The 263,607-nt window shown below is 39.3% G+C and overlaps 14 protein-coding genes and 1 long non-coding RNA gene across 20 annotated transcripts in view; 5 read left to right on the top strand and 10 right to left on the bottom strand.

Moving 5' to 3' along the window:
* Positions 1-27,330: 27,330 nt before the first annotated feature.
* On the bottom strand, positions 27,331-70,010 carry ephb3a (eph receptor B3a). Its single transcript, XM_059344297.1, has 15 exons — positions 69,439-70,010; positions 62,603-62,667; positions 58,329-59,001; positions 56,099-56,254; positions 48,554-48,889; positions 47,702-47,826; positions 45,204-45,360; positions 44,885-44,993; positions 44,528-44,580; positions 43,055-43,177; positions 42,106-42,353; positions 37,017-37,232; positions 36,600-36,749; positions 31,657-31,850; positions 27,331-28,744 (listed from the first exon to the last, which is right to left on the bottom strand). Exons 1-15 carry the CDS (start codon positions 69,500-69,502, stop codon positions 28,633-28,635), a joined length of 2,781 nt encoding a protein of 926 aa, XP_059200280.1. The 5' UTR covers positions 69,503-70,010; the 3' UTR covers positions 27,331-28,632.
* Positions 70,011-96,770: 26,760 nt separating this feature from the next.
* On the top strand, positions 96,771-102,187 carry LOC131980735 (neuromedin-U receptor 1-like). Its single transcript, XM_059345029.1, has 4 exons — positions 96,771-96,834; positions 99,338-100,051; positions 101,307-101,540; positions 101,760-102,187. The coding sequence occupies exons 2-4, from the start codon at positions 99,364-99,366 to the stop codon at positions 102,074-102,076; spliced, it is 1,239 nt and encodes a 412-aa protein (XP_059201012.1). The 5' UTR covers positions 96,771-96,834; positions 99,338-99,363; the 3' UTR covers positions 102,077-102,187.
* Positions 102,188-114,304: 12,117 nt separating this feature from the next.
* Positions 114,305-121,351, bottom strand: cpdp (CPD photolyase). Its single transcript, XM_059344618.1, has 10 exons — positions 121,100-121,351; positions 120,528-120,901; positions 120,279-120,427; positions 119,028-119,210; positions 118,606-118,764; positions 117,857-118,055; positions 116,599-116,751; positions 116,309-116,430; positions 115,542-115,701; positions 114,305-114,971 (listed from the first exon to the last, which is right to left on the bottom strand). The coding sequence occupies exons 1-10, from the start codon at positions 121,120-121,122 to the stop codon at positions 114,823-114,825; spliced, it is 1,671 nt and encodes a 556-aa protein (XP_059200601.1). The 5' UTR covers positions 121,123-121,351; the 3' UTR covers positions 114,305-114,822.
* An 820-nt stretch (positions 121,352-122,171) lies between these two features.
* Positions 122,172-130,464, top strand: si:dkey-17o15.2 (UAP56-interacting factor). The gene is made up of 9 exons (XM_059344040.1): positions 122,172-122,458; positions 122,599-122,739; positions 122,814-122,992; positions 126,365-126,513; positions 126,718-126,790; positions 127,533-127,588; positions 127,799-127,873; positions 128,862-128,988; positions 129,913-130,464. Exons 1-9 carry the CDS (start codon positions 122,386-122,388, stop codon positions 130,012-130,014), a joined length of 975 nt encoding a protein of 324 aa, XP_059200023.1. The 5' UTR covers positions 122,172-122,385; the 3' UTR covers positions 130,015-130,464.
* A 1,750-nt stretch (positions 130,465-132,214) lies between these two features.
* LOC131979951 (TSC22 domain family protein 2-like) lies at positions 132,215-158,572 on the bottom strand. 2 transcript variants are annotated; one of them, XM_059344038.1, is made up of 4 exons: positions 156,112-158,572; positions 145,342-145,416; positions 135,192-135,243; positions 132,215-134,170 (listed from the first exon to the last, which is right to left on the bottom strand). In XM_059344038.1, exons 1-4 carry the CDS (start codon positions 157,878-157,880, stop codon positions 133,802-133,804), a joined length of 2,265 nt encoding a protein of 754 aa, XP_059200021.1. In that variant the 5' UTR covers positions 157,881-158,572; the 3' UTR covers positions 132,215-133,801. The 2 variants fall into 2 exon arrangements, with proteins under 2 accessions (XP_059200021.1, XP_059200022.1); XM_059344039.1 differs by lacking the exon at positions 145,342-145,416.
* Positions 158,573-164,183: 5,611 nt separating this feature from the next.
* LOC131980393 (profilin-2-like) lies at positions 164,184-171,210 on the top strand. 2 transcript variants are annotated; one of them, XM_059344634.1, is made up of 3 exons: positions 164,184-164,530; positions 166,445-166,637; positions 169,226-169,532. In XM_059344634.1, exons 1-3 carry the CDS (start codon positions 164,402-164,404, stop codon positions 169,321-169,323), a joined length of 420 nt encoding a protein of 139 aa, XP_059200617.1. In that variant the 5' UTR covers positions 164,184-164,401; the 3' UTR covers positions 169,324-169,532. The 2 variants fall into 2 exon arrangements, with proteins under 2 accessions (XP_059200617.1, XP_059200616.1); XM_059344633.1 differs by lacking the exon at positions 169,226-169,532 and adding an exon at positions 169,545-171,210 and having other exon boundaries at positions 164,186-164,530.
* A 13,417-nt stretch (positions 171,211-184,627) lies between these two features.
* LOC131980567 (alpha-2-HS-glycoprotein-like) lies at positions 184,628-187,647 on the bottom strand. Its single transcript, XM_059344822.1, has 7 exons — positions 187,375-187,647; positions 186,555-186,665; positions 186,344-186,425; positions 186,090-186,244; positions 185,896-185,991; positions 185,386-185,457; positions 184,628-185,311 (listed from the first exon to the last, which is right to left on the bottom strand). Exons 1-7 carry the CDS (start codon positions 187,570-187,572, stop codon positions 184,844-184,846), a joined length of 1,182 nt encoding a protein of 393 aa, XP_059200805.1. The 5' UTR covers positions 187,573-187,647; the 3' UTR covers positions 184,628-184,843.
* Positions 187,648-190,084: 2,437 nt separating this feature from the next.
* On the top strand, positions 190,085-198,463 carry LOC131981029 (sentrin-specific protease 5-like). Its single transcript, XM_059345319.1, has 10 exons — positions 190,085-190,243; positions 191,474-192,566; positions 192,662-192,767; positions 193,731-193,878; positions 194,687-194,734; positions 195,917-195,994; positions 196,101-196,238; positions 196,346-196,429; positions 196,536-196,586; positions 198,008-198,463. Exons 2-10 carry the CDS (start codon positions 191,798-191,800, stop codon positions 198,122-198,124), a joined length of 1,539 nt encoding a protein of 512 aa, XP_059201302.1. The 5' UTR covers positions 190,085-190,243; positions 191,474-191,797; the 3' UTR covers positions 198,125-198,463.
* Positions 198,464-199,847: 1,384 nt separating this feature from the next.
* Positions 199,848-207,454, bottom strand: LOC131980231 (protein crumbs homolog 1-like). The gene is made up of 7 exons (XM_059344443.1): positions 206,791-207,454; positions 204,949-205,499; positions 203,711-203,876; positions 201,795-202,713; positions 201,665-201,706; positions 201,411-201,533; positions 199,848-200,103 (listed from the first exon to the last, which is right to left on the bottom strand). The coding sequence occupies exons 1-7, from the start codon at positions 207,452-207,454 to the stop codon at positions 199,848-199,850; spliced, it is 2,721 nt and encodes a 906-aa protein (XP_059200426.1).
* A 3,214-nt stretch (positions 207,455-210,668) lies between these two features.
* On the top strand, positions 210,669-222,088 carry zbtb41 (zinc finger and BTB domain containing 41). The gene is made up of 11 exons (XM_059345385.1): positions 210,669-211,017; positions 212,926-214,197; positions 215,196-215,403; positions 215,718-215,787; positions 215,944-216,091; positions 216,503-216,632; positions 216,748-216,843; positions 216,937-217,043; positions 218,055-218,160; positions 218,270-218,358; positions 220,205-222,088. The coding sequence occupies exons 2-11, from the start codon at positions 212,958-212,960 to the stop codon at positions 220,837-220,839; spliced, it is 2,829 nt and encodes a 942-aa protein (XP_059201368.1). The 5' UTR covers positions 210,669-211,017; positions 212,926-212,957; the 3' UTR covers positions 220,840-222,088.
* A 3,301-nt stretch (positions 222,089-225,389) lies between these two features.
* Positions 225,390-234,007, bottom strand: LOC131980195 (complement factor H-like). The gene is made up of 10 exons (XM_059344406.1): positions 233,851-234,007; positions 233,568-233,759; positions 229,697-229,870; positions 229,324-229,506; positions 228,256-228,282; positions 227,899-227,955; positions 226,701-226,859; positions 226,441-226,614; positions 225,774-225,799; positions 225,390-225,644 (listed from the first exon to the last, which is right to left on the bottom strand). Exons 1-10 carry the CDS (start codon positions 233,900-233,902, stop codon positions 225,633-225,635), a joined length of 1,056 nt encoding a protein of 351 aa, XP_059200389.1. The 5' UTR covers positions 233,903-234,007; the 3' UTR covers positions 225,390-225,632.
* LOC131980203 (uncharacterized) lies at positions 230,341-233,561 on the bottom strand. The gene is made up of 2 exons (XR_009395208.1): positions 232,947-233,561; positions 230,341-232,706 (listed from the first exon to the last, which is right to left on the bottom strand). It is a non-coding gene; the product is annotated as an uncharacterized LOC131980203 (long non-coding RNA).
* Positions 234,008-244,944: 10,937 nt separating the features above from the next.
* LOC131980201 (complement factor H-related protein 4-like) lies at positions 244,945-251,396 on the bottom strand. Of its 4 annotated transcripts, none has more exons than XM_059344414.1 (6): positions 251,289-251,396; positions 250,882-250,932; positions 250,464-250,622; positions 246,282-246,455; positions 245,418-245,443; positions 244,945-245,288 (listed from the first exon to the last, which is right to left on the bottom strand). In XM_059344414.1, the coding sequence occupies exons 1-6, from the start codon at positions 251,344-251,346 to the stop codon at positions 245,277-245,279; spliced, it is 480 nt and encodes a 159-aa protein (XP_059200397.1). In that variant the 5' UTR covers positions 251,347-251,396; the 3' UTR covers positions 244,945-245,276. The 4 variants fall into 4 exon arrangements, with proteins under 4 accessions (XP_059200397.1, XP_059200396.1, XP_059200395.1 ...); XM_059344413.1 differs by lacking the exon at positions 246,282-246,455 and adding an exon at positions 250,204-250,377 and having other exon boundaries at positions 251,289-251,393; XM_059344412.1 differs by lacking the exons at positions 244,945-245,288; positions 245,418-245,443; positions 246,282-246,455 and adding exons at positions 248,763-249,131; positions 249,261-249,286; positions 250,204-250,377 and having other exon boundaries at positions 251,289-251,392.
* Positions 251,397-252,865: 1,469 nt separating this feature from the next.
* Positions 252,866-263,607, bottom strand: part of LOC131980230 (complement factor H-like) — a 22,111-nt gene continuing 11,369 nt past the window's right edge. The window contains exons 12-23 of the mRNA XM_059344442.1: positions 262,884-262,896; positions 260,957-261,051; positions 260,599-260,652; positions 259,419-259,607; positions 258,928-259,086; positions 258,629-258,793; positions 257,909-258,022; positions 257,805-257,873; positions 254,986-255,030; positions 254,337-254,510; positions 253,385-253,410; positions 252,866-253,255 (exon numbers count right to left, since the gene is read on the bottom strand). Of these exons, the coding sequence (XP_059200425.1) occupies positions 253,244-253,255; positions 253,385-253,410; positions 254,337-254,510; positions 254,986-255,030; positions 257,805-257,873; positions 257,909-258,022; positions 258,629-258,793; positions 258,928-259,086; positions 259,419-259,607; positions 260,599-260,652; positions 260,957-261,051; positions 262,884-262,896 (1,115 nt within the window). The 3' untranslated portion in view covers positions 252,866-253,243. The remainder of the gene's footprint in view (positions 253,256-253,384; positions 253,411-254,336; positions 254,511-254,985; positions 255,031-257,804; positions 257,874-257,908; positions 258,023-258,628; positions 258,794-258,927; positions 259,087-259,418; positions 259,608-260,598; positions 260,653-260,956; positions 261,052-262,883; positions 262,897-263,607) is intronic.
* The window catches only part of LOC131980193 (complement factor H-like), a 24,280-nt gene continuing 23,156 nt past the window's right edge, over positions 262,484-263,607 (bottom strand). The window contains exon 10 of the mRNA XM_059344403.1: positions 262,484-262,723. The gene's annotated coding sequence lies outside the window, so the exon portion shown is untranslated. The remainder of the gene's footprint in view (positions 262,724-263,607) is intronic.

The following is a 263,607-nucleotide window of genomic DNA, read 5'->3' as shown; positions in this document are numbered from 1 at the left end:
AACAATGAACTGAACTGTGAACACTGAACTACATTTTAGTCTGTTATATCCCAATCTTATCCTCGCCTGTTGTGAGGTGCAGATTACACTAAGCCTGAGTGGTTTATCTCTCTGCATATTGTTGCCCTGAGGCAACACAAAGTATTTTTGTCCCTAAAACCCTCTCACACTTTGATTTTTACACATGGATGACATGTTTGTTATGATTGGAAATGAGGAGCTGAAGTTGTTACGATGTCGCACTTCTGGGTGAGAACACGTTTTCAAGAAGCAGAGCCCGGGTGGTACGGCTCCAGGGAAAGGTTTCATTCATTTCACTTTTTTTATGTTTTTATGTCAAGATAGCTTATTAGAAAAATGCAGACAAGTGCACAAATCTGTCAAGAATCACCATGAATGATGGTCAGTGTAATTTGTGTTGTATTGTATTGTAATGGACAGAGGTACATTTTATGGTATAAAGGGCTGAAGGAAAATGACCAAGTAGTGTCAGTTTTGTAGGTTTCATCAGGATTTTAACTTTTTTTTTACAAGCTGCTTATTATGATTTATGTTAATCGTTAGGCAACCTCTTCTAATTGCTGAAGTAATTAAGATGAAAGCAAAACAGGAAATGAGATGATGTACTATAAAGAGCCACAAAGTACGCAGTAAAGGGAAGAAGTTGGGTTAAAGGAATGGCTCAAAAAACAACAACTTTGGCCTAGGAGCATAGACTGCTATCCAAAAGGACATCCCAGGATTCAAAATAACCACTCGACTCACTACAGTGTCTTTTAGTTCAACCGAAGACCAGACAAGACTTTTGTAGGCAACCAAAATGCTACAGTTTCATGAACTGAATACACACAGAAAGGATCAAAATTCTACTACGTAAACACACAGTGCACCATGGTAACGACCTGTCAATCACAAGTTAGTCACATGCTAAATAATAACCTGCTTTATTGTTTACTTTTTCTCTAAATTGGACCATAATTTACTCAATTTTAAATCATGTTGTATTGAAGCTAGCAATTAAGACCATAAACTTATTTACGGAGGTAATAAATAGAGTGAGAAGAAGGGTAATTTTTCAATTGATACAAACAGACTTCTTTTTGCAGCCAGTGGAGTCGCCCCCTGCTGGCCATTAGAAAGAATGCAGGTAAAACCACTTCTCTATTGGCTTCAGTTCTCAGGCTGCTGCTTACCCAGGAGAACCTTGTTCATGTCCTGCGTGAAACCAAAAGTCAACACAGACTTAGTTTAACTAATTTTGGTAAGTTAATAATGTCAGTTTGTCACAGTGTATGTCAGGCGCATAACTGCAACACATACTTGGGTATGAAAGTCAAGTAACACTTTTTTTTAACCTTAAACCATGATCATTTCCTAAACCTAACCGGCCTCCGACTATTTTACAACTTTGAGGTTGTGCTAAAAACTGCAGCCGTTATGTTTAGGTGTAAGGAGGTGTTGATCTCCTGCCACAGGTAGTAGGAGCACTAATTAAGGAATCTCTCCTGTGGATCGTATTAGAGGGTCGGAACAAACATAGACAGTCATATTTGTTGCAGGTCTTGTTGGAGCTGGAGACAATTACATATTCCTGCACCCAAGAATGATTTCCCATTCAGACTTAGACAGACTTTATTGTCATTCAGTTATACAAAAAATATGCACATTGAATGAAATTTTGTTGCATTGGCTCACAGTGATTGTACTCTGGAATGTCAGATAGATGAAAATATGAATATAAAATATAAAACTGTAAAACATATACAAATATACAGAATTCCGAAAATGTGATCTCAATCTATGTTTCATGACTTAAAGCAACACAAAAAACATAAAAATGTAAAATTGTTCTACTGAAATCATAGTGTCCTTGTTACCCATATAACAACAACAACAACAACAACAACAACAACAACAACAACAACAACAACAATAATAATAATAACTTTATTTATATAGCACCTATTAAAAACAGCAGCTTACAAAGTGCTTCAACAGAGAGCAGTTAATAACAACGAGAATGATGTCATAAGGCTAAAAACAATTCTTACATTAAAAGAAAAAAACAATAAAAGACAGAGCAGGAACAATCACAAGCCATTCTCAGATACAGAAAACAAAAGGTTAAAAGAGTAAAAAAGAGTAAAGAATGAAGAAGTATAAAGGAGTAGTAAAATAGAAAGCATTACATAAAAGCAAGTCTATAAAAGTGGGTTTTAAGAAGTGACTTATGACTCATTGTTGACTAGACATACATTATCACATGATCTGAATCTTAGGAAGAGATGTCTGGTAAAATATATCCACTTTTCATCAAAGGGAACCCTCGGGCCTGTTTTCACTTTTCTTCACTGACCAGCTATGAGAGCAAATTGATGCTGTTGTCTAACAAAGATAAAGGTAATTGGTCACAATGAGGAAACAGCATTTGACTGGAGCCAGTGTGTAACAATTGCGTTAGCGTGAGGAGAGTTTCAGAGTGGCTCTCCTCTTCCTGATGGCATTACTGTAGCCGGACTGAGGACGCTTGTTAATGGCTCGTAGATGATAGATGAGTTATCGTCTGGTGAAAATAGGAAGGTGGGTGAAATCAGGCCAGCAGTATTCATTCCATGATTGACTTTTTTTTCTTCTTTTTGCCATCCAATCTTTGCACAGAAAGATTTATCCCTACAAATCACGTATTAAGATATTTAATTTTACAGGAATATATTTATTCAGGATGTAATTTTGTTTCTGCGATGGAGGCAATTCATTAAAAAATCCTTTAAAGAGATGTCAGCGGTTGGTCTGCTGCCAGCTCGGTCAAAGATTTACTGTTTCACCGTTATTGTTGCTGACTTAAGAGCCTGACTTCTGGATGTCATTGCCAGGGTGTGGCTCAAGTCCAATGCTGTGTGAGTGCAGAAGCACAAAAGGAAGGGGAAATTTGCTCCCAATTATGTGAAAGTCTTTCTTCATTAAATGTGTGTGAGCTGCGGCATAATGCTGTGATTTTTGAATCTACACCTTGTAGCAATATCGAGATGGGCGACTAATGAGCTGACAGGGGAGTGGGAGAAGAGAAAGAGAGGGGACAGTGTGCTCGTGGCTCGCTATTGATGAATCACAATTTTTTTTATGTCCCTTTTTCTCATGAGCAGCTTTCCATTTTAAAAAAAAAGGGACACAAGCTGGCTGGAAGGCAAATGATTTGATTTATTGCATGTGACGGCGGTGCTCGGGGGTATGTATATATGTACAGGTAGCCCCCTCTGCATTTCTTACAGCTCCCATCACTGCATGTTTGTATTCTGCGCGCCTGGCATTGCCTCAGATACATTGAATCAATTGCCTCCACCCACATCAACCATCCACCCCCATACTCATATATGAGCCTTAGTGAAATGAATGCCTTTGGGACACACACGAGCACCGAGTTTAAAGCAGCCTCGCTCATTGATTGCAGCCCATTGTAATAGCAATGGAAATATATTCAGATAATTATCAAGCTCATTTAGGTATGTGGCTTGCTTATGAACCTGGTGTTGCGTCGAAAAAAGGGAGAGTTTTTTTCTCGCTCTGCTGCAGCACCGGAGAGCCTCAGAGCAGACAGTAAATTTGCTCATCAACTGGTTTCGTTCCAGTGTGAGGTAAAATTATCCAATATTTCACGGTCTGGCCCTTTGAAGGTGGCGTTACTCAGCAAAGCTCAATGGAGCCAGAATGTAATAGTGTTCAAACTGACGCCTTATTTTCATGGGTGGGTGCGAGCCCGTCCAACCCACTGCATGAAAAAATGATGAGAAATAAGAAACTCTTCTCGTTTTCTGCAGAATATGATCGACCGCAGTGGTGAAAGAAAAAAATGAAGTAAACAACTTATCCTCACATTTCATTTCACCCTCCTTTATCCTCCCGTGGTGGTTTAAAATCGTTGTTGTCCGACAGAAATAAGGTCAAGGTTTATCATATTTATGTTTATTGTTAGGCGACCTCTTCTAGTGGCTGAAGTAATTATGATGAAAGCAAAACAGGAAATGAGATGATGTACTATAAAGAGCCAAAAAGTATGCAAAGGGAAGAAGTTGGGTTAAATGAATGGCTTAAAAAAAACTTTGGCCCAGGAGCATAGACTGCTATCTAAAAGGACATCCCATGATTCAAAATAACCAGTCGACTCATTACAGTGTCTTTTAGTTCAACTGAAGACCAAACAAGACTTTTGTAGGCAACCAAAATGCTGCAGTTAACTGAATGAACTGAAAACAAACAGAAAGGGTCAAAGTTCTATGACAGAAACAGAGTGCACCATGGTAACGACCTGTCAATCACAAGTTAGCCACATGATAAAGATTAACCTGCTTCATTGTCTACTTTTTCTCTAAATTGGACCATAATTTACTAAATGAACATCATTTTGTATTGAAGCTAGTAATTAAGACCATAAACTCATTATAGGAATGTTTACTGAGGTAATAAATGAGTGAGAAGAAGGGAATTTTTCAATTGATACAAACAGACTTCTTTTTGCAGCCAATAGAGTCGCCCCCTGCTGGCCATTAGAAATAATAAAGTTGAAGCCACTTCTGCATAGGCCTCAGTTCTCAGGCCTGGTGGTTTTTAACTAATTTAATTATCTCAGTTTGTCACATTGTATGTCAGGGGAGTAACTACAACACATACTTGAAGGTGGCGTTACTCAATGGAGTCAGAATGTAATAGTGTTCAAACTGACGGCTTATTTTCATGGGTGGGTGCGAGCCCGTCCAACCCACTGCATGAAAAAATCATGAGAAATAACAAACTCTTCTCGTTCTCTGCAGTATATGATCGACCGCAGTGGTGAAAAAAAAAGAAAGAAGTAAACAACCAATCCTCACGTTTCATTTCACCCTCCTTTATCATCCCGTGGCGGTTAAAAAAAAAACAGCGTGGTCATGGTTGTTGTCTGACAGCAATAAGGTCAAGGTTTATCTGTGCACGGACATGTGGGAGCCCATTGATCCCATTAACAGTATGTGTGAAGAATATTATAAAATGATGAGAACTTCATAGGAGGTCAGGCGAGGATCAATATTAAATCCTATCTCATTTATAATCCTGCTGAGCAGAGAGGCTCGGCGGGGCTTAGCTGCTTAAAAAGAAGACAGCATTTGACAATTTACTTTAATGCTCATATGAATAAATGTAATGACACACAAGTGCTTTGAGATGAAATGTTTTTATTGTCTGTTTGCGGGCACTTTAGCGCTGTGTCGTTGTCAACAGATGCTCTATAAATACACTGATGGATGATGGAGAGGCTTGACCAAAAAAAAAACTCCGGTAGGCACAAACATGATCAAGGAAAGTATTGACAGATGAAATTACAATCAATTCATCAAATGTTTGTTACATCTCCTGGCAGGTTGATGCTGTGTCCTCGGCTATTTTTAAGGAGATTTGGCTGCTCTCATCTGCAATCTCCGCCCTGTTAGACGCAGCGTCTTCAGATCAAGGATTAAGTTTCTCATTATACATTTCACTTAGAGGATTAACCCGTTCGCACACTCTCATCTCCCCAAGTTATGAATCTGACCACTGATCGATGTAAAATTCAATGAGGGGGGCTTGTGAGATTGATTTCGGAACAAATTCCAGCTGCAAAGAAACTCAAAAAACTTTTTCTCCCATTCTCACTCCCAAAATCTAGGAATTTAACCTTTTTTTTATATGTTCCTGAGCCAATTAAGCTGTGAGATTTGTTTGAAGTTGTAGATTGAAAAGAGAGCTTGCTGGTTTCAGGCCCAAACAGTGAAGGGAGACCACAGGGGTCCAGGTTCCCAGAGCCTGCATGTGTAATCCAGTCTAACATGCATGCAAATCTCATCTGTGCCCGCACACAATGGCCTGTCTGTGTGAAGGAGGGAGGAAGGGAAGGGGAAGCAGAGAGAGAGAGAGGAGAAGCTGTAAGAGTGTGTCCACTGTGCCAAAGCATATGCCATGATAGGTCTTAGGAGACACAGCACAGACACACTGAGGTTCACAGACTAGTAAGAGTCTTTTATCGGGGTTGAAATTCAAACATCTGCATAATTAATCCAATATCTGTGGAGCTCTCCGAGGAGAGAAAAAACACAGCATCGCCCGTGGAAAAGAGAATATTGTAAATTCCTGGCACTGCTCTGAGTGCAGCTCTTCTTCTCTGCGGTGTAAAAACAAAAGTTGGCAACCCAGATCTCAGGGGAAATTAAAAATCTTTGTCTTATCCAGCCAATTAAATGATATACACCTTTTTGTACACGGCTGGAGCTGGCCCCCGGAATCCTTTTATGAGCGTGTTGTGGTTACTACTTCTACTACTCACCGCAGAGAGTCTCACTTCACTTCACCCCGAGGCTGGAAAATCCACCGACCCCCAAAGGGGACATGGCAGCCTGGTCGCACCAAATGGTATATGACAAACATGCCAATTTCTTAAGGCATTTTAAATGTTACCACAACAAATTTTTGCTTTTCATGTGTCATTTCATACCACATTGATTGGAAGCGTGAGACCATGAGACTCAGAGGGGGGCGGGTCCAACAAGCACACAACTATGACCCAAGAGAAAAGAAAACATTCGGTTTAAGTTCAGTGGTGGAAAAAGTATTCAGATCTCTTACTTAAGTAAAAGTACTAATACCACACTGTGAAATTACTCCACTACAAGTAAAAGTCCTGCATTCAAAACTTACTGAATTAAAAGTACAATACAAAAAGTATCAGCATCAAAATGTACTTAAAGTATCAAAAGTAAAAGTACTCAGAGACAGAATGCACCCACTCAGATTGTTTTATATATTCCAAATATATTATCAGATTATTTTTATTGATGCATTTATATAAGCAGTCCAGATATAGATATTTGAACTACTTAATATACTTTTATGTGGTTTAGTTTATAAATGTGTAATCATTTTAAATTTGTGGTATTTATTCATGTTCAATCTGAAAAGTAACTAAAGTGGTCAGCTTAATGTAGTGGAGTAAAAAGTACAATATTTGGCCCTAAATTGTAGTAAAGTTGAAGTAAAAAGTTACATATGTAGGAATTCTCAATTAAAGTACAAGTACCTCAAAATTGTACCTAAGTACAGTACTTGAGTAAATGTTCTTAGTTACTTTCCACCACTGTTTAAGTTGATTGTGACAATGTGATTTATTCTTGGTAGATAAAGTGTCTGAAAAAAAATAATTCCAACCATGTATATGTCATTTCCTTTGCCTAACCATGTTGCTTTCCCCCTAAACTTAAAAAGTACTTTTGTTTTGTTGCTTAAACCTAAACAGGTAGTTGTGTTTCACAGCCTAAAATGTCCATAAGGTGGTGTGCTTTCTGCACGTCTTCCCATGAGATCACACTGGACATGGGTGAGATTCAAAGATGAATAAAACAACAAAACTCTTGCGTTCTTTCTTCTTCTGAGAAACTTTGCACTTTTTTCGCAAAACTTTTGAGTTCTCCTGAATTCAAAATCATGGCCAGCTGCCGTCTGAGTTATGTTCTAAAGTAATGCAGTTATGGTGAGCATGGTGTCTGAGCGAGGCTAATGTCGTTTTATGTAATAAAATTATAACTCAGCATATTGTGATGATGTAAAACTTTTTAATGAGCTAATGTTGTGTCAGTGAACAGAATAAGAATGAAATTCAGATGGCAGCTCACAATGGTTTTGTACTCGGTGGCTCATGATAATGCAATATATTTCTCAGGAGAATACAAACGATTTTTTGGGGAGAACACAAAAGTTTTGTGAGACAACAAACATTTTCTTGGAGAAAGCAAAAAAAGTTTCTTGGGAGAATACAAAAAATTATATATATTTTATTCCCCCCATCTATTTTTTCTCCCCTGTGTGCCTTTCGGGTCTCTGTAGAAATTTAGGGGTCTGGGGTGATTTTTTTCCCAGAGGCAAACACAGAGAACTAACTTTCCATCTGTCTCTATCATATAGATTTATAGGATTAAGCCAAATGCTGTTTTAGTCCTCAGCAGAGGCTCAACTCTTTCATGTGAGACATTGGATTAGATAGTCAGAGAGCCTTTGTGTGTGTCGTCTCCAGTCTCCCAATGCTTCCATTCTCTGGCATCTTACTATTGTGTGTGAGTGTGTTTCTGTATGCACGCCACGCCTCAAACTTTATTACATTTCGATAACTTTATACACGTGTGTGTGTGTGTGTCTTTATTCTCCCGAGCTAGCACCTCTGCTCTATTGGGACCCCGGTGGGCAGACCATAGCTCAGCAGGGGGCCTTCACTCCAATTTGCCATCGTTTGTCACCATTTGTTCGTCCTGACAAACAAAATGTTGGCCCTCGGTCCCCTCCCGTTTGGCCACAGTCACACATGGCATCAGCTGCTCTGCTCTTCTCATAGCTTTATTTCTTCCTTTTCTTTCTTTTTACTGAATAACTCGGCTAGCTGGGGCGGACACAAGCTTAAAATAGTTCCTTCATCTAATTACCTCATTTCATCTGACATTAATATTGAAGCATGATACTGTTGCATTATTGATGGCGTGTTTGTCTTGGTGTATGAGATGTTAATTAAAAGATAAACTGGAGCTGTGGCTGCATGACAGTTTCTTTATGCAGGAGTCAGCGGGCTTCTAGAGATTTCTTTTCTTTGACCCTCGTCTTCTTGTCTTTTGCTGATGCAGTCGCATGTCTCTACCAGCAGCCTCCAGCTTCATTGTGTACTTTAACATCTCTATTACAGGCCCTTAGATTTCAAGGTAATTGCATAATGCACTTTAAAACCAGTTTATGATAAACTCTAGCTGGACAGCAGACTTCTACGAGGCCAGCTGGGGTTGAGCGCTGACGAATGAGGTCGAGATGTTTCAGACAGATACAGCAGGCATGGCAACCTTCTCCGTGGTCAGATAGCTGATGCTGATTTCCTGCCTCATATCACTTTCTTGCATCTTAGCAGAGAAACTAAAACATGTTAAATTGCTCCCCGGCTCCATAAAAACACAGGAAGGTCAGGCAGTTAAAGAGCTTTCTGAGGCGTCATGGGAGAGTAAAGCCTCTCTTTGGATTGCTCGCAAATGGAGAGGCAATAAACTTTAGGTGACTTTACGGTGTTAACAGCAAGGAGTGAATGTAGTCGGGGATTTGGTTTCACTCTCCTCTTTTCTTCCTCCTCCACTTCGCTCTGATGTCCTGTGTCATAAGGTTTTAGCCGCGAGCTGTGAGATGAACAGGCAGATGACCGTACCATTAGGCTGAGTAGCTGGCTGTTTCTTTGGTCAATGAGGCCACGGGACAAATAAGTTGGCAAAGATTTAAACAAGAGGCTCCCTGGCAGCGGGGCCCAGGCTGCTTCCTTTCAGCCCCCAATGAGGGACGAAGAACAGATGTCTGGTTTGAAGCAGCTGAGTTTCTCTCGAGCTGTAATTTTTGTCTTGTTTGAAGTGAGCCCCGAGGCATATCTCATTTTCAGCCCTTGTACCAAATCATATGCATACCTTTATTCACATCTTGAAGACTCTCATTACGTGAAATGAAGAGTGTCAGATATGGGGGAAGCTATTAAGGAAGAGCAGCGAGCCCAGTGGTCTGTCGTAATTGGAGACACTAGTGCTGAGATGAGCTTTATATTACCAACGCCAGAGTAAATACTGACCTTGCTGTTTTCATGTTTGTGGCCCTGAGGGTGTTTTCAGTCTCCGGTTGTGATTCATAGAAAAGTAATGGTGAGACATAAATTCAGAAAAGAGTGCAAATGTGTTGGCTTTCGCAGACAGAGCGAGAACATAAAGATGTATTGATCATTAAAAGGATTTATGCATACGAAAGTCAACAAGCTTAAAGGATAAGTCTGTTGAAACGATACTGGTAACACCCAAAACCAACAGGGAGTTCATCTCACCAACAAGAGTTATGTGTCTAACTAAAGCCTGATCTCATTCAAATTATCTGTTTATTTTGAATCATTCCAACACAGTCCTCCTGCTGTAAGTGCACCAAATGTGTGTTAATCCACAGCTGAAAATAATCCTAAACAAATGTACTATTTACTCCTGCTTAAGAAACATTTGCTAAAAACACTGCCATGCAAACCTTTTATAACAAGACTAAAGGCGCCAAACTACATTTACACCACATCATCACTGTATAATAATATGGATCTAGTCAGTGTGACGTCACCCATTGTGGACTCCTATTTTCAAGTGTTTGGCTTTTTGACTGTCGCCATCTTGGATTTGTGGAGCCAGAAGTGATTAGAAGTGAACATAAGTGGATGAGAATGTAGAGCTAATCTTAAAGCTAGCTGCTAGCGTGGTTAGCACAGTGCCTATGGTTAACTGTTAAAATGCTAATGCTAATTTTCGTTAGCAAAAATTAGGCTAAAAACCATTAAAACTATATGCACTTACTGGAAAAACCAAGCAAGAACTTAAAACACATTGAAATAGCTACAGCTACGTTCATATTTTGGAATATGTGGTTTGTGCGATGGCTACGTTACCTGACCAGCATTATGATAACATCATAGTGTAATAATGGACGTAGTGTTAATGTTAGTTTTGGCTAGCAAAAAACAAAAACAAAATGTTCGTTACTTACCTCAGCAAAATGAACAGTGACTCCTTGGAGTGTCTGTTAGTCCAACCAAACGCTGAAAAGACTTTTTTAATGTACAAAACATTCAAATAAACTGTCAATAAGTGACAATACAGTGAAAGGGTCAAAGAGAAAAAGGACGTTTACCCGGTTATGTCTACTGTCAAGTTGGGCATTTTAACATGGGGGTCTATGGGGATTGACTCACTCTTGGAGTCAGCCTCAAGTGGCCATTTGAGGAAGTGCCGTTTTGGGAATTTCTGCATTAGCTTAATTTTTTTGCGCCGGATGTTGCTTTCATGGTGTTGCACTGTCAGAATGATGTAAAAGACAGCTGGTGCAGAGTGGCCATTAATGTCGGATTGTTATTTCTGAAGCTAAAAAAGGTATGGGGTGAGGGTTGTTTCCAAAGCTGTGCAACCATTAGACAGGCTCTTCAGATGACGCATACTGTTAGCTCAAAAGTCTACAGCCATGATAGCAATTTTGGGAGGCTGTAGTTAAGCGCAGGTACTGTGAGCTGAATGCTACCACGCTCACAATGACAAAACTTATGCTAATGGTAAATAGGTGTCAATTACAGCTAAATCCAAATCCTGGACTTATTAATAATTAACCAAAGTTATTACAATGAATCCTAGGTGGCAGATAAATGTGTGGACCAAATTCTTCAGGGGACCACCTCGCAGTAATATTCATCCCCTGGTGACCATGAGTGTGCAAAATTCAAAAACATCCATCAAATAGATGTTGGAGTATTTCAGTCAAACCAGTGTTGCCATACATACAGTAGAGCTACTGTGACTAGTAGATGAAATTATGTATTTGTGATCCTTTTTTCTTTCTTTCTTTTGTTGAACCTTCAGAAAGAGTCTGATTGCATTGTTGCTTTTGGTCTTGACATTAACAGAAACCAGAGGACACAACCAGCCTTATAACAATATCGTAAAAGACTCATCTTTTAATGTATGCATGCAATTATAAACCCTCCACATGAAACTGAAGAAATTCTTGGTGCATCTTTAATGCGTTCAAACCAGGATCCTCCACGTTTATCTCTGTGTGAGCAATCATTTCAAATATGAGCCCTCCACTTTGATGCTAAATTATTGATTTAAATGGCTGCAATAAAACCTCATCAGCAAATTCATTTTAATTGACAGGGGAAAGCTGATGGTGTCGTCACTCCTCGGTTGATTTATGTGTAAGGTTGATTCTATTGGCATTGAAACTCACCCTGGGGTATTAATGTGAAATGATCTCCATTTGTAAATTCACTTTCACTCCCGCCCGCCCGCTCCGCAGGGAGGTCAGAGTGTGTGTGTGTGTGTGTGTGTGTGTGTGTGTGTGTGTGTGTGTGTGTTTTCCAACAGGGAATTGAATGTGGCTCTTGTGGTTGTAGGTCTGTCTCCCAATGCTGCCACAATATCCATATGTCATCAATCTAATGAAAGTCAATATAATGGTGAAAAATTAAGTTCAGACTCAAAGAACATTGCCAAAATATTTTTTGGGTGTGTAAAATTGCTAGTTATGTGAATAATACTATTAGATGTGCTGTTGTCAGTATTAAAGGGTGTTTTTTGGAGAAGTGCAATCAGTGACTATCATATAAAAACTCTTCTAAGTTGAATTAACTGAGGTATTCCAGCCTTCATTTCATAACCATCCACCACTTTCTAATCAAATCGCTTTCATCAAGAGCTCATCTAGTTGTTGCAAACTATGTTAATGTGTTAAAATGAGCCGAGCATCCACCAGTGTGGTTGCAATCAGCACAGACTTTCATTACAGTATGTTAGAAAATAATGGGAAGACACAGCAGAGGAAAAACAAGGCGATTATGAGTCAGCACCAGGAAAAAAAATCTCCTTCCTAATTAAATCAAGTGTGCCCTTCACTTCGCCAAACTTCCATATCTTGTTTTGATCGCGCGGCTGCTGCTGGTAACCTGCTTGAGATATTTTGAAAAATACAGTCCAGAATTTAAGCTTGTGGAATAAGATTAAACTCTGTTACTTGCTGGAATTATCAGCATCCTTAAATGGAAATCACTCGGGGTAAAAAAGAGCGTGTTTCATGCAGGCAGGAGGTCGACTCATCTTGGACCTCTTACTGTCTGCTGCAGATATAAGACCCACTTCAAATAGAAGATTAACCAACACGTTTCAGAAAAGGCTTAAAAAAACAAGTTCATTAATCTTGTTTTCACACTTTTGTATTCGGGGATGGAAATACTAGATTGGTGGTCCGTTTCTAGGTATAAAATGCATCATATTATAAAATAATACTAAAGGACAGTGTTAAAATATTATCAAAGGACATTTAATGAAAGTTTTATCCTCCCCCAGGCTGCATGTCTGGCTATGAGGAGTGATAATGAAGCACATAAGAAAAAAGATCTCTAATGCATTATAGATCAGTTATAAGCCATTAATAAGAACAACAGTTGGTTTGTGAAAAGGTCATGAAAAATTACTGTGGCAGGTGTTTGACTTTCTGTATGGTAACTATACGGTTATAACTCTTTGTGATTGATTAATTATACTATGTGTGTCTCACTTCAAGTCATAAACAATATGTCCTCCAACCCATATGCCATCGATTACACAATGTTTTTTTGTTGTAGATCACATGACATATCTTTTTCAAATAGAGTAACTGCTTTTTATAAGAATGACTTTTCACATAAATGCATCAGTCCAAATAATCTAATAATATATTTAGAATAATTATAATAATAAGTTGACAGTGAGTTAATACATAATGAGTACTTTTACTTTTGATACTTTAAGTACATTTTGATACTGATACTTTTATACTTTTACTTCAGAAATGTTTCGGGCAGGTTCAGTGTTCTAGAAAATACCACAGGTTTGGGTCAAAAAGTTACCAACTGGCATTTGCAATAAATTATTAATTATTACAGAAACATTGTGTACAATCATCTTTCGTCCACCTTCACTTTGTCTCTTTTTTTCTCTGAAATACACACACACACACACACACACACACACACACACACACACACACACAGACACAAACTGAGGCGTACTCCCCATGACATCTGATTTACAAGCATCATAACATATAATGTGACATAACACCACTTTATCATTAGATATATGATATGATATGATACCATATGAATAGACTGATGATCTTTATGATCATTTACTCAATTAAATTACCCTCAATATTCTTCCCCTTTACTTTCACACACATATAGTCACTTTTCTCTTGTTTACACCAGAAACAGCAGGAATATTTCTTCGTCTTCGTCTTCAGTCCTCCTAAAATCAGATTACAAGGAGTCTGAACTCCTGCCAGCCCTTTGATGACCAGGACATGATGAAAACACGAAAGAACATATAATTTTTTTCTTAGAAGCTTATAGAAACAGAAGAGCCTTTTAACTACATTCGGTCTAACTTGGTAGAAAAATCTCTGTGTTCTTGCCAAGAGAAGCTCGCAGGGTATCGACGATCAACATCAAGAGAACTGACCATCACTCATATATTTAGCACAGTAAGTAGAAAGAATGAAGCTCAGCAAAGAAGAAAAGCATCTGTCAGTGTAAAATCAATAAAAAAAGCCTTTTGTGATTATAAATAATTCATCATAAACAGTTTGATTATGTTCATCAAGACATAATGAACAGGCTTTCTGGCATATTGCTAATTTGAATGACCTCTTAAAGCAGAAACATAGAATATTTATTATGAACATGCATTATAATACATTTTTTTAATGTTATTCAGACTTCAGAGAGTTGATTAAATTAGCCGTTTGACCTCACTTAAGATGTTAGCAGCTGTGTGACGGGTGCGTGTGCAAAATGAGGATGAAATGTTTGCTTCTAATTTTACACTATATTCTTACGTTTTCTTGGCTGACAGTGCATGCCATAATACATTTACTGTTAAATCGATAAATTGTGTTAATTTGGTCCAAAGGGACACGTTTCTGCAAAACAGACGACTGAAAAATGACAAACAATGGTTGTAATTATCATAATCATGCTGTGTGACATGTGAGTGCATCTGTGTGTGACAACAACATGAACATATCTGTCACTTCACCATCTAAAACAGGTATAAAAGCATGTTGGGAAAGTGAACATGTATTGAGTGAATTAACATAGCAGACTGACTGATGTAGAACATTTCTATGGTTTGGTGTAAAAGCATGACATCTCTCTGTGCACATAACAAGACAAATTCATTGTATTTAACAGTTTCTACTTTGCCTTCTGGCTGTATGGTTTATATTTTTTGTGGAAATTTACATTTGCATTAGCATAGGAAAAAGCCCATTTGCATGTTTTAGTAAAGTCAGCTTTAAAGTTTGTTGTGTTGCTGCAATCATGTTTCCTGCTTGACAGGCAAAAATGTGCAAATGACACTGCAAAACATTCTGTGTATGGTGAAATGCACAGTTCAACACCATATTCAGATTTTAAATCATATATCACTGATCGTGACGGTTTGAGTTTTTTCAGTGCCTCAACACTTGTACAGCAACGAACAAGTCCTGAAGTCCCTCTTCTTCATGCTGAATCTCCCATCTTCTCCCGACTTTTCATTATCCTTACAAATCTCCCAGTGTGCTAACAAGCCGCTACGCTCAGTGAGTGAACAGACGGAGCTCTGGGGGGAGAAGAGGATCAGAGAGACTTGGAGCTCTTGGGTTGGTGTGTGCTTAGAGATTCATTTTTTTTCTCTCTCTCTCTCCACATACAGCTGGGGCTCAATTAGTGTCCATTTTTACTAATTAAGTACACTCTGCCTGAATCAGTGGTGCAAAAACGAACGTTGTTTGTGAAATCATACGCTGTATCCAGCGTGCTGCCCCTGAGGCAGGCTGGAGGCCCTTCTACTGTACATTGCTCTTCCTCTTCCTCTTTCTCTCTCACTTCATGTGCTTGGAGACGACGAGAGGAAATGAAGCATTCCCAGTGGTTTTCTATAGCGAGTAAGTCTTTTTTTCCTGGTCTTGTTTGCACAAAATCCTACATTGAAGAAGAGCCGTTTTTAACAAATTAGGGAAGCTTCGATATTTAACTCGGCACCTAAAGTGATCCCTTCCTTTTTTAAACGGCAACCCTATGATGTTAAACGTCGTATTTCTGCATGACATCCATTACTGTAGCGCCGCGCTAAAGCCCAGCTACAGGCATGGTAGTGGAGTTTTGTGCATATTTCCCTAACAATGTGAGGCAGAGTAAGCTTTGGCACAGCAGATAAATCCTAAAGGACTTGAAGAAGAGACCCAGTCACAGACATTTACAGTGTGAAAATACCCTCACTAGTGTCTGAAGTTAACACTTTGTAGTATGATACGTGTTAAATTGCTACCACCGAGAGAACTGGGTCCGAGACTGTCAATCTCTACACACCATCTGCGTATGGTATTAATTTCCCAGACAAGACGACGGTCCTTCTGCAGAAGGGTCAGACTTCTCCAAAATGATCTGTCAACCCCTTCATCCCCTGTCGCACTCTTATCAATGCCGCACACTTCCCTCTCCACTGTTGCCATGGCTACGGTTTGGCAGGGATGAGCGGTATCAAAAGCGCTCTGGAGTTTAGCAAAGACTCCTCTCCACACTTACCTCTGTTATGTTGCTCTAATCCTTTCCTTTTGATCTTCTCTTGATGGAGACATTAAACCTGGAGGAATTCAAGATGTACCTTACAAAACCTTATGCTACTGTTTGACTGGATGAGATGCCAATTCTCTGCGGACTGATGCTCCGGTCCAGCTGGGCTGCTCTCTTCCAGCGAACAGATACCACCTCATTATCTGCAGTCCACAGATAGCGAACCCAGAGCAGTCGGGAGCACAGCTTTCTTCTGCTCCTCGCTTTGAAGCTAAAGCAAAACAATGAACTGCAATATTTCAGCTTGACGAACACTTTTAAAAAGGAGCACTCTTTGTGCTGAATTATGACTTTAAAATACTTTGTTGGCAGTGGACACAAAAAAAGCCTGACATCTAGATTTATATATAAAAAAAAGGAGTCCACAGGCATGCTGGCAGCTCTGTGGGACTGAACATAGGCACAGCAGGGCTTTGAGCTCAATACTAACGATTATTATGCAAACATGCTAATGTTCAGCAGGTTTAATATTTATCTTCATTCTCTATTTAACACTTTATAGGGCTCAACAAAGCTGCAATCTCTGGGACTTCAAAGTGAAGCCAATGCAGAAGTGCCTTTTTACCTGCATTCTTTCTAATGGCCAGCAGGGGGCGACTCCATTGGTTCCAAAAAGAAATCCGATTTATAGAAATCTATGAGACTGTACTTTTCACTTGATTTGTTATGTTATTAGGAAGAGTTAAACATTTTGTTAAATATGCATTGTTCCCAGTGGTAAGATAAAGACATATTACTTTATTATTTAATCCTCTCTTTATTAAATTACTTTGTTATTTCAACCTCTGCATTTAACCCATCCTTTTTTTCACACAAGTGAGCACACCATGCAAGGAGCAGATGGCAGCACATTTCTGCACCCGGGAAGCCCTGGGATTCAAACAGGCGACTCTCCAGTTACACGTCCGATTCCTAACCTCTAGGCCATGGACTGCCCATGATGAGAATATTGATATCACAGTGCTAGATGTGAAGCTGCCAGGTAGTTTAGCTTAGCATGAAGACTAGAATTAGGGGGAAACAGTTTGCCCCCCTCACTTCAGATATTTGAAAATCTGCTTTCCGGCACCTCTAAAGCTCAGTAATTAACATATATTGAATATAGTGAATATAGAGACATTCACTAAGGACTGTGGCCCCTTTAAGAACCGAACAGGAGAACTATCCTGAGCTTGATGGGTTAAAGAGTGTGGGTGAGAGAGTTGTGAACTGTGCGGGGTGAAATGCCAGAGCTGTAACCTTAGTGTTGTTGTTCTAAGTGAGAGTAAACAGACTCAACTCAAGTCCCTCAGTCTCATCTTTTACGTGGGTCCACAATGTTATATCTCATTTGTTTAATCTGTACAAAAACCAAAGTGTAAAAATGACAAGTTGTACTTTTACAAAGGGTTACGTGCTGGAATTAGTGTCTTCCTAGTTGACACCTCACACTGACAACAAGACTCAAGGAAGACACTATGCTGGCCAAGAAATTGTTCCAGCATGCAACTCTCCTGGAACAACACATTGTTGTTTTTAAATTTCTCTTGTTCAGTGTAAAGACCACAGACTGTTTAAAATGGGTCTGATTGTATAGAAGTCTTTGAGAAAATGACTCTACGTCTCACTTGATTTATTACCACAGGAAACATTTTCCTCCTGAGTTTATAGTATCAATTGTTAGTTTCAAGTCTTCTTCAATACAGCATGATGTTCACTTTGTAAATGGTCTCATTTGGAGAAGAATAGACAGATTATGCTATAGGGCGGGACTACTTGTGACAGGTCGCTACAGCAGGGTTGTCCAGTTTGGGTGTTTTCTTCTTTGGACTCTTTCCCAGTGTGTTTTCAGTTCATGAAAAGTGATTGGAACATTTTGGTTGCCTAAAAAATGTCTTTTTCAGTGTTTGGTTGTACTAACAGACTCTGAGGAATCCACTGTGGATTGCACCTTCTTAACAAAGCTAGCACTAATTGATAACCTGGCTCCACAGTCGGGCTCCACCGTTAGCATCGCTAACAACTCCTGGAATGTAACTTAGTACTTTTACTCAAGCACTGTACTTTAACCCTCCTGTTATGTTCGTTTCTCAGCAACAGCAATAATGTTCATGGGTCAAATTGACTCGGGGCATGTTTAATTATCCAAAAGTGTCAGAAATTTAAAAAATCCTGATAAACATTGTTTATATTTCATTAATATCTCCATTACTAACCATTTCAAACAATATTCAGTGCAATGGTGTTCTTTACCTCTCACAGATCAGGTTCAATGAGGATAATTCACTTGTTTTTCATAAAAAAATCTTTTTTTATGTACATTAAAAAGACCTACATATAAAATACAATAGTTTTACATTGATTTTTTTTTTACATTTTAATCTTTTTTTCTCTTTATGAAACAATACTTTAACTATTTTTTTTAGATTTTTAAACTTTGAAATGGGTCAATTTGACTCGCAACATAACAGGAAGGTTAATACAGCTTTTAAGTAGTTGTACTTTACTTGATTGCTTCCATATTGCACTTTGTATTTCTCTTCATTTCAGAGGGAAATATTATTTTAGGTTAAATATTGTTGTTTAATACTTGAAAATGTATTTAACATGAAATGACCATATAGACTGTATAGAATCTCAATAGTGGCCTCTATATATGACCTACATAATCAAATAAGACCATTAGCAAGAATATTGACTATTCTAGTGCCATCGGATGGGATTATGATGAATTCATGGAGGTTCTCCAGAATCTCTTTCGGCTCAGACTTCACAGGGACCTTCAGCAGTGATCGGACTAATGCTGGAGGCTCATGTGTTTTTGCTGAGCACTCTGGATCGGAAAGAAAGCACTGAAGAACCAGACTGTCAGACCCTGCTGTAGTACAACGAGAGGTTTTCTGGCGTCTGGTGCTCATGAAAACACTTGATTTAGTTTCCACAGGGGCCGCCAAACTCCACACGATATAAAAGTTCCTTATAGCCGCTTTAAGTAAAAAATCGGATCACTTGTTTCACCGCTGACTGATTCCAGTCCAGCGTGAAGATGAAACCCCGGGTGTCTCTTTGTGCCCCCAGACTCAGTGTAAAGGAGTGATGAAAAGATGTGTATGACTACGTCCCACAAATATTTCCTCACTCTCGCTCCTCTCCTTCATCCGGCGCCCTGTAGCCCTCTGTGAGAAACATCAATATCACTGACAGATGGTTGAAACGCAGCGAGAGTGAGAAGAAAAAAAAACAGCAGCTACATACAGTAGGTCTATTTGTGCTACGTGTGCATCCTCATCTTGTTTCATTTAAAGCCAATGGATTTCCATTTCTCCTTGTGTTAATGTTAAATGAGGCTCTGATTCCTGAATATTCATCCACTGACACTGCATGCTCCACTGGCTGATATAAACTATGGCAACACATTAGGCCATCTTAACAAATTCACTTGCACCTGTCATATTAACTCTAACGACTGACAATTAATGCTGAGGGGAAGTGCGTGATGCAAACACGTGCACATACTAACACACACACACAGCAGACATGCAGCTAAGCCTTAATAAGGGGATTTGATTTGGAAGGTATCATCATGCACAGACATGTTTTGTGTGGCTATTTGTCAGCAGCGGGTATGAAAAGTTGACTGTGTGACGTGTTGTTGTGAATATGCTGGAGTTTATATGGGCTGCATGATGAATAGCTGGTGTCAGGTGTTACCATGGGGATGATTACTTGAAAGCAGCCAAGGCACTATAAGCATTTGGGATTTCTAGCCAACCCATCAAATGCTTGGCAGGCCATTTATTTCAAATATACAGGTAGTTTCAGGCGATAAGGATCAGTGTGTGTGTGTGTGTGTGTGTGTGTGTGTCTTTGTGATATAGACAAAAAGAGATCACGCTGCATTTCAGGCAAACAGCCTCCTCCCATTTAATTACAAACCTGGGGTGACACATATCACTGTCAGCATTGGCGGCGTTGACCCCGGTAACAGGACGCGACAGTGCGACATACTGGCTCGTCGCCGCTCTCAGCTCGGACGGCGAGGAAGTGTTTTTGTTCCTTGTCTCTCCTCATCTTTCCAGTGAACTGTAAAGCCCTCCACATGTAGAGCAGAGTCCCTGAAGCCAGCCAGCCAGCCAGCCTTCTCACTCACGGCCTTGTTGCTAACACGCTCCACAGGCCACAACAATAGGGGCTCTGAAAACAAGCACTCAAAACTTTGACTGGCAGCCCGGCGGTGCGATCCGCCCCGATGCTCCACACAGATACTTTGCAGATTTAGAAAGATAGGAGTTAAGCTCAGGATCCACCGAGCCCTTTGGTCTTCTTTTCTTTTCTTAGCCCAATTTGGGACATCTGCTCTGAGACCACAGCATCACACACCCCCACTACGTTTACTCAAAAGCCTAAAGTCTGTGTCTTCCTGCTCTTCTCTATGCCGTGGCCTTTCCCCTCCCCTGGTGGGGATTTGTCATTCAAACTGGGGTTGAGGGACCTAAACCCCTCTATCTCATCAGCAAACATACAAATGCATAATCTGCTCATTCTTTCCAAACCCATTCACATGCATGCTAATGATCTCTGTTGGCCGCCCTTTTCACTGAGAGCTCCCTGCTTTGGTGCTTTGAAACACACCCTGGCAGTCACATGTGGTCCTGTAGATGTTGAGTCAGGCTGTATTTTGTTAAATCTTTTGCAGGGTACAATAGAAAATGTCACAGTGTTTCTTGTTTTTTTCACCTCATGGCAACATGACAGCGCAGTCATGGCCTTGTCGAACAAACACACACACACACACACACACACGCAAGTCAGCTGTGAAATGTCACAAATTCACCCTGTCAGAGAATCTCAAGAACAGTTTGAGATGTTAAGAAATAAGCTTATTCGCACTTCTTGCTGAGAGTGAGCTGAGAAGGAATGGTACCACACTCATGCCAGGTACAGTAAATGTGTAGCTAGAGCCAGCAGCCAGTTAGCTTAGTTTAGCACAGAGACCGACCACAGGGGGGGAAAGGTAGCCAGCACCTCTAAAGCTCACTGATTAACATGTTATTTATCTTTAGTTTAATCTTAACTAGCCACCTTTTACTTTGATGACAGCTTTACACACTTCTGGCGTTCTCTCAGATTCATGAGTTAGCCACCTGGATGGTTTTCAGTTAACAGGTGCACCTTGTCAAAAGTTACATTTGTGATTTTTTTTGCCTTCTTAATGTGTTTGAGACCATCAAAACAGAAGGTGGCTACCATGAAGAATCTAAAATATAAAACATATTCTGGTTTGTTTAACACTTTTTTGATTACTACATAATTCCATGTTTTCCATCATAGTTCAGATTTTTTAAAAATGTTAATCTACAATGTAGAAAGTAAATATATAGAAAATATAATAAAAATAAAGAAAACCATTGAATGAGAAGATGTGTCCAAACAGCCTGTTCTCCCTTCAAAAACATCAACATAGGTCGTGTGTACAGGCAGTGAAAAATGAGCGATAATGACATAATTTTATGCTCATATTAGACTAGGATCAAAAATGTATGTTTGAATGGGAGTCAATGGTGCAAAAAATGTCCTAAAGGTACTACGTGGAACAATTTTTTTTACACAGTGAAATATCGCCTTAACAATTGATCCAAGGTTGAAGTTTTAAAAGTTGATAGAAAACTGATATCCTTGCAAAATTTTGTCCCACTAGCATTAACACCCCATTTTTGACTTAAGTTACGTGAATCACGTTTTTAACGTAACTTACGTTTTTTAAGTAACTTTTTAAGTACATTTACTTACTGTTTAAAGTGTCTTTTATAACGCCTTACCTGGAAGTTTTTTGGCCTAAACCTAGCTCAGTGTTTTTACAACATAAATCCACAGAAACGGCAGCCTTTTTTATAACCGCGGACAGTACGTGCGTGCTATATTTGGAATGTGCTGTTGTACCGCGAGTCGCGATACGTACCTATCTGCCGTAATTTGTTGTACTGACACACAACCTCTTCTGCCGTTTATGTTGGAGAACTTATTGGTCCAAACTTTTGACTGATACTGTATGTTAATAGGATTTTGAATGTGATTTTCTTACTTCAGGATCTGTATGTTCCGGTTTCACTCTGTGTCTGTATTTCTCAGCCGACTCCAAGAAGTTCCAGGTCCCGGCCAAGAAACAGTCTGGCACATAACCTCCTTGTATAATGACAAATTGTGATTTTTCCACTATTTTTCCACTGCTTTTGTACTTAGGTATAAAAACCATTAGAGTCAAGCTGTTTCCTGCTGTTTCCCCTTCTTGTGCTGCTAAGCCATAAGATAACAGCCACTTTTCTGATGCGCAGTATCTCGTCCTTCAAATCCAACAGAGTACTGACACCCGTTAATCAATGTCCGGGGCTTCAGAGGCCATTTAATGGATCTCACACTGCAGAGCTCGAGTCACAGACGGGCAGAGGTGGGGAAGCCTCTCTGAGCACAAAGTGCACTGTCATGCTAATAATCAGCCCCTGCAACACTGAAGGCGTTCACGGCGAGAGCGCAGGGAGGTAAAGACGAAACTGAGAGTTATTTACCATCACAGACCTGTGTGTACGTGTATGTTTCTGTGCTGCATCCTTTTTAATTAAATGTGAACAAATCATTTGAGGGGAAAATTGAGTATTTCTGTAATGAGCTGTTGTGCAGCCCCCCATTTATATTTTTCATAAGACATGATGCTGCAGCAAAGATTACAGTTGGTGCCAGCTGCTTTGCTGAAATGTTCAGATATACTTGAAGACCAGGGTTATAGGGAGTAACGGATTATCTTTAACAAGATTACAATAATCTGGTTATAAAAAATACTAAATGTAATCCATTAATTTGGATTAAAAAAAGAAGAATGTCTCATCACTTGTGGCTTTATTCTGAATTATAGCTTTAATGTAAAATGGTGGAAAAAGTGGAAAATTATACATCATTTTCTAAAGGTTCTTCATGGTAATTAGTGTCTGCAGTTAGGAAAAATGTAATTAATGTCTTCAGTGGGGATAAGTGAGTAATACATTATTATTTAAGTTTTTTTTTTTGTTATTGTCAGAGTAAAGTGCCACTGCAGTAGTTTATTATGCCAAATTGAGTGGTGAAAATGAGATTCTGTATGTTTGTAATTCTGCTGCATATTATTAATGATATAAATATGGATGAATAAATGCAGCTACTTTCACATCTTTAGAGCAATATAGTTAACCTTAAAGATGGTTAAACTCAAGAACGCATGCCCATCAGAGTCAAATCACAGCTGATTTGAGTATAAATAGAACATATTGGAGATAAAGACCTTCTCCCCTGACTGTCATATATATTTAATGCACCACATCACGTTATGTTTCAGCATTACTGCAGCTATCTTGTCTGTATGCGCTGTTTCCCTCATTTGCTGCCTTCCCACCATCACTCTGCGGTGCAGTATCTTAGAATATTCAATTAAAATACAGCCCATTTTACATAAAAATGATTGCTGAAAAGACTTTGATTTCCATTTGTGCTTGCGGTGCAGAGATGCAGAAATTCCTCCACACTGAGTCTGTGCAGGCGAGCCGGCACAGGGTCGTTAAAAAGCCTGATATTTTTGTGTCTCTCCTCACAGTTTCGGCTTAGTGCTGCATGCGCTTCACCATAAAGAGGGTAGTTTTCCATTGATGAGCCGGCACAGGCAGCTTCAGCACCAGCAGCAGCAAATCACTACTCTGTTAAAAGGCCCTGATGCGTAGCAAACTCTCCTGCCAAGCCTCCTCGCTCCAAATCTGCCTGCTTGCAGACCCCCTGTAATTGGAGGCATTAAACTTGCTTTGGACAGGATGGCAAATGAGTGCTTTGAGCTTGGAAGAGAACTGACTGGTGCATTCAGAAGGCCGACACAAGTAGATGCAGCTAAATCTGACAAATCACTGCCAATCCGGCAGATCTGTGTGTGAGTGGAGGGGGGGGGGGGGGGGGGGGGGGGGGGGGGGGGGCATGTGTGTATAGTTATGCATTTGAATGTGTGTTTGTTATGTGTTTTGTCTTGGCTGTGGTTCGCGTGTGATTATGTACGTCAAGTATACCAGCCGAGCCGCTGTTAATCTCCCAGTAATCGCGGGGATCACTCTGGTGATGTGGGGATTTGACGTTGAACCGCAGATCGTCTGGTCGTTGACGAGCGAACCAGCAGCCATGAAATAAAAACTGTCTGTCATGCTGCCATCACTTCCCCAGTTTTCCCTCCACCAAGCACACTCATTAAAACCTCTGTGAGGGACTGTCGCAGCTGATTTCTCATCACTTAATGGTCTGTAATACGATAATGAGATATTTTCCTTTAGGTTCGCTGCCATTTTGCATCATCCTTAAGATGCGGCGGTGAAAAGCATTTCTGCTGAGATGGAGAGTGTTTTCTCTGGTGGAGCGGCGAGCCGGAGCGGCCTGCGAGGCTGGAGACGCTTCAGATGTTTAATGTTAAACGGGATGAAAAAAATCTCACTTTTGACACTGTGTCAGATCGCAGATGCAAATACACAACAAGCACAGGCTGTTTTGTAGAGACTCATTCATGCTTATGTTCTGTTCCGGTCAAATTTGACCCATTTTTTACATTTGAAAGCACATGGCTGATTGTTGCTCCCCTCAATTATGACTCACAGGAGTGTTTCCAAAATGAGCGCTCTACTCAGAGGTAGGAGATCAAACTTGTTCTCATACCTACACATAACGGTTTAAACATTGTGAAACAGTCTTAGATCATTTGGTTTAAGCATAGACTGTATAAATAATGGACATAGTGACCGTGACGTCACCTATTGGTTTGTGGCCCGTTGGAAGCATCGAGTTCAGCGTTACACTCGTCACCATCTTGTGTCGCCATCTTGTTTCCGATACGGGGAGCAGACCATATTTGGACTGTGGAGGAGCGAGAGGGATCTGATCACTGACTACAGCCTCTCTACACCTCAACCTGACTGAGAGAAGAAGATGCTAATTCATGTTAGCATTAACTGGAGCATTAACTGGGATGTTAATTTTGGCTAACAAAAAACACAAACAGAAAAATGAACAGCGACTCCTTGGAGTGTCTGTTAGTCCAACCAAACGCTGAACAAGACATTTTTACTGAACAAAACGTTCAAATAAACTTTCATTAAGTGAAAATACAGTGAAAGGGTCAAAGTTATGAGACCAAACCGGTAAACGTCCTGTTTTATATCTATATAACGTTATAAGTAACTTTATTGACACGTTGCCGTGGATATGCATTGCTCTGCTTCTCTCCTGATGACGGCTCGCCTTGTTAGTGACCTGTCAATCAAAGGTAGCCACGCCCCAAATCATATGATTCTCTATCTTCTTTTTTCTTCTAAATGGGGCCATTATTTACATTATTAACATCAAATTATCTTGAAGAAGATTTTTTACTAACGATTGAGACATTAGTGTTATCCTAAAAAAATGTCTGAGGTAATAAATAAATTGAAATTAATGGACAGAAATGTTTTTGCAGCCAGGATTTTTCGGTAGAATGCAGCTTAAGGCACTTCCTGGTTTGCCTCCCTGCTCAGACCCAGAGGTTGCCGCCTGGATTTAAGCAAGAAAACTACTTCCCTAAGGTTAGGGGAAAAGTACATGGTTAAGATAGTTCAATAAATGCACATAACCACCAGAAGTAAAGTAGTTTTACTGGTGCCAACATTTCCATATTAAATATACTTTTTGAAATTGGTCTTTTAGAATATTACATTTTTGAGACACTGGCATTTAGGTCTTCATTAAATGTAAGCCATAATCATTATAATGCGAAGAAATTAAATAAATTAAGACATGAAATGTTTCATTCTGTGTGTAATGGATCTATATAATGTGTTATTTTCACTTTTTGGATTTAATTACTGACATAAATAAACTTTTCTATGATATTCTAATTTTTTGATAACCATACATATATATATATATATATATATATATATATATATATATATGGTTAAAAGCTTGGCCAACTGCAAAACAGAAAAATAGAGGTTTTCAGAAGACTTTCTCCTTAATAATCTCTACACAATATTCTCCATTAGGGTCGGGCCTTTATGCACATCTTCTGTCTTGCATCAACAGAAAGAGCAGCTGTACCACCGCAAAGCATTTATCTGCTATCTTCCTACAAAGCCTTGACACACATGATAAATGCCACGCTTTATGAGTCGCCCGGTGGAATTACACTCAGTGGCTGAGTGGCTGCATATATTGCAAATTTCGATCTGTGTGCTTCACAAGACCTTTGTGTTGACCGGGCGTGTGTACATCCTGTGAGAGCAGAGGGGATGATTAGAGAACATGTACGACATCACCAGTCGTTCCTCTCTGCAGCTGCTGTCTGAGCAGCGAGTCACAAACGGGTAAGTACTAACCCCCCCGACGGAAGAGCTCCCTTTCAGTCACTAAAAACAGAAGGTGACAGCTTCACTCATCCGCACTGGTACGGAAAGAGACCCGGTTTGTGTCCTGGCTGACAGATTAAAGCCGAACAACACTGACATTTGGTGTGAAGCCAGATTAACTTTGCCTCCTTGAAGCCTCTCCAGCAGCAGCGGCGGAGACTGAAATCCCCCAGAATAGTCCTGTGGTCTCGCTAATTGGCGAGCTGCGCGGACCGGCCTTTGATTAATCTTAAATCTTAATGAGTCCATCCAAAGCTGCTGTGATATTCCGACTGAGGAGGTAAAACACACTTGCTATTCCCTCTTTTCATCCCTCGGCCGGATAAGAGGAGACCCGGAACCTCAGCCCATGTGAACCCGGCGAGAAATCAAAGAGAATACCAGAGATCCGTTTAATAATTTATTTGCATATGATTATCGTAAAAATACTGAAAGAGAAATGCTTATTTTTGTTCTAGTTTTCTGGCATTTTTTTTTCTTTTTTTACAATCTAATACACCTTTAATTGCACAGGAAAAAGTCTGCCCTAACAGACACACATTTTCTTCTTTCATTGTGACATATAGTTTCAGATATGTAATGACCATTTAATGTGGAATTTCTCCATTTGTTTGCTCCTCAACAATAAACAAACAAGCATATAAACGAGGGTCATAGAGCGGCCGGAGTCGGCTCAGATGGCTGTAAATGCTGAGCCGACTGGTCTAATAGAAATATAGTATTATATACAGGCAGTTGTTTTTTAGATAGGAACTGCGCTGACAGCTGGCGTGCTGAAGAAAACACATGTCAGGAGAAATAAACCAATGAGTGATTTGTTCTACATTACTGTTTGTAGGTCAGGTCAATATTAAGGTCACGAAGCTATCATCTGGATTCTGACCTTTTTAATTCCCACTGATCTGCAACACATTCGCCAAAGTAAAATATACAACACAGCACTACCACGGGCGCTTTTCATTTAGAACCGTTCTGTCTGAGCAGAACTGTCTGTCACTCATTCATGTCTGTCTGGTTCGTTAATGTGTGAAAAAAAACAAGCATCGTAATAAAAAAGTTAAGCCCCGGTGCTTGTAAAAAAAACACCCCAAAAACACCTCTTTTTAGCAATAATAGATAATAACTTAGCATTCAAAACAATGCGTATATATATGAATCAAATAAGATTAAGAAAACATGGACGTTAAAGTCCATACAGCAAAAATGCCACCAAAGCAACAGTTAATGTGGAACTTATTTGTACTTTTTCTCATGAACAAGTTTCCACTTTGGCATGCACATGACGTGTCCCGCACAGTGTCAGTTACGCCTCTCCTCAGACAGACGGAGAGACGGTGTGAAGACTCGGATGCTTTGTACAGATTTGTAACACGTATATCTCCCAGTACATGTGGAAGACGGTATTTAAGAGGAAGCAGATGAAAAGTGTTTGTTTTTTTCTTGTTTCCCAAAAAAAATAAAAAGCGAAATAAAAGAACAGGTTGGGTTTGAAAAATAAAAAAAGGTAGATTGGATTGAAGGTCTACAGATGTGGAGCTGTCTAAAGAGTTAGTTGTAAGCAAATGTTTGCTTTATCTTGGCACTGTTGTATCATCTGATCGTGTGTGTGTGTGTGTGTGTGAGCTCTCCGGTCCTCGATGTGAGGGGAGGGGGGGAGAGAAGGAAAAGACTTGATTCCCAACCAGCAGAAAACACATGCAGACATGCAAACACAACCTGAGAGGGGCGCAATAGGAAGTTTGGCTTTATGTCAATAGTTACAAATCCACAAGTGTCAAGTAATGAACACACACACTGCAATGGACAGTTCTCTTTAACATTAAATCTCCAGTTGGGATGAAATCTCCAAATCGGTCCTTTCTTTCTCTCTCTGCAGCTTCCTTCTTTTTTATTTTCTTCTTTGTATTTTACATCAGGCTCTTCACGTCAGAGTCTCTAGGTAGTTTTTCACTCGTTCTGTTTCCTCCGTTTGGCAGCAGCTCACACTCTGATGGGGAGAGTTTGGCTCATCTGTTGCCGAACGATTTCCTGACTGCTGTCCGGACTCTTCCTGTTGTGTCCCGGCAGCGTCCCTCCGAGCCGCAGCAGGTCCCTGCCAACACAAAGCGGCACAAGGTCAGCAGCAGGTTCACAGACACTTTAAACAAAGGATACAGCTCATTATTACTCAGCTAAGTGCTCTCATTGAAGGTGGATAAAGGTCTAATCCATCTTAGTGTCAGTAAATTCTGCATAGTATATATACACCTACAGCCTCCTGGCTATAAACAATAAAAGTACCGCATCATGAGGATAAAATCTGCTGATCTAGAGCTTCATCTGCCATAAACAAAGTCCAAATGCAAAGCCAAATCTGCTCATCACATTCCCAGTTTTAATAAAAGTTCAACATATTTCTTAGCTATCTTGGAAGAAGCGCCGCAGCCTCCGAGTGTCCTTTGTTGCTCGGTCAGTGTCCTTGTTTTTAAGGCCCTTCGTGGCTGAAGATACTCTACAGATAGCGCTGCATCTCATATCCTCTCTCTCCCTCCGTTATCTGCCCCAACATCATTGAGCAGCCAATGGCAGGTGAGCAGGAGCGAGCTGCTCAGACGCACACGCAAACACGGGCGACGCTCCCTAAATCATGCTCTGACAACATGATCCGTTCTCTCTCCTCCTCCTCCTCCCGCTCCCCCGTCTATCTCTCATGCTGTTGCATACAGATGAGGCCATAAATTAATCATTGGCATGTCATCTGCACAGAGCGACACGTAGCATAACATACACACACACGCACACACACACAAACGCATATCCCCTTCCTATTTGCCCATCACAGCATTGGGCGCGCCCTCCCCTGATGCATTAAAAAGCTCATTAGCAACCTAATTAAACACATTCCTCTCTTTTAGCTTCTCCTCAATCTCTCTTATTACTCACACTTCATCACCTCCTGCTTTTCCACATCAGCAGCTCTGGCTGCTGTCTGTCCTATCACCTACATTCCAGCATCCAGCCAAGTATAGGGGGAATTAAACCGAGGTCAGCCATTACATTTCCACACACAATTAGCTTCACTGAGCCCAAATCCTGGCATAGGAATCGCCCTTGGGGCCCTGTGTTAGAGTGAAAGTGTGAGCCAAGGAGCTGGCACAAGACCTGGATACTGTATGTATGAATTCTTCCTTTTGTGCCTGTCGGAAACAGGAAGCTACCACGTCGTCAGAGCCACAGAGTCTGGGATGTGCACTTGATTCATTATACATCACAACAGAGTCGAGGGTCTAGCATCTAAACCGGCGCTAATCATACTGTTGACTGGATGCCAGGATAACAAAATCCAGAACAAACACGTCAGTAAGAAATGGCTGGAACGTTTGGAGTGCTGAAAACAAAGTTGAAAAACATCTCTGCGAGGACGGTTAGCTATGAATAAGTCAACTTCTACACTTCTAAGGGAAGCGTCAGAGAAACAGAGGCAGATGTCTGTCTAGCAGTAAAAGCCTTTAGCACAAAGAAATACTCTCCCAAATCACCCGAAAGCATAAAACAAACCAAACCCAACAAGCATGAACTTTGGTGTGCTTCTCTTTAGCAGCCATTTTTTTTCTTTTACTGTGACATCTTATTCCAACAACCCAGAGGCTCCAGGAGGAGTCTTCATCCTGCACTTCACAGCCGTCGTATACAATACAGGGGACAATTTCACACAAGGTGAGAGAGAGAGAGAATTGCATCACCCCATTTTTTTGTGTGTGCACTATTCAGCTGTTTTTGGAAAAAAAACCTCAAGAGCATAAAGTGCCAATATGGAAAACAGCAGAATAAAATATATTTCCAACAAAGTCAGCCAGCAAACAGCACAACAAACCACACCGATTTTATGATGAAAGTTCCTGCAAATGTGTTATCAAATATTATAACATTTCTACCGTGAGCTTCTGCATTTATTGTAAACTCTGCTGCTTTAGTGATTCTTCTGAATGGTTGTGAGATAATGTTGCAGATGAATATCAGTTTGGTACAAATCCCCTCTATACATAGCCTTTAAACCCAGTGAGAGTTTTTGCTGCAGCTTTTTAGAAAGTAAATTCAGCAAGTTTGTCTGAAAAGTTGCTAAATCTCACAGGAAACTTGCAAAGGTGGCAACAGTGAGGTGGCTTTTTCTTCCTGAAAAGAGCTGAGATATAACACATTTCCACAAGCAAACAGTTTCCACTCAGCTTGAAACTTCTCCCCATTCACTTCATTGAAAGAAAGGCAGGTTGAGAACAATTCAAAGGAATTAAATAAAAATATATTAGACCACTGTTTTCTTCAGTTTCTTGTGCATTTTAATGCCTGGTACAATTAAAGGTACATTTGTTTGGACAAATATAATGATAACAACAAAAATAGCTCATAAGAGTTTAATTTAAGAGCTGATATCTAGACGTTTTCCATGGTTTTCTTGTTAATGATTTGGTTATTATCAAGAAAAACATGGAAAATGTCTAGATATCAGCTCTTAAATTAAACTCTTATGAGCTATTTTTTGTTGTTATCATTATAACTCTCAAAACAAATGCACCTTTAGTTGTACCAGGCATTAAAATGAACAAAAAAATGAAGAAAACAAGGGTGGTCTAATAATTTTTTCCATGACTATATATATGTAGGTATAAACATTTTATCCATGAAAACTCTCTATCATGCAGCAGTTTCTCTAATGTTTTGGAGTAAGGCTGCAATTTACATTCATTTTCAGTATTGATTATTCTCTCGATTTGAGCTACACAATATGAAGAAAATGTGTAGCATTGTTGATTATCTCGATAACGGTAGTGTACTCGTATAACTCACTTGTAATCATTATATTTGTCGAAACAAATGTACCTTTAGTTGTACCAAGCATTAAAATTAACAAAAAATTGAAGAAAATAAGGGTAGTCTAATCATTTTTTCCATGACTGTACATCATGACGTGAATCTTTGGTTAAGGAAACTGTGCGAGGAGGCTACTTCTCGTCTTGCTGGACTCACCCTGAGTAGGTGCTGGTCACCACCTTGAGGCTGCCGGCGTTGCGGAGCAGCTTGTCCAGGGTGCTGACGATGCGGGAGAACTTGGGCCTCAGGTTTCTCTCCTTCATCCAGCACTCGAGCATCAGCTGGTGCAGCACCATGGGACAGTCCATGGGCGGGGGCAGCCGGTAGTCCTGCTCCACTGCTGTCATCACCTGAGGGAGACAGGAAGTCATTCTCAGTGTTTGGCAAGCTACCAGTGACTCTATATTAAATAAAGCTCCACTACACTGAAGATACCACTCAGAGAAATGGGGCAAGCTAAGCTACAGCCACGTGGTTTTTAACCTGAAACAAATTAATTCCAAGTCAGTGCTATTTCTACCGCTGAAGGGCTAAAAACTAGATTCCCCGCTGGTGGAACAAACTTCCAAACTCCATCCAATCTGCTGAGTCCTTATCAATCTTTAAGAAGAGACTGAAGAACCAGCTCTTTACTGAACACCTTCACACTCAATCTACACAGATGAGAACCATAAAAAATAACATAAAATAAACTGCTTGCACTACCTACAAGCACTTGCGTGAGGCTTCATAATCAACATGCTAACACACTCACAATTATACTGAAACGATGTTTATATTAACGTGTTCATCATCTTAATTTAGCCCTTTACATGTTCAAATTTGCTGATAAGCACTTAACACAAAGTACGGGTGATGGGACTGTCATAAGTTTTGCAGGTATTTGGTAAAAACCTTTTTTTATTTGAGACTGTATGAACAACTGTGCTTTGAGCTAAATGCTAACATCAGCAAGCTAACATGCTCACAATGCTCACTGATGATTACTGTGTTTATCATCTTAATTTGATTAGCATGTTAGCATGCAAATATTGGCTTATTAGCAGTGAACACAAAGTACAGCTGAGACTAATTTTCGCAGGTATGTGGTTGTCAGTGGTCGAAAAAGTATTAAGGTCCCTGACTTTAGTAAAAGTACTAATACCACACTGTAAAATTACTCCACTACAAGAAAAAGTCCTGCATTCAAACCTTATTTAAGTAAAAGTATAACAAAAGTATCAGCATCAAAATGTACTTAAAGTATCAAAAGTAAAAGTACTCGTTATGCAGAATGACTCCACTCAGATTGCTTTATATATTATAAATATATGATTTGATTATTTGTATTGGTGCATTTATGTGAGCAGTGTTTTATTTTTGTAATGATATGGCTCATTTTAGCTACTCAATATAATGTTATAAGGTTTAATTAAAAAGAAAAAAGTCTAATCGCTTAAAATGTATCATGTTTTTTATGTTAAATCTTGACCTGAAAAGTAACTAAAGCTGTCAGCTAAAGTAGTGGAGTAAAAAATACAATATTTGCCTCTAAAATGTAGTGAAGTAGAAACATAAAGTTACTCAAGTAAAGTAGACATACCTAAGAATTGCACTTAATTACAGTACTTGAGTAAATGTACTTAGTTACATTCCACCACTGCTGGTTGTACATCAAAGTATTGGACAAATTTTAATTTTGACCTAATGATAGTGTTAGAGAAAAAAGTTCAAGTTATTGCTATACATCCCCTGAGGACAGTGAATATCTATAGCTGTTTCCATGGCAATCCATCCAATAGTTGTCGAGATATTTTACTCAAAAGCACAAATCATCCAAACACTCATTATGGCACTAGAAGACAAGTCAGAGGATCACCAAAGTCTGAATGTCAGTATTATACAGTCTTGGAAAATTATTAGACCATTATTTTCTTCAATTTCTTGTTAATTTTAATGCCTGGTAGAAGTAAAGGTACATTTGTTTGGACAAATAAAATGATAACAACAAAAATAGCTCATAAGAGTTTAATTGAAGAGCTGATATCTAGATATTTTCCATGGTTTTCTTCATAATAACCAAAATCATTATAAAGAAAACCATGGAAAATGGCTAGATATCAGCTCTAAAAATTTAACTCATATGAGTATTTTTGTTGTTGTTATCATTATATTTGTCCAAACAAATGTACCTTTAGTTGTACCAGGCATTAAAACAACAACAAGAAAACAAGGGTGGTCTAATAATGTTTTCCATGACTGTATTTAGGCACAATCAAGCCAATAATTGTGAAAATATTTCACTTTCAACCAAAGTGGTCGACTGACATCGTCGTCTGTAGAGCTGTAGAATCATTAAAAATGTCAACAGTTACGAATTTACACAAAATATCACATTTACTGTGAAAAACACCAACCCAGATTATCTTGCATACAAGGATTTAAGCAAGTTTCATGTGGTGCTTTTCCAAAGTGTTAACATTTGGCTCTGACTCATTTGTATTATGCTCACTCTGCTTGGCCTTTGTTAGTGTGGCGGAAGAATAATCCCCAGTTACTGTATTATGTCCTACATTAGACAGTTTCTCGCTCATGCTGTCACACGTTCCAATCTTCTTTTCAGCATCTTTATAAAACTCTAAAAACAATATTCTCAAGTACTCTGAAAGTTGTCACTTCCAAACTGGCATGATTGATAGGAGAGACAATAAGTGGAGGATGAAAACGGTCGCTCATTGATTTGATTTCGCCTAGCAACGGCATTTTCCTCCATAAGCTCTGTATGTGTTTCAAGTCCCCACAACAATAAAAAAACGCCATTTGGGAACAATAAAACATTTCTGCTGCACCCCTCTTCTCCTGCTGCTTGTCCTTTGATTTTTATGTCGTGCTTCTAGCCAGCGAATACCTCTGTTTATATCTCGCATTTGTTGACTCTGTTGCTTATTGAGCGATGACTGTGGCACAAAGGCTATTGGGAACAATAGAGGGCTTCTACTTTGATGCTTTCATTACTGCATGTGGGTTTTGTTATGAAAGTTATACATACATTACTGGCATTTTTCATTCTGGCTCCTTTTTTTTTTTTTCTTTATTGCTATCAGCGTTACAACTCTCTTTTTGAAGCACAAAACAGAGCAGATATTCCTCAGAGAATAAAGTGGAGGTGTACACATTGCTACAGTACTTTGTTCAGGGAGAAGGAACCAAGAGATTTCTTTTGCTTTCCTGCGAGCTCACTGCTGTTGTTACGATGTCTGTGCAGTGTAGATAGCCTACAGGTAACAACGCCCGTAAAAAAAGAAAAACCCTTTTCCTGAGTTCTCCTTTGTGTGTGTGTGTGTGAGGGAGGCTTTGCAGTATGGATTTGTAGAGGGTGGGCAGGCTAGGGCTGTAAATAAGGTGGTAAAAAACTAGAACACAGACACACAGCTGCACCAGCATCTGCAATGAGGAGATAAAGACAGCAGAACAGGCCCAGGTCCAACATGTCACGCTGGAAATCAAAAGCCAAAACAGCTCAGAGAAACTCTCAGCCGGCCCTAAACTTAGACATAAACTCCCTGAATGTGCATTTTTAGTCTACAGATACATGTTTGTAACATGAGACTGTATGCAAAGAGGGATTACATGTTACAACTACCTCCTGTTGTACAAAAATGATGCCAAAATGTGCTGGACATGGGCGCTGCTACCTTGTTATAGTGATGTGATTTGGAGTTTGAGCTGAATAGATCGGCGAATGGAGCCGCTGTATTGTGGCCCCGCCCCTAACACCCACCCGGCCAATCATGAATCAATCACAGCTGTCAATCACAATGTTACACCTCATTCTTTTTGCATTTGCATCGTCAGTATAAAATGTCAACGCCAGTCTCTGTGGCCTCGCCCATAGGATTCTGAGCTGTGGATTTTAACATGGGGTTCCATGGGGATTAACTTGTTTTGGAACGAGCCTCAAGTGGCCGCTTGAGGAACTGCAGCTTTTGGCACTTCCACATTGGCTTCATTTTTTTGCCCCCGCCTAACTCAAACCCTGCAGTCAACTACAGATGTCAATCATGACAATACACCCCCTATTATAGCATCTAATAACATTTCAAACCAAAATTATCAGAAAAATAAACACTTGAACAAACATCAGCATGATGAAGACTAGGGATGGGCGTTGACCTGCCAACTCGAGCAGCTAACGTTAACAATCAATTAATTGCTTTGTTTTTATCCATACTCCAGTATGGATAAAAACATGCATACATGGGCAAAATGAAAGATATATATCCAGTTCTATGCAAAAGCCTGTTTTGATAACGGACGCTTTTATTTTGAAAGGACGAAAAGAGACTTGATCCTGTCGATCGTAAAACTAACCCACGTAAGATTAAACTGTAAGGATAACGTCAAGGAGTTCAATATTTTATGTTTTAGCCCCCAAAGAGGCATGAGGTTAGTTTTCACAGTAATCTTGCAAATTAAAGTGTGTTTTGTGTTTAAATAAGTTTTGGTTAAAATTAAAGCTAGTAATTCATGGTTCAAGGTTTGATACAGTAAGCTAGTTGTGCTCAAATTAATATTCTTGTATTTCTGTGTGTATTATAATTGTTATTGCAACTTTCAGTTTGCAAACTGTAGCTTTATCCAACTTAATTTTCAGCTCATTGTCTTATTGACGTACGGCCGCAGAAATGAACGCTCGGCCGTGTTTCAGTTCAGTGATACTGATACAGAGTCAGAGATAAAATTAAAAAAAAAACACAGATCAATTGAAAATTCCACGTGATCGACCAAATTCTTAACGACCATTAATAGATCATTGATTAATTATTCCCATCCCTACACTACATCCCCTTTTATAACATGAAATAACTATTCAAACCAAAATTATCAGAAAATTAAACACTTGAACAGACATCTAGCGTGATGAGGACCACCTAAAATGATAGAGAATAAATTTAGCATGCACTTACACTGTTTTAGTTTGGCCCTAAAATGTGGAGGAGGGCTGCACCAAGGGCCGATCAAAATATTTTGGCATCACTTTTGGAGAGCTGTCATGGCGTCCATCCTCATATACAGTCTATGGTTTGTAACATTGGTTTGTGTCTTTCATATTAACTCACATCCTGGTTGCTCATGTCCCAGTAAGGCCGCTCTCCATAGGACACCACCTCCCACATGACAATGCCGTAACTCCAAACATCACTGGCGGAGGTGAACTTCCTGAAGGCGATGGCCTCTGGCGCCGTCCACCGGATGGGAATCTTCCCTCCCTGAACACACACACACACAGACACACACACAGAGGGGGGATGGTATCAACTCCCGGGGAACACTTGAGTCTTATAACACACATGCAGAAGCTAATGCGCATTCATTCACAGACGGTCTCTCACGCTAACGCAAATATTGGCACACATGAACAGTCACACATGCATCCATATGCACACATGTGAAACGAGTGAAGGGGATCAAATTAACGAGCTCAATTAAACATGCACAGAGTGTACAAACACAGAGTTAGCACACATTACACTCACCAGAGAGCTCGTGTAAGTGGGGTCAGCAGAAGTGTCGTCCAGGAAGCGCGAAAGGCCAAAGTCGGAGACCTTGCAGACCAAGTTGCTGTTGACCAGGATATTCCGGGCGGCGAGGTCTCGGTGAACGTAGTTCATGTCTGACAGGTACTTCATCCCTGCAGCGATGCCACGCAGCATCCCGACCAGCTGTGTCATCGTGAAGCGCCCGTCGTTCAGCTACAAAACCACAGCCGGAGACAGAGTGAAGGGGGAAGGAACAAGGAGGGAAAGCCAAGGAGGGAAAAATGAGAAACAAGGATGTGTTGAAATGTGGAGAAGCAAACGATGAAGAGAACGGGAGATAAGGAGCAGGAGAAAGCAGCAGAGAGAGCCAATCAGTCACTGAGGCCACATAAACATGACATCTGTCATAATGCTTCACGGCTGCTCCTGACAGTCACTGACAGCTGACCTTTTCACGCATGCTGTCCAATTAGCTGATTAATTAGACTCTTTACTGCTGTACTAAACCTATTACGGCTCTATATTGACTCCACACAGATACACAAAGGGAGCTGCAACAGTGAAACCTAAACCAGACAACTGCAGGTATTTTTTTTACATTCTGCAACTGACAAACTAGTTGCAGGTACAGGCAGTGCACGGCTGTTAACACAAAGCTTTGTTTGCATTTTTTCGCTTGTGAACATGAAAGCAAAATCGTCCCGTCAACTGAATCAGAATGGCATGTTGCTCAAAGCTTGTTTTCCTCATTTGAAAGTCCCTGATGTGCAGAATTTCGCCCTTTTATGTTAACATTTGAGAAGCATGAAACAAATCTGAGATTAGGGCTTTCAGGGTTTAATTTACAATTCTCCATGGGTATGAAGCGTGACACAGTGGGATAAACTCCAGATCGTAATAAATCATCGCGTAAACCTGTGAAGGCTCATGAAACCTGATGTGAGTGAAGTGAAACTAATCGATCGAATGTCAATACACAATTATCTGATGCAAAAAAAAATGGATAAATGGAGCTGAAACTACACTGGGAGGTTTTCTGTCATGACCTGAATACTTAAAGGAGACCTGTTATGCTCATTTTCAGGTTCATACTTACATTCTGGGTTTCTACTAGAACATGTTTACATGCTTTAATGCTGAAAAAATACACAGTTTTATGTGGTGCAGCTCTATTCACCCTCTGTCTGAGGTGCTCCATTGTATCATCTTCTAACGGAGAACAGCGGCATTTTTTACCATGACAAAATCACCAAAACACCGGTCGCCTCGAGTGTGACAGATATTTTTGAGTGACCAAATAAAAGGGTCAAAGTTTTAAGACGAAAACACACAAAGCACTTTTGTAGCGACCTGTCAATCACAAAGTGGCCACGCCCTTAAGAATACCTTGTTTGATTGTCCATTTTAGTCTAAATCATACACTGCACTCGTTTTTATATTTTTTATGTCTATTGTCTATGTACAAAATCACTTTCTGCTGCTACACTTCTATGCAAAATAAATATTCTATTTTTACAGTTTTATATTTTATATTTATATGTATACTTTATTTATCTGACATTCCAGAGAACAATCACTGTGAGCCAATGCAACAGAATTTCGCTGAATGTGCATATTTTCATGTATAACTGAATGACAATAAAGTCTAAGTCTATGCTGAATTGAAGAGAACTCGAAAATTACGATTGAGACCATAAATCGTTAGGAAAATGTTTACTGAGGTAAAAAAATGAAGTGAGAAGTAGGGTCATTTTCTCATAGACTTCTATATGATCTGTGATCTGCTGGCCATTACACAGAATAAAGGTTTAAGGCACTTCAGCGACCCAGAGGTTGCCACTTGGTTGAGAATAGAAAAAACTTTTGGAAATGGAGGGTTAAGAACGGTCCGAAACTTTTTTTTGTGTTGTTTTTTGCTCACAAAATTGACAGTTTAACATTATACAGTCATGGGAAATTTAAGAGCTGATATCTAGCCATTTTCTATGGTTTTCTTGATAATGATTTTAGTTATTATCAAGAAAACCATGGAAAATGTCTAGATATCAGCTCTTAAATTAAACTCTTATGAACTATTGTTGTTATCATTATATTTGTCCAAACAAATGCACCTTTAGTTGTACCAGGCATTAAAATGAACAAGAAATTTAAGAAAAAGGGTGGTCTAATATTTTTTTCCATGACTGTATATGACAGAAAATAAGGAAAAGCATAATAGGTTCCCTTTAAAATGAGAAAAAACATTTTTTTCCCTCTCAATATAATCAATCCCTTCTTTGACTCGGCAATGAGAAAGCACAGAACACAAGATGTGACATGACAAAACCATAAACATTCTGCTTTGTACTCGGCACACTCCAACTAAGTCTGACAGCAAAACAAGGCGGAATGGATGAATGTGTAAACAGCCATGATTCATAGCAGGCTCCAGAGCCACGGTGGTGTGCATATATGTGTGTGTTTGTGTGTGTGTGTGTGTGTGTGTTATTTCTGTATATCTGTGAGGCTTCTACATGTGCATATGTCGTGTGTGTTTAAGTGTGGCCATGTCTCCGAGGAGCTGCAGTACCAAGTCTCATGTGCGTGACACACATGGACAGTTTGTGCATGTTTGTGTGTGTGTGTGTGTGTGTGTGTGTGTGTGTGTGAGTTAACTCTATAGTCTCCTTGTTGGAGCAGAACTCAGAGTTCCTCTGAGTCACAGGCAGTGTGACACTGGCGGGAGCGGGGGTGAGGACAGCACAGGCCGTGGAGTTTTTCCTGTTATTTGTGGGACAGCTGACTGAGAGGAGTGGGTGAGAAGGAGGGAAGAAGATCAGGCTGGACGCTCAGATGTAACTAATGATTGTTTTATCAATTAATCATCTTGAAATAATAGAATAATTGTCTGGTCTATTAAATAGAACAGCGTCCCTTAGATCGTCGAAGAGCCCGGGGGGATGTTTCAAACAAACAAATAATTGGCAATTATCCGATAATTGATTTATCCTTTAAGTCGCTATTCAAGAATAAAAAGCCCAACGTTTGCTTCAAGTTATCAAATGAGAGGATTTACTGCTTTTCTTTCTTAGGTTTATTAGAAAACCGATGGTTGGACAAAACATAAAATTAGCTTTACTTTTTCCCCAACCCATAATCACAATCACTGATAAGTCATTATTTAAAAAAACAACAACAGAAGAATCAATAATGAAAATAATGGTTGCAGCTATTTCACTTTGTATGAGTGACAATACAAAACGGCAAATTAATGTTTTCCTAAGTTTGGTAGCAGCAAAAGCAATCATGCTCGATAAAATACTTAAAGCAACCACAAGGACTTTTAACTGCTTTTGAAACAGCCTCAATTGAATACTGATGCCTCTATATGACCTACACAAGCAAGCAAGGCCATCAGAGAGATTATTGGCTATTTTTAAGTAGTTGTTCTTACTGCCTGTCACTGGGTCTGATTCTCAGCACCTGTTAGCAGGATCAAGATCTTTACGACACAAAACGGAAACGCTCATGGAATCACTACAGATTTTGTCCACAGGGGCCGCTAAATTCAACAAAAAATGTTTGTAGTAGTTGCAAACAGTAGCAAACACTGCGATATTTAAGGCTGCAACAATTATCTTCATTATTTAAAAAAAATAAAAATATATATTAATTTTCCAGATAATCATTTATCTAAAACATTAGAAAGTAGTGAAATATGTACTGTACATCAAGATTTTCCAAAGCCCAACTTGTTTTGCCCAACCATCAGTCCAACGCCCAAAGATATTCAATGGGAAGTTGTATAAAATTGTGTGTGTGTGTGTGTGTGTGTAATCTATTTATCTATCTAATCTATCTAGACAAAAAGTGGTGAAGATTCCCAGTACAATTTCCCTGAGCCCAAAGGGATTTTTTTCCTAAAACGCTGAAAGAAGATAGAGAGGTAAAAGCACCAAATTCACATATTTTCTTGTATTGCAAATTATTGCTGTTTTACTTGATAAATTAATTTAACAACTTATTAAAAAATATTTGAGCTGAAATGTGTCTGTAGAATTAGGGTAATTAGGGAAGTTAATTAGGTAACTGTAATAAACTTTCATCAAATATTCAAAGATATATCATTACTTTGTCAATTTAGTTTTTTGTAAGCAAAGTTATAAATGATAGTTATTTAATATATTTACAGTTATTTATAAGTTGGGCAACTTATAAGCATTAAACTCTTCTATAGGCACTAGTATTGCAACATTTTAAACAATTCTATGCTAATTTCTTAATTTGTTTAGTTTTCTTGGCATTTTGTCTTTTTGGGTCCACACAGACAGGAAACAGGTCTGATATAAAAGCCAGTATTGAACACCAGACATGTGGTTATATGGCATCAAAACCAATAAAGTTAAGCAATATCAAAACAAGCTGGTCAGTGTCAAGGCTCATCAATATCATTGATTCATCATCAGTGCAAACAAGCAGCTGTATATCACTTAAAGGTAAAACTGCTTTTAAGATCAGCAGCGTGGCATCGATTGACCAGAAGCATTAAGTAGCCTCTCGCAGCCTCACTGCTACAGTAAGTAGACTTCTTCACAGCGCAGCCATGCAGAAAAACACATTTCCTTGAATGTAAATGACATGTAATAGCCCCCACGCATCTGGAAATGTGCTGTGTGACACCTCATTTCTCATCCTGCCTTTGTTCAGCATTTTGTGTAGGTGGCGGTGGCCTGAACCAAAAACTCTGATCGGTAATGTATTCTGTAGTCGTACAAAGACTCTCTAATACGCTGAAGCAAACCTATCCAAAGGTCTGCTGTGTGACAGTTTTCCACCAGGAGTTTGTGCATTGGAAAGCCTGTCAGCATCAGTCAGTCACGTCAAGCAGAGACACTATGCCTGTCTCCAGGCGTTATATTGCACATTTAATCTCTATCACTCAGCAAGTGAGCGCCTCGGGGTGTTTCACAGAGAGTAAAACATTCCGATAACCCAGAGGTGTCGTGAATGACTGTCTGCGTGTGTGTGTTCCTCTCAGCTTTGATACAAACAGAAAGTAATCTTCTCTGTCAGAGGTGTTGCGGCACGCACCTCCCGCCAAGCTTACCCTGAGGAAGGAATCGAGCGCTCCGTTCTCCATGAATTCTGTGATGATGAGGACGGGGCAGCTCCGCGTCAGGACGCCCTCCAGCCGGATCACGTTGGGGTGGTCGAACTGACCCATGATGGAGGCCTCGGCCAGGAAGTCCCGCCTCTGACGCTCGGTGTAGCCGGCTTTCAGGGTCTTAATTGCCACGACCATCTCCCTGCGACCAGGCTGCTTGAGACGCCCGCGGCACACCTCGCCGAATTCACCTGGATTGAGAGAAGAAGGTGGGGGTGGGTGGGGAGGAAGGGGGTGAGGGTGATGGGGGAGAGTGAGTAAAGGAAAGGAAGGAAAAGAGGAATTTGGGGAGAGTGCAGGGAGAGGGAATATTACTGGTCGGACTCGGGAGTGAAGGAGCTGATTTGTAAGAGTTGAGGGTCGGCTTCAACTGCGGGAGAGGATTAGAAAAGAGAAGAGGAGAGGACAGGAGGTCAAGGGTCAAAGATGTTGGGGAGAGAGGGGGTGACCCGTATCGATTGAGTGTGAAACCTGGGAGCGGTGGAGGGAGACAGAGGACGGGCGAGGAACTTGGGGGTTTTGCATCTGGTGCCTGAGTTCGAGTGTTTACAAGGGAGAGAGAGAAAGAAAGAAAGAAAGAAGGGAGGAAGGTTGAACGAGCAGGAGCAGACTGTCATTTGAGGTGAAGTTAGGACACAACATGCCGCTGGAGAGAGAGAGAACAAAAACAGACTGGAGGGGGAAGAGCTACAAAGAAGATTTTTACTTCAATCCTTCCCACCAGCAGCTCTCATGCACACTCTGTGAATCTTTTTCTCCCAGAGAGGACTCTCTTACAGAACAGACCTCGGGGCTTGATGGCACACTCCTGCTCAAATAAATGATTAATAAACCTGAATCCTTCTCCGTCCCTCTTGGAAAAAAACAAAAAAAAAACAGCGGCGTTTCTTACCTGCACCGATGACTTCTTCTATTTTCACACAGGAGATGTCTATCTCTTTGGCAAACTCATGGATGGCGTCGTTGGGGTCCTCGTAGGTGAACGGGTCGATGTACACTTTAACCCCAGGAGAAACTGAGAGGGGAGAGTCACGGAGAAGTTAGCATCTAGTCACACCTGCTTGAGTAAAATGGCTGAAATTAATGATTAATAATAGAACATATCATTATACTGATATACACAACATGGCAAATGCATTGCTCAGTTTGATTATTGTCATTAAATTAATAGTTTTGGGAAAATTTGCTTTCACGCTTACGATAAATATGAAGCTACAGCTAGGTGACGGTTAGCTAAGGTTAGCATAAAGACTGGTATCAAGAACAGCTAGTCCTGCTTATTCACATTTTATCTAATTTGTTTATATTCTGCACAAAATCCTGGAGTCCTCCTTGTCGGCTAGAAACCCCACAGTGTTAACAATCATTAGGTAGTTAGCCACGTGTTAGCATCCTCCTTTTTAAGACATGTAAAAGCTTCAGAAAAGGTGAAAATCCTTAAGACTTGTGTTAACCACAGACCATATTTCAGGCATTAGAATAAAAACTCATTGACTTTGAGATAAAGGGAACCAAAATGCTAACTCATTTCTCCAGCTACTTCAATTATTTTAAGATGGCTAATGTTGCTAATGTTAGCTAACTTAAGACAGACACTGCTAACAGACTTTACAGAGTAAGTTTGCAAATTCTATGGCCCCAACAATCAGAGTGGGTCCATTCTGCATAACCAGTACTTTTAGTTTTGATACTTTAAGTACATGTTGATGCTGATACTATTGTACTTTTACTTCAGTTTTGAAGTAAAAGTTTTGAATGCAGGACTTTTACTTGTAGTGGAGTAATTTCACAGTGTGGTATTAGTACTTCTAATGAAGTAAGGGATCTGAATACTTTTTCCAGCTCTGCACTCGTGTCACATTAAACAAATGTAGAGCTGGGGGAAGATCTTTTTAAGGTTCCCATTATGTGCCATGTAGAACTGGGGAACATATAGGACCCTGGGAACATAGGGTTTGATGGTCTGAGTGGTTTGAGGTTTGTTTTATTCATTATTCAATTGTATTAGTTTATTTATCAGGGACATTGTTTATTGATAAATATTAAAAAATGACCATAAGCGAGCCTAAGTTTGACGTAAGGCTAATCTTATATGGGGTCCTGGTCCAAATATTTAAAAATACAATAGAAATAGACCACAAAAATACAGTAAAACAACATATCTCATAAAGTTCACATATAAAAATGAGTATCGTGACAAACATCAGGCAGACAACATGGTCAGCACTTCCTTCGAGCAAATAGGGAAATGGTTCCCTGACTCAATCAGGTGATTGGATAATTGATTGAATCAGTTGGTTAACTGTACTGGCATGACCAAAGGGGCACGGAGACCACAGTTCCCAGGCCGAACACATAAACTCACTGTATTGCTGCAGTTTCTCAGTGTACTCCAGCTCCGAGCCGCTGCGCTGCTTCCTGTAAACAAGCAGCGCATAAACAAAGTCACATTCACATAATCAGTCTTGACCATTTCAAGGTACAGCGAATGAAACTAATGTCTAACTTGACTATCAGATGATACCACAGACTGCCGAGGAGAAAAACTCACAGGGCGGCTCTGTTTTTTTTTCTCTTTCCAGAGCTTTCTTTTTGAAGCTAAAGAATAAGTACACACCCTTTGAAAGCATGTTAAATTTTAATGAGCCTCTTTGTTCAAAGGCCTAACGAACAAAATGAAACATGTAGTTCAGGCTGTCAGTAATAAAAATCAAACACTTACTTAAGGCAGACAACAGCAATAACCACCAAGGCAACAATGACCACCAGACCCGCGGAGGCCGAGCCGACGATGAGAGGCAGCTGGTCCTGGACCGACTTCTGAGGGTCACCTGGACCAAATAACACACACACAGACACACAAATGAGTAAATAAAAGCAGAAACACCACTTAAGGGATTAAAGGGTGGCCTGTACTGCAAGTGTAACAGCTACCAATTAAGGGCAGCCATAAAAACTACTAAGCTTGAGCCCTTATTAAGAAAACTGTAGCAGCAGATCATCAAGAACAGACTGTATGGCAGGAGAGAGGTTGTCCGTACTGTGCAGGCTGGTGCTGAAGTCCATGGGGTTGCTGTAGCGACCGTATCCGGCAACAGTGCGAGCTCTGACCTGCACCACGTAGGGCGTGGCGGCCCTCAGCCCCTCCACCTTGGCTGAGCTGTACTGGGACGTTACGGTGTGGGACATCGCCTGGCCCTGAAGTAACGTAAAAGGAACCGTTAAAGCAGCAGAATCAAGTGTTTCCTGATGGTTTTCAGATGGTTTGTAGGCGAGGAGTCAGTTTTTTCAGTTAGCACAAAGAAGCTAGTTTTTAAAGATGATAAAACACAACATTTGACTTATTTTTACTCTTACTTAAAGTTAAATTCATTACCAAACACACCATTGCTGATTTCAGTAGACTTAGAGACTTTCTTGCTACAGCTTTCCTTTGTCTGGTATATATAGTAACTGCATCCCACATCGGACACTGTTCAGCGCTTATATTCCTGATACTTTCCGGTGTTTCACGCTAATTTTGAATAAGATCCCCACCACCAGTGTAGGTATAATTGATTTATACATATTTAACAATCTACGTATGAAATTTAGTTTATGTACATGAAGATTTACATTTCTTATTACGATACGAAAGTAACTCTGATGGGAGAAAGCAGTAAGAATGCTCGGGCGACGCTCTCTCTACTGTTAAAGTACATCTGTATTTTTACTGTACTGTATTTTATTGTGAAGGACAGAAGTACGGTCCGGGTGTGTTGATAACGATGGTTGATAACAGTGATATTTATTTGGCTTGCCCAGAAACATCCAATTTCCCCGGAAAAATCAGCAGCCCCCATTGTTTTACAGCGAAGAGATACAAGTGTCCAATATGGGATACAGTTAGCACACGGCTAATTCACTGGCGTTAGCGTCCTTTTGCCGACTCTGGTAAACCCGAGGCTAACGTACACGATTAAAACGATATAGAGCCTGAAAGATAAGAAGTTAGACTCTAATTTTACACCACTTAATTAATTACGGACAGACAGACAGAGAGACAGATAGATTACTAACAGCATTCACTGGATAAAAAAAAAAATAGACACCTTATCTCATAATTACGAGATCTTTTCTCGTAATTACGAGATCAAACCGAGAGTCCCCCTTACGGGGGACAGCGTGAGATGCATGCACAATACAGACGAACAGTGTCTGCTAGGAAGCACCAATCCTAACAGGTAGCATATCAAAATGACGGGGAGAAACTCAGCTAAAAGTCGTTACCAAGCATTGCCACCCAAACGAAACATAGTTCAATCCCGACGAAATTATATGGGCATGTAACAAAAACACGAAAACGGGGCATGTTAACTTTAGTGCTTCTGCTACTTTCACCACTTCAACCAAACCACACAAAGAAAGAGAGCGACATCCAGCACGTCAGACTGGGCTTTCCGCCTTAACAGTCCTAATGACTTGAGATGCCTGCGCAGTGTTGACATACCATCCTCATTTTTAAGAAACATCAGTATTTCCCAGTGTCTCAAACCGAGAAGGTAGTAGCAGATTAACTGCGATAGCGCCATCATTGCCACTGAGAGAGGATTTACAGACGTTTCCTTTTTCTTTATCTTACGAGGATCTCGTAATTACGAGAAAAGATCTCGTAATTACGAGATCAGGATCTCGTAATTACGAGAAAAGGTATCTATTTTTTTTTTTATCCAGTGCACTTTCCTTATTGTGCTACTGTTACGCTTCTTTTTAGCATCTACCCTAATCCTGTAACTTCCACTTTCAGCAAGTAAAAAACATCTATTCAGTGACTTTAGCACTAAAAGGAAGCATGACTTTACAATAGCTGCGACCAGGTTCAAACATTCACGCATTTACACACAATACCCTCACAAACACTGGATCTCCATGGCAAATTTCAGCCTTCTAGGGTAAAAAATGTGGCTGCCAAAGTGTGGGGAACAACCAACCAGCCCACCAACTGACCGACAGAGCGAGCTACAGAGCTGTTGGTTGCAGTTAAAAATGCAGACCCAGCAAATCCCCTGTGAAGTCATTCAACAAAGCACCAAACAGGCTAATCGAATACATGTTAATGCATCATACTGGCCTTCAAAGCCTTCAAACAAATGGACAAATTACTAAAACTTACCTCACTGGAACCAACACAGACCCTTTAATTCTTTTAATGCAGTGCTGTTTACGTCCAGACACAGTGTAAGCGTTGAAGGTTTCTACCATCATCGGTTATAAAATGGCCATATTATATCTGCAGGGCTTTACTGGAGAATTTAATCAACCCAATGTTGCAGCATTTTATCACCATTTGCTGAGTCTGACCAGCCCATACTCTCCACAACAATAGACATTTTTAGACTCTGCCAATCCCCCCACACACATCACATTTCAATATTACATTTTCAGCATCCGTAGAAATGCTTCTCTCTGCTCAGGGCTGGAAAAGCAGATTTTTTTTTAGAGCCAATAAGTCGAGAACTGTGACCTACATTGAGGCACCGGCTAAAAAGTCAGAGCTTACCCTCTCATGGTATTTAATCTCGTAGTCGAGGATGACCCCGTTGGGTTTATCAGGGGGCAGCCACGACAGGCTGAGGGTGTCCGAGGTGGAGCGCATCAGGTGGACGGTGGGCACTGCCGAAGGTGCTGCGTAGACATCAGAGAGGAGACATTAAACTTCCAGGTACTCGACAGTGACTTCACTTGTGAGTTGGGGGATCGTCCAAGATTTTTTCAAACCATCACTGTAAGATAATTATTATTCGAAATACTTCAACCCGAACGGTTTAAGAAAAACGGTACATGTGTCACCTTCACTGTTCTGCAGTTTATTGATTTGTGAGGCCTGAAAGTGACTCAATTGACAGTCATTGTCCTGGGTCCATAAACTGCAGTAAGGTGGATTAAGTGCAGGTTAACTGGGAGAGTAATTACAGTCTGTGAAAGGTGCTGAGCAGTTTGGTTGATGATGACGCTGCAAATATTAAGTGGAGGTGTTGAAAGGTGACATTGTCAGTGATGTAGCGTTAGACACCTGGTTGACAGAGTGCTGAATGCTGACAGTGGAGAAATAAAGTATACTTAACATTTTATCTACCTTTTCCTGATGCTTCCTCAGCAAAACAGAGCTCCAGCTGAGAGTTCTCCATCTGTTTCTCTCACTGAGCATGTTCAACAATGTTTGTTGTTGGCGTTAATGCTGCTCTGGATACTAAGAGCTCATTAAGACACTCATTGACATTGACAGAACTTAGGATCCACTAACCAGCCTCTTTTATCGTGATGTTAAGTGGTATTGATCGGGGGGAAGCTCTATGAATTAACTCAGTCCGTGGACACATCCAATGTCATTGACAGATGATCTTATACTAACCGGCCTGGTTGGTGGTGATGTTGACGGTGGAGTAGCTGGGCGAGATGGGGTTTTTCCCGGAAACCCCGTTGACGGCCTGCACCTCGAAGCTGTATCGGGTGTGAGCCTGCAGGTTCCTCACCACCACCTTCCTCTGCCTCAGCCCCAGCCTGCGAGGAGCGATGTCCACGTTGTCGTCGCAGCGCGTGCAGGGGCTCCGGTCCCGCAGGCATTTCTTACACACCACGTTATAGACGAGGTCGCTCCTCCCGCCCGTGTCCTCGGGCTCCTCCCACTCCAAGGACAGCGAGGTCTCGTTCACGCTGGATATAACGTTCCGAGGCGCCGATGGGATCGCTGTGTAAACACACACACACACACACAGACACACACACACACACACACACACGTAGGTGTTTAAGAAGGTGGGCAGGCAGAACGGAAAAACACACAGCTGAGGCTTTAGTCATGTTCCTTATGCAGTGCTTACATTATCCTGGTGAAATAAATGTTTTAATAAGGCAACAAAAGAAAGTATTTCTCATAAAAAAAACAGGAAAAGACTGTCATCCTTTTCTTTTGATAAAATCCTTCTGCACAAATGAATGGGTGAGATTGCTCTACATGCCCCCAACAAACCCCTCAGGACGGAGCAAAGGCCATGGAAACAACATAACAACAAGAAAAATCCTTCCTGGTGCAAATGAATAAATCAACATATTCAGAAACATGAGGATAAATACAACTTGTCATGCACAACCAGAAGCTCACTGTTCATCACTAAGTAATGTTGTGTTATAAAAAGCACAGTCCTGTACAGCTCTACACTCGATATCATCGGCCTATTACAGATTAGAGCCAGACAGATATATATATATAGATATATATATATATATATCTATATATATATATCGTGGACAGATATTATCGGCCGATATTGGCCCATTAAAGGACTATCAGTATCGGTGTATATGCTGTCCGTTATGTGCTGTAACTGCCAGCAGAAGCCGTTTTAAGAAACAATAAATAATTTAAGTTCATTTAATAACTTCATAATAATAAATAAGTTATACATTTAAAGAAATGTATTACAACATTTTTGTTGCTTGTTTAATGATGGTGTGGAGTTTCCATGAAGGTTTTTTTTGATCCCCTTGATGCGGCCAATAAAGTGTGTTATTGTCTTTGTTGTATAATGTCGTTAATATTGTTTTATTTAAATATGTTCACGTGATAGGCTCATGCTTGCCATTGTTGTGCATATTTTACTCACTTAAACTGCAATGATTTAATTTATGTATCGTGTACGTATAATTATTATTGTTATAAGAATGTATTTATTTGTGCTTTATGTGTTTTTATGTAGTTTTCATGGCTCAATAAACACCCGTAAACAGAATCCACGTTGAGCTCGTCTTTACATCTCGAGAGGAGTCATAAGTGCTGTTATGAAAAAAAAAGTTTTTCACACAATATATAATGTGGCAAAATGTTGCTTGGCGGGATTTAGAAATCGTATTAGCTTTTCAATTCTACTTTTTTTTAAGTAGTCAGCAATTGACTGACAATGAGCAGTATTTTATTTAGATATTTATTTCATTCCTATTTTTTATTTATTTTCTCAGTTATCATTTATACACTTGGCTGGGAATGTAATACATTGTTTCTATAATGTATAATAATGTATAAAATGCTACATATTATTTAATAAAGCTTTATGTTTGAGAAAGAAGCTCTCTGGGTACATTTGCAGAGTGATGAAAAATCGGTGCACAATCCACATAAAAATGGTCTATTTTCATTCCAGCTCAAAAGCTCTAAAATCTGTATCGGCATCGGTCTCAAAAATCAGTCTGGCTCTATTACAGATACATCTATATCTATTGGTATCAGTATATATAGGACCCTATGATTTCCACAATGCAGAAGACATGTAGGAAATTTCAGAATTTGATCATGAAAATGGAATCGACTGTAAAAAGCGTAATATTGTAGAATTTGCCAAAATGTGGATCTCAAGTTCAGGGTTTCCGCTACATTCATTTAGTATCGGCGCCCCGCTGCTGCTATAATATTTCCCTGCTGCTACTTCAGAATAGAGGATTGTTTTATTTATTTTTTCAGTTTTCCCAGTGCATGTATTTACTAAAAATTACGGTAAGTATGTGTTAAACCCGCCTTCAAAATGAAAGCAAACACATGTAGCTTTCAAAATAAGAGCACATGGATGTGTTAGCAGAGTCCACCACAGAATCTACAGGAATACTGTCAAAATATAACGCCTTGAATAAAACATAGAAGAACCCTTATTCTCCTTTACAACAATTTATTAAAATATGCAATGATTGAGATGGAATAGTGGCATTAGAATGTGCGAGAGGCTCCAAATTTAGGCTTTTAGTGCAAAAATTTTGCATTAAGCATGTCCCCAGACCGCCCTACTTTGTTCAGGTCCCCCCATCATAGTCTAAGAAAATCCTGTGGGAAACACTGGTTCTGAAGCTTGTTTTGCAGTTTAGTGTCATTTTTATACTTTCTACATTGCTGATTGATATTTTCATGCACACATTACTAAAATCCAGGTTTTCCACATTATTTTTTCCCAGCACCTAAGCCAAATAAACAGAATAAAACATGTTTTGATGTCATTACATCCATTTTGCCTCTATCCACTATGTTAGTATAAATAGTCCAAGAATCACTGCTGTTTTGATTATGCTCTATGAATTCGGCCCTTTATCCACTCAAACAGGGAGCAAAGCGAGATGAGGAGACACACACACAGGCAGACAGAAGGAGTAAGTCAGAGAGAGAGCAGTGGGGGTGGAGTGGCTGCAGGCGAGTCTGGGGTGATCAAATGTCAAGAGCATCATCATTTAAAGTCAAGTCATTTAAGGAATTCAACACTAATATCTTAATTTAGAGCAGATGGATATCCAAATCACTGTGAGTCAGGAGAATGTTAAGTCAAATGCATGAATATGCATTCATTTTTTAATATGTTCAGAATGAATTGTTGAAGTTTTATGAATCCATCACATGATTAGACACAATTTCTGATGAAAAAAATTGCTTAAATCTGAACATTTTTAAATGGAAAACATGAAATTTGGTAATTAATTAACGGAATCTGGAAAAAAATAAATGGATTTCTTAGGGCCCTACATATTTTTTTTTTTTACAGAACATATATTGCAGAAAATGATGTGTTGGGTGATGTAGAAATGGTGTTAGCTATATAATGAATTTTATTTATTTAAATGGAAACAATTGACTAATTCTGAACACAAAACTCATCAAAAATGCTCATTTATCTATTTATTTATATTATTTTTATTTATTCTTTATTCAAATTGTCACAATTAATAGATACTGTACAGTACTAATGTTCATTTATCTACTTATTTATATTATTTTTATTTATTCTTTATTCAAATTGTCACAATTAACAGATACTGTACAGTACTTATGTTCATTTACCTATTTATTTTATATATTTATTAATTCTTTATTTAATTTATTGTCACAGTTGACACATACTGTACAGTACTAATGTTCATTTAGCTATTTTTTTTTAATTCATTCTTTATTTAATTTATTGTCACAATTAACACATACTGTACAGTACTAATGTTCATTTAGTTATTTATTTTATTTTTTATTCATTCTTTATTTAATTTATTGTCACAGTTGACACATACTGTACAGTACTAATGTTCATTTAGCTATTTTTTTAAAATTCATTCTTTATTTAATTTATTGTCACAATTAACACATACTGTACAGTACAAATGTCCATTTAGTTAATTATTTTATTTTTTATTCATTCTTTATTTAAATTGGCACAATTGACACATACTGTACAGTACAAATGTTCATTTAGCTATTTATTTTATTTTCCTAAATTGTATTATTCCTCCCTTTTCATTTCTACGATTGGTAAACCGTGTAATACACTGTACATAAGATGAATAATAATGCATAATCCTGTCAAATATTCTCTAACAGAGTTATTTGTTTGAGAAAGCAGCCTTCTGAGTACCTTTAGCATTATCATATCAGTGCGAGAATCTCATATTGGCCCAGCTTTATTCTACACTGTAACTCATGTATTACCTCTCTGGGTGCTTGTGGAACTTGGCTAATCCACTCTTGATAGAAATTCATGTTCTTGTATCAGTATAACCCGAAGGCCACCACGGTTCAATAAGAGGCACTGCGTTTTGAGCGTGGAGTGTTTGAAACCTGGATAAAGTATGATAACCGCCAAGGGAGGCAACAAAGATTGGTTCAGCGCACATTCTTTTCATCCTCTTGCAGTGAAAGAAAAGAAGGGCTCTCCCTCTAAGCTTCCAGCGGGCAGAAAGTCTAACCTGTCTCAAAGCGGAGAGAGAGAGAGAGAGAGAGAGAGAGAGAGAGAGAGAGAGAGAGAGAGAGAGAGAGAGAGAGAGACGGGGAGGCTCTTGGCCCGTCAGCTCTCTTCGGCTGAGACTGCCTGTCCAGCTCCTCGGCCGGCTTGCCCCGAGCCGCGTTTCGCTCGCCCTGTCCTTTCTAATTAGGCGCACACAGTTCAGAGTGGAGGCTCTTCTAATTGGACACCCGTCTAAAACACACGCTGAGCCCAAGCTGCCGGACACTGACTGGCTGAGCCGCTCTTGTGCAACACACCGCTTCCAACACAAAGCGCAGGCTGCTTGGCACAACTTCTGACAGCCCGCAGAGACAGAACTGTCAGGCCTGTGTGTGTTTGTGTGCGTTTGCGTGTTTAGTCGGAGGTGGTGCTTGAGTCCCTGCCCGCCTGTCTGTGCGCGCTGGTCAATGTCGGAGTCCACAGTGTTCCTGTGACGAGAATCTGGGGAAGACAGTTGCGGGCCCTGTGTGTCATTTAACGCGGCGAAAGGCCCCTGGGGGGTGATTTTACACGGTCAAGGCAGCACATGTCGCTCTCCATCAGCACCACTGCTGGGACTTCTCTCAGAGGCCCAGGCATGCAGAACAAACAGAACAAGCATGGACGCTGCGGTCAGCACCAGACCGGACTGGTTACTACCAAACAGACAATTTCCAGTTGAAACATGGACCAAGTCTTGAGGGAGATATCTGTCTCTTTAGCTACTAAATACTCATCTATGGTAGTGTGGAGGTTTATCCCTACCATTTCACATTGTTATCATTTGATTTAGTTATTAGTTAATTATACAGCCATGGAAAAATATTAGACCCTCATTTGCTTCAATTTCTTGTTCATTTTAATGCCTGGTACAACTTAGGTACATTTGTTTGGACAAATATAATGATAACAACAAAAATAGCTCATAACAGTTACACTTAAGAGCTGATATCTAGACATTTTCCATGGTTTTACAGATAATGATTTTTGGTTATTATCAAGAAGCCATTTTCCATGGTTTTATAGATAATGATTTTGGTTATTATCAAGAAAACCATGGGAAATGTTTAGATATCAGCTCTTAAATGTAACTCTTATGAGCTATTTCTGTTGTTATCATTATATTTGTCCAAACAAATGTACCTTTAGTTGTACCAGGCATTAAAATTAACAAGAAATTGAAGAAAAAGGGTGGTCTAATATTTTTTTTCCATGACTGTAGACTCTGTATGTTAAAGGGACATTAGACAACATATCACTATTAAGTAAATGTTGATTGCACAATGTAATGTCTATAGAAAATAACACCATCTGTGGTTCTCTTTAAGCGTCACTTTCACTATACAGTTGTGCCTCGGGGTAAATGAAAGCTCGATTTACACCCCAAAACAAGGGAGGATATCGCTCTACTTCAGAGACGTGTGAGAAGAGCGTTTCCCTTCAAACATGTTTGTTTTTTGGCCAAAATAAAATATGAAGATTATTTTTCTGTGAGTGCCGGAGCATTGTTTCTTTTGAAGTCTTGTGCAGTGCTGCTTTTCATGTAATACCACCTGGGAGCTTAAAATTGTGCCCGATGTTTTCCAAGCCAATTTTTAATGCTGTATTTATCTCTGATAGAATTTTCCAATTTCCCATGGACTCCCCCTAACTGGTTCTCGGCCCCCCCGTGGGCCACCTCATTTGAGAAAATCCAGAAATCACCCCTGCTGGGTTGCACCTGTACTTATAAAGGTATGAAAATAATAACACGGAAGCACCGTGATCTGAAACAAGAGTAAATTCTTAATTGAATCCCATCAGCTGAATCCATAATATAACTTCATTCCTTATGTTTGTACCTTTCACAATAAAAGCCCTATTTGTATATACATCTCGCTAAGAGGCAACTCAACAAAGTATCTTATAGTAGCTATTCCCAGGTAGAAGAGATGGTGGATAGTGGAACAACTGGAGTAACTGTGGAAGAACCTTTTCAGGTGGAATTATTATCGCTGTTTCTTGCATTGGACAGTAACATTAGCGGAAGTGCTAACGGTAGATATGTTGCTAACGATATAAGCTGTAGAGGTGTGAATCAGTAGAGACCCCATGATTTTATCCCGATACTTGATTCACGATACAATATTACTGCGATAATATATATATATATATATATATATATAGATATAGATAATGTTTAAATGCATTTTGTGTCCACAAAATTAAATTCAATCAAGAATTATTTTGTCAAATAAGAGAAAATTCTCAGTCTATTCATCTCACTTCAGTCTTTTTATTCCTCCACAATGAGAGTCAAACCCACAGACTGACCAACAAAGTATTCAGTCAAACTGAACTGAAATCAAACATATTGATGATGACAACAACTGCAGCATTTTCTCAAACTTTCCTCAACTGTAAGCTTCATTGCTCTGAATTTTTTTGAATGAAACATAAAAAAGCCGAACTTTGCAGCGTTCTCGACAACTTCCCGACACGATATCCTGACATGGCGCCTATAGATTTAGTTTCATGTGATACCAGCATCTCCAGTATATTCCTAAAAGTGAGGCCACTACGGCCTCCGGAAAAATATTGATACTTGGCGGCCATGAATAGATATAATATTGTCACATAAAATATTGCGATACTATGCTGTATCAATTTTTCCCCCCACCTCTAATTGGCTGTGTTGTCGCATATGTTATTACCGTCTCTGTTCCTCAGTTTGTTAGAAAACAAAACACAGAGTGCCATGTGTTGTTGGTAATGTTAGTTAGCTCCAAGAAAAAAACAAAGATTGTCTTTGCGATGGGTGTGGAGGTAACAATAACGCCACTTGAAAATGGCAATTGGGGCGATTTTGGCCAGACCGTTGAATTACAACTCCAAGAAAAAGTTTCCACTTGCATCACAATTTCAGCCAAATGAGACACACTAAAGTATTGTATTCTGGAGCTAGGCACAAAAGAATTTCACCACACACTGTTCTGTGCATGATTGTGTGACAAATCAAACAAACACCAAAGATATATATATGCTAATTTCTTGTCAAAACATATTTAAATTTTGATTTCAGTTGGACTTTAAACACAGTGATAGATGCAACCGAGAATGTTACTTCTACTCCTTTGACTTTCCTCAGCAGAAGTAAAATTTGAGAGTTTTAGCCTGTGCAGTGGAGGGTGACCTACTGGTGCAGGGAGAGTCAGGAGGGTCGCTGTCAGCGCGGTAGAAACCATTCTGGCAGGGACAAATATTGGCTCCTTGTGCACTGGTGCGACTGTTGGACGGGCAGGGAGCACAGGATCCTTCCCCGAATTTGGATTTGAAGGTCCCAGGGATGCAGGCTGGAGGGGCGGGAGAGAGAGAAAACAAAAAGGACAATGAGAACAGAACAAAACAAAACAAAACCGCTGTGTGCTTGTCACTTATCTAAAAGACAAGCGGCTGTCACGTCTGTCACGGAACAAAAACTGTTCCTGTGAAGTACCTGCGGAGCTGAATATTTATGCAGAAAACGTTGATAGGTACGTGAGAGATGGCGAACATAAAGCATAAGGTCTTATCTATATATTTGCATGGGCTCTTTCATTTTCCCTCGCTCTACCAGGTGACATTAATCTCCTAAAAAAGAGAGTGGGGATGACAGCTAAGTTTCATGTTGAAGAGGAGGAAAAGGAGGATGAAGATGAAGATAGACTGCTGACAGGAGATTGCTGTTGTCAGACAAACAGGGATGGAGAATGCTTCTGAGAAAAGGGATACACCCTAAACCCATCAATCAGTGTCTGTTGTGTCCTCAGCTCTCCAAACCACACCGATGAATACAAACAAGGCCTCCACATGCATGCAAAACAGCTCCATAATAAGCCAATAAATCAATTCAAATGAAGGGACGTCGCAGCGGACGTAAATTAGCTGAGGAGGGTTATCAGAAAAATATACAAAGTGCGGTAATCTTAGACGATGTGTCCAAGCGATTAATTTGAATTCCAAAGTGTCACGCTGAAGGTTGGCTGATATCGAGTCTTAAGGATAAACCAGCATAAGCCCGCACTAAAGAAGGATTCAGATAAAGGGGATTAGCAGCAAAAGGTCTGGATATATCCGCCTCCAGAGCCCCACATTTTACTGTTTGCCACATTCCTAACTGGTGGTGTAAAAGCGGGGTCTCTCTGGCAAACATCTGTCCTGTCAGCGTGAGGGCTCATAAAACCCAGCCAGTGAGAGAGAGAGAGTGATTAACTAGTTAGGCTAAGTGGTCTTTCAGTTTGAACTCAAGTTCCACCCTAATTCCCAACAATGGCACTTTTAGGAAAATCAGCGCAGCTAATGGCCCCGCATTGTAGCTCTAAAACCGTGCAATAAAAAGCCAAAGAAGATAAGATGAAAATGTATTTTTTTCCCCCTCACAATTCAGCGAGACCTTTAGGCTCTACACTCTCTGATCTGATTTATTTTTCTTCTATTACACACTGCATCATCATTTTCTTTTTATTTGTTTGTTTTTCCTCGCCTCTTTTTCGAGAGGCCGCTGAATCACCCCACCGTCTTTGCTTCAATCCATTAACCTCTTTGGAGGGCACGATGATTCTCCTGTTTTCGATACACTAATGTTTCCCCCCCTTCTATTGTCTCTCCTCTCCTCTTCTCTCCATCTCATGCGGCGTTTGGCTGCGAGCGCCGCGGCCAGACTGAGGTAAGAAATGAAATGTCTGAGTGATTAATGTTAGCGTGGCAGTGTTGGCTCACGTTGGTCTGAATGGTGTTAATGAGTGTGGCCGCCTGTAGATTAACTAACGGGAGGCCGTGGAGGAAATTACACTTCCTCATCGCCAACCGCTGGCTGAAGCCCTGGAGAGCTTTTTATCACGCATTGGCGGCAAGCTTTTAACCTTGAGCCGCCAAATGGCAATGAATGAGCTCTCCGGCGCATGTTCGACACTATTTCTCACGCCCAGGTGAGAGGAGGCTTCGCTTGTCTGTCTTTGACTTCCTGCAGCCCCCCTCCTCCCTTTTCATTCTTCTCCCTTTTGGCTGCTGTTACCATCCCATCTTTGGCAATTCACACCTCTTAACTCCTGCTATCTCTCTTTCTCTGTTAATATCTCTTTTCTCTGGACTCCAGATGCCTTTTCCCTTCCATTATCTGCATTTTACTCGCACAAATCTATTGGCTCTCTATTTTGTGCCTTTTCCTCGCTATCTTCCTCTCCCTCCCCGTCCTGCTCGCGCAATATTTGTATGCTGCTCCTCTCTGCAACACCTCATTAATTCATACTCTCCTCCACCCTCCTTCACCCCCTTTCAGGAGCCACACAATAAATGCGGAGAAGAGGGCACAGACTGAGGTGACTTGCACTGAGCATATAAAGGAGGCTTGGTTAAATAAAAGTCCAAATGTCTGTTAAACACACATACCTTGGCACTGAGTGCTGTCTGCAGACGGTTCAAAGCCGGCGACGCAGGTGCACGAGCCCACGGGAACCATCCACTCGCCGTCCCCGTTGCAGTAGAGCTTCAGAGGGACGGACACCTCCATGGCGTTGGTCACACAAGCCCCGGGAGCGATCACTAAAGAGGTGGCCTCTGCCCCCGTGGCGGTCTCGGGGAAGACGGCGAAATTGGCAATAGTGGTGGAGCACTTCTTGAAGAAAACCCTGACTGAGATGAGAGACATACAGGCGCCCAGGTCCTGGAAGGCCAGGTAGAAGCCGGCCTTGGAGAGGGGGCCAAAGCTGCGCACTTTGGTGTTGATCCTGCCCGCCTCCAGCAGAGAGAAACTCTCGTCTGGGGCAATAGTATCCACCTTCACGTAGGGGTTCTCCCTCCACAGAGGGCTGGTGTCTGTGGCTGTGTCCCCCTCCGCCTCGTAGTAAAACAGATTAAAGGTCTCTTTGCAGGAGCCGGGGATGTTGGGGATGCTGGCGCAGTCACGGACGGAGAACTTGAGCTCCACGTAGACACGCAGCACGCCCTTACGGGGGATAAAGTCCGTCCTGAGCCAGTTGTTCTGGTTGGGCTCTCGGACATTACACACCTGGTAGGTTCTGATGGGGCTCATGGAGTCGTCGTAGCCGCTTACCTCCTCCCACTGTGGAGAAACAACACACAGACACTGAGATGATAATCTGGGAAATAATTAAAGCAAAGGTTTTAAATAAAATGAGACTAAATTGATTGTCTAATGCTTTTTATTAATGCAACAACAGTACTATTTGTCAGTCAGAGCTCCGGCAGAAAGTCGCTTATCCAATATGTTGTTAATTAAAATTGAGTAATGTTGAATGCGGTGCATCCTAATGCAAACCATTGAAGCATAGAGGGCATCCAAAACAGCAAAGTGACGTCGGCTGTAAACAGGACATAAAAATGCACAACACCAACACACATTCCCACAGTGTTGTGTTGTGTACATGTGGCCTGCGAGGAATAATTTGCAGCTAAAATGCTTCTAATTACATGAATCATTCAGAAAATTCCGATCATTACGGACTATTAATAGAAAACATTTTCCCATTAAAACACATTTCACGCATTCTGCCTGTTTGATTAACAGTCCTGATGCTCGTCACGTGTTGTGAAAAGAGGGATGTTTTTTGTAACGAAGATACAAAAACGTTATCACATACACACCTATAGGGAGCACACTGTAACTATAGCTGCTGCAGTGTAATCAAAACAGCCTCAAGAGGAGCTTTGGTTCCTATATCATATAAATCTTTGCTGAGAGATATGAGAGCATAAAAGTGTACACTTTAAATGGAAACTTTCCCCATATATCTATAATGCAAACAGTGAGTTATTTATTAAAATGCTCATCTAAATGCAATATTGTCAGTGTGATTGCACTGTGGCAGCACTTCAAGTTATGTTGAATACATTATATACGCTGCCTATGCCTACACATAAAGTAAGTGCAGATATTTGCATTTGTTGTGATTAATCATTTAAAAAGGGACAGTTCACTCCCTATTTATCAATCTAGATTGTTTTGTTGTGAGGTGCTGACTGTTGGACATATCAGCCGTAGAGCTTTCTCTTGATTATGATGGAACTGTATGGCATTTGATTAAAAAATACATATGAAAAACTCAACACCAATATCTCTATTTTCTAGAAATCATGACCTGGTTACTCAAGAAAATCCACAGACTATACTACAGATTATTCCTACTAACAAGGTCTGTTGATTATCTTGAGTAAATGGGTCATGATTCTGTAAAAACATGTTGCTGTTCAGTTTTTCCAAAGATTTCTTTAACCACTTTGAGCATCAAAAGCGTAAGTATTCCAGGCAAAAGGAAAAATAAAGGACACTGTATGATAACCCTCATTATTAAACGGTAAATGTATACTTAGTTAACTTTAGTTTATAGTTATTTAAGACAAGATAAGATAAGATAAGATAAGATAAGATAAGATAAGATAGAACTTTATTAATCCCAAAGGAAAATCTTGTTCCAGAAGTTACAAAAACAATCACAACATAGGATAATATAAGAAAAACAATTTTACTGTTACCAAACAACAAAATAATGATTAATAATGTTAAATCTCAGTAATGTTATAAAATATATTATTTAACAGTTTGATTGCTTTTATAGGCCCCCAGGAAGAGCGCTGGACTTTGAAACCAAATTTGACAAAATGGCCGAATAGTGGATTTTACAATTTCTGGGTCCGTCACCTGACACCACTGGGCCCAAAAAGACTTCTTCCCCATAGACTTACATTGGAAAACACACATTTGTAAATCAGCCGACTCTTTTTTTCAGACATCGTAAACCCTGGGATATGACTAGTTTCACTGTCAGAACTTGATTAATTTGGTCCAATAACAATCGGAAAGTCTAGCAGAGCCGTATGAATTAATAAATAATTGTATTCCCATAGAAGTTAGCAGAGTGATTAACAGGAAGTAGCCAGCTCAGCCAGCAGAAGTCTCTAGTGCTCCATGGGCCCCATAGATGCAAAAAAGGCATCAAAGATCTGGGTGGTTTTAAGCAGGTAAGTCAACCTTTTTGGCTTTATGTGCCACTGAGTTACTTTCATAGGAATGAATGGGGCCTGCCTCCAAAGCTGTGTCCTTGTATACCTTGTAAGGCATCTATAAACATTATGTAGACATTGTCAGTGCAAAAATAAATCGCTCTTTTGTAGATTACAAAAAAATAAAAATATGTGATAGGGCCAAATGAATGTAACTCGATGCTTTATAAACCACTTATTAATCATTAGCTAATTATAATGAGCATTAGTAGCAACTTTATAATAGCCATCCAAATAGTGTTTATGGATATTTTACAAATAATTTGGTTATTGTTAAAAAACACTTAATCTATTATTAGTCTGTGCAACAATTAACTGTTAAAAATGACAAATTACAGCATTACTTGTCATTAGTAAATGTTATGAGATTTTAGTTGTATGTTTACATTAAAAAACGTCATCTCAAATCAGTTCACCATTTATTACGATTTATTAGTCACCACTCAATGCATTTTTAAATTTTGGGTTGAACTGTCCCTTTAAGGACTTTTGTCTGTGTGTGTTAATACAGAAAAGGTCTGAATGATGTCAATGTATAGCGTTGTATTTTGTTAGAAATGGTCTTTGTATATGGTAACTAGCATTACAGGCTATGATAAATGGCTTTATCGGTCAATAAATTTAGTCCATTAGGAAATAACCTTGTGAGGAGTCAATCTTTTTAGATTTTTTTCCTAATTCCCTCTTGGACAGAATGCTTCGTTTCCATAACAAATGAGCTTCCCAGAAATTGATTATTTCAACTGGAAGAAAATAATGCATAACTCATCTCACGTCTCTGAGCTCCTGTGCAATTTATTCCCAAACGATGAGCCCAAGAGTCAGCATTAGGTGTCGTAAATCACCAGCAACACGTTGATGCACTACCTGACAAATATGATAATTGCCGGCCCCCGAACGTATGGGCTTGTCAGGCGTGAGGAGAGGGGCTGCCTCGCCAGTCGTGACATATGACTTCATGGATGCTAGGACATTCAGAGCCGGCCCTTGTAGGGAAAAGGGAAGGAGGAGGCCTGCCGAAGATCGTTTCCATGGAAACCCACCATTTCCATTGACTGACTTTGCGCTCACGTAGCGAAGACAAATTACACCGGCCGGGAGTGGGGGAGGTCTGTCAGGCTGTTAGCCCTGGGGTCAAATTCATGTTGTTTTATTTTCTCACCATTCCTATAGGGGGTATCTACTGAAAACCTTAATTCTGGCAGTAATGCGCACTTGGGTCCATATTATAAAAAGGCACAGACACATGCTTTCAATTATCAGACTCTCTATCCTGGGGAGACATGCAAGGTAGAGCCTACCTAATAGTCCTTGCACGCTGTGGGGATTTTCTCTGCGTGTCTGCTCTTTTTTTCAGTTTTTTCCTTTCTAGAAAGTACAATATTCCTTCGTCAAGGTTTTTTAAATTTCCTAAATACAAAATATCTTTGATTTCTTCAACACAATGCCACACAGTGTGTTTCTCATTAGCTTTTCAGAATCCAGGAAAGCAAACATACACTCCAAAAACAAAGATATAAAACAGTAGGAGGTGTGTTCTTCAAGGCAGACTGGGCTCTATTAACGAGCAAATGGAACAAATGTTAAATGAAAAAAAAAAAAAAAACGGGAACACAATACAAACATACACACACTTAACTCACCCCACTCTCTGGGAACGTGGTCCATGCCAGCTCTGTGGTTGCCCACCGACTGTCCATAAGGGTTTCTGCAAATTAAGAGTAGGAGGAGGGTTGACAAACCTGAATTAAATGGTGTGAAGAGGGGGGGGGGGGGGGGGGGGGGGGGGGTACCAAGTTGTTGCACAGCATTAAGGAGCACACACACACACACACATGCACAGATGTTTCCTCTGCTTGACAGAGGATGCAGGTAAAACTTCCTCTCGCTCTCTTTCAAAAACCTCCACCCACAAGCACTCAGTTTTTGAAAGCACTGACAATCATGGCATATCTGTGATGCTGCCTAATTAAGGCTTTCTCTCTGTGTGTGTTTGGCACCCGCAAATGCTTTCAATATTCATTTGTGGGACTAAGAACAAAGCATCCTCTGAGATGCCTTGGGATGGGAAACATTCCATTAGCCAGCACCGGTTCAGAGAGGTCATATGAGCACAGAGAAATTTAATAGATCACATTCAGGAGAGGGTTTCACCTGAAAACACCAGACGGTGCCATAAGCCTCTCCAGTTAGATTTGACAAGTTACGGTTAACAATTGATGTGAGTGGTTGTTTTCATCACCTGGCTGTTTACGACTTTGTGGGGATGTGAGAACTGGGCAGACAATCAGAGAATAAACAGCAGGATCAATGGGCATTGTTGTCAGGCTGTCAATCAGTCGTCACCTGATTGGTCATCCGGCGAGTTGAATACACCTCAGAAGGTGTGACCCCTCCCTGGGTTCTCAATATACAGCTGTGGCCGCATCAACTCCCATTGTTCTGTTGTTGTTCGCACATAATTACTGAAACAATTACACTTTCTTCACGGAGACTCAATGACACGACGCCTGCTGTGCACCATTTGCTCACAAGTCGTTGATGGCGGAGCTGAAGGAGGGTGTGAGAGGGTAAACAAATATTATGACCTGTGCAGAACAACAGCAGCACTCTTTCCTAGAAGCGTGCCTTTGTTCTGGCAGCACAATGTTGTGCTTTAAAGACAGTTACAGTCGGTGTTGCCTCTGGCTTCTGTGTGTCAATAATAGAAGTTTTGATTGAGTGGATAGATCACGGGTCCATCTGTAGCTGCTGCTGAGCTAGAGATATGTGCTCTGTTTACAGTCTCTGCTGCGTGTTCATTAGAGAAACCACAATTGCTTTTCTTGTTTTTAGAGGTGGAGAGATAATAAATAGTGGTCTGTACATCCAACAGGATAGATTACATCTGTGGTGCTAAACCCGTGCTTCATGTTGTCATGTTGACACTGCTGTTACAGGCAAGATGAAAAGCAAGTGGTAAGACACCTCAGTCCTTAGTTTCAATGCAAATTAGCTTGGCTGTGTGAGTAAATGACAAGAAAATGACTAAAGTTGACCACTGGTATGTGATGTGCAGTGATACACGGCCTATGGGATGCTAATGATCCATCTTAGAAGCTGAAAATAAATCTGTAATACTTTATAATGCAGGAATAAAGCACATGTTTAAAGAAATGGTTTAACATTTTGGGAAATCACTGTCTTGCAGAGACTTGATACAAATCTAATGTCTGCTAAGTATGAAGCTACTGCAAGGAGCTATCTTATCTTAGTATAAAGACTGGAAACCGCTATCTTGGCCAGCTGTTCCCCCCATGTTTCCAGTCTTTAGCAGACATTGGAGTTGTATCAACTCTCTGCAAGACAGTGATTCCCCAAAACGATTTCTCTATTTCTTTTTTTGTTTTTTGGCCAGCTAGCTAAGAAAAAAAAAGAAAAGCCTTAGTGTAAAAACAACATATTATTATTTAGAGGGTTTATGTCAGCCTACAGGTAGATTTTGATACCTCTAGACAAAGCTAGTCATTTCTCTTCCCTGCTTCCAATACTTGTCCTAAGGTGAGCTACGTTAGCCTAAGTTAGCTAGCTGCTGGCTCTAGCCTCATATTTAGCCGATAGACTTGAGAGTGGTATCTTCTCATCTAGCTCAACAAGAAACCAAATATGCACGTTCCTCAACAACAACTTTTAAACCTTTTAAAGCTCCCCTCCAGACACACTATGATTTATATTTTGTTTAGCATGTTTTTCACCAAAAAAGCAAATATACTCTTCTCATTCGGCACATCTGCCACCGCTTTGTGTGCTAGGTTAACCGGTAAAAAGGCAGTTCACATCAAGATGGCTAGCATTACGCCAGGTTCAGACAGCAAATGGAAGCGACATAAATCGCCCCGAAGCACCGGCTGCGTCCTTTCACTGTCCATGTTTTAGGTTATCAGGATGGTAAATGTAGTTAGCATCTTTATGCTATGTGCTAGCTTATTAGCTTGTAACTGGCAGTGGCTGACACAGCATTAGTGGTTGTGGAACATGTTACAGGGTGTTTTTGCTCCCTGTACTGACAAGTCCACTTTGCACTGAAGGTTTCTGGCTTTGGTTGTCATTTTACAACAATCTTATATTGTAGGGAAGTGCACCTTTCAATAGAGGAATGTGAAAATACTATAAATACTAAAATAATAATAGTGGCAAACCTTGTACAGATTAAAGTCAGTACAGTCAAGGTCAAACATTTCAAGAAAAAACATCTTTGAGTGGCCAAGGACTTTAACTAAATTATACCTTAAGCATTATTCTTGACTATTTAACCCTGAAATATGGCAGGGTGTATTATTACTTCCTATTATTACTATTAAGAAATTAAGAATGTCTTTATGAGTTTATGTGTTTTGTTAATTCTTAATGGATGTGTATTAGCATCATGCAACAACATGTAGATGTTTGCATATAACCATCAGTTTGATTCAAACATCTTCATGTTTCTATGAGAATCTGTACAGTTCTGTTTTAAAGCTGGCTCTGAAAAGTGCTTTTCTATGGAACTGGATTTCAGCTAATTTGGTGGCACATAAATTAGAGAATGAAGTACATTTAAATTAACGATCATTAAGTGATGATCCATTAAGAATGAACTAATCACATGAACTCAAAGTCACTAGATAATTTCTTAATGGTGTGCATTAGTTAAGCACGTGATTTGTAACCAAACTAATTTTATATGCAGATTACAGTGTTTTAAAGTGGACATATTGTGCTAATTTTCTGGTTCATACTTGTACTTTAGGTTTCTACTGCAATGCTTTAACGACTTTATGTCTGTTTATATAAACCTGTATTCAGGCTCTGTCTGAAACACTCCGTTTAGGCTCCTGTCTCTTTAAGGCCTCCTCCCGAAGAAGCCTAGTGTGAGCTGATTAGTCAGTTTTCTGAGTTTTTAAGCATCTGCATTCGCAAAGTCACTGCACTGTCATTGCAGCTGGGGAATGACTGTCATGGCACTGTAGCAGCACTTTCTACCTATGTATAGTATAGCTGTGACATCACAACCATACAGAAGTCCTGATGGCTCATTAAAAGGCACCGTTTTTCATGCATTTTTCCATAGATTGAGTGTTTTGATTGTTTCACAGTATTTATATAGCACCTAGACTGTTAAAAAAGATATGGAAGTGTCACTTTTAACAATATGGGTCCTTTCAGAAATGAAAAGTTTCAATAAATAGATGAGTAGTGCTGCATAATGTAAAAAATTATTTCATTTCAAAAGAAATACGTGGGCTGCCTCAATCCCTGTTGACAACGCAAACCACATTTACCACTGCACAATTTTAATAAGCAATATTTATCCACAAAGAGAATTTATATTAACTGACAGACCTTTAAGTCTTGTTACTTATTTATAAAAGCATTGCACTTGTGTGAGGACATGAGCTAACAACTTTGGCTGTAGAGTCCAAATATACAATTGTGAACAAGGTTGTTTTCACTGATTAGCACGATTTGAGCCAGAGAGGAGGAACTAATCAGTGAAATCAGTGGCTGTTGTCTCTGCTTGGCTACACTCGGCCCTCTGTGGCACACAGTTGAGTGAACGCTCCCGGTAGGACTACATGCTGCTGATCCAGCCCGTCCCCCGGGTGTCTGATCCGGTGCGTCGGCCCTTCCCTCTCCTGTCCCGGACGCCCGGAGGAAACAGAGACAGAATCACTCAGCCTCAACTAACCACAGGCCTGAGCTGATGCTCCTTTAAACCAGGCTTCACCTCACACTCTGCACATGCCGGAGCAGGAGGTTGACCATCCTACATCTGTAAAAAGCCGGGTTCAAGCCCCTGTGAAAGCAGGATTTCGCTCCGCTGAGGCACTCTTGAGCAAGATAGTGTCAGCTCGAGAGGTGCTCTTCTATTGTAACATGACCTTTGACCTCTCTGTGGAGCCAGAAAGGACAGAATTTCTCGGCAAAGAGTTTAAAGAATCATTTCACAAAAACTATTATTAGCCAGCTAGAGAGGGGTGACACTGTATATCCCCGAGCTTAACATCTGAGTCCTGAGCTCACATGTTGCTCTAAAAAACGGAAAATTTCAGTGCGAATAAGGTTATCGTTCGCCAACAACTCTTTTCACCTATAGTGTATTATAGTCAACTCACTAAATCCTAGAAAACGGTTAAGATTGAAAAAGATCCCATTTGTTCCACAGTTCTCCCCCTCCCTGCTAAATTTACAGTGCCTCTGAGATCGCTTCGCTGCTATAACTCAAATCCAGAAATCTCCCCCATCTCCCATAAAACTACAGCAGCGGTGGAGTCATTCCGCCCCTGGGGTAAGACAACAATGCTGCAGTGGGAACTTTAGAGCATCACCACCCGTGGCATTTACCGATTTTTTTTCCCTTCTTGATCGCCCGCCGGAGCCAAAATGCCACACAACTCTGCATTCCCAGTGCGCTTTGGGAGCTCACACATGCTAATGTTTTATTCACTTTGTGAGAGCGGGTGCATCATGAAAGGGAGGCCTCGCCTTGTACTACACTGACACTCGCTGCCAACAAGCAAACATATGAAATATTAACATCATCATCAGTGATCAGAGGAGGATCAAAAAAATGTGCCGTAATAAATAGGTGTGGAAAAAGTTGCACGTTTTAGCTCCAAAAAATTGACGTCAGGGCTCAATCTAAGTCGAGGCTCATTTGTATTTGTGCTCATGTTTCTTTCTGTAGAATCACAGGGATAATAGTCGAGTGAGATGCTCAGTTTGACGCTTGATGAGCACTTTCTGAACAAGTCAAGCTGACCTAATTCAATCTCCCTTCAGGGCTGCTTGCATCTGCTTCCACAGGTCAACAAATAATTATTCTTGTTTATATTCCGATGTATAGAAAGCAGGGAAACGCGAATGGAGCTCTCTATTTATATGAAAATGGCCTGATGCTTAATGCTTCTCCTGCAATCACACACGTACATAGTGTAGATTACTTTATAAAACGCTTTCTGAGTGCTCATCCATCTAGTTTATGAGCTTTTAAAATAAGAGTACAGTAAACGCCGACTGTAAATGAGAGCAACACAACATAAAAATGTCACAGTTGCTGAGGCTTTTACTGCAGTCTGTTGGTGAGAACTGGAGATAAGTCATCACTGTAGCTTTTGTAAATAAGCACACACTTCAAGTTGCAGTCCAGCCTTGCATCATCCATGCGCAAACACTTGCCAATCTGAAAAAACAAATTCCAGATTCAAGCCATGTGTTGAAATCCACTGAGTAAGCAGCTAAATAAACGACATGCAACCCCTCTTTAAAAAAAAAAAAGGCCTCCCTTTTTCTCCCCTTCATTTAAACCCATCGGCTGATCTGCAACTCATGTTTATCCTCAGAGGACAAACATTAGTTAACCCCTGAGCTTTGAGTAACAGTTAGTGGTCCGGTTGGGGAAACGGGGGCTGATCATCGCGGCGTGAGAGCCCACTGGGACTTGGAGGGCTGCTGCCGCTGCATTGATTTACTTGCTGACACCAGAATTGATGAGGGATCAGGCTGGCCACGGTCCAGGAGAGGCAGATTGGACAGGGAGGGAAAAAGAAGGAGGCAAGGCAGAGAAATGTAGCTACAGCTCAGAGAGGAGTTGCTGGCTGGCTGGCTGGCTGGGTGGGTGTGTAGCAGTGGTGGCGAGAGTGGGCTTCTCCCTGGAGCAACACTCCCTCGGTGATGGAGGGAGCTTCAGGGGCTGCAGCACACTTGTTAAGCCATTGACCTTTAATTCACACTTGTCATCTAATGCGTTTCACATGTGTGTCCCTGTGGCGCTTCAGGGGCCCGGGATTGATCCGCTCTGCTCTGAATGTTTAAGTGTCCACGACACTGGCAGGTTTTTGACATGCATCATATGAAAAGTCTATTTTTACAGTGACAGTAGAGGGACTGCCCCTTTGTGTGCCGTCTCCGTGGCGTGAATGTAACCTCTCCGCTGCTGCTGGGAGGAAAGGTGGGGCAGGTGGGCATCCTCACTCAGCTCGTGGGTGTGACAACAACAGGGACAATAGCAACAGGGCAGTCCTTCAGCCGCAATGGGAACACTGGGATGTCACCACACATACACCAAACACACCACACACAGAGGGAACGGGGCGTGCTGATGCATGTGTACATGGATTATAATCAGAGAGCTAATTGATACTGACAGAATTGCCTATTTAACAGAGCGGGGATATTAACAGCTTTAATTATCCAAAACATGAACAGAGTCTTGCTTACTGATTCACCTATATAAGAAGCAGCATACATGACTGATCTGGTATTTAAACTGGTGGATAGACTGGCCAGAATATGATTTAAATGGTCAGGTTAAAAAAAAAACTGACATGCATGTTTTTTTTCCACTGTTAAAGGATTTTTTAAATAAGGTGTTTTACTGCCAAATTTTTAATGCATCCAAACAGTCCATTGTTCATTCACAGGAGACACAAGTAGGCATAAAAAATATTAAACCACATACCTTCTACAGCCAGCACCACAGGGACAATGAGGCTGCACACCCACAGCAAGTAATCCATTGTCATAAAACAGGCTTTTGCAACATGAATAAAGGTGTGTAGACTGGACCCTTCGGATGGATGGAGACTCAAACACAGAGCACCGCAGCCGAGCTTTTTGTTCCTCTCCCAAATCTCATGCCTTCAGTTGTGATGGGGGGCTCTCAGCGCCCCATTCTACCAAAAAAAAAGAAAAAAGAAAAAGAAAAATAATAGCCGAGCGCTTGTTTATTTTGCATTCAACCAGGTGCCGTTATTCCTCCAGAGTTGTGAATGCGATGCTACAGGAGCGCTACACTGCGCCCTTTCTCAGTCCCATTCTCTTTATCTGACTTTACCGACACCGAACCTCTGTCCAGGGGCGCATCTCTCGGCTGCTGCTCTCCCCGAGCAGAGGATGGAAACCCGGGTACGAAGTCGCCTCTGTCCGCAGAGGAATCCGTGTAGTCCACTTTGGCCAACTCCGTGTAGCTGTTGCTCCTCTGCGAGGGATGTGCGTCGGAATGGCAACAGTGGGACGGAGACACAGAGGGGGCTGGGGGCTCAGGCAGCGGTAAGGCGGCAACAATGAGCGGCGAGCTTCCGGGCAAGATTTTCAGAATAATAGTGCATATGATCTACTTGCACTAATGTACAGTTAGATCTGAATTTTTTTTATTTTTTTATTATATAATCTACACCTATATATACTGCATTTTTATACAATTCATTCCTGTATATATGGCAATATGATTCACAATTACTGCTTAATGCACTTCTGGTTAGATGCTATCTGCATTTCGTTGCTTTGTACTTGTGACATGTGCAATGACAATAAAGTTGAATCTAATCTAATCTAATCTAATATGAAAGCACCTTCACATGACTTCTTCATGACGTGAAGACATAAAAATGAAGCAACGTGGAGCCTTTCCACCAGCTTCCCTCTAAAGTTCTGGCTTGAAACTCCATACCAGATATTTCTCTGATGATATTCGGCCAAGTAAAACCCTAGATAATGTCAAATATATTTAGTATAAAAATATAGAACTAGATATTATCCTAATTTTACCCGTTATATGTTATATTTGCAACCTGTATTCATATTTGCAACACTTAAAATTCTGTGTTTTGAAACACTTTGGGTTTTTTGGGGTTCAAAAGTAAGTCAAAGTTAAAAATTAATTATCAGGACATATAGGTGAGGTAATGCTGAAAAAACTGATACCGACATGGCATGGTAAGAGTTTTTAACTGATTTTTCAACAGACATAATGGCCCAAGATTTAAGAGGGTTAATTAATGTAATAATTCGAGACAACACGATTTATTTAGCAATAATGTGTCCGTATCCATATACAGTCATGGAAAAAAATATTCAACCACTGTTTTCTTCAATTTCTTGTTAATTTACAATTAAAGATACATTCGTATGGACAAATATAATGATATAAACAAAAATAGCTCATAAGAGTTTAATTTAAGAGCTGATATCTAGCCATTTTCCATGTTTTTCTTGATAATAACCAAAATCATTATCAAGACACATGTTTTACACAGACACACACACTCTAGTTTAGTTTAGTTATACTATTTGACAATCTATTAAGATTTTTTTCTTAATGAATTCCAGTCTGTGGTCACAATACCATACAACTTTTATAGTTTCCCTTTTTTCTTTTTACAGCTCCAATCAATATTAATTACAGTAATAATAGAGGTGAGTCACACCTGCTAGGAAACAACAGCTGCCGTGCTGTTTGTGGACAGAAGATGACCTCATCCTAACCAGTGATGTCATAGCAGCAGCTGTTTCTAAATCACCTGTCAAACTACCCTGCTGACATCACTGACTGAGGTGATGCGATCTAGACGTAACCCATTGCGAATTGTTCGTTTTTCACCCTTTATTGTGAAGTCAAAGGTGCTATACTTCCGGTTTTCCTTTTAGTGTGTCCTTGTTGCTTGACGCGGCTGGCGGGGGGCGCGGAGGATGAGGTGGGAGGAGGAGGAGGAGGAGGAGGAGGCTGGTTGGTTGGTTGGCCAGCAGACTGAAGAAGCAAGCGGCCACCAGCCCGCAGTGTGTCCGTCCTGGAAGCAGGTAACTCCGGCCTGGACGCTCTGCTCACCGCCGCTTAATACCGATCAATTGTGGCATTAAAGGGACCGTGGTCGCATTGGCGGGGGGACGTCAATAAGAGCTCTGGTAACAATGGACAGACAGCGCCTCCCGCGGGTTATTGAGTGGCCTTTGAGGCTGATACTGCATAATAACCATCTGTGATTCGAGTTACACTGGGCGATTTAACAAAAGCACACCCACAGATTTTACTATGTCTAATCAACTGGATCCTAGCATGATTTGATTACTTTCACAATAAAAGTATACACTATTGTAAAAAAAAAAAAAAAATCACTCTGGTTGTAGATTGGAGGTCCAAGTGAAACACACACTGGCGATAAAATAAGGTCTCAATACCGGCCTTTGTTTTGGCCACAGGTAAAATGATGCAGATCTGGTCTCAGAATTACATAATTCTACAATTCAACAATTCTACAATGTCATTAAGCAGACACTTTTATCCAAAGCGACGTACAAATGAGAGTAATAGCCTACAACACAAGCAAGGATGAAGTCAAGAAACATAGCAAGAGTAAGAGCCGTGGGGTGTTTGGGTCCATTAGGACACAAGTGCTTTATAGGTCACAAGAGCGGTCGGTGCGATACTTGTTGTAGTCGTCAGTGTAGATCAAGAGTGAAGGTGTTCAGTAAAGAGTTGGTCTTCAGTCTCTTCTTAAAGATTGAGAAGGACTCAGCAGAACGGATGGATTTGGAAGTTCGTTCCACCACAGAGGAGGCTCTACAGAGGAGAAGAGTCTGGTTTGAGACGCAGAGACCTTCAGCATCGGAGGAGCCAGACGTCTTTCACTGGAGGAGTGTAGTGGACGTGAATCTGAACAAAGGAGTTCAGATAAGAAGGGGCTGTGCCCGTTGCTATTTTGTTTTATTCTTGCAGGAAGTCAGTTAGAGTGAGCCATGAACACTATAAAAGTTTACATTTTTTTATTCGTCTTGGGCCAAGCCTGCCCCCGTACAGAAAATGGACAGATCGACACAGATTCTATTGGCCAGTTACTAATAACAACAGCTGTTCACGAGGTTTACTCTACACAGTGTGTGAGAGTGTGATCGTTGTCCTCATAGACGTGTAGCTAAGAGTTACCAAGTTTAAACATGGCAGCTGAAAACCCAAACTGTGCCCTCGAAAATCTATGAGAAAAAGATTACAAAATCACCGGCAAAGTCGAAAGTCACATTTACTCTACACAGCATGTGTAGAGTAAATGTGACTATAATATAATGTTATATTATATTTTATATTATATTTGAAAATTATAAGAAGACAGATTGCAAATGTGTTTTTCTTCACTGAAGCTCTGTCCTTTCACAGACAGGCATGAGAAAGGGCAGTGTGTTCTCACAATATGTGATCTAGTTTTAGGCTAGATAAGCTACAGACACACACACACACACACACACACACACACACACTTCGTGTATCACCACCTTTGAAGAGACTTGAACAGCTGTTGGCCTGTCCATGTCATAGGTAAGTGGCCAATAGGATTCGGTTTGAGTGTAAGTCCAACTTCTGTAGATGATGAAAATGTGAATTATGACTAAGATCGGGGCTCATTCTGACCGCTGTTAGAATAAATAAAGATAAAGATAACTGTCTTCTCTGCTTGGTGACATGACGTGTCCACGTATTGAATAAACTGACAAATCAGCAGATCGAGAGGAGGCACCTTCTGGAGAGATCTACCTACATTCTTAGAAAACTTGTGTCAGGCTATAAAATGGGTTCAGGGAAATGAGACTGTGTCCAGCCTTCATGAACTGAGCAGCCTTTGTGTAATCAGGGAAGTGAAGATTGAACCCAGAGACTCTGTAACAGCACAATTCTTGACGTATTGTAATAAAGTGAAGTTAAACTGAGAACTCGGACGTCTCCTGCTCATCCTTCCCCATCAAATGATCGGCGCAGAGAAATAGGTGAGGATATTGCGTTGGAGCCAGATAATTTAATTTTAAAGGTTTCCTCAATGTATTTCTCAACACTGGGATCCTGTGAGAGCTGTGTCAGTCCAGCGCTGCATCACTTTACCTGTGACCTGATAAAAGGCCTGCATTGAGACCAGACTTTTTTCTCCGGTGTGTGTTTTCTCTGGGATTCCCATTTACGAACCAGAGAGAGACCTTTACAATAATTATCCAAATATGACTCAATCTACACCAAAAGACACTCTGAGGCCCCACACTGCTGGGACATATAGTAGCTTCCCCTTGGGGCAGTTGATGAAAGAAGATAAAGTACACTCAAAGTGATATCTTCAGTGTCTCCACAGACTGCCTGCCCTCATTAATTCACGTCAACTTTGACCTTTTTGCAGTCTATGAGTCTTACAGTCTCTCCCTTTAGGTCCCTTTCCACCACACCCACCAGGTCTTTTGTCCCTTGGCGGTTTCCAGCAGAGAGAGTGTGTGTGTGTATATGTGTGTGTGTGCTGGCTGGTAGTAGCTCCCAGCTTAGGGACAAGGCTCCCCTTCACACTGCTAATTCATCCCTCTGCGAGCCCCCACTCCCACAGCTTGGACCTCCCCCCTCCTGCTGCACCCCGACACAGGAACACACACATGCAAAGTTCCCCCCCTAAAAGTCCCTCTGTGCTACAAGCTCTACATCCCCCCGCCTTATCCCCCCCTCTCCCAAATCTTCCAAGCAGCTCCCCCGTCACCTCCACCCCGAAACTTTCTTTGTCCCCCCAGCTTTGTGCACTAATTAACTACAGTTCAGTTCCCAGCAGGCTTGGGTCAGCCTCTACTACTGAAACCAGTGATGGACAGCTCTCTTTAACCAGCTATATTCAAACGAAGACAAAAAAAAAGGCACAAAACAGTGTCCTCGCATGGGTACAGTCATTACGAACAGTCATTATGAACAGGTCATGTAAATAATATGTGACAGTGTAAAAAAAAACAGTGCTTGCTGTTGCCGCTGCTGTGTGGCTCTTATTTTTATAAAAATCCATCACAGCTTTCTTGTTTGTGTGTGTGTTTTTTAAGAGGCTCCTGAGAGACCAAGAAAGTGTTTTGGAATGAATTTACAAATCTGCTTGTTAATTCAGCTTTGCAAGAGTCCTTGAATCCCCCCAGTGTTTTAAAACACACAAACAGAGGAGAATTATTAATGGATTTATATGTATATGCTTTCCTTATGTTGACTAAAAAGGGCCCCATTCAGGCATGCCTTAAAGTTCACCCCTACTGTATCTTCAGGTGTTGTTCCTGTGCGAACTTTCACCTCCTCCAACATGATGAACTGCCAGTTAAATCTTCAACTCCACAGTTACCGGCTTGACCGGGATTTTGTGTGCATTTCAGTTGTTTCTGCGACAGGTGGAATAAAGAATCACTGCTCTGGAGGCTCAGGAGGAAAATACATATTTTACAGAGCATGGAGAGGAGACATGAAGAGCCAAGGATGAGGTGGAGGGAATGAAAAGTAGCTCTGTGGGACAGCAGCGTTAAGCTGACAAGAGGGGATGACAGAACATCTCCACAAAGCCAGACTGTCTCCTGCAAACTACTTGTGAATTATGGAGTCTGTCCAGTTCACTGCTCTCTCTGTGTGTGTGTGTGTGTGTGTGTGTGTAATAAACATGTACTGTACAGTATGTGCACATGTGTGTGGATTTATGTTAGACACATGGAGCCGTTTTCCTAATAACGTTCATGCTTAGCCGGTTCCTTACTGATGTTTTTGGCTTAAGCTCTAATCATAAAAACTTAAAAACCATTATTCATATTTGTGGTTTATATTCTTCTCTGATGCATAATTTACGATAACAAATGGCAGGGAACAAGTGGCGTATTAAAGATTGTGACAGGAATGCATTTCTTATTTAATCCATCAAACATTGTGGTTATTTGTCATGTTAAAAATATCCATTTCACCTTAAATCTGCAGTATAAAATGGAAACCGTGTATGCATTTGTGCTGTATACGTCTTTATATGTTTATCAGTAAAATAAAGCAACAAATAAAGTTTAAAAAAAAATAATCTGGGTACTTTAAGGACTTTTTGTCTTCTTCAAAATGGAAATTTGAATATCAGGGATCAGGGATCTCTTTATTATCCTGAGGGGCAATACAATTTGTTTTACAGCCAGCTGTAACCACCAAACCATCCGACAAGCAATAAATACAATATAAAGATCACACCGAATTATTAAAAAGGCAGATGGAAGCAGGGACAAATTTGTTCTTAAAGGCACAATGAGTAGGATTTATCTGTTGCAGTTTGTAAACACAATTCAAAGTTTTCTCTTTGTCACAGCCCTGAGACATTGCAGTTTGCGTTCTCACAGTATGTTATCTTGTTTAGGCTATGTAGCTCATAGATACACGCCTGTAAGGACAACATACACACACACACACACACACACACACACAGAAGAAGTTGAATAATGGCGGGACCAAAGGAGCAAGTCAGGTAACGTAGTATAAAGAGCGACAAAGTCCACACAGGAGGAGGTCGGGTGGATGTATGGGTCAAACAAACACAGGACTTTGACCCAGGAGACCGTTGTTTATTTTTGACTTACGTATGCAACTACATTAGCACATAACCATGTCATATACTTACCTATGTAACAAACTGACCTAATTTAAACCAAACTATATATTTTCCTAAATCTAACCATGTAGTTTTGTTGCCTGAACATAACATTAATCGTTGAAAGCTGCGACCGTGCAACCGTTTCACAAATGTACATTGTTACTAAAGTGTCATCTTTTAAATCTCTTCTTAAAACTCACTTTTATTGTATTGTCTTTTCTTGACCTTGTACTTCTTTTAAATTGTTTTTATTATGTTTTAAATTACAAATAACAACAAATAAAATAAAAGTAATTATTATTATCATCATCATCATCATTATCATTAACCGCTTATCCGCACTCGGGTCCCAGCTGATGATGATGATTATTATTATTATTATTATAGCAAGAGGGTTGCTAGTTCGACTCTGGCTTGCAGCTCTTTTTTTGTGTTCTCCCCCTGTCAGCATGGGTTCTCACCAGCTACTCCAGCTTCCTCCCACAGTCCAAAAACATGCACTCAGGGTTAATTGGTGACTCTAAATTGCCCGTAGGAGTGAATGAGAGCGTGATTGTCTGTCTCTATGCCCGCCTCTCGCCCAATGTCAGCTGGGATCAACTCCAGCCCCCCAAAACCCGAGTGCGGATAACCGGTTAAGGAATAATTAATTAATTGATTATTATTATTATTATTGGTAAATGACCATTTCTGTCATTCAGGGTATTGGGACATGTTGGGTGAAGATCCTGTCCTATGATCACAAGCTCCATGACGGCTACTTAATGGACCATGTGGTGAAAAAGGTTTCAACCACTGGCTAAAAATAACTCAGCTGAATATTACATTTTAGTTGTTTGCAGAAAGCCAATTAAACGTGATCTACAACTTCAAGGAACTGTTTGACATTTGGGGAAATACAGTATGCTTATTCACTTTGCTGCTGAGAGTTAGATGAGAAGATTGATAACACTGTTATATCTGTACGGTAAATATAAAGCTACAGCCAGCAGACTGTTGGCTGTAGAAGTCACTGTGCCCGGCCAAGAAAAAGTCCATCATAATCCCCCGTAAAACCACAGAAAAAGCCTCTATATGTTGCAGTGGAAATATTAGCAGAGCGATGGCAGAGCCGGCCATAAAACGGACACAATTCACTCTATTCAACAAACATAGATAATTTGTTTTGTTTTTTTAGGGCTGCTGATGTGATGAAACCAGGAAAGGATCTGTCAACAAACACTGGGAGACAAAGTTAATGGGGGACAACACTTTCAGATAATGAGGGAGAAATAATCAGAAGAAGACATTGCCCAAATAATTTCCACATAATTCTGCATATATTTGAATATCTGTCATTGTCTGTCTGAGCTCCTTGTTAGCTAACAAGGCCAAAATAAAGAGCTCAGAGTCCTCATGAGCACCGCTAAAACACGACATGAAATAGTGCAAGAGTGGCGCTTTGCTTCATTGATTGGAGAAGTAATGATACATGATTATGTTCAGACTGGGAGCTGGCTGTTAGCTGGTGCTTAAGGGCACGAGCACCGCTGGGCTTTTCACACAGGCTGCTGTCAACGTGTGGCTCCGTGCACCGCTGATTGATTGGATATGAATCGGTGTTGGTTTGGGGAGGCCGTCGTGTTTGTCTCGCTGAAAACTGCTTCTGAGTCTGCTCTTCTCACAAGGCTGTCAGTGTCAGCCGCAGCTCCGGGTTGAGGTGTAGAGCTCCGGCAAACACCGGCTGCGCTTCCTCTGACTCCCCGAAACTTCACAGCTAATCAGCGGAAAGCTGTCACTTATCTTATTGGGGCTTGCATAATGCGAGCTGGAGATTTCAGGTAATCTGAGGTGAGATGAGTGGAAGCTTGCTTGTGAAATAATGAGTGTTCATCCGCAGAGTGAGGCAACACACAGCAAAAACTAATTAAGAACAATTCCATTTTAGTGGGCACAGACAGTTTCAGCAGAAGTCTTTTTCTTTCAGAATTATTCACAGGAGGCGTTATTGATGATTCGCCACATTCGGCAATTTTCCCACCATTCTCCTCCTCCATTATTCATCCACCTCTACTTTTTAATCTCCTGTGAGCTGACTCAGAACTCCACTTCCATTTGCAGACTGTTCCTCCTCTATGCTCATGTCTGTAGCATTGATTAAATGGACCCCAGTGGGCTGGGGATTACATCGGGGTCTATTTGAAATGGCATTTCTACAGTGTTTTTCCATTACTGAGCATACTATTGGAATTTAGATAAACTGGGCCTGGGTAAGCTTTGTTGATTTCTGAGTTTATTCGCCTGGGTCACATGGGGTCCATTTGCTGCAATTTAACAATTACTGGCTTTGGCGTGTTTGCTAATTTTCTGTGCTCACATCTCTTACCAGCCTAGAGCGCAGCCAACCGGGCTCCCACAGGAAGGCAGAGGAGAGGAAGAGGGAATAGTGGAGGCAGAAAATGAATACAGACAGTTGTTTTTCATCAGCTGAGATGGAGCAGGGACACGATCAAACAGGACTGAGACAAATTAGATAACAGAGGACGGAGAGTGAGAGACAGCGCGCCCGCTGTTTGCATCCCTGCCTCTGTCTTGTAAACATATTTGAGGTTTTAACTATGAGCTCAATGCTTGTTGTTAACAAATGGCTGGCCCCCGCGTAGCTTTAAGTGGAGGAACGGTTTACAGCCTCAGCAGGTCACACTGAAGCGCCCTGTGGTCATTAAAGGTGTGTTGGATCGCGGTTCACCCGCTGAAAGCAAATGAGTTTTCCATCATGTAATGAATTTTCTGGTCATGCTGCAGCTCCGAGTCTCACGCACAGAGATTTAGAGAAACATGACATTAAGAGGGTTTTCTACATGCATTATTAACACACACTAAAGTTCTGTATCTAGAAATCCTGAAGGCTTTTGACCTCTCCTTCGTATGTGATATTCCTCGACAAGTGGCCAGGGATGCGCTGTCTGTTGCACTTTCCAACAGCTTCTCCACTTCGCCCTCACAGGTGGAGTAATTGGTGTCAGACTGTTTTGCTTCTTACACTTCTCATTTGGAGTAAAAAACTGTCTGGCACTCAGGTGTGTCCCAGCCGGGTTTGGCAGTCATTCCAGCACAAGGTCCACACTTTAACCAAGTATTTCCTCACCTTGCACAACCTGCAGAAATCATCTGAGTCGACCAGCAGAAGCATCCTCCTCCAATTTTAGGTTCTGTTGGAGCAGAGAAATGATCACGCAGGAGGAGCAGATTGCAGCTCGTGTGCTTCCCTGAGGCAAAATACAGTATACCAGTACAAACAGCAATTACCACAAGTTTTCATAATCATGCCAACATTTCTGCACTAGTCAACATAGGACACAGTAGTTGTCCTCAGTGATAACTGGGGTCTGAAAGTAATAATCCCAATTTTCATTTAAATAAATGTCTTTTGAGTCAGTGTGATTATATTAGGTGACACAGTGGTGATTGAATCTATGACCTCGGTGTCTGCGGTGACCACAGACGATCTATAAATACAGAAAACCCATCTCCATTTTCTTCCACTGCACAAAATGAAAAATATCTATCGTGATATAGGAGCTGCCCTGTTGCGCTGGTGATATAATTTGGGTTCAGCTGATGGAGCTGCAGGATCGAGCTTCCGCCCATACACCTACCCAAATCAATCGCAAATTAATCACAGGTGTCAATCATGACTTCTTACCAGAAATAGACCTATATATCGGCCGGCCGATATATCGTGCCGATATTTGCGTTTTTTATTTGTATCGGCATCGGCCGATACGTGTGTGCGTTTGTCAATCAATTAGCCCATTTCACTGAGCCAACACCAAGCAAGGCTCGGTGCAACATCTGACATTCTCTGGTGAGCTGCTGCTGATACCGGAAAAAAGAAAAACACATCAAATATGTGGATCATCTGAGGCGCCACCACCTCGAGGCCGATAACAACATACACATTGTTTGCTATCTAACTGTTAATATGTCTTTTTTTGTTTAAATTGAGTATATGGAGGGAGAAAAGGCAATATCGGCTTCAAGAATCGGGCCAAAAAAATCGGCAGCACATATCGGGGATCGGTTAAGACTGATGTCAAAATAATCGGTATCGGCCTTAAAAAAACCCGTATCGGTCGACTTCTACTTCTTATTCACTTTTCATAGCATCAAATAACTAATTCAAACCAAAATTATAAGAAAAAAATGACTCTGACTAACATTCATCAGCGTGATACGTAAAATAATAAAATCTAAAATTTACGATATGGGCAAAAATAAATAAATTGGATAATGATAATCTGATGATATCCTTTAAAATGTGATTTATTTTTTTTAACCAAGTCAAAATTCTATGGATGGACAGAATGTTTCAGAACAACAGCTCTTGTTTATGTTCTTTAAACTTTAGCATTCAAGAGACTCCCAGTTTAACTTCAATGTAGAAACATTAAATAGGTAAACATTCAGGTTCTGTCTCCTGAGGTAAACTGTGCAGCATACAAGCACAAGCAAAGTAGCATGTTATCATTTTTTAATATTGTTAGCAAAGTAACTTTCATGCACCTCTCCTTTACTGTCTATATAAATTTTCGTTATAATAATGATATAATACTCGATAATGTAAAATTGCACATTGTCAAAACAATGTTAACAATATTATCGTAGACGATATATATCGCCCATTTGTACTTGGGGGAAGCAGGAAAAAACACAAGACTAACATTACTTAAACATTGATTAGATTAGATTAGATTAATTACTTTATTAATCCCACAATAGGGAAATTCAACCTCTGCATTTAACCCATCCTTTTTTACACAAGTGAACACACCATGCAAGGAGCAGTGGGCAGCACATTACTGCTCCCGGCAGTATGCATAGAGCAACATCGTATATTTGGAGTTGTTGATGGATGTAAGTCCAATATTCACTCTCCCTTCTCCTATTTCTATGGTCAATGATTTTTACTCAAGTGGTCAATAAAAAACAATTGCTGCAATACTGCAATTTATAGACTTGGTTAGTTTACTCCTTCCCAATCTTCACGTCCTTGTTTAAATTAATCACATTTTTTTGTCACACAATCATATTTTCTGCATTCCATACTTAAGCTTGTGTTATTATTTTTTGCCCCTGTATAGTAAGACTTTTTAACTCCTCCACCAACAGTATGAGCTGAGCATCAAACACACACTCATTTCACCTGGAGACCCAGCGAGCGTGACCTCACGGCCTTCAGCTTGTAGAGAAGAGCCAAGTAGTCAATATGTGGGTCGAAGGTTCTGTGAAACCTTTTCATAATGACGTCTGGGTGATGCCGTGTGCTGTGTGTGTGTGTGTGCTCTGTCAGTGTGTGTGTGTGTGTGTGTGTGTGTGTGTGTGTGTGTGTGTGTGAGTCAAACGCCTTGAGAAAGGTTTATGTCATGTTGGAGCGGATTAGCCGGACCAAACCCCGCTGCATGTAGCAGAAATGACTCCACAGCCAAATTTAAAAGGTAGCTGTGATGATGATGAGCACTTGTGACTGCGTGCCCCCTCCGAGCCCTCCTCTCCTCTGCGTTCCTGCGACGGCTGGTGACACAGAGCGAGGAGAGGGAGAAGCCTGGTTGTTATACGAACTGAAATTTGGGTTGGGGATTTTATCTGGCATGAGGACACAGGGAATATTACATCATGATGCAACCTGCTGTATGCTTCAGTAGGTCTACTCCTTATGCCTCCAGTGGTCTCCTCGTGGACCCACAGCGCCCCCCAGTGGCACAAAGGTGAAGTGCAATCATCGATCTCCAAACTACATCCTTATTCTAAGCAGATTTCATTCAGAGTGACAAAGTTTTGCACTTAATTTGTGAGTGTGTCGTTAACTGTAGTCCCACAATGCAATGCACATAATAAAATGGAACAAATCCAGGATCAAGTCCAGTGGTGGAAGTAACGAGGTACTGTACTTAAGTACAATATTGAGCTACTTGTACTTTACTTGAGTATTTCCATTTTATGTAACTTTGTACTTCTACTTCACTACATTTTAAGGTAAATATTTTTATTCCACTTAATTTGGCTGAAAGCTTTAGTTACTTTTGCTTTAGTTACTTTTGAAAATCATGATACATTTTAAGTGATTAGATGTTTGTTTTTTAATTAAACCTCACTACCGGTATAAAAAGAAGTTAAAACAAGCCCTATCTTGAGGAAACTGAAACACTGCTTACATAAATGCATCACTATAATCTAATAATACATTTAGAATAAAACAATCTGAGTGCGGCTGAGTACTTTTACTTTTGCTACTTTAAGTACATTTTGATGCTGATACTTTTGTACTTTTACTTCAATAAGTTTTGAAAGCAGTAATTTCACAGTGTGGTATTAGTACTTTTACTTAAGTAAGGGATCTGAATACTTTTTCCACCACTGCTCATCATACAGCACCACTTCACTTAAATCCTCAAAGCTGCTAGCAGACCTGCACAGACCCATTCAACAACCACGAAATGATTCTCCAGACTCTGTCCCCACTCACTGCAAATTCAGCACCAACACAACAGCTTTAGTGTTCAGGCGAACCGAGCATAACATCAACCACTGCACAGCGAGGTACAGCCACAGGTGAGCTCATACAGGTGAGCCCGAAGAACCAGCAGTCGGGACCGATATTATGTTACGGAGTGACGCTACGTAACGCAGAGACTGTAAATAAAACGTGATAATCAATTTCACAAAACTCACCAACTAAATGTTCCCGCTCGCTGTGTGTCTGTCGCGTCCTGCGTCACAGCTGCACGTGAGCAAAACAGAGGGCACGTCACAGGATGACCTTTCACCTGCCGCAGGTCGTCATGTGAGTCACGACGGCCAGGTAATTTATATATATATATACATACATACATACATATATATATATATATATATATATATATATATATATATATATATATATAAATATATAAATTTATTTTTCTGTGTAACTCATTTCTTCCTCTTTGTAACTGTGCAATGTATTGCTGTTTGATATAGATACATTTTTAAATAATTGATAGCATATATACTATATATGTACTGTATATGTAGGTCTATACTGTCTGCCTTGTTCCATGTTTTCTGTTGTTTGCATAATATGAACTTCACGAAAATCCGTCAAAAAATAAAAGCCATATACCTTTATTACTTACGAATCAAATAATTTGTGACTGTCAAGAAAAATTATATATATATATACAGCTAAATTATTAACAATTGTTAAATGTTATTCTTGATAAGGACCAATACTAGACCTTTAAATAAAACTAAATAAAATAAAATTGATAAAAGAGCACTTTGGACATCAACGGGCAGGTGCCCAAGTACCCACACCTAAAAGAACATTTGCAAGCTTTCTTTGCTAGCTAGGTTATTAAGTGTTTACTTGAGTATTTCTGTACCTTCATACTTCTATTCCACGTCATTTTAGAGGCAAATATTGCAGTTTTTACTCCACTACATTTAGCTGCCAGCTTCAGTTACTTTTCAGGTCGAAATAAATACATAAAATCATATAACAGTATATTAATTAGTCAAAAATAACTTTACCTGGGCAACAGTTAATGCTGCTTACATAAATGCATCAATATTAATAATAATAATAATAAGAAGAAGAAGAAGAAGAAGAAGAAGAAGAAAAAAAAGAAGAAGAAGAATCCAATAATATATTTGTAATATATAAAAAAAATCTGAGTGGGGCCATTCTGCATAATGAATACTTTTACTGTTGATACTTTAAGTACATTCCGATACTGATACTTTTGTACTTTACCCCTAGGAAGCTTTTGGATGCAGGACTTTTACTTGTAGTGGAGTATTATCACTATTTATATATATATATTACTTAATTAATGGATCCCCCAAATCTAGAGCAGTGGTTCTCAACCAGTGGTCCTCCTAAAGTGTACCAATTTAGGGATCCTTTACATGAAAAGGTTAAACTAGAGAACATGAATATTGGATTATTAGAAGAAAACAAAGTAAAAAGATTAAAATGAATTTAGAAATTAAAGGGTTAATTCAACATACTGGAAAAAAAATATTTATTTGCTTTCTTGCTGAGAGCTAAACAAGAAGTTTGAAGCCACTTTCTGTATGTGTTAATGAAACTACAGCTAGAAAACCAAAAGCTCAGCTGAGCATAATAATGAAAAGACCAGATGGGTTAAAATGTGTGATTTTCTTTTTTAGTTCAAAGTGAGCCACAAGCTCAAAAGAGAGCCTCCAGTGCCTCGTCCCATGAGAAGTGGGCTTGTAAACAAAGCTGTCATGTAATGGTGATGGCTGCGGTGCACGCAGGGTGAAGTTAGTGCACTGAACCACGGCTGTAATGTTGGAAGAAGATGACAAAATATGAACTTTTGTTATATGATACAGCATGTATGGTGAATAAAATAGTGGCCAAAATTATAAAGGTTTATGTAAGAAATTCTCAGAATTAAATGGATTTCTCCTGAAAAGTCTCAGCTAAACTAATAAATGTGTTGTGACACGGCTCTGTGAGTCATCAGCAGGCGTATAGCACCTGTCACATCTTCTTAAAGGTCTTCATAATCACATTTTGAACATTTGCTCTTCCACCCGGATTCTCCGCTTGTTTTGGTTCCTCTCACAATGGAGAGGCTTCATTTCTTGATTATTTCCCATATGGGGGATCATTTATTATTATTTATTTCTGAAGAATGTCCCTATTGACCTCCAAACTACATCCTTATTCAAAGCAGATTTCATTCAGACTGGAAAATTCAACAAATCCAGGATCAAGTCGGTGGAATGTTACTAAGTACATTTACTTAAGTACAATTTTGAGGTACTTTACTTGAGTATTTCCATTTGATGTAACTTCTACTTCACTACATTTTAGAGGCAAATATTGGTCTTTTTACTCCACTACATTGAGCTGACAGCTTTAGTTATTTTTGACATGAAAATCATGATCAATTTAAAGTGACTAGTGCAGTACCCGCAGGAAGTATGTATTCGTACATTACATGTATGTCTGCAACTCCATGAAACACTTACTTTTCATAAGGTACGCACACCATCCAGCACATACACACATTGAACATTGATATTCGCTGGAAACTATATGAATATTATTGGAAAATCAAACCTTGTAGTGCACTTTAAAGCTCTGAAAGATAGGTAGGCTAAATAGACTTACAGATGAGATGAGTCAGGTGTGGAAATCCAGAGTGAATTGTGTTACTGACCAGGTGTAGGCCTATCACACAATGGGGCGGAGCTCCCCTAAACGGCGTCCGATTGGAAACAGTGCAATGCTGCAACACATCCTACGTCAATAATGATATTTTGAAAAATGAATTTAAAAATCTTCAAAATCGAGGATGCACACCTTCGTGTCATGCGCAATCCACATACGAAATCTGAGGTCAGTCTGACTAACGGTCAGCGAGATATACCCTAGACACACACACACACACACACACACACACACACACACACACACACACACACACACTATCTACTTCATATTTCATCCTCTGTTCTATTACTTTTTCCCTTTGAGAAACCACATATTGAGAAACCACAATGTGAAAAGGAAGGAGGAGATTGCTTTGACCCTGGAACCCCCGTGGCCTGACTGTGTGTGTGTGTGTGTGTGTTTGTGTGTGTGTGTGTGTGTGTGTGTGTGTGTGTGCATGTGTGTGTGTGTGTGTGTGTGTGTGTGTGTGTGTGGAGTGTGGGTGTGTAGAATAAAATAAATATGATCAGTCAGGTCAAAGAACATAATGAACATGGGATGTCGAGGCAGTCAAATCAATCATGACATTTTAAATAAGACACAGAGAAGATTGTTGAATATATGAAAAAACACTCATGTTCAGAAATTGTAGAAAATGAAATCCTACTTTTCATTCAGAGAAAATGCAGCAAATGGTGAGAATAACTGTGTATGTTACATTGCAACAAACAGAACCTCAAGTATGAGACGTGAGTCACACACAGACTAAATAAAAGAAGTACATGGTGATGTTAGCCATGGGTTTGTGGACAAACGTTTTAAAACCTTGACCTTGTTTTGACAAGAGTTTGGAGCAGGAGAAAAGACTGCTAGCTTAGTGAACAACGTGCATCTGCGATTTAATTTATACAGCTGACTCATTAACCCTTTATAGGGCACTCCTGGAAATTGAAAATGTCAACCCTGAAGTGTTATTGCAAGACTTTTTGCAAAATGTTTCATTTTTATATTGCAAATCGAGGTCACTTGAGTCATTATTATTATTATATTTATGATAGTCTCTTTCCCACAGCAACCCTAAATAGACAATAACACATAATTTGCATCCATCACCACTTTATCTTTTACCTTTAAACTATGTATTATCTTTTTAGACAACTTATTACATATGCGTAATGTCTGAATGTCTTTTTAAAAGCACCTTATATATGAGAAGCACACGTACATTTAGTTGTATACTTTTTTAATACAATGAAAATAAAGGAAAGCTTGAATCTTGTATGATGACCTCACGGATAGCAAGGAGACCTGTTATAGATGCTCAAGTTACCAAATATGGTTCTTTGCCTGATAAAGGGTTAAAGTTTATTTTACTGTCTTTTTCTTTTAACTGAATGCTGAACAAGATGTAACGAGCAGCAATAACAATCTGAGTGTGTCCATTCTGAGTACTTTTACCTTTGATACTTTAAGTACATTTTGATGCTGATACTTTTTTACTTTTACTTAAGTAAGTTTTGAATGCAGGACTTTTACTTGTACTGTAGTAATCTCACACATTTTGAACATGTTAACTTTGCTCTTCCACCTGGATTCTCCTCTAGTTTTGGTTCCTCTCTCAATGTAGAGTCTTCATTTCTTGATTATTTCCCATACAGGGGATAATTTATTATTATTTATTTCTGAAGAATGTCCCTAAGTGCATATGCTCACAGTGTTTGTAGCTGATCAGTATCACTGGCACCCATGCTACGCGCTCTTCTGTAAACTGTGAGCTGAATCTAAAAAAAGCCTACACCCAAGTTTGGAGAGGCTGCAGTATGTGACGGAGTGTCACCGCTGCCCTTTCCTTAAAGTCAGCAGCAGTGACAGAAAAGTCTAACAACCTCTGCAAAAGAGGGGATAAACATAATTATGGATTACACCGTTTTGAGCTGCTGGGGAGGACAGAGAGTGAGCTGAAGTGCACCACCAGCACACAGCGCTGCAGCTGCTCAGCTACAGTATACAGACCCTGTGTCACTGCTCGGAGGTTACATTAGGTCAGCCTTTCTGTTTCTCTTCATTGAAATCTTTCTGCTTAATGAGCCAACCAGCCTGTCATTAGTTTATTCAACTCCAGCAGCGTGGCACAGTGTCAGATCCGCAATTGATCAGCATGACACAAAATATATAACTTAGAGGCTAATTAACCGTATATCCTCTTTTATGAAGTAAAATCTTGTTGTTTTTCAGAAACAAAGCGAGGCTAAGTGACAATAAGTGCTGCTTATGACATGCGTCAGTGAATCAAGGGTCCAAGGAAATTTGTCACGTAAACAGAAGAGATCTTTTAAGAGAAGTTTAAGTATAAAGATAACATCCGCAGTAAAAAATACACCATTGTTTTGTCGCAGTGACCGAACACTTCCTGTTTCAATTGTTGGGTGAACGGAAAAACACGTAGCACTGCCTTAAGTCAGGCGCAGATCAAGACACTGTGGGAAACCATTTTTTACTTTTCTATTAAAAGCAGCAATATGCACCCTTGTTCACACCATTTGAGTTAATACAATGACTAAAAATCTGTTTATCATTTTGAAAAGGGAGTAATCTTAAAGCCTTGTATCTCATACATATGGAAGAGGATTAGGGCCAGGTAGGAGGGGGAAAAATGTAACATATAATATAATACAATATACAGTCATGGAAAAAAATGATTAGACCATTGTTTTCTTCAATGTATTGAACATTTTAATGCCTGGTACAACTAAAGGTACATTTGTTTGGTAAAATATAACGATAACAACAAAAATAGCTCATAAGAGTTTAATTGAAGAGCTGATATCTAGACATTTTCCATGATTTTCTTGATAATGATTTTGGGTGTTTTCAAGAAAACCATTAGCACAATGCAAAGGTAGCTTTACTCATACAGCACTATGAGTAAAGCTACCTTTGCATTGTTGTGCCTATAAAACATTAGACGATTGTAAAAAAACGATTGTCACAATTTCCTAAAGCCCAGGGTGACACCTCCAGGTTGCCCCTTTTGTCCAACCAAGATATTCAATTGGCAAAGTATTGAAACTGCACGGCTACACAGTGGTGAAGTGGTTAACAAGAGGGTCGCTGGTTCAACTCTGGCCTGCGGCTCTTCTGTGTGGAGTTTGTATGTTCTCCCCGTGTCAGTGTGGGTTCTCACCAGGTACTCCGACTTCCTCCCACAGTCCAAAAACATGCACTAAGGTTTAACTGGTGACTCTAAGTTGCCCGTAGGAGTGAATGAGAGAGTGATTGTCTGTCTCTATGTGTCAGCCCTGTGATAGTCTGGTGACCTGTCCAGGGTGTACCCCCCCTCTTGCCCAGTGTCAACTGGGATCGGCTCCAGCCCCCCGCGACCCGAGTTGGATAAGTGGTTAACAATAATGAATGAATGAAACCGCAAATCCTCACATTGGAGAAGCTGGAAGTGGAGAATGTTTCATAGTTTTGCTTGATAATTGACTGAAACAATGATGTGGTAATCAGAATTTTTGCAGAGTAATTTTCTGTCTATCAACTTCAACCTTTATTAACTAACACTAACTAACCAGCTGAAATGAAGGACTGTGACCACACCAAAGTAGTTCATTGACCTACGCTGTATAACAAATGTTGTTTTTTACATTCAGCCCTGATAAACCAGTGAAAGTCTGAAAGCCATTTTACGATCTATATATAGAAAACGGTCCTCCACCATCCTTTCAGCAGCTGCACCACCAGTTGCACACACTCCAACAGCCTCTCCAGCTGTGTCTCCGTCCATAATGGACACTGTGATGGAGGCGTGCAGCTCGAACTGGGCAGACTCACAGGGGGAGGCGAAAAAATAGAGAACATCTCCACTGGACTTTTTAATAGATCGACTCGTTTAACAGTCAACACACACACGCACACGCACACACACACACACACACACACACACACACATCCTTGTACTTCTATCTTTGTGAGGATCCTTCATTGACATAATGCATTCCCTAGTCCCCATCCTTACCCTAACCATCACAACTAAATGTCTAACCCTAACACTAACCTAAACATCATTGCAACCTGAACATGCAACCAAAATGTCCTCACTTCCTTAACGTATATTTATAAGTGTGTGTGTGTGTGTGTGTGTGTGTGTACTTGTATTTCCTACATAGTGAGGATCGTGATAACTTTTTAACCAACAGAGTGAGGACATTTTGGGAAGTGAGGACATTTTGGTTGCATATTCAGGTTGCAATAAGGTTTAGGTTAATGTTAGGTTAGACCAGGTGTAGGCAGCCACATGTGGCTCTTCAGGCCATCTGCAGTGGCTGTCTGTGGCTGTAGCCATAAAATGGGTATTTCTTTACATTTACATTTTCTTTTATCATTGGTGCAAGCCCAAAGCAGTTTGTATTCTTCTGTAGTTAAAATGTGTAGCTTATATATGGCATTAAACAAAATGTTTTAACATTTTAGTCAACTGAAATGTGCATCATAGCTTACGAAAGTCTGCAGCCTGGTGCCTTAATCTTAAAAAAATTGCCAAGTTCAAGTCTACTTTCAATTCCCAATTGTTTGTACGATGTCCTTGAGTGCCAAGAAAGGCGCCTTGAAATAAAATGTATTATTATTATTATTATTATTATTATTATTATGAGATATTTATTTGGTGTCCAGCCACATTTGCACCCGGGTTCCTGCTGCATTCTGACAAAAATCATGAATAAATGTCGATTTTGAAATATAAGTAACGTTGGTAGGCTGATTGCCATTAGTAGGCTCTTTTATCTTCATTGTAAGGCTCAATATAAGGCTCCATTCTGACATTTTTTCTCTTTTTTTTTGGCCAACAATGGCTCTTTTGTTTGTAAAGGTTGCTGACCTGTGGGTTAGATATTTAGCTGTGATGGTTTGGGTAGGGGTCCTCACTTTGTTGGTTAAAAACTTATCACGCTCCTCACTGTGGAGAAAATACAAGCATACACACACACACACACACACACACACACACACACACGCACACACGCACACACACACACACGCACACACACGCACACACACATACTTGTAAATGTATGTTAAAGATGCAATTAGAAACACTGAGAGAGTGCTCATAAAGCTCATAAATGTCAGATTTGTTTAAGTGTAGCTGCATTCGCTGCTGTAAAAATGCTGTATTCTGCTGCCATGTACAAATATACCCTCATTAACATGTCAGTAACTAAATGAAAAAAAAACGCTTCTTCTTTTTTTTTCTTCTTTTGAAAAGAATGAACCCTGTGAGCTCATGGTAGCGGTTTCAATAAATGCATTGCTATTTTCTTTTTAAAAAGGGCTTTAATATGACAATGTAGCGATTATCACACAGGGAAATGGCACAAAATGACTTAGTCTGTTAATGACATTTAGTGGCACCATTAAACCATGAAATGGTTAGATTAATGGATTAGCTGGGCTTGGGTTTAAAGCTCAAATATGTGATGTTCAGAAGAGAGGTGGAGAGCTTTTCATGAACTGTAATTGCAGCTCATGAATGTGCACCAGATGAACAGTGGACAAAGTCTGCAGGAGCTACAGGACCCACACAGCTATCTTTGCTCACGTTGGACAGAGATCACAGTTTTTACACACCACATTAAGTTAATTAAATCTGTGTGAGTTACGAGGGAGTGAGTTACCAGTAGAATTTAACAGAGAACAGATACAAATATATAATGAGTGCAGACTGGGACACGGTTCCTTCCTGCAGCCTCCGCAGGCGCCCGAGAAAAGCTGTAAACAATTAAAATAAATCCTCTTGACATAAATCCTCCTGATATCTCTTCTCATATGACGCTGCAAACAAAACAGTGCTGGCATGGAGGAAACGTCACACAGTGAGCCGCCGTGGGCTCCTCAGTGACCCTGCCACCTCACGTATGATGGTTTCGCCTTAATGCGCTTCAGGATAATATGTTTCAACAGGAGCTGAAGAGCAGCCACGCCATGTTGTTGTATGGGACGCTGTTTTAGCATCACCCTACTGTAATGTAAGCACCACAGGTCGACAAATAATCCTATAATGACAAATCTGGTGCTTTCACTGCTATTCTTCAGCCACACAGATGGGGATTCTGGGCAGTGAGTGGAAGGTATATGATAGAATTTAATATGAGCAGGAAAACCTTCTCCAGGCTGCACATGTGTTTTCTGGACAGGTCCAAAGCTGCATGTGCTGGAGAAAAAAAACCTGTGGCCTGACCTGACCAGAGGCAAGAGGCTGAGGCAGAGTGGATCATGAATAAGTAACGATCCGGTGAATTGATGATGCGTTCAGTTATGTATTTGTGTGTGTATCTGTCTGGGCCAATCAGTCTGATATTTTTGTGCACATTGATGACTTTATTTGTTGAAAATGAAATTTTGAAAAACCTATTTCTGACTTCTTTGTTTTAGACCATCGACTGTTGACTCATATTCCTATTGTTAACGAATAACAAAAACGTAGAGAATTTTTTTTCATTAAAACCTAGGAGGACCTATCACGCATACCAGATTTGTCATTAAATCTTTAAAGTTCACATTTTAAAAAGCCTAAAATCTACAATATTTATAGTGACATGTCGATGTGTACATTGAAATACATTTCGCTTGCTGTTGTTATTCCTTCTTATCTTCCCCAAAGTCATAAAGTTTTATCACTTGCCTCAAACACACTTCTGATTTCATTTTGTTTTATTTTATTTTGTCACCAAGCGGCATCAAGCCTAAAATATAAAGCCAATGCGGAAGTGCCTGAAACCTGCATTCTTTCTAATGACCAGCAGGGAGCGACTACACTGGTTGCAAAAAGGCGTCCTATATAAAAGCCTATGAGAAAACGATCCTACTTCTCACTTGATATTATCTTAAGTGAGAAGTAAACATAAGCAACCATCTTCATAATGAGTTTATGATCCTATTTGCTAATTTCAAGTCCACTTCTCACTTGATTTATTACCTCAGAACACCATAGTCTCAATCGCTAGTAAAAAATCCTCTTCAAGACAATTTGATGTTAATTGTCAATAATAATCGTATGATTTGGGGCGTGACTACCTTTGATTGACAGGTCACTAACAAGGCGTGCTGTCATCAGGATGATTGAAAGCAATGTGTATCCACGGCAACATGTCAAAGTTTAAAATTGGATGTTAACCGGTTTTGTCTCACAACTTTGACCCTTTCACACTGTATTTTCACTTAATTACAGTTTATTTGAACATTTTGTTCATTAAAAATGTCGTTTGGTTGGTCTAACAGACACTCCAAGGAGTCGCTGTTCTTTTTTCAGTTAAGTAACGTACATTTTGTTTTTGTTTTCTGCTAGCCAAAATGAACATCCCAGGTAATGCTCCAGTTAATGCTAACATGGATTAGCAGCAACTTCTCTCAGTCAGGTTGAGGTGTAGAGAGGCTGTAGTCAGTGATCAGATCCCTCTCGCTCCTCCACAGTCCAAATATGGTCTGAACCCCGTATTGGAAACAAAATGGCGACACACATAAAGAAAGATAGCGATGAGTGTAACGCCTCAAACGGGCAGTCCACAAACCAACGGGTGATGTCACTGTGACTACGTCCTTCATTCATATACAGTCTATGCTTCAGTGTCCCCAACTTCTCTGGAAGCTCACAATCACAGTACGAAGTGTACAAATCACAGTGGGACTTTTGGTATTGTGCTCACAGTTTTAGAAATCGACCGCCATTTAATAAACTCTGTCATAGCTTTTGGGAAAAACTGCAATAATCACACACTCAACTGGACAAATAAGCTCTCAGCATGACGTTAACAGAGTCTTGTCACAATCAAAGCTTTTTGTCTCTGTCAGTCTGACACAGAGGTCCAATTAATGCTGGACTAAATGGAGACACCAATAAGAACATGTCAATGTCCTTCCCGGGGAAGTATTGGATCCCCTATATTGGGATTAAAAGCTATGATTGAGTTGGACACCACTGCAGAGGGAGGCAGATAAATGGGGAGGTGGGGGTACTGGACAGTCATAGAGGCATGTGCAGCAGACCAAAACTTTGAATTTCCTGCCCTCTGACAGAGGCTCTGTCGATGATTTATTGCACACACAATCCCGTCCTTGCTTGTCTGTAACAGCACTGCGTAGGATGCTCCTAGTCTATTAGCTGAGCAATCCTCAGCATGTCAAATATTTCCTCAGCTTTCCTCTGTGCACATGCATAATTGGAAAGGGCTTTTCATTATGAATTTGGTTTGCAATAGGTAAAATACACATCTGATATTTGACTTCCTGATGTTGAAACCTGATATCACACCTGCTGACTCAAATGCTGTAGTGCAGGAAGACAAGGTAGTCAAAAAAAAACATGACTGAACAACATGACAAAACAAAACTGTTCACACTTCGGGATTTTTATTCTCTAGCAACAAGTGTCTGCAGATGTGATGAAATAAGATGTAATAAGACTGTGTTGATCACAGCGCAGCTTATATTAGGCTGGATCTAAGTATGCTCTGAATATAATGACCAAGGACACCATAAACGATCTTCTGTGGATATTATCGTGATTATTACTGTCGTTGGACTCATTTTATCACCAGTATAGCAGAAGAAGAAAGGGCGGTTACCAAGGGGATACAGGGCTGCTGGTTTGTGCACTTCCATCTAGTGGTTGTGTACATATTTCTCAGGATAAGTGAAACATTTTACCTTCCAGTGGTGCTGGCAGAACAATGAATTTATAATATTGTCACATTGGATCCTTTACAAAGATGTATAAACAAGAATTTTCTTTAAAAAGTGGAAACTGTGTAATCAAACTGCAATCTCTGGTTCTGAAAGGTGAAGCCAGTAGGGAAGTGTTGTGAATCTGCATTCTTTCTAATGGCCAGCAGAGGGCGCCTTCTCCTGCTGCTAAAAGACTTCCTCTCTCTATATATATAACTCTTTATTTAAACTTATAAGGCAATGAGGTTTCCCTCATCTACAGTGACGAGTATGAGTACAATTAAAACAGTACAGAAATACAAATTCAAAATACAGTTAACAGACAAGAAAAATGAATCAGTAAAAATGCTATTTAAAATTACCAAAGCTAAAAAACAGGTGCAGAAAAGTCCACAATTAAGCTACGGAATTGAAAAAACCTGATTTGATTTATTACCCCAGTTGTAATGATGTAGCTAGTAAATAGGGAACCCAAAAGCACAGACTCGAGCTTAAGGAATAGGAAACCGGTTTTATTGGTAATCTCAGTCCATGTAGTCAAAGCTGAGTTTGTAGTGCGCGAGGTGGCGGCGTTCAGAGGCGCAGAGCAACAGCAGAAACTGGAAAAAGAACAGGAAAACACAGAAGATTAAGTTGAGCCGATATACCGCTGGTGAAGCGAAGACAATCTGGCAGCTTGCAGAGGGATGAGGAAAGAGATATGAGCTGCTCCTGATTGTGGGTGAATGATCCTCGGCTGTGAAGATTCCTCAACCAACCAGAGCCTCTGGAGAGAAGTGCCCCAGAACCACAAATATACCACAATCCCACACTAACAAAATAAAAGCTAAAAACTAACTGCACAAAGAAATAAGAAAATAAACCACACTAAGAAAATAGCCACCAGAAATAATACAAAAGAGTTCGAACCATGACACCAGTAAAATTGTTGTAATGTGTTTATGATCTCAGGAACTGTTTAGATGGAGACGATCTGGATAGAAAACTCTCACTTTCTATTCCGCGTTTTGACAGGCGTCTTTAGGGGGAAATCTTGGTGCATATGGTGATGCAAGAGTCTGTGAAATTCAATGTAGAATGCATGCCAGGTGGCTAGGTGTTACTGTGAAGCATTAGAATAGTAATCAATCAGAATAGAAATAGAAAAAGAAATAATTGCCCTAGGTAATTAATGCGCCTTCTCTGTTCTGCTATATTATCTCATAATTCTGCCTAAATGCTGCAATGACTCCTGGATAGTAATAAGAGCTGCTAGGGCAACTTGTCTGACATGTTTGTTACGTTTGCTGGACTGCACATGGATGTTACGTAAATGCGTCTGAGACGAGAGCCAGCATGAGCTGATCAGAGACACTTTTGCGTTTTCAACCCTTTAGAAGAAAACGGCAACGGTGAGGCGTTATTTTTAAGCACTTTTTAAGCATTTTTAGGCATTTTTAAGCCCAAAATACGACATTATCATCTTAACGAAGGGCACATCTGATTTAATATTTTTTTGTTGTCATGTAAACAGGCCCTCAGTTGCTAGTTTCAAATCTTTTACAAAACAGCACAATGTTTGTTTTGTAGATTATGGTTTCATTTAGAGTAAAATAGATTATAAAGCTGGTGTGCCTATCCATACGGCACTGTGTTTTCCTGCTAGAACTTTGACCCGTTAAACTAAGTAGTTACATTTTGGTCATCTAAGTACATCTTGTTCAGCATTCGATTAAAAGAAAAACATACTAAAAGAAACTTTAATACATCAGCTGTATAAATTAAATCGCAGATGCACGTTGTTCACTAAGCTAGCAGTCTTTTCTCCTGCTCCAAACTCTTGTCAAAACAAGGTCAAGGTTTTAAAACGTTTGTCCACAAACCCATGGCTAACATCACCATGTACTTCTTTTATTTAGTCTGTGTGTGACTCACGTCTCATACTTGAGGTTCTGTTTGTTGCAATGTTACATACACAGTTATTCTCACCATTTGCTGCATTTTCTCTGAATGAAAAGTAGGATTTCATTTTCTACAATTTCTGAACATGGGTGTTTTTTCAAATATTCAACAATCTTCTCTGTGTCTTATTTAAAATGTCATGATTGATTTGACTGCCTCGACATCCCATGTTCATTATGTTCTTGACCTGACTGATCATATTTATTTTATTCTCTACACACACACACACACACACACACAGTCAGGCCACGGGGGTTCCAGGGTCAAAGCAATCTCCTCCTTCCTTTTCACATTGTGGTTTCTCAATATGTGGTTTCTCAAAGGGAAAAAGTAATAGAACAGAGGATGAAATATGAAGTAGATAGTCTGTGTGTGTGTGTGTGTGTGTGTGTGTGTGTGTGTGTGTGTGTGTGTGTGTGTGTGTGTGTGAAAGAGTAAAACAAAATAAAGGAGAGAGAACAATAAAAAGCCGGATAATGGTGGAAGCTATAAACAAGATGATCTTTTGATAAAGAGCAAAAGACAGAGAGAGAGAGAGAGAGATAGAGAGAGAGAGAGAGAGAGGGAGAGAGAGAGGGGGAGAGAGAGGGGGAGAGAGAGAGAGAGAGAGAGAGAGAGAGAGGGAGAGAGGTGGAGTGAACGCCAGGGCTCAAATACGGGAAGTCGAGGCTGCTGTGACGCACTGAAGCACCAAAGCAGTGAAGATAAAGTGCCAGAAAAACTAAGTCCAGGATGCAAAGAAATATGATAACCACACATTTCTTCAAATCTTATTCATCTCATGAATGAGACGAGGACAAAGTGCTCAGGAGCCCACAAACTGCAGGTGAGTTTTCTTTTTCCTTTTGCTCATGACGTGAAGTTATCTTAATAACTCTGTTGCACACTGAATGGTCAAACAATCCAGTGTGTATCCAAACAAAAGCCGCTCTTGAGTGTGTATTCTGTTGAACATCAATTCCAAGTTAGACAACAGTGAGACAGTATTGTTATTCTTGGACTTTTTTGTGGGAGGAGGATTCTTAGGAAACAGCTGTTGTGTCAAACATGTTAATTATTGCCTCTGTGGTGACAATTCATTCTGTTTGTTTATTAAACTGATCAGACTGCTTTTTGTCTCTATGTCACTTCCACTTATGAGTAGCCTATAGTTTTTCTTTTGGCTGATTTAGTTGTGAGCTAAGTCACAGCTGCACTACGTGAACTAACTAGGTGAATTAAAAAATAGTTAAAAATATGTTGTGCCTTAGGAGGATTTTTCTGGTAGCAGCAAATATGCAGGTAACAGTTTTACATTTTCTGACACTAATACTGATTAAATAAATAGACCCAGTAGTGGATAGTGATGGGAATAATTAATCGCTTATCGATTAATGGTGGTTAAGAGTTTGGTCAATCAGGTGGAATTTTTAATCGATCTATGTATTTTTTCATTTAAATTTGATCTATGAGTGTGTATCAGTACTCATTTAAGTTGGATAAAGCTACAGTTTGCAAAGAGAAGGTTCCAATAACAATAATTAAACACACAGAAATACAAGAGTATTATTTGAGCAAAACTAGCTTACTGTGTCAAACCTTGTTAGCATGAATTACTAGCTTTAATTTTACCCAAAACCTATTTAAACACAAAACACATATAAATATGAAAGATTACTGTGAAAACCAACCTCATGCCTCTTCGGGGGCTAAAACATAAAACATTGAACTCCTTGACCTTACCTTTACAGTTAAATCTCACTAGAGGTAGTTTTACGATTGACAGGAAGTCTCTTGTCGTCCTTTCAAAATAAAAGCATCTGTTATCAAAATATTATTGCATAGTACTGTATGTATATCTTTTATTTTTCCCATGTATGCATGTTTTTATCGGTTTTTATACATACTGGAGTATGTATAAAAACATAGCAATTAATTGATTGTTAACGTTATAGACCCCCACTTTTATATTCCAACAAACCAGATGATTTAGTGTTTGAAGTAAAAAGGTAGCAGCAGTGAATTAAAAAAAAAAAATCATATTGCCCATATTACTGGGTCATACAACCCTGATTCCAAAAGGTTGGCACACCGTCTAAAATATACATTAAAACAGAATGCAGTACATTCAGAATTCATCGTGTATATTTATAAAATAAAAAAAAAGTGAATATATGTCACAAATTCCAAGTGAACATATGTCACAAAGGATTTGCATCTGTTTTTACTCACGTTTTAGACAAATACCCATTTTTTTGGAATCAGGTTTGTAGAGTTTAAAGGGGTAATCTAATCATTTGGTGTTGTACTTCCATAAGGTTGGTTCTGGGACCCACAAGTCAGATTTTTTTTTTTAAATCTTCAAAGTTAAAGCAGCAGGAGGAGAGAGTCTGACTTTCAGTCACTATTATATGGGTTAAGCTCCAAAACAGCTGGATCCTACAATTCCCATGATGCAGTTGGCTCGCATCTTTCATTTGACCCTTATTGCCTGTATAATGTTCACATATTTAAAACCCTACACCACCATCTTGTAACTCAGGCTTTCTTTTATACATTTTAAGTCTCAAGCAAAGATAACTCAGATGACATCACTATGACATCATCATCATTATTATTTTTTTATTTTTTTATTTATAACCTATAAAAACTCCATCCAGAGCAACTTAAGGCATTATTTGACTGTTTGGACAGGTGGAGTAGTACTATCATAGTATCTAATGGTGGAAAGTAACTAAGTATATTTACTCAAGTACTGTATATAAGTACAATTTTGAGGTACTTTTACTTTACTATTTCCATATTTGTAACTTTATACTTCTACTTCGCTACATTTTATTTCACAATATTGCACTTTTTACTTTGATAGATTTTGTTACTTTACTTTAGCAGCTTTAGTTACTTTTCAGTTAAAGATTTAACATAAAATAGATTATCAATTTAAAGTGATTACGCATGTTTATAAAATAAACCACATAAAAGTATATTAAATAGTTAAAATGAGCCCTACATTGACAGCAGTAAAACACTGCTTACATAAATGCATCAATAATAATAATCCAATAATGCATTTTTAGATTATATAAAAAAATCTGAGTGTGTTTATTCTGCATAACGAGTACTTTTATTTTTGATACTTTAGGTACATTTTGATGCTGATACATTTGTACTTTTACTTCAGTAAGTTTTGAATGCAGGACTTTTACTTGTAGTGGAGTAATTTCACAGTGTGGTATTAGTACTTTTACTTAAGTAAGAGATCTGAATACTTCTCCCACCGCTGGAAGTTTAATGTATAAAATGTGTGAACTGACCCTTTAAAATCCCCTCTTTTCTTCTCTTTTCATTAGGCTGAGTATCCAAGTAATCTTTCAACATGCCGGAGATGAACTGCACCTTCGCTGCTCTTTTCACAACCAGTGCGTCACTTTTCAGTGACGTGGGCTGCCCCGAGGCTGCTGTGGCGTGTGGGATGAACATCTCCTGGGTTTTGGCTAACGCTACTGCACAAGATCTGGATGAGATGTGTTTGAGCGAGGACGAGTTCCTGGCTCGGCACCTGGGACCTCCGAGGTCCCCCGTGTTCCTTCCGGTCTGCATCACCTACCTCGCCATCTTCATTGTGGGTGTGCTGGGCAATGCTCTCACCTGCACGGTCATTCTGCGCTACAAGGTGATGCAGACGCCCACCAACTACTACCTGCTGAGCCTGGCGGTGTCAGACCTGCTGGTGCTGGTGCTGGGCATGCCGTTGGAGCTCTACGACATGTGGCAGAACTACCCCTTCCTGCTCGGGGAGGAGGGTTGCTACTTCAAAATCTTCCTGTTTGAGACCGTCTGCTTCGCCTCCATCCTCAACGTCACGGCGCTCAGCGTGGAGCGCTACGTGGCAGTGGTGCACCCCCTCAAAGTTAAACACATGACCACACGTGCTCACGTTAAAAGGGTCATCCTAATGCTGTGGGGGCTGTCCATGCTGTGTGCAGTGCCAAACACCAGTCTGCATGGGATTGTGTCGCTGCCTCCAAGATTTGGACGACATTTTCCCCGATCTGCCATCTGCCGTACGTATACATTTATACATTTAGATTTAAATTTTTGCTATTTTTGAGATTTTCCGGCTTCTTGAGGCTACGTCAGCTTGTTAAAATAGTCAATGGTAGTTCTAACTAGAGATGGGAATAATTAATCGATGACCGATTAATGGTTGTTAACAATTTGGTTGATCCCGTGGAATTTTTAATCGATCTTTGTATTTTTTTATTTCATTTTATCTATGACTGCGTATCAGTATCACTGAACTCAAACACGGCCGAGCGTTCAGTTCTGCGGCCGTACGTCAATAATAATTATAAAACACACAGAAACACAAAAGAGTTAATAAACTAGCTTACTGAAAGCTTACTCAAACCTTGCTAGCATAAATTACTGAGCTAATTTTATCCAAAACTTTTTAAACACAAAACACACCTAAATATGCAAGATTACTGTGAAAACTAACCTCATGCCTCTTCGGGGGCTAAAACATAAAACATTGAACTTATTGACGTTATCTTTACAGTATCACCTCACTTGACTTAGTTTTACGATTGACAGGATCAAGTCTCTTTTCGTCCTTTCAAAATAAAAGCGAAAACAGGCTTTTGCAAAGTACTGTATATATATTTTTTATTTCGCCACCATTAATCGAATAATTGATAGTTAATGTGATAGATGCTCTAGTTGGCAGGTTTCTTCCATCACCCATCCCTAGTTCAACATGCTGATTTTAAGCCAGTGAATAATCCATTTACCATCTTAGTTCAGGATGTTAGCATGCTAACATTTGCACTAAGGACAGAGGACAGCTGTCAAACGTTTTGCAAGTATTTGTTCAAAAGAATTGGACAACTATAAACCACACTCAGACATCAGCATACCTCTGCCAAGTGTGTCTCCCTCTCCCTTCCCAAACAAAGGAGAGTGCTATAATGGAACTGACTCAGTTGTCCCTCCTAGATCCTTAACAGTCAAGGTGACAACTAACGTAAGAAAAAGTGGGATTAATTCATCTTGAATCATACCGAGTCACCTCTGTAATTAATCTGCTGATGGTCCGACTCAAAGTGAGACCATTAAAATGCCAATGTCATCCAAAAAGACTAGGTAGGGCTTGTTTTTAGCCTAGTTGATTGCTGGAAACGGCCTCTAGAGCCATGCTGCTAGCATCTCTTTAAAGGGCTAAGAAGTTCTGCCGTGGTGTATGGAGCTATAATGCCAACGATACACCTGGGAGGATGTTGTGACCGACTAATCCAGTTGTTACGTCTCCATCCTCAGATCTGATCAGGCCCACCTGGATGTACAACCTGATCATCCTGATTTCCACGTTGGCCTTCTTCCTGCTGCCCATGCTGATCATCAGCGTCCTCTACCTGCTCATTGGCTTGCAGCTGCACAGGGAGAGGATGATAACTGTGGTGGACACCAGGTGTAGCTTCGGACCCGGAGGTCTCTCCAGGTCGCATGAGCAGAAGTTGAACAAACGCAACCTGCAAGTCACCAAAATGCTGTGTGGGTGTCATTTCAGAAAAGTTTTCTCCAAGTTGCTAAGGAACAGATTTTAAACTGAGTGTGTGTGTGTGTGTGTGTGTCTTTACACCCACATGCATTTGCAACAGGTTCTGCATTTGTTATCCTATTTTTAACTTAAAAGCCTTTATATGTTGTTGATGTGCTGACCTCAATCTTTCTGTCTATCATTCTATTAAACTGTCCATCTGGCCCGTCCAGGTGTGCTGGTGGTTGTGTTCGGCCTTTGCTGGGCTCCCTTCCACGTGGACCGCTTGATGTGGAGCTACATCGACCCCTCGTCCGAGCAACACCTGCAGGTCTTCGAGCACGTCCACGTGGTTTCCGGAGTCTGCTTCTACCTGAGCTCTGCTATCAACCCCATCCTCTACAACCTCATGTCCACCAGGTTCAGGGAAATGTTCAGTCGCTTCACTTGTTATTCAAAGAGCTGGTCGGCACGCTCCAGCTTACAGATGACCCAACGCAGCACCGTAAGCGAGAAAACACCCAATGTTATGAAGCGTAGGTCTACTTAGTCTGGGCCAAAGGGGTCCAAGGACATATACATGGATGGGTGACTAATTGAAGGGAACATTGGTGTGAACGAATGCACACAAAATGAGCATGGATGGATTACTGAGCAGGCACAGACCAAGGGGCCAAAATGTTCAGGGGCCAACTTCCCATCTCCTGCAAATAGAAACAAATATTTAAAGAGTCAAAAAGACCACAAAGTGACAAAAAACGTCCAAAAAAGACACAAAACCAACTAAAAAAACAACCAAAAAAGACGAAAAATGACTACAAAGAGACAAAATGACTACAAAGAGACAAAATAATGTCAAAAAACACACAAAACAACAAAAAATAGACACAAAACAGCCACAAAATGAGTACAAATAGACAAATCAAAGACACAAAACAAACAAAAAAAAGACACAAAACAGCCACAAAAGACACAAAATGAGTAAAAAAAATGAGTTAAAAAAGTTGGACAAAAGAATATAAAATAAAAAAACTGAAAAAAGGAAAAATGAACACAGTATAGGGATATCAGTTTTGGGGGAAAAAGGGAAACAAATGTCATCATCATCAACAACACACCCGATAAAGGAATATGTTCTTTTTGGGCTCCTCCAGTCGAGCTCAGAGACTTGAAGAATCTATGCCACGGAGCACTGAGGCTGTTCTGGAGACACTCTGTGTTGTTCTTTTATTTGCCACAATATCTGTTGTGTACTAGGAAAGGTCCTCAAATGAAATGATATTGTCCATTAAGTAGTAGGGGGCATTACATGAGGATGGTCATTGTGACCAAAACCCTTTATGACGAGCTTTAAGAGACACACTTAAGAAAAAATTAGCATATTTTTTGCTACATGCTTTCCTGTAGTGTCCTCCAGACTGCAGACATATCAACAGTAACTCAATTTAGAGAGAGGACCAATAAGACTAAAGGAAGTGGAAAAATGAGACGAGATGGAGCAACATCGACCTCTCAGACGCCAATGTTCCAATGAATAATAAAATTATCATATAAATGATACGACAGCATTTTATGCATGGGAAATATAACCCGTCGATTGTCTCGAGAGGAAATAATTTGTGTATGGTGATGCAGCGGTAAGCACTGTGGCCTCACAGCAGGAAAGGTCTGGGTTTGAATGCTTTCTGTTGAGGCATCTGCATGTTCTCCCTGTGCCTGAGTGTCACTAATGGGTGGATAGTGAATGTATTTACTGTGTATACTGTATAATGTGAAGCAAAACATTTCCAGGCTGGCCTATTAACATGTTTTCACAGCATAGAATAAATGCATAATGGCTCCTGTTTAAGCACGTTTGTATAGAAATGAGTCAGGAGTGAAAATTAAAGGTCATTAGGTAAAGCAGAGGAATAAACACAAGATAATAGTTTGTTTCTGGTATTTATCACCAGTGATGAATAGTCATGTGCCTTACAAGCATTTCCACACATTATTCGGTAACGCTTTATAATAAGGTCCTTAATAACCATTAATTAACAAGTAATAAGGCATTGTTCTTGCTTTAGATCCGGTAGTTGCAAAAAGCATAGTTAACTTATAGTTAACTTATAATAGATGAGCAATAAAGTATATTTTAATATCAATAAGCAAACAAAATAAGATTAATAAAGGCATGGCAAAGACATAATGGGTGGGTCATGGGTGTTTGTAATGCCATTATTAACACTTATATAAGCTTATAAACACACAATAATGTTAGTAAGCATATTGTAAGGACTTACAAGGGCCTTATTACTTGTTAATTAATGGTTATTACAAGGACCTTAATATAAAGCGTTACCCATCATTCTTTGAAAACTCTGCTGTGTTCTTATTTATACAATATTAGTCATTCTACATGCAGCATGTTAAAGCTTAATTAAAGATTAACTAATGATTTTTTAAAGTCTAAATTAAATACTGATTCCTCTATATGATATGAGCAAACATGATCACAAGAGAAAAGGTTTTATTTCAGTTATTCTAAATGCCTGCCCCTCCAATTCCACGTAAAAACAGACGAAACGATTTATGGCATGAAACAAAGTCTACCTTGTTTCACCCTTGTCACATTACAGCAGTGGTGGAAGAAGTAATCAGATCCTTTACTTAAGTAAAAGTACTAATACCACACTGTGAAATTATTTCACTACAAGTAAAAGTCCTGGGTTAAAAACTTACTTAAGTTAAAGTACAAGAGTATCAGCATCAAAATGCACTTAAAGGATCAAACGTAAAAGTATCATTATGCAGAATGGACCCACTCAGATAGTTTTATATATAATTAAAATATTGAATTATTATTATTGATGCATTTATGTAAGCAGCATTTTAATTTTCTCAAGGTAGGGCTCATTTTAACTACTTAATACACTGTTATGAGGTTTAATTTAAAAAAGTCTAATCACTGTAAATTGATCATGTTTTTCATGTTTAATCTCAACCTGAAAAGTATCTAAAGCTGGCAGCTAAATGTAGTGGAGTAAAAAATACAATACTTGCCTCTAAAATGAAGTGAAGTAGAAGTTATGTTTATGTAAAGTAACATAAATTGAAATACTCAAGTAAAGTACAAGTACGTCAAAATTGTACTTAGTTACATTACACCACTGATACATACATACATAAAGGATCACCTGCATCTATTGCTTTCCTGATCGGAAAACATGTAAGTGTAATTGTTGTTTCATGCGTCGATTTACTGCTTTAACATGTTGCAAATGTACAAAGATGTATGTAGGACATGTGAATATTTATCAGCTCTTTTATTAATGCAGAATTCTCTACTGTTAAATGAAAGCATGTATGTTTTTCTCACTGTGTACCCTTGATGTATATGATTAAATGACCTGCTTTTGCACATCGGTGCTCCTGGTGTTTCTTATTACTGTTTTAATTTGGAAACAAATGTACAGGGCTATATAATTAGTTTTTACATTTTAGTGTTTTCATTTTCCATCCCTTATAGAGAAACCAGCCCCAGGACTTTTTTTGCGTGAACATCATAGTTAAAGTGAAACACAAGTTATTTATGAATAACTACGACTGCCAAGAGCCAAACACAGCTTTCCAGTTAGCTGGCTTATCTCAACTTTGGGTGACGCACAGTGCAGGGGAAGAACGCATTTCTACAAATAGAGATGATTGTGAGTTGTAAAGGGGAAAGATGTTGTCACTGGGTCACTAATCTGGGAAAACTGATGGTTGATGGATACTGACAATGGCGTTGTAATGACAGTGTTATCAGCAGACACCGGACTCAAGTCATTTGGTCCAATCCAAAAAAAGTTAATTGGACGATGAATTTTTGGCCACATCACATCATAATGGCCCAGTCAGACGCTCTCTTACAATCCAGGAAATGCTGATAACATTATTACTAGAAGAGGTGAATGCATGTTTCTTTCCCCTTTTTTATACAATGACATTCGATTGATAATTTATTTGGTTGGCAACTGTGATCAGATGGTAACACTGTGACGTGCACACCATATCCAACGACTAGTATTACTCCACGACATTTATGTATCGCTACATATAAAATATATTCTTGTCTTATCATGTTTGTAAGAGCCCAAAGTCTTTATCCAAGCTGTATTTCAATGTATGTGGGAAAAAGTGTCTCTGCTTTCTGCAAAAATACCTGGTGAATTGAAACTACCAGTGGTGGAAGAAGTATTCAGATCCCTTACTTAAGTAAAAATACTAATACTACAATGTGAGATTACTCCACTACAAGTACAAATCCTGCATTCAAAACTTACTGAAGTAAAAGTATCAGCATCAAAATGTACTTAAAGCATCAAAAGTGAAAATACTTGCTATGCGGAACGGCCACACTCAGGTTGTCAAATATATTATTAGATTATTATTATTGATGCAATTATGTAAGCAGTGGTTTATTTTCTCAAGCCAGGGCTTATTTTAACCACTAAATATACTGTTATGTTGTTTAATTTAGTAAATTGTGTACTCACTTTAAATGTATCATGTTTTTTTATGTCAAATCTCAACCTGAAAAATAACTAAAGCTGTCAAAGTACAATATTTGCCTCAAAATGTAGTAAAGTAGAAGTACAAAGTCACATAAAATCGAAATACTCAAATAAAGTACCTCAAATTTGTACTTAAGTACAGTACTTGAGTAAATGTACTTATATTACACCACTGGAAAGTACTTACTGTACATTTCATATTTTATGCACAATATTTAACCTAAAAACATGAAATGAACATGGACAAGTCATATACGAGTCATCATATCTCAAGTCAAGTCCAGTCACAAGTCTTTAACCTCTAGGTCAAGTCTTACATTTCTTACAAGTCAAGCTGCAAGTCATCAAAACATCGACCCGACTCAAATGTCACAATGACTCAGCGCCACATCTTGTGTTATCATTGTGCCGCACCATTGTAATGAACAGCACGACTTCCATCACCATAACAGAACACATTGCATAGACACAAATAGACTCATTTAACATGCCGCACCACAGTATTGCCCAAGTAATGGTATTCATTCCATCAAGTTATTATTAACACCCGTGGCGCTTTGATATGACAATATGAAGCAGACATTTAACTTTAAGGAATTATGTGAGCAGAATGTGGGCGCTGTGAAATTAAAGCACACATCAACCCAAATGAGAAATTTGATGTGTTTCATTTCGACTTTCACTCACATGGAATGACATGTCGAAAACCGTGAAATCCTACAATTGGAAACAATAAAAAGTCAATGTGATGCTCAGTAGGAGTTGTAGGGGAGGTGAATTGGAAAGTTTTTGACTTCACATCACTAATTTTTTGTTCAAACTCAACCTACATGGAAAGTTGTAATTTTATGCATCACCCCGACATGTTTTGACTCCAAATATAATGTAGGAAGGAGTTACAAATTTAATTTAAAATCTTAATTGACACGGTTAACGCAGCAGTAAACTTATAGACCTATTAAAGCAGCAGATGATATGGGATGAAAGAGCTACATCACTCTTAAAAATATTCCTATGAAATGGTAATTTGAGACGAGCTCAAGGACGGGAGATAGTGTAGAAGCACAAAAGCATATCGAAGACAAGAAGGATCTGAAGGAGGAGATATGATTCACCGCAGAGAGAGAATAATGTGAAGTGTTTCATAATGAGATGAGTTTAAGTGAGGATGGGAATTAACACTCATGGTCTGACTGGAGCTACAAAAGGTCATTCTAACAAGAATAGCAGTTCGGAAAAAAGACGGAGGGGAAGTGAGAATGATACGTCCTTCACCTGTGTTAAGCAGGGACCAGAGCGCCACAGGCTGCAGGCAGCATAGGCATTGGTAAAGCATTCCAATCTGTGGAGGTATATGTTTGGTTGCATGAATACCATCAAATCATTTCAACACCTAAACTTAGAGCTGCATTTATAAATATTTTTAGCCATACTAGCATTGTGGAGTTTTCATGTTCTCCCCGTGTCAGAGTGGAAAACATGCACTTAGGTGTAACTGGTGACTCTAAATTGCCCGTAGGTGTGAATGAGAGTGTGACTGTCTCTATAGCCCCTTTCATAGTGCCATTTCATGCCGGGACATTTACGGCTCTGTAACGTCTCGCCTCCAATATGAATGCGCGCAAAGTGAGATGCCGGGATCAATCGATCTGACTGTTAGAAGAGGGACCACAATGAATGGGACATACCGGCAAGGTGGAATATTTGATATCGCACGTGACGTCTAACACACACCTCCCACTTGATCCGACAGTCATCGAATTACTGTTCACTTCAGCCGGCATCGCTAACTGCACAGTGTCTGCCGCTTATTGTAAACAAACCAGCATGCTAACTGTACACATGGTGTCCTCCGCTGATCGTAAACAAACCACCGTCACTAACTGTGCACCGAGTGTCCGGTGCTTGTTGTATACAAACAGAGGTCGCTAAGTGAACACATGCTGCTGCAGAACATACATACAGTACTGCTACAGAGCTAACTGTGTAGCCTATTAGCACTGTGCTACTGCACAGCACTGCTGCTGCTCTGTCGCACGTCACTATCATCTCCTCCCACTAGCCACCCACCTCGTTCCACGACGCCGGACTGCACTATGAAAGGGCAGAATATCACGTCTTATATCTTTCCGGCAATATAGCGGGACATTTGTGGGATTGCTTTATGAAAGGGGCTTATGTGTCTGCCCTGTGATAGTCTGGAGACCTGTCCAGGGCGTACCCCACCTCTCGCCCAATGTCAGCTGGGATCAGCTCCAGCCCCCCACGACCTGAGTGCGGATAAGCGGTTAAGGACAATTAATTAATTAATGAATACTAGCATTGTGGCTCTAGAGACAACTTTTTGTCCAGACTAAAAACATTGGGACTGTCCCCATAGGTCATCTATACAAGTAGTTTATTTTGTCACAGTTCAGCACAGTACACCCTCCTCTCCTGCTCATTTCCTGCAGTTCTTACTCTCCCAGTAATTTCCCACTCACCTGCCCACTTAGCTGCCTCTGATCACCAATCAAGCCACTATATAGACTCCTGCCTCTCAAACACTCACTGCAAGATTGTTCTTTGCTACTTCATGCCAGATTTACTGTACCAGCGTTTTATCTCCGACTGATTTCCTGTTGTCGACCCCCCTCACATGCCTACAATCTGCTCGTCTCGCCTGATTCCCAGTAAACTCACCAGCCTACAGTATCAGCTGCTCTGCCAGAGACTTTATTGAGAGACTTTGCTGTTTTTTTTCAACCTGCATGCATATCTCTTGCATTGGCCTGTACCTGCTGAGCTATTCTATTATAAGTCATTACAAACTTGTTCCTGGTATCCTGTGTGCTGCAATTGGGTCCTTACACAGCCTTATACATTATGACCCATGTGGAGCCATGGTATTAACACCTACACCTGTATTGCATTAAATATAACTAATTAAAAGCAAACTTATCAGAAAAAAATAACACTTGACATCATCACTTTACATCAGCTTGATAAAATGGTCTAAAATGGTAGAAACCATCTTTGGGAAAAAATTATTTTAAAAAGGTTACAAATATTTGAGAAAACCTGGTATTTAAGTCCTTCTTCCAGCACTTGAATTAAATATATTTGTTAGTTAAGCTTTATTTATTCAGCAAATATCATGTTGAGATCGAGAGTTGTTTTGCAAGAGAGACCTGAGAACAAGAAATATGAAATATAATCTGATAATGCTTTAAAGTCTGTGGAGGCGGAATGGGTGTCTCTTATATTACCCCAAGCTGTGTTGCTCACTTCATTTCAGTAATAATGTGCATTGTACTGGAAATCCGTGTTGCACAGTTCAGAGCTGTAATGAGGTGTTCATACTCACACAGGTATGCCGATGCCTTCTTTAACCTTTTAATGTAACTCACAATTGTGAATATTTATTTTCTGTGTGTGTGTGTGTGTGTGTGTGTGTGTGTTTGTTAGTTGTATTAGAAAACTCAACATAGTGTGTACCATGCATTGGTCCAGTACGTGCTGTCACCTCCACGTCCTGTGACACTGAACAGAATGGATAATGAATGGATGGACAATTATTATGGAGAAAAACAGCCTGGATATTAATGCATGACCACACATTTGAGGGCAAATGTGGCCATGTGAGGAATGAATTTTCTCATAAACAACTCTGGCGAGTGAAAGATGAGATAAAGAAGACTATCCTCCACCCCCCTTTTGTAAATTGCTTATATAGAAAGGTATTGGAGTGTCAAGGTTGAGCCACAGCATTGTTCAGAATGGTACCTGGAGCAATAAGCTCACATACTCGCAGAAAAAATGTACTTACAAGACTACAGTGAATGTCAGTGTAAGCAAAAAGTAATTTGGAGACTGTAAATATTGGAAGATAAAAGGGATAAAGGATATCAACAGCACATTGATTAAACTCTGGCACCGCATCACTGTTTTCATTTTCTCCTTGTTACACCAGTTTTAGTGGGTGAGATTAGCTCTCCACTCAATTTATACGCAAGCTATTTCGAAAAAGACAGGTAAACCCCAGGACACAGAGATTCTGCTGTGATTGCATTCTCCTTGTGTGTACAAGTCTGGCTTGTACAACGGCTCGCACACCCGCAAAGTCAAGGGGGAGAAACTCCACAGGAGAGCAGGAGAGAATCAGGGCTCACTTAATCCAATCCCTCTCCGTTTAATATTCTTATAAACGCTAGCAAGATGGCTCTGGGGATGACTATGTCCTGCTTTGGTTGAGACTGATATATCTTAACAGCTATAAGATGAACTGCTATTTTGTACGGATGATCATGGTCCCCAGAGGATTAATCCTTTGTTGATCCTCTGACTTCTCCTCGATAGCACTGACATGGGGCTGATTCTGATGCTGATTCTGAACGGATTGTAATGTCCTTTGAGGCAAATTTGTGATTCTGGGCTATGTAAAAAAATGGCATTCAATTCAACAGAATGGTGAAATGTCTCAACAACTATTGGGTGATCGCCTTACTCTATTTTTATAGTACCATCCTCAGTTAATTATTTATATGATTAGTAAATAATTAATTCATTAATTAATTAAGTCATTTTTATTAGATACTTTTGACCAGAACACTTTGACATACAGTGCATACATACTGCATCTCAAATTAATCTTCAGGTTCACAGCTTTCAGATGATGTTCCCCACTTCTATGTAGCATTTATTGTTGACCTGCTATCTCCCCCTAAACATCCACTGTCCACAACCACCAATTCTAAAAAAAGGACTTGGAATGGTAAGAGGTTCAAAAATGTAAATTGTCCAATACTTTCATAAAAACCTGCAAAACTGAGGTCATCCATCAGCTTTATTTTCATACAATCTAGCAAACTTAAGCATGCTAACATGCTAAATTAATTTGGTGAACATGGTAAACATTAGACCAATCTCGGTCTGTCAACGATTTAGCCTTTGGGGGCAATATTTGCCAATATTTCTGGTGTAGATTCCCGGTGCTGACTTTTTTGGTCCATACAACATTTTGGCTAATCTCTATAAACATATTATTGTTAGCATATATTATTATTATTATTATTATTATTATTATTATTTTATTGTTAGCAATAAAAAGACCAATGTTCTTGCTAAAAAATGTATTTTTTTCTTGTTTTCTGAAAACGTTCAAATATGACTTAGGCCACTATGGTAGTATTTTATGTATTAAACATATTTTATGGTAAGTATTTTTTCTGAATGTGAGATGTAAAACTGTGGATGTGAGAAGTATGTGAATGTTAAACGTATTTTTTGTGAATGTGAGAAGTATTTTATGTGAATGTGAGAAGCATTATGTGAATGTGAGAGATATTTTATGTGAATTTGACAGGTTAATTTGTGAATGTGAGAGGGAAGAATGGATTATGGCCCATACGGCCCCTCATAGACGTTGGTCTGCTGTGGTGAAACTACTGAAAATGGACTATTAAAGGTGCATCTTAGACACTTTGTCATGTGCGTTCTTACTGTGTTGTTTTGTACAGGCTCTATAAAACCTGGATAACTAGTGAAAAAAATCTTAATTACCAAGGTTGGAGGGTCATAATGAGAATGGTAGTTCATGCTCCCTGTGCCGGCAAACAGTTGGAGGACAATTAGATGCAAAATAGGGTGACGGCTCTACAGAAGGATGTTTTTCTCTAATCGTGTACAGATTTTTAGGTATTTCATTATTACAGAAAGAAAAAAAATATCTACCATAAATGTGGAAATAAATCTCCCAACCTTCACTCACTTAGGGACTTTATTCAGCAAAAAAGACTATTTGAATGAGCACAGCTTTAGACTTGTTAAAAAAGGCGCAAAGGAAAGACGTTTCATATAATAATTGGGTACAGCACAGTATTTTTTTTTAGCAAAGCAATTAATCCTCAGCTGAATATCACCTTAATATCCACCTGCGGTATAGCACCAGTACTACTGAAGTGATAATGTGAGCATGATACAAAGTTCAGAGACAGAATATGCCGCCAGCTTTTAGGTGAGAGGCTGAGCAAGCCATGCGATTGGTAAAATAACACATCTGAGCTAATATTAGCTGTGTAATCAACATTTTCATTCTAACTTTAACCTTAAAAAGACATTTTTCTATCACACACCAAATATCAGCTGCAATAATCACACCAGCAGCTTAAATCTTAGTGTAAAAGGAGTTATGCCTTACAAAGCTGTGGCTTTATTTTCGTGTCTATTTTATAACCCAGCAGAGAACTTTCGTCCCCCCAGCCACATCCGCTTTCAGTCAGTGTTGATGTTATGTTCTGTGTTGAATTCCAGGAGGCTTATTATTTCAGCTCTAGATAAATGAATTATCAATGAAATATAAAATCCATGTGTTTACATCAAAAGAACATCAATGGATGGATTACTGAACGTACCAACTGGGCACAGGCCCAGGAGCCCAAAGTGTTAGAGCCCCTCCTGGCCTTCACCTGCAAAATATCACTCAAAAAGACACATACCAACCATGACGAGATGCAAAATAACCACAGATAAACATAGAAAGGACACAAAATGACCACAAAGAGGCACCAAAAACCACTACAAAGTCAAACAAAATGACCACAAAGAGGCACAAAATGACTACAATGTGACACAATATGACTACAAAGAGGCACAATACAACTACAAAGAGGCACAAAACCACCACAAATTGTCATAAAACGACCACAAAGAGGCACAAAATGACTACAAAGAGGTGCAAAATGACTACAAAGTGACTACAAAGAGGCACAGTACGACTACAAAGAGGCACAAAACGACAAAAAAGAGGCACAAAACGTCCACAAAGTAACACAAAACGACTACAATGTGACACAATACGACTACAAAGAGGCACAAAACGACTACAATGTGACACAATACGACTACAAAGAGGCACAAAACGACCACAAATTGTCATAAAACGACCACAAAGAGGCACAATACGACCACAAAGAGGCACAAAATGACTACAAAGTGACCACAAAGAGCCACAGTACGACCACAAAAAGGCACAAAACAACTACAAAAGAGGCACAATATGACTACAAAGAGGCACAAAACGACTAAAAAGAGGCACCAAACTTCCACAAAGTGACACAAAACAACCACCAAGAGCTACAAAACGACAGAGATATGAAATGACCACAAACAGACAAAAAAAAACGTAACAATTATAAAGAGAAACAAAACAACAAAAAACGAGACAAGAGCATTACAGTGTGTGTCCCGCTCCTGTGTAGGAAAGCTGGCGTGGCCTTTTTATGTCTGTGCCCAGGGGCCCATCGTCTCATCATCCGCCCATGAGAACATCTAAATTTGGACAGTCTTGTCAGCTCGTATATCCTGTTCTCTAATATAAGCACAAATTATTGTTGGACTGGTGAGGAGAGCACATAGGACAAGATGTCAAATCAACTTAAGTTAAGAAAGGTTGCACTTTCTCTTGTATGAGACACGCTCAATAATAATAAAATTGATACGCCGCTAAAACATGATTGTTGTTTTTTATTACACAAACTATTTTATAGGTTTATGCAACACAATGTTATTATAACGGGAATGTGAACGTAGATAGTGTGCTATAAACGTAGAACAATTTTAAGTGCTGCGGATATTCAACCAGTAAATTACAATATCATATCACACTGTAATACTCTTGTTCCCTGTAGCCATACCAACTGGTTTCAGTTAATTAGCACAAGAAAGCACAACCTTGGGAGACATATATCTCCTTCCCTTGAAATGAACTAACAAAAGGGCCCATAGCATAGAGGACGTTTCACATTGTAATTTGTGAAACGGTGTTAAGTGCATTATTACCTAAAGGGGGGTTGTTTTTATCCACTACTGAGGGTGCAGTTAATTAGAATGGCGAGAAGAGGTTTTTGTTTCTGTGCTTAATTACATCAGTGCACAGTAAAAGTGATGCAACCCAGTCCCTGCACTACAAGCATGCAATCGTGTACATATATATATATATATGTACATCTTTTTTTTTTCTTGTTTCCCATTGAAGAAGGAGGAGTTCCTTCCAATTACTTTTGGCCATCAGCTTCTTGACGGCTCATGTACATGCTGATTTGCTTACATGAATTTGAATGTCACTGATCACACTATCACAGTAGCTCATAGATAATACTTCAAAGTGCACTATTTAAATATGAATAAAATGTAAATGCAGGCAGTTCAAAGCGATTGTGGGTGGGTGGGTGCTTTTGAGGAGAACAGAATAATCAACAAGTCTGTTAAAAGGCAACATATGCTGTATTTCAGGTTTTACAGATTAATTACAGCTGGATAACTGAATAATAAAGAGAAAAATAAAAATTAGGGCTAAAGTTAAATCATCCAACTTCCTCCAAAAGGACATCAAGTAGAATCAGCTGTTAAAAAAACAAGACCAAACAGCTATCTTTTATGTAAAATACGATTTAATTAACATTAAAGAACCAAAAGTAGTAACAGCTATAAAAAAGCAACATAAAACAGAGTAAACAGCTCTTTGTGCTAAATAGGCACCAGAGATTATAATCTGATGTTAATTAAGCAACACAGTATACGACTAGTCCTGATAAACATAAACAATATGTCTGAATATTCAATAAAAAACAGCCCAAGTAAAAAATAATGTTTTGGACAACACAACATCACAGGCAGTGAACAACAAAACATCCTCTGCAGGAAAGGCTGCTCCCCGAGGTAGAGGTGCCGGAGATATTCACTGTCAGGCATTTTATTGCTGTTCTTCAAACACTTTAATGCTTCAAAGGTTTTTGGGACAGTACTTTCTCTCAAACTGGGCTACGTCAAATTTCCGCAGGCAGCCTTTGTAGTTCATGTAGCGGATCTTTCCGAAAACGGGTCTCTCTGCCCAGCCCTGGTCATGGATGCCACAAATAGACCACATACAACCTGCAGGAGGGGAACACAGATGGGGTGGAGAAAATGTGAGAAAAGTAGGTTCATTTGCATTCGGGCTGGGCTCAAAAATGAATCGAAACAGACATTCAGAACCTCAAATTGATATAATCTTGCCCATGACGACTATTTTTGTCCAAATTTGATGTTTGATATATAAAGGGGCACTAATAATGATCCCTGTGGGACACCTATGATCCAGCTTGATTTGCATATCACATAATTGCTGAGGCTGAATTACTTTATTTTCTTCCAGAAACAAACAGAGATATGAGTAAACTACTGATAAGCAGCGGGCCAAGGAGGATGTTACACGCCGAAATGTCATACCATCAAGTTTCTACATTGTAGAGAATGAAGTCACACTATATTGGTATAATGATTTTCAATCTCTAGAATTGACGCCACCAACTGTTCATCTTGATCAATCCATTACAAGTAACTGCACAATGGCAGAAGATGGGAACAAGAACTTGTTCGCATCATCTTTTTTTGATTTTCTCAAAATGTACAATTCATTTGGAAACCTGGCTAATGTCACAAATGTAGAACCCCTTTCCTCACCAACAAAGCCATTGGGGTCCATCCCATCGAGTGAATAGCGATCGTTTAGGTACAGAGCGATCGAGAGCGCCTCCTCTGGTGAAGTAGTCCACTCCAGGATCTTTTTGGCCCAGTACATCCTCAGGAAACCATGCATCTTCCCCTCAGAGACCATTTGGTACTAATGGAAAATAATGTGAAATAAACAGCAGAAAGAAACACACTTAATATAGACCAGGGTTATTATAGTTAACAAAAACTAACAAAAACGAAATAACAAAACTAGAATTGAAAAAACATTTTCGTTAACTGAAATAAAAATAAAAAGTTTTTAAAAAACAAATTATAGTGAAAATGTCCTTAGTTTTCCTCTTTGTCAACTTTTTTTCATACGTAAACCTTTTTGGTTGATATTAAATCTATTTCATCTATCTGGTTTTATGACTTAATAAACTTATTGGGGCTGAGATGGATCAGACAAAGGAAATAAAGGAACATTTATTGTGACTTTATTGAATCTCCCACCCAACAAATACCCTATTACAAAAAAAACTAAAACTAACACTAAAACTAATAAAAACTAAACTAAAACTAAGCATTTTGCAAAAAATAAAAACGAATTAAAACTAGCAAACTCACTCTAAAAACTAATTAAAACTAACTGAATTTGAAAACAACAATTGACAACAAAATTAAAACTAGAACTAATGAAAAAAACAAAACTATTATAACCTTGATATAGACAGGGGAGCAAATGTTACACCACAAACCCTTGGATAAAAACTTACCTGAGCACCATTCCAGAGTTTGTCGTGTGTCTTTGCTTTTTCCAGCTGCTCCCGTGTGTAGAGATACGGCCTCTCGTCTTTGGCGTGATCTTTCAAGGTTTTCTGAGCCCACTCATACGCACCTGAGTGACACACCCAATGAAAAAGACAGATTCAGGAGATAAATTATGAACAACTGACGATACAAACTCAATTTAGACAAATTATTTCAGCTTGCGAGCTGATCTGAATGATGTCACAAATGGGACACTTGTCACAACAGGACTCGATTTAATGAGATGTAAACTGACCCTCCACGCGGTCGTATTTCTCGTTGTAGAAGCAGAAGTTGTCAGTCAGCTCTCGGCGCACCACCAGCTCCTCGATGAAGGAGGCGACAGTATGACCTGCAGACTTCCCACTGTGCTGTACCTGCAGCGCTACACGCTGGGCTGACAGGTGGCCTGATGGGAGGAAGAAGAGAGACGATTGAAGAGGAGAATAAAGGCAGATGAAGACGGAAGAAAGAGGAGGCAATGGTAAAAAAGGGTCAGAGTTGGTGTGAGTGACATTTAAAGCTAACTTGTGATCTGGTGTCATGTCTGGTTACATTGAACTCAACCACAGATGTGAAATAACCCAGCACCTTAAATAGCAGGCTGTTGTAAATTAAAATATATAACAATTAAAATATTTCCCACCAAAAAGACAGATGTGAGCATAGCCATGCATTCCTGCAACTTGTCAATAATCATAATATAATAATAATAATAATAATAATCATAATAATCACAAGGTAGTCCCACTCTGACGATTGTCTATTTTAATCTAAATGGGACCATAATCTACAAATGAACATTATGCTGTATTGAAGAAGAACTGGAACTAGTGGCTGAGACCATAAACTTATTAGAAAAATGTTAACTGAGGTAATAAATCCAAGTGAGCCGTAGGGCCATTTTCTCAAAAATTTCTATACAATCTGACTTCTTTTTGCAACCAGTGAAGTGGCCCCCTGCTGGCCTTTAGAAATAATGAAAAGTGAAACTGCTTTAAGTGCCTTAAAGCTGCAGACCCGGTGGGGACACCCACTTCTTTAATCAGTTTGTGTTCAACAAACGTTTAAGAATATCTAATATCTAACAGTTTCAGTTGGACTGAAGTAGGAACATCAAAGCTGTTATGAAATGTGCAGATGTTTCCTTTGTTGAAGTTAAAAGAAAGCTTTTAATTGTTGATTAATTGAGGGGCACTAATAATGATCCCTGTGGGACACCTATGATCCAGCTTGATTTGCTTATCACATCAATTGCTGAGGCTAAAGGACTTTATTTTCTTTCAGAAAGACAGAGATGTGAGTTAACCACCATCTTGGATTTCAGACATCAGTAGAGCTTAGATATAGGCAAATATTTGTTTAGATCAGTAAGTGTGTAAGGAAATGAGAGAAACAGGTGATAAAAGAGTAAATTAGGGCTAATACAGAGTTGCTGTATATTTTTTCCCAAACCACATTCCCCTCACAGACATGCATCAAATTCAACAAATTTCTTTCATGGGGCTACTGACCGAAGCGGATCCATGGGGACAGCTGGCTGAGCGCAGCAGCATTTGGGTCATTGCGTTTGGTGTCAAACTGTTTAAGGCGTACATCAATGAAGGACTCTAACATGGCCATCCCTCCCTTGGTGCCTGGCTTTGCCCACTCCGGCTCTCCTACTGTTCGGTCGACCTGCAGGGAGGCCAGGGTTTCCTCCCAGTCTACTGGCTGTAAGGTGAAAGTGGGAGAGAAGAGGAAAATATTAGCAGAGGTCACAGCTGACAGTGATGAGTTAAAATATACTCCGGTTCAGTAGAAAGCTGCAGACTTCAAAAAGAGGTGAAGTTGCGAGCCTTTCACCTTGCTTCAAATTTGGGAGGCTGAAAGAGGTGAATGGCACATCAATCACAGCGCTGCAGTGGAAGGATACACCCCTGCAGCTTTAATATCGAGTGCTGGGAAGGAAATTTTAACTTTTGGACGGTCTACTGTTTATATTCACTCGTCAATAAATAATGCACAGAGGAGAGAAGCAGCTCAAGGTTGAAAGGAAGTGTTTTATTGAAGCAATATGACTTCCAACCTCCCCATCATCAACTTACTTTACGTTTTTTTGATCTTTAAAAAAACACTTCCAAAGCAATAAGAAAAGCAGAAATCATGATTGTGTTGTCTTAGCCGATCCAAAAGTCCTTGAATGTGACATAAAAACATAAATGAATGCCTTTTTTATTCACATCGACGTGAATGTGCCCTTCACAGTTACTGCAGCACTTACTTTGGCGGTTCTTGTGGCCGTGTAGGGGTGTTTCTCTACCGGAGGAAAGTCTGTGAGGAACTCTGGCAAAAGCTTTGTGATTTTCCCTCTAATCGTCCTGGCGGCGTACTCAAGTTTAGGTGATGCTACCCAGCAGGGAACAATATTGTGCGTATCAACCTATAAAAAGGAAAATGAGGTCCTTTACTCATATAACAGATAATGAAGAAATACTGACAGCACACATGGGCACAAAAAAGGCAATATACATAAAATGAGTGGGAGGTCAATTAAGTCGTAAATCTATTTCTTTGTGAATAAATGTGATGAAGACAACAAATAAAGCAAAAAAAACAATCAGGGAAAGACGGGGGAAATTAAACAAAAATATGTAACAGCAAATAATAGACCATCCTATCAACACTCTGAGTGTAACTCTGTACCTGTACGAGGGGAATGTCCTTTGGAAGAGCCTTTTTAATGTCTTCCAGACACTTTAGTTGTTCTCTGAGGGGGGAGAAGTCCGTCACCACGGCCCCCAGGCTGCGGTCGGACACAAATCCAGGGAGAACGTCCCCCGCCGTCCCATGCAGCAAGTGGAACTGGATGTCTAAGGTTTTACATTCCTGTTTGATGTAGGCAGAACAACAGCGTTAAATAGACATGATTGTGGGTTAAAGTGCCTGGATGACTGAGCAAAGTACAGAAAAACTGGATGTCTTGTGTGCTACTTCAAAATCAAGCCCAACCTTCACCTATTACACATGTTATTTGCAACTAAAGCTAAACTCAATACATGGACCACACATCCAGACTGTTTAACAGCAGCACCACATAATACAGCACTGTTGGTTCCACCTGGTCACTTTACTGGTTTATTTATTTGCATCTCTGTTTACATCCTACCACATGAGGCATATATTACGCCTTCTGTATTTTTTTCTATATTAAATATGTCAAATACCACGTATATCTCTGTATATATTTAAATATATTTATTAATTGATGTTCATACTACCACATGCAACAACCTATTTAACCTATTATTATACATGCTAAAATATATTTTCTCTAATGTGCAATATATTTAAAATGCAAAGTACTTTGAGGAAACCACACAAACACAAAAAAATATATATTAATAATAAATGCCAAATAGCAGAAATGTATTTATATAATGTGTGTAGAAAGTATACAGGTCTTATTTTTTATATACTTATTCTGTCTATGTGTCTGTATCTTGAGCTGCTGTGACAACTACATTTCCGAACTGCGGGATAAAGTCATATACTATCTTATCTTACAGCTAAGGCAAGTTAGATTTAATACTTTTTTAACGTCAGTTGGAATTAAATTTTACACTTTACAAAATTAGAAAAACAAAACTGAAAAACACGTACTAACATCCAGAGTAAGGGACATACTATATCTATACTAAGACACACTAAACTACTATTACTTCACTATGAAACAATTAATATGTGACCAATTTTCTGTGTAATCTACTAATCATTTCAGTTTTTCATTTAGTGGATAAAATGACAAATATTAAAATTGTACTAATTTAAAAAAAGGAACTAGCAATGCATCTTGGTGGTGGCTTCATCTGGGTGATGTGTTAATAAAATAAATGCATTATAATATAATATAATTGATAAATGCACTCCTGCAATTTATGGCTGTTAAGTCATTACCTTTGCAATTTCTTCCAGACCTTTCAGCAGGAAACTGTAATGTCTCAGGGTGGACAGTTCTGATTTTGGAACAAACAGGCAGACACAGACGTGCAGAGGAAGATTCTCCTTCAAAGCAAGCTGCTGGGCATGGATCAGTGCCCAATTATCTGCAACACAGAAGGAAACATGTTGACAATGGAGACGTGGAGAAAAAACAAGTCAAAAAGGTCTCTGGGTGCATTACTGGTAGTTGTTTTCCGTGTTTACCCTGTACTCTGTAGTCTCTTGTCATCCAGTACAGGACACCCTCAGAGCCCTGCTTAATCTTCTTAGTGTCAGATATAAAGCGAAGGCGCTTTTTGTTGAATTTCATCTCCTTCTTTTCTATCCTCTGCTGCTGTATTACTTCCTGCAGCCATCCCCCGGCTCTCCCCTTCTTCTCCTCCTCCTTCATGGGAACCAACTTCATCTGTTTAGCACTGGACTTTGCAGCTGCAGATGATGCCTTGCGTTTTTTGTCTGACATGATGGTTTCACTTATTAAGGGCTTGGGTCTCAGGGGGGAGAACAGTGAAGTGGATAATTGATTGCTGTGGGTAACAAGCCTCTTGAATCGCCTTGGAGCAGAGGAGAAAGTGGAGCTGCAGGTAAAACAGTGAAAATGGTGAAAAACACAAGATAACACTGCGTCCGTTAGCAAAAACATTACAGAAACAAACAAAAACAAACAATATGATAACAACCTAACATTGGAGACACTAGCCTACTATCATATGATGTGGAGAAAAGACAACACGGTGACGCTAGAGAAGCATCTGATTCAAGTGAGCACAACTTACCTCCTCCAAATGCAGCGCAACATACAATGAATGAATACAACTTGAAGTGATGTTTTTTATAAGCTAAGCTAACCGAAAAAAAAAAGAGCAGACGACGGGGCTAGCCTTTAAACAGTCCAATTATGAAAGTGTTGTCGTCTTTCCTTTTTATACAACCAGTTACAAGAGCACGCTGGTGTTTAGGTTTTGTAACACACTGTTTTTAGGGATTTTACTGCATTTCCCACAATGCAACTGGAATGTCTCTACAGGGCATGCGCGGCACCGTTTACGCACATAGGAGTAGATGGGAATGAGAATATAGGTATCTTGGCGAAACAATCACTCAAACAACAGGTAATTGACATGAAAATACCGCTAAGTAGAGGAGAGGCAAAGGCAATCATAAAGAACCATGTTGGAAATATCTGGTAAGAACAGAACAGAGACATCTTTACAATATACAAAAACATGCTGGGGCTGGAGGAGTCAGGAGTAGTGACCGAAAAGAGGAGATGCAATCTCACGCCTTAGGATCGGACACACAGGGTTAAAGCAAACACTCCATAGAATAGGCAAGCACCCTACAGGGCTTTGCAGCCACTGCAGTGAACCAGAAACAGTCAAACATGTGCTGGTAGAATGTAAGATGTACGAAGCTGAAAGAAAGAGACTTGTAGAGGATGGGAAACACAGTAACACCCTGGAAAGTTTTCTTGGGAAAAAATCATGCCAAGAAAACAAGCCCCTATTTCACTAGCTGAGGGAAACAGGACTTGTAGAGAGAATTTAGTTATGTATTTAATTATTTATATTTGTATTGTAAAATGCTATTAGTTACACTATTGTTTCCCCCTTTTCCCGTTAAATAATTTATTTATCTCAATTTTATTATTATTATTATGACTTTCTTTTTATTTTGTTTGTATCAGTATTATTATTATTATTAATTATTAATTAATAATTATTAATTATTAATTATTATTATTATATTATTATATAATATAATTATTATTATTATATTATTATTATTATTATATTATTATTATTATTTCCTGTCAATCTACTGCTTCACACTCCAGTCCAGTAGGTGGCGGTAAAGCACCTGTACGTTGGTCTGCCAACCGCCGATAAAACTCAAAAGAAGAAGAAGAATGTCTCCACAGGGCATGCGCGGCACCGTTTACGTTCGGAGTAGGTTCGTGTCTGTTGTAGCGTAGTATAAAGAGGGACGGACAGCCAACACGTCTATCAGCTGCTGTTGTGTTCGTTTTTGCACTCGGGATTGTTTATCGTGATTATAAAGTATGAACTCAGGTGATTTTGCTGACGCTCGGGGGAGAAAACCAGCGGTTCCCGACAAAGTGGACATGTCATTAGGTAAGGTCCTGGTTAGCAAACACAAACGTTACTATAGAAAACTAAGCTAACGTTAGCTAGTAACTGGTGGTAGCTAAATATATCTGATTTGAGCATCCAGACGCCCTTGTTTACATTCGCTCATGTGATAAATTTAACAGATGACATCATTCGGTTGAACAAGAAAGAGCAACAGTTTAAAAGGAGACAGGACACAGTGAACCGCCGACCAGTCAAGAAGAAAGGCCGTTTAACCCAAGGAAAGGGGCTCCCATCGAGACCTGGAGGACCTGTCCACAGAGGTGTGTGTGCTATGTTTATTTTCTATCCAACCAACTCTGTACATTCCTGTTGTCGTTAATATTATCTTTACCAGGAGGTGGCTTGCCCCGAGGAGGAGGAGGAGCAGCAGCAGCAGCTAAATTTAGAAACAGAAGAGTGCCTCCCCCACCTGGTCGGAGACGCGGTCAGGGGGTCATCACAGGACTGGCAGCCAGGAGGCCAGCTGCCCTGCTGAAGCGAGTCGGCACACTTAACAGAGCAGCAATTAACCAGGTAATGGAGGACAAATTGGCAACACAACATATGTGTGTGGACACTTATGGTAGCCTCTGATAGTGGCCTGAAACCCCATTGTAGACTGTCTTTTTTTTTTTTTTTTTACTTTTCTATTTGCACATAAAATAAGCATGAGCCATAAGGAAAACAACAAGTACAGGGCACTGACCCCCTGGGATCCAGTTAGAAAAATAAAAAAAACATTTATACACACATGTTACGGATCTACATGCTTATAACAGTCCCATTTTTTCCAATAATTATCTCCCCTCTCTTTTTGCAAACAAATAGTGAAAGTAATTTCCTCCATGACACGTATTGAGTTGATTATGTTGATAAAAAGGGAGATGGTAGGATGGTTCCTTTGGAGCCAGCATTTTGTAATTGTCTTTTTGCTGACGGCCAGGAAGATCTTCAGAAGGTATGAGTCGCTCCTATTGAGATCTCTAGGAATATGTCCAAGATACATTGAGGTGAAAGAAAAGTAAAGTCTGAGATCCAGGATCTCTAAGACTAATCAGCTCACTTCTCTCCAGAAAGGTAGTACAACTGGGCATGACCAGAAAATGTGAGCATGGTCTGCTGAAACAGATCCACGCTCCCTCCAGCAGACGCATTGAGCTGAGCTAATGAATTTGGATTTTTGGTTAGGGGTAATAAAAAACAAATACGATTTTTCCAACAGAATTCCCTCCAGAGTAAAGAATTTGTAGATGTAGACTGGGTTTCCCATATTTGAAGCCACATATCCCCTGAGATTGTTGTACTAGTTTTTCTCTTCCCAGCGCTTCCTGATATAGTTGGTTGAGCCTTTATTCATTAAGGAAAACCCTCTGTATAATTTGCTTATAACACCTTTCCTGTTCTTTGAATTATAAATATCAACAAATATCTGAATAATTCATGAGGGCTCTGTCAGATCAGAGGATTTTATCTCCTTATTTGTGGACTGTCTTATTGATCAGAACAATAATCGTGTGAATGAGTAAATACTTGCTTGGACTGTAGGAATTATAACTCTTTAAACTTCTACTTTCCAAGCATCCAGACAACTAAACTGTCTTTCATTGTACATTTTCAGTAGAAAAGCTAAAGCCTAGTTTATACACCACGTAATACACTGGGATAACCTTTCAGACACTGTTACTGATTTTCACTTCACACATGCACTACATTAAGGAACATTTCTGCCTTGTGCCTTTGTTAACGCATACCACAGCAATGCGGGAGACTTTTCAGATGAAGACTCGGGTCTTCTGCCACATTATGCCACGCTCACATTGAATTCCTGTTGTTTTGCCGTGCACTATAGCTTCTCTAACTGTTCCAGATAACTGATCAATTTCACCCCCACCCTGTGCAGACTGAGAAGGTCCCCGATTGCTGAATCCATCCAGTTTCTTGTGATTGGTTCACAAGTTCTCCTTTGAAAGTGTCCTCTATCAGACGGACATAACCCTTTTATGTGTTGGTCCCTGCTTTCATTCACAACAGCCCTACTGGCATATTACCTGATATATTACTAGGTCTTAAGGTGAGAAATTGCGGTACCAGTTTCCCTGAACTTATCGATCCCTGCTCCCATTCACATAAGACGCCCATGCAGGAAATGTTCCTGAACTTTTCAGGGATTGACTGCACATGTGGAAGGGGCTTTAAACTCAAACAGTGCTTAAAATGTGCTTGTCACTGACTCTTAGATAAGTGGAAGTCATTATTAAAGTAGTTATGTCAAAGTTAAGGCCACCTTAAGCTGACTTTCGTTTGCTGAATACACCACATCTTTCAACGTTAAAGTTAAACAAGCAGAAGCAAATAAAACCATTTAAATAATGGATATTGAGAGTACAATGAAACCTTCAGCAGAGACCTTGTGCCTGCACTAGGAGACTCGACAAAGACTGCTCAAACACTTTTCTAAAACATCTGCATCATTGTTTGTTACCTTGGAAACCAAAGCCTGTTTTGCTAGTCTAGTATACAAGCAAGTGCACCAACAGACTTTACTCCTCCTGCTTTAATGACCTTCATCACACCCAGAGGCAGTTTTCTCACAGTTCTATTGCCTGGCAACAGACATCACCTTCTTCTATACAAGAACGGCAAACTCACTGCCCCTGCTGTTGTCTGACACAGATGACACAAGATACTTTTCCTTTTTGTTTTCCATGCTACCAGAGTTGTTATCTAATCAAGCCTAGTAGGCCTCGATAAGAATCTCAGCAGCAGTGATTGGAATATTTGAACTACTATAGTCCACCACAGTATCTTTAATCTTTCTCTTTTTCTATGAAACTTCAATAAGTTATTGTTGAAGCAGTTTTTTTCATGCTTATCTTCATTTAAGTCATCCCAAATGGGGATTCATTCCTTTTTAAAATTAACTTTGTAATTATGTGTCCAATGTGCAACAAGTACGCAAAAGCTGATTGGGTTTAATGGTCGCTGTAACTCACTGTGCTTACTTTACCTTTTTAAGAGTTGAGTGATAAAGTGGCTGCTCTTTTTACTGTCTTGTGTTTCTTCAAGCTGTATCACACACACTTGATTTTTGACATTAATGAATAGGATCAACAAAGACAGGGTGATTATTAGAATTTTACTTTCAGTTACAGTTTTGGCTAACATTTCAGGTAAATGAAACAATTATTGTATCACATTTTGTTTAACAAAGTATGCTCTTGTTTTGTTAGTTTTCACTGACTTCATGACTGGAATATGTTGAATATAGTTTACCAAAATGTTAAATATATTTTTAAGGAGCTTCCAGTAGGTTGTGGCAATGCACTGCAGTATATTTATTTTAATCTCATTTATTTTATTAATTGATTTTATATTAAATGTATATACAGTTACATGATGCATATTAATTAATAAAACAATTTTTGCAAGTATTTTATATTTGCCTTTCAATTGAATTAGATTTAAAGGGTTAAGATTTTTTTTTAAAACTTCAATAAATGATGATAAATAAAATAAATGATCAGAAGTCAGTGAGTCAGTCTTTGTGTTTTAATAATTGTGATTTTGGGCCAAAATGAAAGCAATTATGATTTTATTCCCATAATTTAGAAGCCCAATAGTTTATTTATTTATTCATTTATTCAATTAAGTCCTAATGTTTGATCTTAGAGCTGGTAAAAGAGCTGAAGTGAAATTGGAGCTTTCTGGTTTTTTTTTTTTTTTTCCTAATCCTCTACCTTAAACTTGTGCTTGGCTTCTATTGCTTGTCTCACGCAGCCCCATGAACTAAAAATGTCGCATCTTGCTGTCTTGTTATTTTTAGAAGCAGTGCAGCATTTCAGAAGTTTTGACTTTTGCTTGAACCGTATCTCTCCTCTGCTGCATCTTCCTTCTTTGTTTTTTTAGAAAACAAGACAGAAAACAAAGCCCTTTATTCAGCGCAGTGAAGCACCGTACAGGAAACCAGAGGTGCAGAGACGGCCGTACAGGCAGCCCGATCAGCAGAGAGGTCAGAATGCAGCAGCGGTCAGGAGACCGTTTCAGCTGCGACGACGGTGAGAACACCAAGAAAACAATAAGAAGAATAGTGGGGTTGGTGTAAGACTCAAAGGTCTGGGTGTCATCACACACAATGCTCCCGTTTTAAAAGGGTGTTATCTAGAAAGTAGTTTGACTTCTGATGGTTTAAAAGAGTGAAGAGTGATTTATACAGTGTTGCACACAGTATACTGAACACAGATGTTTTTCCTCACATGCAGACCACTGCCGCCTGTCCAGCAGACTCAGAGGGAAGCACGCCAGGCCACATTTCTTTTTCACAGAGGACTCAAGGTACATGAAGATTTTCTGTTAACATGTTCAGTAGAGGTGTGAATCAGCAGACACCCCATGATACAATTTTATCCCGATACTTGAGTCACAATACGATATTATTGCGATTGTAAGCGATGTGGTGAATATTGCGATACAATATATTGTGATTTAACTGTTTAACTGCATTTTGTGTCCACAAAACTAAATTCAGTCAAGAATTGTTTTGTCAAATAAGAGAAAATTCTCAGTGTATTCATCTCACCTCAGTCTTTTTATTTCTCCACAATGAGAGTCAAACCCACAGACTGACCAACAAAGTATTCAGTCAAACTGAACTGAACTGATATCAAACATGTATGGACAACAAAAACTGCAGCATTTTCTCAAACTTTCCTCAATTTTGAGCTTCACGATTCAGAATTTTTTTTTGAATGAAACATAAAAAAAAATAGCCGAAATTTGCAGCATTATTTCGACAACTTTCCGACGCAATATCCTGATGCACATAGTCCCAAAAAGTGAGCCCACTTCGGCCCACCGGCCGTCGGAACACTAAATATTGATACTTGGCGGCCATGAATCTATATAATATTGCCACCCAACATATCGCAGTACTATGCTGTATCGATTTTTCCCCAGACCTCTAATGTTCAGTATAATGTGTTTTTCTTGTGTTATTTAAAGACCTACATTCTTCTCCAGATTAAATTAAAATGTCAAAACACACATTTTTTTTAATGTCCATTGCTCCATATTACAGGTACAGGCCCAGGTACAAAAGCCAAATCCTCACAGTCCTCCAGTCAGAACTCGGCAGTGAGTATTCTTCTCTACACTTTGTCCTTATGTCTATTTCTGACTGTAGTTATTAACATGCCCAATAGCCGGTATTATTTGTGTGAAGAAGATGGAATCAGATTGAGGATGTGAATCATTCGGAGAGGAAAGAAAAGTATTGTTTGTCAGTTCAAAGTTGCTGTCTGGCGTTTCTGTGATGCAATACCAATGTCACTGTTTGTCCACCAGGTGGCGCACATCAACAACCAGCAATGGAATCTTGACTGTTTCAATTAACAACCCCACAGCCAGGACCCAGCCTGAGTAAATATCACAAACACTGCACAATCTGAACACACTGGTCTCAGACATCTTTTAGGACATTTCCATGAGCACAAACAAAGTCTTGAAATCTTGTGTTTAATTTTACATGCGTACATTGATTGCTGTGGGTAGAAATTTATCCTGTAAACTTTGAGTGCTTTAATTTTACTCTTTAAAAAGCTGTATGAACCCTTGATATTTATCTGGTATAGTTATGTATTAAAAGCCTGTCAATGAATATTCTAAAATCAAATATATATTCAAATTGTAAAAACAAACAAAGAAAAAACAGATGTTTGACTATGAAAATTAATATTTGATTAATCTGCACTACTCTCTCACTACCTCTCTTTCTACCTCTCTCTACCTCTCTCTTTCTACCCCTCTCTCTCTTTCTACCTCTCTCTCTTTCTATCTCTCTTTCTACCTCTCTCTCTCTCTCTTTCTACCTCTCTCTCTCTCTTTCTACCTCTCTCTCTCTCTTTCTACCTCTCTCTTTCTACCTCTCTTTCTACCTCTCTCTCTATCTCTCTCTCTCTCTCTCTTTCTACCTCTCTCTCTCTCTCTTTCTACCTCTCTCTCTCTCTTTCTACCTCTATCTCTCTCTTTCTACCTCTATCTCTCTCTCTCTTTCTACCTCTCTCTCTCTCTTTCTACCTCTCTCTCTCTCTTTCTATCTCTCTCTCTCTCTCTCTTTCTAGCTCTCTCTTGTTCTACCTCTCTCTCTCTTTCTACCTCTCTACTTCTCTCCTATTATGTTATGTAGGACTTTTTAATTAAGTTTTTTTGTGAAGTAAATATACCTTTTACAAACAGTCATGTCTTTTGTATTGGTTTGCCCTAATATGGAATGAATGCACAGAAATAAATACTGAAACCGTTAGAAACTGTAAGTTATACATATTCATGTATATGTGTCGGTTATGACTTCAACACCAAACATGACACACCACCGGTAAAAGTCACTGACGCTGTGACTTCTCTGCAGGCCTCCCACTGCTTGGACCCTGCACCCCCCCGCTGCCGTCTCTGCTCCTCCCAAGGTGGAAACAGTGGAGAAGAAAATACCAAAAGGAGTGCCTCTGCAATTCGACATCAACAGTGTTGGGAAACCGGTGAGGACATGCTACTTGGATCTCTGCAGCCTGTCACATCAACTGTCTCTTCGTGCAAACTTGGCCTAATTATAACTTGAATTATTACTCATTTGTGATATAACAAAAATGAAAGCAGATGCACCACTGTGATGCATTACAACATAACTCTTAAATAACTAGTTACACATGCATACTTATTAACTCTTTTTTTCATTAATTACAAACCATTATGCAACATCCAACAGTAACCCAATAATATTTTGATATATTTCAATATTGCGCAGCTTTCTACAATATCCTAGTATGACAGAAACTCTTATCCATCTATTTCATGACTATACATCCAAGATAGTTAGATTACGCGGCAAGTAATCGTGGTGCAACCAAGTTTAGTAGCTGACTTGGTTCCAAATAACTTTTACCAAGCTTCTAGTGTTGACTTTATATCCAAATTTTGGAAAGACTGAACACATGGCTCGTGCAAACCAGTTATACAGTCATGGAAAAAAATTATTAGACCATTGTTTTCTTCAATTTCTTGTTCATTTTAATGCCTGGTACAACCAAAGGTACATTTGTTTGGACAAATATAATGATAACAACAAAAATAGCTCAGAGTTTAATTTAAGAGCCATTTTCCATGATTTTCTTGATAATAACCAAAATCATCAAGAAAACAATGGAAAATGTCTAGATATCAGCTCTTAAATGAAACTCTTAGGAGCGATTTTTGTTGCCATCATTTTATTTATCCAAACAAATGTACCTTTAGTTGTACCAGGCATTAAAATGAACAAGAAATTGAAGAAAACAATGGTCTAATACTTTTTTCCATGACTGTATATGCTTAAACACACAGGCAAAAGCATTTTAGTACAGTGTTTGTATCCTCATATTGCCCAATAAAGTCAACATGTCTCTGGTGTGCTTTTGTTTCCACAGCAAACTGCGATCACCCTGAACGAGCGATTCCGCATTCTGAAAGATCAGCGCACCAGCACAGCACAGAGCAGCAAAGGTAGCCGGTTCGTTACCGTGGGCTAAAAGACATGAAGACTTCGATGAGTAATACTCAGAAACCCTTTTGCCCTGCTCAGACCCGCACAGTGATCCCCACCTTTCTGACTGATGGGACGTTGTGACCCACTGACTGATTTTACTAATAGGAGGGAGGATAACCGTGGGACATGAGGCACAACTGTGAGAGCTCAAGTGTCAGTGGAAGAGTCTGTTTAAAATGACCTCCCTGTCATTGTTCATATCATTGTACCCCACTGTTTGTATTGTGGATGTGCTTTACTGGGAAGGAAGGAGCTTTTTTCCCTTTTTTGACTTGGAGCTGTTGGCACTACAATGAATGCTTCTTGGAAGTATTTCTTTTCAGAGAGGACCACTTTGTATTTGCTAGGGTGGCACGTATGTTCATAATACCCTTTTTTTCTTTTTGACAATTGTTTTGTAATGTTTCTTCAAATAAATGGGTTTCTCTTTAAAGGTTTTGTATACGTGTACAGCTCAGATTAGCTTCATCTTCTCTTGAAATCAAACAGTGCCACCTGGCTGTCAAACATAAACCAGACACCAACTCAATGTTTCTATGACAGACATATGTAAAAGTTGATTCTGGTGTGGGTTTATGAATGGTAAGATGATCCGGTGCAATAAAAACTGCAGAGCAATAATATCTTCCAGAAATTGGCACATACAGGTGCATCTCAATACATAAGAATATGATGGAAAAGTCATTTTCTAGTAGTTCAAGTCAAATAGCCCCAACCAAGTATTGAGAGCATATAGATGGACATACTTTTCAGAGGGCAATATTTACATATTAAACATTCTTTTAAAATTGATCTTTTGTCATTTAATTTTTTTTTTGAGACACTGCATTTTAGGTCTTCATTAAACGTAAGCCATAATCATAATTAGAAGAAATTAAATTAAGACATGAAATGTTTCTTACTGTGTATAGATCTATATAATGTGTTATTTCCACAAACCTCCCTATGATATTCTAATTTATTGAAATGCACCTGTATTTCAGGTAGTTTGCCACTGAACAGTAAACGGTTTATTTAAACAACTGTGTAGGGTTAAGTGGCATCTAGCAGTGAGGTTGCAGATAACAAAAAATAAAAACTATTTTTAGTTTCAGCTGATAATACACGAATAAATACATAATATGCTGTGTTCTTAATTGCATACTTTTAGTACATACTGCACCTGTCCCTATAACGTGTGTACTGGTGCGTGCAGGATGCATACAATTGGGACATAGTTCATCATAACATTGCACCTTGTTCTTGCTCATATGATTGCATATTGGAGAACATCTTGTTTGTTTTTTGACATACTGCATTTATGGGTGCGTTCCAATACCCATATACAGTATAGTATGCCAAAAAAAATCCTACTGTCTCCAGTCAAAGCTTGCAGGTTGCAAGCCATTGTGCTTTTCTGGCTATTCTGACCCACAATCCTCTGCACAAGTTCATGAAGCAATGTTATGACAAATCAGAATGCCCAACCTGTATGCATGCTCCATGCAACAGTTCATACTTATCCACTAAAAGTTAAAGAATAAGGATGAGATTTGGAATACAGCTTATGTATCGAGACTTACTATATCTCTCTGGGATACTACATACAGTACTTTAGGTTTTGAATGCACTTGTAACTAAATACTCAAGCACTGTACTTAAGTACAATTTGGTGAAGTTGTACTTTACTTGAGTATTTCCTTTTTTTATGTAACTTTATACTTCTACTTCACTACATTTTGAGGTGAATATTGAACTTTTCACTCCACTATATCTTGCTGACAGCTTTAGTTACTTTTCAGGTCGAGATTTAACAAACAATATAAATTTAAAGTGATTAGACATTTGTGAATTTATGAAACAATCTGAGTGGATCCATTCTGCATAATAAGTACTGTTACATTTGATATTTTAAGTACATTTGCTGGTACTTTTACTTCAGTAAGTTTTGAATTCAGGACTTTTACTTGTATAGTAGTAATTTCAGTGTGGTATTATATATATATATATATATAATATTCAGATCTGTTACTTTGGTAACAGATTGGAATATTTTCCACCACTGCTTGTTATGAATACTATATTCAATTTCTGCCAGAAGTTCCCACTTCTTCCAAGTTTTGTCCTTTAATGCTGGAATACTTAATGTATTGTGTCGAACTGTTTTCTGCAACAAAAGAAAACAAAAGACATTTTGGAATCTGAATATTGCTTTTATTTAAATACATTAAAATTTGCAATGTAACAAAACTATTGGCATATGAAATTCAAACACCATTTAAATGAACAAAACATGGCTCACTTCATTTTTCTGTGACTAGTGTCAGTAACACTAGGTTATTTTTCTCTCTGCTCCGCATCATTTTTTTCACCCCTGCCCCCCCATTTACACTGTTCACAGACTATCTTACAATAAGAGTGCTGAATAAAAATGAGGTAAGAAAGTGGTTTGAAGATTACAGATCATGCAGAACATGCTGAACAGCAACAAAATATTTTGTGAAAGAGGAAGTAACAAAAAAAAAAAAAAAGAAATAACATGAGTGTGCATTTAAAAATAATCAATTTACACAGCTTTGCATCTTTGGTTACAAAGTAGGTTGAATGATTTCACAGCTTTCCCCCCCCGACCCCCTCCTCAGGAAAAACATTGTGAGAAGAAAACATGAAGGAGGGGGGTGATGGCAATACTAATTCACTTTTAGATAAAACTACCAGCAGAAGTGAATCTTCATCCAATACCTTCTGCAGGCTCACGTTAAGATTTGTTGTCAACGGGTGAAGTTACCCATCAAGGCTCTTAATACTTTATACTATACAAAAATGTACATTCATACTGGATCTTGACTTGAGCTACCAATTGGCAATTGCAGCGTCAAATTTTTGTTAGTGTTAAACATTTGTCAGATTTGCTTTCTTTTTCATTTTGCCTACATTTTTTAACGATTAAACATAAAGCATTGTACGGCCAATCTGTTGAAACACTGTAGAAGTAAAGAGGAAACAAGTCACTGGGCTATTGTTAGACAGATTTTGTGAAATTGTTCATTTGTGAGAATAGCAGCCCTGTAATAAATAAAACACTTAACAGTAGAACTCAAAAAAGACTGATGCAAGGGTTTGGACTTGATGTGAAAGTAACGGCAGCGGTGTGGCGCTCCAGGGAAGAAAAAGAAACAAAAACAGACTTTCTCCCACTTCTTACTTTACAACATGAAACAGCAAGGCTAAAAATACCCCCCTTTTACCCACTCAATTTATCTCATTTAAAAAAATAATCGCTCTCTTTTTGACAATCACTCCCGTTTGTCCCTTATGTGAGGTGAAGCCCTCCCCTTTCCAAACACCCGCCGTTTGAGCAGGTTTCAGGTCAGGTCGCGGACCGTTCTGGTCCAAGAAAAGACATCCTGTCCACGAGCTCGGACCCAGCAGTCAAGCACTCCGGGCACACAGCCAAGATGAAAACAAACACCCCGACCTTCCCTGACACTCTGTCTCCACACACACTTTCTCTGTCCAAGTCTCTCTGTCTCGCTCTCGATGATTGCATTAACACTGGAAAGGCCCACAGTACAGATGCATACACACATTCCGACACCGATTCACAGTCGCACTTGCTTGCGGACTCACCCTGACACGCACACACACGCACACAAGCACTGTACTTTGTGGTCAAGCTGGTGGCTAAGAAGACAAAGTTTTTTTTTCTTCTTTTTATTTCACATAAACTAGTTGTAATAAGTTGTAGAGAAGATGCTCTTCTTGTTTTGTTTTTTTTCTTTAGATGCACTTCAAGCGGAGGTGACGTTGGGTTGCATTTGTTGTTGGCCGGGGTCGAGCTGAGGCTGCGTCTGGAGCTGCTGGGGTTTGGGGTGGTGCTGGAGCTGGGGGTGTGACTGCGGCTGAAGCTGAGGCTGGACTTGAAGCGGAGGTTGGGCCTGTTGCTGAGGCTGGCTGAGTCCTTGCTGGGGGGGCGTGGTGCTGGAGCTGGGGGCCGCCTGGGCGGGCAGCTGAGACAGCTGCTCGCTGTTGGCCAGGGATTTCAACACGGCGTTCTCCCTCTCCAGCACAGAGTTCCTCTCAAACAGCTCCTTGATCTGCTCCTTTAAGACCTCCACCTCTTCGCGCACCGCGTACATCAAATGGCTTTTCACCAGGTCCTGCAGGAGACATGAAATGTGCCACTGGGTCAACAACACAAAGGTCACGAGGCGGCAGGAGTCACACGAAGGCTGATTTATCATGTTCAACACGCAGATGACAAGGACATCAGGGTGAAGCTCAAGGCTACATTTGTTCATGTGGTCATTCTAGCTCTGTATTCTGTGTGTTTTTATGTTTAAACGCAAAGACAAAGAAATATGACAACCTTAAAAACATGAAAATAAATCAAGGCAGGCAAGTGAGCTGGATATACAGGTGCATCTCAATAAATTAGAATATCATAGAAAAGTTTATTTATGTCAGTAATTCAATTCAAACAGTGGAAATAACACATTATATAGATCCATTACACACATATTGAAACATTTCATGTCTTAATTTATTTAATTTCTTCCAATTATAATGATTATGGTTTACATTTAATGAAGACCTAAAATTCAGTGTCTCAAAAAATGTAATATTACAAAAGACCAATTTTAAAAGGTATGTTTAATATGGAAATGTTGGCCTCTGAAAAGTCAGAAATGGACTTTCCCATCATATTCTAATGTATTGAGATGCACCTGTATGAATTACGAAGAAAAAATAAAAGTGTAGTTCTTGCAGCGTGTTTGTGTCTCCATCCTGATGTATTCAGAGGATGAGGCACTGAAGGTCCCTCACCCTGCAGCCAATCAGAATCAAGTGTTGACCCAGACCACGATAAAAGTGTATATATTCTGGTCTCATGTAACTGAATACCTTCTTTATACTAGGGGTGTCAAGCCATAGTGTGGTACACTATACACTATATGTGGCTGTGTTGACCCACTTGATAACCTTTTTAAATGAGAATTTTAGAGCGCAATGACATTATCAGGGCACAAAAGCAATGACCTGCCGATCTTTAGCGCTCACATTAGCCTTCAGTGCTGAAAAAATGTGGATTTAGTGGAATTATGACACCCATACATTATACATTTCAAGTGAAAAAAAGTTTCTGAGAAGTGTATGATCCATGGTAAAAGGATTACTCACCATTGCCTGTTCAATTTTATTATCGATGGCAGCAACATTGGTTCCCGAGGCCCTGTGAAGAAAAGACAGACAAGGGCACGTTAGTCTTGACCTCAAGAGGTTTGAGCATTCAAAATCCACTGGGGAGAGAGAGTCATTTTTCAACTGTCAGCTTGGGCTTGAGATAACGATATAAATCATCAAAACCAAATTAAACAGCACTATGTATGCTATATTGTGATATATATTTTTATAAAGATTAATTAACATTTTGGCCATATCACCCAGCTTGACTCTGTTTGACGCCTGTTTTTTTCTGCCTTCTTGTCTTTTACCCAACAGATGGTATAAAAGCAGATAATAGAGGGGGAAAAAAGAAAAAGAAAAAAATAATTATCTTAACTGGAAACACAGAATGAATTAAATAAATAGATAAATAGAGACAACACATTGGTGCACAATTAATCCAACCACCCGCTATCAGATCACTACAGGAATCTAGGACAGATTATATAAAATGACCTGTCACCACTGTGGGTCATAGCATGTACATTATAACTCCTATGTAGGTCAGGTCACAGAGTTTCCTGGAGAAATAAGAGAAGATTGGCTGCAAGCAAGCACAGCAGGTGCAAATTAGTGCAAATAATGCATTGTTTTGTTGGTAATGTTTAGTGTAGGTGTGGTAATGAAAGCCCCGCATTGCCACACACGCATTTCCCCGCCATAGATGAATGTATAGACAGCTGCGGTGACCTGATTTCTTCTAGACGACTCATTTAAATCCATTACAAACGAGTTGCATTTCCGGCGCGCTTCTTCCACAATAAGAGGTACTCCGTGTTACGCGGACGGTGCTTCCCGTTACCTGTGGCGTGTCCGACAGGAGAGCAGCGGCTCGCAGCTCGGGTCCCCGGGGCAGCACGGCGGTTTGTAGGAAAACGTGCACGGCATGGCGCTGAACCGCTGCTGGAGGCTACGTCGTTAGCAGCGGAGAAAAGGGCCGCCGGAGCGTCCCGGAGCCGGTTAAGTGGGGTAACTGTGACCACATTTAGAATAATGAAACCTGAAGCGACGGGTGGAGTAGTCAGGGGAGCCTACAGGAGGCGGAGAGACATGTCTGCTCTGCCCGCTCCATAGTGACTGTAACAGGAGTAACTCAACTGTAGCTGCAGGGCGTGTACGGAGGCCCGCTAGTGCCAATTATGAATAACCTAGTTCAGTGGTTCCCAAACTGGGGGGCGTGACTCCTAGGGGGGGCCAAGGGTTACAAAAGGGGGGCGTGGCAAGACTAAATTGGAATAATTTGATTGTTCTCCAATGCTGCACTGTAAAAAAATAAATCTGTTTAATTAACGGTAAAATACCGGCAGCTGTGGTTGCCAGAACTTCACCGTAAAAATTACAGTCAGTGGACATTCACACATCCTAGTGTTATATTTTTAAAGCAAAACTGTGCGTTTCTTCCAGTTTATGACAGAAAAAAAGTAAACGTTTTGTGCTATTCTTTAATTTACGGTAATTAAAAGTGTCTAATACGGTGATATACAATTTTTATGTTTACGCCCTATTCCTGATGTATTTGACAGTGTTTTACTGTTATTTCTACAAACGTTTTTTTACAGTCAGACCAGTCTGCCAATCAAATTAAGCAAGAGGCCACCCCTGCTTGGATGCTGATATATGTGGAAGAAACTGTAGTATCCAATTGCACAGCAACAGCAACACCTCTATGTCTGCTTGAATCCATACTTACAGTTGATCAAAAAGTTGCGCACTCAACCTCACTCCACAGGCAAACCATGCTGATCTGCCTGACACATTTTGTCAAGGCATTTTTTGAAGTGGCCATGTGCAATTCATACTCTGGGACTCACGAATGTTTGCACAAAAATTGGTGTCAATCCATCCAGTAATCGTGGAGGCATTTCACAGGATTATTAGAAAGTCTTTTCTTTCTAGGGATCATCAAAGAAGTCAGGATTCATCCATTGGAGACCGTGAATAGCTTTACCAAAGCTCATTGCAATCTATCCCATAGTTGTCTAGATTTCACACAAAACCTCATGGTGGCACCATAAACAGTCAAGGGATTAATATTCATCAGGATTCATCCTCTGGGAACCATGCACATTCTCAAAGTTATTTCAGGTTTGGACCAAAGTTTCTGACTGACTGACCAACACTGCCATCCATACAGCCCCACCTCCAACATGTCATTTAGAAACAGTGTCAGCATTTAATAGTTTTTCCACCAGAGGGCATTGACAAGCCAACTGTAAAAAGTCTCATTTAGTACATATCTTGGTCAATACTCTGGATATCAGGCGATATAACAGTATTTGGATTTTTTTTTAACTCATTCTACATCAGCTTATTGATTTATTGGCGTCAAGGAATCCAGACTCCTAAATATAGGTTTAAGACTACAACAAAAGGGTGATGGAAAAGACTGATGCCACCATGTGCCTGCAAGTAAACACCAGGTAGACTCGCCCCGAGGACACGATGTTCTGTTCCTCCACACCATCCAATTTATGTGTGTAAGGCCAGAGGAAGCACTCAGTAGATTGTTATCAGCGGGCTGTACCGGGGAAGGAATGTTCCCCATACCTCCGCTGCTATGAAACACTGTCAATCACATCCCCTGTCCTACACACTGCTGCCTTTGATCCCTGACAGATATGACAATGTCTAACATGAGCTACATACCAGTACATCATACAATGAACAAAGCAGACTCATGGTGTCACTCAGCCTATAAAAACAGATACACACCCATCACTACAGGAAATAAATTACAAACAAGAATGCACAATTCAGCAGTCTATACTCACTCATTAGCATCTCTTTCTCCCCCTCGTAGACCACATTATGTGACCCCCCCATAAGTAGTTGCATAACCAAATGACCAAAAAACAACACATCAACCTCTGCCTCACCCTGTACCAAATGTGTGTTTAATTTAGATGAGGCCCTCCTATAGTTTTCCTCCCTAACAGGAGTTTATAGGCATGTGCTCAGAGGAATCTCTCACTCTGTAAAGTAAAGACCCTGATTGGACTCTCTGTGCTACACCCTCATTGCTTCACCAGTGGCACTGCAGACGAAAACATGATTTACCATCAACAGAAACACGATGTAGCAGTACAACATATTGTACACAGCATATTCAGTACAGCAATGACCCAGTATTAGCGTTCTGGAATTGGCTGTTTTAAGGTCGATTCACACAAGAGAGAGATACACTGGCTCTGTATCTGTTTAGTCTCTTTTTATTGTTATTTTGTGTCTCTAAGAAGTGATTACGCAGCTCTTTGTGGACATTTTGTGTCACTTTGGGGGTTTGTTGTGTGTCTTCCTAGTCATTTTGTGTCTCTTTGTTGTTATGTTATGGTTCTTTGGGGTCATTTTGAGCCTTTTCTTCTTGGTTGGTACGTGACACTTTGTGCCTGTGCTCGGTAGACCTATTCAGTAATCCATTAATGCACGTCTAACTTCTTAAAAAAAGAAAAAAGGAAAGACAAAGGAGGTATTAAGTCATTTTTTACATCCATTGGAATTCATGTTGTAAGAGGTTCACAACACATAAAATGAAACTGTAGATGCACTTCCATTTACTTTTTTTTACTATTTGTTCTGCTCCACAGCTTCAGAAAAATACATAACGCACTGTTTAATGAAAAATGCGGTAAGATCAAATATTTTAGGGTGGTTTTACACCTAACCTGTTTCGAAAACCAACTCAGACCAGTTTGCCTGGTTGTTAAGGTTGAAAAACAAAATTCACTTTCGTATCCCAATTTTTTCTTTTTTATGATTTTGCAATCATTTTTTAACAGCTGAATTAATAGACTTCAAATTTACTTGCTTGTCAATGAGGAAGTGAAATTGATCTTTTTTTGGCATCATATCCATTTATCTGAAGCGAAAGTGGAGAATAGCGGGCGGTCCAAGGAGGTCAGCTCGTTGTAACCTCAAAGAATATAAATATACACATCAGAAGCAATAAAGTGCTGCATAAACTTCTGCCAGTCCCCAGAATTGATTGATGATGCACGATGAAATTCACCCAAACATTCCAATCAACAATTTACTGGTCAGTTTGTATCATTTTTACTCCTCTTGGTTCGTTTGTAAAGAGTCTGTGTGAACAGAGACCCAAGCAGAACTAAAACGCAACAGTGTATAATTTTTCCCCTTGGGCCAAACTTAATGAACCAAACTTCAGGTGTGAAAGCACCCTCGCTAAGAGAGATTGCACAATTATTATTAGTTATTATGAAGTAATATGAATTGTTTCCATGGTGTATTGTGTGCAAGAGTGCACATTGTGAGTGAATAAGCAGTTGAACATAAAGAAGATGTCGGGGGTATTCAGGGACGACCGTCTGGTTCATATGATCTGAGTAATAATAGCTGGGAGAGGATTCTTACTAGAGCGTTTCAGGATTTTGACAACAAAGGGCAGGCGCTCCCTGGATTATAGGAGAAACAGATCAAAATTGCAACTTTTGTGGAAAAAAGTAGTGAAAGAAATCCCAAACCTCATCCGACAGCTAACATGGGTGTCTTGAATCTGAACTAAATAACAGGTGGAGAAGGGCACACTGTGCAATTGTCATTCAGGGCTTTTTTAATGCTAGAGCTATCTGATGCTAGTTTTTCTGATTAACTAAAGTTATTTGCCTGATATCAGACAGAAGAGAACTTGTTACACTTGGTTTCCATTTTCAGTCCGACATTGACTCTACTCTAATTGATTTCCATGGGGGAGGGAGATTCGATTGCCCTGAACCAATCACAGACCAACATATCTGCATGAATCAAATGCCATTATAAGTTTACACTGACACTCACTCCACAGGCAAACAAAGCTGATTTGCCTGAGACATTTTGCCAAGGCATTATTGACGTGGCCATGTGCAATTCATACTCTGGAAATAAGGAATGTTTGCACAAAAATTGGCGTCAATCCATCCAGTAAACATGGAGGCATTTCCCAGGATTTTTAGAAACTCTTTTCTGTCTAGGGATCATCAAAGACATCAGGATTCATCCACTGGACACCATGAATAACTTTACCAAAGCTCATGGCAATCTATTCAAAAGTTGTCTAGATTTCACACAAAACCTCATGGTGGTGCCATAAACAGTCAGAGGATCAATTTCTATGGGGGAGGGAGATTCAATTGCCCTGAACCAATCACCGACCAATATATCTGCCATATCTGACATGTAGCCGTGCCAAAATACTTGTTGAACCGGGGCTTAATGATTGGAGTGGAGCAAAGTAAAAACAAGCCACAATGTTGGGTGATATTGAAAAGACATGTATGTAAATGATGCGAGAAACATCTGTCAACTTGGTGGAATGGGCAAAGATCTGGACCCAGGCAATAAGAAAATATAGTGAAAATGCCATTACAATTTCCCAGAATGCACCTAAATGTATATAAATTGCTTATTTGACTAAAACCCAAATATATTCTGTTTACAACAAACAAACCATTATCAAAATTGCTGCAGATTCATTGTCTGCCAGCCGACAGCTCAACTAATCATTTCAGCTCTTTTGTCATCATAGTTTAAACAGTGATGCTTTGTTATAGTTCCTCGTCCCCACGACTGTCAATGACCTCACTGCCAGTAAAGCAGCGAGCACAAAGCATTTCACCAGCTGGCTCCGGTGGAGGCAATAATAAGATGAACTGACACCACAGATCAAACCAGGGAATACAAAACTCAAAAACAACCATGTGTACCGTCACTGGGACATGTGACAGGATAGTGATGGGTTTGTAACTATGGAGACTGGAAAACATCAACAAGGCAATAATACTTCTCAACGTGTGAGATAGATTCTCACAGCCCCCACAGTGAAGTAGTTCTGCTTCTTGCAGTCAAAGTTGGTTAAGACGAGTTTGTTAAGTCATGATGGTTTGGGGCGGACACTTTAATAGTTACACTGAGGCAAGCAGGAATAACAATCAAGTGAAACCCATATTAGGACACCATCTGGGGCTCCAAGTAGAACTTCCAAGAACAACTGGCACCAGGGGGAGATTTTGGAAACCACAACATGATTGAGAGTGCCCGGCTCTTGACACACATGATCTTGTTTAAGCCTCTAGATCTAGTGTCAAAGCCAAGAACTTGTTTGAGCGCTCTGGTTCAAAACAAAGTATGTTGAATGCACAATAAAGCCTCCTCTGTTTTCTCAACGTTACAAAGCAAACGGTATATAACCAATGATGTGAGTAAGGTTAAGCCCTGGAGGCTAAGGGCTGGGCCGAGATGAAACAGAATGCTAATGAGGGTTTGAACTTACACTGCCACTGATTATGCAACCAACGCCTCTGTAAACTTCGCCGTCTGCATCAACGGGGCTGATTTTTATAAGCTCCGGGTAGAGTATGGTGTTCCCCTTACAATGTTAGCTGTAAAAAAGGAATGTCAATAAAAAGTCCATTAGCAGTAGAAAAGTTTACACTCATACGGAGCGTGGGCAAGTGGAGCAGCGAGGGCTTATAACTCAACTGAACATCGAATAGTTGTCATTCCTTGCCTCTGGCAGAACTGCTGGCATATTCAAGAGCAATAGGTCTCCTTCAGCAACACACTAAACACAAAGCTAAGTCTGTTTTACTCAGCCAGAGACATGACAAGACTAGTTCAGAGCGTAGAAGGCGAGGCCTGATCGTATGCCCAAGGACAACAGGTGCACAACTCAATCTTACTCAGACACTTGTGACTAGGCTGCAACCTCCGGGCTGAAAAATGAACCCAATGCAGAAGTGCTGCGGTTCCTCAGATGGCCACTTGAGGCTGGCTCCAAAATGAGTCAATTCCCGTAGACTCCCATGATAAAATGCCCAATTTTACAGCAGAAACAAACGTGTTTACAGTCCGTTACAAAATTTGAGACCGTTTATTTTTTTACCAGCTGTCTGGAAATATAAGTTTTAAAGGAATTTGATTGTAAACCAAAGTATTAGATAAACTCAAGATGCAAGATGCAAGATGAAGTTGAAGTTAAGAGATCACTAAAGTTCAGTGCTTGGACCCCTAAATGTCAGACCGTATTTATTTTACATACACATTTTTCATTGAATGGGCAAGTCAAAAGTTTGATTTCCTTCATAATTTTTTTTGGAGAAAAAAAGCCATGATTGATAAGGAAAAAAGGAGACAGAACAGAATTATGTGCTACAAAAAAGGTCCTCTGCCAGAAACGTGTGCCAAGTGAGCCACGAGGATGCCCATATGTGGGACTTTATTTTGACAACACTCTTCCGCAATGCATCTTGCATAGTTTCACTGCACAGCTGGTGAGGCTTTAAATAGATGAGGCTGAAATATTTCTGTAAACAAACGAGTATAAAAGTGTGTTTGTATGTCATTTTCTGCACATAGAGAGGTGCTATCATACTGCTAACCACGTGGCTCTTGTGGAGGGCTGTCATCAAGAACATAACTTCCATATAGTGACTTACAACCATATTACAATAAAATGAATCTGTAAGATATTTAAGGGGCAGGGTCTTTGCAAATTTTCGCTTTTCACAACCTCTTCTATGAACTCACCTGGCTACCTCGGACATGATCCCACGTAAACCTGAATAAAACAGACTGATTCAGGGTCAATACCAAAGGCCATCGCCAAGACCTACCAAACACAGTCCCAAACAAAGCCCTGGTTATCTTTGCTTCCATGAAAACAAAAGCTGCCTTTGGCAAATCAGTGTATCCACAACAGCAACAAGAAAGAAGAAGAAAGCATGGGGCTCATAACTGTCTTAGTATTTTGCTGACTTCTGTTGAGAGTGAAAAACACCTTAAAGTGGGCAAACAGAGCTAAAAGAGAGTAAATGTAAGTAAGTGAAATGGATATCGAGTCTTCAAGTCATAACACAACACAAATTGTTGCAGTTTAAATAATGGCATCACAATGCTGACTGACCAGTTTGCATCGATAAACAAAGTCTGTTGAGGCCTCAAATGGATTGAAATTGTTGTTTGCACGTGTGTGTGTATGTGTGTGTGTGTGTGTGTGTGTGTGTGTGCAGTTCCTTGGTGGCTGGTGATGGTGTGTCAGCTCTACGTTTCTCTAAAAACAGTTTCATTTCCTGTCACTCGGATATGGTTTCATGTGCTTCCCTTTTCATCTTTGTAAAAAGCATCATAGAAATGTTGAAGGCGCCCTCACGCTACTATGAAAGGGTTAACAGCCTGTATGTCACAATGGCAGAACACACATACTACAGAGTCATTTACCATTTCTATAACTCAGTGGTGAATTCATAATGTAACTGTGATTGAAAGTAATTTGACAAAAACAGGGACACAATAGACAAACCAGGCTGTACTTCTTTGATCCACTTGAAAGTGACAAGTTGAGGATTTGGGCATGAACACATTACTAAGCAAACTATCCCTTTGAGATCTTGGGACGTCAAGGCTGTAATGTAGTCAAGCAACATGAGCAGTCAGATGATCAGACATGTTGCACACAAACAGTTCCACTTGATTACATACTGGGAAGTGAAAATACATGTAAATGATAAAAGCTCTATAAGACTGCAGGGCTACTTCCTGCTTCAACTTTGATCATCGCATCTGCACTTATAGAGCCTAAAGTTTTACACTGCTATGCTCAATTGGTTCAAATGGTTATTTTTTTCTCTTTGGTGGGTTTGTCAGCAGGATTATACACAAACTACTGGCCCGATTTTCATGAAACTTGGTGGGAGAGTGTAGCACGTGACAAAGGAAGAAACTGTTCAATTTGAAGTTATCTGAATTAGAGAGCAGATAAAATATTTATTAGTATGGGAGACAGGGCATGGCCTTAGCTTTAAATAGGCTGGTTCAAAGATTTGATATTTGATAACCATTTGATTACTGGAATCATTAATTAATTAATGATTGAATAATGATTGAATAATTAACAAAATCTCCACCCAGTCTCAGTTCCATACAATACCCCCAACAATACTGGACTTTTGTGACAAATACAATGGCAGGTTTTGTACACCCACTCCTGCAATTAGCTTACATTGGCCCGAGCACTTTGTCTGTCTTACTAAATCTGACTAAACAATCACTTAATCATCTGAACCCCATAATCTGTCAGCAGGTTTGAAAGGCATGATTTCTTTATCGTCATAGCTAGAAACCGTAAACAAAAATATTTCACATTTCCGACAGTCCTTGAATGGATCATGTGTGACGGCCACTTCTGTCAGCAAAAATAACCAAATCTGAGTTCAAAATGTAATGTAATATTTCGCCAAAATCACTTTATTCCATGTGTCTTGCTTAAATTCCTCAAAACTGTTTGCACTTACTAGATGAAAAAAAAACATGTGCAGCCGTGAATGACTCAGCTGAGCTCAACAGTCACGTGACAAAAATCCAGTAAAACTTTGACTAAACTGCAGACAGTTTACACAGAGCAGAGAGAAGAGGACAGGAGAGGTTGTAAGTGGAAGTTGTAAAAATGCACATGGAGCCCCTATGTTCAAATCTCAGTAACACTACTTGGAAACAAGTTTTATGACATTATAACGGTGTATAACTGTAATGAATTAAGGCAAAGTTCTGCCTTCTTCTATCCATGATTGTGCCATTTCCATAAAGGTGCCGGTCTTACATACTGCAGTGAAAAACAAGGCAAAACTGTTTTGGGTTCAGAGGGTTAAATGAAAAAACTGTTTAATTAGTGATCTAAATAATCATTAGATGCAGCTATAATTAACTGTCTGGCCACATGTGCTGCTTGCCCCATTGGATTCAATTCTATTGTTTGTCTCGGCACCCGAAGACCTCAGCAATTATGCTGGCATTTAAGACAATAGAGATGGTTGCCAAACTTGAGGAAATAACACCCAGGCAGAAAACAAACCAGAATGTTTAAGTGACTACAATAATATGCACTGTTAAGAGGCAAAGCGTGTCAAAGAAAGCACCAGAGAGCGCAGTTGGGAGAAAATCAGAGACAGAGGTGTTGTTGATAAATCTACTGGCCAACCCTGCGTTTGCAGCCAAGCTTTGTTTCCAAACTCAATCCATGCACGTGGAGAAAGCAAAGCTCGCTGCTACTGAACACTGCACACATGTTGGTACACTCTTGCAGGCCTGTCCAGTCCAATCCAGTAAAGTACTGTACCTATCACTGTGGGCCTTTGAGTCCCTTAATCTGCTGCCAGACTGGAAGGCCTGGTAGAAAGCCTTGGAGGGGTTCCTGTATCAACCACATTCAGGGAAAGACAGAAGAGACAGAGATAGGGGAAGAGTTGAAACAGTGAAAGCAGAATCAAGTTCGGATTCCTAGAAATGTTTCCTTACGTAACTTCGTTCGCCCTCAGAAAACTCCTTCGCTCGTATTGTGCGGTTAACTTGGCCAGAGAAAAATGCTCTTAAATTGCAATAAAACATATGGGACATTTAAATAGAGTAAAGCAAAGAAACTGGGGGAAGAAGTCTTGACCTGAATGCAAGAATGTATGTTTAAAGGTGGGGAAAGCTTCATAAAGTTTAAGGGCCTGCCTCAGGGTATTTCTATATAGTATGTTGGTCATAACTCATTCCCTCCTTACAACTAAACACAAAAAACAAACATTTCCCCTGCTGAAAATCCTTGTCAGTTGTTGCGAAATTACTAGCTCATTCACAAAGCTGAATTCTGTTGACTTTTCATGTCAAAGAATTCAACTTTCCTAAGTTCCTGGTGATTAGCGACGGGTACACTGTGTACTATGCCAAGGGATGTATATTCGGGAAAGGGAAGGGAAATCCCCACTTTGACCTCCACACACACACACACACACACACACACACACACACACACACACACACACACACACACACACACACACACACACACACACACACACACACACACACACACACACACACACACACACACACACACACACACACACACACACACACACACACACACACACCTCATTTAATTTACTCCAGGCTTGTGCCTTTCAAAACTAACTGCTTCTCTCCCACATTCACACAAATGTAAATGCACACTGACATGACCATATGCACACACAACTACGCACAAAGAGGAGCAAGCCAGAGCAGGCAGAGTTACTTACACACACACACACACACACACCCACAAGGGACTGAGAAGTTGATTTACAGCATGTGTGTGAATATTATAGCAGCCAAGGCTCTTTTCCTAGAAATCCCTGGCACAAACTCCCTTTGTCACATTACCTCATGACTAAACACTTTCACAAACCTCCCCCCTATGCCTCTGCTTAATTTTACTTTGCGGGCAACGGCCCTAGAAAAACCTCCACGGACACACACCTCCGCAGAAAAAACTCTGATTTTCAGAGCTAAAACTGAGAGCTCTGTGCAAAGCCAGCTATCGACTGAAACCGTTGAGGTCAGATGACTTGGAGTCCTGCAACCTCTTCATGAATGAGGTAAGAACCGGAGGAGTCATCATTCCTTGTTTTCAAGTAGCAACCACTCAGCTCTCAATGGCTGTCTTTGTAACTCCAAAATTTAACATGTCAATATCCATTTATGAAAGCCCCTCTTTGTAATCCAACTAGTCAGTGTGCTGAGCAGTGGTGAAAGTGCCGTCTTCCCCATAAAACCAGAGTATTGGGTGTGGAGGACAGAAACTAAAGAGTGTGATCTCACAGAGATGTAAAAAGGAGCAAAATCCTCTTTTCAAACACTAACCTGATGAAAAAAAACATGGTTGCAAATGCTAAGTCTTGGCTGATTCTGCCCCAAAGCAAATGTATGACCTGGCAGCAGACAAAAATAACCTTTTGGGTGCATTCTTGCTGGTTGATGTCACACATCGAGCTGGAGCACAACACATGGTTTTTCCTTTAATGTGCCTTTGCTGCAGACCAGTGGCCGAGTCAAAGGTTAAGTTCCACGGTGTTGAACCTCTTAATAATCTTGCCAACCCATTGAGCACGAGAAAAACCAACAATAGCCTTGGGCTGGAGAAGGTTCAATGAGATGTAACTGGAGACTTCCACGAGGGGGAACACAAGAGGACCAAGACCGCATAGGCCACGCCCCTTCCATGTTAGCATATGGGACATGGGCCAAACTTGAAAATCAAAGTATATATCAAATTTTTCCCAATGATGGTTTCTGTCATTGTAGATGCTTATCACGCTGATTTTTGTTTAAGTGTTTTAATGGCTAATGGCTAAGAGTTGAGAGAAATCACCAACTGGTTTCACTCACCTGTTTCCACAGTTTCTGATTAACATTAGTATGTATCCATACATTCCACAGACTCATTTTACCTTTATTGAATCCAAAAACATGAAGTTGGAGCTCTTTTTTTATGGCACTCAACAACACAGCAAGATGACTTTTCTTAGTAGGTTATGCAGCCTCTTCCTCTGTGGTGATTTGTGTTTGCCTCCAGTTTTCCATTTGTTTTGCCTCCAGCTAACAGGCAAAAGTCACCATGACGTCCACACTAAAAGGGCCTAAGAGTTTTACTTCTGCATCCAGGTGTTGCTAAGGTGTCTTGCATCGATTTCAACTGAGAAAACCAAGTACTAGCATCTGTCAACGTGGGCTTGCTAACCAGGCCAATTATGGTGCAAACCCTTCCATTTACTCTGTTTGGTGAAGATTGCTTTGTTGGGGCACAGGAAAAAGGTCTGAGGCTCACTCACAAAGTAGGGGGTTGTCATAGACAGACAGGTAGAGTAACTGGTAGTCAGGGGGTGCAAAGGGGGAGGTTAGAAAGTGGTGTTGAAAGCTCTTACTGTTGGTGCTCACGAGGCTTCAGGTTCTCTGCACCATCCATCCATCTGCCACCGAGCAAAAGTAGGTCAAAACTATTTAGATTCCAGCTGCCCTTTGGGAGTTCCTTTCAGCAGGTTTTGGATTGAAGACGAGGGAGATGGAGTCCAGGGGGGACCAGAGCCATTGTATGATTACAGCATGGCCACCAAGACATTTTGAGCTTGGATGCCGATCTCCCACTAACATAGGTTAGTGCCCAGGAAAGTTAACCCCAGGAAAACCGCAGGAACCCAGTTCAACTTTTTGATCCTGGGCCACAATTCCCCCAAAAAGTCCCTTCTACCAGGGTACTTACAAGGTATTTCCAACAACTATCAGCCTGGAAACTGGTAAACAAACCGCTTTATTGTGTACAGAATGCAATCTACAAGTAAGCACTGTACTTAGTATCTGAGAACGTTGGTTTGTTTTACTGAAAGTTATGCTGCCAACTTCCCAAAACCAAAAAAAAAGATGAGAGAAACTGAGCACGAGGAAGTGAGAGACACTAGACCGAAACTTAAAGCTTGTTTTATAATTCTTTCATTGCCATAACATATGAAAGGGGATCGCCACCAATTTTACGTTTTCCAAGTGTAGGGGAAAAAGTTGTATGAAACCTTTTGGTGCTCCAGGGGGAGGTGCATCAAAACTGATAAAGGAAGAACTGCATTTTTCAGTAGATGATTACAACAAAATAGCTGATCAACCTCTAAATCTATAAATAAATACAATAAAAATACCATGAAAATCATTTTTAGTTTCTACCAAGCTGGTAAAAAGCAAGTAGTAGAAAACAGCTGAGAAAGTGTGCTGGTAATCCTTCAAGTTACTTAAGTACCACTTTCCAAAAACAAGATAACAAGCATATTCTGAGCTCATCTTATCTGCAGCACAGTACAGCACATCCCCAGTTCAACAAGTTGTTCAAACCTTGGACTGAGTAAGCAATGTTTTTTTCTGCCTGCCAGAACAATGGAGGGCCTCCATACCTGGGGAGGGGTGAGGTGGAGGTGATGACTGAAGCAAAGCCTTCAAACATACAGACTAGTAGCATCGGCACAACCAGAACAAAAGATCTTTCTTTCAGAAAATAGCTCCAAGGCTGAGAGGAGACAGAGGCCACCAGGTTGAACTGCTTGACTTGTTTACACAGAAAACATGAAATACAGTCAGTTCATGATAGGAGCAGAAAATGATGCTGATTAATGATTAACTATCGCTAAAACAACAGTCCTGCAATAATTCCTTCCTTCAAACATTGTAATATTCAGTCCTTTGTTGAAACTGTTTTATAGCAGATAGCAATTACCCAATATTTACCTGCTTCTCATGGCTGATACTGATAAGTTAACCAATAACTTAATTAATTTGCATTTTAAAAAGAAGTTCATAACCTGTAGTTAATGCACCCCTGATGATAAGAATGTCTAATGCTGTGTTCACACTCTAAGTCCAGGCCAATTGTTGGAAATAATGCACCCCAAGAAGAACAGAGTGGGATCAATTTTCATTCAAAATGTTTCCAAATTGGCATAATTTTAGTTTGTCTTTGAGACTAACTCTGCCCTGTCTCGTCTTGTCACACAAAACATGAACGTTCCAGTAAACAAACACAACGTGCTCCTTGTGCATCTCTCCCTCTGCCACCTCTACTGATCTCTAGGGGTGGGGCGACTCATCGACACCAAGTAGATTCGTCAATTCACGTAACGTACATTGATAAGTGGCAAAGAAAGTTAGAGGAAGTACAGAGAAAGTTAGATGGCCACCGGAGAGCAAGCTGAGGCGAAAAATCTCGCCAAAGGGCATCCAAAGTGTGGGAGTATTTTGTGCAGAGACCAAACAATAAGGTGCTCTGCACGGTCTTCAAATTAGAAATGTCATATCACAGCAGTATGACAGCAAAGCACGAGCACGAGAGGCGGAAGCAAGACAGCAGCGGTGCGAGCAAGACGGACAGCACCGTCAGTCCTGTTTACTTCTGTCTCCACCCCAAACATAATATATATTACGATTATTTTTGTTTTATTTTGTTAAGACAATTATTTATATTAAGATAATGTTTGTTTTGATTTTATGCATAACTGTGAAACCAGTTAAGACAATTTTTTTATATTAAGATGATTTTTTTTTTTTTGCAGAAAGAATGTACTTGTTACAATAATTTCTGTTAAGAGAAAAGTTAAGTGTTGTTCAAACTGCCCAATTTTTACTGCAAGATATTCTGTTCTGTTGTTACTGGTAATTAAAGTGACTTGAATTAAACAGTGTTATTTTTTTGCTGTAGTAATGCTAAATGTACATTGCATTACAATCCTTTGAGTTAAATGGAACATGCTCTTGCAGTACCTTTGTTTTGGAGAGACTTTATATTGGAGTGTAAAACACAGATTACCAATTAAGACAGTTGCCCTGCAGTTCATACTTTGTTTTTCATATTTGTTTGATTTAAGAGAAGATTATTGAATATAATATTATAAATATAAATATATATATATATAAAATAATATAAATATAAACGACAAGTTAACATTTTACTTTTGGTAAATTTGTTCAAATACTCAATAAAAAAATAATAGTTAGGTGCAGCCCTACTGATCTACTTCATGTTGCTAACTTTGGCTCAGCTGAGGTCCGACAGACGTTAGTGGCTACATTAGTCTGTTTATATCTAATTCATAATAATACTTACATTGTCATATTGTGCCACTTCTGTGTCTTTTCACATTAATGTATTACCAGAGAACTCTTGTCTCTCTCTGTGTCGACTGAAAAACATGTGCAATAGAATGAGGGGTGATAATCAATCTCGGATGCCGTTGTACCCGGAAGGGTAAAACATCCATCCATTATCTTATCCAAACTCGGGTCGTGGGGGCTGGAGCCGATCCCAGCTGACACTGGCCGAGAGGCGGGGTTCACCCTGGACAGGTCACCAGACTATCACAGGGCAGACGCATAGAGACAGATAATCAGTCACGCTCTTATTCTCACCTACAGACAATTTAGAGTCATCAATTAAACCTAAGCTGCATGTCTTTGGACTGTGGTAGGATGCCAGATATACTCCGACGGCTGTGTTTATACCTCGGTGGCCCTTCCAAGTATAGCCTATGTGTGAAAAACTTTGTAAACACAAGTTGGATTAAGCGCCGTGACGCCGTTGGCACAGGTTGCTGATATAGGCTGCTTTTTAATTTGCCAGAATGTGTCATAATAACGAATGCCGGTTCATCCAGTTGGCATAAAATCAAACAGGTTAAAGCTCATACACCAGACCTGACCGGCAAAACCAGAAATCAACCCAACTCTATAAAAAGGTAACTGTATTGCTGTTTTTCAGCTCAGGATAAAAGCATGATTGATGGCAGCCATGTTTAGAACTCTATTTACTTTTGAGGCCAAAGATGTCCAACAAATAAATGTCTGTGCTTCCAACTCTGCAAGGCACTCGAGATAAAATGTGCCCACCAAATGTCATATGATATGACCGGAGAGCCTCAGTGCGGAAGCGGGGAGAGAGCTAAGGAATATTAAATGAATAGAAGGTGGAGAGCGGTGTGAGGGCCTCTGAGTGAAAACAGGATACAGCAGTAAAGCAGAGGTCACAGAGGGGAGGGAAAGACCCCGTGCTGCATTTTGTCTCTCTGTGTCACTCTCTCACACTTCCAGTCTGCCACCATGACTCAAAATGAGTAAGCTGTAAATGTCTATGATGAATTCGCCCAAAAGTAATGCCTTAATTCATGGATACTTGCACAAGCACACGCTGAGTCAACCCATCCCCTTTTACAGACACACCCCTCATCCACCCACACAGAGAGTCTCTCAATTCATGTTGGCAGTAACAGCTCCGCTACGTCCCTCCCCTCTCCTTCCTCCTAAGTCCAATTTTACATAAGCTCCCATTACGAGGGGAGGACAATAAAGCATAGCTCCCCAGCAGGAGTTCAATTACACATGGAGGTAATACATTTATGCAAATGATCCCGCAAAATAGAAGCAACTCCTCTGAGAGTGCAACAAAGACATCATGACAGTCCACCAGTTATTTTACGCCTTCAGTTGTCGAAGCCATCTGGGAAACATTAAGCTGAGCGAATCATATTCTAAGTATGAGAACAACATCTTCAATCTGTAGTCTGTGTCTCCACTGCTTTGCTTTAATTAGTTGCAGGGAAAACTACATGGTGAAGGAAGATAGGGACAAACATTAGGTCTACAAAATGGCCAAGAGGGGTTGTGCAACATGCAGTCACAACTGTGTGTGTGCATAAAGAATATCTTTCTGTGTTGTGCAGATTATAGATATTAGCTACTGAAGTAGTCCTTTTGAGGAGGAGATTGGAGTGTTTTTGTTGTGTGGTGTGTGGCGCGGTAGGAGACTAAATAAACAGTGCAGTGGTAATGTAAAAATTAAGCAAGAGACGTACAAAAAAAGCTGGGGTGAGGGAGGGGTGGGGGGTGTACCAAGCATAGCTAAAATGCCTGGTGAAGTGAGGCACAACAAGTTTCACTCTGCAGCTTCCTCCACCTCTTTTGAACATACCACAGTCGCTGCTGCAAAGGGACGTCTTTCAGCACTTCGACTGTACATGAACAACTGTCATGCCATGTCTCTCAGGCAATGAGTGGGGTGGTAGGTACAAAGCGGCGGTCACTCGGATGCTGCACCAATGGTACAAAAACACAAACACGACCCACAGCGCCTACGGGGGGGAGTGTGCATGTGGGTTTAACCAAGTCCAAAGGCCCTAACCAGAATATACAGTCCTTTAGCCCACATTGCATTGCAAAAGAAAAGGGCCGCAACGTGACAACAAGCACAGTTGGTTGACACACCCCACTGTCAGGTCTCTTATCGGCAGAATAGGGGCACAGTGGAAAGACTACTGCTCAATGTCTGATAGGGCTTTAGCTGTCGTAAGAGGCTCCCACTCTTATCAGAGTGGGAACGGGGACCTCTCACAAGCAATACATACATTGTACATACTGCACAAGCACACTGCCTGAAGTCAGTTGCATTGTCACAAAACTAAATTGTAGTAAATTGAATCAATTTGACACGTTAATACCAATCAACAAAGACATAATGAGTTAAGTTAATTCAACTTTGATGCTTTATTTTTAGCAATACAATAATCAGACTTTCAAACTGTGAGGGAGGAGAGTTGTAACCTGTGTGAGGTAAAAGTACCAGTAATGCTAAAATCTGTTCTGAAAACATGATTATATGATAGCATTTGATTTGACTCTGAACACACGGACATGATAGACATGTTTTACGCTACAGTGTGACTTCCACTAAGGGATGCACAGATTGTGAAATTCTGGACCGATACAGATGTTTAAAATAACAATATGCCGTGACCAGCTGATTATTTTTGTTGTCAATTCCATTTGTGGTGTTATTTATTATATATAAAAAAAGATGCTCCTTACAACTCCAGAACTTGCCTGAAAAGCATCATGATTTAAGTTTTCAGTGTCAAGTAATCCATTGATAGTTCTCTGTACAGCCATTGTTACATTGTAAACAGGAACTGCTAATTCAGCCTATTTTTAATGGTGCCAATTAGCCAAAATGTAAACAAAAACAGGCTAGGTTAGCCTCAACTTACTGAATCCATGGCAACATCATACTGCCTGTTTATATCATAGACTGTATGAAGATAGATGGGACGTCGCTACTTTCTCCCACTGTAGAAAAATTAAGCCAAAATATCCTGGCTACAGGTGCTGCCAGGTGGAGGACATCTGCTTGACTAACACAGAGTCAATCACAGCTGTCAATTCACCACTGTTAACTAATTAATTCTAGTTTCAAGTTTGGCACATGTTCCATCTGTTGGGGGTGGGACCCATACTGCAGGCCACTGCGGGCAATCCAGATGTTTTAGCTTCACTTTTTGGGATTGGTCATGTCGTCCATCTTTATATACAGTCTACGGGTTATGTCCGCCAAACCACAATACAAATTGTAGTTCTGAAACTTATGAATACAATCATCTCCCGAAGACAGACAATCAATGACAATAAAAGTGAGAAAATCCATAAATATTAGCTATAAATCTTGCACTAATATAATGGGTAGGCATAGTTGTCTCAATTTTATCTGAGAGGGGGCGCCCACAGTGTCAGACCTGGTCTTAAGTGTCAAAGTTGCTTCTGACCTTGGTCATGCATTTTACAAGCATTCCCCATTGGTCCTCAACCCACTGGCAGATCATACCAAGTGTGTGTAAAACCTCTTCACAATTGAGGTTTGGTTGGTTGATAGCAAAGAAAAGAAAAAAAAAGATTTGTGATAAGAGATTTATAAGTATAAACTTCCCTAAAGTGCGCTGCATACTCATATACTTGTTTAAGAGGTTGTCCACCCACATGTGAGGAAAAAAGTAGTGCCAGTGTTCTGCAGTCTGCATATTCCGTCTGGTCTACATACTGCTCTACCTGTAACACTGTAAATGGAAACCACAGAGATTTCAGGCACTGTATCATTTCCGCTCATGTGTGCCATCTACTACAAGTGAAACTAAAGGCAGATGTGACCCATTATAACTCACAAAAAGAAAACCCCACATATAAAAATGTAGTCATATTGTGACAGCTACTGTCTGATATAATTTAATTATCCCTAAAGAATAATATCACATTTCCATTCTTTAACCTCTAAACTAAAAGCTAAACTGTTATTTCAGCCAACAGTGTAACATCCTCTGTAAACATATTCCCCAGGAGAGCCCGATGGGGAAACCATGATATCATAAATGTGGCAACACAAAATCAAACACTCTTCACTATGTTTGTATTAGAAAGTCTTTTCCGGAGCAGGAACTAACTTATTAAAAGGTCAGACATGCAGCACATTTAGCAAGTGGCCAGCAGTAGCCTGAAGCTAATAGAAAGCTGAGCTAAGTCTCTGCACAGAGGCATCTAGCAGCACATCTTTCATGTTTGCAGCCAAGGCCATCACCTCAGGCACTGTCCTGGAGGGTGACAGCCAAAGTGGGAGGGAACAGGAGGTTAGAGGCAGTAGGGCCTGATATCCAAAATGCTTTAACACACACACACACACACACACACACACAACACAAATTCACACCCTCACCCACAATGAATCCCAGTGATACAGGAGTCATGTGCATGTTTAACAAGTTGTTGCTTGTGCAGTGAAAGCCATGGGTGTTCACCTAAAGTGTGCTACACTGCACTTACTTCTTTAGGCCCTAATGAGAAACAACAAACATTAAATTTCCTTCCTGTGTGCCATTTCTCTCTTCCTTCTACGCACTCCCCTCCCCTGAAACAAAGGGGGAAACCTTGCTCATCAGACAAACTAAATGACCAACACTACCATCCTTTGATCGCAGCAAAAAATGGCCAAACATGGACATCTTCCTGTACTCTGAAGGAAATAGGCACAATTAGGCCTTACAATATCTGTATGTGATTGGGATGTTCATGTTGTGTGTTTATAGTTATTGTTACACAGGCATGGTGATGCCTCACCAGTGGTGAGACATAGGGATGCACCAAGAAGTCATACAGCTTTACAGAGTAAAATTCAAGCACTTTATAAGCTCTTTCAAAGTACCTAAACCAAAGATATCCAGATGTTTAAAGCCTTTAGAATCAGACCTCAATTCTTAATATAAATTATATACATACTGAAAAATGGTAATTAATAAAACTTTTTAAAAAACCCTTGTCATTACAGTCAACCTAGCAGTCTAGCTCTGCTCTAGGTTGTGTGATTGTGTAGATGAAAACACCAGATTATGTTATATTTGTTGCTGCATTTAAAAGGATTAAATTTGAATTGTAATTCCTGTTCATTTTGAATAAAAAAAAAATCAAGTTTCTGGTGCATGATTTATATTTTAATAATAGATCAAATTAGTGAATCTATATCTATGTATTAATTTGAAATTCATTAGAAAAACAATGTTTACGTCAAGTCCAATGTTGACTTACACATAATAGAATGATCAGGTGATTTCAACACCATGAGGCATACAGCTATTAATCACTAAATACCCAAAGGCCAGGAATTTGTATTAGGACTGAAAGAGTCAGTGCATCCCTATTGAGAATATTCCAACACTTAATTATAACAAGTTCTAGAGACTATTACCTGTCCACATCCCCGTCGACAGGTATGTGGATTCCAAACAGGCTGTTGACAGTCGGAGTGGCGAGCTGCAGGCTCTCAGGCATGAAGGGCTTCCCCAGTTCCTTCCCAGAGACAACAGGAGACTGTGCGTTGACGAGACCTTCTGACTTCCCACCACCGCCCTCCGCATGTCCAAATCCAGTTCCTGGGAGGCCCTGCATCCCCAAAGCCACTAGAGTCCTGCTGTGGGCTATCTGACTTGGAGGCAAACTGGAGGTCGTCACATTTGGCATGGCTGCACTGGAGGCACTGGGCACAGCAGTGGGCACAGTGGTGGGCACACTGGAGCTCACTGCGATGGCAGGCACATTTTGTTGAGGCTGTCCACCAGCTGGATACTGACTAACAGCCTGCTGCAAAGTGGATCCACCAACCAGTATGGAGCTTCCGACACCTCCCATCCCTCCAGTCTGCTGCTGCTGCTGCTGCAGGAGGCCTTGAGCTGGCTGTCCAGTAGGTACAGATGCCCCTCCAGCTCCTGCATCTCCAACCTGACTCGGCACAGAAGGCATGCCCGAAGCGTGTCCTTGTGCCACAGGCTGTGGCCCTGCAGACAGGCTGGAAACAGGGAGAGCCTGGCCAGTGGAAGGCCCTGGCTGCATGGAAGTGGACTGCTGCTGCTGATAGTACTCCGTCTGGTTCTGTAGAAGCCCAGAAGGCTGGCTGGGCAGATGGTGGCCCATAGGATGCTGCTGTTGCTGCTGGGGAGGGTAAGCGATGGGCTGGGCTGAAGGAGGCATGATGGGGGACTTCTGTAAGTGGACAACAGATTGAGGCAGGCCGTTTTGTCTGATGGGGAGCACGCTCTGGGGAGCAGTAGGCTGCAGACCTCCCACTGTTGGCTTGCTGCTGGAGAAAGCACTCTGCGTGGTCGAGCCACTGATGCCCTGTTGCCGGGCGCTGTAGTTTTGATGGTGGATTTGTTGCTGCTGCGGTTGAGTCTCCACTGAATGCATGCGGGATGAAGAGAGGGAAGCATCCGCCATGGAGCCCAAGCCCTGACCTGAGTGCGTTGCCGGGGCAACCACAGATCCTCCAGTCTGCCCGAGCCCACTGTCTCTGTCTGCAGCAGGGTCCAGTGTTGTTGCACTGGCATGCCTAATGCTATCTACAGTCCTGCTAACAGCAGAGCCCTCAGAGTCTTTCTCGTAAAACTCTGTACATGTCCACCTGCCTCTTCGAAAGGGTTCTCCGGTACCATGATCGAGTTTAATGACCCTGAAGCGTGAGGTGCAGCTCACCGTGGAGGTGGCAGGGGCAGGAGCTGGACTGGTCACTGCAGCAGGTTGGGATGTGTTTACTAACACACTGGCTGCTGGAGCAGGCTGATGCTGCATCGCCCCAGGCTGAGTGATGAGGGATACACCACCAGGCAGCTGCTGACCACCTTGAGTTGAGCCCGGCGGTCCCACCTTGCGAAACTCGCCCATGGCATTGCCTGACAGCGCAGACATCTGCCCAGCTTGAGGTATGTGTGACGGTGCCATAACACTGATCGCCTCTGTCTCCCCAACATTATTCAGCGCTTCTTCAGATGAACTCCTGTCACCCACCGGCTCGTACTCAGCCCGTGGCATGTCGTACATCCCCGACGACACATCTTCAGTCCGTGACTCGTCTGGGTCCTCCAGACTCTCCGTGTCGTCGGCGGCACCTATAGCCGCCACCTGGGCCTGAGTCACACTGGTGATCTGAAAACAGCTCTTTTTCTTGGCCGGCATTTTCGACATAATGACAGCCTGATTCCAAGTCCCCGTATGGCTATGTTTATCCTCCGTCAGAAAAGGGACGAGCTGGTCGCAGCTTCGAAAAGCTTAAATCATATTAAACAGCACACTTGCATGTATTTTACTTAGCCTGGCTAACTGTAGTCAAGATGAATCTACGCCATCCCTCTTCCTCTCTCGGTCTCCTGTTGCGTTTCATGAGCTCATAACGCAACACCACTCTCCGTGTCGTCTTGTCCAGACAGTGATCCCAGCAGCCTGTGGGGAGATCGATCCGGAGCTTTCCGTCGGTCCGGACCGGCCTGCTAATGTCCCGGTTGAGCAGTTGTCAAAGGGCCGTTGTCGCAGAGTGTGTTGCCCAGCTGCAGGACCTACTTTAGGCTGAGGAGGGCCCGCAGCCCTCCACTCACCGAGCTAGCTAGCAAGTCAAGCAACTGGCTGCTGCACACTCCCCCTACGTCGGAACAAGTATGTGAGACATCTTCCCGAAAGCCGTCCGTCCTTTGTGTCCACTCACCTCAACGGCTTAGAGTCATTCGGTGGCGACACTTTCTTTGAAGCTAACTGCGGTGAACAGAGGAAAACGCTCTTAAATCTCACGCTTTAAAACAAATGAGGATCTAAACAGCGCCTACAGTTACCTCCCTCTCTCAGTCACTCTTGACAAGATGGCTATGTTGTATGCAGCCGCGCTGCATCGTGGGTAGGTAGTGTGCGCACGTACGAAGCGTTTGAGAATCCCCCCCCCCCCCCCCCCCCCCCTCATGCTGCCTTCAAGACACCGTCGGAAAAAGCACATCTATGATGCGCGCATACAGTCATGGAAAAATTTATTAGACCATTGTTTTCTTAATTTTCTTGTTCATTTGAATTCCTGGTACTTCTTAAGGTACATTTGTTTGGACTAACATAATGATAACAGCTGAATATAATAGCTGAATATCTGCATGGGTATTCATTATAGATATACATTTCATATTAGTAATTAACTTAAGATATCTTAAGATATATATAATGTCTAGATATCAGCTCTTAAATTAAACTCTTATGAGCTACTTTTGTTGTTATCATTATGTTTGTCCAAACAAATGTACCTTAAGTTGTACCAGGCATTAAAATGAACAAGAAAATTAAGAAAACAAAGGTGGTCTAATCATTTTTTCCATGACAGTAGGTAATCAGAATACAATTAAAAGAGGGAATTTTCCATAAATGTAAATTTCAAGATTCATCATCATCATTTAACCTATTTTTGATTGAAGTTGATAATTATTTTAAGTCTCTTCAGTTAATTACTAATAAGAAACTTTTCTCAGTTCTATTTTATTGTTAATTAAATAATAATAAATAAATTGACGATCATAAACATAATCAACAGTACTGATATTCAAAATAATAAAGCACTAACAATTGAGCCCCTTTTTCCTCCTCTTTTCTCACATTTTCTGTGTCTTTATATGATGGAATACTATCTAACCCCTTATTCAGGAATTAGCACAAAATTTATTAATAAAAAATTACTGTCTTAAAATTGTATTTTATTTTATTGAGCAACCCCTTCAAGTAAGGGCCCTGAAATCAGGTTACATAGCAAAACTCACGCTTAGGCCCCTATCAAGTCTGTTTATTTTGTCCCTAATTGTTCATATTTGAGATCTTATTATTTCCAATTAAATAGCACAAACCAGATGCTAGTCATGGTAACAAGTGATGAAAATAGTAATGGCACTTATCATTATTAAGTATGTACATCCTGTGTGAATAATTGATGTCACTGAGAATTTTCCCTCGCGTTTGACTGTTTTTATAAATATTAAAAACTTAACAACACTTGAGCTGTAATACATTTTCTAATATTTTCCTTGCACTTGGATTGCTTTAATTCTAAAACACAGAAACCATCACAATACTACTGTATAACATGCTCATCTAATCAATAACATACATATAACTTTCTAATATCCATTTAACCATAAATATCAGACTTTATTCAAATGCACTTGAAGGCATCAACTTACTCTCTCGTCCTATCTCTCTCTCTAAGAATTTGTATATGCTGCAGTGTTACTGTATGCCAACTGATATTATCAGAGCTTTCCTACAGGGGAATCTCACATAGTGGTTGTACAGTAGTCTCATAAAAAGAGATCACAGGATTCTATAGTTCTTGTTATGTGAGGGCGCTTTGTTAAAAATTCCTTGTGTGCACTCTGCCCCTTATAGAGACATAAAGAATCATAACAAGTGAAAGAGTATACAAGCCAGTAACACTCCCAAAGCCTTTCTTACATGTTTTTCTAACAGTTTTACTTATTTATTTCAGATTACTCCATTACTAATGTACTTTAACCAGTTTATTGGTTTTGGGGGTATAATAACAGCCAGTACAAGACAGAGCATGCAGTGACTCCTGTGATCACCACAATCCTTTGTATTTTTTTTTTTTTTACAAACTGGTCAAGAATATAAATATTTGATCATAGAAATATCATAGACAGCAGCATGTTCTGGATGATTTGATCACCAAGCTGTGGTTGAGGAAACAGTATGCATCATGCATGAGTAAGTCAAAGCACTGCATTGCATCTGCAGCATTTGGCGAGGGGAAGAAGTGAAGTCTGTATGGGCTTTTGGTTATCGAACAAGGTCAACAGAGACAATAATTAAATAAATAGAATCGTCTTTTTTTTAACAAAACATCTTAAAACTAATGTAGAAAAACATTTTTAATATAATCAGATGGTAAACATCTGTTTTTCTGTTATGTTTTTTTTCACACCTCTGCACCAGAGAAATATACTGTTGGACTAGTCATGAGTTTTCATAGAGAACACTGCCCCTGGTGGCCAAGTGGTGCAAGTCTCACGTTGAAGGAGTATCATGCTTCCTTTCCCTTTTTTGGTTATCTTCAATGAACCTTGAACTCTCCACCATCTAAGCTGCTTTAAAAGCCCTTAATACTTTTGTTTATGCCAATAATTATTTGCCAGAATTAGCAAATTCAAATTCAAACAGCGTATTAGTTTGTTGTTGATAATCACTGTTGTCCATAATGTATATCAGACAGAATTGTTGACCCAACAACATGTTCAAAAAGAACCATACTTTATGTATATTAGAAATAACATCATGAATGTCAAATAAATATATCACTTCATATGATTATTTGACTTTGACTTTGAGTCATATGACACGCATATTACATTTGTATGATGCAGTTATTTGAGTTTTTATTGAGAAAAAACATATTTTATTGCTTGTGTTACATGCTGTACCAGATATTAAAAGAACTGTTTTATAATGTATCAGATCCTTAATTTGTTCATTAAATATCTTTTTAGTTTTCTGTTTGATTATTAAGAATACTTATGAAAAAGCTGGACATTTAAACTTTTTCCCCACAAAATTAAAAAAAACCTTAGCTAAAAAATATTCAGCCATAAACTGTGATTGCATGTGATAGTAGTAGTTTAGTTCAGATGTCAGGAGGACAACGTTACATTGAGTTATCATGAAATATAAGATGTGTGCTCCAGATTTAGCAATAAGCTAATGTCCATATGTAGTCCCTAAAAGGTGATTGAGCATACACGAGCATTAAGCATGGTCTGTAACCAAATAAGATTATTTTTCATTCTCTATATGGCTAGCATGAACAAAAACAATATATATTATGTTTGTTTGTAATCCACATGTTGTGCAGTAGTGAGTATTGTAGTGAGTGGATTTAGTGCTGTACTAAAGTTAAAATTTTTAGGTACTTGTACTTTACTTTAGTGTGTTCATTTTCTGCTACTTTATACTTCTACATCCCTACAGTTTAGAGTAAAATATCGAAATTTTTTACATCACTTCAGTAACTTGATAAGTTTATGTATTGAGGTGGATAAAACAAAACATATTATCAACCAATAAACTGATCACTAATGAAAAGTAATTCCCCCTTTACCAGCTACAACATTCAAATGATGTAACCAATAATGCATCAGTATTTGTAATCCAATAAATTATTCTGACAAGAAAAAAAAAATCCTGTGTCATTTAATGGTGCATTAAGTGGCCGTTATCTGTTAACTAATTATGTTTTATGTTGTGATCTGACTTAAGAAATGCCTTGCCTTTGTATAACCTTGACAAAGTTGACAAATTCCAAATTCCAAATTCCTACCATTAAAGAAATACACATTTTCTGCGGTAATATTATTAAAGTTGAATCATTTTGGAATTCATCAGCCATACAGGTGCATCTCAATAAATTAGAATATCACAGAAAATGTATTCATGTCAGTAATTCAATTTAAAAAAATGTAAATAACACATTATATAGATCCATTACACACAGAATGAAACATTTCTTGTCTTATTTTTTTTTTTAATTTCTTCTAATTATAATGATTATGGCTTACATTTAATGAAGACCTAAAATTCAGTGTCTCAAAATTTTGAAATGTTATTTGACTTGAACCACTGGAAATTGACTTTTCCATCATATTCTAATTAATTGAGAGACATCTGTATATCTCAGAGCGTTTCCTGTACACACTGGTAATTGCCATCCATAGTAGGGCTGGGCGATGTATCCATATACAAAATGTATCGATATATGTTTAAATGTGATATGGAATGAGACCATATCGCATATATTGATATAGTTCAAATTTTTTCCTTTTTTTTTATATGTAAAAGCTACCCTTACTCGGGTTTGTCATATTTAGTTGTTTTGCAATGTTCGTTATTCTTTTCTCATATAAATATGAGAATATAGGGTTTTTCATTTAAGATTTTTTATTTATGTAAATGAGCAATTTATGGAGCTTTGGTTTTTTTTAAAGGTACTCCTGTTGTTATACATTATTTATGTTCTCTGGCTCTCTCTTGGCTCTGACTTTGACTGAACATTTGCTCTCACTTTGCGATAAAAATATGGGGATATATATTGTATATCGATATTCAAGCTAAATACAGTCATAGAAAAAATGATTAAACCACCCTAGCCATTTTCCTGTGTTTTCTTGATAATGATTCTGGTTATTATCAAGAAAACCATAGAAAATGGCTAGATTTCAGCTCTTAAATTCAACTCTTATCAGCTATTTTTGTTGTTATCATTATATTTGTCCGAATAAATGTACCTTTAGTTGTACCAGGCAATAAAATGAAGGGTGGTCTAATAATTTTTTTCCATGACTGTATATATGTAGGTATAAACATTTTATCCATGAAAACTCTCTATCATGCAGCAGTTTCTCTAATGTTTTGGAGTAAGGCTGCAATCTACATTTATTTTCAATATTGATTATTCTCTCGATTTGAGCTACACAATATGAAGAAAATGTGTAGCATTGTTGATTATCGCGATAAAGGTGGTGTACTCGTATAACTCACTTGTAATCATTATAATTGGCTATAGGCATAGTAATAACACTGTGTGTAAATTATGTAACTTAAGAGAAATAAAGGACTTAGGCAATTTTTGCCTTTGTTACTTAAGCAAGATATAGTAACACTTTATTTTGAAGGTGTCTACATATGAGTCACACAAGCCTGTCAGAAACATGACATGACAAGTATCATGAGCATTAATGTCACTTCAAAGTGTCATTAATGTTCATGACACATCCCATGTCATGTTTATGACACGCTCATGTCACTCTTATGTAGACACCTTAGAGTAAAGTATTACCAATATTAGTGTCAACAATAAAACACTGATAAACTAAACTGATAACTAAACAACCTCCCTCTAGCTCTTCTTTGCTGGGTTCTTATCTGATGCCTATGAATGTGGCAAATTGTCAAAGAAGTGATGATCTTAAAGGGGTAAAGTCACATGATCTGATCAACTGAGGATGTAGGTGATTTTACCATAGGTGGCCGGCGTCATGAGGAGATGATTTAGGCAAAAAACACAATTTTGACAAAAAATGACAGGCGATTATTTTAACAGGGTGACGAAATGTACCTTTAGTTGTATCAGACATTAAAATAAACAAGAAATTGAAGAAAATGGGGTGGTCTAATAATTTTTTTTCCATGATTGTATATCAGGAGATGACTTTTGGTCCATATCGCCCAGCCCTAATCCATAGCTGCACAAATGTGACAGTCTTTGTCCTTACTCCTACAAAATAAAAATATCTCCAATGAATGAAAGAATGACTGACTGAACGATTCAATCAGTAAACCCTCATTTGCCTTTATGTGTACCCCAGCATTCCCTCAGACAGTTGACTCTTGGCTGAGCTGATAAGTCCCTCTTTATTCCGCCGCCTGCTGCCATAAAAGCGCCGGGCGGGGAGCTCATTGTGCGGAGTGATCTGATACGGACTCCACCCAGCCGCTGCCTCACTGCCCTGGCTTTCTTTGCTGCCCCAGCCTTGACGTTGGTTAACGTCGAAGTGCGGCTTAGATTGGAGACTCTTACATTCGCCTGTAGGTTTTCTCCCAGTTTGGCCGTCCGCTTGTCTGGCAACCGTTCTTCCGAAGCTGTAGGGATTTTTAATAAAAGCATCAATTTCTTGAATATGTCTTGGCAAAGCTACGTGGACAACCTGATGGCCGATGGCAGCTGTCAGGATAGCGCCATTGTTGGCTACACGGACGCCAAATATGTTTGGGCAGCACATGCCGGTGGTACTTTCAACAATATCACGGTAAGAGGTCAGAAATTGGGGTTGGAAGTATGGTTCCTTTTCGACAGTGTTGTGTATGTATCAACCCACGCGGACGCTCGCCAGACTGAAAACCGTTAAAACCGTTATGTCTAAATGACTAGCAGGCTAACGGTGCTAGCTCCCTGGGCTAGCCAGTTTATATGGTGGCCTGTCTCGGGTATTTCCTGCTAAGGAAACGTTGCGGGATTAACGTTAGACCTCGTGTTGATCAGATAAGACTTCACTTATTGTGCCTCGCTTAAAACACAACATTATGAAGCAGTTTCTTGCTCTTAACAAACGCTAAATGTCGCTATAAACCTAACGTTAATTAAAAACCAGCGAGTAGACGGTGTCTGACTTAAGAAAACGTGCATGCTTTTGTGTGCACGGCCGCTTTGATTAGCTGACGTTAAGCTGCTGCTGTACCGGCTACCTGTGGTTACAAGGACGATTAATCAGCCTTAGATGTGGCTTGCTTATTATTATTATTAACACTAGCGATGTAGCCGCATATTCATACACGTATGTGGTTTTTTTTTTAAGGGAATGACAATGTGTTTTTCTAAATCATTGAGGGGGAGCTAGTCCGGTGCATAGACGTCACTTTACTTCCGCTACACTGAAAAAGAGATTTCTTGGCCCTGTAATTATTATTTCAAAATACGAATTCAGTGCTTTTACTTTAAAATAGCATTTTTTTCATGTAGTGCATTACTTGGTGATTGTTAATATGTGTCCTCCGTTTTGTATGTAAATTGAATCATTCGTTCCAAGTGATATTCACTAAACTAGTTAATTGGCTTAATTAGTTGATATGTACAAGTAAAATGTAATTGAGGGACATCAGTGAGTCTGCAATTTACTTGTGTACTTTCATTTTTAAAAAAAGTGGTTCTATTAAATAAATATTACTTATAAACAGCCTGAGTAAAAATTTAAAAACACTTTCTGTGTGTAAAACTAAACCTAGCTTTTTTTAAGTAAATGTCACTTTTTTTCAGTGTATCAACTGCAGGAACGGGATGTGTTCAGTCCCAGAAATTATGCTACTATTTTTTTAAACAATATTTTTTTTATTAGTTTTCAAGTTTTACAATGACATTCGAACAAACAAAAGTAAATGATAACATACATAAAGAATGCAGAGCAGAACCCAAATCTTCATAAACACAACCATTCACACCAGGTAGATTTGCAAGAAATGATATGTATACATACACATGCATGCACACGTATGCATACCTAAACAACATGTACATGCATATATTCTTGTAAACACACCCATATACAAACTTCTACATATATACATGTAAACATATACACATAATAATAATAATAATATAAGAAAGATAGAAAGATAATTTGAATTTCATGACCCTATTTTCCAGATGCTATTATGTTCACATATGGTTCCCACAATTGTACAAATTCCTTCAGCTTTCCTTTGGTAATGTAAGACGGTCTTTCCAATCCGATGCACTCTAATTATGTTGTATGTTGGTATCAACATTTTTTTTTCATCCATGAAAACCCTCTCACTTCGTATCATGCAGCAGCTTCTCCAATGTTTTGGAATAAGGCTGCAATTAACATTTGTTTTCAGTATTGATTAATTTGTCGATTTGAGCTGCACAATATGAAGAAGTTTATTTCAACAGAGTTGATTCTCAATTTCAACTAACTCCACTAACAACTAACTATTTCAACTGCAAGTTGACCTCCATGACGACAAAATGATTTCAGCTTTACTGCTTCTAGGCAATTAATGCCCTTTTTTGTGGTCATAAGGAGATGATTAATAATATTGTGACTGTATATATACTCAGAGGAACTGTGCGTGTCATGAAACTGGAAGCATTTTTGTTAAGTTTTTCTGAAGTCCCAATCCTGTGGTTTTGTGTGTTATTTCAGTCTCAAGAAATAGATGTCCTTATCGGCAAGGATAGGGAGACCTTTTACACCAGCGGTCTCACTCTGGGTTCAAAGAAGTGTTCAGTCCTCAGAGACAGCCTCCATGATGACGGGGACTGGACAATGGACATCAGGACAAAGAGCCAAGGAGGAGAACCTACATACAATGTCTCTGTGGGAAGAGCTGGAAAAGGTAACAGTGTAGTTTTTAAATGGTTTCATGTCATTATAAGATCAAATATTGTGTTCTAATGTTAGACATCACAGGGATAGGAGAGCTATCTCACATGACTTTTGTGACTTTTTTAAGTACAGACTGTCAACCATGGGTCTGTTTTTATTAGAATTTACAACATGAGATATTTTTGTTGATAAAAGCTTCCTAAATGTGAGAATTAGATACTTTATCATGCGTGAATAGCTTTGGATTTTTAGACTGGACAAATGTACAAAATCGGAAAACGTCTCCCTGGGCGTTGGTAAATTATCCAGGGCATGTTTTTACTGTTAACATTATATAGACAGAATTATTCATGATGGTAATCCTAAATTCCCACCTTTTTATTATTAAAGTTATTTTCAGTCTATGATTCAATCTTTAGTAATGTCTGTTTTAATTGAAATTGTGCTCATAAATCTGTTAAGTGAAACGAGGCCCAACAGTCACAACGTCATATGATGCTCTCACTCTTGTGCAGACTTGTGAAGTAATATTATAATATTTCACACATTTATTTAATAGTCTGTGTTTCATCATGAACCTCCTGTAAAGCAGAGCTTGCCTCCTCCAGTCTGTTTGCCTTTGTCGTCCTCAATATCTGATATTGCTCCAGTGTTTCTCACGCATCGAGACTTTTCTGAGAAAATGTTAAGGCCTTTACTCACCACGGCGTAATATTTTTTTCGCACATCATTTTCATAGTCCAAATAAAGACATCAATCACATTGGAATGTTTTCAGAATGAGAATTATTAAAGAAAATACAGAGACTCCTTGGTCCGAACCAAGACGGGAAACTTTATTTCTTCTTTCAGCCTTAACAAAGGCAGCACACATTTAATGCTTTCCTTCAGTTTTTACCTGTCACAATTAAAGCCTTGGGTACACTACATAACTCTTTACCAAAGGGAACTCAAATGAATTTTGAAATTGATTAATTCAAGGGGAACCCTGATAAAATGGTTTAATATTTCAGACAGACAGACTGACAGACGCTGCCTGGGCCAACAGGATCCCAGCGGGTCAACTTCTGCCTGCACAAATCTACTGTCAAGGAAAAAACTGTTAGACCACGCTTGTTTTCTCTAATATCTTGTTGATTTAATGGTACAACTAAAGGTACATTTGTTTGGACAAATATAATGATAACAACAAATAAAGCTCATCAGAGTTCAGTTTAAGAGCTGATATCTAGACATTTTCCATGGGTTTCTTGATAATGATTTTGGTTATCAAGAAAACCATGGAATATGGTTAGATATCAGCTCTTAAATTAAATTATTCTGAGCTATTTTTGTTTATCATTATATTTGTCCAAAGAAATGTATCTTTAGCTGTACCAGGCATTAAATATGAACAAGAAATTAAAGAAAAGGGTGGTCTAATCATTTTTTCCATGACTGTATTTGAACAATTTAGTTAACAAGTGTTGAAACTGTCGCCATTCGCATTGCAGCCGGCATGAATAGTTTTGAATGTGAAATTTTTGCAGATTTGCATTTTCGTGTAACCATTCACCATGTCCCCGGTGTGTAGAGGCCTTTATTTTGTTTGATCATTGGCTACTAAATATCATAGTATTCACAAGCCATTTTGTTGTCAATACAGTTTATTATTATAATTATGGCCAACAAAGCTTTGTCAAATTAAAAAAAATAATCATTTGTATTCGTTAAATGTATTAGGAAAACATTTTTTAACATGCAGCCTAATTGTTGTGAGAAACACTGGTTGCAATCAAAACCAAACTGTTTTCCTTCATTTTTCCCCCAAACTTGCTCCTTTTTTCCTCCTGAATAATTTCCACCTGTCATCCTCCTTCTTTGCATGTTCTACTTAACTAAGGATATTAAAAAATAACAAATTAAGTGTCATGCATGCATATAATATTTATTTTGTACTAACGGGTGCAGTGAGATACCAGTCTTAACACATCTGTGTAGTAGATTGCACCTTCATTAGTCCCTGGCATGCATCTTCATAGTCATGTCTTGATGTAGCAGAACGAGTCTGTTGTTTAACTGCTGTAACCCCTAGCAACAAATGTTTTCTTTGCAATATCCACCGGCTCATTAGTGTTACGTTACGTCTGATTGGCTGTTAAAAGCACAGGTCAGCAGAAGCTGTCCTGAAAGAGCATGTGCACCGATCTTCCTGCTGCAGCTTATATTTAGTTATAGATTTATATTTTTATATATATTTAGTTACATTAAAAAGAAAAAAAAGCTTTAATGATATTCAACCATGTGTTATTGATGACCAGGGCTTTCTGGGAAATTATTTGACAATTTAAAAAAAACACTAGTGAGTTATAACTTGCAGTGTTCAATTAGAATTCTGAACTTTTAAGCACCAGATATATATTTGGTGGCCTGAAATATTTGGATACTACATGGTTTCAACTGGTAAAGTTACCTATTTGTGAAATTATTGAATTGCACACAGTTGAATATCCCTGAACTACACACTTCTGGTGATGATACTTCTTACTTGGATTGTTTTTTTCTTTTCCCCCCTTTTTTCCTTTTCTTAACTGTCCCTTTTCTATCTTTTCTCTTTCAGTTTTGGTTCTTGTAATGGGCAAAGAAGGGGTCCATGGAGGCGGCTTGAATAAGAAGGCTTACTCAATGGCAAAATACTTGAGGGATTCAGGGTTTTAATGTTTTCAAGCTCACTTAGATAAAAATTGAGGGACAAAAAGAAGAGAAAAAGAAAAATATTGCTGTTAAGATTTCTCCTGCAAGCAGTCAAATGTCTTGGAAACTTTTAATAGCAATGAAGAGTGGTAAGATGCTCACCTTTGTTTCCCCCCCCCTTTGCCCTGCAGGGGGGGAGACTCTTCAATTTTGTTCATTTCTCTTTTTTTCCTTGTGTGCTCCAGTATTGGTTATAGTCATGGGAAAGGAGGCGATCCATGGTGGAAATCTTAACAAGAAAGCACATACAATGGCTGACTACCTGAGGAAGTCTGGATATTAAGCAACCTCTCCACCCATCCATCTACTTAGCAGCTCACTCCCACCCGACTGCATTGTGTTGACACTACTTCCAGGATAGATGCAATGTTACTTCCTCCCCAGTCTACTTTTATAAACGGCCTTTTGTTTGCTTAACTCCTTCCACACTCCCCCATTTTCTTTCGATATATATTTTTTTTATATAAAGCTTCCCCACTTTAACATTGTACTTCTCATGTTTCTGGCACTACAGCAATGGCATGTTCATTGAAATGTTCATTATCCAAAAGTGTGCAAAAAAAATTGCAAAATGTAATAAAAGTGTAAAATAAATTTGGACTTGCGTTGTATAACGTTCACTTAGCAACAGCAACTGGCTAATATTCCAAGGGGAAGTACACATGTAATGGTGGTGATAGTTTGCATAGTTTTGCTTTGTGAGCATAACTAAAAGATGCCAGGTTATGCTTTTTTTCCATCAGCATGTGGGCATTTAAAAGTTGCATGCATACCCTCTTTAGTATACAGACCCCAGCCCTCCCCCCTCCCCCTCTCTCTCCCTGCGTAATATTCCAGCCAAAACCATCTTCAAGTCTTCAAGCCTCCATTAAAGAAATGACAAATTTCCTCTGACAAAAAAGTCCTGTATGTGTGTACCGATTCGCCACCCTCAAGCACAATGTCCTTTACCCTCCATCACATGCTTTTGCTGTTGTACCTGAATGTGGTCTTAAAAGTTAATGATGTGGTGTTGGGCTGTTGTTTGAGTGTCGTGTTAAGGTCGCCATCGCTGAGTTCTCAAGATCTTGTCATGATACTTCACCCCATGCTGGAGTCTCAGTGGACATTCCACCTCTGTGACAGCTCGGTCATTTGTCATTCAGCTATTTGTAAATTTTTCTGTAAATCACTACACACCTGTTATGTGCAGTTAATTTTTTTTTCCCCCCTCCCCATCCCCTTTGGACCAATTGTCAATCTCAGAGGATTATCAGAATTGTTTCATCTTATTCTGATGGATGATTGTTGGCATTTCCTGTTGACTGTAAATCATGAGAACTTCAGATGACTGTAAAACATTTAACTGCTTCCGTAGACTTCAACACTACTTAAACTTTTCATCACTAATTGATTTGTCGCTAACTTCATGTCCATTAACCAATGAAACGGCAATGTCATTTTACTACAGTATGAATGCATTTTGACTGTAACCTGAGGCTGTTGGGCTCCGACACCTTGGAATTATTTGCCTTGTGCTTTAGTCATCAAAGGTGTATTCACAAATTGTCATAGTACGGTACTTAGAAGTATATTTAAAAGAAAAAAATGATGCTGTGTACACTAAACATATTGAAAATGGTGTTGGTTGGAATAAGAACATTTGTAAGTTGTCTTGTGAAAATTTTCTGAGAATAACTGTGTATTCTGTGCCATAAAAATTGATCTGATCTGTTGCTACTACGAGTTGGAATTTTTAACTGCTGCCCCAGCAAGAAGTAACTTTTAATGGCACTTTCCTAAGGGATATTTTGGCATCAGTAATCTCCAGACTTTGTGGAATATGTACAGAATTAAACAACAGAAAAAGAAGTTTGCGATATTGTCTTCTTTTTTTTGAGTTGGAAATTCCTTCTGCCACAAAATCTATTTCAAATGCCCTGAATTGATGAGACCTCTTGTTTACAGACGGATCAAATAAAAGTTATTCCAACCAGAGGTAAGGCCAATATGTCCTCTCTTGTAGCCTCGTGAGTACAAACCTGTATATTGACTGATTCAAGAATTTTTAAAGGTGCTGATATTCACTCAAAAAAATATATTTTTCTCTTACCTGTAGTGCCATTCCTTAATTTAGGTTTCTATGGTGTGAGTTGCTGAGTGTTTTTGGACACTCACATTGTTAAGTTCTTCGCATTTATTTTTTAGTGCTTTGATGACCGAAAGCCAAGTACCATCTTATTCCATTATACTGGAGGGAAGGCAGACATCTCTACAACTCATATCTTCAACACTTTGCAACCCACACCAAAATAAAAAGCACTACAGCTAATAGAAAATACATTATTTTTGATTTTGAAGAGATGTGGCAGTTTAAAGTATCGTTTTCATTCAAGTATTCAGTTTTAACTGTTTTATTAATGGTAAAATATATACAGTCATGGGGGGGAAAAAATATTAGACCACCTTTGTTTTCTTCAATTTCTTCATTTTAATGCCTGGTACAACTAGAGGTACATTTGTTTGGACAATTATAATAACAAAAATAGTTCATAAGAGTTTAATTTAAGAGCTGATACCTAGGCATTTTCCATGGTTTTCTTGATAACCAAAATAAGAAACAAAGAATTAACTATTAGATTCCAATATTCTCTGTGTGTTGATATGTAAACAAATTCTATCCTCCTGCACTTCTACCTGAATCTCAAATCACCAGTTTCTTTGCAGAAAGCTGGTTGGCTGAAAGCTTTCACTGATGGGAAGTAAATTACTTTGAAGCCATTCTCCCTACTCCAGTAGTGTCAGACATTAGGTGAAATTTGTCTTCGATGCAGAATAAATGAGGTGAAGAAAACCTTTTTACCATCTAGTAACAAAATTAAGTGATTAAGAGACATGTTGATCCGACTAAATTAACAATTGGCTTTCATTAATAGACCGTTTTTACTCAGTTAAACCCTGTAAAAAGTAAATCCATACACATTTTTATCCCTTTTATTTTTCCTACATCTCACACTCGTAGTATTTTCTGTATTAGCTTGTTCATTAATTGAAGCTACAAAATGTTGGCACATTAAGTAAAAACATTCAAACTAATAATTTCTGTTTCTTATAGCTGCACTGTGGATTTGTTCTAGATGTATTGAATATTCATTTTTTAAATTTCATGATAAGTCCTAACCAACCAGTCAACTCTTAACATTGGCATCGACCATGCAGGACTGATTTAAAACAGCAGATGGCGTATTGAGCCATTTACAAACCATGAAATGCAGAATGTTAAATATTTGTTAACAAATGTGTGCAGTTCCTATTTAGAGGCTCACAGGAATTAAATAATACACTTTATTTGTATAGAAGCTTTCATACAAGAAAAGCAGCACAAAGTGCTTCATAATAAGGACATTACAGAGCCATTATTGTAAAATATATGGAATATAGAACACAATTTTAATAATGAAATTAAAATGATATACATAGAATGCATAATATAAGTATATAAAAAATATATTAACCCTCCTGTTGTGTTGCGGTTCAAATTGACCCATTTTCATAAAAAGACAAAATTTTAAAATGTAAAATACATTTTTTAAAGATATCAATGTCATGTAAAACTATTGTATTTTATATGAGGGTCTTTCCAATGTACATAAAAAAAGTTTAAATTCATTTTTATGAAATTGATCTGTGAGAGGTAAAGAACTCCTCTGCACTAAATATTGATTAAAATGGTCAATGATGGTAATGGAGTTCATCATGATTTATTTATTTTTTTTAATTAAAAAAAATAATTATTAATTAATTAATTAATAATTATTAATATTAATTAATAATTAAACAAATTGACCCATGAACATTATTGTTGTTCCTGAGAAATGAACGAAACAGGAGGGTTAAAAACACTGGATAATAAACATTTTTAAATAAGTAGGTCTCGATTAAAGTAAATGTAATTAAATTAAAAATTAAAAATACATTTCAAATAAAGGTGTAGGTCTAAGCAATGTTGGTTGTATAGCATAGGTTTGTGACATCCTGCTGAACTGTGCCCATTTAGCACCCAGATAGGCCTGAAAAAGACAGCCATAGACACCAGAACCATGTAAGTGTGCACGTTGTTTGCTATGAATTTTTTTTTTGCTAGTAGTCAAATACAATTTTTGGAAGACATTTCTCTGAGTTGTGTATGTGTAAAACCATTATCGACAGACTCAAGGGGAAACTGAACCAACTGAAGGCCTGAAAACAAAACTGGCCAAGACTGTGGAATAAACCTAATAAAAACTGAAAGTCTTTAGTAAATTTAGGAGTTTTACTGGAGTCACGGTGCGTCATCTCCATCCTTAAGTTTAAGGTAGTAATCTGCACTTTTTAATATTAATATCATATGTGTTTGATATTATCTCAAGTTGCAGTGACGTAACACAACCAACAACCAATAGATGAGCAAATGAAAGGCTCCTGGTTCGAGACCGGACAGTAAAATCCACTTCCACAGGATAAAGTAACATCACAGTAATGTTAGTAAGCTCGGTCCTAAATAAAAATATAGTGATGTCATATATTTACGGCCACAAGCTGGATTTTTGCTGGCGCTGTCTCTTAGTAAAGAGAACAGTATAGAGACCCGGATACAATTTATGAATAAATGTATACATAAATAAGTAATAAATAATTCATGATAATGTATGACTGACTAAATGAAAGTTGATAGAGCTGATAAATATAATTATTCAATTAAACAGATTATAATTAAATAGGACCTAAATGTATATCATGAATTCATTTCTAAATAACTCTTTCCTTTAGTCTTCCTTGCATCTATTTTTACTGTAAAATAGTCAACTTTTCATGTCAGAAAAACAGAAACCCTTTTTCAGCTTTGTGAGGGGCATTTTGTGGCGTCTTCTCTTCTTTTTGTTGTTGTTTATTTCACCACAAACCACTGCATGAGAGAGCATGATGGGGAAAAAATGCATGGTAGGAAATGCTAAAAGAATCTAGTTGTAGTCTTGTAAATAGTTACCCTGCAAGATTCACAGTCTGTCTAAAATCTCAGTCTGAGACTAAAAACTCAAAATCTTGGGGCGCCCCGGTAGCATACCTGGTGGAGCGTGTACCATAGAGGCTTTGACCTCGCAAGCGGGCAGCCCGGGTTCGAGTCTGACTCGGAGCCCTTTTCTGCATGTCTTCCCCTCTGTCTCCCCCTTTCACTCTCTCTCACACTATCAAATAAAAGCCTTGAAAAATGGCCAAAAAATATCTTTAAAAAAACCCAAACTTAAAATCTTTAGATATGAGCAGGTGTGAGCCTAGAGTTTTCCGGGAGTCTTTTCCAAATCTTTTCAAAGTCCTCTGATGTATAGGTACAAGGACAATTTTGACTATAAACTGAGTATTGTAGTCTTACTGACTGGTATGGGGTGTTCTCGAGCGCAATTAAATGCCCTGCCCTTGATTGCTCCATTGACAACACCTGCTGTGGTTACGTTTGATTAGTGTAGTTGTAATCAAGACCAGACCTCAAGCGTTCAGCTTTTAACACTGCCTGTGGAGGATAATTCAGCATTTGCCACACTGCTAAGGCAATCTGTCAGTCTGCAGTGTTTCTTCATTGTTCCGATGGCGTTGACAGAGAGCAGGGGCAGGAAGAGTTTACTATGTTTAGGACTTGTTGTGGTTTCTAGTTTGTTTTGCCTTTGCACACCACTGACTAAGCTTAAGGCATTGGATAAATTAGGAGGAAACTTCACACTTAGCAAAGATCACGCTAAAGGAAAACTCTTAATTGGGCAAAATTCTCTGCAACATGGTGAACTCAAAGGAACCAAGGCTACAAAGAACTTCCTGCATGATGATCCAGATTACCAAGATGACATGGGTAAGTTAAAGTGAAATTCTTATTACAACCCAGCTCAAAATGCACCACAAAAGCTGTTAACCCTCATTCATTGTTTTGTCCTAAACACGTATTGTATACCTGTTTTGACCTTTTGGTTTGTTGTAGAACTGTTAAATTTCATACCTGTATACCTATTTGAACTTAAACAAAACTTTATTTTTAAAAGGTTGGGGGCATTACAACCAACCTCAAGGACAGGATTATGTCTTAAAACCCAATTTGACACCAGGCAGTGCAGCAGTGGACAGACTCCTAAAAATGGAACCAAAAGTTGAATGTACAGGAGACTCCATGAAGCTTCAAGTCCAAGATGCCGCTTCTACACCTGGATCTCTGTTATTTGTGGACAGGGGTAAGTTTAGCAGAGGTGGACTCAGGCTGTTTGAGGGGCAGGGGTGGAAAAGGTCATCAGCTGCATGTGGTGGGCCACCAGCGGGCAAAGTTTTCTAGCATGGGCAGTCAGCATCAATTTTAAGGTCACCCATAAGCAGTGGTGGGCTTTTGAGGCTTTTGAGGCTATGATTGTACTTTTTACTCCACTACATTAAGCTGTCACTTTTCAGCTTGAGATTTATCATTAAAACATGATCAAGTGACATTTGTTTAAATTAAACCTCATAACTGTATATAAAGAATAAAAATAGTTTATGTTTACATAATGCATCAATAATATTGCAATTTTTTGTATTATATATATATATATAAATAAATAATTTCTCTAAGGGGTGGGATTTGTCAATGATTAACGTTGATTTAACTACATTTTTTTTTTGTGCAGTGTCAAATAGAAATGCAAATCTTTCCCACTTTCACTGAAAATATTTATTTAACCAACATCACTCCTGATAATAACAGCCTCTAGCAAACTCTTGTAGATTTAAAGTTATGTAAATAAAGAATTTATTAGGCTATGGATTCGCTAGCTTGTCAAAACTGGTTATTTTGTCAGAGATCGTCTGAAGCAAAACGGTAGTGGAGTAATTCACTATAGCGTAACATTAGCTTTTTACATCTGTCAGCTGCATTAACGCTTCAAACATAATAAAAGTGTTTTTCATTTGTTAAGATTATTGTACTGAACAAAATGCGTTAGAATCATGTTTGCAACAGAGCTTATTTTCTGCAATGATCCAAAATCCAATGCAAAAATCCCATAGGCGAAGTTTCAATAGACTCCATGGTGAGGCTATTTCCGGGTTGTCATGTCATTTTGTTTTCTCTCTATAGCGTCGTATCGCCCAGCCCTACTGGATTTTAAATGCTAGGAATAACCAGCTTAGACAAAATGATCGAAACATGAAAAGTCAAAAATGTCCCATTCATTCTGCATAAGAAGTACTTTTACTTCAGTAAATCTGAATGCAGGACTTTTACTTGTAGTGGAGTCATTCCACAGTGTGGTATTAGTACTTTTACTTCAGTAAGGGATCTGGATACTACTTCCACCACTGTCTATAAGTAAATTAGCATCTCTAAAGGAACTCTAAATGACACTTTATCATGTTTTCTTCACTGAAAAGGCACCCTAGCAGGTTTTGAATGTATGGGGGCACCCCCTCCCTGATTTCACCAGTGGTTTACAGTCTCTTGTGGAGTCATAAAATTACAGTTCTGTCTTTTATACTGTGCAAAATGCAATGAAGTATTTATAAAGCAAGTTAATGCAGTTTATTAAACCCCCTTTCCTTTACTCGGTTTACTCAGGAAGTTTGTCTCCTTTGCCACTGTCCAAGTTGCCACCAAGCTGTGGTTACAACATCCAGTCAACACAGAAAGCTTTGGTCTTAGTTGCACCCTATGATGGTTGCTTTGTTGCTCTTGAGGTGAGTTAGTTTTTTTTAATTGAGAAGGCACTGCCCACTTGAACAATGTAAAATTGTAGCATTTTGCTTTCTGCTTTTAGGAGGATAGCTATGTTCTCCCATTACGTTGGTGGGGGATACCAGTGAGGATGTCGTGCCCCCTGATGACGCAGTCTTCACCTAACCCTCCAATGGTCACCTGCCACGCTCAGGGCATGATTGTGAAAACAGGATGGACAGTCTCTGTCGCAAAAATTTACGTTAAATGTACGTTTTTGCCTTTTTTTTTTTTTTTTTTTTTTAAACATTTATTGATTTTTGTGTTAATATAACATCATCTAACAACCAAAACTTCACAAACATATGGCAGCAAGGAAATAATACTCAAAATATCAATAATACTGAAAAGGATCAAAACAAATGAATAAGCAAATAAATGTAGATAACAAAAAATAAATAACAAAAACGTATAAATAAAATGAAAAAAAAAATAAATAAATAAATAATTAAACTGTGACGAGTATTCTTACAGGTTACATTCCCAACAACAAATTAGATATTTTTCATTATCTTATTTTCCCACCGCCTCCTCCATATCTCCATTCCTCAGCAGTTCCAGAAATATTTTCCAAATATTATAAAATTCAGAAGCCCTCTTTCTAACAATATAGGTAAGTTTTCCAAGAGGCAAACTCGATGTTAAGTTATTTAACCAGTGTTTAAAAGACCTATCTCACTTTGTTGGCATAACATCTTCTGCCAAAGGTGTAACAAACAACAAATAATGGCTACATCAATTTGGTTTTGTCAGGGTGCTTTTGTTCATCACTGTTGAAGTGAAACCTGTGCTTTTTCCTTCTATTCCATGTCAGATTGGCTGCAGTGGGAAAAGTCTAAAACTCTAAAGCACAAAGCATAAGTCAGTCTGGTGCAGTGCAATATTTGCTGGATGGTGAGGTTTAGTTATCTTGGGAGACAATAACTTATCCAGAGCCTCTTGGTAACAAATGTTTGACTATTATCTTTAGCTATCCCATAGCTTTCTACTACCAGGTTAATTCTCGATTCAGTTTTTAAAAGGAAACTATCCTTCTGATTCCAAAATTGCCCAGGTTTTCTCAATTTTACTTGATTCAATTTTGAGCCCTAAAGGTGCATTATGCAATTCGAGAGAAAGCATTAAATTTGCATTCCTGGTATAGAAGGATAACTTATTGAAGCAAGCTATGATGACATGATATTTACACTGGCATTTAATTCATTTGGAGAGGAAAAGCTGTGACTATATGTCTGTTTACTTTTTTCAAAGTGTACTTGCGTATAACTTTATGTTTACAGTGACTGGTAAATGGGAGCCACTGATGAAGGCATCATCCAGATGTGGGTTCAGTGTAGTTGAACATCCTGAAGGCGTGGTCATCTCTGTTCACTATGCACCCTGCCTGGAGAAAAATGTACGAAGCCTATTTGTTTGATTCTTGAAAAGCCCCCTTTTAAACAAATGTTATATAATTACTTTTTATTTGTTCCAGGATGGAATGTATATCCTTGAATTGGCTGGAGATGAAGAAACTAAAATTTCCTGTCCATCGCTCTCACCAGTTCAAACAGAACACACAAAAAGTCCAGTGAGTGGTCCACAACAGCAAATTGAAATGCCAAGCAAAGGGGTGTATCTGCCCACCCCTTCTCTGATAATACCTGCTGTTACCCAGGTACCAGCTTTTCCAAAGTATCCAGAGGCACCTAATCCCAATCAAGGGCCAAAAGATATTAATGTCCCACAGTCTCCTTATTACCCCAATTTCTTTTACCAATACCCTGCAAAACCAGACTCTGAACTTACACCTACTACACAACTATATCCTCCTAAGGCTGAAAATCCCCCTACATTGCCACCAGGAACTAAACCACAGCTGCCAGCATCTGGGGCTCCCCAAGCAAAACCAGTACCTCAACAGCCACCAAAGACAGGGGTAGAAAGGCTGGTAGATATCCTTAAAAACTGTGTACCTCTGCAAGAGCCTGAAAAGCCAACTGTTGCTCTAAAACCTCCACAGCCTGAAGTCCCTCAGGGCCAAGTTCAGCAGCCATTCTACCCTCAGCCAGATCCTGAAAAGCCAACTTGTGCTTCAAAACCTCCACAGCCTGAAGCCCCCCAGGGTCAAATTCACCAGCCATTCTACCCCTACCCTTGGCCAAAACCTGAAAAGCCAACTTCTGCTCCAAAACTTCCACACCCTGAAGCCCCTCAGGGCCAAGTTCACCAGCCATTCTACCCCTGGCCTCTGCCAGAGCCTGAAAAGCCAACTTCTGCTCCAAAACCTCAACAGCCTGAAGCCCCACAGGGCCAGGTTCACCAGCAGTTCCACCCCTGGTTTTGGCAGGGGCCTGAAAAGCCAACTTCTGCTCCAAAACCTCCACAACCTGAAGCCCCCCCGGGCCAAGTTCAACAGCCATTCTACCCCTACCCTCAGCCAGAGCCTGAAAAGCCAACTTCTGCTCCAAAACTTCCACAGCCTGAAGCCCCTCAGGGTCAAGTTCACCAGCCATTCTACCCCCGGCCTCTGCCAGAGCCTAAGAAGACAACTTCTGCTCCTAAACCTCAACAGCCTGAAGCCCCACAGGGTCAGGTTCACCAGCAATTCCACCCCTGGTTTTGGCAGGGGCCTGAAAAGCCAACTTCTGCTCCAAAACTTCCACAGCCTGAAGCCCCTCAGGGCCAAGTTCACCAGCCATTCTACCCCCGGCCTCTGCCAGAGCCTAAGAAGACAACTTCTGCTCCTAAACCTCAACAGCCTGAAGCCCCACAGGGTCAGGTTCACCAGCAATACCATCCCTGGTTTTGGCAGGGGCCTGAAAAGCCAACTTCTGCTCCAAAACTTCCACAGCCTGAAGCCCCTCAGGGCCAAGTTCACCAGGCATTCTACCCTCAGCCAGAACCTGAAAAGCCAACTTCTTCTCCAAAACTTCCACAGCCTGAAGCCCCTCAGGGCCAAGTTCACCAGCAATTCTACCCTCAGCCACAACCTGAAAAGCCAACTTCTGCTCCAAAACTTCCACAGCCTGAAGCCCCTCAGGGCCAAGTTCACCAGGCATTCTTCCCCTGGCCTCCGCCAGAGCCTAAGAAGACAACTTCTGCTCCCAAACCTCAACAGCCTGAAGCCCCACAGGGCCAGGTTCACCAGCAATTCCACCCCTGGTTTTGGCAGGGGCCTGAAAAGCCAACTTCTGCTCCAAAACTTCCACAGCCTGAAGCCCCTCAGGGCCAAGTTCACCAGGCATTCTACCCTCAGCCAGAACCTGAAAAGCCAACTTCTGCTTCAAAACTCCCACAGCCTGAAGCCCCTCAGGGTCAAGTTCACCAGCCATTCTACCCCCGGCCTCTGCCAGAGCCTAAGAAGACAACTACTGCTCCTAAACCTCAACAGCCGGAAGCCCCACAGGGTCAGGTTCACCAGCAATTCCACCCCTGGTTTTGGCAGGGGCCTGAAAAGCCAACTTCTGCTCCAAAACTTCCACAGCCTGAAGCCCCTCAGGGCCAAGTTCACCAGCCATTCTACCCCCGGCCTCTACCAGAGCCTAAGAAGACAACTTCTGCTCCTAAACCTCAACAGCCTGAAGCCCCACAGGGTCAGGTTCACCAGCAATTCCACCCCTGGTTTTGGCAGGGGCCTGAAAAGCCAACTTCTGCTCCAAAACTTCCACAGCCTGAAGCCCCTCAGGGCCAAGTTCACCAGCAATTCTACCCTCAGCCACAACCTGAAAAGCCAACTTCTGCTCCAAAACTTCCACAGCCTGAAGCCCCTCAGGGCCAAGTTCACCAGGCATTCTTCCCCTGGCCTCCGCCAGAGCCTAAGAAGACAACTTCTGCTCCCAAACCTCAACAGCCTGAAGCCCCACAGGGCCAGGTTCACCAGCAATTCCACCCCTGGTTTTGGCAGGGGCCTGAAAAGCCAACTTCTGCTTCAAAACTGCCATTCTACCCCCACCCTCAGCCAGAGCCTGAAAAGCCAACTTCTGCTCCAAAACCTCCACAGCCCGAAGCCCCGCAGGGTCAGGTTCACCAGCAATTCCACCCCTGGTTTTGGCAGGGGCCTGAAAAGCCAACTTCTGCTCCAAAATCACCACAGACTGAAGCTCCTCAGGGCCAAGTTCACCAGCCATTCTACCCTCGGCCAGAGCCTGAAAAGCCAACTTCTGCTCCAAAACCTCCACAGCCCGAAGCCCCGCAGGGTCAGGTTCACCAGCAATTCCACCCCTGGTTTTGGCAGGGGCCTGAAAAGCCAACTTCTGCTCCAAAATCACCACAGACTGAAGCTCCTCAGGGCCAAGTTCACCAGCCATTCTACCCTACAGGACAAGTACATGAACCTCTGTACCCTCAACCACCGAGGATACCAGGTGCTGGAGCAAATGGTGGACCACAACAAGTCATAACTCACACAAAGGATCAAACCACCGCACAATCCATCCCACAAACCCTTCAACCGGGCTCTCCTTATATGCCACCTGTGAACTGCCCTGAGATTTGTCCATCTGGAATTTCTAATTGTTGTCCACAAATTTATTTTCATCAACATATACATCAAATTATCCCTGTTGGACTCGGTAGTAAAGATGGACCTTTACTCTATCCGGTAATGCCAATCCTCCCTTCAATGGCATATTCTGGATTTGGCAATGGCGTTGGTTCTGCTATTGCTCAAAAGCCAACTGAAGCTAAAATACAAACTATCACAACTGCACCCGTTTCATTCCGGTCCATTTCATCTGGAAATGAGAAGCTCCCATATCTCCGGCCACCACATGGGAACCCTGCTACAGTACACCAAAATCCCAGCAAGTCTACAAATCCTGAACAGTCAAACTCTTTTTATATAAGAAATTCATATGCTGAGTCATATGTACCACCAAATCAGGATTTGCATAGACAACCATCTGACAAAAAGGCCAGCGAATTTAAACGGCCAATGCATCCTAACTTCCAAAGTGATAGGCTTCTGGTCCCTTACTCCATGCTACAAGATGCTCAAGCACAAACTTATGACAAGTCAATAGCTGCTGTAAATGTCTCTCAACCACAGCCATTTTTAAGTGACACAAAGAAATCCACTAAACAAGAACAAACTTTGCAATCCTTATCTGAACCAAAGAGTTTTGTGCTGCTACAGCATGGCCCACCAGGTAGGGAGCCTGACGTGTTCCATGAGTCTCCACTGTCAACTGCAAACTTCCTTGCACAAAATCCAGCAAGGAATAACCTTGGCAAACCCACACATCCTCAGCCCCAGGACCCCTCTGTCAGCGTGGCACATTTAAACCCTAAATTTAAAGACTTCTGGAGGCCCATGACACCTCTAGGCTCTGACCAAAGGGTTCCAGCCCATGTTCCTGGGAATGCATTTCAATGAAGGAACTATGTTGCCCACCAAGCAAATGGTATGTTGTTGTGAAGCAGTTCATCCAAATATTTAAAATGCATATTTTTCCTCTTACCTGTAGTAGTATTATGTATCAATCTACATGGTTTTGGTGCAAGTTTTGGAGATCATCAGCTGCAGAGATGTCAGCCTTCTCTTGAATGTAATGGATCTAGCTTGACATGCAGTGTTCAAAGCACCAAAAAACGCATTTGAGAAAATCAACAGTAATGCTTGTTTCCAGAAATCATGGCTCACTACTCTAAATAATTCACAAAACTTGTCGAGCAGTTTCATGTTGAAACTTTTAACATGCATGATACTATTCACAACAGGATCTGTGGATTATAATGAGTGACCGGGGTCATGATTTCAACATTGCAGCTGAGTTCTTCAAATTTACTTTTATTTTATTTTTATTTGCGCTTTGAACACCGCAAGCTGAGTGCCACTTACACTATATTTGAGAAAAGCCCACATTTCTATGGCAGATATGTCCATAATTTGGCAACTCGCACCAAAATGATCTGGATTAAACAATGGCACTGCAGGTAAAATTTTTCATTATGGAGTTTTTGGAACTTTTTAACCCAGTCTTTGGGACTGATGTTTGTATCTTGCAGGACTGAACCAACCCATTGAGACTGACTGTGGAAACCGGGTGAAAAAATGTTGCCTTCAATGTGAATAAACAATTGAAACAGAGCACCCAAACTACTAATTCTTTCATTCAAAAGTGTTTCAGTGTGTGGGTGTAAAAGCAGAATGTTGGCAGTCATCTTGTGTATTTTTTATTTGACTAGTTTAAAAGTTTACAGATTACACTTATTTGCTGGCATCATATCCACCATTTAGAATGAAGAGGTCAATAAGGGCAATGCACCTTATTTGTTTTGCTTATTTTGCCTTGCCATGAACTGGTACTTCCTGAACATTGACCCATTCATGTAAATACTTACTAGAATTAATCAACAGTGGCTTCTAAGTACAACCCTGAAATTATTTTGTGCTTTGTAAAATATTACCTGGCTAAAAAACCTTTTTCCTTTTTTGAACATGTATCAAAACGTATTGGTGACTACTAAATTTTAAATGCATTTCTGCAACATAACATGAACTAACATGACAAGCTTAACCAGGGGTGTCAATCCAGGAAAGGGCTAAGTGGCTGCAGGTTTTCATTCCAACCAAGCGGGAGCACACATGACTCCACTCATCTAATCACCTGAGCTGTCTTCACTTGTTTGATTTGTTGTATCAGGTGTGCTCTTGCTAGGTTTGAACAAAAACCTGCAGCCACTTGGCCCTTTCCTGGATCAGTTTGACACCCCTGCGATAAACCTTTGGATGTTAAAAGAATTTCATCACTTGAGAAATGTTGAATGGGTCCAAATCTGACTTTTTTTTTTTTCTTTGCAATGCTTTTTTTAGGGCTAGTGTTAGGGAAAATGTATTCATGGAAATGTCATTGGGTTCACAGGAATGTCATTGCCCGCAGTCAACACCAGTGGCAAACAGGACTTTGTTTCGCAAAAGCTTTTAAGGATGTGGCATGAATGATTAATTGCATTTCGGTACCAGTGTGCTTATTCTGTGTAGAGGGCTTATCAGTGTGTCCCCATCAAACCGGTAAAAGGCCTTGGGTAACTCTCTATACTTCATTGACAAGTTAGTGTTGTGGGGCATGAAGTCTCAAACGGAGTACCAGGGGTGACTTTATATCCTGCAAGGGGGTGCTTAAGACTGGCTCCACTTTGGCTGTTGGGTCAGGGGCATTCAGGGCGAAGGTTGGGGCAGAGAGCCCTGCTTTGGCTCATTGGAGCTCTCTGAAGGCAGTTTTAGGACTGGAGAGCCAGGGTTAGGGGCTTTGGGTTAAGCTCATGGGGCTGAGGGCCCTGCCTGACCCACTGGAGTTCATTGGGATAGACTCTGTATTGGCTGAGAGCTGTCCCTGGGCATATAGAGCCTGCTGTTTGTATTTTTGTTAATTCAGAAAAATGGAACAGAGTTTGTTTGTTCCTTCATGAAAACTTATCTCCGAAATCTGATCTTTAATCATAATTTTTGCCTCAACTGAGTGCATTATTTCTTTGTTTCAATGCATTTTAAGGGATCCAATGATGACAAACATACCAAGACAAAAACATGAGAACACAAAAAGCTTTTACTTAAGAGATTTATTCAGCAGCATATGATGTAAATCCTTATTCATTTTACAGAAATGTCAAAGTATTTCAAATATTGGATTATTCCTTGTCATATCGTATTGGTCTTACGTCTACCTAACAACACAGGACACGCTCATTTTAAAAAGTCATATTACTCCAATGTCAGTTTAGCTGGAGGAAGCAAGGTTATAGTCTGTGGGAGCTGAACACTTAGAAGAATCTAACCCTTCCTGGGCACACTGGCACAAGAGGAATGGGTATTTGAATCACAGGGGCATCAACCACAGGGGCATCAACCACTACATCTCTCTTCACCACACTAAGCGGGACCTCAGCACTCACTGAGGAATCTGAGGCCGAGCCAGAATCAACAGCTGGAGCTGGATCAGCAGGTGCAGCAGGATCAGCAGGTGCAGCTGGATCAGCAGGTGCAGCTGGATCGGCGGCAGCTGGACCTGCGGCAGCTGGATCGGCAGGTGCAGCTGCTGCAGGGGCTACAGGTACAACTTCAGCTGACTCTGCTGACTCTGCAGAGAGAAGGCCGCTCAGATGAGGGTCGTGGAGAGCAGTCAGTTTGTGGTGCCTCAGACCGTGCTTGGTTGGAATGCTGCCTATGTGGACTGATGGTTGTGGGGCAGGAGCTGCAGGTGCAGTGCTGTTGGCATCTACAACAGGCATCTGAAAAAGTGTATGCATCAGCAGAGATTCAGAAGTAAAGATTCTGTCCAATTTCTGACCGAAAATCATCTTACCAGAGTTGCAAACATCTTGCAGTCCACACTGTGTTTAATGCTCAAACCACTGGCGGTACAAACACCACGTGTCTGGTGGAGAAAAGAAAAACATGATTTTTAACTATTTTTGTTTTGTTTTTGAGCTTTGGTGATAAGATTTATCATTTTATACTGTTGTTAACTTATGAGCAAAAAATTATAAATATAAATGATTCCAATGATAATTTAATAACAATACATTTTATTTAGAAGGCACCTTTCTTGGCACTTAAGGAAACCGTACAAAAAGGACAGAAAAAAAAACAAAACAAGAAATTGGGAACAATACAATAGATTGGACAGAGCAATTGTCATCAGAGGGAATAGGCAGTTTTAAACAGATGTGTTTTGAATTGTGATTTGAAATGGGGGAGTGAGTCAATGTTTCTGAGTTGGCGTGGTAATGAATTTAGAGCAACAACTCTTCCCTTTTCCTGAAAAATGTTGACATTTTTTGTGGAAAACTAAACTGGTGCTTTGTGTACTTACAGCCATGGCGTCATTCAAGGGCACGCAGGGATCTTCAGTGCAATTGGCCTCAACTACAACATATTCTACGAAATAGGTAGGCCCACCAGACACAATCTGAAACAAGGTATTGAGAAGTATTTGTGTACCGACAGACACATTAAAACATGTAGGTGCATTAAAAAACCCACAAAACAGATTATGTTTGGGCTCACCTGTGCTGACATCCTTCCAACTTGCAATAAAGTGTACGTTATGTTCACAGTCATGTTATTAACGGTTGCCAGAGAGGCATGGACCAAGTCCAGCCCCTTGGTGTCATTTAGGGGAAGAAGGGTTGGACAGCCAAGGCAAAGGTCCTCTGTTGATTCTATAATTCATAAAACAAAAAGACACATTTAGGTTTCTGTGCGTAGGGAGGCATCATTTAAACGCACATGTGTTCAGAGTGTGAGGTGAAGTTTTTTACCTTCTGTTTTACACTTGAAGGCTGTGACAGTCAGAACTCCGCCCACCTTCGTCATCACCACGTCACAGTCTCCTTCTACGGCCTGATTGGAAACAAAAACGTCATTGTTATTATCATAACTGTCTCATTATTATATCCTAAAATGATCTTGAATTTTGTTTGGGTTCTTGTTACTCAAGTACGAGAGCTTCTGTGCGCTAACGGTACTCACCGTCAACATTTTTGGCCTGACTGTGCAGTTGGCAAGAGGTGTGGGATCAAACACGTGACAGTCTGTCTCCAGCAGGTCAACTTCCAGCAGATATATGTCGGCCCCATCAGGCTGAGGAGAAACACAATGAAACATTCATTTATTTTGATTGTACAGCATCAGACAGTTATTTGAAATAATTCTGCTATGTCGACAAACATGCATATGTAATTTCAAATGATAATGAAAACAGAGCATAGTTGAAAAATTGATTTAGAATTCATGATTCTGCAAATGTCTGCATGCAGACACAATTTTTAGGAATACACTTGTTTTTTAATTGGAGTGCTGACAAAATATATATACACAATTCAGGAGATTCAGTGGTTGAGGACTGAACAAGTGCCCACACTAAATTACACTACTTAGTATAGTTTATATATATATATATATATATATATATATATATATATATATATATATAAAATCAAATACTTAATATCAGTTATGTTAGGTTCCCCCTGGCATTTTACCAATTTTCTTGTTATATATATTTGTTATTATATTTATTATTTATATTTGGTATTTATTCATTTATTTTTTATTAATTGTAATAGTAATATTATTTATTTATTTTTTCCCCTTGTTCCTACAAAGTTACACCTTCACACTCGCAGTTTATTCTTTTTTAAATGATTTGATCCTTTTATGGAGTGGCCATGAGGAAATAAGTGTGCGGGGTATTTTGTTATGCACTGCATCCACCTAAAAGTTGAACAACAGGAGGCAGAGAAAGGGGTAATTATCTATATTAATACAAACTCAACCCCTGCCCATTTACCTTAGTGTAGATCTTGATGTCTTCGATCCTGTTCAGTGCATACTTGTAGCCGTGAGTGTGCTGGGCGTTGAGGTAATCCTGAGCCACCAGAGCAGCTTCCTCTGCCTCGGGGGAGTCGCACAGAGGTCGCACCACATTGACCTGAGCCCACGTCCCCACCAATAGTCCCAGAACCACAGTGATGCCCAGGAGCTTCATTTCTGCGAGAGATGCACAATCGAGCGAGAAGTATCAGAGCAGTGGAGCAGATGAGGGTAAGGAGGAGAGGAAGAGCTGGAGCAGGCTTGGGTGTATATATCCTGTACTTTAAACAGGAAAACAGAGCCAAGTTAAACACCGTGTACATCCCTCCTGACTCCTGCGTCACACGTGGGTCCGACTCTGTTTTAGGATTGCTGCCAAAACAAATGTAAGCTGAAAAAGTCTGGGGTGGGATGAGAGTTCAAATCAGTGATTGTTCACAGCGACAAGACATCTAGAAACACCTCATTCTATCTGTGGTTTCCAGTCGACAGCTGTGCCACATCTGACACCAATGTTTCTTGAATATAATATCATAGGAAACGTGCAGATCTTCATGTTCAAAACACCAATATTGTGTAACCGGCTGTCAGTGTGGACTCAGTGACTTGTTCAATGACACTTTAGCAAAAAGGATATTTGCCAACAGGAGGGACATAGTTGAGGGACAGGGACAGTCATCGCTGCCGCCCACATGTTTGCTCTGTGTTGCACCGTTTGCACAAGTGTCGCTCCAGGTCAGGACCAGGCCTACTCACAGACGCTGATGCAAGAATTACTAGTAAAAAAAATCTCCCTTTTATAGCTTTTGTCTTCATCTTTCGGTTTACTTTTCTATTTTTCATCCTATACATGATGATTTCCAACTCCTCTAGAATTCTTTTTAAGACAGTATGAAGTTTCATTTGTAGGCATTGAGACACCTGATGTGCACGTTTAACACTGGTTTTAAGGACAGTTATCCCTACATGTCCTGGGTATCGGTGCTGCATTGGCTGGTTCAGCAGACATTTCGAAATCATAACAAGTTGTGATAAGAATGGTAAGCACATGGTCTTCCTTTGTGACGTTAATAAGATAATAAAAAGAACAATTTGGCTTTGATAAATGACAAGGCTGTAGTCATGACCAACTGAATTGAGTCCAAGTCAAATCAGAGATCGGGTTCAGTCTAGTCTGAGCAGATGTAGTCCTGTTCATGGCCATAACAGGCAGTCTTTTCAATATAATGTGATTAAGGAGTTAGGATAGATGAAAATAATCTATTTATAAACAAGATTGATCTATCTTCTGACAACTAACTTATCTAATTGCCAAGACCAAGACATTTTAGAGTCCAACCAGGCATGAGCCCAAGACAAGTGCAAGACAAAAAAGTGGTCAATTAGGTCTTTCAACTGGGGAAGTTTCATAGTCCAATCTAATATACCCTATTCACCTTTAGTGTCTTGCAAAATGTATGGAATCTGGATTTTTTTAATACTCTGAGTCAGAAATCTCTACTCCAGCAGCGCTTACATATACCAGACTATGTAGTTTAATTTCTTACTATATTCTAAAGATTATTATTTCAGAGGGGTTTGATCAAATATCATTCACACTGATTTATAGGACATTTTCTACATGACAAAAAATGTTGTTGTGTTTTTTTGGAGTGATAAAAAAGAGATATCCAAAGCCTTCGACTATAACATGTCAACAAAATAAAACAAGACTTTTTAACGTGGCTTTACCCACTGTTCAGATTTCTGTTCAGGAAATATTTATTAAGACAAGGCCTAATTTGCATATTTAAACATAAAACTAATTATTGTCTTAATGTAAGCAGTGGTGGAAAATAAATATTCAGATCCCTTACTTAAGTAAAAGTACTAGTACCCCATTGTGAATTTACTCCACTACAAGTAAAAGTCCTACATTCACAACTTACTGAAGAAAAAAGTACCAAAGTATCAGTGTCAAAATGATCAAATGTTCTTAAAGTTTTAAAAGTAAAAGTACTCTTTATGCAGAATGAACCCACTCAGATTATTAAATATATTGTAATTATATTATTTGATTATTTGTATTGATGCATTTATGTAAGCAGCATTTTACTGCTTACTACTTAATTTACTGTTATGAGGTTTAATTAAAAAATGTCTAATCACTTTAAATGTATCACGTTCTTCATATTAAATCTCAACTTGACTCCACTACATTTAGTTGAAAGCTTTAGTTACTTTTCAGATCGAGATTAAATATGAAAAACATGATCAATTTAAAGTGATTTGACACTTTTTAAATTAAACCTCATAACAGGAAATTAAGTAGATAAAATTAGTCCTGTCTTTACAAAATTAAAACGCTGCTTCCATAAATGCATATATCGGCACATATCGGTCTACCTCTAATATCTAGCCATTTTCCATGGTTTTCTTGATAATAACCAAAATCATTATCAAGAAAACCATGGAAAATGTCTTGATATCAGCTCTTAAATTAAACTCTAATCAGCTATTTTCGTTGGTATCATTATATTTGTCCAAACAAATGTACTTTTAGTTGTACCAGGCACTAAAATGAATTATGAGAAAACAAGGGTGGTCTAATATTTTTTTCCTGACTGTATGTCAACAATCTTCTGTTTCTCGGTGAAACCTGATTGGTCGGCGCAAGAGTGACGCATACCACACGCGACACTCAACGTGCAATGGATGGGATGCTAGGTGCGCTGCAGGTTGAGAGGGTCAAACAGTGTATAAATTCAAAGTATATTCATTCTGCGGTAAAGTAAACATGGAAGACCGTTATCATAAAATAGTTAATCCCTCTCCGAAGTGTCAGTGAGGCGAACGAGACAGTAACGGTAAGTTAAAGCAGTGAAAGCTAGCAGCTCACCATTTGTTCCCGTGTTGTTGTTTTCAGTAAACCTAGCCACGTTAGCTCATTTAGCAAAAGGCTATTTGCTTGGAAACACGTGTCGAGAACAAATCATACCCGACTGGTAAAACTGTGAGCCGTGTGTGGCCTCAAAGCCCGGAGGAATTAAATATTAATGTATGTTAACTCTGCTGTGTGGGAAATATGTGGCTCGAACATAGTGAAGGTTTAAACTGCTGTAAAAAAGCTTTGATAACGTTTTTTTTTTAAAGCATCCTTTTCAGTCTTCCCCAGCTTCTTGATTCTACTAAAACGTGTAAAAAAATAGTATTTACTACGTTACCTGTGCACACGTGACTGTCTGTTTTGTAAAAGCTGTAAAAGGAGCTTCCTAGTTGCAGTGACATGATCTACAGTCATGGAAAAAATGATTAGACCATCCATTGTTTTCTCTAATTTCTTGTTCATTTTAATGCCTGGTACAACTAAAAGAACATTTGTTTGGAGAAATATAATGATAACAACAAAAATAGCTCAGAGTTTAATTTAAGAGCTGATATCTAGCCATTCTCCATGGTTTTCTTGATAATGATTTTGGTTATTATCAAGTAAAAATTGAATTAGAGATGGAAAATACTGAAAATAATTAATGATATATACTACAGGCCAAAAGTTTGGAAGCAAGATCAAATTTGTTGAAAAAAGATCATAGTTTCATTGCTATACTTTGCAAGAAAATAAACGTGATTCTTATATAAAGAGTCACTTATTAGAACACATTTTACTATAATTATCAGGTATTTGGGTTTTTATTGCTTCGACTTTGTGTATCCTTCTTTCCTTAAAGTAATGTTTAAATCTGTACTCTTGTTTTCTGTCTGTGTCTGTGGGTTTGACTCTCATTGTGGAGAAATAAAAAGACTGAAGTGAGATGAATAGAGTGAGAATTTTCTCTTATTTGACAAAACAATTCTTGATTGAATTTAATTTTGTGTGCACAAAATGCAGTTAAACAGTTAAATCGCAATATATTGTACCGCACTGCTCACCATATTGCAGAATGCTTAAAATCACAATAATATTGTATCGGGATACAATCGTATTGTGGGGCCTCTGCTGATTCATGTCTCTAGTAAACTACCAGTATGTGTAACTTCTTTTAAAACTGAGATGATATGTTCTTTGCCTGTAATAACACTTTGATTCTGTATTGCAGCGGATGTTTGGACTATGCATTACTCTACTGAAGAAGGTGCCAGAAGCAGAAGTGAATAGAAAGACAGCAGATTAAGCTCTGAAAATCCTGTCATGACATTGTTGAGCCTTTAGCATCCAACACGAGTACAGTTGAATCAAAGAAACCTCAATCTAGATCTGAAACAGTCGTTAGAGACAGTGGACCATGGCCGAGACAAAATAAAATCCTGTTTCAGCTCTGTTGCATATCTGACTCAGACCTGCCCCTCCAGCTGAAAGGATACCCACAACACCTTGCTCTCATGTGACCCTCCATCATCTCCACTCTGATCATCTCTCCCAGATGCACCGAACACAGAACCACCGAAGCAAAGAGAAATACCTCAAAAGAAAGAAGGGGTTCCTGTCTTCAGTCAAGGGAGTCTCTCATCTCTCCAGGCGAGCCAAGAGACGCCTCTGTTGTAAATTACAGCTTTGGATGTGGAGGAAGCGGAGGGAGAGATGCGGTCTTGGGATTTTCAGAACAAAGAAAAGAGCGTGTGGGATCAGCTCCGGTCTCTGCCTCAGCGTGAAGACACAATCACAGAGAAATAAAAGCAAAGTCCCGTCATACCGCGCACCAAACACAGACAATCCTATCCGAACAGCAGCTCTCGGGTGTGACGCTGGAGGTTTGGAGGACTCACTCAGCCTCCCGAAGGAGGACTGTGAATCTGTCGGTGTGTCAGAAACCCTCACTGCTCCCAGTTCCTCCCAGAACCTGGTTTCTTCGGGTAACATCAGTCACACCGTGCCCACAGCGATGGTGCCGTCTCAGAGAACAGAAACCGCGGTGCAGCCCGGTGAAATGACCCACCCTTTAAAACTTTCTCACACTGTCAAACCCCCGCTGAGCTCACACAGCGATGCGTGTGTGTTAACTACACATTTTAGAGAACAGAGGACATTGACAGCAGCTCAAAGGCTTGAGGTTGACGGTCCGTTGGGACAGTTTACTGCTGTCCCTCCCGGTCAGGAAAAGGCTCCAAACAGAGACACTGATGAGAGAATCGCCAGTAAAAAGACGGCGTCTTCTCCAACTGATATCAGACTACTGAAAAAGGACATCCGTGGTATGTCTTTTTTACTTCTATGATTCTTTTTCCCATATCCGTGTTCTTGTTTTTTTGCGGCTGTTTAAGACGACAATGTTTTCACATTTCTCTAGAATTCCTCGAGGACTTCTACAGAATATATGGAAGTTTCATCCCATTACAGAAGAGTGACGTGTTGCGACACCTGGAGAGGAAGTTTAACACCGACTTCAGCGACAGGTAAACCTTTGGCAAAATCTGACTTAAATCTCATTGAATTATATTACTATAACGTTAACGAAGGAATTTATCGGTTAATTGCTATGTTTTTTTTTTACATACTCCAGTATGTATAAAACATCCATACATGGACAAAATAAAAGATAAATAAAAAATATATTAAAGTATTAACAATTTACAATATAAACAAGTAGTATTAACAATTAAAATAAAATAAAGGAACATATACAATTTAGACAGAGTCAGCATTTGGATATGGACCATTGAACAGAATATTGCGCATATAAATTAAATTATAGAAATATTGTACTGTGATTACATTGCAGTGATTGTCAGTTTTCTTGGTTGTAAATAGAACTGCAAAGTGTAAAACTTTCAAATCTGCTAGTAACTTTGTCACTGAAGGAGAGAAACAAGAGAGAGTGCTCTGATAAATGTTTTATTTTATTTTGAAACAGTATTCTGCCTTTCTGAGACTAGGATGGCCCTGCAGATTTGGATTTTGCAACAGTTTATTTATGCAGGTGCACGAAGGAAAATTATTTAAAGCACAAGTTATATTAACTTTCTATTAATAGTATTATTAATAGGCTGACGATCAAAATATCCATGGTTTGTTGAATACTTAGGTGCACATATGTAGCAGGAGTTTTGGGAGTCATCTCCCAAGAAATGTTACACATTTCAATAAAATACAATGCAATTTCACATTATTTTGGGCCATTATTATTATCACATCTCTGTACAAATAGTTGGTAAAGCTGCTGATAATAAACACCCAAAAAGGTTCAACCAAACTGGCTAAGAAGTCGACTGGGGACCAACTTCTATCATTAGATCTGCCCAAAGTCACTGAGTTAGTTTTGATGTTTTCACATTGTATTTCCGTCGGTTAACATTGGTTTGGTATCTGTAATGTTTATATCTTTGCACGTATTGTTTCGTGTTTTTCTACCTGTGCAGGAAGAACGCCATCTTCTCAGAAGTTACCAAATACAGAACGGCGATCGTTCAGAAGCCTGTTCCTTCCTTCCAGGTGGTCTACAAGAAACACACGCTGACAATGGAGGACTTGTCTACGCTGGCAGACCAGAACTGGCTCAATGACCAGGTGAACATCAAACTCAGCTGTTTCAGTTTTTCAACAATTGATGTGATGAAGAAGATTAGATCATCTCAAGAGGAGAAATTAGGTGTTGCAGCAGTTCAAAAACGGATACATATACAGATAAATGATGCGGTAGAAATATAGGAATAACAGAATAAATATACTAGGGAGATATGAACTGTACAAAAGCAAATAAAGACAAAGTTACAAGATAAAGTGGCATGGAGAGTCTGGTACACATGCAAACTGATAAATATTGTAAAATGTGTATTCTATACAGTATATTATAGTATTAAGTGTAAGATATAGCACAGGTGCAATGTGGTGGTAGTAGTTTTAGTAAAAATATAACGTAATGTACCTCGATTCCAAAAAGTTGGGAGATTGTCCAAAATGTAAATAAAGCAGAATGCAATAATTTTCTAATCCACTGTGACGTATATTCAATTGAAAACTGTACAAATTGGTATATTTTACTTTTTAAAGCCCACCTGTCTGCCAACAGCTAAGGATAGGGTTGGACCAAAAAAAAAAATTTTTTTTTTCTTACTGATGTGTTTTTGGTTGTGTTTTAGCCACATGCTACACAAGCACAACTGCAGAAATGCAATTAGTTTTATAGTTTAGTACAGCAAAAATAACAGAATGTCAGTAGTAATGAGAAATGGCAGATTACAGTATAGTATGTAGGTATAGTGTAATAAAAATGAAATAAGTATTAGTCTGGTATAATATGTAAAGATATATCAAATACGAGCCTGAATGTTTCTGCTGAATGTAACTGATATGTATGATTTTTTTCTGCTTTAAGGTCATGAACATGTACGGAGAACTGATCATGGAATCTGCACATCACAAGGTAAATTCTCGGTAGCATGTCTTCTCTAATTATAGTTGGGACACCAGAAAGGAATAGTTTTACTTTTCACTAGCCCCTTTCATAGTGCAGTTTCATGACGCGACATTTATGGCTCTGTAACGTTTCGCCTCCACTGTGAACGCACACAAAGCGGGATGCCGGGATCAAGTGATCCCACCAATTTTCCGCCTCCAGAGGTAGTCACAGAGGCGGAAAATTGGTGGGACTGTTGGAAGCGGGACCACGATGAACGGGCCGTCCTGGTAAGGCGGAATATTTGACGTTGCGCTTGATGTCTGACACACACCTCCCACTTAGCCCGACAGTCATCGAATCACTGTTCACTGTGGTCGCTGTTGCTTACTGTGCACAGCAAACAAACCGGCATCACTTACTGTGCACAGAGTTTCCAGTGCTTGTTGTAAACAAACGGAGGTCACTAATTGAACACATCCTGCTGCAGCACATACACACTGTACTGCTACAGAGCTAACTGTGTAGCCTATTAGCACTGTGCTACTGTAGCAGCACTGCAGCTGCTCTGTCGCTCCTCACTATCGCCTCCTCCCGCCTCATTCCGTGACACCAGACTGCACTATGAAAGTGCACGAATATCACGCCTTCGCTGGATCTCTATGAACGGCCTTAGGCGAAAAGCCGGCACAGATTTTTCCAGCAATATAGCGGGACATTTGCGGGACTGCCCTATGAAAGGGCCTACTGTCATGGCTGTATGCTGAATGTGAAACTACAGCCAGCAGCCAGTTAGCATTTAAAACTTTGGCCACATTTGACATAAACATCCAACTTTTGACCATTCTACGTAAGACCATAATACGTCCTCTTTAATCCACAAAGTAGTAAAAGTTGTGGTCTTACAAGGATATATGTGGGACTTTTTCGTGGTTGGACACAGACACAACAACTTCCTGGAGACAGGCAATCAGTGGATACAGGGGCTTTTTCCAAATGTCAGACTTTTTCTTCAGTTAGTCAATATAATGACAGAATCGCCCTATTTCTCTATCTTTAGCTCTATCTTAACGCTATAATTTTGAAAATGGTATTAGTGCTATCAGATCAGTTTTCAGTGTCACCCTGTGACAAACACATGAACCCTCACAAACCTAAATTACTGTAGTTTTATAATTGTTTATAATATTTTTTCCCTCCAACTCTTAGGTCCATTTTCACAACAGCTTCTTCCACAGGCAGCTCATGACTAAAGGATACGACGGAGTTAAGAGATGGACCAAACAGGTTAGCTCTAACATGAAAGGGGTGTGATCATTTCTCAGGTTTTTTTTTTTATATGGATAAAATAATAATGAGGTAAGAGTGATTTAACCCTGTCTTTGTTGCACAGGTAGATTTGTTTTCTAAGAGTTTGCTTCTGGTGCCGATCCACCTGGAGGTCCACTGGTGTCTGGTGACGGCTGATGTCGTGAAAAAGAAGATCTGCCTTTATGACTCTCAAGGGATCGCACTTCAGAAGGTTGCAAGGGTATGGTTGAGGTTTTCTTTTTATGATCTACATGAACATATCAGTTGCTTTTCCCTATTAAGTTTATCTTCAAGTCATCGTTTGTCTCTTTGCTTTACTTATAATAGAACATCCTGAAATACTTGATGAGAGAAGCAAAGGAGAAGAAGCAAGCAGCTTTTGAAAGCGGTTGGGCGGTGTCGTTTGATGAGGTATGTTTTGTTGCTGTTCTGGCCTAAAAGTAATGATGAACTACCTGAGGATAGGAACTAAACTGGCCTGCTGTGATGTCTTGTCTCCCCCTGCTGTCCTTTACAGATAATCCCACAACAGACCAATGAACATGACTGTGGAGTTTTTGTGCTGGAGGTACCAACATGCTTTTCAAACATTAACCCTTGTGCCTCACTAGGGACATTTTCAGCTTTACAGTTTTTAATGTTTCGATTATTTTGCTGGTTATTTTAAGCATTTAAAAATCCAGTAGGGCTGGGCGATATGACGCTATAGAGAGAAAACGAAATGACATGCCAACCCTGAAGTAGCATCACCAGGGAAGGGAATGATTAATTAATGATCGATTAATGGTCGTTAAGAATTTGGTTGATCAAGTGGAATTTTTAATCGATCTGTGTATTTTTTCATTTTAATTTTTATCTCTGACTGCGTATCAGTATCACTGAACTGAAACACGGCCGAGTGTTCAGTTCTGTGGCCGTACGTCAATAAGCCAATGAGCTGAGAATTAAGTTGGATAAAGCTACAGTTTGCAAACTAAAAGTTGCAATAACAATTATAAAACACAGAAATACAAGAGTAATAATTTAAGAAAAAATCTTATTGTATCAAACCTTGCTAGCATGAATTACAAGGTTTAATTTTATCCAAAATGTATTTAAACACAAAACACACTTAAATATGCAAGATTACTGTGAAAACTAACCTCATGCCTCTTTGGGGGCTAAACCATAAAACATTGAATTTCTTAACGTTATCTTTACAGTTTAATCTCACTTGAGTTAGTTTTACGATCAACAGGAAGTCTCTTTTCGTCCTTTCAAAATAAAAGCATCCATTATCAAAACAGGATTTTGCATGGTACTATGTATATATATATATTATTTTGAGCATGTATGCATGCAGCAATTAATCGATTAATTGATCGTTGACATTATAGATAATAGAGTTGGCAGGTTTCTTCCAAACGCCCATCCCTAAGCATCACCATGGGGTCTATTGAAAATTCACCTATGGGATTTTTGCATTGGATTTTGGATCATTGCAGAAAATAAACTCTGTGGCAAACACACGTTTCTGATGCTGACGTGTTTTGTTCAGCAGGATAATCTTCACAAATGAACACCACTTTTATTATGTTTGAAACGTAAATGCGAAATAGGCATTTTACAGAAATACTCAGTGACGGAGGTATTTATATATATATATATATTATTTTTTGCGTTTTCATAAAGAAAAGAAAAAACAGTGGTGTTATGCAAAGAAACTGGGATTTAAGAGGTTAAAATTCTAAAAAAAATAAAATAATATTTAGTAGTTATGATCAGAAGTGATGTTAGTTAAAACAACAACAACTCAATGAAACAGGAAAATATTATTTTTTATTATTTTATATTTATTTTACATGGACATTTTTATCCTCTAAGGACAGAGTGACATTTTTAAAGGGAGGCACATGGGTTAATATACATATGACTTCTATCATAGTGTTGTTTGAATAATCATACATGTATATAATACATACAAACTCTTATTTTCTATCTCTCTGACAGTATTCTAGATGCCTTGCTTTGGCCAAACCTCTGCAGTTTTCACAGAAGGACATACCAAAGATACGCAAAAGGATCTACAGAGAGCTGTGTGACTGTACGCTCCATGACCACGGCTGACGACCGTCTTACAGTTTTGTACGTGTGTTGCTGCTAATCTGTGCTGCTTCTCTTTAGGGTAGGAAATCAACAGCACACTCGTTAGCAGCGGTGCAGCAGCCTTACAGCACTGAGTGCACACGGCTGACCCCTGTAGTCTTATATCAGATGCACTGTCCATAATCCTTGTATGATTACTGTATTTATATGATCAATATTTAATCAGGCATGTTATTAAGAAAAAGATTCTTCATGTTCTCTGGAATTTACACATCTACAGTGCACCAATAGAGCCTTACAAATTGGACTGCCTGTTGAAATGTAATCTAATATAATAAAAGTGTGTTATTTCTTTTCTAATTAAGTATCCGTACACTTTATTTTGCACAATTTATCAGTCAAATTTTTTCTTTGTTTGACATGAGTAGAAGTTATGTGTGTTTTGTTTAAAAAAATGAAGTAGTTTGAGCTGGAATCGGTGTCCAAATTCATATTTTGTTTGGTTTTCATAATATGTCGGGCTACACGGTGGTCCTCACAGCAAGAGGGTGGCCGGTTCGACTCCAACCTGCGGCTCTTCTGTGTGGAGTTTGCATGTGTGGGTTCCCTCCAGCGTCCTCCCACAGTCCAAAAACTGTAGGTTTAATTGGTGACTCTAAATTTCCCGTAGTAGTGAATGAGAGTGTGAATGGATGTTTGTCTCCAGCCCCGGGAGACCATGGTGCGGATAAGCGGTTAAGGAGAATGAATGAATGCATAATAAAACTGTGTATATCACATTTCAAATAAAAAGAGACAGTTTTTAAACATCCAGCTTTTGTTTTTTTTCTAGTTTTCCCTGTACAGATCAGGCTCTGTATGCACTGCATGCAGAACAGCCTTTATGATTTACATGACATTAGGGTACAGACATATTTGTAAATACAGCTTTATACAGGTACACTATTCTGTGTGCGAGTGTGTCCCTGAACGGTTATAACACACACCGATCAGAACACAGTGCTCCATATATAAAGTGGAAATTTAAGGCACAAGACAAACTTTCTAATGTGAGGTTTTCAGTATGAGAACCAAGTGAAATGTGTAAATATATACTGTGATTTAATATGGAGCAATATGTAATACTCATCACCAAATCGATCTGTTCACAACAGACACAGTTCTATTAATGACCCTGTCAGTATATAATAAAAATGATTATAATTTATTGTGAACTGACTCCTTCATCGAGCAGAGATCAGAAAAACCATCATGTGTGTAACTTCATTAAAAAAGTGATAACCTGGTCTGAATTTTATTAAAGGGATAGTTCAGGTTTTTTAAGTGGGGTTGAGGGCCTTTTTTAAAGCTGGTTGAAATACATTTTGCTGCTTTTTCCCCCGTCCACGGCAGTACTTGACCTGCTTTTGTGCTGGTACTCTGGCCTGCTTCTCCAAACTGGGGACTGGCATCTGCTGTCGGTAATACACTGAAAATGTTCAAACAATCCCACTACAATAAATCAGAACTTTCCCTTTAATTAAAGAGTGTCGTGACCATTTTATTGTTTTCTTGAAAGCTGAATTCACTAACTGACTCTCTCACTGTTCCTTTAAAGCGTCACAGACCAGCTGATGTGCTGTATGCAAGTTCATGGTAACAGATAACCAGATTTTCTGGTACTAAAGTTGTAAAAAGTAATCCGGTGTGATCTTATACCGAGACTAAGTTTAGTCCAGTTTGACCATCATAGACGATACGGGGCCTAGTCATTGACGTGGAACACCCACTCAATTTCTGGCTCATCGTCGTCGAGGCGTATCACAAGATAGGACACCAGCTGGAAGAGGTTCTGCCACAGGCCCAAGAAGACGTACAGGTAGAAGTCACTGACGTCGATTTGGCAGTGTATCCCTGAGTAATCCATATCACACACACACTCAAAACTGTTCACGTAGTTGACACAGAATCCGCCGTTCATGCACGGGTCCGAGGCACATTCATCCACGTCCTTTTCACACCTGGAAGGTGAACATGGGATAGGTGGGTTATAAAAAACAAGAAAAGGCACCGTGTAAAACAAAGCTTTAATTTGCTACTGTAGTCAGTCCAAGTAGGGGTCGACCATTGTGATAGTCATGAAGGAGAAAAAGCTGTGCACTGCAAAAAAAAGCCAACTTGTATTTTTTGGCCTAAAACAGTGATTTAAGTTGGTAAAACTTCGAAATATAAATTATTGACATTTAGGGCAACAATGTAAGTTAGCACAACAAAGGAAGACAGGTGTCTGCTCAACAATCTTTGTTGTGAATTTTGGTCATTAGCGAAAGCTAGTGGCTAACTGATGCTAGCGGCTAACTGATGCTAGCGGCTAACTGATGCTAGGGGCGCTGCTTGTTACAGCTACAAGAGTAGCCATTAGCGTATCAATGCTAACTCAAAATTGTGGTTGCAACATTAGCTGACATTTCATAGAGGCGTTACAATCGTGCCAATTCAGCACATTGCAGAAGTAAGGATTAAAATTTATTATAATGTTAAATTATAAGTTAGTGCAACTCACAGTTGAGTTGACAAAAGTCAGAATTCAGAGTTCAGCAAACTCAAAAACAAAACTTAAAATATTTTGTTTAATTGTCCAACTTAAAATTTTATTGAAGTTTGTTGCCTTGAAATTTTTAGTTCACCCAACTTTTCTTTTTTTGCAGTGTGGTACTGTGCTGTGAATAAGCCGCTACCTCAGTCAGGGCCTGAAAAGTGAAGCCAATGTGGATGCCTTGAACCCGCATGCCTTTTAAACAGGGGCAACAGATTGTATAGAGGTCTATGAGAAAATGGCCCTACTTCTCACTTGATTTATGACCTCAGTAAACATTTTCTCAATCGCTAGTTTCAAGTCCTCTACAATACAGCGTGATGTTAGTTTTTTTAGTAAATTATGGTGCCATTTAGAGTAAAATAGACGACAACAACCGTTGCTACCCTATGAGGCTAAATCGACGATTCTACAGTGCGCTTCTGTGTTATTGTCAAGAAACGTATGCATTTCAAATTAATATACAGTCATGCAAAAAATTATTAGACCAGTCATTTTCCATGGTTTTCTCTTTATAATCACCAAAATCATTATCAAGACAACCATGGAAAATGTCAAGATACCAGCTCTTAAATTAAACTCTTATGAGCTATTTTTGTTGTTGTGATTATATTTGTCAAACAAATGGACCTTTAGTTGTACCAGGCATTAAAATTAACAAGAAACTGAAGAGAAAGGGTGGTCTAATATTTTTTTTTGTATATATACATCATATCATTATGCATGTCCTACCACTGTCCGGTGAAACCAGGCAGGCAGTAACAGCTGTTGTCTACTTCAGAACAGTTCCCTCCATTAAAGCAGCTGTAATTCCATCTTGTGCCCGTGCATGTAGTTACAGGCAACTGAGGAAGTCTAAACAGATAAAAAAAACACAACATGAAATGTCAGTGTCTCCAGGCTGGTGCTGTATGTTTTAATATTTACTGGCTTTAGTGGCACAATAAAATGTGTTTATTTTCAGTGTTTAATGTAAAAGCACTTACGGATTGGTCTCAATGTACCATGGGATTTCAGGAACTTTCTCCCTGCAAGAGAACAGTTTGTAAATAAATACAACTCAGAGCTCATTAACCTATTACAGGTGTGTGCAACCATATGTTTGGAGGAACTCACTCGCAGTATTGGCCTGTCAGATCCCGAGGGCAGACGCACGCGTAGCTCTGGAAACCTTTGAGGCACGTGGCGCCTTTGCTGCAATTGTTATTTTCACACGTGTCAACTTCCACCTCACACTGTATACCACTGTACCCCGGCTCACACACACACATGAATCCCCCCGGTAGGTTGATGCAGTTGCCGTTGATACAGGGGCTGTAGATGCAGTTGTCCGTTGGGTCTTGACAAAGTGGCCCCTTCCACTCAGAGGGACATGTGCATTGGTGCAGGTCAAATCGGTCCTCACACACACCCTCGTTGTCACACGGGTTGGGTGCACACACGCTTGCGCCCCAGCAGCCGTATCGTGGGGCAACGTTACTGTTTATCCTGGAAAACTTCTCCTCCTGAGGTCTGGGGAGGTTTAAGTCTGTGTCCAAGTGGAAAGGTAGAGCAAGGCCTCCAATCGCCACCAGTCCCAGACACCCAGACAGGTTCACTCCAGCATCTAAGCTCAGTCCCCCCAGGAAGATGTCTGCTCCCTCCTTAAGAAAATCCAAGTCCCCTGCAGCTGTTTTAGACACGCTTAGCTCCTTCTTCCCTCCATCCACAGCCATGATCCACCTGCAGGTCGGCTGCGTTGGGTCCTCCATGCTGAGCTCAACAGTGTGCCACTCGCCATCACTGGTTGGATCCTGGCTTTGAACTGTCATCTTGTGGGAATCCTCGTCAGCCCCAGACTGGAGCTCCACAAACACATGAGAGTCCAGGAAGGAGACCGTGAGGTAGTCTGAGTCTTTTTGTGCATGTAGTAAGACGGCAGCGGACTGTCTTGTGCGGAAGCTGATGGAGACACTGCTTAGGCTGCGCTTGATATTCCCGTTGCTCCTGTAGTGCAAAATGCTGCTATCAGCCCGAAATGTCACATTAGACAAACCTGAAGGAGAGAAATGGAAAATACTTGAAGTTAAATGACCACTTACTCTCGTTCTTCCATTCATTTAATCTATTCCAGAGCAAAGACAAAAAAACCATTCTTATCATAATCAGCCCTGCTGATCATTACAGTTTATATTTGGTTAAAGAGAACCTTGACAATAGGCCTTCATAGTAAAAAAAAAATGTTATTATCTATTATGAGTGGAAATCTGCTCCATCATGACTGTGTGAGTTGGTTTGATCAGACTTGATTTGCAGTTGCCTTGCAAAATAACCCAACTGTCACTAACCCTTGTTGCAAACATTGCACATTCCTGATTCATGCATGGTGGTGTGTATTATCTTTTTCAAGCTGTGCCCATTTCAAACTGTTGAGAAGAGCACAGATAAAACCACAAATACAGAAACGTGAAAGACTGAACATTTCCAACTTAGGCAATTCATTCTGTTTATGAACGCAATGAATTATGAACCTGATTTTCCTGATGTTTTCATGGTCTTTAAACTGTTTGAATCAGGGCAGTTTAAATGTTATTGTCTGCACAACAGACAAAACAAACTGGGTGAACTGCTTATTGTGTCATCCGCTAGGTCTTTGGCGGCCATGTGACAAAAAAGTGAAAAAAAAAAGGCTTCAAAATCTGTAAGTAGTATCACAAAGAGAAAAAGAGGATCAACTGCTTCCCTCCTTTTCTCTTTGTGAACATGTGACATCTCCAGGAAGACTTGTCATCAGAAACTTCCACAGGCATGAGGCGACGCGCCTAATCTGACCAGGGATTACCACGTCTTAGAGGAATCCTATGTAGGATCCCTGCTTCAACTCTGTTCCCTCCTGTAATCAGCCACACTGTAATTAATCAGTGCCTGCACCAGTGAGACCGTGCACTGCAGAGATCCCTCCTGTGGATACTTGGACATTTTTAGAGAGTCTCTGAGACTTTTTTCTAAGACAGGAATAGCCCAACAACAGGTCCTCATCACAGGATACTCACACTCAAAGCCCTGAGAGACGGGTTGACAAACAGCGGTGGTGGGGCAGGGGGACAGCTCACACCACTTCACCTCCTCACAGCGCTGCCCTGCAGTGTTGGGGGGGCAGTTACAGATGAAATCGTCCCACATGGGGTAACACACTCCCCCATTGAGACATGGTTTGACCTAAGGAAGAGGAAACAACCCAGATGAATCAAGCTGTTCATTCTACAGAAATCTTTATAAAGAGATACCCGCATATGAATGCAAAATCTGTAGGCCAAGAGTTTGGTGTCGAAAGTTTTCTGGCTCTTTTAGTCAGTTTGTATTGTATTCCAAGTACTATTGACTAAAGACTGTATATAAAGCCTCACGTAAGTGAAGCCAAAACATCACGATCGCCCCCTGGTGGCTGGCTGCAGTATAGGTCTACACCCCGTCCCGTCACTGTTAGATAGTGGGACATGGGCCAAACCTCAAAGCTTTCAGTACACATTGAATACTTTTTCCCAACAATGATTTCTGTCATTTAAGATGACAGCATTGTGATGTGATGTCACCATTGCAAGATAGCAGCAGCCATATCTTGGATATTTTGGCTTCACTTTTGTATATTGGGAGGAAGCGCAGAATTGTCATCTACTCTTTATACAGTCTAAGGAATTGACCAACCACGTTGGAGCAGGCCTTGGTTAAAAGCAGGTAAACACTCCATGGGGAGAGCAAAAGAGGAGGAACACACTGGCCAAAATGCAATCTCAGAACCAATTGGCTATCTTCTGACGAAGATTTAGCTTCTTATTACCTCGTTTTTAATTGATCTGCATTCATATGCAGATATTTGTTTGTAAAGATTAGCCAAAATGTTGTCTAGATCTAAAATGAATTGTAAACAATGACCGGTGCAGAAATAGGAATTCTTGGCTGTTATTGGGATATCCACTGGAAACACTGGAACCCCAGAAATATTGTCAATTGTCATGTGGAGATGCTAATCCTAGATTTATGAAACTCTCGCAAGTTTTGCTGCCCCACAATCTATCCTAGCTCAAACCATTTGAGGTCAACACCAATGCTCAACCATGTTTGTGAGAGTTTCTAAAATCTATGATCACCATCTACAGTCAATGATGTTATTAAACATAATCAGTCGATGGATTCCAAGATTGTTACTGTCATTTCTCTAAGTCATTATTAGTGCACATACGGGCTGAAAATGCCTCAATATAATGAATATGATAGCACAGATATAACTCACAGCACAGGCATTGTCACTGCTGCATCCTTGTGCAACGTTGATAAGTTGCTCCAGGCTGTAAGAGTCCACCGGAGTAGCAATGGGAAAGAACTGCAGCCGTTTGCTGTTAATCCTCAGATCCTGGACACATCCCTTAAAGTAGCCACCAAACGAGGCAGAGGCCCTGGAGTCTGGGAGCCCACCAACAAAAACCATATCCAAAGCCTGAGCCTGGATGGGCCTAATGGGCATAGAGCCCTGGCTCTGGGCTGACTGGAACAACATGGCAGTCATTCCTTCCAGCTTTACAGTCACCAGATGGAAATGGCCGTCACTGACCGCACCCTGACCGACGAAAGTCTCAAAGTTGTTGACCTGAACTTTGACCCTGCCCTCGTCCAGCCACAGGCGGAGGTACTGGCTGGTGCTGTTGGCCAGGATGAGGAGCAGCCCGCTGGACTGTCTGGTGCGTATGAACATGGATATAGTCACAGTATCACCTGGGTCATCGTCCAGTGAGAATGAAGCATAACTCTCCAGGTCTTTGTTTCCAAACCTTGCTGTGATATACTCTGCATGGGTACAGGGAAGAAAGAAAAAGCCATCAAAGTCAACTCAAACAAAGAAGAAGTAGACCTTAAAGGAGTTTGAGACATTTTAAAAAGAGTCAGGTGAGAGGATTGATTATTTTAGCTTCTCTACTTACAGGACATTATCAATGTTAGAGGGCAGAAGCAGTCATCAACTTAATAAAAGCTTGTTTTGACAGACAAGTGAGAAAATGGACTATTTCCCAGCATTGGTTTTTACAGTGAAGAGAGCTATCAGTTCATTAACAGCAAGAGGCTGTTTAGGACACCAACCAATGATAATGCCTCTGCATGGCCCCGGTCCATAAGACCTCTTGATTTGTCAAAGTGAAAGCATGCCAGGTGAGCAACAGAAACCCACGTTTTTTTAATCCCCAGTCCAGGAGTTACTGAATGCCTTCTAATTGCATGACTGTGTGGCTGAACGTGGTGCTATTTCCACTGCCACTGTAAGCTTCTTTAAAGTGCCTAATTTTATCACTCTGCTTGGTGCATCTCTTCTAGGTAGCATTGAACCTGACTTGACCTTTGTCAATGCCAGCATGTTATCCAGGGATTCTGTCCAGAGAAGTGTTATTTGAATGCGAGAATTCATAAAAAAAAACATTTCTACACATAGCATTTCAGAGCTAGTTAAAACACTTTAAGATATATCCACTGAAAAGGTTAAACTTTCTGTTTTATTGCTAATGTTATCCTCATTTATATGATATATAACATGAATGAGACCTACACATCATAAACAAACACATTGTGAATCAGTTTAGCATTGATTTGCTGTAATTTTTTGTCTCTTTGTAGTAGTTATGCATCTCTGGTGGTTTTGTGGTCTTTGTTTTTATTTTGAGTGTCTATGTAGTCAGTATGTGTCTCTTTCGGTGGATTTTGGGTATTTTTGTAGTCACCAGATGACTCCTTGTAGTCATTTTGTGTCTCTTTGTAGTTATTTTGAGTCTCTTTGTAGTCATTAAGGTATCTTTGTAGTCAGTATGTGTCTCTTTGTAGTCATTTAGGTCTCTTTGTAGTCATTTAGGTCTCTTTGTAGTCATTATGTGTATCTTTTGGGTGATTTGGGGTCTTTTTGTATTCACTAGATGACTCCTTGTAGTCATTTTGTCTCTTTGTAGTTGTTTTCAGTCTCTTTGTAGTCACTATGTGTCTCTTTGTAAATCTTGTTGTCATTTTCAATCTAATTTTAGTCCTTTTGTGAGCTGACACTTTGCACCCTGTAGGTCTTATTCAGTAATACATCCATGATGTGTGAGCGTCTTACCCTCTGCACAGTCGTTTCCCTCGTATGGCCTGTGGCACTCACACATGTAGCTCCTCCAGCCCTGGCTCACACAGCGCCCTCGGTTCTGACACGGACTTTCATCGCACTTGTCTTTGTCATTGCATCCTGCTGTGACATTTTCCTGAGTGTCTGAATCTTCTGCCACTACAGCAGGCAACACCAGATGTGAGTCCACTAACACATCTCTGAAGCAGCCTAGAAAAGCAGGCGGGTAATCTGCTTCATCCGCCGCTCTGCCCGAACCCCAGTTCCCACCGATTGCTCCTATGAAGAGACTTTGACGAACTGTTCCTGGCTCTGGGAGAGCAGAGGCTTGCTCAAGCACCTGGACTTCCGAGCGGGAGTCTCTGATGCAGCTCCCTTCAATGCAAAGCAGCCTGATGAGACTGACCACGCCGCCTAGTGATGCTTCTACCGTGTGCCACTTGTTGTTGGACAAGTACTCAGGCAGCTCCTGAACCAGCGTGCTGGAGCCTTGACCTCTCAGGCTGCGCAGACAGAGATGGCCGTCCATCAGCTCGATGCTGAGGAGCAGGTCGTTCACTCTGCGCTGCAGGAGGGTGCCGACTGGTCTTGTTGTCCTGAAGCTGAATGACACATCAAGAGGAGCCTCTGGATCTAGAAGCTGAGTCTCTATGTACATGTAGCCTCTGGACTCAAATGAAAAGATGGTGGTGGTCTGGCAATTAGGTCCTGTGAAGCCAGCAAGGCAGATGCATGTGTAAGTGTGCTGATCATTGACAAGTAAGGGAGAGCATATTCCTCCGTTCTCGCATTGGATGCCATCGCAGCCTAAAAGTGCAGTTGTGCAGTTCTCTCCTCCATAGAGGCGCCCATTTTGGCTTTGTTGGGAGCAAAGGCATCTGAAACCTCCACTGTGGCTCTCACATAAACCACCGTTTTGGCATGGCTGCTGTTCACAACCGCCGACGTCCTCATCGGAAAAAGTGCCTGGAGAGACAAATACAATCCAATATTTCTTCTTTAAAAAAAAAAAATCCAACTTTCAACACGTGTCTGTGAGGTTCAGCACACAGCCACAAAGTGTAAAGCTGATTAACCCACAGAATGCAGATGAGAAACCAAAACAACAAGAAAACAACATGCAAAAAAACAAAACAATAAACACTTATAATAGTTGTATATAGTTGTAGTTGTTTATAATAGTTGGATGACTTTAAAAATTTAAGCAACTGCATAAATGCATGTTGTGCATTACACTACACACTTGGACACATTAGCCAGACAGTATTCTCACATGACAATAATCTCTCCTGATAAGTTGACTATCAGGAGGAATATACTCTATATTAGCCTTTTAAAAACACTAATTTAAACTCTATTGAGTAAAAGATACAGTACACATTTGCACAATTACACAATTACAACATACATTACCTGCAAAAAGCAGCCATAGCACCCACACATGCACACTGAATCTCAACATTGTCCTCAACGAGTCCTCCAAAATACTAGAAGTTTGGCAAAATCTTCATTTCAAGTCAAAGACATGTGTAGAGTACTTGTGTGTGCAGCTCCATCATCAGCTCGTGCATGTATCTGTTCACTGAAATGCTCGGAGCGGTGCAAGCCAGATAGGGGGGATTAGTCTAATGCACTTACAATGTCTTACACATTAAATGTGTTGGCGAAGGGAGGGGTTCATCTAGGAGGCTAATTAGAGAGAAGTCTGATGTATACTTACGTAAGTGACAACAAGTCCTGGCTGATGAAACAATAGGATGGTGACAGATGGTGAATCTGACCTGGGGATTTCCTTTTACTTGACTTTTGTAGAAGGAAATACTCTCACAATTCAACTATAAATACAGGTGCATCTCAATAAATTAGAATATCATAGAAAGTTTATTTATGTCAGTAATTCAATTCAAAAAGTGGAAATAACACATTATATTGATCCATTACACACAGAATGAAACATTTCATGTCTTAATGTATTTAATTTCTTCTAATAATTTTTGGCTCACTGGATATTTTCTCTTTTTCTAACTATTCTCTGTAGTCTCCTTTTGAACACAAATAAGTGTTGAGTCTTGTTGTTGTTTCATTTGTGTTGTTGTCTTCATCTTTTATTTTGTGTTCAAATAAATTCTCAATCAATCAATCAATAAATCCTAGAGATGGTTTTGCATGAAAATCCCAGTAGATCAGTAGTTTCTAAAGTCACTAAAAATCACCTTTCTTCACCATTCTGAGGCTCGCTTCGACCTTCAGTAGTTCGTCTTCACCATGTCAACATGCTCAAATGCACTGAGTTGCTGCCATGTGATTGGCTGATTAGATATTCGAGTTAACAATTAATTGAACAGGTGTACCTAATAAAGTGGCCGGTGAGTGTAAACATAAAATACACGTGTGGACACACACACCACAGAGCAGTCCACGGTTGAGTAATTGGCTACAGTCGCTAGCTGGACTGAGGCCAGCCAACAAGTAAAGTGGTGGTTCTAATCTGGGAAGACTCTCATTAAAACGACACGTACTTAATCCCGAGAAAGTTCTCTGAAGAGTCCTAAGAGCTTTCGACTTGTTTTAATAAGTACTTGTTTTGCAGTTGCTCGGGTTCTGGTTTTAAAAATGTCTCAGGATTTAAGAATGCCTGGATAATAAGTTGGACTGGTCCCTAAACACAGATGCTCTCTACAAAAAGGGGCAGAGCCGCCTCTTTTTCTTAAGGAAGCTCAGATCTCTGGACATCTGTAGTAAGATGCTGCAGATGGTGGGGAGGCAGCATCAGACACAGAGATGTAAGGCGGTTGGACAGACTGGTCTAAAGAGCTGGTTCTGTGGTTGGAGCCAGGTTGGACACACTGGAGGAGGTGGTGGAGACAGGCACTGTCAAGATGTTTGAGGCCATCCTGAAATACCCAGATCATCCGCTACACAAAACCTTTATGGACCAAAAAACAGCAGTGGACGGCTCCTCTCTCTCTGTTGCAGGACGGAGAGATTTAAAAGATCCTTCGCTCCTTCAGCCATCAGGCTGTCTCATTCTTCAAAGGTTACCAGACTAACTGAATTTCCCCTCTGGGATAAATAAAGTAATTTTGATTTGATTTGATTGATTTAAGTACAGTACTCAAGTAAAAGTAGGCTACTTAGTTACATTCCTGTCATCAATATGCTTTGACACAGTAAAATATCGTCACCCGTACGATATTACAATAACACTGTGTGTAAATTATGTAACTTAAGAGAAATTATGTCTAAATTATGTAACTTAAGAGAAATAAATGACTTAGGCAATTTTTTGAACATGACTTAAGCAAGATATGGTAACTTATTTGTATGTATAACTTATAATGGTTATTTTGAAGGTGTCTACATAAGAGTCACACAAGCCTGTCCGAAACATGACATGACAAGTATCATGAGCATTAATGTTACTTCAAAGTGTCTTTAATGTTCATGACGCAGCCCATGTCATGTTTATGACACGCTCATGTCACTATTATGTAGACACCTTCAAAATAAAGTGTTACCATATCTTGCTTAAGTCACAAAGGCATGTTAAAAAAATAGCCTAAGTCACATTTTATTTGGATTTAGGCATAATAAATCCACTTAAGTCACACACTTGACATAGGCCATTATCTTAAAGGGGTAAAATCACATGATCTGATCAACTGAGGATGTAGGCGATTTTACCATAGGTGGCCGGCGTCATGAGGAGACGATTTAGGCAAAAAAACAAAAACAATTTTGACAAAAAATGACTTGTGTGTGACGATATTCAGCTTTGTGCCATAGCCATAGGACACAGAGAGAGAAAAGCAGCTCCAAGTGAACTCAAGCCCCGTCGGACTACATTACCCATGATGCCCTCGTCCCATGAACCCTCTCGTGAACCTTACTGCTCGACAACACGTCCTCCTCGTTTGATTCGTGTTTGACGTGTCATGTGTGGCATGCAACATTAATTAACAGCGGTATCGAAGTTTGTTTTTATCTCTCTTTTTCTTTATTTCCCCCTTTTTCTGTTTAGCTTCTGAACGAGAGCTTTAGAGGACAAAAGCTAAAACAGCCAATGGGCGGACGGCTTGTTACGGTGTCCGACATTTCTGGAGGATGGGAAGATGGGGCGTTACAGATACTCAGGAAATTATTATTCCTTTGTTTATTTTCCACCTCACGTCTGTCAGCTGGAGTGTACAGTGCTTTGTAAACGCGGCTCTTGTCTCTAAGGTAAGATATGTTTTAAAAACGTCCCGATAGAGACGTCAATTTCTGGGGTAGCAGCGAGGGTCGTTTGTCAACACTCTCCTCGGAGGGGGTCCGGGTTCGTGGGGCTGATAACATGTTAGGGGTCCTTGAGGTGGAGAGACAATTGTCAACAACAGACAACTGTCTTGACAGTTGAAATAATGTATGATAGCTCTACGCTTACTAGCTTCATTTTTTCATCTCCGTGAGGCCTCTGTTGCCTGTTGAGTGCAACACTTAGCTATTCTTTCTGCTTTGTTTTTATAATTTTTATTTTACTTTTTATTTTATTTATTTTACCTTTATTTTACCAGGAAGTCCCTTGAGATTGCAATCTCTTTTTCGAGGGAGACCTGGCCAAGATTGGTTGCCAGTTAGAGATTAAAATGACATTGACAAAACATGGGAACATATAGTAAAAACAGCAGAAAAGAAAAAAAAGGCAAGACACACATTATACAAACAGAAATGTACTGAATCCAGCTCAGGTAAAACAATTGCACTTTTCAGTAACATGGTACGTTTGAATTGCTTTAAATTTTCCCAGGGATACTAGGTTTGTAAAATGTAACACAGTTTGCAGATTATTCCAAGACCATGGGGCAAAGTAGGAGAAGGCTTTTTTGCCCCCCATCCATTTAGAGGAACGAAGCCGAGTATTGCTGTTGTTCTGTGTCAATAATGTCATAAATGGGAGAAAAATACCTCAAATGTCAGCAATAAATCGTTATTGTGCATCTCTTCGTACATATTTGTTTTTACATTACAAACAATACAAACTTTTCAGCACAATGCCGCCTTCGTGTCAGCTTCATGCTATATTAAATCCACTGTTGTGTTTTTAAAGTAAGGTATATTTACATGCTATGTTATTTTTTACTATCAAGTAATTTGCCGTTCATTTTCTAGATATATGGATTAATTGTTTGCTATCTGAAATGTCATAAAATAGACCAATGTCCTTCGCAGTTCCTTAAAGTCAAGGTGATGTCTTTAAATGTCTATTATTTTTCCGATTCAAGACCCAAAGCTATACAGCTCAATAGATTACAAACTGACACAAAGTAGGACATCTCCACATTTGAGAGGCTGAAAACTAAATTTTTAAAACAATTTTTACATGAAAAAATACTTTAAGGATTAATTTATTATATAAACAGATGGCTATGTCTAGGTCTTTCACGGTAACACATTTTTTGGGACTATGTATTTTCCCAGAAACTATCACGAAAAACGATAGTATCGTTGTATCGATGTTGTTTACGTTTTATAACAATATGAGAGCATAATAAGTACATCCTTTTCCACAGCAATGAACTTTCACGAGAATATTAAACATTGGAATTGAAATGTGGAAAAGAAATATTAAAACATCCTAGATAAATAAAACATAAATAAATAAATTACAAGCAAAACAAATAAAATAGACTTTCAGGTTCTGTTAAAATGACATTGCAATGAGATAATCATTATGTATTATTTAATTATTAAAATAACATATAAACAGCTGGAATGGCTGTTTGGGAAATATAGGGTTTTTCTGGCAATTCGTACTGCCTGTCAAACATTTGCAGCATTACTTTAAACACAACACAAAAAAGCACAAAAAGTCATGCATGTAATCGACAATATATTGAGTCCAGAAAAAAAAATATCATGTCCATTTTTATAAATCGAACGATAAGTCAATATAGTAATAATCGTGACGGGCCTAGCTAAGTCTACCCTCTAATTGATTAGTTGATTAATCGTTGCAGCTCTAACGCCATGCTGTTTGCCTAGCTTCACACATTACACAATTCTACCAAATCTGAATCACACCCCAGTCACTGAGTGTTATCGCTGATCCAAGTTCAATCTAAGCACTGCTTTTGTTTCTCTGGTTTTCAGGGGTGATTCTTTGACACTCAACAAGCTCACCAATGAAGAAAAAGCCTTGTAATCCGCCGCGTCCCAAACGCAGCAGGCAGGTCAGCGCTAGCAATGAGTGTGGTGCAGAGCCAGGCACTGTGCTGGGCTCTAACCTCCAACTAAACTCCGAAACTGTCCCACAATCGACCTCACAAATCAGGAACCTGGCTATGTCGCAGCACAGTCACAACCTCCTCAAGTTCTTGAATGAGGACCGGAGCCGACAGAGGTTCTGTGATGTGTCTGTCTCTGTGGGTGGGAAGCTCTTCAGTGCCCACAAGGTGGTGTTGGCCCATGGGAGCAGCTACTTCCACGCTGAACTGTCCAAAAACCCTGCTACAGCACATGTGACCCTGGACCATGTGGAGGACTCTGTTTTCCAGCTCCTGCTTGGCTTTTTGTACACTTCTGAGTGCGTTGTCGCAGAAACGGACCTCCCAGCTCTTACTGAGGCGGCTCGATTCCTAGACATGATGGATATACTTAAACTGCTGTGTGAAGAAGGGGACAACAACCCAGTACGAGTGATCCAGGCACAGGATGAGACAAGAGGGTCCCCTGAGGGCGAAATGATGTTCAGTGACTCTCCAGCAGGGGACACAGACATCCAGAGCCAATGTGATGTTCAGTACACCATGTGCGGTCGTCAGTTTACCACTGACAGCTCCCAGCACAACCACTTGGCTGAGTGTCACACTGATGTGCAGCAGGAAACCTCGACAGAGAAGGAGAAGACGGCACCTCAGAGGACTGCAACCACACGGAGGTCGGCTCGCAGGAGGAGAACACCCACCAAGTATCAGAGAGAAAACGTGGAGTACTTTATCAACGCTCCTGAGGAAAAACAAAGGACTGTATATGTACGCAGAGATCAGGATGAAGAAAGAATGGAAGCAGTGGGGAAGGTGGTCGTGGAAAACCAAGCGCCCAAACTGGATGAGAACGAGACGTCTGCACAAGACGTAATGGACGAAGAGGAAGGAGAACAGGAAGGAGACATGAATGAGGATGTGGCGGCCCAGAGAAAAGTTATCGATGTTTGTGCAGCAGACAAGAACGAAGGTCAGCACGCTTCAGATGTTGTCAGGACAGAGCACCAGGCTGATGGAGAAGTGGAGGCGCAGGTGCCAGCAGCAGGAAGTTCGACCCAGAGTTCAGTGTACCCTGAAGGTCTGGCTCCTGTCATCATCAAAACCTCCAGCAAGAAGATTCTCAAGTGCCCCAAATGCGACAAAACCTTCGACCGAGCAGGTGGGAACCATGAGCTAAGGTCTAGATTTTCAGTGTCATCTTTAATGTTATCTCTTGTAATCACAGTAATAGTACAGTAGTGCTGGCTACTGTATGAGGGTAGTTGTATTTCTAGTGTTACTCACTCAGCTTACCAGACTGAGATGTCTGGAACACTATTAACCTTTGTGCATCACTTTTTAATTAGTAACTTTTTGACCATATTAGCTGTATTTATACATAATTACATAACCTGAATTTTAGAAGTTTAACCACAGCTCCTGTAATAAGTCTATAATAAACTGTGCAGCCAAAATAAATTCACCCTTAAGTACAAAAAATGTCACCCATTAAAACCACATTTTATGGTCCCACAGCAATTAAAGCATTCTGTTATACCAGGCTTTCAATCCGGAGCACTGGCTTCAAAAATGTATTTTTTTCCACAGTATTTCCAACCAGATTTAGCTATTTTTTCATGTTTGCACTATACAACTACATGCTTCTTCTCATGGATTCTACTCCACTGGAGTACAGCGTTGTGGTTGCTTATAATTTACATATCCCAGGCTGTGAAAAAAGTCCAACCAGTATTTAGTATACTAAAAATATATATATATATATATATATTTTCATAAAACCATCACTGCCATTATGTAAACAAGACAAGATTCTAAAAATGACTGAATATTTAGTAAGTATGAACAGGGCTGATTGTTAAAAAGACCTGTGAAATTGAAAGTGGAAAATAATATTTATATGTAATTTTTTTGACACAGATATTTTTCTCCTAAAAGATAAGGGTTTAGTATCTAATTTATAACTCATAACTGTTTAAATAGTAATTTATATGTTACATGGTAGAGGATTAAGGAAGTTTTACAGATTAATTCGTTGATTTTTCTTTGTCCATTAACTAATTGATCTTTTGTTCTATAAAATAAAAATAAAAAAAAAGGGAAAATTATCATCCTAATTCACCAATGCTGATACATCATGTTAACTTGTACATTTTATAGGGAAATATGAGAGTCACACCAGAGTTCACACAGGAGAGAAACCATTCCAGTGTGACATCTGTCTTCAGCGCTACTCCACCAAGTCTAACCTGACCGTACACAAGAAGAAGCACACCAGCGACGCTCCCTTCCAGAAGAAGGAGCACAAATGCCCCTTCTGTAACAAACTCCATGCCAGCAAGAAAACCCTGGCCAAACATGTCAGGAGGTGAGTTACTGCAGTCTCAGTCATGCTCAGTGTTCTGGTGAAAACAATCTACCTTCCTGTTTAATTTGCTTTGGTTATAAAATTTGCCAGACTACGCAATAAAATGTATTATAATATTATTATGAGAATTATAATATTCTCAGACAGCAAAAATGTACAACTGGGCCATCTTAATCATTTTGATCTAAAGTTCTTGAAAAACATACATTTTGAAGAGCTAATAACAATTGAACTCTATAATGGCAACAGCTGTGGTTGATACAGTCATATTATATTATGATGATGATGATGATGTCATGTTTCTTCACTGCCAGGTTTCATCCAGACCACATCCAAGAGTTTTTTACCAAGAGGAAGAGGAAGAGTGAAGGCTGGAAATGTGCTGTAAGAATCAGTTCCAGTCATATTATTTACAGCTGATCTCAAATAGATGATGAATGACACTAAATAAATACATATTTGCAGTTAAGAATGCTACACTCCATGTAAAGAGTTTATTTTGAAAATAATAGTCTGTAACCTTTGACCCCTCTGAAACAGATTTGCCTGAAGACCTTCACCCGCAGGCCACATCTACAGGAGCACATGATCCTGCACACCCAGGACCGACCTTTTAAATGTTCCTTCTGTGACGAGTACTTCAAGTCCAGGTTTGCCAGACTGAAGCACCAGGAAAAGTTCCACTTAGGTGAGAAATATATATTGAACATTTTATTTTTATGCCCCTACGATTGAAACGCGATCTGTTATTCTTGCTCATGAAAACCTTTTTAACAGTTTCATAACACTTAATGAAATATTTAAGTAGAGAAAACAGAGAAATTTTAGGAAGAAACATTAAATGTTGCTGTGGGAATTCAAGCATGAGATGAAAGCTCAAATCTGTGTCTGAAAAGCGAGGCCAATGAGAAGGTACCTTAAACCAGCATTCTTTCTATTGGCCAGCAGGGGGCGACTTTACTGGTTGCAAAAATGAAGTCTGATTGTAAGGAAGTCTATGAGAAAAGGAGCCCACTTCTCACTTGATTTACAATCTCAGTAAACATTTTCCTAATGAGTTTATGGACTAGGGTTTAAATCTCAATCTTTTTATTTTCAGGTCCCTTTCCCTGTGAGATTTGCGGCCGACAGTTTAATGACACAGGCAACAGAAAGAGGCACATTGAGTGCACACACGGAGGAAAAAGAAAGTGGACCTGCTTTGTTTGTGGGAAATCCGTCCGGGAACGGTACGTCTCTCTGCGTCTAAACTTCCCCCACATTTTCTTTATTTCCCCAGCTCTTATTTTGAAATGCTGAACTGCAGAAAAAAGATCAGTAAGAGGCGTGTGTTTCTTCTTGCAGGACAACCCTGAGAGAGCACTTGAGGATCCACAGTGGGGAGAAACCTCACCTCTGTAGTATCTGTGGCCAAAGTTTCCGCCATGGCAGCTCCTACAGGTGGGTCAGCCGAGATTGAAGAAAGTGATTGTGAACATTTCAAACTCTCCATTTTTAGAGTTGGTTATAATGAGCAAACTGTTCCTTGGATAGGCTTCACCTCAGAGTTCACCATGATGACAAGCGCTATGAGTGTGACGAATGTGGAAAAACCTTCATACGCCACGATCACTTGACCAAACATCAGAAAATACACTCTGGTAAAGTATCAGACAAACAGAAGTTCTTTTGTGTTTTTTGTTTTAATAATAATAATAATAATAATAATAATAATAATAATAATAATACTGTTCTTTGTCTTTACTGTAACCTTTCACTCTCACCAGTCGGTATTTAATTTAAAGGTATAATATGAAACATTTAAGCATTCAAATGTGGAAAAAATGGAGCTGTGTTATAAATTTTGTTGGGCCGCCAAGCGATACAAAATAATCTAATAATTACATGGGTTTTTAAAAAATTAATTATCGCAATTATATCAATATTTGCCACAAGAAGCATTTACATTAAAAACTTAATTAAAAGGTCAACATCCCTATAATTTCTAATGAGTTGGTTAATCAGTCCCAGGTCAACTTAGGTTCTTATTCAGTGTTTTGCTTTGGGGTGGTATTTCAGGTTTGAAGTAAAAATGTCTTTCTGGCACAGAACAGTGCTCCTATCAGCAGTTCCATCAGGATGCGTTATTTTGACAGGCCTAATATTTTGTTGAATATTTTGTTAAAAATAACGGACGTATTTACCACGGCGTTACCCATTTGTTTGTGGACTCCAGTTTTGAAGCCTTGTATGTGGCATTTTGACTGCTACCATCTTGGATATTTGCAACCAGAGCATGTGCAGCTTGAAGGACACTAAAATAACTCTAACGCTAGCTAGCTTGGTTAGCAAGGGGCGCCTGAGTCTTTTTTTAGTAAGAAGTAGGTTCATTTTCTCAGAGACTTCTTTTTTTCTTTTTTACAGTGATTGAGTTTCCCCCTGTTGGACATAGGAAAGAATGCAGGTTTAAGGCACTTTTTTATTAGCTTCACTTTTTAGGCTTGGTGGTCGCCACTTGGTCACGTCAGATCAATCTTTATCGACGGTTGTTTAGCAATGAAGATAACAAATCCCTTGATCTCACGCTACTTCAAAACAGCATTAAAATCTTTTGTGAGAGACCCCTAGCGGCAAAAATAACATGTTGTGTGTTTAACCCATGTTTATTACAGGTGAGAAAGCACACCAGTGTGAAGAGTGCGGCAAGTGCTTCAGGCGCCATGATCATCTGACAGTCCACTACAAAAGCATTCATTTGGGAGAGAAAGTTTGGCAGAAGTATGTTATTTCACAAATCTCAGTCATAGTCTGATGGTGAATTTGTAAAAGTGTTAATGTTTCCCTTGAGTTCTTGGTTTCTGTCTATTAATGAGGACTTTGTTTACAGGTATAAAACTGCTGTGCATCAGTGTGAGGTTTGCAAGAAGGAATTTAAAGGAAAGTCCAGTCTAGAAATGCACTTCAGGACCCACTCAGGTAAGAAAACAAAGAAGTCAATGGATATATATCAGCTTTATATTTGTATGACACCAGAAAAGTGGCAGTTCAGTGCTTTAAGGAGGCAAACAGTAGTTATTTTCTCAACTGACCATTCACTAAGGCCACCCCACTTAGTTACTGTTACCACACTTGCCAAGCTTTCTATTCTTCCGCAGCACATATGAAGAAACAGTAATAACGGTGGCAGATTTAACATTAGAACTGCAAAATAATGAAAATGAATGAATTTGATGCACCACAACATTCTCCTGACTCGTAGTTGTTTGTATACTGCTGTAAATCCAGCTGTTAGTGTTGATTAGCCTATCGCACCCCAACCCCTGTACCAAAATCAAGCAAATGTGCACGAAGGTATCACACCAATGTATCACCAATTTATTATTTGTATTTGCCGAGTTCAACGAACATTTATTATAAGGGAACATGCTGACATAAGGTAAATTAAGGTATGTCACGCTATGAAAATTATTTTGTAATTATTGTCCTTTATACTACAATTTGTAGAAAAACTAAAGTTAGTGTCACAATCCTAAAAACATAATGCAATATATCAATATATAATAAGCCTATATTATATAATAACATAATTATGTAATGTATAAAACATGTTTATTTTATAACTGAAAAGAAGAGTATTATGTAACATTTTACTTTTTTACACAATACAGCACTGCTACAATTAAAAACATTGTAAAAGACCGAACACTTAGCTTCTATCTTCTCTGTAGTTACCCTCTGAAGTTCACCTTGGCTCAGTGTGCAGCACCGCTTGCCCAGCTGAGTTTCTCTTGTGATGTCTTTCTCCCAAAGGCAATTTTTTATTTTACTGACGCAACTGAATTTACTTTCACTATTCTAAACAGCTAAACAGCCACTGTCTGTTGCACAAGGCTCTTCCAATTCTATGCTCAACAACTTGTTCTGCTACAGTGTTTGTCAGTTGTACCACTTGGTTTCTACTGCCACCCAGTGGTTGGTGATGTGTAAATCAGGAGCATTCAGATAAATGCTGTTGGGGTGCAGCACCCATGCACCAAAATCCTCGTGGTCTCAAGCATGAACTAATAAGATTTAGTGGTCGAATGGTCCAACATCAAAGTCACTGGGACCCTGGTAATAACTCAAGAACCGATACGCTAAATATGACATAATACACTTTTTAGTAAATTCCTTCAATTGCTTCAACTTTTACACATATATATATATATATATATATATATATATGTATGTGTATATATATATATATATGTATGTGTATATATATATATATATATATATGTATGTATGTATATATATATGTATGTATGTATATATATGTATGTATGTCTGTATATATATATATATATATATATGTATGTATATATATGTATATGTATATATATGTATATATGTATATATATGTGTGTATATATATGTATATGTATATATGTATATATATGTGTGTATATATATATGTATGTATATATGTGTGTATATATATATGTATGTATATACGTGTGTATATATATATATGTATGTATATATGTGTATACAATATATATATGTATATATATATATGTGTGTATATACGTGTATATATATATGTGTGTGTATATATATGTGTGTATATACGTGTATATATATATGTGTGTGTATATATATGTATGTATATATGTATATATAGGTATGTATATATATGTATGTATATATATATATATATATATATATATATGTATGGTGGACAGACATTGATATAAGGTGCAACTTGATTGGTTAGTGCAGGCCCACCACCACAAACCTAGTTTGATGCTCTCTTGTGTTGTTCATGTTGTTCATGTGACAGGTGAGAAACCTCACAGATGTCCCGAGTGCAACCAGACATTTCGGATCAAGAAGACCTTGACAAAGCACATGGTGATACACTCGGACGCTCGTCCGTTTAACTGCCCCCACTGCAGCGCCACCTTTAAGCGAAAAGACAAGCTCAAGTACCATGTTGACCATGTGCACAGCACCCGGTTCACTGAGCCTCCCCTCGGTACGCTCAGTGAGGACAAAATAGTCTCCATTCCTTTTGAGGAGACCTCTAAGGTGTACCGTGCTGAGCCTAAGTCAGCCCTCCAGAGCAGCCCTCCACCTACGAATGTCTGCGTACCCGTCACTTTAGTTCCTGTCCAGATGGCAGGAGGAGCGCAGGGCGATCTGAACGTTCACAGGGCCTCATCGATCTCCTCCCAAACTCACAGCGTTGTGAGCATGCAGGCCCAAGGACCGCAGCAGAACTCCAGCTACCAGGCCGCTACAGACCTGGCATTCTTAGAAAAGTACACGCTCACTCCCCAGCCAGCTAACATCGTCCACCCTGTGAGGCCTGATCAGATGCTGGACCCACGGGAGCAGTCCTACCTGGGAACGCTGCTAGGACTGGATTCTGCTTCGTCTGTGCAGAACATCTCTAACTCTGATCATACACACTGATGCTCTTTTAATAAGAATAGAAACAAGTATTGTCTTCTGGATAAAATGATTACATTTAGGTCAAAAACTACTCTGGTGCAGGATGGGATTCCTGTTTTATGCTCAGCCTGATCTCAGGAAATTCGCACCTCATTATTACCAAAATAAATGTATTTGTGTGACGTACAAAAAACGAAAACTGTGTGGATTGAAACAGGGTTTTTTCTGCTGTAACTAAAGTAAAACAAAGACAAATATCACAACTCTCTAAAACTGAAAGAGACAAGTGTGACATTTTTGTTTCAATAAAAACAAGATTAAAACAAATTTTAAATGTTATAAATTCATGTAATGAAAAATTCTGTTTTCCTAAAGCAAATGTTTGATGATCTGTGGAGTTTGTGGGAGCACAGAATAACTTGTGTTTTAAGCTTTGTGACATTTTTCATTGTATTTTTATTGCTAATTATTTCTTAAATTATCCGCTGATAGGCAGAACAGTAATTGATGACAATTTTGATAAAGTTATGAATCTTTGAAGATATTTATCCAGTATTAATAGTGATTTGATATTCGATTTTGGTTGCAGTAACTTATGATAAAGCATCATATTTTTAAAAAGTGAATTTGCTTACCAATTAAATAAAAATCTTTATGTAAGGAAATCGATAATGAAACATGTAACTCAAAAGTTTCCAGTTCATAACTGTGATGTGAGGTTAAAAAATACTGAAGGAATTATTTTACTTCCCAAAAGCTCCGATCAGCGATGTTAGCGAGTGTTTTTGGAATACCTCCGAAAGGTAGGCTGCCCATTCACAAAATGCTACAAATATTAAAATAGGTTCATTATTTCCTGTTGGGACGTTATGTTCAACATTGATATGTACGTCACAGGGCTGTACATTAACTTGTTTTGCTTATAGCACTGGTGCTACAGAGATTGATAGTTTTGTAGGACAATCTACAAAATCTCTATCATTGGTATGTAACTATAGTTACAAACAACTCATATGTAGGCTACACTCTAGTCTAGAAAACATGTAAAATAAGATGTCACTGGTGCCAAGGTGGTAAATCATCCATAGCACAGACTGGTGTAGCATGTGCTATAGGCTACATCTGTATTTTTACTGTACTGTGACTTATTGTGAAGGACTGAATAAATACGGAACCGGACCGGGTGCGTTGATTACGATGGTTGATAACGGTGATATGAATTTGGCTTACCCACAAACATACAATTTCCCCAGAAAAAATCAGCAGTCCCCATTGTTTTACGGCGAGGAGATGAAAGTGACCGATCCATGAAAACAATGGTGCTATTCACCGGTGTTATGGTTTAACTAGTGGCCATGTTAACTGGTGACTTTCAGCCAAATGCGTCTGTGGTTTCAAACACACACACACACTTAACCTTTTTATTTGACTTTTATGAAGACGCCAGAGATAACATTTTACTTGGTAATAAAATAACTAGATAAAGAGAGCAGCCACGTATTCTCTTGCCTACCGGTCACCAGTTACACCGGCGTTAGCGTCCTTTTGCCGACTCCGGTAAACCCTAGGCTAACGTACATGGTAAAAACGCTATATGGTTTGAAAGATAAGAAGTTAGACTCTTGTTTCAAACCACTTAATTACGGTAAATGGAAACATAACATGACCATTTATATTAGTAGCTAATGTGAAATGTTGATAGAATGTTAGCCAATAGCTGGCCAATGTGGGATTCAGTGATGCTAGCTATTAGCACTGTACAGCCCTGTATGTTAAACTCCTAGCAACATTGCTAGCTAGCGTGCTAATTTTACAGACAGTGTCATTAACGTACATTTGTTGGACTAGTTCTGCTCTATTAGTGGTAAGAATACTAGTTTTAGGAACCATAACTGTTAAAATCCGGTTTATCTCATATAACATTGCTAGACAACCATTAGTTAACTCATGTTAGTTAGCTAGAATTTTAACTTAAAATATTAAGTTGGGAGAGGGGTCTCCCACACAATCCACAGCCAGCAATGCTCTTCATTTTATTTTATTTTCATCCTGCTAAACTTTTAGGGTAACTAGTGTTAACAAATCCTGTTTCCACACTGTTTCACCATGTTGCTCAGAGCTCAAAGCTTGTCGGACGTTCTTCTCTTAGTAACGGTTGCGAAGGTATGATTGGACGAGGAGCATTCGGGGGAGGAGTTTTGCGAATGGTCATTAGAGGTCGATGTACTAGTATGTATGTGCAATTTTTTTTTTACAATACAGAAGTTAAATTACATAAAATGTGATTTTCAAAATGAAATCTGTACCTAGCAGTGTTTGGGGAGTACTCAGAGTACTTTTTTGTTGTAACAGGTAACGTTCCACTATCTTATCAAGTAATTACTTAGTTGTTACTATGTCTAGCCGTTTTTGTTCATTTCGCTCATTAATGTTAGATTATGGAGCTTCTCCTTGCTCACCACGGTGGCAGCCGGGGACGGTACGGCTTGCGACTATGCTTCCTTGGGACAGCTGCTGCACTAGGTAGGCCTGCGGGGAGCCGCACTTCCAATTCAGTAAGCCTTGCCTCCAATACAAATACTGAGCGACACTTCTTACATGTAACATTATCAGTAAAGGATCCGAGGAGTAGCTTAATATTTGACACACTGCACAGGAGAGAGGAGCTATCGCTAGCTGCTGAGCTAAGTGGCTAACAGAACTGAATAACATAAACAAATGAGATTAGTGATAAAGTCACTACAAGAAGGAGAGAGAATTAAGTGCTGAATCAAAACTAGCGTTGGTGTAAATACAGCGGACAACCATCTGCTATAATGTGTAACTTTAAAACTGAACTGTACACACCAAACCGCATATTTAGAAAAGCATTTTATAAGTAACTTTTTTTTTTAAAGATTTTTTTTTTTTAGGCATTTTTATGCTTTTATTGACAGTGACAGAGTGAAAGGGGATGACAGAGGGGAAGACATGCGGCAAAGGGAGCTCAGGCCGGATTCGAGCCCGGCTCCGCCGCAGCAAGGCCTCAGCCTACATGGCAAGCGCTCTACCAGTGTGAGCCACCAGGATGCCCCCCTTTTATAAGTAACTTTGAAACTTTTTTTATTAGGTTCAGTAACATTTGGAAAGTCTTGAATAGCTGTACAATTTATACATTTTCATTCAAGTTGGTGGCGCACCTTACTGGAAATAGCCGACCTGGCCAGCAGAAGTCTCTAGTGAGCTTTCTCTATGGGCCCCACGGATGTAAAAGATCTGGACTTTTTTATCCATGGAAGTCAAACTTTTCTGGCTTTATGCATCACTGAGTAGCTTTCATAGGAATGAACAGGGACCCGGCTCCAATGCTGTATCCAGTTCTCTTTAAACATCCATGAGTGAAACCATCCATCCATGTTTTTTCCAGACATTACATGTAAGCAACTATGCTCGCTCTGCTTGCTGAGACTTCACTCTGCTCTGAATGTGTCTGTCTACAACTTTAGCACAGCTGTTTGACCACAGAGATGTGAGGGACACCTCACAGCTCGACCGCAGAAAGATATCTGGCAATAGGGTTGGGCTGATGGACAATGCCATCGTCCATTGCTGTGGCATTTTTTAAGTGCTTAAAAAGTTACAATTCTGATTTATTTAATGGTGTGCAGACTGGGTTTTGTGTCCATATGGATAGATGACCTGTGCTGACAATATCATCATCCATCATGCTGTGTATATCGTCATAAGCCAATTTGGTAGACACAGCCCAACAATGTCAGACTAAGACACTTTGGGCTGTGTAGTTTGATCAGTCGTCCAGTGTTTGAGGTATGGACTACAATCTGACCAGATTCTGCTTAAGTTTTTAATGTATGCTCTTTGTTAAGTGACAGCAAGGACATGCCACCTTGTTGACATTAGCATGTGAATTAAAAAAACATCACTTTCCCAACGTTGATAGGCGGGAAAAGGATTGTTTTCCCCCTTGACGACTCCACTCTCACCACAAACTACTAGGGACTGTATCTGGTATTTCTTTTAATGGCAGATTAATTTGTAATGACCTTAAAGTGAAACTTACATCTGGAATGCGGCATTATTCCATCATTGCACCAGAACACAATATAATGAGTTGTCCACCACTTTGGATCTTGCACACATTTCAATTTCTTCATGTAACCATCTTTTAAAAAATGAACTCCATCAGGTACTGACTCAGAATAGTCGGCAGTGTTCACAAAACAGTAGGCGGCTGAACAAAAGATGCATTCATAGGAAATTCGGTTTCCAAATTTAGGGTCATGATTCAGTCAATGCATACAATTTGCAAAATTCAGTAAATCTAAATAAATCACATGTACCCTTGTCGCTTAGAAAGCCTGAGTCCGCCACTGTTTCTAACTACGTTAAAATGTGAGTAAACAGGCAAAAAAATCCCTTTGTAACTCCATATTAGGAATGACTCTTATTTGTCGTGTTTAAATAAGGACTCAAACGGTGTTTTTTAGGCATGTCTATCAAATAATAATCATATTTAATTGAAAAGACAACCAAATTTATTTTTTTCAATTTTCTTTTATTATTATATATATATATATATATATATATATATAGATCCAAATAAAAAGCAACATGCATTGGTTTGTTCTACTGCTAAAACAATAAATGAATCACTAATCAGAATGGAAAATTAAGGACGTTGTGAGGAATTTCATATGAGACACTTCCAACACATTGTTTATCAGCATCATCACAACTTTGTTGTCGCTCAAAAGTTTCCAGTCAGTTGAGAGGAAATCCAAAGGCCCCAGTATCTCTCCCTTAGTGATACAGCCTTAGCATCCAATCTGGTAGAAAGTAAAACATAAATGCATAAATCTAAATAAGACTTGAATAAACAGCAGTAGTGCTTCATGTGAGACAACATCAGTGTAAATACAATGTGTTTTACAAAAGTAGATTAAAGAGTCACTCACTGTATATGATGCCAACCTGTGACAACCTGAAAACAGAGAAGCACAGCAGTGAATATGTGGAGCAGCTTGTTTATTTCACACCCAGGTAAAGGGCTGATGGACTGAATGTGTGCACTTTTTTTCTGCTTAAAACAATCAAACATGGTGTAGAAGGTTTTAGTGGATCAGCTTGTGGATCGTTAGTTCTCCCCAGGTTCTTTCTTTGGTGCCAACAAAAACTGTGTTTTGTGTCCATATGGATAGATGACCTGCGCTGACAATATCATCGTCCATCGTGCTGTTTCACTGTGACTGTGTTTTCACTGACGTCACGGTGACTACGTCCATTATTTATATACAATCTATGGTCCAACCCCGTTTGGCAAAAACACTTTGGGCTGTGTAGTTTGATCAGTCGTCCAGTGTTTGAGGTATGGACTGCAATCGGATTCTGCCTAAGTTTTTAATGTAGCGTTCTTTGTCAAGTAACAGCAAGGACATGACACCTTGTTGACATGTGAATTTTTAAAAAACTGCACTTTTCCAACAGTTATGGGCGGGGAGAAGGATTGTTTTCCCCCTTGGCCAGTCCGCCCTCACCACAAACTCATCAACTATGACTAGGGACTGTATCTGGTATATCTTTTAATGGCAGATTAATTTATTAAGAGCTTAAAGTAAAACTTACATTTGGGGGTACGTGTCAGTCTTCCATCATTGCACTCAAAATCAATAAAATGATCAGTGTACCACTCTGGATCTCGCACACATTTCAATCTCTTCCCCGCACCATCGCTTAAAAAATAACTTCCAGTAGGTATTAACTCTGGATAGAGTGCAGTGTTGACAAAACAGAAGTCGGCTGAACAGAAGATACAACAAAAAAATGGTTAACTTTTGTTTCCAGCCAACGTCTTTGACAAACCTTTAGAGCTGACTTGTTTTTACCTTTGCAGGTGGGTCGTTCTGACCACTCTCCATTGTTGTAACACATCACTTGCTCTGGACCAACTAGTTTGTAATGTCTAACGCATTGGTAAGTCAAAGACGTTAGACCAACATGCACAACACCATCTTTAACTACAGGGGCAGCTCCACAGTTGTGGGCTGAAATAGAGAAAACAAAAAGGTTTCTATAAACAAATATTTTAAGCTGTCATATCAGAGTAAACCATCCTGTAAGTGGGGTGCACTTATATAGCGCTTTTATCCAAAGAGCTTTACACTACACACTATTCACACTGGTGGCCGAGGCTACCAGGGCACACTGGTGCCACCTGCCACCATTGGGAATTCATTCACACACCGATGAACGCAGCATTGGGAGCAATTTGGGGTTCAGTATCTTGCCCAAGGATACTTTACGACCTCTCTACCAACTGAGCCACAGCCTGCCCTGGTGCCTATACTGTATGTCACCCCACATTTTGAAATCTTCAGATCCCAACTTGCTGGTGGATCTAATGCATCCATAATAATAATAATAATAATAATAATAATAGTAATAATAAATGCCATGGCTGCAGATTTGTTTTTTAATCAACTGGCCAGAAATTGATGAAAAACATTTTTTGACCACACAACCCTGAACTGGCTGTGATATACCTGCCTCACTGCCAGGGGCGGAGCTTGTGGCTGGTTTCTGGGGCTTGAGCCCCAAATGTTTTCTCAAATGTTTTTTCAAACCGCTGGTGGTTTGAAAAGTATGCTTTCAATAAAAAATTGCCAAAATATGCCTTTTTTTTTACAAACAGAAACAAAACAAAAATAAACCTGTGGTGGTGGTAAATAAAGCAAGAAAACTATGTGTTCTACTATTTATTTTCCGTTACGCTAAACACATGTGGCATATACATCTTGAGGTTTATCTATCATTTGCACTTCTTGATGATATTTTTTCCTTTTCAACTATCATGTTTTCCTTAACTATGTACAGAATTTGTAGGCACTCTGTTATCTCGAATGGCTTGAAAAGTAGTGCATTTAGCTGCTGTTAAAAGAAAAGAAAAATCTCCCATGGTAGCATACCCCCAGACCAGGTTTGTGCTAAACCCCAAATGTTTACAACATACACAAAATTTTCTTTTGAAATGTGCTGCAGAAATAAAGCTGTTTTATTATTTAAAAAAAAGAAAAACTTAATTACGTGGAACGATTGCAGGTTTAATGTTGCTGTCACCAGGTTCTGGGTGGCCTGAGGATCCTGTAAAACACAGTGGACACACTGTCAGTGGACACACTTTCATCCAAATTTTGAAAGTTCAGCCTCAGCTCCTAAATTTAGCCTACAATAAACTGTGTGGCCAAGACACTCAGAAGCTTCAGGAAATGTCACCACTGAAGCAGCATAAAGTCCTGCTTCCAGCCCTACGGGGCAAATAAATGCTATTTTGAAACAATGCATCAAAATCAATGCTCTTGTAAATCATTGGCATATCCCAGACTGTAATATACAGTATGTTTATTGTAATGTTATACAAATCAAGAAACAACTACTACTTACCACCAGGATGTGGCCCGGATTTTTCGGCTGGAGAGAAAAAAACAACAACATTTCATATATAAAATATATTCACTTTAACGGATAATGAAAGTAGGTAGCTATCTTTAAGTGAAGCTCATTCCCTGGGCTCTGTCCAAAATTGACCAGTGGATTATCTTTGTTGTTGTAAACCTGTTTTCCTTTTTTTAACCACTTGGTGGCAGCAGAACGACACCAACATGTCATCACTTGATAAAAGTAATATGTATTTTTTGTGTGTTTTTGTGTTTTTTGGGGTGATGTACCACAGCTATGTCCTAACAAAAACAATGAGGAAGTAGAGTTAACAATGGATGTTAACAATGCAGATATCCATTTTTTTATGAAAATTTGATTGTGCAAATGTTTTTTCTGAGGAAGATAAAATGTTTTTTAGGCCTTGAGGAAACACATAATCCATTTTGGTCATCATCAAGGAATGTTAACAACCTTTGTTTAGAAGAAAACTCCATTGGGCATCTTTAAAGATGCTGTACATGACATTCAACATTTATATAGCAGCACAGAAATAGTAACTATGTAAAGGATAGTGGATTAATGGCATCCTGTGCAGAGAAATATGTTACCCTTTCTCTGTGAGCGTTGTAAAAATAGCTTCCCTTTTTTTTTGGTAGCTGGCTGCACGGCACGTGTGTCCTTCTCTTTGAAACTGTGCACCGTCCCTGTGTTCCTGTCCCACTGGCCAGTTAGCTAAACGCCTACAGCAGTTACAGCTGAAAATGAGATGGTTTCTGTTGTTCTGCCATCGTGGGTTGAGTACTTCTACTTGGGTTTAGTGAGGAAGACAGTTCGCCCTGCTAAGCGTGAGCTAACTCCCATTAATGCTATTAGCTTGTAGCGTAGCACTGTTGTTGTGCCTGTTGTTAGTGCTGTTAGCACCGCTGAAAAGGCCGTCCAGACTACTGGTGGCAGCGTGCCCCCGGTGTTTTTGTGGTAACCCTCGGTAACCTCTGTTAGCAGTTGTTGTTCCTTTAAGTGTTGTTAGCACTGCTAGTTGCCGCCTTTTGACCTTGTGTGATGTCTACTTACTGCATGTTGGCTGTCCGTTCCATTTTGCATTTCTGCAAGTTTTTTTGTTTTCTCCCCTCATTTCAAATCCATCTTCACATTCATACTGCACTTCTGTGCCTTGGGCAAACACCCTCTGGTATCCCTGAGAAATGATGACTGCATGCGGGATTTTAGGGGGCTCATCACATGATCCTCTACTCCCTGTAGATAAGAAAATAAATCATGGCGGAAACAGTTTCCAGATGAGTAACCACTTGATTTTTGGAGTTGTTGACCTTGGTGTAAGATGTAGCCATTGATCTTATCCTGGTCACTGTTATTCTGTTTTTGTTTTTGTTTGATTGTTTGTGTTTTTTACAGCTTACTGAATTAACACATGAGACAGACTTACTCTCACAGACCAGCTCAGGGGTCCATGCTCCATTCATACATCTGGCTGTGTTGCCCCTCGCTCCATATCCTTGGTCACATGTAATTGTGATACTGTCTGTCTCCGCATACCAACCATTTTTGTTGACAGTGTATTTTGCATTGGGGATAGTTATTGGCATACAGGCCTTTTTGTCTGAGGGAGAAAAAAAGAAGAAAACGTCAATCAAACTTTAATTCTTTACAGAATAGCTTTTATCCTTCTGATATTATTTGATTATAATTATTTTTAAATAATAAAGTAATATCTACTTGTGGCCCCTCATCATAGTTTTCAAGTTGTGAATTAGCACTTATTGAGCTCAAGTATATTTTCATTTAGTCATTTAGCAGACGCTTTTATCCAAAGCGACTTACAGGAAGAGTAAAGACAAACGAAGTATATATTTTTTGCAATTATCTCAAAAAGTCAAAATTTGTGATTTCTGAATCAATCTGCGCCTTTACTCCTCAGATCTTCTGCTCTAAAATAAAAATTCAAATGTTTCCTCAAAATCCTAAAATCAAACCATTAAGCCAATCCAAGACATTTTCAATTGCAATTTTACAGGCCGATAAAACTTTCTTTCTATTTTTTTAATTTAATTTATTTTTTATTGTTTTGATTTTTGATTTTTATTTTTATTTTATTATTTTTTATTTTATTTTATTTATTCATTGATTCATCAATTTGCAGTTGCTCATGTATGCATTGAAATTTGAGCCTCAAGGGGGCGCCACAGATCCAAAAAACTCCTGCATTGGCTGCATGCATTCATACGAAATTCGGTTTGCACAATCTAGTGTCATGACTCAGTCAATGCATAGAATTTGCAAAAAAAATTAGAGAATCTAAATAAATCACCTGTACTCAATTCAGATCAATTTGAAAATATGTCAAATCAGTTCCCTCTACATGTATATCTCCACAAGGCTGCCAAAACTGACACATACAGTACAGATGAAACCAGCAGAATGATGTGTAGTTGTTATTATTTTTTTCCCATTCAAGTTTTGCTACTTGCAAACAAATCATGAATATGGTTTGTTTTTTCAAGAGCTTGTTTAGTTCAACCTGCTTGGACCCAGATCATTGCTGTGTGGCTAGAAAATTACTGAGAGTTTCACATAAAAGAGGCCATGATTACAGAAAAAACAAACACAAGATGCTGTAACAAAATTCTTTTTTCTTTCTTTTTTTTTCTTTTACTATTGGTGACCTCTTAGATTCATCCCATGACCACTCGCGGGGTCCCAGGTTTGGAACCCCTGCTTGAAAAAACAATAAATGTCATTATAAAGGGTTAAAGACTCAAATCTCTCTCTATCTCTGTACAAGATATAAAACATGCCGCTGCTCCCGGAAGATATTTCATATTTGAACTTTTAAAGCATTAGTTACAGGTGGAGCAATACATTTCATATGCATTTTTACTAAAAGTATGAATTTACTTAAAAAATTAACACATGTTCAAATAATATAACACTTTAATCCTGTTTTTGCATTTTATTTTAGGGTTTGTTTGTTTTTACATTTAGACACTGTACGTTTAAGACTTGTAGCACCCTATAATGTAATAATTTCCTGATAATGTAATAACACCTGAAAATGTAATAAAATTTGCACTTAACTCAATCGAAAATGTAATACAACCCAATAATGCAATAACTTCACCAATAATGTAATAAAATATCCTGAGTGATATTGTAATAACATTTTTATTACATTTTCAGGAGTTGTTTTTTCCCCAAAATGGATTATGTAATACTTGACAGATAATGTAATATATATATGTTCATTTTCAGTCCAGAGTTCTACATTTTGTTTTTTGATAATCTAAGAATGTTATACACACCGGATTTGAAACAACAGAAAGACTATTGGGTTAGATTGCACAGATATGCAGGGACATGCAACTACATCCTGGTCTTAAGTAAATGTCATAATATACTATAATTAAGACAGTATGTCAGCTGACCACTATGTCACTTGACATAGAGCAGGGATGGGCAACTTAAATGCTGGAAGGGGCCACAATTTTTCATGGACACTACCACAGGGCCACATATAGGACCGTGCACTTAACCAGATATGATGAAATTGCAATTTTAAATATGCTTACAGTGCAGTAACTTATATTTCATGCTCAAATGCGTGTAGAACAGTATAAATAGGAATACAAAAGGTTTGAAGCAAATAAAAAATAACCACTTACTATGATTACTTTCTTTTTCCAGTGCAAGAACAGCAGACCAACATTAATTGCAAGTAATTTTGTGCATTTTTACACTTGTGCACTTTTAAGATTTGCTCAAAAAATGCTCAAATGCATGTAGTTGTACTGAGGGCCACTTCAAGTGAGGGTGTGGGCCGGATGCGGCCCCCGGGCCTTCAGTTGCCCATCCCTGATTTAGAGTCTATACAGATTTATTTAGTTATATTTTTAAATCATAAAAGTTAAATAATTCTCTTAAGTTTCTTCAGTTCTTTTTCTTAATCGACACCCGTGTTAAGGAAAGTCCAGGACTGACCTGCTCATGCAACAACATAACTAAAGAATTTAAACTGTGAACTTCCTAAAGCAACTTTCCAACTAAAACCTGTCACCACTGCTGGTTTACTCGAGACTGTTATGGTTCAACCAGTGTTTCCTCTAGGATTTCTTTCAGCAGCGGGGGTAAAGGGTTATTTTTCGCCTGGATGATGTGCACATGTAAATATCAATCAGCAATATAGAAAGTACAAAAAATGAATATAATAGGAATATAAATAGGAATACAAAAGGTTTGAAGCAAATAAAAAATAACCACTTACTGTGATTTTTTTTTTCAGTGCAAGAACAGCAGACCAACATTAATTGCAAGAAGTAATTTTGTGCATTTCTACACTGCACTTTTAAGATTTCATGCTCAAATGCATGTAGTTGTACTGAGGGCCACTTCAAGTGAGGGTTAGGGCCGTATGCGGCCCCCGGGCCTCCAGTTGCCCATCCCTGAAATAGAGTAAGATGTCAATTTGACATTGAAAGTGATATAATAACCATTTATGAGTGGATATGAAGGCCTATGTTTATGTCAGGTGTCAAGTAATGTGTATGTAGATGTTATGAATGCTTATGTATATCCTCTTCAAATGAAGTGTTTCTGAAAGATGTTTAGTTGGTTTGTGGTTGTTTTCATGAGGTAGTGATTTGTTGGAAATCTGTGAAGAGGTACGTTAAGGGAAGAGTTACCTAAAGGTCTCCAGTGATGCTCAGAAGTTTATCTGAGTTGGAATTCTGGTATCCCAAGGAGGTAAGTCCATCACCCACTCATAAGACCAGGATGTAGTTGCATGTCCCTTCGTATTTGTACACGTACATAAGACCGTGTGGTACTCAAGGTCGGTCTATTTAACCCAATAGTCTTTCTGTTGTTTCAAAAACAGTGTATATAACATTCTTAGATTACACAAAATGTAGAACTCTGGACTGAAAAGGAACATATATATATATATATATTATCTGTCAAGTATTTCATAATCAGTTTTGGGGGAAAAAAACTCCTGAAAATGTAATAAAATGTTATTACAATATCAGTCAGAATATTTTATTACATTATTGGTGAAGTTATTACATTATCGTTTTTTTTGTAACATTTTAGATCGAGTAAAGTGCAAATTGTATTACATTTTCAGGAAATTATTACATTATAGGGTGCTACAAGCCTCTTTTTAAAAAAGCATTCAAAACAAGTAGCATCATCATGCAGAAATGTGAAATGTCATTTTCATGCTATCTGATGTCAGCATATACAAATTTTCCAAGACCACCTTGAATGTAAAGGAGAAGAAGAAATATTTACGAAACACTTACCTATACATTCTGGTTGAGGAGACCAGGTGCCATCTTGACATGTGCTTGTCCCCCACCAACCCTCCGCTGCTGGTTTGAGTCCTTTCTCACAGCCATAACTGAGCATTGTTTCATGAGAATAAACTTCTTGCTCAGGGACCAAATAGCCGCCATTCAGAATGGGAGCAGAACAATTCTCAGCTGCACTGGCAGCTGAAATACAACAAGAAACAATAGTACATATTAAACAGAATTTATTTAACAAATTAAGATGTTTCTAAGTTAGAGAATTTAATGTTTTTACCATGCAGCACTCCTGGAAACCAAACCAGGAGAACAAGATATCTCACGCACATTTTGTCAGGAATTGAAGACGAAGCAGAGTGAAGAGCCCGTTTCAAATCCAGACCAGTTAATCATTGTTGAGGACAATTCCCGAAAAGTCTAAGAAGTGAAGAAATAGTAAACATTACGCTGAGTTACTGTCACCACACACAAATGTACAAACAGACTTTGTGTACTTAAGTCAGATCACATTTTACCAAAGTGCACAGATCAGTATTATGTACTGCTGTTGCTTTATTTGCTTTTTAATCATTTCCCCTTTGGTAAACACTGAAGTTTTATACTATTAAACTTTTTAAAGGGAAGGGTTAGTGGAAAAATGCTACAAAACACTGCTGTTGTGCATTTGCAGTTGTTAATTTGTCTCAATCAAACTTCACATGTAAAGCACCTCTTATCCAGTGCCGTGTAAAAATAACACAGAAAAAATGTGAAAAACAGGAAAAAAGACAGAAACAATATAACAAGACACATTTGAGAACAATGCAAGTGAAACAATATCAATGATGAAAATGTACTTAAATTGATATAAGAGCTATAATAATAATAATAATAATAATAACAAATCAATATTAAAGGCTAAACCAGAAACGTAATACAATTACAATTAAAGCAAATGAATAATCAATCTGAGGGAAAAATAATAATGACATAATAAACAAAGCAACGTTTTACTCTATAAATACAATAAAATCAGTGAATAAAATAATAGTACATACATGTCCCAATAAATAAAACTAATGTTAAAAATGTGACTTTAGCTTTAAATGTTTCATTTGATTTGTCTGACAATGTTTTCTTAAACTCTGAATGAGGTTGTTTAAAGTACAGATTTCAAATAGATTACCCGGACTGCTGTGATCAGAGGTCAGCATTATGAAGTAACAACACACAGTCATGTCAAAGGACAGACTTTTGACACAGATGTGACATTTTGTAAAGATTTATAACATTTAACATGTATCATTTCAACTGTTGAGTCCATCAATATTGTAATTTTTACATTTCTTCTTGTTTAAATTGTTAATACACAGTCTATCGCAACTCAGAAAGCACTGAACCCAAAAGCACGAATCAGAGTGTCCAAAAACAAATTGTATTTAAAGCAGCAAAAAAACTTAGGCAGTAAACAAAAAAGCTAACTAAACTGAGGGAGATAGGCCAAAAAAAATCCTCTAGCAGAAGTCACAGGCAGAGCAAAAAAATGGCAAGACGAGAGCAGGGCATGTTGCATGACGGTCTGACAGAGGGTGAATGACAATAGGTAGTATATGAATGGAAGCCTGAATGGGAGGCTGATGAGGATAACGAGGGGCAGCACAGGTGAGGGGAATGAGGTGATTGCAGGGCAGACGAGGGTGGCAAGATCTGCAATGACAGGAGAGTTAGGCCTCGTTCAGACTGCCAGCCAAAATCCGATTTTTAGCCCATCCAGATTGGAACTGGATGGCTCTTTTGAAGTCTGAACAGTCACAAATCACATGAAATCCGATTTTTGCAAACCGGATCGAAACCACCTTCGGGAGGTAGTTTCAGATCGTATTTGGACAGATGCGTCTCAGTCTGAACCGCTCCAAACACTCAGATCGGTTTTGACTGTCCGTAACGTCACTCTACGCGGCAGCGCGGAGATGAGGTGTCCACCGGCAGCCGCGCCCGACTCATGCGGCCCGACGGGGGCGTCCATCTGCCCAGTTTCTCCCCTGGTGCGTCTGAGATGTTCTGCACCTCTACTGGACAGTGATAAGGCTAATATACTGAGGTGACCTGCCTCCATCATGTTTGTTGTTGTTGTTCTTGTCACCGTCGCAATTATATGACGTCTGACGCCGTTACGACGTCAGGCGCTCTGACGCCGTTACTACAGCAACCTGTCAGATCAGTCGATAATGTGGCCCAGTCTGAACAGAGTCATATCCGATTTGGACACTTGCTAAAAACAGTGTGGACAGTCAGCCCTAAAAATCGGATTTGAGTAGGAATCTGATTTGAATCAGATTCGTCTGCAGTCTGAACCTGGCCTTAGTGACAGGCAGATGAACAGGTGATAAAAAGAAAACAGTCCCTAAGCAGGTGATCCTGTGAGACGGTTGCCCATAAAGTTGTAATATATATATATATATATATATATATATATATTTTACCTCTCTATGAAAATATTGTGACAATGTGATTTATTCTTGACAGATAAAGTGTAAATCTTCTCAAAACTAATTAAATCTCTTCCAAACACATTACAATGAAAATTAAACCAAAATTAACAGAGGATTGTGTCTGAAAACAAAATTATTCCAACTTTATGGGCGGCTGTATACTTTTATATTTCGTGTTAACCTCTTACCATAAGAGGTCCTTTTTATTGAGAATTGGTGGATGTGGGCAGTGGATGTTTACAGGGAGATAATAGGTCAACAATAAATGTCACATAGAAACCAGTGTTGTAGTCAAGACCACCTAAACCGCCCCCTGGAGAACTTTTTTTCATAAAAGCCCAAATTTGGTGTCCTCTCACTCATTCGAATGTCACTATTCCATAATATACACTGATCTTATCATTGCATATTTTAATTAATTATTGTAAAGGAGTATAAGGGTTCTTGTATGTTTTATTTAATACATCTTATTTTGACAGTCCTCTTGTAAATTCTGTGGTGGATTCTGTGCTCTTATTTTGAAGACTGCATTAGTTTAGCGACAGGAAGTAATAGTACCTGTTTGTGGTAACACAACTTTAATTGTTAGCCAATGTTAGCTCGCGGTTAATGTACGGCATAATGCAACATTGTGTTTGGACTCTGACAGCCCGGACAGGTTGATAGTATTTAGTATGGCGCGCGCGCACATGGAGGCGCACACAGAGAGACGATGTGGGGACGGGACTGATTCAGACGTATTATACAGACAAGGTGGGTGCTTGTTTTGAAATGCAGTGGGGAGGGCAGCTCGGTAAATTCAGTGCATTTGTGTTTGTGAATGCGCGCACATGTCTCATAGGAGGACGGAGAGGTGGGTTGGGTTTTTGACTGACAGACGGGTGACAGACACTCAAAACACAACGCAAAATAACTTTATATTATGAATAGTGTAGATATACTTTCAGTAGCTTGAAATGTGATGTTAGCGCAGCACATGAGACAGATATATGAGTTATGTTATTGGTTTTACTCAAAGCAATACGGTTTACGCAAAATCACCGTAATGACCATGGGCTCAGCTAGCCCATTTTTAGGGGTGCTTCAGCACCCCTAAAAATGGGAGTAAGAAATGTTGTTATTCTAAAATTTTTGTTCGTCTTTGACAAACTTAAATGATGTCCAAAAGTAGTTTGTGGTTTAAATGTATATGTTAAGGATGAAAATGAAAACACCCCCGCTTCGCAAATGGTATCATCCTCCTCTCACCCGCTCCCTCTCCTGGCTGCACCGCTCCGCTGGCCGACCGGCATCCAGCGCGACATACGCAGAGTGAGAATCCTTTAGTTGTAGTGTTGTGAATCAACTAAGTAAGTTGCTCCAAAGCTCTGTCTCATACTTCTTTCCTTTTACCCAGAGTTGTTCCGATTCTGATACCATATCGGTCCAGGCACAGTTTTCCAGTTAGTTCGGTTAGCCCGGTTAGCTTCGTTAGTGCCATTAGCGCAGCTACAGTCAAACTGGAGCGGTCCATTTATTAAACAAAAGGAGCAGTGCGACAAATTAACTGCATACCTGTGAAGTGCGTACTTGTTAAAGTTTATCGTTACTTTAGAGACTCATTTAACAATTGTGAGTCATGTAAAATTGACGTCACGCGCGTCTTTTTCTGGTCCGTCGTCATGGAAACATGACTCCCTGTCAGTGCTGCGGCATTTGGACCAGAGTGAAAACAAACGACATAATCACTGTATAATACCTGTATGTGTGAAAACACTCACTGTGGCTTTATAAATTAATTGTTATTCAGTTGTGTCTTACTGTCAAAGTAGACAATACATTTTATTTATTTATGTTTTACAGAGGATTTAACCTGAACCAGACTTGGCAACAATAATAATCACATTACATTCATGCAGGCGTAGTAGTATATACTACACACACACACACACACACACACACACACACACACACACACACACAGTAGATCTATATATATATAGGCTATTTACAACACACAGGTATGAGATGGGTATGGTATGAGATGTGTGAAAGATAACTCCTAGCCCCTCTCTCTCTCTCTGTGTGTGTGTGTGTGTGTGTGGCCTGCCAGTGACCAACAGACATACGATAGTTCTTTAAAAGAAAAAACACAGATTCAGGTGAGAGACTTGGGACAGTCCATAATCATCTCTGTCTTGTTTTTCTTCTGAAGAGTGTTAAGCTAAAATAACAGATAATATAAACCAGCTATCTGTATGTTGTAGCAAATTACTTATGTAGGAAACGGTCTGCTACAATATATTTGTGTATGATTGTCAGTGCCAAGGGAAAGAGAGAAAGATGGCGAAGGAGAAAGGGAAAGGCAGAGCATGCAGGAAGAACCAAGTGAGAAAACAACAACAATAAATTGATATAAAGTGAATAGTGGCAAGCAAAACAGTAACAACTCATACTCCTATACTAATTTATTGGCATTACTGTAGGTGGCCTATATTTTGCATTTTGTTGTCCAAGTAGCTGTTACTTTGTTCAGTGACAATAAAGTTCAATCTAATCGAATCTAATGACTGTTGATGTGGGTGGTGGCAGCGGGGATCAATGGGTGCAGGGGTGCTTTAGGGGTGCATTCAGCACGCTCTGACCCTAGAATCGCCCCTGGTAATGACATTGACAAGTAAATCCAAAAGTGCACAGTTGTGGTTTGACCGGTCTTGAAATAAAATCCCAAGTCTGAGACCGAGACAAGACCGAGTAAAAATGCAGTCGATTCCGACACGAGACCGAGACCTTCAAAAAGTGGTCTCAAGACCAAGACCAACCTTGAGTACTACAACACTGATAGCGGTGGACATCATCTGAAAGCTGTGAACCTGAGGATTAATTTGAGCTGCAGCTCAGCATGGTGTGTCAAGTTGTTCTGGTCAAAAACATCTAATAAAAAATGACTTAATTAATTATTTAAGTAATTATTTAAAGCTATTTAGGTGTATAAAGGTTCATAACATTAATATGTTGCTATTTGAAGTCCATTTCCATGTTCAACTATGTCCCATAAGTTGCAGCAAGTTTTGGGTTGATACCCAACACATTTGGTGCTTTATTATGCAATTGTATTCATATGTAGAATGGATAAAAACGGTCAAAAAACCCTCCAGAATATTACATCAATATACCAAGACCTTTGGAACAACATAGAAGGATGCATGCTCTGATTTGGGTTAAAAAACTTTGGTCAGGGGCGCCCCGGTAGCACACCTGGTAGAGCGCGTACCATAGAGGCTTTGACCTCGCAAGTGGGCGGCCCGGGTTCAAGTCCGACTCGGAGCCCTTTCCCGCATGTCTTCCCCTCTGTCTCCCCCTTTCACTCTCTCTCACACTATCAAATAAAGCCTTGAAAAATGGCCAAAAAATATCTTTAAAAAAAAAAAATGTTTTTGGAGATTTCTGTATTTTCAGCAATTGACAGTTAAAAAGATCCACCCCCTTAGTTACTGTTGCTATGTACAACAAGCTTCCAAGGCAGCCACTTATTCTCTTTTTGTTTGTAATTGCTAAATCCTGTCACTAGTTAAACCAGTCACCAGTTAAACCATAACACTAGCGTTAGCGTCCTTTTGCCGAAGAAGTTACTCTTTTTTTTTTTTTTTTATCCCACGATTTTGTAACCCATTTATTCATCACCCAGTTGCCTATATTATGATCCTGGGCCCCACCTCGTCCCTGTCAGTCTGGGCAGAGTCCTGAACTGGACTCATGCTTCCTCCATGACATGAGGAGTTAGCAGACCGCTTCTTGTCACCTGACAGGGGGAGTTTCCCCGGTAGGACATATCGCGTGGGAGGATCACGTTATTCCCACCGGTTCCTCTCCCCCCCATCAGGCACCCCGACCAACCAGAGGGAGGCTCTATAGCGACCAGGATCAATGCTTGTTTTTGTGGGAGGCCCCTGTAAGGGGAACCTCGGGGGACACGGGGAGAACATGCAAACTCCACACAGAAAGGCCCTTTTGCCGACACCGACCACCGAAAAAACAACTCCCCCTACCAAACTCTGAGGGTACCTGGTGTCAGATTTACAAATCCCGTTTGAACACTGTTTCACCATGTTGCTCAGAGCTCAAAGGTTGTCAGACCTTCTTCTCTTTGTAACCGTTGCTAAGATATGATTGGACAAGGATCGTTCGGGGGAGGAGTTTTGCGAATGGTCAATTGGATGAGCATGTCTGTTCTCATAACTGCTGAGAAACCCCCTTATTGTCAATATACCTATACCAAGCTGCATATCCTCTGAATGTTCGAGGTCTCTAGTTTGTGGTTGTAAAGTTTCATGAGGCTGTGATTATCCTAGAGGTAACAGCAGCTCATTTTATACAGTAAGATCGGGACTCAAGAAATGCCCTCACTGCAGTGAAGTAGCTACTACTGATGACTTACATCATCCCACATGAAGAAAACTGGGCTCATAGAATTCACAGCAGTCTCAGCTTTCCACTGATACCCAGTTTATGTGATTAAAAGCCTATAGGGACCTCAGTATGCACAAATATTCAAATACAGTAGCTGGACATAGCAAATATGTACTACATGAGAAAAACTATGTGGTTTTGCCTTAACTTGCATGTTATCAGCATAACGTAGGCATGTATGTAAACACAGAGGGCATGCCATCAGAGGTCACATGACCGCTTCGAAAATCACCATGAAACATCAAAAAATATCCTAACTTTGCAGCGTTATTTTGACAACTTCCCAACACGATATCCTGACATACTTGGTGCCTATAGATCTTCAGTATCTCCAGTATATAATAAAATTGAGCCCGCTACAGCCCCTGGGAAAAAAACAAAACAAAAAAAAAAAACGTTGAAAATACTGTCGCTATTAAGCAGTTTTAATATTGCTTGTTTACCATTTATTCTTATGTTATTGATATGTCTTTCTATTTTGTTATTCACCCTAGAGCCCTTTTTGATATTCTCTTGCCCCTGTCCCCTCATTTTATTTAAGCATGCCTATCAAAGAATCATCATTTTTAAGTGATAAGACAACCACATTAAAATTTTCCCCATTTTATTTATTTATTTTCTACAATAGATCAAAAATAATAAGCAACATGCATTTTCAGCTAGTTGAAAATGTAATTTCAAAGGTTTCCAGTCAGTGATGCATGTTTTAGCCTTAGCAAGAATTGTGGTTACAAAACATTTCAGAAATGATTGGTTTGTTCTACTGCTAAAACAATAAATGAATCACTAATCAGAATGGAAAATTAAGGACGTTGTGAGGAATTTCATATGAGACACTTCCAACACATTGTGTATCAGCATCAACACAACTTTGTTGTCGCTCAAAAGTTTCCAGTCAGTTGAGAGGAAATCCAAAGGCCCCAGTATCTCTCCCTTAGTGATACAGCCTTAGCATCCAATCTGGTAGAAAGTAAAACATAAATGCATAAATCTAAATAAGACATGAATAAACAGCAGTAGTGCTTCATGTGAGGCAACATCAGTGTAAATACAATGTGTTTTACAAAAGTAGATTAAAGAGTCACTCACTGTATATGATGCCAACCTGTGACAACCTGAAAACAGAGAAGCACAGCAGTGAATATGTGGAGCAGCTTGTTTATTTCACACCCAGGTAAAGGGCTGATGGACTGAATGTGTGCACTTTTTTCTGCTTAAAACAATCAAACATGTGTTTGATGTATTTGTAGTTTTAACCATGTTCCACTATATTGAGCAATTTTTTCATGTTCGCCCTGTAGAGCCAATGGTATTAAATACGATAATACTATTTTACACTCAAGTTATTGCTGCTGTATTACTGAGGACTGCAGTGTTTGGTGCAATTCATTTAAATCAATGTTGTTTATAATTAAAGACTTTGTGAAATGAAAAATAATATTGAGATTTAGCATTTTTTTGAAACAGCTAGGGGATATTTGACATCTGAGGTAGCAATAGAGAAAAAACACATCATCGACCGTAAAAAAACCCAAAAACAACATAACAAGACTAAAAGTTTTCCGTTATTGAGAAAATGATCTTAAAGTTAATGAACATTTGGTAAAACAAACAAACAGTTCCAGCAGGTATTAACTCTGGATAGAGTGCAGTGTTGACATAACTGTGTAGTTTGATCAGTCGTCCAGTGTTTGAGGTATGGACTGCAATCGGAGCGGATTCTGCTTAAGTTTTTAATGTAGCGTTCTTTGTCAAGTAACAGCAAGGACATGACACCTTGTTGACATGTGAATTTAAAAAAAACTGCACTTTTCCAACATTTCTGGGCGGGAAAAGGATTATTTTCCCCCTTGGCCAGTCCGCCCTCACCACAAACTCATCAACTATGACTAGGGACTGTATCTGGTATTTCTTTTAATGGCAGATTAATTTGTTAAGAGCTTAATTTAAAACTTACATTCGGGGGAACGTGTCAGTCTTCCGTCATTGCACTCGAAATCAACAAAATGATCAGTGTACCACTCTGGATCTCGCACACATTTCAATTTCTTCTTCTCACCATCTCTTAAAAAATAACTTCCAGTAGGTTTTAACTCTGGATAGAGTGCAGTGTTGACATGACAGAAGTCGGCTGAACAGAAGATACAACAAAAAAATTGTTAATTTTTGTTTCCAGCCAACGTCTTTGACAAACCTTTAGAGCTGACTTGTTTTTAAACAAAAAGGTTTCTACAAACAAATATTTTAAGCTGTCATATCAGAGTAAACCACCCTTATATGTCACCCCACATTTTGAATTCTTCAGATCTCAACTTGCTGGTGGATCTAATGCATCCATAATAATAATAATAATAATAAACGCCACGGCTGTGGATTTGTCTTTGTAATTAACTGTACAAATAAAGTTTGTTGTAGAAAGAAGAAATTAATCAACTTATTTACTTGGAACGATTGCAGGTCCAGTCGGTCCGGGGCTGCTGGAAGATCCTGTAAGAAAGAGTGGACACACCAGTAAGTATCACACTGAGATGTTGTTTTTATGCAATTCTTCCAGAATGTGTGAACAGAGCCTCTGGTTGGGGGTACATCATGTTCCATATTTATATTTGTATCTGTTCAACCAAGCCCGTCCAAACAATATTCTCATTATGCTTTTTAAAAATTAAAGTGTCAAGTCAAGTGTAAATGTATTATAACTAAGCATATTGAACATATTTAGTGAGATGTTTCCCTGTTTTTAAAAAAAGCAAAGAGCAGGTATTGGTCAACTTTGCTCCGTGACTCTATTGTATTTGCTTTTAACATTTTTTTTTTTAATGTGAAAGTATTCAATATTCTCACCATGTAGGATTCCAGGAAACAAAATCAGAAGGAAGACTCCAAGATACTTGATGGACATTTTGAGAGCAACTGATTCATCAGACAGCAAAGTACAGCTAAAAGCGCGATCCAGATCAGAGTTAGTTAATTATTGTTGAGAGCATTTCCCGAAAAAGGTGGTTGAGTAAATACTCAGGCAATATGTTGTTGCCAAGTCAGAAGAAAAATGATCCAATAGGCTTCATGCACACGTACACCTATGATGTCCAGTAATTTAAAAAAATGTCATACTATATTATGTCGATATTTGTCCAAAATGGTCAAATTTTAAAATGCCTGAAAATGCTAAAAATATCTTTATTATAGTCTGTTGACACATATTAGTTGTAAATTTTTCCATAAATGACAGAAAAACACCATATTATGGGATGTCCAATGACTGGAAAAAAGTCATACTATAGTATGTTGATTTTGGTCAAAAATGTTCAAATTTAAAGATCCCTAAAAATGCTGAAAATGACTTAATTATAGTCTGTTGACACATATTAGAGCATAGTTTGTCCAGAAATGTCAGAAAAACACCATATTATGGGATGTCCAAAAATAAAATAAAAAAGGCATAAATATGATGGCTTCTGTTGAAAATGGTCAAATTGTAAAATGCCTAAAAATGCTGAAAATGACTTTATTATAGACTTGATAGATATTTTTTGTTAAGTCTTTCCATAAATGACAGAAAAACATCATATTATGGGATGTCAAAAAAAAAAAAAAAAAAGTGTGTGTTTGCTCGTTCTTTGTTTTTTTTTTTTTTTGGGTGGGGTGATGTGGGGAGGGGGAAGGGCTGAATGCTCTAGTCTCTAGTGGTCTCTAGTTTGTGTAAAGTTTCATGAGGCTGTGATTATCCTAGAGGTCACAGCAGCTCATTTTATACAGTAAGATCGGGACTCAAGAAATGCCCTCACTGCAGTGAAGTAGCTACTACTGATGACTTACATCATCCCACATGAAGGAAACTGGGCTCATAGAATTCACAGCAGTCTCAGCTTTCCACTGATACCCAGTTTATGTGATTAAAAGCCTATAGGGACCTCAGTATGCACAAATATTCAAATACAGTAGCTGGACATAGCAAATATGTACTACATGAGAAAAACTATGTGGTTTTGCCTTAACTTGCATGTTATCAGCATAACGTAGGCATGTATGTAAACACAGAGGGCATGCCATCAGAGGTCACATGACCGCTTCGAAAATCACCATGAAACATCAAAAAATATCCTAACTGCAGCGTTATTTTGACAACTTCCCAACACGATATCCTGACATACTTGGTGCCTATAGATCTTCAGTATCTCCAGTATATAATAAAATTGAGCCCGCTACAGCCCCTGGGGAATAAAATAAAATAAAACGGCGAAAATACTGTCGCTATTAAGCAGTTTTAATATTGCTTGTTTACCATTTATTCTTATGTTATTGATATGTCTTTCTATTTTGTTATACATCCTAGAGCCCTTTTTGATATTCTCTTGCCCCTGTCCCCTCATTTTATTTAAGCATGCCTATCAAAGAATCATCATTTTTAAGTGATAAGACAACCACATTTAAATTTTCCCCATTTTATTTATTTATTTTCTACAATAGAGCAAAAATAATAAGCAACATGCATTTTCAGCTGAAAATTTAATTTCAAAGGTTTCCAGTCAGTGATGCATGTTTTAGCCTTGGCAAGAATTGTGGTTACAAAACAGTGCAGAAATGATTGGTTTGTTCTACTGCTAAAACAATAAATGAATCACTAATCAGAATGGAAAATTAAGGACGTTGTAAGGAATTTCATATGAGACACTTCCAACACATTGTGTATCAGCATCATCACAACTTTGTTCTCGCTCAAAAGTTTCCAGTCAGTCGAGAGGAAATCCAAAGGCCCCAGTATCTCTCCCTTAGTGATACAGCCTTAGCATCCAATCTGGTAGAAAATAAAACATAAATGCATAAATCTAAATAAGACATGAATAAACAGCAGTAGTGCTTCATGTCAGACCACATCAGTGTAAATACAATGTGTTTTACAAAAGTAGATTAAAGAGTCACTCACTGTATATGATGCCAACCTGTGACAACCTGAAAACAGAGAAGCACAGCAGTGAATATGTGGAGCAGCTTGTTTATTTCACACCCAGGTAAAGGGCTGATGGACTGAATGTGTGCACTTTTTTCTGCTTAAAACAATCAAACATGTGTTTGATGTATTTGTAGTTTTAACCATGTTCCACTATATTGAGCAATTTTTTCATGTTCGCCCTGTAGAGCCAATGGTATTAAATACGATAATACTATTTTACACTCGAGTTATTGCTGTTGTATTACTGAGGACTGCAGTGTTTGGTGCAATTCATTTAAATCAATGTTGTTTATAATTAAAGACTTTGTGAAATGAAAAATAATATTGAGATTTAGCATTTTTTTGTAACAGCTAGGGGATATTTGACCTCTGAGGTAGCAATAGAGAAAAAACACATCATCGACCGTAAAAAAACCAAACATAACAAGACTAAAAGTTTTCCGTTATTGAGAAAATGATCTTAAAGTTAATGAACATTTGGTAAAACAAACAAACAGTTCCAGCAGGTATTAACTCTGGATAGAGTGCAGTGTTGACATAACTGTGTAGTTTGATCAGTCGTCCAGTGTTTGAGGTATGGACTGCAATCTGATCGGATTCTGCTTAAGTTTTTAATGTAGCGTTCTTTGTCAAGTAACAGCAAGGACATGACACCTTGTTGACATGTGGATTTTTAAAAAAACTGCACTTTTCCAACATTTATGGGCGGGGAGAAGGATTATTTTCCCCCTTGGCCAGTCCGCCCTCACCACAAACTCATCAACTATGACTAGGGACTGTATCTGGTATTTCTTTTAATGGCAGATTAATTTGTTAAGAGCTTAATTTAAAACTTACATTCGGGGGTACGTCTCAGTATTCCATCATTGCACTCGAAATCAACAAAATGTTCAGTGTACCACTCTGGATCTCGCACACATTTCAATTTCTTCTCATCACCATCTCTTAAAAAATGACTTCCAGTAGGTATTAACTCTGGATAGAGTGCAGTGTTGACAACACAGAAGTCGGCTGAACAGAAGATACAACAAAAAAATGGTTAACTTTTGTTTCCAGCCAACATCTTTGACAAACCTTTAGAGCTGACTTGTTTTTACCTTTGCAGGTGGGTGGTTCTGACCACTTTCCATTGTTGTAACAGAACACTTGCTCTAGACCAACTACTTTGTAAAATGGAAAGCATCGGTAAGTCAAAGACATTCGACCAACAAACGCAACACCATCTCTAACTACAGGGGCAGCTCCACAGTTGTCGGCTGAAATAGAGAAAACAAAAAGGTTTCTATAAACAAATATTTTAAGCTGTCATATCAGAGTAAACCACCCTTATATGTCACCCCACATTTTGAAATCTTCAGATCTCAACTTGCTGATGGATCTAATGCATCCATAATAATAATTATAATAAACGCCACGGCTGTGGATTTATCTTTGTAATTAACTGTACAAATAAAGTTTGTTGTAGAAAGAAGAAATTAATCAACTTATTTACTTGGAACAATTACAGGGACAGTCTTAGAAAGTCCGCAGCTGCTGGAAGATCCTGTAAGAAAGAGTGGACACACCAGTAAGTATCACACTGAGATGTTGTTTTTATACAATTCTTCCAGAATGTGTGAACAGAGCCTCTGGTTGGGGGTACATCATGTTTCATATTTATATTTGTATCTGTTCAACCAAGCCCGTCTAAACAATATTCTCATTATGCTTTTTAAAAATTAAAGTGTCAAGTCAAGTGTAAATTTATTATAACTAAGCATATTGAACATATTCAGTGAGATGTTTCCCTGTTTTTAAAAAAAGTAAAGAGCAGGTATTGGTCAACTTTGCTCCGTGACTCTATTGTATTTGCTTTTAACAAATTTATTTTTTTTAATGTGAAAGTATTCAATATTCTCACCATGTAGGATTCCAGGAAACAAAATCAGAAGGAAGACTCCAAGATACTTGATGGACATTTTGAGAGCAACTGATTCATCAGACAACAAAATACAGCTAAAAGCGCGATCCAGATCAGAGTTAGTTAATTATTGTTGAGAGCATTTCCCGAAAAAGGTGGTTGAGTAAACACTCAGGCAATATGTTGTTGCCAAATCAGAAGAAAAATGATCCAATAGGCTTCATGCACACGTACACCTATGATATCCAGTAATTTAAAAAATGCCATACTATCGTATGTCGATATTTGTCAAAAATGTTCAAATTTAAAGATGCCTAAAAATGCTGAAAATGACTTAATTATAGTCTGTTGACACATATTAGAGCATAGTTTGTCCAGAAATGTCAGAAAAACATCATATTATGGGATGTCCAAAAATAAAATAAAAAAGGCATAAATATGATGGCTTTTGTTAAAAATGGTCAAATTATAAAATGGCTAAAAATGCTGAAAATGACTTTATTATAGACTTGATAGATATTTTTTGTTAAGTCTTTCCATAAATGACAGAAAAACATCATATTATGGGATGTCCAAAAAAAAAAAAAAAAAAAGGGTGTGTGTGTGTTTGCTCGTTCTCTGTTTTTTTTTTTTTTTGGGTGGGATGATGTGGGGAGGGGGAAGGGCTGAATGCTCTAGTCTCTAGTGGTCTCTAGTTTGTGGTTGTAAAGTTTCATGAGGCTGTGATTATCCTAGAGGTCACAGCAGCTCATTTTATACAGTAAGATCGGAACTCACTGCAGTGAAGTAGCTACTACTGAAGACTTACATCATCCCACATGAAGAAAACTGGGCTCATAGAATTCACAGCAGTCTCAGCTTTCCACTGATACCCAGTTTATGTGATTAAAAGCCTATAGGGACCTCAGTATGCACAAATATTCAAATACAGTAGCTGGACATAGCAAATATGTACTACATGAGAAAAACTATGTGGTTTTGCCTTAACTTGCATGTTATCAGCATAACGTAGGCATGTATGTAAACACAGAGGGCATGCCATCAGAGGTCACATGACCGCTTCGAAAATCACCATGAAACATCAAAAAATATCCTAACTGCAGCGTTATTTTGACAACTTCCCAACACGATATCCTGACATACTTGGTGCCTATAGATCTTCAGTATCTCCAGTATATAATAAAATTGAGCCCGCTACAGCCCCTGGGGAATAAAATAAAATAAAACGGCGAAAATACTGTCGCTATTAAGCAGTTTTAATATTGCTTGTTTACCATTTATTCTTATGTTATTGATATGTCTTTCTATTTTGTTATACATCCTAGAGCCCTTTTTGATATTCTCTTGCCCCTGTCCCCTCATTTTATTTAAGCATGCCTATCAAAGAATCATCATTTTTAAGTGATAAGACAACCACATTTAAATTTTCCCCATTTTATTTATTTATTTTCTACAATAGATCAAAAATAATAAGCAACATGCATTTTCAGCTGAAAATGTAACTTCAAAGGTTTCCAGTCAGTGATGCATGTTTTAGCCTTAGCAAGAATTGTGGTTACAAAACAGTGCAGAAATTATTGGTTTGTTCTACTGCTAAAACAATAAATGAATCACTAATCAGAATGGAAAATTAAGGACGTTGTGAGGAATTTCATATGAGACACTTCCAACACATTGTGTATCAGCATCATCACAACTTTGTTGTCGCTCAAAAGTTTCCAGTCAGTCGAGAGGAAATCCAAAGGCCCCAGTATCTCTCCCTTAGTGATACAGCCTTAGCATCCACCCTGGTAGAAAGTAAAACATAAATGCATAAATCTAAATAAGACATGAATAAACAGCAGTAGTGCTTCATGTGAGACAACATCAGTGTAAATACAATGTGTTTTACAAAAGTAGATTAAAGAGTCACTCACTGTATATGATAACAACCTGTGACAACCTGAAAACAGAGAAGCACAGCAGTGAATATGTGGAGCAGCTTGTTTATTTCACACCCAGGTAAAGGGCTGATGGACTGAATGTGTGCACTTTTTTCTGCTTAAAACAATCAAACATGGTGTAGAAGGTTTTTAGTAAATCAGCTTGTGGATCGTTAGTTCTCCTCAGGTTCTTTCTTTGGTGCCAACAGATAAATACTTTTACAGTCCAACAGTGTTATGGAGAAATTGTAGTTATAACCGTGTTCCACTATATTGAGCAATTTTTTCATGTTCGCCCTATACAGCAAATGGTATTATATACGATAATACTATTTTACCCTCAAGTTATTGCTGCTGTATTACTGAGGACTGCAGTGTTTGGTGCAATTCATTTAAATCAGTGTTGTTTATAATTAAAGAAAAATAATATTGAGATTTAGTATTTTTTTGTAACAGTTAGGTGATTTTTGACATCTGAGGTAGCAATGGAGAAAAAACACATCATCGACCGTAAAAAAAACATAACAAGACTAAAAGTTTTCCGTTATTGACAAAATGATCTTAAAGTTAATGAACATTTGGTAAAACAAACAAACAGTTCCAGCAGGTATTAACTCTGGATAGAGTGCTGTGTTGACATAACTGTGTAGTTTGATCAGTCGTCCAGTGTTTGAGGTATGGACTGCAATCTGATCGGATTCTGCTTAAGTTTTTAATGTAGCGTTCTTTGTCAAGTAACAGCAAGGACATGACACCTTGTTGACATGTGAATTTAAAAAAAACTGCACTTTTCCAACATTTATGGGCGGGGAGAAGGATTATTTTCCCCCTTGGCCAGTCCGCCCTCACCACAAACTCATCAACTATGACTAGGGACTGTATCTGGTATTTCTTTTAATGGTAGATTAATTTGTTAAGAGCTTAAAGTAAAACTTACATTCGCGGGAACGTGTCAGTATTCCATCATTGCACTCGAAATCAACAAAATAATCAGTGTACCACTTTGGATCTCGCACACATTTCAATTTCTTCTCATCACCATCTCTTAAAAAATAACTTCCAGTAGGTATTAACTCTGGATAGAGTGCAGTGTTGACATGACAGAAGTTGGCTGAACAGAAGATACAACAAAAAAATGGTTAACTTTTGTTTCCAGCCAATGTCTTTGACAAACCTTTAGAGCTGACTTGTTTTTACCTTTGCAGGTGGGTCGTTCTGACCACTCTCCATTGTCGTAACACACCACTTGCTGTGGACCAACTAGTTTGTAATATTGAACGCATTGGTAAGTCAAAGACGTTAGACCAACATGCACAACACCATCTTTAACTACAGGGGGATCTCCACAGTTGTCGGCTGAAATAGAGAAAACAAAAAGGTTTCTATAAACAAATATTTTAAGCTGTCATATCAGAGTAAACCACCCTTATATGTCACCCCACATTTTGAATTCTTCAGATCTCAACTTGCTGGTGGATCTAATGCATCCATAATAATAATAATAATAATAATAATAATAATAATAATAATAAACACCACGGCAGTGGATTTATCTTTGTAATTAACTGCACAAATAAAGTTTGTTGTAGAAGAAGAAATTAATCAACTTATTTACTTGGAACGATTACAGGAACAGTCTCAGAAGGTCCGGGGCTGCTGGAAGATCCTGTAAGAAAGAGTGGACACACCAGTAAGTATCACACTGAGATGTTGTTTTTATGCAATTCTTCCAGAATGTGTGAACAGAGCCTCTGGTTGGGGGTACATCATGTTCCATATTTATATTTGTATCTGTTCAACCAAGCCCGTCCAAACAATATTCTCATTATGCTTTTTAAAAATTAAAGTGTCAAGTCAAGTGTAAATTTATTATAACTAAGCATATTGAACACATTTAGTGAGATGTTTCCCTGTTTTTAAAAAAAGTAAAGAGCAGGTATTGGTCAACTTTGCTCTGTGACTCTATTTTATTTGCTTTTAACAAATTTATTTTTTTTATGTGAAATTATTCAATATTCTCACCATGTAGGATTCCAGGAAACAAAATCAGAAGGAAGACTCCAAGATACTTGATGGACATTTTGAGAGCAACTGATTCATCAGACAGCAAAGTACAGTTAAAAGCGGGGTCCAGATCAGAGTTAGTTAATTATTGTTGACAGCATTTCCCGAAAAAGGTGGTTGAGTAAACACTCAGGCAATATGTTGTTGCCAAGTCAGAAGAAAAATGATCCAATAGGCTTCATGCACACGTACACCTATGATGTCCAGTAATTTAAAAAAATGTCATACTATAGTATGTCAATATTTGTCAAAAATGGTCAAATTTTAAAATGCCTAAAAATTGTAAAAATATCTTTATTATAGTCTGTTGACACATATTAGTTGTACATTTTTCCATAAATGACAGAAAAACACCATATTATGGGATGTCCAATGACTGGAAAAAAGTCATACTATAGTATGTTGATTTTGGTCAAAAATGTTCAAATTTAAAGATGCCTCAAAATGCTGAAAATTACTTAATTATAGTCTGTTGACACATTAGAGCATAGTTTGTCCAGAAATATCAGAAAAACACCATATTATTGGATGTCCAAAAATAAAATTAAAAAGTCATAAATATGATGGCTTTTGTTAAAAATGGCCAAATTTAAAGATGCCTCAAAATGCTGAAAATGACTTTATTATAGACTTGATAGATATTTTTTGTTAAGTCTTTCCATAAATGACAGAAAAACATCATATTATGGGATGTCCAAAAAAAAAAAAGTGTGTGTGTGTGTTTGCTCGTTATGGTTTTTTTTTTGTTTTTTTTGGGTGGGGTGATGTGGGGAGGGGGAAGGGCTGAATGCTCTAGTCTCTAGTGGTCTCTAGTTTGTGTAAAGTTTCATGAGGCTGTGATTATCCTAGAGGTCACAGCAGCTCATTTTATACAGTAAGATCGGGACTCAAGAAATGCCCTCACTGCAGTGAAGTAGCTACTACTGATGACTTACATCATCCCACATGAAGAAAACTGGGCTCATAGAATTCACAGCAGTCTCAGCTTTCCACTGATACCCAGTTTATGTGATTAAAAGCCTATAGGGACCTCAGTATGCACAAATATTCAAATACAGTAGCTGGACATAGCAAATATGTACTACATGAGAAAAACTATGTGGTTTTGCCTTAACTTGCATGTTATCAGCATAACGTAGGCATGTATGTAAACACAGAGGGCATGCCATCAGAGGTCACATGACCGCTTCGAAAATCACCATGAAACATCAAAAAATATCCTAACTTTGCAGCGTTATTTTGACAACTTCCCAACACGATATCCTGACATACTTGGTGCCTATAGATCTTCAGATTATACCAGTATCTCCAGTATGTAATACAATTGAGCCCGCTACAGCCTCTGGGAAAAAAACCCCAAAAAACTGCGAAAATACTGTTGCTATTAAGCAGTTTTAATATTGCTTGTTTACCATTTATTCTTATGTTATTGATGTGTCTTTCTATTTTGTTATACACCCTAGAGCCCTTTTTGATATTCTCTTGCCCCTGTCCCCTCATTTTATTTAAGCATGCCTATCAAAGAATCATGATTTTTAAGTGATAAGACAACCACATTTAAATTTTCCCCATTTTATTTATTTATTTTCTTCAATAGATCAAAAATAATAAGCAACATGCATTTTCAGCTGAAAATGTAACTTCAAAGGTTTCCAGTCAGTGATGCATGTTTTAGCCTTAGCAAGAATTGTGGTTACAAAACAGTGCAGAAATGATTGGTTTGTTCTACTGCTAAAACAATAAATGAATCACTAATCAGAATGGAAAATTAAGGACGTTGTGAGGAATTTCATATGAGACACTTCCAACACATTGTTTATCAGCATCATCACAACTTTGTTGTCGCTCAAAAGTTTCCAGTCAGTAGAGAGGAAATCCAAAGGCCCCAGTATCTCTCCCTTAGTGATACAGCCTTAGCATCCAATCTGGTAGAAAATAAAACATAAATGCATAAATCTAAATAAGACATGAATAAACAGCAGTAGTGCTTCATGTGAGACAACATCAGTGTAAATACAATGTGTTTTACAAAAGTAGATTAAAGAGTCACTCACTGAATATGATAACAACCTTTGACAACCTGAAAACATAGAAGCACAGCAGTGAATATGTGGAGCAGCTTGTTTATTTCACACCCAGGTAAAGGGCTGATGGACTGAATGTGTGCACTTTTTTTCTGCTTAAAACAATCAAACATGGTGTAGAAGGTTTTTAGTAAATCAGCTTGTGGATCGTTAGTTCTCCTCAGGTTCTTTCTTTGGTGCCAACAGATAAATACTTTTACAGTCCAACAGTGTTATGGAGAAATTGTAGTTATAACCGTGTTCCACTATATTGAGCAATTTTTTCATGTTCGCCCTATACAGCAAATGGTATTATATACGATAATACTATTTTACCCTCAAGTTATTGCTGCTGTATTACTGAGGACTGCAGTGTTTGGTGCAATTCATTTAAATCAGTGTTGTTTATAATTAAAGAAAAATAATATTGAGATTTAGTATTTTTTTGTAACAGCTAGGTGATTTTTGACATCTGAGGTAGCAATGGAGAAAAAACACATCATCGACCGTAAAAAAAACAAAAAAAACATAACAAGACTAAAAGTTTTCCGTTATTGACAAAATGATCTTAAAGTTAATGAACATTTGGTAAAACAAACAAACAGTTCCAGCAGGTATTAACTCTGGATAGAGTGCAGTGTTGACATAACTGTGTAGTTTGATCAGTCGTCCAGTGTTTGAGGTATGGACTGCAATCTGAGCGGATTCTGCTTAAGTTTTTAATGTAGCGTTCTTTGTCAAGTAACAGCAAGGACATGACACCATGTTGACATGTGAATTTAAAAAAAACTGCACTTTTCCAACATTTATGGGCGGGGAAAGGATTATTTTCCCCCTTGGCCAGTCCGCCCTCACCACATACTCATCAACTATGACTAGGGACTGTATCTGGTATTTCTTTTAATGGCAGATTAATTTGTTAAGAGCTTAATTTAAAACTTACATTCGGGGGAACGTGTCAGTCTTCCGTCATTGCACTCGAAATCAACAAAATGATCAGTGTACCACTCTGGATCTCGCACACATTTCAATTTCTTCTTCTCACCATCTCTTAAAAAATAACTTCCAGTAGGTTTTAACTCTGGATAGAGTGCAGTGTCGACATGACAGAAGTCGGCTGAACAGAAGATACAACAAAAAAATGGTTAACTTTTGTTTCCAGCCAACGTCTTTGACAAACCTTTAGAGCTGACTTGTTTTTACCTTTGCAGGTGGGTCGTTCTGACCACTCTCCATTGTCGTAACACACCACTTGCTGTGGACCAACTAGTTTGTAATATTGAACGCATTGGTAACTCAAAGATGTTAGATCAACATGCACAATACCATCTCTAACTACAGGGGGATCTCCACAGTTGTGGGCTGAAATAGAGAAAACAAAAAGGTTTCTATAAACAAATATTTTAAGCTGTCATATCAGAGTAAACCACCCTTATATGTCACCCCACATTTTGAATTCTTCAGGTCTCAACTTGCTGGTGGATCTAATGCATCCATAATAATAATAATAATTATAAATGCCACGGCTGTGGATTTGTCTTTGGAATAAACAAAGTTTGTTGTAGAAAGAAGAAATTAATCAACTTATTTACTTGGAACGATTGCAGGTCCAGTCGGTCCGGGGCTGCTGGAAGATCCTGTAAGAAAGAGTGGACACACCAGTAAGTATCACACTTAGGGATGGGTACCTTTCACATTTGAATCGATACGGTACCGATACCCGGTACCTGGGAATTGGTACCGGTACTCAACGGTACCAATTTTCGGTACTTTTGCGTAACATATTTATTTCTCAAAATATAAACTTTAAAAAATATATCAAAACAATATAAAATCCAGGATGAGCAGTGCTTTATTGTTGAGTGAACGTACATTTTGTAACATGAAGGTTGCAGTGTTATCAAAGAATGCAGAGGAGCGCTCTCAGGTGGCAAAGCACGGAGGAGAAAAAAAAAAAGTTGCAAGTGCACGTGTGATTTGTTGTGATGACGTCGTAGCTGTGCGGCGCAGCACCGGTCAGACAGTATCGTGGGCATAGCATGATGGAATAAACAAAGTTGAGTCGGGCTGCTCTGTGCACATATCGAGGATGACGCAGGAGTCCGAGGGATTTAATTTCAGCGAGGCAGTTTGGAGTTAAGTGGCAGGTAATATTCCTGAGTTGAAGAGCGGAGTATTAGCGGAGGACCGGAGATGCAGCAGCTAGCTTCTAGCTGCTAATGAAAAGTCTACGGATGAATGGAGAGAGCAAACGGAGTAAGGAAGGTCTAATCTGGAGGCAGACGAAGGCCAAGCCCGGGAAGAGACATTGGAGAGATAGTAGCTGGCGGCCAGAAGACCTAGAGCCGGCTGTTGGTCTCTGTTCCGCGGTGGAAGAGGGCAGCAGTTAGCGGCCGCGGTGAGCAGACAGGACCAGACGAGGAGGTAAATACATTTAAAAAAATAGTGCGATCGTCAGCACGCTTGTTAATCAAAGACGTCAAATGAAAACGGGTTGAAATCAATGATCAGTTTAAAGTTAACGCCGTTTAGGTACCGAAACATGGTACCGTTTGATTTTACATGAATCGGTACTCGGTAGTACCGACGGAATTCGGTCGGTACCTATAAAAGTACCGAATTCGGTACCCATCCCTAATCACACTGAGATGTTGTTTTTATACAATTCTTCCAGAATTTGTGAACAGAGCCTCTGGTTGGGGGTACATCATGTTCCATATTTATATTTGTATTTGTATCTGTTCAACCAACTAAATTATCTCTCTGTATCCGTACTTTGAACGGGTGGGACTAGCCTGGAAGTGGGTGCGGTTTAAACAGGAAATAGATTTTTGCCCTTGACTTCAAGACTTCTGTCTTGGTTGATCAGAAGTTTCTATGTTTATTTATTTTTATTAAAAAACAATTTATAGAAGAATTTAGCTTAATCTTATGCTTTAGCTTTAGATTAATGTTTTTCATCACAAGAGAAAGAGAACTATTTTCAAAAGCCAGCTACCCAGTGAGGATATCAAGGTGGCGAGTTGGCCACGTTCAAGTGTTGGATACGGGACATTTTATAAACTTATAATAATAAACTTTATTTGTATAGCACTTTTCTTAACAAAGTTACAAAGTGCTTTACAGGCAAGAGATAAAAACATAGTGGAAGACAGAAAAAATTACAATAAAACAACAAAGCAAGGTAAAGTGCAATGCAGACAAGTTGGAATCACAAATGTCAAAACATAGAAAGAAAAACCCAGAGATTAAGTACTTAAAAAGGCTTTGCGATAAAAGAAAGTTTTCAGTAGGGATTTAAAAGAGGCTAGTGATGAGGCCTGTCTGACCTCAAGGGGTAGAGAGTTCCAGAGACTCGGGGCCCTAACAGCAAATGCCCGGTCACCCTTGGTCACCAGCCGGGATCGAGGGAGCACCAGTAGAGCCCCATCCACAGATCTCAATGTACGCATTGGGACATAGAGGACCAGAAGATCAGAGATATAAATAGGAGCAAGGCCTTTTAAAGCTTTAAACGTGAGTAAAATAATTTTAAAATCAATTCTGAATAAAATGGGTAGCCAGTGCAAAGCTGCTAAAACTGGAGCTATGTGGTGATATTTTTTGGTTCCTGTTAAAATTCGGGCAGCAGTGTTCTGCACCAGTTGGAGTTTGTGGAGTCGCTTTTTGAAAAATAGTCGTGGTGGGTCGCAAAGTCACTAAGTTGGCAACACTGCTTTGCCCAGCTTTTACAAATGGCGCATGTTGTTGTGGCCTCGAGTACTACGCCACATCCTGCTTAGCGTTCTATCCAATCTGCAACCAGGCTTTTCTCAGGGGAGAAAAACAACCCTGCTTTTTGACAGGGCCAAAAAAAGTCTGGACAAAAGACCGCTCAGGGCGGCTCATATTCAAATTAGGGGCGTTTTGACGAGTGAGACCCGCCTCAATCTGGCTATTGGACTATAGTGGAAACACCCCTTTACTCTCACATAGCAACATTAAAGATTCCTTCATACGTTTGGCTGTAATATCCTCTTTGGGTTTATATCTTATCCATATAATGTGTCCTTATATCAACCACTTTTCACCCATATTTTTCTTTAAATGCTGTCATTTGCACAAACATCTTCAAGAATTTATTGTGTCAAAAAAAAAAAAGACTTGCTGTTAAAGGGAAGGCTCCTCAGCCTTGATTGTGGATATTGGATTAAAGTAAAATCAAATGAGCCACCTACTGAAAACCAAAGTTAAAACAATTCATCCTGGTAAAGACAAATGTCCAAAATGTTCTAAATTTAATGGCAACCCACCTGATAGGATATTTAAGTTTGGACCAACAGAAGGACATTCATGGCCATTCATAGAGCGACGGTACAACCATGGGTTTAAAATAATAGTAAGAACAGTAGAGGTATTTAGGAACACTTACCTAGACATTGTGGTTCATGAGACCATTTACCATTTTGACATGTGCTTGTTGCCCACCAACCCTTCACTGTCTTTGTCACTGGCTTCTCACTCAACCCTTTTATGGCAGTTTCCATCCATCGTTGCAGGTATAGGTCAACTTTGCTCCATGAGAATAGTTCTGTTGTTTCGGTACAAAGAAACCACCAACCAGTCTGGGAGCACTACAGGACGGTGAACCTTAATACCAAGAAAGTACTGGATAATTAGTCCATCCAAGCTTTGAAAACATCGCGTCAGAGTTGAAATCCTTAACCCCACCAACCTTCCAGTAATCTTGTTCATCAGGAATAAACTTTGAAAATACTTGTATTTCTTTTAACCGCTGTGTTTATAAATTAGATGCACAGTTCCCATTTCAGTGTACTGCTTTAAATGACATTTCCTTGTTTACAAAATGTTACAATAGCCGAAAATGTAAAAAAGGGAGAATTAAGTGTAACAAACAGAAACATGAGCACTATACTATATAAGAATGCTGCCATCCTTATCTGAGAGGTCATTTGGCATGTAGGTGATCAGTTATTGTTAGTGTGCCATTGGTCAACACTAACCCTGAGGGTGCTGACCCCTGGTCCACCTTCAGGCTTTAGCAAATCAGTTAACTACTGAACTTTCAGGTCCCTTATGGTGAATGTATTTATTTTTGTGGATTTTCTTTTGCCTGAACCATCACATTTAAATTGATTTAGAATTAAATCATTTAAGACCCTGGAGAGTTTATACTCATATATACTAAAAGTATTGTGGAAAATTAAAATACAAAGACCTTACTTATATACTTACACGTGGTATAATGAATTTGTCCATTAAGACACTCAACACGGCTGAAGATATAACTCTGAACACACGGAATATCCATCCAATGTCCTTCTTTTATACGTACAACTGCAGATAGAGATAGCTGTCTCCCATATAGAGCAGGATCCACTTCACAGAATCTCTTTCGCTCTGCACAAAATCAACAGAAAGAAAGAAGTTTGTTTAATTATTTGGGTAATATCTTTGGCAGACTTCTAGAAGGAAAGTATTGGTATTAATTTGTTTACACCTTGACAAAGCAAAACAAACTGTGTCCAGTATACCTTTACAGGTGGGAAGCTGTGTCCATTCACTGCTGTTACAGGTCACAATCTCTGGACCAACTTGTGTGTAATAGACACTACATCTGTATCTCACAAACGTTGGCTTCTCTTCAATAACAACAGCGTCTGGAACAACTGGGACTACTCCACATGGGGTGACTGAAATGAAAAATAGTGGTTATTTAATATTGTCAGGTTATTAAATTGTGTCAATAAAGTGGTAACACAACATTCTGCATCCAGTCTGTCTTAGTGTTTACCTAAAACCTCAACTTTTTACACTGATTTCATTCTACTTTTTGGGAATATCTTATTCCCCAGCTGCTTCTTTCACCTGCCAGCATAGACCTGCCAGAACATACACACTATCCCAACCTCACCGCTGTAACCAGTCATCACCAGTCATCACCAGTCATCACAGCAGTGATAAACACACAATCCCACAAAAAAGTATATTCATCACTTCATGTCTAAGCACACTGTCCACTTACGGCATGTTGGGCCTTTGGTCCAGTGTCCAGCTATGCAAGTGATGGTTTTCGTCTCATCTCTCTCTACAGTATATCCATCTTCACATTCATACTGCAGTTTTGTACCTGCATCAAAAAACCTCTGCTGTTCCTGATTAATGATGACTGCATGGTGGATTTCAGGGGGCTCACTGCATCCAATGATACTCTCTGTGGGGGAAAAAGGCACGGACTTAATTTGCTTGATGGGGAAACGAGCAAGAATTCATTCAGCATTAGTTTTACAGACCGACTTACTCTCACAAAGCAGCATTAAAGATTCCTTCATACGTTTGGCTGTAATATCCTTGTCTTTGGGTTTATATCTTATCCATATAATGTGTCCAACCTTATACCAACCACTTTTTGCCCATCTTCTTTTTCTAAAATGCCGTCATTTGCACAAACAATAAATTCAAGAATTTATTCTATAAAAAATAAAAAAAACTTGCCGCTAAGGGGAAGGCTCCTCATCCTTGATTGTGGATAATGGATTAAAGTTAAATCAAATGAGGCACCTACTGAAAACCAAAGTTAAAACAATTCATCCTGTCAAAGACAAATGTCCAAAATGTTCTAAATTGAATGGCAACCCACCTGATAGGATATTTAAGTTTGGACCAACAGAAGGACATTCATGGCCATTCATAGAGCGACGGTACAACCATGGGTTTAAAATAATAGTAAGAACAGTAGAGGTATTTAGGAACACTTACCTAGACATTGTGGTTCATGAGACCATTTACCATTTTGACATGTGCTTGTTGCCTACCAACCCTTCACTGTCTTTGTCACTGGCTTCTCACTAAAAAGGTCAAATCTGGGAAAAGTTTCTGACCCAAGCTAACCCCAAAACCACTCATTACAGTTTCTTTTAGACGACCAGTGGCTTGAAATGCAGCTATTTTGGGGGTAACTGTTTGTATCAGTTAGTGAAGGAATGAAAAGTGAAAAACCACAGGAAATAAAAGTCTGCTGGGAAAAAAAACAACCTTTTTTTAAAAAAAATCATAATTTTATTTAATTGGAATAAATTAACTGTATTTATTTATTTATTTATTTAATATTTCATTAAGTGGCATTCCATATATATATGTATAAATAAACAAACCAATTCTGATAAATGTGATGTTAAAAGGAGAGATGAGTCTGAATGATTTACTTGGTACTCTTGAAGATCTGTCTCTGTCGTTCATCTCAGAGGTGGCAGACGATCCTGTGAGAAACATCGCAGGTAAAAGGAGAAAACACAGAAGAGACAATAGGCAGAATCACTTTGGTGTTATTTCTGATTCGGAGTCACATCTGAAAAATATTCCCATTATGCTTTTTGAAAATTAAAGTGTCAAGTCAAGTTTAAATTTATTATAACTAAGTATATGGAACATATTTAGTGAGATGTTTCCCTGTTTTTGAAAAAAGCAAAGAGCAGGTATTGGTCAACTTTGCTCCGTGACTCTATTGTATTTGCTTTTAACCATTTATTTTTATACTTATGTGAAAGTATTCAATATTCTCACCATGTAGGATTCCAGGAAACCAAATCAGAAGGAAGACTCCAAGATACTTGATGGACATTTTGAGAGCAACTGATTCATCAGACAGCAAAGTACAGCTAAAAGCGTGGTCCAGATCAGAGTTAGTTAATTATTGTTGGGAGCATTTCCAGAAAAAGGTGGTTGAGTAAACACTCAGGCAATATGTTGTTGCCAAATCAGAAGAAAAATGATCCAATAGGCTTCATGCACACGTACACCTATGATGTCCAATAATTTAAAAAATGTCATACTATCGTATGTCGATATTTGTCAAAAATGGTCAAATTTTAAAATGCCTAAACATTCTAAGAAATAACTTTATTATAGTCTGTTGATACATATTAGTTGTAATTTTTTCCATAAATGACAGAAAAACACCATATTATGGGATGTCCAATAACTGGAAAAAAGTCATACTATCGTATGTTGATTTTGGTCGAAAATGTTCAAATTTAAAGATGAAAAATGCTGAAAATTACTTAATTATAGTCTGTTGACACATATTAGAGCATAGTTTCTCCAGAAATGTCAGAAAAACACCATATTATTGGATGTCCAAAAATTAAATTAAAAAAAGTCATAAATATGATGGCTTTTGTTAAAAATGGTCAAATTATAAAATGCCTAAAATGCTAAAAATTACTTTATTACAGTATGTTGATACATATTAGTTGTATTTTTTTCCATATATGACAGAAAAACACCATATTATGGAATGTCCAAAAATCTGACCAAAAATAAAAGTCATACTATAGCATGTCGATTTTTGTCAAAAATGTTCAAATTTTAAAATGCTTAACAATGCTGAAAATCACTTTATTATAGTCTGTTGATACATATTAGAGCATATTTTGTCCAGAAATGTCAGAAAAACACCATATTATTGGATGTCTCAAAATGTAAAAAATAAATAAATAATAAGTCATAAATATGATGACTTTTGTAAAAAATGGTCGAATCATGAAATGCCTAAAAATGCTGAAAATTACTTTATTATAGACTTGCTAGATATTATTTGTTAAGTCTTTCCATAAATGACAGAAAAACATCATATTATGGGATGTCCAAAAATGTGTGAAAAAATTAAAGTCGTATGTCAATTTTTTTTAAAAATGGTCAAATTTAAAAATTGCTTAAAATGTTAAAAATGACTTTATTATAGTCTGTTGATACATATTAGTTTCATAGTTTGTCCATAAAGACAGAGAAACACTATATTATGGGATGTTCAATAATTGAAAACAAGTCATACATATTTAGATTTTTGTCAAAAAATGGTCAGATTTGAAAATGCCTAATAATGCTGAAAATGATATTATGAAACTTTTTTTTATGATACTATGATACTGCGATGGATAAAGGTGTAAATTCATTTAAGGAACAAGATAATTATTTATATTAATTGTATTCAACATTTGCTCATTCAGGCCTGTGACATTGATAAATGCTGACTTAGTATATTTGTCGTTCTACACAATATGGAGAGAAATGAAGACAAAGGTCATGGTTTAGATTTTTACAGTGAACATTTTATTTGACTACAATAGATCATCAACTTTATTTTATTCAAAAAAGAGTTCCAACCAAGAGACAAGCTGACTGTTAAAAAACAATCAGCTCCAACATTGTGTGTTTTTATTTTCTATTAAAATGAATCAACACAAATAAATGGTGTGATTTTTTTTTCAAAAGCTCCCAGCTTTAGTTGTCGGTCGAGCGTGGTTTCTTCTGCTGGGCTTCAGGAAATCCCTGGTTACAACACAGACAATCAGCTACATTTTTAACTATTAAATAATTAATGTAAAACTCACAACATACAGTTGGAGTAAATAGTTATTCATCATTAAACACACATAACATTTAAATGATATATATTTGAAAAATAAATCAATGGATAGCACTTACCTACTGAGGATAAGCACCTGAAAATAATCAAATAAAAAGAGAAGAGCAGTGAATATTTCAGTAGGTGTGTTTATTCAAACAAACTTTATTTATTTGATTTTTATTCATTAATTCTGCATGTCTGCACCTCCTGAGGAAAATCTGTGTTATTATAAAAGAATAAGACTGGTGTTATTCTCTAATTTACACTACTTTTAATAAATTTCAGGACAATTCCATTTTCATTGGAGCTTTGAAGTTCATTATGTGTTCTGGATGAAGAGGTTTAGTCATTTCACCTGTGTGCATAGAAATATGATTGGGTAAAAGAACCAGATGTTTTTTCTACATACCATACTTTAAATATATTTTATACCATTATATGACTTTTTGACAGACCATACTATGATTTTTTTTGTTATTTATTGACTGTTGAGGGACGTGTGAGTCCCACTGGCCGAGCTACATCAAAATTTTAATCTCCTACAGATCTGATTGTCTATTCCGCCTATTTATTCCATCCATATAGGCCGCTGGTTCCCAACCTGGGGGTCCCAACCCCAACTAGGGGTCACCAAAGCTTCACAGAGGGTCAAGAGAGCTTCTTCATTTTAAGGGGTGTAAAGCTGCGTTTTGACCAAGAAAGTACTGGATAATTAATCCATCTGCTACTTCTGAAGGAACTAAAAAGCTATGAAAACATCATATCAGAGTTGAAAGCGTTAACCCCATCCTAACCCTGAGGGTGC

This window comes from Centropristis striata, chromosome 11 (assembly GCF_030273125.1).
Source record: "Centropristis striata isolate RG_2023a ecotype Rhode Island chromosome 11, C.striata_1.0, whole genome shotgun sequence".
Taxonomy (NCBI): domain Eukaryota; kingdom Metazoa; phylum Chordata; class Actinopteri; order Perciformes; family Serranidae; genus Centropristis; species Centropristis striata.
The sequence above is the reverse complement of the archived record's forward strand: the minus strand, read 5'-3'. Positions and strand labels throughout refer to the sequence as shown.

Bases quoted from the DNA above. Each gene is read 5' to 3' on its own strand.
- ephb3a (XM_059344297.1), bottom strand. From the start codon at position 69,502: ATGACAATGGATTACTTGCTGTGGGTGTGCAGCCTCATTGTCCCTGTG. The intron at 56,255-58,328 runs GTATGTGTGTTT...CCGCCCCTCCAG, and splicing joins AGACAGCACTCAGTGCCAAG to CCTGCATCCCTGGGACCTTC. The intron at 36,750-37,016 runs GTGAGTGTAATG...GTGTGTGTTCAG, and splicing joins CCACTTACACGAGCTCTCTG to GGAGGGAAGATTCCCATCCG.
- LOC131980735 (XM_059345029.1), top strand. From the start codon at position 99,364: ATGCCGGAGATGAACTGCACCTTCGCTGCTCTTTTCACAACCAGTGCG. The intron at 100,052-101,306 runs GTACGTATACAT...CTCCATCCTCAG, and splicing joins TCCCCGATCTGCCATCTGCC to ATCTGATCAGGCCCACCTGG. The intron at 101,541-101,759 runs GTGGGTGTCATT...TGGCCCGTCCAG, and splicing joins GCAAGTCACCAAAATGCTGT to GTGTGCTGGTGGTTGTGTTC.
- cpdp (XM_059344618.1), bottom strand. From the start codon at position 121,122: ATGTTGCGCTGCATTTGGAGGAG. The intron at 120,902-121,099 runs GTAAGTTGTGCT...TTTTACCTGCAG, and splicing joins TTGCGCTGCATTTGGAGGAG to CTCCACTTTCTCCTCTGCTC. The intron at 116,752-117,856 runs GTCAGTAGCCCC...TCCTCCCATCAG, and splicing joins GTCCCCATGGATCCGCTTCG to GCCACCTGTCAGCCCAGCGT.
- si:dkey-17o15.2 (XM_059344040.1), top strand. From the start codon at position 122,386: ATGAACTCAGGTGATTTTGCTGACGCTCGGGGGAGAAAACCAGCGGTT. The intron at 122,459-122,598 runs GTAAGGTCCTGG...TAAATTTAACAG, and splicing joins CAAAGTGGACATGTCATTAG to ATGACATCATTCGGTTGAAC. The intron at 122,993-126,364 runs GTAATGGAGGAC...TTGTTTTTTTAG, and splicing joins ACAGAGCAGCAATTAACCAG to AAAACAAGACAGAAAACAAA.
- LOC131979951 (XM_059344038.1), bottom strand. From the start codon at position 157,880: ATGTCGAAAATGCCGGCCAAGAAAAAGAGCTGTTTTCAGATCACCAGT. The intron at 145,417-156,111 runs GTAATAGTCTCT...TGGTTGATACAG, and splicing joins GTCGACGGGGATGTGGACAG to GAACCCCTCCAAGGCTTTCT. The intron at 135,244-145,341 runs GTACAGTACTTT...TTTTCTTCACAG, and splicing joins TCAAAGGCCCACAGTGATAG to GGCCTCGGGAACCAATGTTG.
- LOC131980393 (XM_059344633.1), top strand. From the start codon at position 164,402: ATGTCTTGGCAAAGCTACGTGGACAACCTGATGGCCGATGGCAGCTGT. The intron at 164,531-166,444 runs GTAAGAGGTCAG...GTGTTATTTCAG, and splicing joins GTACTTTCAACAATATCACG to TCTCAAGAAATAGATGTCCT. The intron at 166,638-169,544 runs GTAACAGTGTAG...TGTGTGCTCCAG, and splicing joins TGTGGGAAGAGCTGGAAAAG to TATTGGTTATAGTCATGGGA.
- LOC131980567 (XM_059344822.1), bottom strand. From the start codon at position 187,572: ATGAAGCTCCTGGGCATCACTGTGGTTCTGGGACTATTGGTGGGGACG. The intron at 186,245-186,343 runs GTAAAAAACTTC...TATGAATTATAG, and splicing joins CTTCAAGTGTAAAACAGAAG to AATCAACAGAGGACCTTTGC. The intron at 185,458-185,895 runs GTAAGTACACAA...TTTCTCCACCAG, and splicing joins CCTTGAATGACGCCATGGCT to ACACGTGGTGTTTGTACCGC.
- LOC131981029 (XM_059345319.1), top strand. From the start codon at position 191,798: ATGCACCGAACACAGAACCACCGAAGCAAAGAGAAATACCTCAAAAGA. The intron at 192,567-192,661 runs GTATGTCTTTTT...ACATTTCTCTAG, and splicing joins ACTGAAAAAGGACATCCGTG to AATTCCTCGAGGACTTCTAC. The intron at 192,768-193,730 runs GTAAACCTTTGG...CTACCTGTGCAG, and splicing joins AACACCGACTTCAGCGACAG to GAAGAACGCCATCTTCTCAG.
- LOC131980231 (XM_059344443.1), bottom strand. From the start codon at position 207,454: ATGTACATAGAGACTCAGCTTCTAGATCCAGAGGCTCCTCTTGATGTG. The intron at 203,877-204,948 runs GTGAGTTATATC...CCTCTTCCTTAG, and splicing joins GCAGTGACAATGCCTGTGCT to GTCAAACCATGTCTCAATGG. The intron at 201,707-201,794 runs GTGAGTTCCTCC...GTTCTCTTGCAG, and splicing joins CTGACAGGCCAATACTGCGA to GGAGAAAGTTCCTGAAATCC.
- zbtb41 (XM_059345385.1), top strand. From the start codon at position 212,958: ATGAAGAAAAAGCCTTGTAATCCGCCGCGTCCCAAACGCAGCAGGCAG. The intron at 214,198-215,195 runs GTGGGAACCATG...TACATTTTATAG, and splicing joins CAAAACCTTCGACCGAGCAG to GGAAATATGAGAGTCACACC. The intron at 218,161-218,269 runs GTATGTTATTTC...CTTTGTTTACAG, and splicing joins GGAGAGAAAGTTTGGCAGAA to GTATAAAACTGCTGTGCATC.
- LOC131980195 (XM_059344406.1), bottom strand. From the start codon at position 233,902: ATGTGCGTGAGATATCTTGTTCTCCTGGTTTGGTTTCCAGGAGTGCTG. The intron at 228,283-229,323 runs GTAAGTAGACAT...TTTTCTCTCCAG, and splicing joins GAACGGACAGCCAACATGCA to CCGAAAAATCCGGGCCACAT. The intron at 227,956-228,255 runs GTAAGTAGTAGT...TGTGTTTTACAG, and splicing joins ATCCGGGCCACATCCTGGTG to GATCCTCAGGCCACCCAGAA.
- LOC131980201 (XM_059344414.1), bottom strand. From the start codon at position 251,346: ATGTCCATCAAGTATCTTGGAGTCTTCCTTCTGATTTTGTTTCCTGGA. The intron at 246,456-250,463 runs GTAAAAACAAGT...TCTTCTGTTCAG, and splicing joins AGAACGACCCACCTGCAAAG to CCGACTTCTGTGTTGTCAAC. The intron at 245,444-246,281 runs GTAAGTTTTAAA...CTCTGTTTTCAG, and splicing joins ACTGAGACGTACCCCCGAAT to GTTGTCACAGGTTGGCATCA.